Genomic DNA, 288,358 nt, shown 5'->3' with positions numbered 1-288,358 from the left:
GGTTCTCTTCTTCTTCTTTATCTGTTTACCCTCCAGGGTTGGTTTTTCCCTCGGACTCAGTGAGGGATCCCACATCTATCGTCTCAAGGGCAGTGTCCTGGAGCTTCAGACTCTGGGTCGGGGGACACCACTGGGGAGAATTTCTTCTTGCTACGGGGTTTACGTCGCACCGACGCAGATAGGTCTTATGGCGACGATGGGATAGGAAAGGCCTAGGAGTTGGAAGGAAGCGGCCGTGGCCTTAATTAAGGTACAGCCCCAGCATTTGCCTGGTGTGAAAATGGGAAACCACGGAAAACCATTTTCAGGGCTGCCGATAGTGGGATTCGAACCTACTATCTCCCGGAACTGGGGAGAAGGACCAGTACCTCGTTCAGGGGCCTCACCTGCTATGCTGAACAGGGGCCTATTTCAATGAAGCCACGGATGCGAGCTCACAGCTCCGCGCCCCTAACCGCACGACCAACTCTCCCGGTAAGTTGGATTTTACTGTAGATTGTAATATGAGCATTCACTGTAAAACTGTTGACCTTGATCATATTGTTCTTGTTCTGTATTGAAACAGTGAGTCTGTTCTGCAATCTGAATATTAACATATTTCACTTGTAACAGTGCCATTATGTCCGCCTCTGTGGTTTAGTGATTAGCGTGATTAACTGCCACCCCTGGAGGCCCGAGTTCGAGTCCCGGCTCTGTCACGAAATTTGAAAAGTTGTACGAGGGCTGGAACGGGATCCACTCAGCCTCGGGAGGTCAACTGAGTAGAGGTGGGCTCGTTTCTCACCTCAGCCATCCTGGAAGTGGTTTTCCGTGGTTTCCCGCTTCTTCTCCTGGCAAATGCCAGGATCGTACTTTACTTAAGGCCACGGCCGCTTTCTTCCCTCTTCCTTGTCTATCCCTTCCAATCTTCCCATCTCCCCCACAAGGCCCCTGTTCCGCATAGCAGGTGAGGTCGTCTGGCCATCCTCCCCAGTTGTATCCCCGACCCAGAGTCTGAAGCTCCAGGACACCGCCCTTGAGGCGGTATAGGTGGGATCCCTCGCCGAGTCCGAGGGAAAAACCAATCCTGGAAGGATAAAGAGATTAAGAAAGAAAGAAAGAAAGAAGGAAAGAAAGAAAGAAAGAAAGAAAGAAAGAAGGATCAGTGCCGTTATAATGTCACTCACGCATGGCGCGTATCACACACGCACAGGCACTTCATTATGTCCTATGATCATTTTGAAACTATACCCCTCTATCACCCCCCCCCCCCTAACACATTGGTTATGCTACTGAAATAAAAATCCACAGCATGTTTCCAGTCATTCGACCGGATCAGGAATGGAATGAATGAAGCCCCCCATCTAGCAGCGAGGACAGGAATTGTGCCGATTGCCGAACCCTGTCGCACTCCTCTGGGGCAATGATTAATGACTGAGAGGTGAAATGAAATGATATTGGAGAGTGTTGCTGGAATGAAAGATGACAGGGAAAACCGGAGAACCCGAAGAAAAACCTGTCCCGCCTCCACTTTGTCCAGCACAAATCTCACATTGAGAGACCAGGATATGAACCACTGCGCGTCGCCGCCTCAGCCATGGAGGTTCGGTCACACGCACAATGGTTAGAAAAATAAGGAGGAGAACAGCTCCCGCTGTTCTGGAAAATTACAGTGTAGCCAACGTTTACTCTTGGAAAGAAGGGGTTTACTAGAATGTTGCTTATATACCCTATTAGTTTCTGATTTTCAGAACCATATTACTACTACACTGAGAAGACGTGTCATGTTCAAAATACGCAAATTACAATTTGTGTTATATTGTTTTTAAATATTTTATTGAATGTGTTTTACATAAATAAGCAATTAATATAACAATAATAATTACAATTTTCATTATTGAATGTCCTATTAGACTTTTACTTCTCCGTTGTCCCACACCATGTCTAAAAGGTTAGAGTGCTGGCCTTGGGTCCAGTGGGTCACGGATTCGATTCCCGACCGGGTTGGAGATTTTAACCTTCATTGGTTAATTCCGATAGCTCAAAGGCTGGATGTTTATTTCGTCTTCAGCATTAGAATTCATCACAAATAGGGCACGGGTTGCCTAAAAGGCGTCAGCTCGAAAGACCGAAACCATGCCTCTCCGGACACCATACGCCATTTTTATTACTTGTCTGTTAAGTAGTGCAAATTCCATACCTCATGGAAATACAACAAAATCATTAATGATTAGGACAATATTGAAACAGTATATTATTTCGCACAATGATGAATTGAATATAAAGTAACTCTGCTAATGGTGCTCAAAATTATAATATTAGAACATTGAAATACTTTGTAATAATATGATATTGATAATTATCGTTTCATTATTCAGTTATGATATGTCGTGTAAATGATTACGTTTTGGCGAACTTTGCGCCACCCCAAAATTTGACCCGTTTATAAATCCCGCATTGGCTGTATAAGCAAATCACATTCCCCCTGTGGGTGGGGGCGGTAGAATAACACCCACGGTGTTCCCTGCCTGTCGTAAGAGGCGACTAAAAGGGGCCCAGGGGCTCTGAACTATGGAGCGTAGGTTGGCGACCACGGGGCCCTCAGCTGAGTCCTGGCATTTCTTCCACTTACTTGTGCCAGGCTCCTCACTTTCATCTATCCTATCCGACCTCCCTTGGTCAACTCTTGTTCCTTTCCGACCCCGACGCTATTAGGTTTGCGAGGGCTAGGGAGTCTTTAATTTTCACGCCCTTCGTGGCCCTTCTCTTCCTTTGGCCGATACCTTCATTTTTCGAAGTGTCGGACCCCTTCCATTTTTCTCTCTGATTAGTGTTAGATAGAGGATGGTTGCCTAGTTGTACTTCCTCTTTAAACAATAATCACCACCACCACCACCATAAGCAAATCAAAAGTCGATGATATTTTATTAACAAAGACTTCCTGGTTTTAAAGTTTAGACACTTCCTTTTTTGTTTGTAGATTTTCACTAAGAGTTTCATAGTTCATTTTGACGAAAATAGAAGTGTAAGTTTTAATGTTCCTTGGCTTGAGTAACAAGATCACTTCCATATTGTTAGCATAGCATATCGAAGAGGAAGTGCGACATCTTCTCCGTTCGCCCGTAAGAGAGCTCAAGAGGTTGGTGGGACACCCGCTTGGTGGCAGCACAAGCGATTGCGTGTCAACAGAGACCCTTGGCCATTAGCCCGCGTTATATTTGCCTTCAGATGTAGTATTTTTTATTGCTCATTATGGTCGCTGTCAGAGATGTTTCGACAGTTTGCATTATTAGTGTATTCACGATTGAGTTGTGTGAGAAGTGTTGTGTCTTAAATACCTCGGTCTTTGTCGCTATTGTGCTATAAGGCAACGTATATCAGTGCGGGAGGAAACTATCACATCATGCCCTCGTGTTTTGTACCCGACTGCAGATCTGGATGTGACCGATCGTCTTCAGGTAGGCATTTCTTTAGGCCCCCTAAAGAGAGTGGTGTTTTATTGAAATGGGAGAAGGCTATCCATAGAAAAGACCGAAAATTAACTCATAACTGTTTCGTTTGTGACATTCATTTTTGCGATGACTTTCTAGTGAAAGTAGACTCGTTTACGGTAAATGGTGAAAGAGTAGAGATACCAAGACAGCGCTGGAAATTAAAACCAGAAGCATTTCCTCACATATTTCCTAATCTACCCAAGTATATTTCTAAGGCAGTTAAGAAACGCAACTCCCTCCACGAATAGGCAATCCACACGAAGAGATTTCTCTAATAAAAGCCCTGAACAGATCGTAAATATCAGTGATAGTGATCAACCTGTATGCTCAGTAGTTGAAGATAGCTCTAATGTCGCAGATGCTAGGAAAACAATTGCGCTATTAAAGAGGAGATTGAAGAATCGGAAACGTAATTTCATTAGAACGCAAAATCAACTCAATGTCGCTATAGCTAAGATACATTTGCTTGAAAAAGACATTTCTGATATAAAATCAAAGAGAAATCTCACTGAGTCAAAACAATTCGGTTCTTTCAGCAAAAAACAGAAAATTATAGTCGATACAATGTTAAAGAAATGTCAAGCGAAAAGTAAAAAAGGAATGAGATATAGTGATGAATTTCTTTTTGATGCACTTCTTTTAAAAATAAAGTCTCCCAAGGGTTATCGGCACTGTTTAAATCATGACTTGCTGCCTTTGCCTTCTGAATCCCACTTGAGACATTTGGTGAAGGGTCTAAAATGTTCGTACGGCATAAATGAGCATGCTACCGCTGCCATAGCAGATTTTTTTTAAATGGAAAGGAGGAATATGAACGTTTAGGGATGTTGATATTTGACGAGGTGAAGTTGCGAGAAGAAATTCGCTTTAACTCGGAATCGTTGGAAGTGAATGGTTTTGTTGATTTGGGGAAATTTACTGAAGATAAAAGCAAGGGTCAGTTGGCAAATCATGCTCTAGTTTTATGTTTGTTCCTTTTCTATATAACTGGATACAACCCATAGGGATCTATGTTAGCCGGAACGCCACCCCTGGTGATATAATTGCAAACATTCTCATTCAAGTCATCATACAATTAGAGCAAGTAGGTGTCCGAATCATTGGTTTCACATCGGATGGTAGCCAGTCGAATAAAAAGTTGTGGAAATACTTAGGAATATCTGGTAACATAAAGAATCTGAAGTGTTATATTTCCAATCCAGCTGACTCCAACAGAAAATTATGGGCATTTTCAGACGCGCCACATATATTTAAATGTGTAAGAAATCATCTTCATGACAAAGGACAGGTTAATTATAATGGCAATATTGTTGATTATTCAGATTTTGAAGTAGTAGTCCCGATAATGCCTCTGTTATCCTCTCGCTCAGACATCACTGTGGATGGCAATGCCATCTGTGCGGCGGTCCACGGTAACTCGTGAAGACGTCTCACTTCCTCTTCGATACGCGATGTTGTTAGTATTACTGAATTCCTCGTTTGCTTATTAAACCGACAATATATGACAGAGTATGTGATTCATCGTTTTGACTCAATAAAACACAATGAACGTGTAATGACCTGACCGTATTGATAACTTTACTTCGAATCACTGTAGGCCTACACAATCGACCAAACTTCCAATTTGATGAACTTATGGTTATGGTATGGCAGTTTCAAAATGGACTTATTAGCACAGTGACCCTATTTAGAAAACTTCAAACACTTCTTTCAGTACCTTGTGTTTCTCATTTAAAATAATATTTCGAGCCTTAAAACAACGAAAGATACAATTTAACCTTTTCTCATCCACACTAGTCGTTAACAACTCGGCAGCAGTGGCCACTTGCCTTGCTGACAAATTGTTACGAATGTGACCTTTTGTGGGGCATCATCGAAACCAAAACTTGAAACTGCTAAGTTAACCCTTTCCTCATCTTCCACTTTTCAGAAAATTCATTCGGTTTCCTAACGTATCTTTGTAATCATCTTTGTGTTTACACTTGGAGTTCCACTGCCAAGCCTTAAAGAGTTCTTCTGGCATACAGGACTCTACTAAAGGATGCAACATACATAGTTGCGAATTTATTTATGGTAACACCTAACGTTTCAAGTGATCGTATCCTAGACTCCAAATTTTTACAGGGATTACACACTGAACTTGCGTTACGATTCCCTTACATACACTTCTATTAAAAGATCCTCTCTGCCAAACCAATATTTTGTCATTTCAATATAAGCTCTTGAGCCAAGGCTCTTCTTGGGCAGATGTTTTACAATGATGGCTATGTTTCACCATGAAATTACAAAATAAATATATAATGTAGTGTGATGTAATGGATAAGGTAAGCCAAAGCTTAATTAACATAGTTACTATACTACTATAAGTATTTAGTTAAATTCTCTTGAAAGTAGATAAAGTTGATAACATTTTGATATTTTTTGGAAGTGAATTATACATAGTTATAGAAAGATATCATACAGAATTGTGACCATGAGCGTAGTGAATACTATAAATAATTCTTGTTTCACAATGATGAATCTGTGAAATGGTAATTATTGATGTGATTGAGTGGACTAATTTATTTTGAAGTTTATATTAAGGTTTATATTTGCTTCTAGAAGCCTTTATGCGGAGATGTGGAAGTGATAATATATTGTAATGCTTATTCAAATCGTTACTCAGTGTCAGAATAAACAGTTTGAAAATTATTTTTAATATTTTCTTATTCTAATTATTTATTACCGCATGCCCAGACATGTGCCATATCAGAGATGTGGCTTTCAATAAGAGCACAGTAAATACCCCTCAACAACCCACGAGAGAATGTATAACTCAATCTACTAACGTTACCAATCACAAGGATAATTTTATCACACATAGTAATAGATAGATTTCCATCTGCAATCAGTCCTAAGAATTTAGTATTCTGCACTCTCATTACTATATGATTGAATAAAAACAGATTTATATCCAAATTTAATGCATATAAAGGTTTAGGTTTATGAAGCCTTTAAACACTCAATTGCTTTGGTGTAATTTTCGCTAGTTAGAAGGGAACTTTCAACGACTTCTGTGGCTTGTAACAAATACTGAAATTTATCCTCTGACGCAATGCCTGTATCTTTGTCTATCTTCTCAAACTTACCCGAAAATTGCAACCACTCTCCCACATCACCATTAAACTTCCTACGTTCTAACTTCGGGTGTTTGAATTTCCGCTTCTAATTTTGGATAGCCTATAAAATACACCGTTAGTTCGTACGTCAAGCGCTTTTGGAGGAATGATGATTTATTTTCGGATCTAACACTTATTTAAACACCATACAAATGGAATGTTTTAAAACCTCATGTTATTTAACATCTAGGACATAGGTGCGACTAAACTAAGAAATTTCGAAATGTCGAAAAGTAACGGAGGAACGAATGTTTTGTTTCAGGGGTAGAATGTTTTGAAAATATTTCTTTTTTAACATCTAGGGCATAGAAGACCAACTTTCATGTACAATTTTAAGTTCGAACATGAAAGGTTTTTGGAAAAATCAATATTGTGATTGTCAACCCCCATCTAAACTCCTTAGGGGAGAAACATTGTGGATATCGAGGAAGTGGCCGCGCGGATTGGGTCACGTTCCTATCAGCTTGCATTAGGGAGATAGTGGGTTCGAACCCCACTGTCGGCAGCCCTGAGGATGGTTTTCCGTGGTTTCCCATTCTCTTACCAGGAAAATGCTGGGACTGTACCTTAATTAAGGCCACGGTCGCTTCCTTCCCACTCGTAACCCCTTCCTATCCCATCGTCCCCATAAGGCCTATCTGTGTCGGTTCGACGTAAAGCAAATTTAAAAAAATACATTGTGAGGCCACACAGAGCGGCTCAGATGGTTACGGCACTGGCTTTCTGAGTCCAAGAAGTTGAAAGGTTCGTTCCTGACTCCAGTGGTATTTGAAGGGGCTGAAATACGTCAGTCCCGTGTCGGTAGATTTACCAGCACGTAAAAGAACTCCCGCAGGACAAAATTCCGGCACCTCGGCGTCCCCGATAACTATAAAAGTAGTTAGTGGGACGCAAAGGCAATATTATTATTATTATTAGTATTATTATTGTTATTATTATTATAACATTTTGAAGTACGTCAAATTTGACACTTAGGACATAAAAGAAAAACCTCCTTGTAAAATTACAACTAAGCATGTCAAACGATTTTGGAGGGATGAATAATTTCGTTTCCGGAGCTTACCTCATTTAATCTCTTAGGGATGGAATGTTTTAAAATAGTTCCTGTGTTACATCTAGGATTTAAAGATATATAGCCTGACACAATTTGGAATTTTGTATTCGTACGTTAAACGATTTTGGAGGAATTAGTATTTTTGTTAGGCTATAAGTTCTTAACACATGGAAAACCCATTAGCGCCATGCGTTGCCATATGGTAACGATTTTCGCGCCTTTTTCTTTACTTTTGGCAACAAGAAATAGATTGTAGTGTCATCCAACAGTTTGAGAAGAGTTTGTAGAATCGAGTAATCGTGTTTATTTAATTTTAAAATCTATTGTTGTGTCACAAGGAGTGGTGGACTGTTAATTATTTTAAGATTCCTGCGAAATGGCTGCCGGCTTCAAGTAAGAAGGATATAAAATCTATAAGTGAAGTTGTTTCATTGGATTATGTTTACAGTAGTGTTGTGCACACTTCATTATACGGGGTCTTTTTTTTAGCTGGCTCCGTAGCACCACTCTGAGCAACATATCTCTCGGCAAATGGGTCACCCGGCTATCACCTTCCATGCGTGTTCCCCTGACACACGGAGCAAGCCATAAAAAAAGACCCTGTATATGTTGTAAGCATTTGAAATAATACGGTAGCACAATCATCGTCAGACACTACTGATCTGCATTTAGGGCAGTCGCCCAGGTGGCAGATTCCCTAGCTGTTGTTTTCCTAGTCTTTTCTTAAATGATTGCAAAGAAATTGGAAATTTATTGAACATCTCCCATGGTAAGTTGTAGTAGTGCTTATTAAATCATTAGCTAGGCGTTTATACTCAGTAAAATTGCTGCAGCTGTCAAATCATGATACTTTGTACTAATTTATACATCTTCATTGCAGGAAGGGATTTTCCTTCTTTCTTTGCTATTTGCTTTACGTCGCACTGACACAGATAGGTCTTATGGCGACGATGGGACAGGAAAGGTCTAGGAATTGGAAGGAAGCGGCCGTGGCCTTAATTAAGGTACAGCCCCGGCATTTGCCTGGTGTGAAAATGGGAAACCACGGAAAGCCATCTTCAGGGCTGCCGACAGTGGGGCTCGAACCCACTATCTCCCGATTACTGGATACTGGCCGCACTTAAGCGACTGCAGCTATCGAGCTCGGTAGGGATTTTCCCTTTTAGAAGCACTGGATATGCTACTGGCTGAAGATCTCGATGGTGATATTTTTGTGGAACCGCCCGATGAAAGTGTACTTACAGATGAGGGCTGCTGGTGATGAAGATGATGGTGAGCTTATTGATAATCTCAGTTCTCGACAGTTAACTCGTCAGTGCTGAAATGAAGCTTGTAAATAATGAAAGAATCCGGATTAGTTACGATGGTGAAGGTGTGTTACCATAGGATGAAGTGCCTTTTCTGTCTACTGATGCAAGTTCTGTTTCAGTACCCGATGCTACGAAAGAGCGGATAACTGATAGAGAAAAGAATAAATCAAATTACAAACCAAGATAAACCGAAGGGGCTGATTTCAATATTGGGCGACTGTTGACATTTCCGAAGCCTAGTTATAGCAAGTGAAAATCCATGACTGTTGTTGACATTTCTGAATTGTTTGCAGATAACCAGCTGATCGAACATTTAGTTCGAGAGACTAAAACGTATGCAGTGTTTTTCAATTGTACGGTCCCACAAATAACTTCTGATGAAATTCATTGCTTTATCGCCATACTTTTCATTTCTGGATACAATAAATTACCCTCCAAGCGTTCATATTGGGACTCGCAGGATGATACAAAGACGGTGAAAGGCTGCCATTCTCTATCTCTGTGGCTAACGTGCAGGTATTGAGGGTGAGTTTTTACCTGCCTTTGACTATATTTACTACTGTAGTTACTCTATAGTATGTAAATGCATCTGAAGCTCTTATTCGTTTTCTTATTTTTGATTTTATTCTATTGTTCCAGTGAGTGTTTTGTTTCGACAGGCAACGAACTGTACATATGTGTCTGTACTGCAAACGAATACTTTCTCCTTTGTTCAATAATTCCATCGTTTGCTGTGATGTGAATAAAAACTGGTATTCCATATTCTTAAAATAAATAACATTGTTATTGTACGAAAACAAAAAAAGAAAAGAAAACGTTGCAACCTAAATTCGACTTCCAAAACTCACTGTAAAAAAAAAAAAAAAAAAAAAAAAAAAGATAGTGTAAGTGCCTAGCGTTGCCATATGGCAACATCAAATATCTAGCGGTTCCAAAATTCTAAAACTTGTTTGATTAGTTTATTTTGGTCTCAAAAATGCGGCAAACCTCAATAAATAAGTAAATCTCAGAAAAAAATCAATTCAGGCGCTAATGGGTTTATTTTTTTACACCTGATAAATGCTGGGACTGTACCTTAATTAAGGCCACAGTCGCTTCTCGATTCCTTCCCAATCTTAGCCCTTTCCTACCCCATCATTTCCATAAGGCCTACATGTTATGGTGCAAAGTAAAGCAAACTGTAACAACAACAAAAATCAAACCTTCTATTAGTTAAGGCCTATGATATAATTTGAAATAGCGTGCTCTTTTGGGTATAAATTTCACGCCATTAAATCCATCATAAATGAAAATATCCCTCGATGATCGCTCCTTGCTCACTATTTACATTAGCAACTTCCAGCGCTAGCCTACACTTTAACTCAGGGAAGTCCGCTAGAGCGCTCTGAACCTCGTGACTTGCACGTTTCCCATTAGGTGTGGAAAATAGCGAAGAAACCATTTTCTCGAAGTAAGGATCTTTATATTTAGAGAAAAGAATGACACTTAAATCAATTTTCTTCCTATGAAAATGTTCAACTTTACTTAGGTATTATTCAAAAGCTAAGTTTACTTTTACACCAGGAATTTGGAGATCAGACACAATTTGCGAGAGTTAATTTGTAGAACACAAATTATCTGCCAAGGACAAAAGTTACAAATAATATCCAACTCTATTACGGTCAAGAATAATTAGGAAAATGTTACAACGTTGCAGGATACATACAAAAATATTAAAGTTTATGTCAATTTTCTAAATGTGGGACTTTTTACAAATGAATGAAGAATTATGTTAATTTTTTGTGTGTGGGACTTTTTGCGGCACATTAAGATTCGAAGAGGGACGCGAGAATTTCATCTGGAATTCGGAATATGCCCCGCCAAATCAGGACATCTGGCAACTCAGGATTTTACCGGCGTTTCAGCCATACCGGTCAATAATTATCGAACGAAGAGGCAACACTGTCTGAATGAACGAGATGAGTGAAAATAGCTATACATTGTTACTAATAGATCAAAACCAATTCATATCCTAATAACCTATTCTGGTATTTTCGACGAAACAAGAGAAGTTAACGTTGCCGAAGAATAAAAAGCTTACCAATGTTGTAGTAGAATGCATGAGATTTTATAATCAGGAACAGTGTGTTCAGCCATAAGCACGAAAAGAAGATCGTATTTTCTGATTGCAGATTCAGTGATTGTTGCCATTCATCATGACATGGCGTAACATTGGAAAGTGAAATGCGATTTCATTGAATATACAAATACTACTTCCCTATTTTCAATTGAATCAGAAGATCGAAATATCGGAAGAGGACAACTTATAGGTAATGTACACGATGTCTAATTCCTGTAATTTTAAGAGGATTCGGTAAGTGCTCCTAATAACCTCACTTTATGGGAAGAAATTGGAGTAGGGCGTCTTCATGTTATGGTTCGGCATAAGACATAACCTTAGGGTGCGATGTGCAAGTTTTTATTTTCGTGTTCTGTTTTACAATAATTACAATTCATTCTCCTGTAAGGCAAGTTACTAGGGAGTTAATGTGTGTTGCACTTTTGTTTATTCTTGTTAAATTAGATTACTTCGCGCTCTATTGTCGCTTAATTCATTCTTGATAACTCAAAATATGCGATTGTTTAATAGGAAGTGTTGAGGTATTCGTTTATTAGTAAGGCCATACATTTATTTCCATCGAAGCCGAGTGGGCGTGAAATTAGTAAAATCATGAGGGTACATTCCTTCAATACCTACTTGGAAGAAATTATGTGGGACTGAAAGTACTAATATCTTCTTTGCCGCCTGTACACCCCAGTTTCTACACTCAAAGTTTCAGGATCGAAACTGGCACAGAGGATATTAGTAGTGCATTAGTGTAAGTGACAAATGTCGGGTCACTATTATGTGATATAGATGTTGATTCCCAGAGGGAATCTGAAATATTTGTCCTGAATGAGTAAATTTATAATACCAATATAAATGGTCCGTTATTGGACATTATAAATTTTCCTGCTAACTCATTCTTGGTTGCCAGCGTTTCGCCCTCGTGTGCTAGGGTGGGCTCATCAGTTGGTACCTAGCACACCTACCAATACGCTGGCTAGTGCATACCGTGGAGGCCACTGCGTAGGCTAACTGGAGCCACCGGCAGTGCCAATGCACTAATGCACTATTAACTATCATAACACTATCCTTGAATGACCAGCATAGTTGAAAGTCAGGCAGTTTGGTAAGCATGAATCATTTCTTGATTTTGCATTCTTCTTTGTAGGAGGTATTCAGGCAAGCAGTGATTTAATTGTTACGAGTTTCACCGGGCTGAGTGGCTCAGACGGTTGAGGCACTGGCTTCCCAACCTCAACTTGGCAGTTTCGATCCTGGCCCAGTCCAGTGATATTTGAAGGTGCTCAAATACGTCAGCCTCGTGTTGGTATACTTACTGGCACGTGAAAGAACTCATGATTGACTATATTCCGACACCTTGGTGTCTTCGAAAACCGAAAGAACAATTAGTGGGACGTAATCCCAATACATTATTATTACAATTTGCATTACGTCGCACCGACACATATAGGTCTTATGGCGCCGATAGAATAGGAAAGGGAAGGAGTGGGAAGGAAGCGGCCATGTCTTTAATTAAGGTACAACCCCAACATTTGCCTGGTGTGTAAATGGGAAACCATCTTCAGGGCTGCCGACAGTGGGGTTCGAACCCACTATCTCCCGAATGAAAGCTCACAGCTGGGCGACCCTAACCGCACGGTCAACTCTCTCGGTATTAGTATTCACTGAAGGGGCCAATTAGTGAACAAGGACTAGCCTACAAAACCCCGAAGTGAGTGAGGCAATGTAGGCCTATCTGATAGCTAGGCGATTACGTATTTCCTACCTTTCACGACATTTCTTTTCCGGCATATTCCTTTTAGAAGTTGACCTGTTATGGTGTAGGTTGCCAACCTAATGCTGGTCGCTCAGCCTAGGGGTAGCGACTACACGGGTTCGATTCCCGGCAGGTCAGGGGTATTTATCGGAATCTGAGAGCTGATTCGAGAACCTTGTGTGATGGTGAGATAGCAGCCCCAACCTAGAGAGCCCAGAATCACGGCCGAGAGCTTTCGCCACGTTGGCCATGCTTCGCCTCGTAATCTGCCGGCATTCGGGCGCTTGGTAGGCGCAACGCTCATTAGGGCTGTAGCACCATAGGTTTCTTGTTTTGTTTGCTAACCTAACGGTACTCAGTTCAATGTTGATTATGCCAAGAAATTCAGAGCCTCTCAACCCTGTAAGCTCTTTACAGCTTGTCTGTGTGGCAGAGAAAAGCGCACATATCATAAGGAAATCCCACGTTGGATTAATTCCAACTCAGGTTTTTGGTCAGTAGAATCCTTGGCTGAAGCCTGGGGATGGGACCCGGTGGTAGAGGTAGCTAATTAGATCGTTAATATGCAGGGACTGGATATGTAATGGTGGTGGTGGCTATTTTATTATTTCACATCATGTTTACAATAATCTACTGTATTTTAATCCATTAACTAGCCCGCCTGGTGGCCATGATCGTTAAGGCGCTGAAGTCTAAAAACGGTCTAACACCGAGGTTAGCCGGTTCGAGTCCCGTTGGTCGAAAAAATTTTCACCATCAGAATGTTGGCCGGCAGGGTAGGGGAGGTGGTGGTATACAATTTCTAATCACTAGATTGCGTGCCAAAAGCCTGGATTAAATTCCAAACCTCTCCGCAGTGCTCATATGGAGTGAGGGCATATGACGCTGTTGATGGTGATTCGCCCGTCGGATGGGGACGTTAAGCCTTGAGCAGACCCCTTGGTGCTATTCGACAGGAGTAGGCTATGTGCCGGCACCGGGTTTCATCCTCTCCCTACTATCATATATCACGTCATTCATTTCATCTCATTAACTCCTCTGATGAGGTTGACGGTCATAAAAAACCGCCACGACAAATTCATCTCACCTCATACCCGACCCCGTAGGGAAACGGGACAAGGGTTGGACAAACAACAAACATTTTAATCCATTAACTGCCATGATCCCCATTTGGGGATATGTTTTGCAGCGTAAATGTCAAGGACCGGACGAGTTGGCCGTGCAGTTAAGGTCGCGCAGCTGTGAGCTTGCATCCGGGAGGTAGTGGGTTCGAACCCCACTGTCGGCAGCCCTGAAGATGGTTTTCCGTGGTTTCCCATTTTCACACCAAGCAAATGCTGGGGTTGTACCTTAATTAAGGCCACGGCCGCTTCCTTCCCACTCCTAGACCTTTCCTATCCCATCGACGCCATAAGACCTATCTGTGTCGGTGCGACGTAAAGCAAATAGAAAAAAAAATGTCGAGGCAATGCTTAAGTTGGCAGTGCTGATTTGTTATTTCCATTGTTGTCCTGAACTTATTCAAGACTACATGAGTGATTGTTGAATAGTTTGAACTTTAAAAGATGTTATTTTTTTAGTTGTACTTATAGAAAGAGGCCAGGTTCCTGAAGGTTTCTTTATGCCGTGTTTTAAAAATCTGTACATTCTAGTATAACTTATTTTAGTTTCTTATATAGTCTATAGCCGCCTCTGTGGTGTAGTGGTTAGTGTGATTAGCTGCCACCCTCGGAGGTCCGGGTTCGATTCCCGGCTCTGCCACGAAATTTAAAAAAGTGGTACGAGGGCTGGAACGGGGTCCACTCAGCCTCGAGAGGTCAAATGAGTAGAGGTGGGTTCGATTCCCACCTCAGCCATCCTGGAAGTGGTTTTCCGTGGTTTTCCACTTCTCCTGGCAAATGCCGGGATGGTGCCTAACTTAAGGCCACGGCCGCTTCCTTCCCTCTTCTTTGTCTATCTCTTCCAATCTTCCCATCCCCCCACAAGACCCCTGTTCAGCATAGCAGGTGAGGCCACCTCGGCGAGCTACTGGTCATTCTCTCCGGTTGTATCCCCGACCCAGAGTCTGAAGCTCCAGGACACTGCCCTTGAGGCGGAAGAGGTGGGATCCCTCGCTGAGTCCGAGGGATAAACCGATCCTGGAGTGTAAAGAGGTTAAGAAGAAGATATAGTCTATAGATTGTGTCTATTGACATTTTTTTAACAATTGAATTTATGTTTTAGTGGTGTGTAGGCTACTTTATGATTGGTTCCCATTCGTGGCTCATGATAGGTGATACTTATTCAAAAATGTGTAGGATAACTTCTTGTTAATTTACCCTGTTAAGAAACCTAGGTAACTGATTAAAATACAGTAAAAATATGGATGTGAATGGGTTGGTACATTTAGCAATCAGCTTCACACCGAAATGGTAAAACTTCCGTACCCAGCGGGTGAAAGTTAGATTAGCGGTTTACCATGGCGCGGCTTGGACGTCATATAACATTCAGCAGGCTTGCCGATGTCAATGTGGAAGCAAAGGTGATCTAGGACCGTAAGGTAGTGGTGGTGATTATTGTTTCAAGAGGACGTACAACTAGGCAACCATCCTCCATTAACACTAAACAGGGAGAAAAAATGGAAGGGATCCGACACTTCGATAAATGGAGGTATCGGTCAGAGGAAGACAAGGACCACGAAGGGTATGAACATGAAAGAATCCGTAGGCCTCGCGACCTAATACCGTCGGGGTCGAAAATAACAAGACTTGACCAAGGGAGGTCGGGTAGGATAGATGAAAGTGAGGAGCCTAGCACAAGTAAGTGTAAGCAATGCCAGGACTCAGCTAAAGACCCCGCGGTCGCCAACCTACGCTCCCGAGTTGAGTCCCTGGCGCCCCTTTTAGTCACCTCTTACGATAGGCAGTGGATACCGCGGAAGTTATTCCACCGCCCCCACCCACAGAGGGATCTGGCCCACAAACAAACCAAACCTCACGCCGCAACAGCTCCGAAGGGCCATAGTCTACCAAGCGACCGCTGCTCAGCCTGAAGGCCTGCAGATTATGAAGTGCCGTGTGGTCAGCACGACGAATCCTCTCGGCCGTTATTCTTAGCTTTCTAGACCGGGGCTACCATCTCACAGTCAGATAGCTCTTCAACTGTAATCACGTAGGCTGAGTGGTCCTCGAACCAGCCCTCAGATCCAATAAAAATGCCTGACCTCACCGGGAATCGAACACCGGTTCTCCTGATAAGAAGCTGGCACGCTACTCCTACACGGCGGTGCCGGCGGTTGCCTAGTTGTACTTCCTCTTGAAACAATAATCACCACCACTTTCTTACGGTCCCAGATCCCTTTGCTTCCACGTCGACATTGGCAAGCCTGCAGGGAAAACCAGGGTAAATCCCGTCCCGCTTCCGCTTTGACCAGCAAAAATCTTACATGGAGTGATCGGGATTTGAACCGCGGAACTCAGTAGTGAGAGGCTAGCGCGCTACCGTGACACTGGTCTGGTTTGTTTAGGTCCGACTAGTGACAAGACTATTGGGCTGGAGGCAGCAAAGTTAAGAGCCGCGAAGCGGCCCACAAACTTCTAGTTTCACGTGGCGGAAAGCGAAACAACACAAAAATTATAAAAAGTGACGAAACCTGATCCCGTCGCTGACAGAACACTCGCATCCCGCACATCCCATGGCAATTTTCAAATTTGCTGCCCTCTTACTTTTACCGAATGTGGTAAAAGTAAGAGGGCACGATGAGAACTCTATCGGAGACAAGATGAAACTGACCGGCTAATTGGAGCACAGCAAATGGTTGCATTACGGTGATAATATACAGTTTTAGTTTTCATTCTTACATTTTTTGTACTTCCTACAATGATAGGCTGCCTAAATCTGACAGATAATCAATCAATCAATCAATCAATCAATCAATCAATCAATCAATCAATCAATCAATCAATCAATCAATCAATCAATACTGATCTGCGTTAGGGCAGTCGCCCAGGTGGCAGATTCCCTTTCTGTTGTTTTCCTAGCCTTTTGTTAACTGATTTCAAAGAAATTGGAAATTTATTGAACATCTCCCTTGGTAAGTTATTCCAATCCCTAACTTCCCTTCCTATAAACGAATATTTGCACCAGTTTGTCCTCTTGAATTCCAACTTTATCTTAATATTGTGACATTTGCTACTTTTAAAGACGCCACTCGAACTCGCCACTCGTCTACTAATGTCATTCCACGCCATCTCTCCGCTTACAGCTCGGAATTCTCCCAGTTCTCCCCAGCCCAAACTTTGCAACATTTTTTTGTAACGCTACAAATCGAGCTGCTTTTCTTTGGATTTTTTCCAGTTCCTGAATCAGGTAATCCTGGTGAGGGTCCCATACACTGGAACCATAATCTAGTTGGGGTCTTACCAGAGATTTATATACCCTCTCCATTATATCCTTACTACAACCCCTAAATACCCTCATAACCATGTGCAGAGATCTGTACCCTTTATTTACAATCATATTTATGTTATTACCTCAATGCAGATCTTTCCTTATATTAACACCTATACTCCGCACGGCCTTACTTCTAAATTGAAGTTTCGCAAAACAAATTAGCATCGCCTTCCCTCTGTTGCCAGCGCGCTACGCCTGCGAGAACAGCTGATGCAATATGACCGCGGTAAACAGCCCTTTTAAATTGTAATACAGTACTCAGAAAAACGAATGAATATGGATTGAAAACAAATTCACAAGAACTACACTTTCTAACAATATCTGGCACTAAAAGAGAATATATTATTAACAATAAAAGAGAATGAGGAAATAACACATCACTAACGGCTAATGGCTGGCACAGAAAGGAGGTTATGGCCTACAAAGGGAACACACTACTGATCTCAGAGTCACTGGAACCCTCCAACAATATGAAAAACACACTAAATATTGAAGGAAAATGCAAAAGATCGCGAACCGTACCGAATACCATACACGCTGAGCGAGATAGGTTAACCACGTGGCGAATGTAAATATTAGAGTTGGCAACAAAGTTTCGAGATTGTGCTCTGCCTATACAAATCGATATGAATGGCAGCTTGGGATTGGTTGGATTTCTATGCTTCAGCGCATAACCACCAGACAGAGCCAAAATCTGCTAAAACGTCAATTTAGAAGTAGAACCGTACGGAGTTTATATACTGACAATGATCCCCAAAAGGTACCTTCACCCCATCAACGCTGTAATTAAAACTGAGAGGACTTTACCTATTTGTGAAACTCACAACCTGACTTTTAACTCCGTTTATCAATATACCATTGCCTGCTGTCCATCTCACAACATTATCGAGGTCACGTTGCAGTTGCTCACAATCTTGTAACTTATTTATTACTTTATACAGAATAACATCATCAGCAAAAAGCCTTACCTCTGATTCCATTTGTTCACTCATATCATTTATATATAAGTCCGACTCGTTGGCTGAATGGTCAGCGTACTGGCCTTCAGCTCAGAGGGTCCCGGGTTCGATTCCCGGCCGGGTCGGGGATTTTAACCTTCATTTGTTAATTCCAATGGCCCGGGGGCTGGGTGTTTGTGCTGTCCCCAACATCTCTGCAACTCACACACCGCACGTAACACTATCCTCCACCACAATAACATGCAGTTACCTACATATGGCAGATGCCGCCCACCCTCATTGGAAGGTCTGCCTTACAAGGGCTGCACTCGGTTAGAAATAGCCACACGAAATCATTATATATATATAAGAAAACATAAATGTTCAATAATACTGCATTGGGGAATTCCCCTCTTAAATATTACAGGGTCAGATAAAGCTTCGCCTACTCTATTTCTCTGAGTTCTATTTTGTAGAAATATAGCAACCCATTCAGTCACTCTTTTGTCTAGTCCAATTGCACTCATTTTTGCCAGTAGTCTCCCATGGTCTACCCTATCAAATGCTTTAGACAGGTCAGTCGCGATACAGTCCGTTTGACCTCCTGAATCCAAGATATCCGCTATATCTTGTTGGAATCCAACAAGTTGAGCTTCAATGGAATAACATTTTCTAAAACTGAACTGCCTTCTCTCGAACCAGTTATTAATTTCGCAAACATGTCTGATATAATCAGAAAGAACGCCTTCCCAAAGCTTACATACAACGTATGTCAAACTTACTGGCCTGTAATTTTCAGCTTTATGTCTATCATCTTTTCCTTTATACATAGGGGCTACTATAGCAACTTTCCATTCATTTCGTATAGTTCCTTCAGCCAAACAATAATCAAATAAGTACTTCAGATATGGTACTATATCCCAACCCACTGTCTTTAGTATATCCCCAGAAATCTTATTAATTCCAGCCGCTTTTCTAGTTTTCAACTTTTGTATCTTATTGTAAATGTCATTGCCATCATATGTAAATTTTAATACTTCTTTAGCATCAGTATCCTCCTCTATCTGGACATTATCCTTGTAACCAACAATCTTTACATACTGTTGACTGAATACTTCTGCCGTTTGAAGATCCTCAGACACACACTCCCCTGTTCATTAATTATTCCTGGAATGTCCTTCTTGGTACCTGTTTCTGCCTTAAAATACCTATACATACCCTTCCATTTTTCACTAAAATGTGTATGGCCGCCAATTATGCTTGCCATCATGTTATCCTTAGCTGCCTTCTTTGCTAGATTCAATTTCGTAGTAAGTTCATTCAATTTCTCCTTACTTCCACACCCATTTCTAACTCTATTTCTTTCCAGTCTGCACCTCCTTCTTAGTCTCTTTATTTCTCTATTATAATAAGGTGGGTCTTTAGCATTCCTCACCACCTTTAAAGGTACAAACCTGTTTTCACATTCGTCAACAATTTCTTTAAACCCATCCCAGAGTCTGTTTACATTTTATTTACCTTTTTCCACCGATCGTAATCACTTTAGAAACTGCCTTATGCCTGCTTTCTATCAGCCATATGGTACTGCCTAATAGTCCTACTTTTAAGACCTTCCTTTCTATCACATTTATTTTTAACTACGACAAAAACAGTTCGGTTTCTCTATAGAGCCCATCTGGTTTTACCAGCACCACATCCAGGATATTTTTCCCTCTAGTTGGTTCCATCACTTTCTGAATCAGCTGTCCTTCCCATATTAAGTTATATGACATTTGTTGGTCATGCTTCCTGTCGTTTGCATTTCCTTCCCAATTGACATCTGTAAATTCAGATCTCCCGCTACAAAGTATACCATCTGTCTGTCTGTTAGGTCATCCGCCTAGAGGCTGGTTGGATCCTCAAATAGCACCACCAAAGGTTATGAAGTTATAAGGAAACCGCAAAAACCAATGGTAGCACCAAAATGAGGCGTACTAGGCAAGAGGAGTGAGCTAGTTTGCCATTGCGTTCCCCACTCGGCCAGAAAGTACTATTGCAGCAAGACTGACCCTATGAGCAACATCTTTCATAACACTCAGATGCGCTATAGACCATTCCATATTAAGAAAACAGTATTGCTCTTACGGACCTGCAAAGGAGTGAGCACAACCCCTCTGAGACACCCATAATTCCTCGTGATTAAGGGATATTATACTGTACTTTGTAACGTATTATGAAAGATAGATAAAAAGGATGAGGCATTTTTGCCCGTGAATTATTAAAATAACTACATAACATTTCCTTTTTCATAAATATATCCGTGGGGAGGAAGTACAATAGCAGGAACAGCCATAGCTTCGTTGCCTTCCTTCATTTTCCTTCTTATGGTTTGCTCTGGTACAAGCCTTGTGTAGTCGCTCACTCTGTGAACCGTCGGCAGCTCACTTCTGTACTGAAGTCATCTACAGTATTTATTTGTTGCGTGTGTATTTTTAGGCTTTAAATCAGTGCGTACTTGTCATGTGACGAGTGAGAGTTGGTTCTATATTGCATAGTATTTGTGTATGTTCTGTTATTTTCGAACTGTACAGAAATTGTTACTGAAGATTTTGGTGCTGTGGTGTGCAGCGATACGTTATGGCATAATTTGTACTGTACCCGCCCCCTACCCTAAGAGGCTCCGGCGAGAAATCTACAGGGCGTTACTGGGTAAAAAAAGGCGCACATCTTAAATTAACTGATCGGCATACAGGGTAGGAGAAACGGGGCATATCTAACTATAATGAGAACACATCCCTATAAAATTTAAGTTAATGCAAAGGTTTATTAAATCCTGATGATTATGGGAATGACGCATATATACAAATGAAGTACATAATTGAAGACCTCGAGGGAAAATAGTGATAACCCTCATTTTGTAAGTTCTGAGATATAATGAAATTAATTTTCGGAAAATATTTACTGCTAACATTTTTGATCTCTGAAACATATTACCCATGCCAGTGGTACATGGTGTTCTTCTTTATAACATCCTGGAGAAAATTCATAAAAACCAGTATTATATGGAATTAGTGTAAATTAAACACTGAATGTGCCTATCAATTTGAGGGTTATAATCATTTACATGCAATGTGGATAAAGTAGTGAACAATTTACAATATAAGAAATCATCTCTATGTAATATACGAAAATACGTACACAAAGAAACAAGTAAATAACACAATTACAATAATAAAATACTTTGATTAATGTCATTTAAGTAGTCTTTCTCACTCTCAACTGGATTTATCTAACACTCATCATCCTCCTCGTCAGTGAACATTTCTGTACTCTTTTTACCACCGTACTTCAAACTACCATCAAATACAGAGTATACTGGTGGTACCCATTGAAGCACTTTCCTTACCGCCCTAGGAAAGGAAAACAAATTCTGAATGTAGACGTATGTTTAATAAAGTGAACTGTTAAAGAAAAATAATTTAATATAATATTATTGTTTTTACATATCACTAACTACTTTTACTGTTTTCGGATACGCCGAGATGCTGAATTTTTGTCCCGAAGGAGTTCTTTAATGTGCCGGTAAATCTCCAGACACGAAGCTGACGTGTCTGAGCGCTTTCAAATACCACCGCACTGAGCCTAGATCGAACCCGGTAACTTAAGGCCAGAAAGCTAGCGCTCTACCGCCTCAGCCACCCACCCCGGCATGTTAAATAGATTTCCGTAGGTTTTTTAAATGTCACATAATGCTGTTACCCAATTATTTTAAAGAAAATAACATCTAAACTAAATTATAACCTACATAGCACTGGTACATGAACAAGTGAAAAAAGTTATAACCCACATAGTCGCACAAAGAACGTGTAAAGAGCGGTTATGTTTACAAAATGTCAGTATAATGACACTAGCTAATTGTACGTGTTAGCATGATTTGATAATAATAATGAATACTAATGCTAATACTTTTGCAAAAGGTATTTTATATCACATCATGTAAAGAGTTATATCCAACATTCAAATTCACATGGTAAACAAAGCTGCTAGCCATCTCGAAAACTTACTTGTTCACTACTTCCAGATTAACTTCAATAATATTCCTGGGTTTCAACATATTTCGGATCCTTTTAACTGTCATCTCCGTCCATAAACTCCTCAACTTCATTGTTTTCTGTACCATAAATGGCATTTTGTTTGGCAGAAAGCACATCATTACAAACATGACCCGCCATCTTGGAAATGTGGGTTGTCATTGTTTACTGCAGACATTTGTGGCTTGTTATAAAAATGAAGCTGAATTGTGCTGCCATCTCTGATTAAATCATCTAACTTCTTGATAAAAAAATGAAACTTCATGTTGGATAGAATTGTTTACTACAAAAAAAGGAAAATTTTTAAAATTTGAGGAGTATCACTATTTTCCCCCGAGGTCTTCAATTGACTTTACATCTGTTGTGGATTATTTATTGACTCTTAGTCTTGTTAGGATAGATCCGAGTACTGTCTGTCGCGATGCGAGATGCCATGACACAATGTGAACGGAGACATTTATCATAAACACTGAAGCTATCTCATATTATTAGACAAATTAATTTGACACTCATACAACAAGTCTGAGTGATGCCTATTCTAAAACACGTGAATTATTTCCCCAACGGAATACCATAAGATAAATTATATTGACATGGATCAAACACCCGGGTATGAACCGAACCCTCACTGGAATATACACCTCATGTTACACAAAGCATCACAATAGTCACACATTACATACAAGAATCGCGTGAGGCACACCTCCTTCATCTTACCATTGTGGAATACCATTGCCTTGGACCAGAAATGATCTGACGACCCCAAAGATGAACATTTGGCGCTGAAAACCCTAGCTATTTTATACTCACATAATAATATAACAAATATCAGTACCAATTACAGTGTCGCTTATTAGCAAATATATATTCTGCCGTGTTGAATATTTCAACTATTATCCCCATCAACCAGGCCTTGTTTCTCAGCCAACATCTCCCCTTCATGGGGCGGACTCACACAAAAGAACACATCTGTCACAAGGTCGAACGTCCACCCCCCCCCCTTGCTAGGACGGTCATTAACTTCGCCTTCCACGGATAAACAAACCGTCTCTTCAAAGACACCTCGTTCCGAGGTACACACCCAACAATATTGAGGTCAATTCCTCATTCATCAAACCGCTTCGACTCCGATTAAAAGAACCTCAAATCAACACGTATTTTGATCATGGCCGAACCCATGACTTCACACATCACACCTATCTCACATCACGACATCGATTTATGATACTAACATTTGCATAATCATTATCATTATTATTATTATTATTGGTGTCAGCCGTCCACTGACTTCCTTACATGATTTACCTGGTAATTAAATCATCAAACCATCACACGGTAACTTCCTCATAATTACAACGTAGTTAAACAATCACACGATAACCAACTCATAATTAATTTATAATTAAACTGTCACACGGTAATCAACTCATAATTAAATATGCACATGGTAATTACTCATAATTAAATATTCACACGCTAATTAACTCGTAATTACACCGTAATTAAATTGTCACACGGTAATTAAATCATAATTAAATATTCACACGCTAATTAACTCATAATTACACCGTAATTAATTTTTTCACACGGTAATTAAATCATAATTAAATTGTAAATAAACTGAACAAAAGAACCCAACTTAAATTAAGGCAATCCCTAGCTAAATATTTCAATGGAGGGGTAGGATATCAGTTCTGGAACTTCTCACGTAGCTTATATTACAATACTTACTATTCATGCAATTACCGATACTGGATTAACTACCACCAATCTTAAATTATCAATCCTTAAATTTACTAAACTACTGGTCTTATGATGCATTAACTAACTACGGTCTTCCCCAAAATTAGGCAAATAAGTGAATATTCTCCCACATACAAATCTCTCAGAATTAAACATTTCCCCTATTTACAATTAAAATCACTTAGACCTGTTATTAATTAAAATCAAATAAAAAACTACGTGCTCATCTTTGGCACTTCTACATTCAAATGAGATTACATCCATAACATTATAGCGTCAGCTTATGACAAATAATCCCCGCCCCTTCTAGCCATGCCATTTAATTATATTATGTACTCATCTCTATCAGCTGATGACACCTTGTCAGGTGGAGTGGTCCATATCGGGATTTAGTGCTGGCCCATCAGCACCAAAGCGATCACTGATAGTTCCATTTCACCATCAAGCCGGAAGTCCATAGTCCTCGATTGATGATGTCACTTGTAGTTTCCTAGGCACAAAACACGTCACTATTTTATTTCCACAATACGTTCGATTGCATTCAGCGCGGGTACCGGCCACGATCTCGGAATTGTACCTTTTAGTCCGCGGTTCAATAGCGAATTATCTTATTCCTCTCAGCCACTGTTCATTTATTACTACCCGACACGGTCGTTGTGGAGTAATAATAAGAAGAAGAACTTTACAAGTCGAACTGAGTGTTCGCGACTAGACACAGTTTAAATGTTTAATTACTAGCGTCACGTATGTTTACTTAATGTAGTATTCGCACGAAGTATTCTCCTGCCTTTGAATTTTATGTTTCAAACCAGTAAACAAAGAATTACTACGAGCTCAGCTAAACATAGCTTCGCCCTTCGTGAGCTGAGAGTCCCGAAAGAGAGGGTGCACCGTTACCATTGCTTTTTACAAGAAGTCAGTTTCCCCACCTAAAATCTGCATACGGCCCACTAGAGGTCAAATAGTGCAACCATTAGGTGACCAGTATTCACCTGATGTGAATGAGACACATCGATTACTTTTCGTAGGATCTTCTGTAATCAATTAAAAAAATTTCCTGTTTCCCCCTCTACTCTGGGGTAACTCCGGCATCAGTGAAGTGTCTTGACAGTAACCAGATGGCCCCTGGTAACTTTCCACGCAGGTATAACGAAGTATTCTTTCTCCATCCGTAAGTTATCAACCAAGAGGACATTATACACTCTAAATCAATGCCCCAATTATAATTATCTCTTCTAAATCGAAACGAGGCTCCAGAATTCAGATTTTATTAATTTCCCCATCGTAGACAATCAAGTTGGCCAAGCTGATTTAAAGATGGCTCCCATATTTCGCTTCGAAAAAGTTTGCCTCCCCTCACTTTCTTGAACGTGAGGTAGGGATGACTTCTCTCAAGTTACGTCACGGTGAACACCGATTGCAGCCCCACCCACGACTTCACGGGATTGGTTCTTCTGCGGGCTCACCGCTGGACAAAGAAAGATGTTGCTCAATAGATCGCAAATAATGAAATTCTATAGAATGTTTTTTTTTAAATTATTTCTTCTGTCTCAATGATATTGATATTAATTTCCAGATTTCCCCCCCCCCCTCAAATCGCATTGCGTCTGCAATTTAAACGACCAGTCATAACCAGAGGTCCTTGGATCATGCCCCTGTCGGGTGCAGTACTGATAAAAAATCGCGTGTGTTTTATTTTCTGCTTAGTTTTTTGCTTAGTGTTTTGCTGTTCTTAAGCGCATTTTAAATTTACCACCTTTTCCTTCACGACCGCATTTCATTTTTACTATTGTTTTTCTGAGCGATACGACTGCACAGTAGTATCCCGCGTTGCCTGGGTAAATTTATTAAATGCATCCCTCATCCCTCGAGCCCATAAAAAATATTATTTTTCTATTTGCTCCCTCAATTTGCCTTACACTTCAATGATGAGGGATATTTTGTGCCGTAGGTTATCTCTGATTATGTACGAACCAAAAACAGACCCTGTAAACCCTTCGTCCCCTTTAGTTCCCAAAAATAAAAATAATTTGCAACTAAGTTTCTTCCGCTTTTTATCTTGAACTTAAATACTGAATTTCACAGATTTATGTGCCGCCGTTTTCCCGTGATGGTGCCGAGTGGAGCCGTTCGATATGGCAACCCTGCTGCCATAAGAACAATACTGTTTTCTTAACGTAAAATGACCTATAGTCGTGCTCTGAATGTAATTACTCAGCACTACCCCTACCCCAGCAGCTTCCATATTGTCACAGCTACGGGTGTTGACTGGGACTTCGGTGGAAGCTACACTTTACTCTGGCCTGTGCCAAGAGATGGATGCAAAAGTACTGCATCCATTTGCTTTACTTCGCACCGACACAGATAGGTCTTATGGAGACGATGGGATAGGGAAGGCCTAGGAGTGGGAAGAAAACGGCCGTGGCCTTAATTAAGGTACAGCCCCAGCATTTGCCTGGTGTGAAAATGGGAAACCACGGAAAACCATCTTCAGGGCTGCCGACAGTGGGGTTCGAACCCACTATATCCTGGATGCAAGCTCACAGCTGCGCGACTCTAACCTTACGGCCAACTCTCCCGGTCAGTACTGTATCCATAAAGCTTAAATATTTAATGTATGTTTAACCATGAAGATTTTCGACCAACCCATAAAAATTAAAAATTCGATCCGTAAAGTATAAACTAAACAGGAATTTCGAACGAAAAATTACTAATATAATACCAATATAATACCCCAAAAAATTATCGTGAGAAAATGGAAGCTGTTGTGTCACCTTGATTGCTGTCCGATCAGATGGTACATCTACTTCCTAATCACAAAAGACAACTCTCTCTGTGCCATCGGCCGGTCCCAGAGTTTTAAGTTAAAATCCACTCAAAAATCGTAAGAGAAGCGCTTAGACGCACCTGCGACGACAATAAACCCCTTCTTTCGCCCTCCCCCTTCACTCTCCCCACCACCAGAGACAGGGCACCGGGCTGGGGGGGGGGTGAACATTGGGCACATGAGTAGTATTCTTCTGTGTAAGCAGTGTTGCCAATTTAGCCATTTTATAGCTAGATCTAGCTATTTTGAAAAGTCATTTGCTACAAACTTTTGAGTTTAGCTATTAGGTAAATTTTTAGTTACAAATGTTCGTTACGTGAGGTAATTTGCCTATCTCCCTTTTTAATGATTTTCTTTAGTAATTAATGGGTTTGAGTAAATATTCACGACAAATGACACACGAGTCATACTCCATGTTCAATTTATAGGCGACCTTTGACGAAATGGTGCAACAGTTATTAATTAAATCACTCACTACACACATGTTTAAGGACTACATTGCATCATTATAGGATATCAAACCAGTTCATCAGTCGGGTAAATTCCTGACTTCCAGTGCTTAACTTCCTGGTTGACTGAGAGTTTTATATTCAGATTGGTATACAGCGTTTAAACGAGTGCAGTTGTTAAATTAGTGAAATATACGACGAAAAGTGATAGTGTAACATAACATAGTAATAATGTACAGTGAACATATAGTTGCGATTAACATTAATGAGTAGTATAGTTTTAATAAATAATGACCGGGCGAGTTGGCCGTGCGGTTAGGAGCGCGCAACTATGAGCTTGCATCCGGGAGATAGTGGGTTCGAACCCCACTGTCGACAGCTCTGAAGATGGTTTTTCGTGGTTTCCCATTTTCACACCAGGCAAATGCTGGAGATGTACCTTAATTAAGGCCACGGCCGCTTCCTTCCCATTCCTATGTCTTTCTATCCCATCGTCGCCATAAGACCCATCTGTGTCGGTGAGACGTAAAACAAATTCTGAAAGTAAAGTGAAAATGCCTTCTAAGTATACGCAACAGCATAGAAAAGAGTGGGAATCTTTGGCGGAATTTAAAGGGTGGGTGGCTTTAGCATATTGCTGAAGCACATTGCAAATACTGTATGAAATAAAATCAAAGTTGTTTCATTTAAGACCACATGCACAACGCGATTAACATAAAAGCGCGGCCGATTGCTTCACCTGTCGGCGTCAGCGAACAATAAACCTCCATACTACAAGCTCATTAGGCAGAAGGAAAACTAGCATCGTTTGTGTCAGAACATTGTGCTCTAATCGCTAGGGACCAATTGCGGAGTTCATCTACCCTTTTTAAACTATTTTGGTAATTTTTATCCATTTTAGCTGAATTTTTAATACAGTTTATCTACTTTTGTTTTCATGAGTTGGCAACACTGTGCACACGTGAGAATACCGTCTCGGGGCGGGTTGATGTGTCCCTGGAAAGCATAAAGGAAGAATTTCTCCATTGTCCAATAACATGATTTAGTATAGGATTCAATAATGAGTGCAACTGAAGTTGTTCGGGCGTAGAAGCGACACGGTAAACCTAAAAAATCTACTGTAAATGAAAATCCACAGCCTGTTTCCATTCATTTGACCGAGTTAGAAATGGAAAGAATGAAACCCCCATCTAGCGGCAAGGGTGGGAATTTTGCCGGCTGCCGAAGTCTGTCGCACTCCTCTGAGGGGCAACGATTAATGACTGACAGATGAAATAAAATTATATTGCAGAGTTTTTCTGGAATAAAATATGACGGGGAAAACCGGAGTAACACCTGTCCCGCCTCCGCGTTGTCCAGCACAAATTTCACATGGAGTGACCGGGATTAAAACCACAGAACTCAGTGGTGAGAGGCCGACTCTGCCGCCTCAACCACGGAAGCTTCCATAAAATGTACTATTCATGGAGAGAATGTTAATGGGAAGGGAAACCAGATGCAAATCCATAGAAGATTCGCAGGTTTATGATCGCTCTTCCAACATTTCCCTAGAGGAAAAGCCCTCAGCTTGTGTTCAAGGTTATGTGCACTGTGACCAATCTTCCCGGTTTATTTATCCGGCGAATACCATATTTTAGGAAGTAAAATCCAAGGTTCTGGTTTCCCTGGGGCGCTAAAGTTCCGATTTTAGCTACCATAAAAGTTTATCAGCGCGGAAGTTGACAAGCACGGCAATCTTTCATTCGTTGTTCCGGCACTCGCAGAGTTTGTTTGTTTGAACCAGTCTTCTGTGTATGCCATTGGATGTATCATAAATATACTATTTTTTAATATATTTCTTATTTTAATTTAGCCCGCCTGGTGGCCATGATCGTTAAGGCGTTGAAGTCTAAACGGTCTGACACCATGGTTGGCCGGTTCCAGTCCCGTAGGTCGAAACAATTTTCACCATCAGAATGTTGGCCAGGAGGGTAGGGGAGGTGGTGGTAGATAATCACTAGATTACGTGCTGAAAGCCTAGATTACATTCCAAACCTCTCCGCAGTGCTCATATGGAGTGAGGACATATGGCGCTGTTGATGGTGATTCGTCAGTCGGATGGAGATGTTAAGCCTTGAGCAGACTCCTTGGTGCTATTCGAAAGGAGTAGGCTATGTGCCGGCAGCGGGTTTCACCCTTTCCCTTCGTACTAGCGTATAACACGTCATTCATTTTATATAATTGACTCCTCTGATGAGGTTGGCGTCAGAAAGGGTATCCGGTCATAAAAACCCGCCACGACAGAGACAAAATTCCGACATCTTGGTGTCTCTGAAAAGTGTAAAGGTAGTGAGTGGGACATAGAACCAATAACACAATGTTGATGAAAATACAGGTTAATTTATTTCCATTTCTGAAGTTTTATTATTATTATTATTATTATTATTATTATTATTATTATTATTATTATTATTATTATTATTATTATTATTATTATTATTATTATTATTATTATTATTATTATGGATTGTTTCTTTTAAATAATGCCAAGTCTGTTCCGGGTTGGCTTTGAGAGAAGCTGGTAGCCCTAGTAACGGGAGATCGAATCCTTGCGTGATCGGTTAGGACTTGTATATTAGTACCCAACAAATGGCCGCGTGGTTTGGGTTACGTAGCTGTCAGCTTGTACTCGGGAGATAGTGGGTTCGAACCCCACTGTTCCCTGTAGTTGGTCTTCTGTGGTTTGCCATTTTCACACCAGACCAGCGCCGCTTCCTTCCCACTCCTAGACCTTTCCTGTCCCATCGGCCATAAGAACTATCTGTGTGGGTGCGACGTAAAGCCAATAAATAAATAAATAAATAAATAAATAAATAAATAAATAAATAAATAAATAAATAAATAAATAAATAAATAAATAAATAAATAAATAAAATATTGCATGGTTGTTGGCTGGTTGAGTACTCAGCCCGAAGGCCGGTTAGATCCTCAACAGCTCCACCATTAGCTGCCATAGGTGGCCAGGCGACAATGAAGAGGAGTAGAAGAGAAAATTAAGAGTGAGATATTTTTCCGTTACTTTCCTCGCCAAACCGGTTATTACTGTTCTACGTATATCAGTCTTCCAAGCCCATTGAAATGCACGCACCAACCGACCCTATGAGCTAAATTTTCATGTTCACAACAGGGACGTGTTGCGTAAGGAATGACATTACTAGCATCGCTCATTCCTCAATTACTTTATTCAAACCCGAGGATGAGAAAAATGCAGGTCAATGAAAGTAACGCAATTGTCCTAGCCCATACCAAAAGACATAGGGCACTGTAAACAATGTATCTTGATTTGGTTGGAATTTAAAGGTGCTTAAATCCTAGAGACCCATGTCTTGAGATTTACTGGCACTGAAAAAGTACCCTTTACATGGCAAAAGTACGGAATATCGGCATCTCTTAAAATCTGTAGCTATTAATGGGACGTTTAACACATGGGATCACATTAAAGTACGCCCCTGTGATGTAGTGGTTAGTGTGAGGCCTGGGTTCGATTCCCGGCTCTGCCACGAAATTTGAAAAGTGGTACGAGGACTGGAACGGGGTCTACTCAGCCTCGGGAGGTCCAACTGAGTAGAGGGGATTCGATTCCCACCTCAGCCATCCTCCAACTGGTTTCCCGTGATTTCCCACTTCCCCTCCAGGCAAATGCAGGGATGGTACCTAAGTTAAGGCCACGGCCGCTTCCTGTCCTCTTGCTTGTCTATCCCTTCCGATCTTCCCATTCACCAACAAGGCCCCGTGTTCAGCATAACAAGTGAGGCTGCCTAGGCGAGATTCTGGTCCCCCTTCCCAGTTGCATCCCCAAACCGAAGTCTCATGCTCCAGGACAGAGCCATTTACCTGGGATCACTCACTGAGTCCGAGGGAAAACCAACCCTGGAGGGTTGAAAGAAAGAAAGAAAGAAAGAAAGAAAGAAAGAAAGAAAGAAAGAAAGAAAGAAAGAAAGAAAGAAAGAAATAATCACCATTAAAATCGGAGGTTATTTTTAACGAGAATGGTGGGCTCGATATCACGCCTCTTCGCCAATAATAACGGTGAGACGATCCACCGTGCTGACCACACGACACTCGGTAATCTGATGGCCTTCGAGCTGAACATCAGTCGCTTGGTAGGCCATGGCCTTTCGGGACTCTTGAGCCATGGGTGTATGTTTTTGTTCTTAATTCCACTAGCTTGCGGGCTGTGTGTTTATGATCGTCTTTATACACATCTTCATCTGTATAGAACCTTTCACACTACCAACCACCACAGAAACACACAGCAGTGAATACAGCCCTCTACATAGAGTTGACGTCAGAAAGAACATGCGGGCCGTACAATTAGGCCCATGCACAGTAATGCCAACCCCAGAAAATTGCGAAGAGGAACGCAATAACTATATTAACTGGAAATAACAGTTTTTTAATATTATTTATCTCAATTCTGTGAAGACTGAACCCCCTGTAGGTGGGGGCGGTAGAATAACACCCACGGTATCCCCTGCCTGTCGTAAGAGGCGACTAAGAGGGGCCCCAGGGGCTCTGAACTTTGGAGCGTGGGTTGGCGACCACGGGGCCCTCAGCTGAGTCCTGGCATTGCTTCCACTTACTTGTGCCAGGCTCCTCACCTTCATCTATCCTATCCGACCTCGCTTGGTCAACTCTTGTTCTTTTCCGACCCCGATGCTATTAGGTTTGCGAGGGCTAGGGAGTCTTTCATTTTCACGCCCTTCGTGGCCCTTGTCTTCCTTTGGCCGATATCTTCATTTTTCGAAGTGTCGGATCCCTTCCATTTTTCCCCTCTGATTAGTGTTATATAGAGGATGGTTGCCCAGTTGTACTTCCACTTAAAACAATAATCACCACCACCACCTGTGAAGACTGAATGAAACAACTTACTCCCCAGCTACAATTATTTGATTTACAACGGATTTCTGATTCTTCGCCGCATGTTTAGCAGTTGGAGGTACAAATAGACATTTTAGGACATATCCATTCGGAAAATAGTTGGTTCGAACCCTACTGTCGCCAGCCCTGAAGCTGGTTTCCTGTGGTTTCCCATTTTCACATCAGGTAAATGCTGGGGCTGTACCTTAATTAAGGCCAAGGCCACCTTCTTCCCACCCCTAACCCTTTCCCATCCCATCGTCACCATAAGACCTATCTGTATGGGTGCAACGTAAAGTAAAAAAAAAAAAAAAGAAGAGAAATATGTCCACATTAATTATGGATCTGTATTCTGTAGCCGAGACTGTTCAGTGCCTATGGCGAATTTATAATAAGACGAGCTTTGGGCAACTTCAAAAGAGGCGTATTGGTAGGAGGTCAGAAGTTAAGTAATCTGTGATATGTCGACGATACGACTGTACTGGCCAAGGATGCTGCTGAACTTTAGGACATGCTCTAGCGTATCACTACTGAAAGTGGTATTCTGGTATTTTGGACTGTATATAAACATGAAAACAACAACATCAACAACAACAAAGCTAATAATTGTCGATAAGGCTAATACATTACAATTGCAACATTTGCCACTAGAAATTGAAGTCGTTAATGAATTGGATGCCGTTATGCATCACTAGACCAAGCGCCAAAAGTTGGTTGCGAGATAATCGCGTTTAAATTTGGTTCTATGTGTAAATTCGGGCGAACATAATTTTACTAAATATGGTATTACTGGTGTTGTAGGATAATAGATTGTACCTTCTCACCAAATTTCAACATTTTTATAATCGCACTACATAGATTTTCTTCAAGAAATGGCGCTTAGTCTACTGATGCAATTTAAGGTTTTTCTCAAGTGCGAATAATGTATCACGATGCTACACCAATAACACCTAACTGTTGAATATCTACTGAGTAAAACTTCAAAAAAATACAACGTGGCGGCAGCCATGATTAAAAACTGAATCTCCTACTGTCTGAAGAGGCCCGCTAAGTGCTTGAACCACCACGAGCCGCGCCACAACTCCGGTACATTATTCAAGTTTTAGATGGAGAAATTCTAGAAGGGAAGCTATTCTCTAAAGTCGTTGCTATAACGACTTACTGATTTTAGGAATTTCAACTTATTTGAGTCAAATACAAATGGTAAGACATGAGCCATTCTAGTCTATACAATTTTTAATGGATTTTCCTTCACGATAGGTCTATTATATTCTGAGAGTACAGTATTGACGTGATATTTTTATGCCTATGGGTGGGTTTTGTTCTGCTTGAGACAGAAAATGTGATTAAAGATATTTTCTCCCATAAATACACACAAATCACTGGACAGGTAATAAGATTGTTGCTCTCAGTTCATTCAATCTCGAAATCAGGATCTCCATTAAATTCATCTACGTCATCCACGATCTGAGAATCTGCTTGAAGATTCTGGTAAAATTGTTTGGCATCTGTAGGTATTAGGTGCATCAGCGAACCAAAGTCTCTTAGTTTGGCTTCAGGGATAGGGTTTCCTTTTGGCCACAGAGGTATTAATGCCTGGTGAAATGGAACTCTACTTTCCCGTGGTCGTCCCTGTCTTGACTTATTTAGATTTACTTCCTGAGATTCACCATCAAATTCTAGAGAATGATTCTCAGACGCAACCTTCTTAGCAAGCTGCATTAGTAACATTGTCCTTCTCCTTACTTTTGGAAGTACTTGATACATCGCTGAATTTCGTCACTTGATAAACCACTCAATGTATCACCACGTAAAAATGTCAGCACTATCGAAAATCCGGGCTCCCACGCTGTCATCCGCGCGCAATGTGAGGAATGTGGCGCTTGATCCAATGATGCAGGCTGGTACGTCGCATAGTCTACTGATGCAATTAACGTTTTTACTGATTTCCGCTTTGTCGCTTAGGTTTTCTGTTTACTAACAACTAACGGCCTCTTGTAATGCAGTGGGGAATTTTTTATAAATAGTTCAAGTCTTCCTCTACAAGATGGCGCTAAAATCTCAATTTTCATCAAATGGCGCTTAGTCTACTGATGCATAACGGCATCCAATTCATCTACCTGGGATATGTAATTAGTTTCTAGGCTGGGCAGCTGTGAGGCAGAGATAAAGCGGCGTATAGTAATTCGTCATACAGCATGGTCTGATAAACAGATTACGGAACACACTAGGAAACAACATTTGGAAACGTTGGTGTTCAGCATTTTCACATGAATAGGCCTATGTCTTACGGCCGGGGGTCATCCGAAAATTCGTGTATTGCGACAAGATGTGTGACAGAATTGATGTCATAATGACTAGCAAGTTGCATTCGGGAGAAGGTGGGTGTCTCCTGGTCTCGTCCGTCGTTGTGGTGTTTGAACCAAGTATTAGCAAGGACTGAATTATGATCAGTGTAGAATTCAACTAGCCGACTTCCTTTTTTCATTCCTTTGTTCCAGTCCGAATTTTCCTACGGCATTACCTTCCCTTTCTTGGCCCACTACTGCATTCCAGTCTCCCATCACTTTCAGATTCTCGTCTCTTATATATTATATTACATCTTTTATCTCTTCATATATTCTTTCCATTTCTTCTCCATCTGTTGAACTAGTAGTAGACCTGCACTATTGTGGTGGGCATTGGCTTGGTGTCTATTTGGACAACGTCCGGCTTCATGGCTAAGTGGTTAGCGTGCTGGTCTTTGGTCACAGGGGTCCCGGGTTCGATTCCCGCTAGGTCGGGAATTTTAACCATAATTGGTTAACATCCCTGGCACGGGGACTGGGTGTATGTGCCGTCTTCATCATCATATCATCCTCATCACGATGCGTAGATCGCATGCGGGAGACAAATCAAAAGACCTGCACCAGGTCTCGCCCGAGGCCACACGCCATTTCATTTCGTCTGGACAGCAATAATTCGTTCTCTATGCTAGTTGCAGTAGCATACCCGCTGCCGTATTTTCTTATTCATTATTATGCCAACTCCTGCGTTCCCTCTGTTTAATTTTGTGTTGATAATTCTGTAGTCGACTGACCAAAAATCCTCCTCTTCCTGTCAACGTACTTCATGTATAGCAACTACATCTAACTTTAGCCTATCCATTTCCCTCTTCAGATTCTACCCTCCGACTCGCAGAATGTCAGTATTCATTTTCCTATGATTGCCTCCTCCCGTGTATTCCCCACCCGGAGATCGGAATGGGGGACTATTTGCATTCGGAATATTTTAACCGGGAGGAAGCCATCATCCGTACATCATTAATTTATTCATACAGAAAGAGCTGCATGTCCTCGGGAGTTAGTTAAGACTGTAATTTCCCGTTGCTTTCAGCCGTGTAGCAGTATCAACATAGCTAAATCATGTTAAGTATTATTAAATAAATAAATTACAAGGTCATATAATAATAAGAATGGTTACATTAGGAAATTCAGTCCGTCTCTTGTTACGTGCTCCATAGAGAGACAGCTGTTGGCCTTCCCTGACTTCAGCGAGCGTGTCATCAACCACTTCGCGGAGCAGGAAAGGAGAATGGATGTTGTCTACAGGAAAGGAAGCGTCTTCTTTGTGGTCTTCTTTTGCCTTGTATCTTCCCTTGAGTGACCATCTGCAGTAGATGATATTTCTCTCCTTGCATCACATGAGCGAGATACTGGAGCTTTCTGATTTTGACAGTATTCAGTATTCCTGTTCTCTTTTCCATTCGTCTCATTACCTCGTCGTTTTTGACCTTATCTGTCCAACTCAACTGCAGTATCCTTCTGATAACTCTAATCTGTCCATTTCTCTTTTCTTTATGGTCCTGGTCTCAGCACCATAAAACAAGGTGTAGAAGACTACTGTAAGTCTAATTTCTAGATGCAAACTAAGGTCTCTGCTACAGAACACTCTCATTTTATTGAACGCATTTCTGGCTGGGCCGATCCTGGACCTGAGTTCCTTAGTACAGTCTATTGATCACCAAGCTTTCTTGGGGTTATATTCGAAATAATGCCAAAAAACGTGTCTTAAGTGTTAAGCCCCTTTGGTCACTGGGCTCCACGACTCGGTTGGTCAGTCGCTGTAAATCTTGTAGACTTTTCTGCCAACAACAATGAGTCATCTACAAATCTTAAGTTGTTGATTGTTTTTCCATTAACTTGAATTCCTCCTGATTCTTCCACTAAAGCTGATTGTATTATTTCCTCTCAGTATTGGTTAAACAACATAGGAGACAGGACACAACCCTGTCTAACGCCACGTTTTATTACCACCTCTTCAGAGAACTCCATACCTTCCTTTATATAGTAGCCTGATTGTAATAAATATTGCTGATGATTCGAAAGTCCTTCCCGTTCAAGTCCTTCTTCTTGAGCATCTGGATGAGGCAATCATGACGAACTTTATCGAAAGCTTTATTATAATTCAGAAAGCACACATACATTGGTTAATTTACTTCTAAACATTTCTGTGCCAAAATATCAGCCACTAAATATATAGTTCCTCGGGGACCAAACAACAGGCCATAAATTCCGTTGACGGAAGCGTGCGTGATATTAAATGCAGCAAACAATGAGTCGCAGGTGTTCGATAGGTTAAAGCTTTCGTTCTCCTTCTTCCCATGAGTCATACTTCGTTATGTGTAGCGTTCAGTGCAGCTGGCAACACTGTGTATTAGGCACCACCGCTATGAGGACTAAACCTGATTGGTCAGAGTATATTGACGTGTCGAAGAGAAAATCTGTCTGCTTATCAGTCGAGTGCGAGCTGTGTTAATGTACGTACTGTTTTCAGCCAAATTCTGCTACTCCCAGGCTGTGTGATCAGAGCAGAAAATCTACGGGACAAGATAATTGGTACTATCAGTGGAGCATTTGGTAAGAGAACTCGTCTCTAAATGTATAGAGAAATGGGTATCTTCTGTTCCAAGGAGGAATGTAGGACTAACTTGTAAGCTTTGCTGATGCACCTCAAAGAAAATGATTAGGGGGTCCAGTGGGGAACAAAAATTGATGATTTTTGGATAGTGTCTGGAATTTTAAAGCTGATTCTAGGTATATTTGCGCTGCTGATTCCAAAACTCTTGTCCATTTTGTTCTAGCAGCTCTAGTTCTTTGTAGGTACAGTATTCTTAATTTTGTGATAATGTATTAATCACGTTCCTTTATTGTTTCTACAACTTACACATCTGCATGTGTATATTGCATATCTGCAATGGTTTATTATGGCTTCATCACGAAGGAAATTCATTAATAACCCTGATGTTTCTTTTTATTACATTTGTGGGGAGTACACGTCCTCTCAGTGGAGACAAGTTATTACGGACTTTGCGAAAAGAGTCTTTTTGCTTATTTCGAACTGAAACTGGTGCACAAGATAAGTTGTGGGCACCACATTTCATGTGTAAAATGTGTACAGAGCACCTGCGACAGTGAACAATGGGGCAAAGGAAAGGCATGAAAATTGGCATCCTAATGGTATGGCGTGACAAGAGCAATCACACTGATGACTTTTTTTTTTACGGGGGTCCCCCGTAGCCCGCTCCCCCTGCGTGACCATCGACACAATCTACATGGCCTCCGACATGCTATTAGTCCTAAGAAGAGAAAGATAGCAGGGAGGAGTGGGATTGTGATACTACAGGAGTATCTGCCTGTCCCCATGCTCAGCGTGCTACCAGGCCAGGCCGAAGTCAGTGAAAGTAACCTGATTTAGCCTCTGCGAGACGCCCTTGTGCATATGCAGTGGAGATACCGTGTCCAACTTATTCTAGCCTTCCTGAGCTATGTGAAGAGACATATGAATTGAATAGTGAGACAGAAGGTTGTGATGGGATACTTGATAGTGATTATCAAAGGGCCATCTTCTGCAAAGGGTTTCAGTTAGACTGTATTCAGATGATAGTGAACAAAAAATGGATAAAAACTAACATAAAATTAAGAAACTTTGTCCCAAAAATATTTATCTTAGTGAAGTACTGGTGTTTCTATGTAGGCTTAATTTAATGACATAATATATCCCAAAAATACTTGTTATAGTAATGAAGTACAAGTGTTTCTTTGCGGGGCACTTGTGGATCAAGCTGCAAAGGAAGCGGAGACACTTGAACTCATACTAGCCGATGACATTAATACTGCTATCTTTTCAGTGGCTTTATGTGTGAGAGTGGATTAATCTAGAACATACAAATTCAAGACCTTTTTGGTTTAATAAAATACAAGTGTTTCTTTCGCTGTTCTCGTGTTCCTCAATGGTTAGTCATGAGTGTGTTTGTGCCTGCGAAAGTTTTCCATTGTTGATGTTTAGTTTAGGGCTCATAACATGTGTCCATACATCTAGTGTAGTGAATGTCTTTTAACCAATGTTGCAAGATTGAGGTATTTATCCTTTGGCGAAAGGATTCTTGAAGCCGAAAGGGAGTGAGAGGTTTCTTTATAGTATTTTACGAAACTTCGTTCACCGGTATCCGGACACGTACGGTTTTCAGATAGGAGAAAATGTTGGATGCTCTTTCGTCTCCGATAATGTTAACACGAAGATCTCGCTTCCTAGTGTTTGTAGCATGTATACTGCGCTGCTCTTCGCCATCTTAGAAGCTCTACAGTTTACGTTGAGTGGCGAAAGTGGCCACTTTCTTGTTAAGTTCTCTGTAGTCTATTGATACCTGTTTCTCGCGACATACACTGGTGCAGCAGATTCATGACCTACCTGTGCGCTGCTGGCACATAAATCATTTTCGCGTGGCTTCCAAGCCACGTGGGGATTGCGGGGCACACACTTGTGGATCAAGCTGCAAAGGAACTTATACTAGCCGATGACATGAATACTGCTATCTTTTCAGTCGTTTTATGTGTGAGAGTGGATTAATCTAGAACAAATAAATCAAGTCATTTTTGGTTTAATTAAATACTTTTCGTTTCATTTTAGATTGATTTTCAAATTCCTTAGTTGAATAAATAGTCTTATCTTATTTAATTTTTACACTTAAATGGTTAAGAAAGGTGGTTACCTAGTTGATCCTCGTCTTAAAACAAAATCCATCGTTACCACCTTACCCATCGCGTAACAGTCAGAAATGGTTCTGCATCATTGTCACAGGCTCCACGTAACCTTTAATGACATCCTCGTGCATTTTTGTCATAGGTCACCTATATTTTGATCCACGATCGCTGTTCTACATGTGAAAACGTGTGTTAAGGCGATATAAAACACGGGCGTCCTTCACTGCCTGCTAGTGAATGCGCGGTGTCGTAACGTCGTTCCGACAGTGTTACACTGGTTTACTTACAACCCTGGGATACAGATTTCATTCGTCAGCACAGCAAAGTTAAATTTGGCAAATTCAGCTGCGTACTTGTTTTTGAAGTCCAAATTATTCCTTTGAGAGAAAATCGGTGTTGCAAACTATACTGTTTCAAACGTGGCACGTATGTTGGATGTTATTCAGTAGCAGGATGTCTTGGTGGGTAGGTATGAGTCACTACACATATAGATGCGACGTAGTTAGATGCTATACTTGGGGACAAAACATGACGGCCTCGCCTCACACCACTACTCTCCACCTGCAGCCCAGTGACTCGACACGAAGAAAGGGTAAAGACTGAAGTGTGTGTGGAAGAAAGTGGATCATATTAAAGCTCAGTAGCGGTGATTAGGGCAGTCGCCCCCACCCCCGCCCCCATTTTTGCAGAAAATACAGTATTACATTTTTGTTCGCGTTTTAGCCGGCTGAAACTAGATATTATAGGAATTATTTAAAAAGCAAATTCTACAAGTCATGTTGTCTTATCACCCAATTCTTTTCTTTATTTTCGTTCATTATTAACAGAATTATTTGCGGAAATAAGCACAAAATGTCGTTCGCCCCGACTAACCGATTTGCATAGCGCCACGGCAATAGTGGAGACTTTGCACGGGCTGCGAGGAAGGGTACGAGGGGTATTTTCTTTCTTTCTTTTCACCCTCGTTGGGGCACGTTGAGTCAATCATTTTTATGTGTTCTTTTCTTAGTGCCCAGTTTTTCTTCATTCTTTCTGATCTTACTTTCACCCCCTGTGGGTGGGGGTCGCAGACGAAGAATTCACCCACGGTAGCCTCTGGCTGTCGTAAGAGGCGACTAAAAGGGGCGACCAAGGGATGATTGTATTCGAACCATGAAACTACTTTTGATTAGTACCATCACGCGGGGAACACCATGGGTTGCTTGTACTTGCGAGTAGTACCACTATATTAGGTATGATATAGGTTTGTGGTTAGTAGTCCGACTCGTTGGCTGAACGGTCAGCGTACTGGCCTTCGGTTCAGAGGGTCCCGGGTTCGATTCCCGGCTGGGTCGGGGATTTTAATCGTCTCTGATTAATTCTTCTAGCCCGGGGACTGGGTGTTTGTGTTTATCCCAACACTTTCCTCTTCATATTCACACAGCACACTACACTAATAACCACCACAGAAACACGCAATAGTGATTACATCCCTTCATATAGGGTTGGCGCCAGGAAGGGCATCCGGCCGTAAAACAGGGCCAAATCCACATGTGCGACACAGTTCGCACCCGCGACCCCACAGGTGTGGGAAAAGCGGTAGAAAAGAAGAAGAAGAAGAATAATAGGTTTGTGGTTAGTAGCAGCAGAGAGTGGTTCACTGTGGGTTTCCAGTACCCCTGCGTCGTACCCTTGTGAGCAACACCACGGGTCTGGGCGTTGCCTGTGTTTGGTACCACTACGTATATGAGCGGCACCGTGGGTCTGCGTTGCCTGTGCTTAGTACCCACTATGTGAGGAACACCACGGGAATACCGGCGCCCGTGATTAATACACCTAGGTGAGGAACACCATCGGTTTGCGTTGCCTATGTGTGGCGCCATTATGTGAGAAACACCATAGGTCTGCGTTACCTGTACGACGTCCAATACTTGTGAGTAGTACCGTAATGTTTGGAACACCGTGAGTTTACGCTACCTTTGATTAGTACCGCGACTTGAGAAATACCATGGTTGTAGACCAACTGGCAAAGCAGAGCATTACAGAAGGCCAGTTCCAAGCACTACGCCTACCATACACGGACTTCCAAAGCCACATCAAGAAACAGGCTTACAAAGAATGGTCAAATTACTGGGCAACAACTCAACGCATCAAAGGCAAGCATTACGCCGCTATCCAGAGACACATCCCACAGAAACCATGGTTCAGTCTACTATCTCTAACTCGCCGCCATATGACATCAATTATCAGAATGCGACTTGGACATGCATCTTACCCCAGTCATCTGATCAGACTCAAAGTCATAGACTCCCCAAATTGTACCTCTGACCCCAATCAAGAAGCAGACCTCAACCATACAATTTTAGGATGCACTAGATACAAACCACAAGTGACCAACTTATATCAAACGCTTATACAACTGAAAGTTCCACTTCCCACTTCCGTTTCGTCGTTGTTCAGCAGCTATGACATCCGTATATATCAAGCAATAGCCAAATTTTTAAGTGAAGCTAATTTAACATTGTGATACATTTGTTCTGTAGTCTGTAGTTAAACTGTTCTCATCCAACTAAAGTTCCTGTACCGTGGCTTTCCATCACCAATTAGTCATAAGGCCACGAACGGTCCCATGTTGTAAAGATGTTGCTCTTTGACTTTCTTGTTTTCTAAATGTACAGAGCTGGCAGCATGGTCTTACGGACCAAATGCCAAAATTTATAACAAAACAAAAATACCATGGTTCTCCTTTACTAGCGATAAGTGCAATTATGCGGGACGGTTGACATGGATATTGACCCTTTTAGACAAGCATCATGGATTCAGGATTGGGCTTTGGTAGCAGTCCCTTGGTCAGTAATATTGTTTCTGGGAATGTGAGGCATTTCGCGTCAGATCAACTGATTGTTTTAAATTCACATTCATCAATTCGTCCCTCATCATCACGTTTTGAATTCTGGTCAGTGGATGAATTTTGTACTTTTAAATTTTAATCGCATTTCGTCACATTTCGTACCATAGGGGCCGATGACCTAGATGTTAAACCCCTCTAAACAAGCATCATCATCATCATCGATCTTAGTTTCCTCTCATATTCTGAGATAATAGATTTGGTTTATAACGCAGATTTGTCTTGGAACCCTATGTTTTCGTCTCTAGTTATTAGTTGTTCGATAGAATAGTGAATTTTCTGTAATTTTTAATTCTACTAGGTCCTTTTTTCAGTTTCTTTAAATCAGTTGGGTTTTGTTTTGCGGTTACGGAAAAATGCAAAGAATCAGGGGTATATAATATCATATTTTCCAAGGTCATGGACACTGAGGTTTGATCCACGCGCTTGCCGCGCGCATTCGTCAGTCTGGAGGTCTCTTTAGTGTCTCTTAGTTTTTTAGTGTGTAGTCAAATACTAAATGATTTTAATTGTATAATCACGCCGTACTTCTACGAAGTTTGGAACTTAAATAGTGGCAACTATTTATTTACTACAGATACAAAAGAGTTACATGTTAGCAACCTTTACTGCCCTTCAATGTGGTCACCAGCGTTGTGTATAACCCGTTGCCAGCGATGTGGAAGTCGTAGTATACATTTAGCAGAGCCTGTTCTGTTGATGGTGCGAATGGACTGGTCTACTACCTGTCGAATCTCTGCAACAGTTCTGAAGGGAATGCTCACGAATCGTCTGGTTTCGATCACTGTCCAGTAACGCGGCAAGAGCATGCACTTCTTCACTCGTAGGACGACCTGCCCGATGAATGTCCGCCACAGTTTGCCGACCATCGTTGAGGCTTTTACCCAACGTGCCACTGTTCTGTAAGGCAATGCAGATTCCCCTCAGGCCTCTTGAAGACCTTGATGACACTGTCGTGCTGTAGGACTCTGGCACATTCACTCTTGATCCAACTCCGTTGTTCCTGTTTGGAAAACATAGGGACAACGTTACGTTAGACCGCTAGCTCAAACGTGACTGTGTTTCTCTCGTTTGTGCGCACGCAGGTGATGTGGGAAGGGCGAGTCCATTTGCTCTGAGGTAAGGTAGGTAACCAACGTATGCTATCAGCGACAATATTAGATCCCGTTGTATAGCGTCTCCACAGCAGTGTTGCCACTATTTAAGTTCCAACCCTGGTATTTAATTGTAGTAAATGCGTAACATTGTTCCTTTGGTGAAAGTTTTATTGTGTAGTATTGAATCAAAATCTTAAAACACTATTATTACCGCACTTAAATTGGACACAGTTCACATTCCTGGCAGTTCGTGATATTTTACTCTGGCAGGGCTGTGTCGCCATCTCTTCCCCTTCCCCAATCGGTCGAGTTTTCACTGACCAGCACCACGATACTTCTAGATGAATACTACTACTACTACTACTACTACTACTACTACTACTACTACTACTACTACTACTACTAATAATAATAATAATAATAATAATAATAATAATAATAATAATAATACTCCGATGACACTGGGCGATTAGTAATCTGCTTGCACTACAACATTAATTAAGTAATTAATGAATTAACTACAATGACATTTATGCACACACATTAACAGGCTAATTAACAGCTAATGCAATCCCGACTACTATGACACTGCATTGTTTCACTGATCACAATCACAAGTGATAAAAACTGTATTCATGAAAACAAATAAACTGTGCAGTCCCGAATTTCTCTCTCCTTGCTCAAATTTCAAAGCATGAAAACTTATTTAAAAATTTGACCGCCCTACAAATAGAGCCGTCACATTATGGTTGCATTTTGAATCTTTATTTTAGCTTATTTATAGAACTGAATTGTTTAAATAGTCAATATAATGTCCGGCTCCATGGCTAAATGGTTAGCGTTCTGGCCTTTGGTCACAGGGGTTCCGGGTTCGATTCCCAGCAGGGTCGGGAATTTTAACCATCATTGGTTAATTACTCTGAAGAGAGAAAATTGCTAAATCAACAGAGGCACCAGCGTGAGCAATTGTCGAAGAGAGAGGGGGATACACTGTTCAACCAGTACCTGCACCGCTTTCCACCAAACTACTTCTAAGTAATAAGGTTAGCGAGGGGGGAAATAACCAAAAACTTATATTGTTTATTCGAGGGAAGGCTATATCAGGAGCTTCGAGTATTAGTGGAACTAATCAATTCCCAAAACCCCCAATTATAATGGGTATTACCATGAAGAAGATTATTACAAATGCGTGGGCGGTAACACGGCATCCTCATCACGACGCGCAGGTCGCCTACGGCCGTCAAATCAAAAGATATGCACCTGGCGAGCCGAACTTGTCCTTGGACACTCCCGGCACTAAAGGCCATACGCCATTTCATTTACCTTCAGGATCAGGGAAATAAAATTCCAGTGTTTTAATTTATAAAATAACTAGTCAAATTATAATACAGCTTCTTTTCAGTATATTTTAAGTAGTCTTATTTTATTTTGAAATCATCCTACCTCAAATGCAGGCTACCATGGATACAAAGATATTTTTAAAATGTTTACAATATTGGCTTTACGTCGCAACCATCACACTGACACAGATAGGTCTTATGGCAACGGTGGGACAGGAAAGGGCTAAGAGTGGAAAGGAAGCGGCCGTGGCTTTAATCAAGGTACAGCGTCAGCATTTTCCTGGTGTGAAAATGGGAACAAGGGAAAAGCAACCATTATGTTCAGATGCCACAAGTTAACACTGAAGCTTGGGTTTTTGTTTAAAAGAATTATAGAAGAATAATACAGTGAATAATATAGAGTAGGGGCTGCCTGGCCGAGGCGGTAAGGACTTGCTCGGTTCGCCCGGAAGGACGCGGGTTCGAATCCCCGTCAGGAAGTCGTAGAATTTAAGAAACGAGATTTCCGCTTCCGGAGGTGCATATGGCCCTGAGGTTCACTCAGCCTACACCAAAAATGAGTACCAGGTTAATTCCTGGGGGCAAATGCGGCCGGGCGTAGAGCTAACCACTGCACCCCATCACGTGCCACGGTTAACAATGGTGGAAGCCTTTACCTTCCACTCCTCCAAGCGCCTTCATGGCCTGTACGGAGGTGTCTTTGTCTTTGTCTTTGTTAATATTATAGAGTGGTGTCTCAGTAGTCCGCCTCTGTGGTGTAGTGGTTAGCGTGATTAGCTGCCACCCCCGAAATTTGAAAAGTGGTATGAGGGCTGGAACGGGGTCCACTCAGCCTCGGGAGGTCAACTGAGTAGAGGTGGGTTCGATTGCCACCTCAGCCATCCTGGAAGTGGTTTTCCGTGGTTTCCCACTTCTCCTCCAGGCGAATGCCGGGATGGTACCTACCATAAGGCCACGGCCGCTTCCTTCCCTCTTCCTTGCCTATCCCTTCCAATCTTCCCATCCCTCCACAAGGCCCCTGTTCAGCATAGCAGGTGAGGCCGCCTGGGCGAGGTACTGGTCATTCTCCCCAGTTGTATCCCCGACCAAGAGTCTGAAGCTCCAGGACACTGCCCTTGAGGCGGTAGAGGTGGGATCCCTCGCGGTGTCCGAGGGAAAAGCCGACCCTGGAGGGTAAACAGATGATGATGATGATGATGGTGTCTCAGTATATTTGTTGCATTGCCTTCGACAGGTCAAACTGGTAACAGAAGTTCTCCAAGATACATGGAATTGTCCTTCTGACACCAAACATCAAACCTTATATTAGCATGGTTTTCGAATGGTATTTGGCTCGTACCTGAGTCTCTTTTCTGAATCTACTTCATCATATTGGCCCTCATGGGCCTCCGAGTGACTTGGCTGCGAGGTTCGCGTCGCGTAGTGTGAGGTTGCATTCGGGAGACGGTGGGTTTGAATCAAACCGTCGACAGCCCTGGAGATAGTTTTCCGTAGATTACCATTTCCACACCAGACAAATGCAGCTCGGCTGTACCTTAACTAAGGCCACGACCGCTACTTTCCTAATCCTAGCCCATTGCTATCCTTGTTCCGCCGTTGTGTTAGTGCGACGTTAAACCGCTAGTAAAAATAAACTAAACATCTCATTGGTCTCGAACGTGACGGTAGGGTCTATGATATATGCTTGCCAATGGCGATATCTTTTACAGTTCGCTTCCGACGCTCCTGTTCTTGCCGGAGCTATTACTATATTACTCCCTGACTGAAACTTAAATACTTCATTCTTCGATCCTGCTGGGTGTGGGGATCCAATTCTCTACCAACACCTTTTCTGATTTTTTGGACACCTAGTAGTGTATATCTTAATTCTCCCACGGTTCGGGATGGTTTCACTCATTATAAGTCAAGAAAGCGGGAAAAAGGAAGCCTTTGGTACACTATGTATAATCTACGCCATGATGGCAATTGGTCTTCTAGGATTTGTTGTATGAGCTCACCATATAATCACTGTGGGCGTCACAGGGGCTTATTTCACTTCTGCCACTATAATTATTGCTGTTCCTACAGGAATATTTTTAAAAAAAGTTGATTAGCAGTCCGCCTGTGTGGTGTAGTGGTTAGCGTGATTAGCTGCCACCCCCGCGGAGGCCCGGGTTCGATTCCCGGCTCTGCCACGAAATTTGAAAAGTGGTACGAGGGCTGGAACGGGGTCCACTCAGCCTCGGGAGGTCAACTGAGTAGAGGTGGGTTCGATTCCCACCTCAGCCATCCTGGAAGTGGTTTTCCGTGGTTTCCCCACTTCTCCTCCAGGCGAATGCCGGGATGGTATCTAACTTAAGGCCACGGCCACTTCCTTCCCTCTTCCTTGCCTATCCCTTCCAATCTTCCCATCCCTCCACAAGGCCCCTGTTCAGCATAGCAGGTGAGGCCGCCTGGGCGAGGTACTGGTCATACTCCCCAGTTGTATCCCCCGACCAAGAGTCTGAAGCTCCAGGACACTGCCCTTGAGGCGGTAGAGGTGGGATCCCTCGCTACGTCCGAGGGAAAAACCGAACCTGGAGGGTAAACAGATGATGATGATGATGATGATGATGATGATGATTAGCAACTCTTCACGGAACTCATTAACATATAGCCCATCTTTACTTTGGATATTAGGATTTGCATTTCTTTTCACCATCGGTGGACTAACGGGGGTGGTATTGACTAATTTCCTCAATCGATATCATTTTACATGACACGTATTATGTTGTTGGTCACTTCCACTATGGCCTACCTATAGGAGCAGTATTTGCAATTATAGCCGGATTTAACCAATGAAGATCCACAGCCTGTTTTCAGTCATTCTACCGGGTCAGGAATGGAATGAATTAAGATCCCATCTAGCGGCGAGGATAGGAATTGTGCCGGCTGCCGAAGCCTGTCGCACTCCTATTGGGGTAATGATTAATGAATGACAGATCAAATGAAATGATATTGGAGAGTGTTGCTGGAATGAAATGTCACAGGGGAAAACCGGAGTACTCTGAGAAAAACCTGTCCCGCCCCGGCTTTGTCCAGCACAAATCTCACATAGTAACAGGGATTTGAACCCCGGAACCCAGCGGTGAGAGGCCGGCGCGCTGCCACCTGAGCCACGGAGGCTCTCCGGATTTATCCAATGATATCCTTTATTTACAAAGTTGACATTAAATCCTAAATGACTGAAAATCCAGTTTACAACTTTATTCGTAGATGTGAATTTAACATTCTTCCCTCAACACTTCGTGGGATTAGATGGTTTACCACGACGATACTCTGATTACCCAGATAATTATACTTTTTGAAATGTACTTTCAGGTTCAGGGTCTACGATCTCTTTTATTGAACGTCATTTTATACAAAGGGACTAGGCAAAACTATGTCCACCTGTTTATCAAAAACATGTCCTTTTGAGTAGAATTTAAGGTCGGGCCTGACCGTGCAAAGGTAACGTAATCGTTAGTCTTATAGAGGCGATCGGGTAGGAAAGTGCCTTTAGCTGAGTCCTGGTATTGCTTCCACTTACTTGTGCCAGGCTCCTCACTTTCATCTATCCGATTCGATCTCCCTTGGTTAATTCTTGTTCTTTTCCAACCCCGACGGTATTAGGTATCAAGGTCTAGGGAGGCTTTCATTTTCACGCCCTTTGTGGCCCTTGTTTTTCTTTGGCCAATACCTTTATTTTCTGAATTGTCAGACCCCTTCCGTTTTCTTTCCTGCGATAAATGTTAACAGAGGATGGTTGCCTGTGTCGGTCCGACGTGAAGCATATTGTAATTAAAAAAACAACAGATTGTTATGGCTACGCGGTATGAGTCGGGAGTTGATGGGTTCGAATCCCGGGTCTGTGGCTTAATTTGAAGGTGGGGTTAGAACACTTGCACGGAGCCTCGATTTTCATATACTCCGGTATTAATAGACACGGTTCGTCTCTGTGGTGTAGTGGTTAGCGTGATTAGCTGCCACCCCCGGAGGCCCGGGTTCGATTCCCGGCTCTGCCACGAAATTTGAAAAGTGGTACGAGGGCTGGAACGGGGTCCACTCAGCCTCGGGAGGTCAACTGAGTAGAGGTGGGTTCGATTCCCACCTCAGCCATCCTGGAAGTGGTTTTCCGTGGTTTCCTCACTTCTCCTCCAGGCGAATGCTGGGATGGTACCTAACTTAAGGCCACGGCCGCTTCCTTCCCTCTTCCTTTCCTACCCCTTCCAATCTTCCCATCCCTCCACAAGGCCCCTGTTCAGCATAGCAGGTGAGGCCGCCTGGGCGAGGTACTGGTCATACTCCACAGTTGTATCCCCCGACCCAGAGTCTGAAGCTCCAGGACACTGCCCTTGAGGCGGTAGAGGTGGGATCCCTCGCTAAGTCCGAGGGAAAAACCGAACCTGGAGGGTAAACAGATGATGATGATGATGATTAATAGACACGTAGGTACAGTACTTTTCATAGCCTCGATTGAAGAGCCGGCGTCCCTCCTCTACTCTCTCATTTTAGTGCAATTCTTCCTTTTCTGTCTATTTTGTTTGATCGATATAGTAATAATAATAATAATAATAATAATAATAGCAGCAAGCTGCTCGCCTGGTGGCCATGATATTTAAGGCGTCAGGTCTACATGGTCGGTTCGAGTTCCGTTGGTGGAAAACATTTTCGCCATCAGGTTGGGCGGCAATCACCAGTATAAGGCTGGATTAAATTCCATATCTTTCCACAGTGTTCATATGGAGTTAGGGCATACGACGCTATTGATGTAGATTCGCCCATAGCATGGAAACGTTAAACCTTGAGTAGACTCCTTTGTACTATTCGACAGGAGCAGGCTACGTGCCGGCATCGGGTTTCACCCTCTCCCTTCCTACTATCATACATTGCGTCATTAATTTTATCTCATTAACTCGTCTGATGAGGGCATTTGGTTGTAGAATCTCGCTACGAAGATTCATCTCACTTCACACCCGACAGGACAAGGGTTGGTCATACAACAACAACAACAACAACAACAATAATAATAATAATAATAATAATAATCATAATAATAACGGGCTGAGTAGCTCAGGTGGTACAGCGCTGGCCTTCTGATCTCAAGTTGGCGGGTTCGATCCCATCTATCAGAGATGAGTGGCAGCAGAAGAGACATATCGCTTCACAGCAGTGGTCAATGTAATGTAATTGTCGATTAGTTTTATGAGCTTTCGATATAGTAGGCCTTCACATTTAGTTTTCTTCCGACTCTGTGGCATGTGGGCATTTAATGTAAAGGGAGGCCTTCCTTCTCTCATGGCTGCTTATGTTAATTTCCAGGAGATCGTTCCTTTACGATTTTTTCTCATTATTTTATAATCGTCTTCACAATTTTCCTTGTCGATATGGACCTATGACCACGCGGGTTTACACCTTAAGACAATCGTGACGAAAACCATCGTCAGTTAAAACGACTGAACAATATAATCATGAATTCCCCTATCAAAGTCGGTACGGTAAAATTATTAAGACATAAATGATCGGAAATTGTATTCTCTATAACTTTTGTTTTGTAATATTTTTCGATAAGGTCAATAACATACTGTAGATAACTCATTTCTCAACTTAACATACCGATTTTCATTAAATTATCTTCACTCATTTTCTTGTGATGCCCCACATACAGACAGACAGACATGAAGGAAAATTAAAAAGTGCATTTCATTGTTTCTGTGGATACGGCCGATACACAAACACCATTCTTTTTAACTTCTAAGCAGTGTACAGACAAAACTGTTATTTCATATATAAAGAATTCTCTTTCACCAGTATGGCACGAAGAAGTGTAATATTGATAAGAGATAACATGGCAGGTGCAGCACGTAAGACAGCTGCTTTGAGCTACAGAACTACAATCTCTTTACGAACTTTTTAGATATGAATCAGCCAGTGGAACAAGCTGAATTTCGTGCTGGTATTTCAACATCTGGCCATCTGCAAGTGGTCAACCAAGCTCATCGAGAAATACAAGGGATTCAACAAAGACATCTAGCATTCGTAGACTACAACAAGGTATTTTATTCGGATGAGCACTTCCGTCTTTGGAGAGCTTTAGCCAAGCAAGACATTCAGAAATATTACATCAAGATCATGCGACAGAGGATGACCTTTTAGATTTGAGAAAGGAGTTCGTCAGGGAGACCCTATGTCTCCTTAGATAGTAACATGATTATTGAAAGTAATTTTCCAGGGAATGGAAGTATGGTACTGTATTAGCATAGATGGTAAGAAATTCTCAAATCTGAGGCTCGTATATGACATCGTTCTTTTCTCATACAGTCTCCTAAAAATTCAGAAGATGATAAAGAGCACAGCAAGCAAGTTGAACTCATGATAATGAACCAAAAACTGTCATGACCAGCACCTTAGAGCAGGGCCTCTCAAATACCCAAAATCTCATGTGTGCAAAACGAGGCGCTGAAGTTCTGTGCACCATGCATCGGTCCGACTCAGCTCGGTTCGGACCAGCGTTTTGTCTCGGGGCAACTCAACTAACCTCGGCTCGGTTGTTGGAGCGCTGCAGTAGGAGGGGGGTAACAGGCGGAGTGAGTTGAGACAAGCGTGGGTAAAGAGCGAGAGAGAGCTATTGCTCAAAATCGAGGAGCAGGGGATCTACACTCTGTTCAACCCTGCGAAGTCGTATTTTGCACCTTGCGCCGCGCAATGCACTAGTGCATGCTCCCTGACACGCCCTGTCTTAGAGGAAGAATTTAAGTTCAATGGTAACTTTATAGAATGTGTAGAAGACTACGTATGTCTATGCCAGATAGTTTCATTCCTCAACCTCCTGTGGGTGGAGGCGGTGGAATAACATCCACTGTATCCCCTGGCTGAGGTAAGAGGCGACTAAGAGGGTCCCAGAGGCACATAACTTATGAGCGTGGTTTGGCGACGACGGGGTTCTTAGCTGAGTCCTGGCATTGGTTCCACTTACTTGTGCTTGGTTCCTCACTTTCATCTGTCCTATCGGACCTCCCGTGGTCAGCTCTTGCTTATTCCGACCCCGACGGTATTAAAGCACTCGAGGCCTAGGGAGTCTTTCATTTTCACGCCCTTCGTGGCCCTTTTTTTTCTCTATTTTTTGGCAGTACCTTCATTTCTCGAAGTGTCGGATCCCTTCCATATTTATTCTCTGATTGGTATTATATAGATGGTTGCCTAGTTGTACTTCCTATTACAACAATAGTCACCACCACTAACTAAATTGTATCCTGAAAATATTTTTTCACATGAACATCACGACGGACCTATTCAGCACGTTTGTATTGCCCGTTTAGAATTGGTTTCTAACAAACACACAGTTAAGTAACTTGTTTGTCAAAGACGAATGGAAAGAACTTTGCTAAGAATTTCCTTAAATACCGTGTGAGAAACATTGAAATCAGGCGCAATACCGGAGTAAAGGACGTGGAAGAGAAATATGAGGTCAAAAGTGGAGTTGGGCAGGCCACATAGCAAGAACAGAACCCCTAAAGTTGACGAGGGTGACACCTGACTGGTACCCAAAGAGATAGACAGCGAGGCAGGGGCGCCCTTCAGCCAGATGACAGATATCTTGAAACGGGTTACATGACCGATTTGAATGAGGACTGCCAGTGACAGGATAAAAATATGCACATAATTTTATTTGCATAGCCACTTACGGAGTTTTACAACTGACAATTCGTTGTTTTGAACAACAGTTTTAACATATGATTTTAATTGGACTTCATGCTTCATATCACGTTCACACCGCACCATTTTAACATTGAAGATTGACAAGACGCTGTCACGCTGCGTCACAATATACAAAGACTTTGCATTTACTTATTTTAATGTGTCCTCGCCTTATTTTTAATATTATGTATTTGTATTTGTGACTGAAGATGTCCTATAAGAGGACGAAACATGTTTCACGAGTGTAATTTAATGTAGTCTTTGTAATAAAGACAATTACAGTATTGTAAAGGTGGAATTATAAAATATAAATTTTCACAAGTTGATACTTTGACAATACGGGCTCTAACATGAAATTTATAACGTGCAATAGTAATAACCACGCAGAATTATTAAATTATGTACCACACGGTGCCTTACAATTTATCTTTTCGGTTGTAGGCCTACATAGTGTAAAGTGTACAGATCCCGTAATACTGAACTAATTTTATATAATACATTTCTCATTATTGATTCCCACTATTCGGAAAAGCGGGAATTTGTGAATACTGGAGTAAGGAACAATGAAAGAGTTTCAATCATTTCAAATGCTGCTACTTCGTCAAAGAGCTCTCGTTCGGAGGGCTAATTCTAGGCCTCCGTCTACGAGCAGCCATCGGATACACGATGACAATATGTAGGCCTGAACGAATTTTACTTAGTAAGAAGAATAAAAATAGCCTCTCACAACGAAGAATTGTCAGAATTTGGTTGGGCATTTGTAACTTAGTCCACCTCTGTGGTTAGTGTGATTAGCTGCTGTATCGAGGACTGGAACGGGATCCACTCAACCTCGGAAGGTTAACTGAGTAGATCGAGAGTGCGGGGGGTTCGATTCTCATCTCAGCCATCCTCGAAGTAGTTTCCCACTTCCCCAGGCAAACGCCGGGATGGTACAGTACTTAAGGCCACAGCCGTTTCCTTCGCTCTTCCTTGCCTATCCCGTCCAATCTCCCCCCCCCCTCCCCCTCAAGGCCCCTGTTCAGCATAGCAGGTGAAGCAGCCTGGGTGAGGTACTGGTCCTTCTTTCCAGTTTTATCCGCGACCAAATGTCTCACGCTCCAGGACACTGCCCTTGTGGCGGTAGAGGGGTCATCCCTCGCTGAGTGCGGGGGAATAAACCAACTCGGGAAGGTAAACGGATTAAATAAATAAATAAATAATGTGTAACTTAATTTAACAAGTAGTAGTATTGTAACTCGGAGTGATTATGTGATTCAAGCAACACGTACCACCGCTAGGAACCAAGCGAGTGGCTATTTATTTTTCTCCCGCCAAATCTGTGATTTCTCCTTCGAATATCAGACTGTAGTAGGCCTACATTATTGCCCATAGCTAACAGTAACTCAACATTCACCACGTGTTTCTTAATTAAAGATGTATAGTTGATTTACCCTCCTCTGCGAACCATGTGACCTTGCCGCGGTGGGAGGCTTGCGTGTACCAATGATGCACATAGCCGAGCCGCAGGTGCAACCATATCGGATGGGTATCTGTTGAGAGACCAGACTAACGAATGGTTCATCGAAAGGGCGATAGCAGCCTTTCGTAAGTTGCAAGGGCGGTAGTCTGGATGATTGACTGATACGGCCTTGTGATAATACTCAACATGGCTTAGCTGTGTTGATACTGCTACACGGCTGAAAGCAACGGGAAAATGAAATGGCGTATGGCTTTTAGTGCCGGGAGTGTCCGAGGACATATTCGGCTCGCCAGGTGCAGGTCTTTCTATTTGAATCCCGTAGGCTACCTGCGCGTCATGATGAGGATGAAATGATGATGAAGACAACACATACACCCAGCCCCAGGGCCATTGGAATTAACCAATTAAGGTTAAAATCCCCGACCCGGCCGGGAATCGAACCCGGGACCCTCACAACCGAAGGCCAGTACGCTGACCGTTCAGCCAACAAGTCGGGCAGCAACGGGAAACTACAGCCGTAACTAACTCCGGAGGAGGACATGCAGCTCTCTCTGTATGAATGATGTACTGATGATGGCTTCCTCCCGGGTAAAATATTCGGGAGGTAAACTAGTCCCCCATTCGGATCTCCGGGTAGGGACTACGCGAGAGGGGGCGATCATCAGGAAGATGGATACTGACATTCTGCGAATCGGAGCGTGGAATGTTAGAAGTTTGAATCGTTGTGGTAGGTTAGAGAATCCGAAAAGGGAGATATAGGCTAAAGTTAGATGTAGTTGGTATAAGTGAAGTACGTTGGCAGGAAGAACAAGATTTTTGGTCAGGCGACTACCGAATTATCAACACAAAATCAAACAGGGGAAATGCAGGAGTTGCTTTAATAATGAACAAGAGAATAGGGCAGCGGGAAAGCTACTACGACCAGCATAGTGAAAGAATTATTCTCGTCAAGATAGACACCAAACCAATGCCCACCACAATAGTGCAGGTCTATATGCCTACTAGTTCAGCGGATGATGAAGAAATCGAAAGAATATATGAGGAGATAGAAGATTTAATACAGTATGTAAAAGGTGACGAGAATCTAATTGTGATGGGAGACTGGAATGCAGTGGTAGGCGAAGGAAGAGAAGGTAGTGCAGTAGGAGAATTTGGATTGGGACGAAGGAACGAAAGAGGAAGTCGGCTGGTTGACCTGGAGACACTGGAAGGTATCAAATAGACTTCATTATGATTAGGCAGAGATTCAGAAACCAGGTGCTGGATTGCAAAACTTTCCCAGGAGCAGACGTGGACTCTGACCACAACTTGTTGGTCATGAAATGCCATCTGTACTTAACATCTCTTCAACACGTACTACATGTACGTAACACGACTTAATACGTTGAAAATCTGTTTCGATTACAATGCAGTCGTGAAAATTCAATATTCAGTGTGAGGGATTGTTTCAAGGAACGTGTTGCACAAGGACTAAATGAAAAGGCTGAAGGAAACACTATAGAGGAAGAGTGGAGAGTCATGAAAAATGAAGTCAGTAGGGTTGCTGAAGAAATGTTAGGAAGGAAGAGAAGATCAACTAAGAATCAGTGGATAACTCAGGAGATACTAGACCTGATTGATGAACGACTAACATACAAGAACGCTAGAAATGAAGAGGGCAGAAAAGAATACAGACGATCAAAGAATCAAGTGGATAGAAAGTGCAAGGTAGCTAAGGAAGAATGGCTGAAGGAGAAGTGCAAGGATGTCGAAGGCTGTATGGTCCTGGGAAAGGTAGATGCTGCATACAGGAAAATCAAGGAAACCTTTGGAGAAAGGAAATCCAGGTGTATGAATATTAAGAGCTCAGATGGAAAGCCACTTCTAGGGAAAGAAGACAAAGCAGAAAGATGGCAGGAGCATATCCAACAGTTGTATGAAGGTAAAGATGTAGATAATTTGATTCTTGAACATGAAGAGGCTGTTGATGCTGATGAAACGGGTGACCCAATTTTGAGGTCAGAATTTGACAGAGCTGTGAGTGACCTAAATAGGAACAAGGCACCTGGAATTGATGACATTCCCTCTGAATTACTGACTGCCTTAGGAGAAACCAGCATGGCAAGTTTATTTCATTTAGTGTGCAAGATGTATGAGACAGGAGAAGTCCCATCCGATTTTCGGAAGAATGTTGTTATACCTATTCCCAAGAAAGCCAGTGCTGACAGGTGTGAAAACTACCGCACCATTAGTTTAGTATCTGATGCCTGCAAAATTTTAACACGTATTTTTACAAAAGAATGAAAAAAAAAAAAACAAGTTGAAGCTGAGTTGGGAGAAGATCAATTTAGCTTCAGAAGAAATGTAGGAACACGTGAAGCAATCCTGACTTTACGTCTGATCTTAGAGGATCGAATCAAGAAGGACAAGCCCACGTACATGGCATTCGTAGATGTAGAAAAGGCATTCGATAATGCTATTTATGATTCTGAAGATGAAAGGGATAAGATACCGAGAACGAAGAATTATCTACAATCTGTATAAAAATTAGTCTGCAGTGATAAGAATCGAGGGCTTTGAAAAAGAAGCAGCAATCCAGAAAGGAGTGAGGCAAGGCTGCAGTTTGTCCCCTCTCCTATTCAATGTTTACATAGAACAGGCAGTAAAGGGAATCAAAGAGAAATTTGGAAAGGGAATCACAGTCCAAGGGGAGGAAATCAAAACCTTGAGATTTGCCGATGATATTGTTATTTTATCTGAGACTGCAGAAGATCTCGAGAAGTTGCTGAATGGTATGGATGAAGTCTTGGGTAAGGAGTACAAGATGAAAATAAATAAGTCCAAAACAAAAGTAATGGAGTGCAGTCGAACGAAGGCAGGTGATGTAGGAAACATTAGATTAGGTAATGAAGTCTTAAAGGAAGTAGATGAATATTGTTACTTGGGTAGTAAATTAACTAACGATGGCAGAAGTAAGGAGGACATAACATGCGACTAGCACAAGCAAGGAAGAGCTTTCTTATGAAAAGAAATTTGCTCACTTCAAACATTGATATCGGAATTAGAAAGATGTTTTTGAAGACTTTCGTGTGGAGCGTGGCATTGTATGGAAGTGAAACATGGACGATAACTAGCTCAGAAAGAAAGAGAATAGAAGGTTTTGATATGTGGTGTTACAGAAGAATGCTGAAGGTGAGATGGATAGATCGAATCACGAATGAAGAGATACTGAATCGAATTGGTGAGAGGAGATCGATTTGGCTAAATTTGACGAGAAGAAGAAGAGATAGAATGATAGGACACATCTTGAGACACCCAGGACTTGTTCAGTTGGTTTTTGAAGGAAGTGTAGGTGGTAAGAACGATAGGGGTAGACCAAGGTATGAATATGACAAGCAGATTAGAGCAGATGTAGGATGCAATAGTTACGTAGAAATGAAAAGGTTAGCACAGGATAGGGTGGCATGGAGGGCTGCATCAAACCAGTCTATGAACTGATGACTCAAACAACTCAACAGTTGATTTACAAAGCTAAAAATGAGCATACTGCAAGGAATGTTCGAATATCAGCATTAGATAGCAATGGATTTAACGTTAAACATTTTCCTACACTCACTCAGCATTACAAAAAGCCCTTGGAGGGGTTGAAGGTAAAGGCTTCTACTATCCGCATCCTCCATACTTGGTGGGGGAGTGTGGTTAGCTCTATGCCCGACTCCTGTGGGTGGGGGCAGTAGAATAACACCCACGGTATATCCCCTGCCTGCCGTAACAGGCGACTAAAAGGGGCCCCATGAGCTCTGAATTTTTGAGCGTGGTTTGGTGACCACGGGGCCCTTAGCTGAGACCTGGCATTGTTTCCTCTTCCTTGTGCCATGCTCCTCACTTTCATCTATCCTATCCGACCTCCCTTGGGCAACTCTTGCTCTTTTCCGACCCCAACGCTATTAGGTTCGCGAGGGCTAGGGGGTCTTTCATTTCCACCCCCTTCATGTCTCTTCTCTTCCTTTGGCCGATATCTTCATTTTTCGAAGTGTCGGATCCCTTCTATTTTTTCCCTCTCATTAGTGCTATATAGAGGATGGTTGCCTAGTTGTACTTCCTCTTACAACAATAATCACCACCAGCACCGACCACCTCTGCCAGCAACAATTAACCTGGTACTCACTTTTGGTGTAGGCTGAGCGAACCTCCGGATCATGTGCACCTCCGTAATTAGAAATCTCGTCTTTGAAATTTTTCTACTTCCTGACAGGGAATCGAACCCTCGTTCTTCCGGGAATCAGCGTTACATTAAGTCTGAAATCTGCCTCTAGAATGAAGGCTTTTCTGAATTCTAAACCTGACCGGGCCAGGAACCAGGGGTGGCGATGTGGGCTTCCTTCAAAATAATCCAACTTCACCTTCACATTATTTAACCTCCATACTTGGTGGAGGAGTGTGGTTAGCTCTATGCCCGACCCCTGTGGATGGGGGCAGTAGAATAACACCCACGGTATATTCCCTGCCTGCCGTACGTTACAAATCTCTCAAATTATCTTGCACTACAGTATTTTAATGCTCTGGGTGCGAGTGAATACTCTCGTGCATGCGGTGCTTGAAAACTTATTTACGAAATTCCATGATCAGCGCTCCATTGAGCAACTTGGTAGTGATAGCAGTGGAGAGGTTGTCGCCAAGGAGTTTCGGTTTATAATAATAATAATAATAATAATAATAATAATAATAATAATAATAATAATAATAATAATAATAATGTCCGCCACTGTGGTGTAGTGGTTAGTGTGATTAGCTGCTACCCCCGGAGGCCCGGGTTCGATTCCAGGCTCTGCCACGAAATTTGAAAAGTGCTACGAGGGCTGGAACGGGGTCCACTTAGCCTCGGGAGGTCACCTGAGTAGAGGTGGGTTCGATTCCCACCTCAGCCATCCTGGAAGTGGTTTTTCGTGGTTTCCCACTACTCCTACAGGCAAATGCCGGGATGGTACCCAACATAAGGTCACGGCCGCTTCCGTCTCTCTTCCTCGTCTATCCCTTCCAATCTTCCCATCCCCCGCAAGGCCCCTGTTCAGCATAGCAGGTGAGGCCACCTGGGCGAAGTACTGGTCATCCTCCCCAGTTGTATCCCCGACCCAGAGTCTGAAGCTCCAGGACACTACCCTTGAGGCGGTAGAGGTGGGGTCCTTCGCTGAGTCCGAGGGAAAAACCGATCCTGGAGGGTAAACAGATTAATAATAATAATAATAATAATAATAATAATAATAATAATAATAATAATAATAATAATAATAATAATAATAATAATATATTACGAAGGAAGTGGAAAATCTTCAATAAGACGCTTGTGAGGGTCCGCACTTCCCAAGTGTGTGGGACTCTTACCCACTAAAAACCACACACCCTTCTTCCACGACGTGTCTCAGACCCGGAACCGGTTCCCGCATTACTTCAACACGGTGTCGTGCTTGGATCCTCTTATGCTTCTTCTTCTTCTTCCTTCATTTCTCCTTTATTGGAGCTTAGGCAGGCATCTAAATCTCTCTTCTTTTGACGCAATATACTTTCCACATACACTGCTACTTGATCTCAAGATTCCTGATTTTGCGGTATAACATGTACAATGTTACATGGGGTCAGATCTCCCTGCTTAGCTTCCAAACATCTTCTTTGTGATAACCAATGGTCACATACAAGAAAAGTATGGAATACATCATCAATGTCACCACAGTAAATACATCTTGCGCTACTCACTCGCCCTGCTCTATGAAAGAAACTTCGAACGTATCCATGTCCTGTCAAGAATTGTGAAAAGTAATAATTTACTTCGCCATGATTTCTGTCGACCCATTCATCCAAGGATGGTACCATCTGTTTGGCCCATTTCCCTCGTAAATCACTTTCCCATCTCTGTTGCCACCGTTCCATAATTATAATACTAATAATAATAAACTCTTCATACAAGCTTCTAGGGAACCGAGAAGTCATAACCGATGTCACGCTCAGCAACAATAGGCTAGATATTATTCTAATCGATAAATAAAAAAAGATCCGCATCCCATATAAAAATTGCTTTTCCAAACACCTCCAATCTGCAAACAATAGCCACCAAGATATCAAAATACACAGAACTGACAATAGAAATACAGCGCCTGTGGAAACTAGAATCAGTCATCACAGTTCCAATAGTAATATCATGTACTGATGTTATTCCGAAAAGGTTGCACAGCTCTCTGGCCGCATTAAACCTGCATCATCACACCTACTTTGAACTACAGAAAGCCACCCTCACCCTCCTGAGCACCTGCCACATTGTGAGAAAGTTTGTAGGAACGACGTTTCCTCCGAGTTACAACAAACAGCATGAAATTCCAGGCCTCAGTTCCGTTAATACTGAAGGATATACTGCAAAAACGGGGAGAAAAAAAAGTTGTTTCGGGACATCGTCTGTGCACATGTGTATATGTGTAATGTTGTAATTATTTCTGTTGTAAATATTTGTAGATATCTTTATAGTTTCATAATCAAGAGTGTGACTCCTTGCTTAGGCCGAGTCATTATGTTACCGGCACAAGCCAAGTCTTCCTAATGGATGTAACAATAATAATAATAATAATAATAATAATAATAATAATAATAATAATAATAATAATAATAATAATAATAATAATAATAATAATAATAATAATAATAATAATAATGTATGTCCAACCCTTGTTCCGTTTCTCAAGTATGAAGTGAGATGAATCTTCGTAACGTGTTTTTGTGACCTGATGCCCTTCCTGACATCGTCATCATCAGGAAAGTTAATGAGATTAATGACGTGATATATGATAGTAGGAAGGGAGAGGGTGAAACACAGTGCCGACACTTAGACTACTGCTGTCCAATAACTCCAAGGAGATTGCTCAAGCTTTACGTCCCCTTCCGTTGGACGAATCACCATCAGCAGCGCCATATGCCCTCACTCCATACAAGCACTGTGGTCGGATTTAGAATTGAATTAGGGCTTTTGGCACGCAAGTTAGTGATTCGAATTTATATACCACCACCTCTCCTACCGTGCCAACCAACATTGTGATGGTGACATTTTTTTGGACCAACGGGACTCGAACCATCTAACCGTGGTGTCAGACTGTCAGATTTGGCGCCTTGACCATGACCATCAGGTGGGCTTGAAATTGTAAATGAATACGAGTACCTTATTATGGACGACCTGATTTCCGCAGGGGCGTATTATTTTGTTTGATCTCAATGGATAACACATGATTAGTAGTCTGTACCTCACGAATGCACTCCATTATAACTTAGATGTTAGTGCGTACTGCTAATTGCCTGTTATCACACCAGTAAGGGCTAAAATTATACTGGCTCTTAGTCCAATTCACCCCCCTCGGTATCCCCTGCCTGTCGTAAGAGGCGACTAAAAGGAGCCCCAGGGGCTCTTAACTTGGGAGCGTGGATTGGCGGCCACGGTGCTCTGAACTGAGTCCTGGCAGTGCTTCCACATTCTTGTGCCAAGCTCCTCACTTTCATCTATCCTATGCGACCTCCCTTGGTCAACTCTTGTTCTTTTCCGATCCCAACGGTATTACAGCACTCGAGGCCTACGGAGTCTTTCATTTTCACGCCCTTCGTGGCACTTGTCTTCCTCTGGCCCATACCTTCATTTTTCCAAGTGTCGGATCCCTTCCATTTTTCCCTCTGATTAGTGTTATAAAGAGGATGGTTGCTTAGTTGTACTTTCTCTTAAAACAATAATCACCACCACCACCACCACCTTTCGTCCAATTTCGTTCTAATATCAGACGGTCCTTTCTTATCAAATTAATGAAATTCATCCATAGTTCCTGCACTATTTTGCATTGTCCCGCATCTTTGTACGGTGGCTTCTTTCGTCTGATGACTGAGGAAATCTCTAAATTCCACGCCACTTCTACTGAGAACATTACTTTAATTCCTTACTTCCCGATCTACATCATCATTTCTGACGTTCTCTCAAAAACTGTGTTACCAACATTTGCAGAATTTGGTCAAACATCGCTTATTTTAGTCTTTGACATGGGAATGTAGCGAGTGTTAAAGAAACATTTTCTACTAACCATTTGTAAAAAAAAAAAAAAAAAAAAATCCACATAAAACTTACAAATGTTCTAGCACACCTACCCTCAAATTACCTTGTTCAGATTTCCTCATGAAAATAATATTGCCCTATGCGGGGTTCCAATCAAACCCCGTCTTCTCTGCGATTTTCTCGGCGCGTGAACAATACACTCACACTTTCTTCTTTTAATCTAGACTGCAACTGGGAAATGATAAGCAGTTTTCCAAAGTTATTTACTGGATACCGTTTCTTTTGGCCATCAAATATACAAATATGTTTATAGTGTACAGAATTTAAAAAAATAATAACTCATATGTGTGGCTAAAACTGTATGAGACAAAGCAATTTGGAAAACAGTGAAGCTCTTCGAAACAGCAGACATCACAACATCAGGTCGTCCATAGCACAGGCGCTCCGTGAGAAAGGATTTTAAGTGCACGAGGAAGTCCATGACATCGGAGTAAATGGCAGCACGAGAAGGATAGACATGATCGCCATTAAAGGGGGAAAAAAAGGAAACTCCGCAGTAAAATTTGAAACGTACTCCGACCAATCAGACGAAGTAGACAGAGAAAAAGAGTCCATCTACCTGCCTACAGTGCCGTAGTACATGAATAAATACGAGCTGGACGAGGTAGAAGTGAGGGATCTCATGATCGGTATGAGAGGGTCAGTCCCTAAGAAGACGATAAAGCTTCAACATCAGTACCAACGAGTTCATCGACTGGGGACTGAAAGCGCTCAGGGGTTCCCTTCTGAAATTCAGGCACCACTTGTATTCGCCAGACTAAGATCATGAACTTATAGTTTACTTTCAATTTCTTTATTTTTAATGAAGTTGTTTTAGTGAATTCTTTGTCTTAGGCAACTCCCAATTGGAGGAAGATTTTGTAAATAAAAAAATCTAAAATCATAAATATCTTCGCTATAATTCATTGAACGAAAAGTAAAATCGGCGACACTATTTTCTTCTTCTTTGGTCATGCTCAGATTTTCTGTACATTTAATATAACTCAATCGCTTGAAAATTCATGTTTATACCTTCCTCAGAGCTACTACTCCACTCTGCACTGACGTATAATAATTTATAGTCTGATTAAAATTACTTTTACTCTCAACTAAATTCAGTATTCACCGGCCAGTGCATTTCTGTACGTCGGTGAGTTGATGTGGAACGTAACGGGACGCAGTTTTCCTCATGTTAAGACGTTTCGGCAGTATATACAACACAGTTTGATGACTGAGACCAACTTCTACGATTCCTGGCCAGTCCATCGATGGCCGACGGAAACGAGACCACTCACGATGTCAATCTGATCTTGAGGAATGGACGGACGACCTGTGCGGTGCAAATCCGCTGTCTCATTCCGACCCGCACGTAACGCCTTGACCGTCGTGCGACCTTCTTATACGGTAATACATTTTCGCCACAGGCTTCACGTAATACTCGATAGCATTCTGATGCATTTTTGCCACGGACAACATCGATTTTAATCCAGGAACGCGGATCACCTTTTGAAAACATGATTCCGAGTGATGAAATTGACACTCTTCACATCAACGCCACACAGCAACAACACTCCTTAATGGATACCCGTCAGATGCACACTACACGTCGACAACAGCGCCACGTGACCGCTCCCATATCTTATTTGTGTATTGCGCATCTCCTGCGAGTATCTGGGCTACATTGCCACTACGTTTTTGCAGCCCTCGTATCTAAAAATGACAACTTTTGTAGTTACTTTAGTTTTACACTCATCCCTCGCGTTACTTGCAACCTCAGAGGGGCAGTGATATTTCTTTCATTGCTCTTTTGAATCAATCAGTCAGTCAATACTGATCTGCATTTAGGGCAGTCGCCGAGGTGGCAGATTCCCTATCTTTTTTTATCCTAGCCTTTTCTTAAATGATTGCAAAGAAATTGGAAATTTATTGAACATCTCCCTTGGTAAGTTATTCCAATCCCTTACTCCCCTTCCTATAAACGAATATTTGCCCTAATTTGTCTTCTTGAATTCCAACTTTATCTTCATATTGTGATCCTTCCTACTTTTAAAGACACCGCTCAAACTTATTCGTCTACTAATGTCATTCCACGCCATCTCTACACTGACAGCTCGGAACATACTACTTAGTCGAGCAGCTCGTCTCCTTTTTCCCAAGTCTTCCCAACCCAAACTTTGCAATATTTTAGTAACGCTACTCTTTTGTCAGAAATCACCCAGAACAAATCGAGCTGCTTTTCTTTGGATTTTTTCCAGTATTTGAATCAAGTAAACCTGGCGAAACCTTGTATCTAAAAATGACAACTTTTGTAGTTACTTTAGTTTCACACTCATCCCTCGCGTTATTTGCAACCTGAGAGAGACAGTGATATCTCTTTCATTGCTCATTTGAAGGTAGCTGAAGGCCACTTAAGGTCACTTAATAATTACTTCTAGAAGTATAATGTGTATATTTCTTTTCAGATTCATTGGCTTGCTCGTGGAATATTGACAATGTCGGTCAATCAGGTGGAAAGCACGAGTGAGAGGAGGGATCCTGTTCACCAGTCCGGTGGTTGTAGTGGTAGCTCGCTGTCGAGTGCTGAGGGCCGCCACTGGAGGTCCCAGAGCCCGGGCTATACAGGATACAGTAGCAGCAGTAGTAGCAGCAGCAGTGATTCTGTTCACTCCGCTGAAGAAGATGACGATTGTGTCATAATCAAGACTGTGATATACAAACAACCAACCATGGGAAGGGGCATCCCAGTGATGCTCGAACCCACGAAAAGGATCATACGACGACCAATTCTAAAACTGCACAAACTCCCATCGGCTGCTGAAGACGAAAAGCTGAAGGATGAACTAGCGAAAGAGACGACACTTGCCACTAATGTGCAGAATGCTGCTCCCCTGAGTAAAACTGAAGAAAAGCAGCGCCGTTTCTCGAGACGACTTCGCAAAATGAAACAAAGATCAGGTGTTGCTAGTCATGATCTACAAAAGAATCAGTCCAACGAAGGTCTGGCACCTCCAAAGAAGAAGGTTAGTATATTCACTGAACTATCTTACGTGTATAGTGTGTCCTTGAAAACGGTTCCATTATCTACAGATGGGGCAGCGCGGAACAAAGCAAGGAAAAATGTTCCTGTATACATTGGTCGCAAATCCAATATCTTGGGAGCTATAGTTCGCTACCACTACCATCAATGATTGCCATGTCTTTGATCTACTGTTGACAACATGTGCTCGATGTGATTGCCATCCATTGCAATGCAGCCTTCCGCCCTACGTCGCATGGAAGCACGTAGGCCTATTCGTTGGAACACGCCTGTCTGTTGCCAGATTGCATCACAGGCATTGAAGACGCGTTCTCGTAGTGAATCCACATCATTGACGGAGACCGCATACACCATGATCATCACACGTCCCCAAAGCCAAGAATCTAATGGATTAAAGTCAGGTGAACGGGCAGGCTAAAGTACTGGCCCTCACCGATCAACCCATCGCTCATGGAAGACCCGTGTTAGATGTCGTCCAACCCTACGATGAACACGGGCTGGTGCCCCATCATGCTTGTACCGTAACAAAACACGCTAGTACGTTTACGGCCAATATTTACGTAAGAACATATTTCCGTCTTTTGTTGCAGATACTCTTCGTAAATTAATGGAACATCGTGATCATTGATGACAGTGATAGCGGATCTTAACTCCGATGTTTATAGAACCGTTTCTTCTTCGTGTGTTGTGTGCTGCCTCCTTTGTAAATATTGGAGCCTTTTCCAAGGACATTCTGTATAATCTTTGTGGGGTGGCTGGTTGTATGTATACTAAGTGTAAATTCGATTGAATGAGTAGGAGTGGGTTGTAACATCAAAGTACTGTTAATTGAATCGGTTATTTGAGAAAGCACACATTTCCACCACTACTAGTTTTAAGAAAAGTGGAAAAACCGCCTACAGCTTCTAATGTTTGGAATTTTTGTCCGGTTATTATGCCAATTATATATATATAATCCTGATCATTTTTGAAAAAATAAGTTTCCAAGAAAAGAGTGATATGGAAACTGAAAAGTTACTGGACATGTGTGATTCCTCAAATAAATAAACCCTTGATAGCAGGAAGAAAATAACAAGATGATGTTATTTAATGCTTACCAATATTTAAGCACACTTACATTATGTAATTCAATTTCATATTTAAATTTCTCTTCATACAACAACATTAAAGTTCAGAACATTTTACAACATTGTCCGTCTTAACAATATCACTTATTACAGTTACTCAGTGACATCCTCCCTGTTGACAATAACGCCAAGAGAGTGTCTTGTCAAGCCTGTTATTCAAGTTCCTTAGATACGTCCTGTTTACTAACAGTAGGCCAACAGAAAATTTCCAAGGTCCCAGTAAAACCCATATTATGAGGCAGACATGCATTCTTTCTCTCTGAAAGATGGAATTACACAAATTCGAACACATATACATAAAATATTTTTTTTTCCGAAAACGGGGATGTGTGTTTTCTCAAATGACCGATTCAATTATATGATCGAGTTCTTCCAGATTATTTAGGGTCATTCTAATAATCAGAGTTGTATTGTTTAATGTGTACATACTTTCAAATTAATTATTTTGAATTATAATTTTAAAGGTACAAAAATATTAACGTCGTGTAGTTTTTCATTCTAGTAAGATTTTCTACTGAAGAAGAGTGCATTTGAAATATGCTTTGAAACTTTCAGTTCATACATACCAGGTCTCACGTAAGATTCGTCAGCGCCTTTACTGTCGTGTTTCGGAAGATATTTTCAGTTTCGTTTCTGTAATGGGTAGGTAGAGTCTGCCCAAACACAGACTGCTCATCAGGTACGTCATGCGACATCCACTGCAGGGTGTGAAATTGGGGGGGGGGGGCGATATTTTCCCCCAACCACCGATTTTATCACAAAGGTTCCTCTCCATTAACATTGCCTGGGGAGAGAAGGATTATTTCATTATAAAATAATGAGGAAAATGTAGAAACCACATATATTACTGAAATTAATGTTAATTGCGGTGCATATTTTCATTAAAAAACATCAGGGAGTAACTTTCCATTGTTTATCATTCTTGTTATAACAACAGAATTCAATCAAAAGCTTTAAAATTTACATTTTTCTGGGGAAGGGGGTAATTTACTTACAGGAGAATTATATACCCTTCCCCCCCCGGATACTGATACCTGAAATAAACACTAGTAGTTAAGCCCTATGATCCTTCTTTCCCCTTTCCCATTTCTTCCTGGTTTCGCACCGTGATCCATCGTCAATAGAACACATCATTTAGGTTCTCGCTTAACATAAAATATTGTTTAAAGTGCAATCTTGTTTGTCCAGTTGATACAGCAGGCTCAAATTAGTCTGCTGTGAAGACTGACAATGTCGGTCAATCACGTAGAAAGCACAAGAAGAGGAATGGTTAGTATTTCCCGTAATGGCTGAGTGAGGCTCTGTCTCGAATCACGCGGGATGTTCTGCCTGTAAGGCGGGTTTCGCACTACACGCGGAGCGGAATGTGTCCGAGCCGAACCGATTCCGCCACTGAAACGAGCACATGTATAGTTGGGACGGGCAACCGTCCCTCAGGCGACAGCAAAGAAAATGGCATGTGTTTGATCTCCTGTCCCCTCGCTTGACCAGCAGAGGGTCATTTACGGCGGTGGAGGTCTTTAAAGTGGAAGTTCTCATTTCCCAACAGAAATCCTCACAGCTCTGTTGCCAGTGCACCTCTTAGGACAATAGACGTCAGGCATTTTTTTTTCAGCTCAGACAATTCGCACGTGCATTGTTTGCCGGGCTGAGTGGCTCGGGCGGTTGAGGCGCTGGCCTTCTGACTCCACCTTGGCAAGTTTGATTCTGCCTGAGTCCGGTGGTATTTGAAGGTGCTCAAATATCAATCAATCAATACTGATCTGCATTTAGGGCAGTCACCCAGGTGGCAGATTCCCTATGTGTTGTTTTCCTAGCCGTTTCTTAAATGATTTCAAAGAAATTGGGAATTTATTGAACATCTCCCTTGGTAAGTTATTCCAATCCCTAACTCCCCTTCTTATAAATGGATATTTGCCCCAAAATATTCCAGTCTTGTGTCAGTAGATTTACTGGCACGTAAAAGAACTCCTGCGGGACTAAATTCTGACAAATCGGCGTCTCCGAAAACCGTAAAAGTAGATAGTGGGAGGTAAAGCAAATACCATTATTATTCGTGCTTTGTTCGCTGTTTGAAAGTCTTGTAATATTGCTTCATTAATTAATATATCATGCGCTTCCTCAATATTTTGAAATTTCTATTCCCATCTCTTCCCCAGTCTCTCTTAATCCACTTTTTTTTCCTTCTGCGGTTTTCCGGCGTTTCTGATTACTATATCTGCCACCAGTGAGAATAGCAACGTGACCTTAATTGGTCTGCACCCCCTCAGCCTGCCTATCCTCTTCACGTCATCTATATCGACCTCACCGAAGTCGATTTTCATTTTTTGTATTACATCTACCATCTTGTATATTATGTCCACTTCAGTCTCTACCTTCTCTTCTTGAACTGCATAAATAAAAATAGATTTCTTCATGCTCTCCTGCCTGTAGACTTCAACTTCTTTCTTCAAATTCATCACCTCCTCTTCATATTTTTTAAAAATTTTCTCCTTTAGAGAAACTACATCTCTCTCACTGTTTTGCATTTTACCTTTGACCTCATTAGTGTTTTACTGGATCCACCGTCTCGTCTTTTCATGCTCCTTGACTTGCTCTTGTATGATCCGTTTTAACTGCTCAAACGGACAGAGTTCCTCTGCTACCTTCTTAACCACTTTCCTTATTACTTCAACGTCCTCCCAGTTCATGTTGCCACTGCGCTGTGGGCCTGGGTTTACTTCCACACCCCCAATAACCAACAGGAGAGTGACAACCGCTGCCATCATCAGCATCTCCCGTTTCAGTCTTCTCCTTAAGCTAACTTCCCTACTTTTGGCTGTAGCATTCTTCTTACTTCCCTGCCATCTACCAATAATGGCCCTCTATTGTTCAACGCTGATCATCTTTCTTGTAGCACTCAAGTCGTCCTGCCCGCTCCTTACTCCTACTCCACTCACCCGGCACACTTCGCACAACACGTCCGTTCTCTCCACTCGCCTAGGCTAGACGAATTAACATGTCACTTAGCTTCATGCACTAATATTGAGGCCGCAAAATATGACAACCATGCCCTTGACGGCGCTCACTTGCCTTTTAAACGACACGCGTCCCTTGTGTCCAGAGAGAAGAAACAGACAGACAGCCCTCATTATCACTAGGGCGGGCCACGTTTTCGGATCAGAAGCTGTCGCCTGAGGATACGTTCGCCGTCCCAACTTCAACAGCGCGAGGCTACTCAAAATGAAAGCCGAGCGAGTCCGGACCGACAAGAGAGTGGCCGAGCCGAGCCGAGCCGAGCCGAGCCGAGCCGAGCCGAGCTAGTTGAAACAATCTTGTTTCTTTTGAGGGCGTTTTCGGTGGCCAATTCTCCTCCCCTACGCGAGGGTCGATTGCACAGCCTTGAGCTGCAAGTCATCATAGGTGTTGCCGTATTACTGCGTATCTCGTGTGCATTACCTTGCTACATCTCGAAAGGTCGTTTTCTGTTTGGTTATGATAGCACGTATAGCTTGAAGTATATAGTCAAACGTCTTGTTACTCATTCGGAAGTATCTCCAGAACCTGGCCAGAGAGAGGGCGTAACTCTTTAGGTGGCCTTCCCCACCCTGAAAATGAATGAAAACTAAAAAATTCTCCAGACACGTTCTTCGTCATTACGAATATTCATATGACGTATGAAATTCTCCGTACTTCTACCGATCAATATTAAAGTCACCCTATTCTACCAATTACCTGCCATGAACTAACAGGTGGCCATTGCTTACACACACCTTCTTTCCTATGTAAAATCTCGGCGTGTTGAAACACCATGGTTAGCATGCACGAAAGAACGGCACATGGAAGTAACTGTCTCCTCCCATACACAGTAAATAACTCACCAATGAATTTAGCACATTATACCAAGCCGCGTTCCGTTTCCGAGGGAAGGAACGTGAGTGTATGCACAAAAACTGTTACTTGGCATATTATCTAGACTGGCACGTTGCCATGTACAAATTTTCAACGTGATTAAGTCGTTCCTCTGGCAACTGTAGTATTTTATGCATCCAGAGTCGAAACAAGCGTACAGACTAACAATATGGATGACAGAAAAAGAAACATATGTATCGTTGCCTGTGCCGTCATTGGAACTTTCGAGGGATTTCCATCAGACTGTCAATACTATCTGAAAAAGTTTCATGGTCTCGAGTAAACAATAATAGATCGGAATACCATGCTGGTCTTGACTAGAACCATTTTTCCTAAACTTCTCGCATTCTTACATGAAAGAGCCCTTCCTCGATTGAATTTTCTTGGAAACAAAGTCTTGGTCAAAGTTTGGGTCAAATTTCGGTAAAACTCAACCAGAACATCATACGTCATATTCTTTAGATTTCTGTGCACACATTCCTTCGATTTCACCTTCCGCAAAGCCGGATGAGACTCATAAATCTCAATAAATTCAGTCAAAAATGCCCTGTTAGCCTTACGGATGTTGGCCATCTTCAACTTTATAGCACACGTTAACATGAACAACATTTAGCACGTGGTGTGGCGTGGCATGGCATGTGGCTACTTAGCGTCTACACCCGCAATATGCGCCGTTACAGGGGATTGTGTGTCGAAATATCCCTCCGCATTCTGTCTTGGCGCGAGGCGTTGCCCACGAACAGGCACAACCTTCCGCGTGATTCGAGACACGCCGCGATTTTTCAAAGGAAAGAATGTGTGTAAATGCCACCTATTTACTGCGTATGGGAGAAGTCAGATTTTTCCACGCGTCGTTCTTTCGCGGTGCTAAGTGAGCCGTTTCAACACGCCACGATTTTACAGAGGAAAGAATGTGTGTGTGTGTATGGCCAAACGGTGCACTACAAGGCAGCGCAACCAGGGAAACTGTACTGTCACCGTCAATAAATATTCTTGAACGGAATATTGTATTAGATTAATTTGAGGCTGCTCTATCGATAGGTCATACAAATTGCACTTTTAACAACATTTAGTTGGCTGTGAGAAACTAAACGACTGAACATCGTATGACGTACTTGATGAGCAATTTTTGTTTGGGCTGACTCTACCTATACATTACAAAAATGAAATTGAAAATATCTTCCAAAACACGGGAGAAAAGCCTCCTGACGACACTTAGGTGAGACACCCGGTATAAGCGTATGCTGTATTTTGGTATTTCATTTTCTGTGCTGAATCTTCTATCAGACAATCACGTCGGTAAATCTATGCTGTGCAGCTATGTAAGGGAGATGAGAAATAACGAAGCAACTTCCGTTTATTTAGCGGCATATACATCCAAAGTGGTTGGGGAACATTCAGAATAATAATATAAACATGTACTCCAAAGTACAGGGTATCTCTAAAATAACTCCGGGGTTTTGAAGTGAAATATTTTAATGAAATAAAAAATTGAGGATAATGTGGTTTGACAGGTAATATTGTCATGTTTTTATTGCAGTCTAGTGCAGTTGAATATATGCCCCATTTGTGGCACGCCATACATCCCAACGGTATTCTTCCTCCTGTCACATCCTGACCAGCATGTCCGGGGTGATATTTGCCACAGAAGGGATGATCATAGCGAGCAAGCGGCATTAGTCGACTCACAAGGACACCCTTCCATCTGTATGTCTCCGATCTGATTGAGATTTGGTACAACGACTTCGGTAGGGATATTTTGTTCAGATATCAAAATTAGATGCCGAACCATATATTTAGTACCGGTTTTGGGTGTCAAAATTGGCTCGTTCAAGCACCGCATAGACAGAAGCAGTGTGAAGCAGGTAGAGGCGGCGTGGCTGGTCTCTCACTCTTTATCTCTCGTACACACATTACTTCCCTAGCCTCGGCTCCCCGCCGCTAACTCCTGTCTATACAGAACTCAAATGAGCAAAATAAACACCCCAAAACAGGTGCTAAATATACATCTGAGCATCTAATTTTGATATGAATGAATACATTCCTACTGAAGTCGCCGTACCAAATCTCAATCTGATTGGAGCTTACAGATGAAAGGGTCTTCTTGTCAGAAGATGACATGTTGCAAGCCAACATGGATGTTTTCACGGCAGCCATCCATGCCCTGGGAGATCGATTCAAGGAGGTAGAAACCAAGGTGGATTCTTTTTTAGAAGAAGATCAGTCAGCATACGACGGCGGTACGGGTGACCAGGACCAAGTGGACGATCGCGCTACCAACCCTATTCCGTGGCGCAGTCTACAGTCACCATCTTACGACAAAGGACTACCTCTACCATCGGACCAGAAAGTTTACCAGCTCGGCCTGGCCTCAAAGATCTACTGGCGTTCACACCGACCGGGCGCGACCATCACGACGCCGCAACGACACTGTGGGCACTCAGCACTTGGCCCCACCTGCATCCGGCCCAGCGCAAATACTTCTTCAATTGTTGTACCTCAAAATGGCGCAGGACTGGGACGTCGCGGTCCAGGTGGACCGAGCCACCGGCGACCAGGTAGCAGGTTTGCCAGACGGCTTTCAGTATACCCCGACGCCTCGTCCAGCCGCGGTCTCCCGCGGGGCCACCTCCACTCGGCCAGAAGGAGTACGTGGAACTCGTGGGGCGAGGCGCAAACAGGACAAGACATAATGAGGTCCCCTGCCTCTGGATATCGACGGACCTCTCCCCACCGGCTCCTGAGGCAGACCACCTTGTCTACACTTCAACGGTCTCTCACAGGACTTCCGTCACTGGAAATGTGATTGGTTTTCTGTTAATTTGTGAAATGTCTTTGTTTGGTATTGCTTATGTTTGTATCTTCGTCTGCTGAGAGTAGTTTATTTGTTTACCTACCCCTAGTAGGGGCATTATGTCGATACTTGTAATTGTATTTGGTATATACATATATGTATTAAAGCACGGAGGGAGAGCACGTCTCAGGGCCTCCCTCGCTGGCCTCTCGCGGCTAACGCCTGAGCTGCTCCAAATACACACGAAAGCCCGCTCGGTATATAAGCGGGTGTACGGAGCAGCTCAGGGTCAGTTGGTCGTGAGAGGTGCAGCAACTAATAACAATTAACAATCATAGCAATTAAATGCATACTTCAAGAAGTTTTGTGCACTTCGTGAGCGCTGTGGAGCGTTGACCTTGAAGTGACCGCGCAGCGGCCTGACCTTGACCCTGACAGTGTAGTCCAATGGCGACCCCACAACAAAAGGCCCAGTATGTTATATGGCTCACGTTGTTACTGTACAACGGAACTTTCGACGCGAGTATGGTGGTGATGTACCTACGCTTCTGTGGCAAACATCACCCCAGACCTGCTGGCCAAGGTGTGACAATAGGTCGAGTACCGTTTAAACGTACGCCGTGCCACAGATGGGGAACATATTGAACTGCACTAAACTGTAAACGAATCTTGACAGTATTACCTATCAAACCATTACTCATTACTCTTAAGTTTTGATTTCATTAAAATATTTAATTTCAAAACCCCGGAGTTCTTTTATGGAATTGGGTATATCTTCCAAAACACTGGAGAATAGCCTTCTGATGGCTCTTAGGTGAGACATCCAGTCAGTATAAGTTTATACTATATTTTGGCATTTATTTTTTGTGCTGAATCTTCTCTCAGCCAAGCACCTCGGTAAATCGATGCTGTGCAGCTTACTCCTTGTAAGGGAGATGTATATGGCCTACTTTTTATTAAACTGTATACACATCCAAAGTGGTTGCAAAACGTTCAGAATAATATTACAAAAATGTACTCCAAAGTATATGGGCAGAATCCTTTATTTTAAGATTAGTTAATACGCTGTACAAAATTATATGCTATGATTAATTAGAATGTGTATCTTTTCGCCTCCAGATGAAGAAAACTAATTCTAACAGCAGTGGAAACTCCAGCAGCAGTGGTGGGGATACAACTGGCAGTAGCAGTGGCAGTGAGAAGGAGGCATTGCCCAGTCCGCGCAAACCTTCACCTCATCGTGTGAGCACTCGGTCAACCACTCGCCGCATGTGGACCGTGGGCTGTGTGTATCGTGCTCCTTCCCCCGAAAACACCCTTCCTCGGCGGTATTGGCCGGTGGAAGGCATGCACGAGCGTCCCGTATGGCCAGACCCTCGCTACGAGATCCCTCAACCACCGCAGGTAGATGCTACAGAGTTACGTCGAGCGTTGCATCAGTCGTTTCACTGTGTTGTTGCGTACGGCGTTCAACTCTCTAGTCGCATCATTAGAAAAAGCGTATCAGCTCCTCAGCAAAACTGTGAGTCCCCCAAGTGCCCTGTCAAACTCTTTCTAGAGAATGTCGAAGACGAAAAACTAAAAGAAAGTTCCACTGAAGGACAATTGCTAGATACATTGAAGTCGAACTTTCTAAATCCGAAAGAAAACTTTTCCAGTTTCATGGAGAACGTTGGAACGTCTCCTCCACATTGCGGTGATGTTGCTCTTGAGCCTGACTCATTAGGAGACACTGGTCAGTCTGAAGAGGCACGCGTCACTTCATCGTTCTGCTCTCCTGATGGAAGAGGGGATAGTTTGGGAAGAATGAATATTGTGTCCTCTGCCAGTCAAAATGGCTTTGATATTTCAGAAAACTCTTTGTGGTTTAGCGAAGGCGAAGAGAATAAGGCGCTGCATTTTTTAAGTCCAACGCAACATTCATTGTCTGCTTCAGATCAGGAGGCAAAACTTAAATCACTGGGATCAGATGGACTACACAACGTTAAAAATGCGACAACCAACGATGTGAATGAAGTCGTGGAACTTAGTTGCGTGGATAACAACAGACCAGCAATAGGAACGAGAATCAGTAACCAGGAAAATCAACGTAAGGAAAGTGCCGCTGAACAGAATTTGAAAGACAAGAAGTCTCCAGAGGTTATGAAAGTGTTGGAGCAGATAATTCAACTCACACCGACGCTAGGGCTTCGTACGCCCGTATCTCAGTCTTCTCCGAATCTTCAGAATATCATGGATCTTATATACTACACAGCTGTGTTGTATTGCATTGTTTGCTGTGTGCCTCCTCGAGCGCTCGCCCGCTACCTGGACGCCAGTAGTGTTACTGGATTCCTAGAATTTCTGCCAGACGATCTCGTGCGAAAGTAATATGAAATTAAATCTTGTTTCCCAATGTTATGTTGATTTTACAACTATGTTTATATTAATAAAACTGTATATTATCTGATCAGTTATTTCACTTCTATTATGTGGTTCACCGATTGGTCTGTCCAATTAGGTAAAGACTGTACAACTCAGACACCTACACACGAAGAAATTAGCATCCTCCTGAGGACGATAGGAATCCTGTGGAATACATACTGCATATCAGATTGAATATTGAATATGGGTTACAGAAGACATGCTCTTGATGCAATGCACTCATATTCGTGGGAAGCGAGCTGATATATTTGTCCAAATACAGTAGTGCTGAAATAGTACTCGGTACTTTATTTAGAAAAAATCGAGGAGGATTTTGTATTTCCTATGAGGGGTGTGAACTCTCCTCCTCTTATTAGTATGCTGTTGGCAACAATCAAATTACAAAAAAACTGAAAGTTTTTCTTGTTCTTCTTGTGGAAGGATATAACTTCCTTTGTCAGAGATAATACTTTGAAGTAATTTACTCCCACTTACTAGGCCGAGTATCTAGTCTACCTGTAACATAAACATTGAGTGATTAACGTTAATTGATCCGTTTTCCGTGTTAGCTACAGTGTATATTAACTACGTGCTATACTGTACTGCATGGATAAATCTACCATTTGCGGTAAAGCATTCTTTATCTATCAGTGTCATTTATCTAGGCTTATCTAGCCGAAGGAAGTGAGAAGAACGTAGTTCAAATATCCCCGATAAGGGTCACCATTTTATTCTCCTTATTCTTATTATTCTACTTTTTCCTTAGTGTTCGTCCCACATGCTGGCGGGGTCCACTGTTTTAGCTCTGTCGCCATTGGTATGCCTGGTCAGTGTACAGTAGATCTTCACACAGTGTGTTCAGCCAATGCTGCCTCAGTCGTCCTACCACCCGTTTCCCATCGACTTGCACAGCAAGAGCAAAATCACTGTTTGACACTGTTGAAGCTTCTGTTCGAAGTACGTGTCCACATCAGCGTAGACGGCTTTCTCGCTTCTTTTCAGTGATTGGTGCCACTACATATTACCAACGAACTCCATTATTTGTGACATGATAATGAAGTTTCAGGCCAGATTTCCACCTTAACACCTTTGTTTTCAAGACGGCAAGTTGTTCTTCCAATTCTTTTGACGAGAACTACACTGACTGACAGAGCAAATGCAACACCAAGAAGGAGTGGTTCGAAAGGGATGAAAGTTGGGGAAAAAACAGAGACGGCACGGACGAATAATTGATGTTTATTTCAAACCGATATGCAGGTTACACAATGCGCACGGCATCGACTCAGTAGGATGTAGGACCACCGCGAGCGGCGATGCACGCAGAAACACGTCGAGGTACAGAGTCAATAAGAGTGCGGATGGTGTCCTGAGGGATGGTTCTCCATTCTCTGTCAACCATTTGCCACAGTTGGTCGTCCGTACGAGGCTGGCACAGAGTTTGCAAACGGCGTCCAATGAGATCCCACACGTGTTCGATTGGTGAGAGATCCGGAGAGTACGCTGGCCACGGAAGCATCTGTACACCTCGTAGAGCCTGTTGGGAGATGCGAGCAGTGTGTGGGCGGGCATTATCCTGCTGAAACAGAGCATTGGGCAGCCCCTGAAGGTACGGGAGTGCCACCGGCCGCAGCACATGCTGCACGTAGCGGTGGGCATTTAACGTGCCTTGAATACGCACTAGAGGTGACGTGGAATCATACGCAATAGCGCCCCAAACCATGATGCCGCGTTGTCTAGCGGTAGGGCGCTCCACAGTTACTGCCGGATTTGACCTTTCTCCACGCCGACGCCACACTCGTCTGCGGTGACTATCACTGACAGAACAGAAGCGTGACTCATCGGAGAACACGACGTTCCGCCATTCCCTCATCCAAGTCGCTCTAGCCCGGCACCATGCCAGGCGTGCACGTCTATGCTGTGGAGTCAATGGTAGCCTTCTGAGCGGACGCCGGGAGTGCAGGCCTCCTTCAACCAATCGACGGGAAATTGTTCTGGTCGATATTGGAACAGCCAGGGTGTCTTGCACATGCTGAAGAATGGCGGTTGACGTGGCGTGCGGGGCTGCCACCGCTTGGCGGCTGATGCGCCGATCCTCGCGTGCTGACGTCACTCGGGCTGCGCCTGGACCCCTCGCACGTGCCACATGTCCCTGCGCCAACCATCTTCGCCACAGGCGCTGCACCGTGGACACATCCCTATGGGTATCGGCTGCGATTTGACGAAGCGACCAACCTGCCCTTCTCAGCCCGATCACCATACCCCTCGTAAAGTCGTCTGTCTGCTGGAAATGCCTCCGTTGACGGCGGCCTGGCATTCTTAGCTATATACGTGTCCTGTGGCACACGACAACACGTTCTACAATGACTGTCGGCTGAGAAATCACGGTACGAAGTGGGCCATTCGCCAGCGCCGTGTCTCATTTATCGTTCGCTACGTGCGCAGCACAGCGGCGCATTTCACATCATGAGCATACCTCAGTGACGTCAGTCTACCCTGCAATTGGCATAAAGTTCTGACCACTCCTTCTTGGTGTTGCATTTGCTCTGTCAGTCAGTGTATATTCAACACCATACAGGGCAACTGGGTGGACTAGATAACGGTATACTTACCGAGTTGAACCGGTATGCAATCTGCCACAGAGTACACCAGTATTTGAATGAAATTTACGTTAAGCACTGCTCAAGAGATCAAATATTTCAGTACTGAGGATTCCGGCAGCAGCAATAAAATTGTCGAGCCAATGCACTTAAATGTTTTTGTCATTAGTAAGTTAACAACATGGATTTAGATGGCATAGAAATAATTTAGTACTGTAGTGAGGTGTCCATTTTACTTTCCGTCGAGACGTAGACCGACTTTTACAAGACAGCCATTCCATAGTTGGACTTGATGTTGAAGGACAGTCTTTACTTCAGAGGCTAACAGCACATTATCAGCATACGGCACCGTCCACCGTGCAGTTTTCTGCAGATGCTTTGTAACAGTATCCATAATGGTGAAGAAGAGGAAAGGCGAAAGAACAGAGAGAAAAGGGCATTCACCCAACAATCAAGCAGTTGATTGTACCCAATTCTTCGGATCATGGTAGGGCATTTTGATCCATTATATTAGCTCTTTAAGTAGATACTCCATGTTCGCGGAGGGCAAGACCGATCAACCTGCGTGGCACTCAGTCAAAGGCCTATTCCAGGTCAAGGAAAGCGAGATGTAGATGCTTCGACTATTTAAGATGTTTTTCGAAAAGCAAGCGAGTAGTGTGGATAGCATCTATAGTTATACATTATTTCACGCATCCGCATTCGTTAGAGGTGAGGCTGACCATTTGTAGGATCTTATTATCTGTGATACGTTTAAGGAACTTCATCATGTGTGATAGGAGGCGTACTGGACTCAGCAGGACTTCCTTTCATATTTCTGATTAGAACTGTAGTACTACACGTCTACTCAGTTGGAATCCTTGTCTATTCGATGATCTTGCCGAAGAAACCTGTCAGGAATTTAACTGAATTCCAGAGCTTTCATCGTCTGGCCCAATAGCCTATCAGGTTTTACCTTACCCAATGCTTTAGGGATCTCAACCTCGGTGATCGGCGTAGCGGGTCTATTTAGGGGTAGGCGGTTGAGTAGGAGCTAATTTTCTCAAAGTATCGCCGCCATCGCTCCGTTACTTTCTTTCCATTGGCGACAAACTTACCTTCTTCCTTGCTGATACCATAACGTTGTCCTTTGTTAGCTGTCCATCTATGGCGCTGTTTAACACCGGCTGATGTGTCGAGTTTATTGTAGACTCCACTTAAATGGGATTACTTTTCTGTTGCAACTGCCTTCTTATCTGTACTCGTGACATCATGACAAGCTTTCCAATTTCAGTTATATTAGAAGTAAGGAACTGGTGATATACAGTCGCTGCTTTTTCATTCATGCTTGTTCCTCTCCTCTGTCCATAACCACGTCTAACGATCGATTTTGGAACTGTTGAACTTGGACGTTGAAGGACAGTCATTTCTTCACAGGATAACAGCTCATTGTCAGCATACAGTACAGTCCAAGGTGCAGTTTCCTGCAGATACTTTGTGGCAGTATTCATAACTGTGATGAGTAGGAGAGGCGAGAGAACGGAGAGCTGATGAAGACCCATAGAAAAGGGAATTCACCCAGCAATCAAGCAGCTGATCGTATCGAACTCTTCGGATCATGGTAGGGCAGTACGATACATTCTACGTAGGTCGAGTCATAAGTCATGGCAACTATTTTTTTTCTCGCGAACAGGAGACAACACGGACAATCTAAGGTATGCATTTGGAAACGTACGCTATGTACTTGCGTATGATGCCACTAGATTGTGTATGTAAACTACAGTGTGGGTCTAAGCATACCCCCAAGTTCAGTGTGTGAGCGAGAGCATCACAAAATGGAAGTCAACAAGCAGGAGCAACGATCGTATATTAAAATAGCAGTTCTCCGCGGCAGAAATGTACGCCAATGCCATGCAGAGTTGCGGGAAGCATTAGGTGTGCATGCCATGCTATAATCCATAACACCAAAATCCTACACGGTAACGCGACAGCGCACACAGCAGCCATCGTTCAGCGTCGCTTACAATGGTGGGGATGGGGGGTTCTTCCACACCCACCTTATTCGCCTGATCTGAGCCCATGTGACTATGATCTAATCCCCAGAGTCAAGAAGCCATTCGTGGACAACGGTTTGCTAACAAAGAGGACGTTCGTAACAGCATTTCGGAGACAGGTGTCACACGTTAGCAATTCACATGCAGCGAATGGTATTCAGCGCCTGCCCCACCGCTGGCAACGCACAGTGGAAACCTTGGGTGATTATTTCGAAGGTTTGTAACCAGTGGAGACCTATCCTTTGTACGTAGTCTTGTGTATTTGCTGTCTATACCATAATAAAATAATGTTTACCAATGGCCTGTGTTCTGTCACTTTCCTACGAGAATCTCCTGAAGTCAGAATGTGTCTTCAGGCACTATGCATAAGTGCATGCCCTATATTTCCAAATGCATATCTTAGATTTTCCGTATTGTCTCCTGTTCGCGAAAAAAATATATAGTTGCCATGACTTATGACTCGACCTTCGTATTAGGTTTTCAGCCAGGTACTCACTCCATGCTTGCGCAAGGCAAGCCTGATCAACCTGTGTGACATTCAGTCAACGATCGATTTTAAATCGTACGGGTTTTCTGGTGCGAGGTTGTGATGGCTCTTCTTTCCAGAGCACATTGTTTCCACGTCGGTAATAGGCGGAAGAGTGATGGCTGAAATTATGTCCTTTTTCTTCCCTTTGTATCACCGCCATTCTGGCCGTGCCTAGTTGCTTTGAGTTGGTGGTTTGATGCACATTTGGACGACTAGCCGGCGGTGTTGTGAAACAACTCTTTCGCAAATAGGACGAGTTTTAAGTCACGTCGCCGTACAAGAATGAAATGATCTGCCTCACTTTTTTATCACGGTAGCAGGACGGCTAGAAATTAAAGTAGTGTGACAACTGCAGTTGGTTGATATATTCCTTAATTACGCGCTGCTGGTGTAACTAATTGAGGCACAGCTGACTGTGAGCATTTTAAAGTGGGATGTGAGATGATTCAGTTAATAATTTCATGTTTAAATAAATAAATAAAACGGTGTATTTATTATTGCGGTGTTTCAGGATTGTATACTATATTTACTGACCTGTTAATGCGTTTATTTTCGAGATGCATTTGATGCAAAATAAGATACAATGTTCCTTGTTTCGAAAAAATCGGTGAGCTATGCGTAGGTCATACTCGTATTTTTCAATTAGTAATGACGCAATTTCAGAAATGTGTTCGTTGGTAACTTTATTAATATCTCAGATGTTTGTGTGTCTAGTTTAACTAGTAAGTGATCTTTCAGTAATTCAGGCCACGAAACTGACTACACATTAAATTCACTTTCAGTGATACTGATAAGTCATAGCCTAAAGAGAAGGTGATGTCAACTGCTTTACTGTACATACTGCAGTATATTTAATAGTAAAGGTATTAAACCTCTACAGGCTTCCATATAAATGTCACTAGCGCTAATTCTAGAGACATCCAGTGTAGAATAAACTATGAGTGAATAGAACATCTGCGTCTGACGAGAAATCACGGCAACTTGTGGGTTCATTACGCAGTACATCAGTAAATACAGGCAGACCTCGTTATACGCGATAGTTACGCCGCGGAATTGCCGCGCGTACCGAATTCGCGTAAATCGAGAGTCATTTTATGTGTAAAATGACAGTAGCGGCGATTGGGAATTAGAAGTGGAGGGGAAAAAATGTACAGACAACAAAAAATACCTGGTTTGTGGAATACAGAGGGCGTGGGGGTATATATATATATATATATATATATATATATATATATATATATATATATATATATATATATATATAAACGAAATAAGCTACCAAATCGTAGGTTTTATATGTTCTCTGAGCGAATTTCGATAGAGAGGTAACGGTTGGCAGTTTACCAATAATAATAATAATGATAATGTTATTTGCTTTACGTCCCACTAACTACTTTTACGGTCTTCGGAGATGCCGAGGTGCCGGAATTTAGTCCCGCAGGAGTTCTTTTTACGTGCCAGTAAATCTACCGACACGAGGCTGTCGTATTTGAGCACCTTCACATACCACCGGACTGAGCCAGGATCGAACCTCCCAAGTTGGGGTTAGAAGGCCAGCGCCTTAACCGTCTGAGCCACTCAGCCCGGCGGCAGTTTACCAACCTAAATGCGGTAATAATAGTTTTTTTGAGATTTTGATTCAATACTATATAATAAAACTTTCAACAAAGGAACAAAATTGCACATATATTACAATGAAATAGAAGTACGGCATTATTACACACTTAAAAATAAATGGAATGAAATGGCGTATGGCTTTTAGTTCCGGGAGTGTCCAAGGACATGTTCGGCACGCCAGGTGCAGGTCTTTTGATTTGACTCCCGTAGGCGACCTGCGCGTCGTGATGAGGATGTAATATTGATGAAGACGACACATACACCCAGCCCCCGTGCCAGCGAAATTAACCAATCCTGGTTAAATTCCCTACCCTGCTGGGAATCGAATCCGGGACCCCTGTGACCAAAGGCCAGCACGCTAACCATTTAGCCATTGAGCCGGACACTTAAAAATAATTTCGTATTTGACTACAAACTAACAGACACTAAAGAGACTGCCAAACTTATGAATGCGCGTGGCAAGCGGGTGAATAAAATCTCAGTGTCCACGACCTTAGCAAAAAATATACCGCTGCTACACTTCCTCACAGCACGACTACTTGCTGTGGCGCTATACAAATCGGTTAGCCGCGACGAAGGACATTTTTTTTTTTTGCGTATTTCCACTAATAATTTTGTTAATAATTAAAGAAAATAATTAGCTGAGAAGACAGCAGGGCTTGAACAAATTTCTTGTTTTAATCATTCCTATAATTAATCGTTTCAGCCGGCTAAAGTGAAAAAAAACGTCACTGCCCCTCTTGGCCCCCACTAATCGCCGCTACTGTTAAATATAGGGTTAAGTTTCCGTTTAACACTGAAAAACACAATAATAAAAGTAAAATAATTTAATTAAGTCAATCTACAGTACATACCCCAAATAGGCACTGGATCATCTACATCGGAAGAATTTGATAATGCTGTAGTCAGTTCATTTTCCCCCGAAGATTTCCTTTCGTGCACATTCTTTGTAGCCGAAGTGTTATTGCACTCCTTCTTCAGGATTATGTTCTTCGGAAATTGCCATTTCAGCATCGATCATTCTGAAGGCCTCGGTCACATTTTCTTCGCTGTCAGCTTTCTAAGAAGCTGAACTTCCTCGACTTCCGTTTCTTCTTTATCACTATTCTCACTCGAAATGATCAAATCTTCGTTGCTCAGATCTTCGGAATGAGACTTTAGGCGGTCACACACATTCTCTTCATCGACATCAAAGAATCCAATCTCTCGTGCCATGTCCGCAATTTCGCGTTGCACCAGTGACGTCACTGCACTGACACAGCATCAGGCCACAGTTTCCTCCATACACCATTTGTACATTTCGGTGTAATGCCAGTCCGTGCGTCTCCAGTAATATCAATCGCCATCTTAATATTAAACTCTCGCTAGAGATGGGCTTGCCCGCGACGTAGTGTACGTTTACCGAGTTCGGCACTCCTTAAGGCATTACAGCTTCCACATACTGTTAACAGATGGTAGCACTAGACTTAAAACCAAAATCGCCTATATGCGAAGTCGCGGATAACGATTCCGCGTATAATGGGGTTTACCTGTATGTGACTATAGTTTTTTTTTTTTTTTTTTTTTTTGCTAGTTGCTTTACGTCGCACCGACACAGATAGGTCTTATGGCGACGATGGGACAGGGAAGGGCTAGGAGTGGGAAGGAAGCGGCCGTGGCCTTAATTAAGGTACAGCCCCAGCATTTGCCTGGTGTGAAAATGGGAAACCACGGAAAACCATTTTCAGGGCTGCCGATAGTGGGGTTCGAACCTACTATCTCCCGAATACTGGATACTGGCCGCACTTAAGTGTGACTATAGTACAACAGCAGCCCAGTTCGCAAGAATCACCGCGGACAGAACAGATGTTTACCGGGCTGAGTGACTCAGACGATTGAGGCGCTGGCCTTCTGAACCCCAACTTGGGAGCTTCGATCCTGGCTCAATCCGGTGGTATTTAAAAGTGCTCAAATACGTCAACCTCTTGTCGGTAGATTTACTGGCACGTAAAAGAACTCCTGCGAGTCTAAATTCCGGCACCTCGGCGTCTCCGAAAATCGTACAGGTAGTAAGTGTGACGTAAAGCCATTAATATTATTATTAAACAGATGTTTATTGTCAGGCCTTGAGACTTGAGATTGGTCCATGCGCAACAGCCGTGCTTACCCTCGCCGCATGCACGCGACCATCGTATGATCTGGTTGACTGGCATTGATATGAATACACTTTTAATATGATTTTTCGTGATAAATATTTTGGAAGACTTAAAAAATGTGTGGGGCCGGTAGAATAACACCTACAGTATTCCCTATCTGTCGTAAGAAGCAAGTAAAAGGTGCCCTAGGGGCTCTCAACTTGGGAACATGGGTTGGCGACCACGGGACACTTTAGCTGAGTCCTGGCATTGCTTCCACTTGTGCTAGGCTAATCACTTCCGTCTATCCTATCCAACCTTCGTTGGTCAACTCTTGTTCTTTTCCGACCCCGAGGTTCCGAGGGCCAGGGAGTCTTTCATTTTTCACGCCCTTCGTCGCCCTCGTCTTTCTTTGGCTGATACTCTCATTTTTCGAAGTCGGATCCCTTCCTCTTTTTCTCTCTCTGATTAGTGTTATTCAGAGGATGGTTGCCTAGTTGTACTTCCTCTTAAAACAATAACCACCAACACCACCTGCTGTGAGATCCAATATCCATCTCTGTCTAGGAATTTCGACTTTAAAACAAAAATATCACACTTTTCGATAAGTTTGATGGTAACAAGAAATCGCCGTTGCGTCTGGAAAGACCACAACGTCTTAATATTTCAGCTTAGAATTCTGGCCAGAAAGGTTCAGTATTGCATTAAGGGTATCAACAACTTTTCGTTCTTCATGTGTTGCGGGTCAGTATTTCTCCCCTCAACATTGTCACATATTGGTATTTCGAGGCGCAACGACGAAATGCCGTTTTTCATTCGACTCTCGTAACCCGCCTTTCAACCTGGAACTTAGCAATTTGGAGGCATATTCACGTGTAGTAGTTATTTGAATCGTATGCAGAAATATGCGTTCTACTTCTCCCGTACACAGTTCACCTAGAGCCACCGGCGAGTGCAGACGTACGGAGTGGAGGGTCCCTGGAGTGGGAGAAGGTAGTGTAAGTGCGGAGTGTTGGAAGTCAGCGAGGTGCTTACAGGCAATGATTGGTACAGAGCAGTACAGGGCGAGCATAGGTGGTTGGGAGGGAAGGAAGAAGAAAGAAGAAGTGAAGACAAGAAGATGCAGAATAGAACTGGATAAAATAGGATACTTTATACTTTCTGCAGCGGTGATTTTGATATTGCTTTGGATTGGGGGAGTAGAACTGAACCCAGGTCCGACTTCCAGAGGAAATATGAGCTGGGAGGACATGGAAACAATCAGAAAAATCGTAAAAGAGGTGGTAGCAGAGACATGTCCCTTCGAACAAATCAAGAACATGATCAAGGAACAAACGAGGGAGTTTGAAAAAATGAAGGGGTGGTTTCAGGAAAAGATAGAAGACACAGCTTCACAGGTGAGAAGAAATGGTGAAGAAGTTTCAGCATTAAGAGAGGAGATAGGGAGATTGGAAGAGGAGATATCGAAACTGAAAGCCGACGTAGTTGTTAACACCCGAAGTCGCAGAAATAAATGCTTATTTATATATGGAGTGCAAGAGGGTAAGAAGGAAGATAAGACGAGTATAGTTTATAAAGTAGTGGACATAATTCAGGGTAAAATGAAAATAAATTTCAGTGAAGTGGACATTGATGATGTGACAAGAGTGGGAAGATTTAGAGGTAATAGGCCTATCAAAGTGCAATTATTTTCTACACTGATGGCTGATACAGTGGTGCGTAATGCAGGTAACGTGCAAGGAGAAAAAATATGGATAAGGAGGGACATAGGAGCTGAAGAGTGGAGGAATGAAAAAACTCTTAAAAAACACATGATACGAGCTAGGCAGCAAGGGTTGAATGCAGTCATCAGAGGACAGGAATTAGTGGTGACAGGCAACAGATGGAGGAGAGTATGGTCGGTGAATAGACTGATGGACCTAGAACGGAGGATGAAACAAGATGAGGAGGCTAAGAGAAGTGTAGTGAATAACGGGGATGACAAACGAGTGGAAGATAATAGGCAAGTGAAAGATAACGTGGGTAGAAGTGTAATTATAGGAAGTAGTACTGAAAAGTGTCAAGAGAGGCAGAGCGAGGTGCTAAGTGGAAGTATGAACAACGGTAAGGAAAGAGCAGTGGACGGGCAATGCAGGAGAGAGGCTGAAGATCAAAGGGGTGATGGGGGAAAGGAGAGTGAGCAACAAGAAGCTGAGAGAGCTGAGTGTAGTGGTGTAGTTAGACAAGATCAGGGTATAAAAGTAAGGCCAGTGTTAACCCGTGAGTACCTCGCACAGAATTTGAGTTTGAGCGCAGGGAGAGATAGAAGATATACGGACATGATGAGAGCAATGAAAAGTAGTGAGGGTTTTGTTACAAGAAGTAAAAAACAATAATATAGCGAGTAAGTAAGTAATTAAGGGCGTGGAGGCTGAAATGTTGTGAAGGAGAAGTGGTATATAAGTTATGATATGTTATAGGGTTGAAATGTGGTGTTGGAGAAGTGGTGGTATAAGATGGTGGATGGCAGTTTGTTGATATTTGGAGCTGGAGGAGTGATGGTAAATGTGGTGTTGGATAAGTGTTGTAATTTGGCTATTTGTAAATTTTGGTTTGGGGGAAGTTGGAGTTTTCAGTAGGTAATTATGATGGGTATTAGGATGAGTATGAGTGTATGGCAAATTGAGCAAATTATGATATGTTATAGGGTTGAAATGTGGTGTTGGAGAAGTGGTGGTATAAGATGGTGGATGGCAGAAGGTGAGTGTATTTGTAGAAGAAGTAGAGGTGGTGGTACTGAGATTGTATTGGTGTCTGGTATAAATGCTGAGTGATGGCAGATGAGTGTGTGTTAGGGCTGAATTGTGGTGTTGGAAGTAGAGGTGGTATATGTTGAAATGTGGTGTTGGAAAGGTATGGAGATGTAGTTATGATATGTTATAGGGTTGAAATGTGGTGTTGGAGAAGTGGTGGTATAAGATGGTGGATGGCAGAAGGTAAGTGTATTTGTGGAAGGAGTAGAGCTGGTATGCTGAAGTGTGGTGTTGGAAGTATTGAAGGCTTAGTATTCAAGTTATGATATATGACGGGTAGGATGAGTATGAGTGTATGGTAAATGCAAGTTATGATATGTTATAGGGTGGAAATGTGGTGTGGGAGAAGTGGTGGTATAAGATGGTGGATGGCAGAAGGTGAGTGTATTTGTGGAAGGAGTAGAGCTGGTATGCTGAAGTGTGGTGTTGGAAGTATTAAATTATGATATGTTATAGGGTTGAAATGTGGTGTTGGAGAAGTGGTGGTATAAGATGGTGAATGGCAGAAGGTGAGTGTATTTGTAGAAGAAGTAGAGGTGGTATATGAGGTAGGGTTGGTGTGGTATTGCTGAAATGTGGTGTTGGAGTATTGTTGGCCAAAATTTTTGGAGGCGTGATTGGTATTTGTTATTCATTGCCGAAATTTCTGGAGATGAGAGGTAATTTTATTATGGAGTGTTATGACGGAATGAAATGAAATGAAGCAATGTTAACGCAGATTGGTAAAAGTTGCGGTATGGTTGATTGGAACGTAATGACGGAATAAGATGGCCGGTTTGGTATGCAATCATGTAATGGCTGGTTTGGAATGCAACCTGGTAATGCTGCTGTTGCAGCTTATGCTGGAGTAGGTCAGGGAACAATAGAGGTGATGAAAATGCTGAAGTAAGAAGGTTGCGTACGTGAGAGTGATAACAAGCATGGAGTTGTAACACCAGCAGTAGAATGTAAACATTGACCAGGCTGTTGTGAATTGATGTAGATGGAGTTGGTTCTGGTATAAAACCGGGACGGTATTGTTTATTTCATTTTATGTTATTTAGTATATAGTGGAGAGGGGTGGCTCAGGTTGGACTATTCTTATTAATCTTATTTGTTATTTATTATTATTATTGTGAACATGTATGCGGGGCTGAACGCCTGTTTTGTTCACTAATAAATACAAATACAAATACAAATACTTCTCCCGTAAGAGAGTATCTTGTACTTCCCACTTTTCAATTCACACAATGACAAAATGAGGCTTTTCGCGTATTTAATAATACCGAACAAGTTCGGAGAATATCTTGTACTCCCCACTTTTCAATTCACAAAATGGTAAAACGAGGCATTTTTTGTATTTAATAATACCGAACAAGTACGGAGAATATCTTGTACTTCCCACTTTTCAATTCACAAAATGATAAAACGAGGCATTTCTTGTATTTAACAATACCGAACAAGTTCGAAGAATATCTTGTACTTCCCACTTTTCAATTCACAAAATGACAAAACGAGGCATTTCTTGTATTTAATAATACCGAACAAGTACGGAGAATATCTTGTACTTTTCAATTCACAAAATGACAAAACGAGGCATTTTGCGTATTTAATAATACCGAACGAGTTCGAAAAATATCTTGTACTTCCCACTTTTCAATTCACAAAATGACAAAACGAGGCATTTCTTGTATTTAATAATACCGAACAAGTACGGAGAATATCTTGTACTTCCCACATTTTCAATTCACAAAATGACACAACGAGGCATTTCTTGTATTTAATAATACCGAACAAGTACGGAGAATACCTTGTACTTCTCACTTTTCAATTCACAAAATGATAAAACGAGGCATTTCTTGTATTTAATAATACCGAACAAGTACGGAGAAGATCTTGTACTTCCCACTTTTCAATTCACAAAATGATAAAACGTTGCCTTTCGCGTATTTAATAATATCGAACAAGCAGGGAGAATGTTTACAAACACACTGCCGCTTAAAGCCGCCAAACCACCCTCCTCCTTGTCTTGGCACAGATATAGAACATTGATGGCCTGCCTGTTAGCACGTGGTTCAGCGAGAACGTCACACTAGTCATTTCTATTCGTCTTGACTGTACTGCGTCTAAAAGTGGGAAATTCGCTTCTTGAAGAAGATATTTGTGATAATTAGGTCGTGTTCCTCAGCAAAGTTCAGGATTCAAACACCACTCAGAGGGGAAAAAATGGAAGGGATCCGACACTTCGAAAGATCAAGGTATCGGCCAATGAAAGAAAAGTGCCACGAAGGTCATGTAAATGAAAGACTGCCCCATACGTACCACGCTTTACGTCACACCGACTCAGACAAGTCTTATGGTGACGATATGGAATCACAGAGAAGGCTATTTACGGATGAAGTTATACTGTACAGAGTAGTAAATAAGTTGCAGGATTGTGAGCAACTTCAGGAGGACCTAAACGATGTTGTGAGATGGACAGAGGGCATTTGTGTAATGGTAAATGGAATAAACAGTCATGTTGTATGTTTCTCCAAGAGGAAAAGTCCTCTAAGTTTTAATCACTGTGTTGATGGGGTGATATTACCTCATGACGAGTGCGAAAATCAAACCAGGTTCTTCGAGGACAACAAATCATTATGTCCATATTTACGAGGGGCGTTCAATGTATCTTGCAACACAGTTTGTTTCTCGACCAATTTCGGTTTGAAAAATTGGAATTTTGTTTGGGGCATCTTTTAAATATCGTCTCGTAGAATTTCATTAATTTCCGATAGTTGGCAGCGCTAGTACTAGCCTTCAAAATGGCGTCTATAACGAAGGTTCGTACCAAACAGAGAGCAGTTATTGAGTTTCTATTGGCGGAAAACTAGGGCATCACAGACATTCATAGGCGCTTGTCTACGGAGACCAGGCGGTGGACAAAGCACGGTGAGCCTTCTCCAAGACAACGCAAAACCTCATAAGTCTGCGCACCCGACAGGAGCTCACAAAACTTCAGTAACTGTTCTTCCTCATCCACCCTCCAGCCCGAATCTCGCGCCTTCTGACTTCCATCTGTTTGGCGCAATGAAGGATGCACTCCGCAGGAAGCACTACATGGATGATGGGGAAGTAATCGATGCAGGACGACGTTGGCTCCATCGACCAGTCGAGTGTGGTAGCATGCAGGCATACAGGCCCCCACATTACGGTGGCGTAAGACCGCAGCACTGAATGGAGATTATGTTGAAAAATATGGTATTGTAGCTAAAGGATTGGGGAATAACATGGTGTATTTGTATCCTCAATAAAACTAACCTGCTTTTAGAAAAGTATGTGTTGCATTATATACTGAACTGCCTTCGTATATACACTTCCAAGTAAATAAGGAGATAAATACGAGAGTTGGATCTTAAATAGTGGCAACATTGCTGTGGAGACGCTATGCAACGGAATCTAATATTGTCGCTAAAGTAAACTCGTGTCCTCATCCCGAGGTGGTGCAGCTCTCTTCAGGCACACCCCCATTGGAGGTGAGCTGCATGTACCGTTTCAACCACATACCAGCCCTCCTGCCATTCTTAAATTTCTGGCAGTACCGGGAATCGAACACGGGCCCCCGAGGACGGCAGCTAATAACACTAACCGTTACGCTACGGAGGCGGGCTTATTGTCGCTGATAGCATACGTTGGTTACATACCTACCTTACCTCAGAGCAAATGGACTCGCCCTTCCCACATCACCTGCGTGCGCACAAGCGAGAGAAACACAGTCACGTGTGAGCTAGCGGTCAAACGTAACGTTGTCACTATGTTTTCCAAACAGGAACAACGGAGTTGGATCAAGACTGAATGTGCCAGAGGTCGTACAGCACAACAGTGTCATCAAGGTCTTCAAGAGGCTTGCGGGGAATCTGCATTGCCTTACAGAACAGTGGTACGTTGGGTAAAAGCCTCAACGATGGTCGGCAAACTGTGGTGGATATTCATCGGGCAGGTCGTCCTACGAGTGAAGAAGTGCATGCTCTTGCCGCGTTACTGGACAGTGATCGAAACCAGACGATTCGTGAGCATTCCCTTCAGAACTGTTGCAGAGATTCGACAGGTAGTAGACCACTCCATTCGCACCATCAACAGAACAGGCTCTGCTAAATGTATACTACGACTTCCACATCGCTGGCAACGGGTTATACACAACGCTGGTGACTACATTGAAGGGCAGTGAAGGTTGCTAACATGTAACTCTTTTGTATCTGTTGTAAATAAATAGTTGCCACTATTTAAGTTCCAACCTTCGTATTTCTGTAAAAACAAGAGCTGTGCAGTGAACAGAACAGGCATATACAGGGTGGCGCACGAATAGTTGACATATTTGAAAAGCAAATATAAAATGCAACTTATGAAATATGTTGTTAAAATTTCACGCACACCTTCCCTGTTTCATGGAAATATCTGTTGAGGTGACACTGCTGCTTTGTCTCCAAATGCCTGCATTCCAGTGAGCTTTCTGACATGGCTGACCACAACCAACTCTCCGTTCAGTAGTGCACCTAAACAGTCATCTTTTATTGCGAATCAAAAAGTGTTACGGCGACACAAAAAAGAATTTCGAGCTGTATTTCAGACTAGACGGGTACCAGCAAGGAACACCACCTTTCGCTTATACAGAAACTTTGAAGGACAAGGCAGTGTGAAAGAAGAAAAGCGACCACTTGCACCAGCACATCAATCTCCTGAGGGTCGCCATGCAGCGCAGCACACACAAATCAGAACGGGGTCTTCAAGAGGCAGTGGAATATCGCTCCATTCAGTTCAAAGAATGTTACACGGTGACCTTCAATTTTACCCGTACAAAATGTCTGTGATACACAGGCAGAAAAGTTTGCAGTACGCCTTATGGACTCAAGATAAAGATGAAATACTTTTTAACACTTTGTTCTCTGATGAAGCCTATTTTCATCTCAAAGGGGCAGTTAATAAAAAATGTGCGGTTTTCGGCTAGAGAAAACCAGACATTATTCACGGAAAAACACGTATGGGGAAAAGGTGAGTCTGTGGGTAGCTCTGTTAAGTCATGGGTTAATTGGACAATTTTTCTCCAGTAAGACAGTTAATGCACAGCGATACAAGGACATGCTGGAGAATGAATTCATGCCTCAAATTCTCGCTGTACCTATTCATACGCAGTGGTTTATGCAAGATGGCGCAAACACCTCACACAGCTAAACGATGTTCTTGAGTTTTAGTGGGGAGTAGCCTATGTGTTGATCGTGCAATGTCTCATCGTTACCCACGGTACAACAACTATGGCGGATTGTTCTGGCCTCCTTAAAGCCCAGATTTAAATGCTTGTAATTTATTTTTATGGGGCTATTTGAAAGAAAAACTCTTCGCTTGAAGACCTCAAAGCTGCATGGAAATGCGTGCTCGGTTGGTGCAGCTCTCCAGTGAACTTCATGACGACCTGTGCCGCAAAGTTTTCAGAAACATGCGTACACGTCTCGAAGAGGTTATCCACCGAAGTGGAGGCCACATTGAACATATGATACAGTGAAATGTATTTCCATAGTCCAAGCAACCTGTGTCTAAAATTCCATGTGTGTTCTGTGAAAAGTAAAGTTGTTATTCTAAAATTAAATGTGTCAACTATTCGTGCGCCACCCTGTATAAAACCAGTGTTTCACAGTCACCAGAATTCACTTAGGTGAAATATTTTTAGTCATTTTTTTTGCTTATTTTAAGTATTTTTCCATAAATTTAAGGAATTTTATTGATTATTTTCAGTGATTTTTAGGTCATCAACATTCGCCCCTTATCATCATCATCATCATCATCTTCATCGTCGTCATCAAAGCAACAAGTTAGTAACGTGTGCCGGAATGAAGTATATTTCCGCACACTCGCAGCTGAAAGGAATGGACTGTTCAAGTGCTATGTTAATACCCAAGTATATTTCGCGTGAAATTAACTTCAGCTTGCAATTCTCGCCTACATAACATGAAACTAGAGTTCTTCCTGATACAGAGTGTGACTAACACGCGACAACACTTCTAACCGCACCGCGAAATTTAAATTCCACTCCACTCCATCAAGGTCAGAGAGGAGATTTGTTTGTGTGAAGGCTTTTTAATGACGCACTCGCACATGTAGTGGGTTCTGTGCAAAGCTGAGATGGTGAAGTGCTAGAGGAAAAAGAGCAGCTGTGATCTTAATTAAGCACTGGTTTGGTATAATAATAATAATAATAATAATAATAATAATAATAATAATAATAATAATAATAATAATAATAATAATAATAATAATAATCGTCTCTAAAGATTGCCAGCTGAAAGAATCGGTAAACGTTTGTTATCTTACTTCAGAAGTCTCAGAACGATTCCTCCTTGGTTGGTGGAGGTCGATAAAGATCTTTTAAAGTATGGAATCTCAGAAACAGACATTCAACTCCGAGCACCAATCAAACACAAACTTTGACAGGTTCACCAAGAAGAAGTCCCAACTCGACTCAAGCATGTCCATTCTGATGCATGGAGGAGAGCACACTCCGAAAGGATGAAAATCTGGTGGGGCCGCAAGAAGACAAACAGTTGTGATCTCGCGATCATTAGTGGCCTTAACGATGAATAATAATAATAATAATAATAATAATAATAATAATAATAATAATACCGAGTGAACTTGCCGTACAGTTCGGGTCGCGTAGCTGTGAGTTTGCATTAGGGAGATGGTGGGTTCGAATCTCGCCATTAAAAGCCCTGAAGATGATTTTTCCAGATTCACATCATGTGAATGCTGGGGCTGTACCTTACATAAGGCCATGGCCGCTACTTTTTCAATCGTAGTCTTTTTCCATCCTCCGTCACCAAAAGCCTTCGGTTTGTTAGTGCAATGTTAAACCACTAGCAAAATAATAATGATTATTTATTAACTTCAAAAAAAAGCATACGACTCCGTAGACCGACAGACAGTGTTTGACGTGCTAGAGGAATTCAAGTTGACAAGAAAATAAGAGAATTGACTAAGCAAACATTGATGAATACAACATCGAAAGTAAAATTTTAGGAGAAATTTCTGAACCATTTGAAATCGAAACAGGAGTCAGACAAGGGGATGGATTATCTCTCTTATTATTTAATTTAGCTCTGGAAAAGTGATTATGATATGGCAAAATGAAAGTAAAGGTATAAATATTGGTACTTGTATCCAAAACAAAATTCACCTTACTTGCCTGGCATTTGCTGATGACATTTCTATCCTATCTAGCAACAGGCTGGAAGAAAGTAGTCTGTATAAAAACTTCTTTTACGTGCTAGTCTACAGACACGAGGCTAACGTATTTGAACACTAGTAGTATAATTGGATGGTTCGGCCGCCTCCTCCTCCTCCCGCCGCCTCCTCCGCCTCCTCCTCCGCCGCCTCCGCCGCCCGCGGGAAATTTGAATTTTGGCGGGAAATTTGAATTTTGGCGCGAGATTTGAATTTGTAAACAAAGCCACGTGCTTTTTGACAGCTGTCATCGACAACAACGCATCGCTAACCTCACTGCTGCCATCTTGACGGGCCTAAACCTCACTAGTGCCAACTTAACCTAACTAGCGCGAGGTAAACAAAGCCACGTGTTTTTTGACAGCCACGTGCTTTTTGACAGACAACAACGCATCGCTAACCTCAGTACTGCCATCTTGACGGACCTAAACCTCAGTAGTGCCAACTTAACCTCACTAGCATGAGGTAAACAAAGCCACGTGCTTTTTGACAGCCACGTGCTTTTCAACAGATTTGTAAACAAAGCCACGTGCTTTTTGACAGACAACAACGCATCGCTAACCTCAGTACTGCCATCTTGACGGGCCTAAACCTTAGTGATACCAACTTAACCTCACTAGCATGAGGTAAACAAAGCCACGTGTTTTTTGACAGCCACGTGCCTTTTTGACAGCTGTCATCCGCCATCTTTGAGCACCGTGCTGCCCTCTTTATCGTAGTAGATGTAAATTCATCACCTGTCATCGGCAGTGCCGCCATCTTGACGGGTCTAAACCTTAGTGCTACCAACTTAACCTCACTAGCGCGAGATAAACAAATCCACGTGCAGCTATCATCCACCATCTTTGAGCATCGTGCTGCCCTCTTTAGCTACTTACCTTTGAAATGTGGTACGTCACAGCTGTCATCCGCCATCTTGCATCCGAAACCTCAGTGCTGCACTCAATGTGGTGACGGCAAATTCCACGTTCTCTTGTTTAGAAACAAAGCCACGTGCAGCTGTCATCCGCCATCTTTAATCACCGTGCTGCCCTCTTTAGCTACTTACCTTTGACAGTTGTCATCCGCCATCTTGCATCGCAAACCTCAGTGCTGCGCTCTATGTAGTGGCGGCAAATTCTACGTGCTCTTGTTTGGAAACAAATTCACGTGCTATTTTTCTGACAGCTGTCATCCGCCATCTTTAATCCATAGAGCACCGTGCTGCCCTCTTTAGCTACTTACCTTTGAAATATGGTACGTCACAGCTGTCATCCGCCATCTTTAATCCAGAGAGAACAGTGCTGCAATCTATGTGGTGGCGGCAAATTCCACGTGCTTTACAAATCAACATGCTTTTTTGACAGCTCTCAAGCGCCATCTTTAATCACCGTGTTGCCATCTATGTGGTGGCGGTAAATTCCACATGCTTTACAAACTTATATGCTTTTCTGACAGCTGTCATCCGCTATCTTTAATCTAGAGAGAACAGTGCTGCCCTCTATGTGGTGGCGGTAAATTCCACGTGCTCTTGTTTGGTAAACATAGCCACGTGCTTTTTTGACAGCTGTCATCCGCCATCTTTGAGCACCGTGCTGCGGGCAATTTCATCACCTATCATCCGCCTTTTTGACAGCCGTCATCCACCATCTTTAATCAACAGAGCACAGTGCTGCACTCTATGTGGTGGCGGCAATTTGAAAAAAATCTATGTGCTCTTGTTAGGAAACAAAGCCACGTGCTTTTTTGACAGCTGTCATCCGCCACCTTTGAGCACTGTGCTGCGGACAATTTCGTCAGCTGTCATCCGCCATCTTTAATCCAGAGAGAACAGTGCTGCACTCTATGTGGTGGCGGTAAATTCTATGCGCTTTACAAACCTATGCGCTTTTCTGACAGCTGTCATCCGCCATCTTTGAGAACAGTGCCGCCCTCTGTGGTGACGGCAAATTCCACGTGCTCTACAAAGCCATGTGCAGCTGTCATCCGCCATCTTTAATCACCGTGCTGACGGGTGACGGCAAATTCCACGTGCTCTTGTTTTTAGAAACAAAGCCATGTGCTTTTTTGACAGCTGTCATCCGCCATCTTGCATCACAAACCTCGGTGCTACACTCTATGTGGTGGCGGCAAATTCTACGTGCTCTTGTTTGGAAACAAAGCTTTTAATCCAGAGAGAACAGTGCTGCCCCGGTGGCGAGAACAGTGCTGCAATCTTTAGTTTGAAATGTAGTGACAGCAAATTCTACGTGCTCTTGTTTGGAAACAAAGCCATGTGCTTTTTTTTGACAGCTGTCATCCGCCATCTTTAATCAACAGAGCACCATGCTGCTATCATGCGGGTAATTTCGTCATCTTTAATCCGCAGAACACCGTGCTGCCCTCTTTATGGCTACTACCTTAAGCACGTAGTAGCGGGCAATTTGAAAAGTTCTGTTAGCTATCATCCGCCATCTTTGAGCACCGTGCTACCCTCTTTAGCTAGATACCTTTGAAATGTGGTGGTGAAAAATTTTACGCGCTCTTGTTTGGAAACAAACTCACGTGCTTTTTTGACAGCCATCATCCGCCATCTTTAAGCAACAGAGTACAGTGCTGCCTTCCTTGTTGTGGCGGTAAATTCCACGTGCTCTTGTTTAGAAGCAAAGCCATGTGCTTTTTGACAGGTGTCATCTGCCATCTTTAACCAACAGAGCACTATGCTGCTATCATGCAGGCAATTTCGTTAGCTGTCATCTGCCATCTTTTAATGAACAGAGCACCGTGCTGCCCTATGCGGGGCAATTTCGTCGGCTGTTATCCGCTCGCATACCCGCAGTGACACATGTTTAGACTTGAACACACACATACTACTGTTCAAAACTTATTACAACTTGAACTGCATACTAGTGTTCGATGTTGCTGAACACAGCATTGCGAGACTAGAATCAAGCACTGTTTAGAAAAACAAAAAATTCTCTTCTCAACATACTTACTGAGCTGCTCTTCCTGCTCAGTGAAGGTACATCTCTATCGAACGTGCATTGCAAAAGCAAGATTGTAAAACATAACAAGACTAGAATCGAACACTGCACTTGATGTTAACTTCAACATGTGATTAGAACATTAAATCAGGTTCAAACATAGCAGGACTAGAATCGAACTCTTCCTACTCTTTCAAGGTACACCTCTATCGAACATGCATTGCAAAAAACAAGATTGTAAAACATAACAAGACTAGAATCAAACACTGCACTCGATGTTGTTAACTTCAACATGTGATTAGAATATGAAATGAGATTAAAACATAGCAAGACTAGAATCGAACATTGCACTCGATGTTGTTAACCTTAACATGTAGTCAGAACATTAATTGATGTGCTCAAAACACTAGATAAGTGATCAAGACTAGAATCGAACACTGCACTCGATGTCGTTAACCTTAACATGTGATCAGAACATTAATTGATGTGTATAACTTCCTTTACCTTTACTTACTCTGTCAAGGTACATCTTTATCGAACATGCATCGCAAAGCGAGAGTGTGCAAGTTTAGACTTGAATACATACCACTGTTCAAAAAACATATATACACATACTATAGTGCGATGTTGTAGTACACTATATTACAAGACTAGAATCAAGCATAGTTTAGGAAAAAAATCTCTTCTCAACATACTTACTGTGCTAGACGATAACATACTTACGAATTTAATCAACATCTTCTTTCTTGCTCTTATTCTTCTTCGAGAGGAAGGAGTAGGAGGAGAAGGTAATACCTAATCTAAAATAAAAGAATATGCCAATTCTACAGTATTTATTCACATCTTGTATGTACTAGTTTTATCATGAATGATTTTACTTGTAGTGATGTTTGCATACTTTTGCTTTCTCGATGTAATTCTTGTATGTACATGCTTTTACGCATCAGTAAAACTAATAACACAAGATTTGTTCTCTATGCCGTGATATATAATGAAAATAGAACGTTGATTTAGTTCTTCTATTTCTAAATCAGTTAGCACGCTAAATCTATTAGGTAAAAAAACTTGAAAGTCTTCGCAGACACATAAAATCCTTTCTCCAAATTTCGTTTTTAATCTTCGTAGTGAAATTACTTTAAATTGCTCATTTAGCGGTAGACTTGTTAACGGCTTGGTAGTTGGAGTTGAAATATGACCTAGCTGGTTAATCTTCTCCATGGTTTTTCTAAAAAGAATAAATATATAAATGTAGCGTTAGCACTTGCATCACACATAGTAATAATAGGATATAAAAGGGTAAGTGTGCTAGCCTAGAGTTACGATGATCGGAAGAAAGCAAGTTTCAACCTATAGAGGTCAGACATGGCTGTGAGTTTGACATTATAAGATTAACCTCTTCTACAGCATGAAAGATTGAAGAGAATAACTATTTATCTATAGACTAAAGTTGCTATGTTCGGAAGAAAGCAAGTTTCAACCTATAGAGGTCAGACATGGCTGTGAGTTTGAAATTATAAGATTAACCTCTTCTACAGCATGAAAGATTGAAGAGAATAACTATTTATCTATAGACTAAAGTTGCTATGTTCGGAAGAAACCAAGTTTGAACCTGTACAGGTCAGACATTGCTGTGAGTTTGAAATTATAAGATTAACCTCATCTACAGCATGAAAGATTGAAAGAGAACAACTATTTATCAATAGACTAAAGTTGCTATGTTCGGAAGAAACCAAGTTTGAACCTGTACAGGTTAGACATTGCTGTGAGTTTGAAACTATAAGATTAACCTCTTCTACAACATGAAAGATTGAAGAGAACAACTATTTATCATTAGACTAATGTTACGACGTTCAGGAGAAACCAAGTTTCAACCTATAGAGATTAGACATTGCTGTAAGATTGAAATTATAAGATTAACCTCTTCTATGGCATGCAGATTAAAGAAAATAACTATTTATCAATAGACTAAAGTTACGGTGTTCGGAAGAAACCAAGTTCCAACCTATAGAGGTTAGACATTGCTGTAAGTTTGAAATTATAAGATTAACCTCTTCTATGGCGTGAGGATTGAAGAGAATAACTATTTACCAATAGACTAAAGTTACGATGTTCAGAAGAAACCAAGTTTGAACCTGTACAGGTCAGACATTGCTGTGAGTTTGAAATTATAAGATTAACCTCATCTACAGCATGAAAGATTGAAAGAGAACAACTATTTATCAATAGACTAAAGTTGCTATGTTCGGAAGAAACCAAGTTTGAACCTGTACAGGTTAGACATTGCTGTGAGTTTGAAACTATAAGATTAACCTCTTCTACAGCATGAAAGATTGAAGAGAACAACTATTTATCATTAGACTAATGTTACGACGTTCAGGAGAAACCAAGTTTCAACCTATAGAGATTAGACATTGCTGTAAGATTGAAATTATAAGATTAACCTCTTCTATGGCATGAGGATTGAAGAGAATAACTATTTACCAATAGACTAAAGTTACGATGTTCGGAAGAAACCAAGTTTCAACCTGTACAGGTCAGACATTGCTGTAATTTGAAATTATAAGATTAACCTCTTCTATGGCATGAGGATTGAAGAGAATAACTATTTACCAATAGACTAAAGTTACGATGTTCAGAAGAAACCAAGTTTGAACCTGTACAGGTCAGACATTGCTGTGAGTTTGAAATTATAAGATTATCCTCTTCTATGGCATGCAGATTAAAGAAAATAACTATTTATCAATAGACTAAAGTTACGGTGTTCGGAAGAAACCAAGTTCCAACCTATAGAGGTTAGACATTGCTGTAAGTTTGAAATTATAAGATTAACCTCTTCTATGGCATGAGGGTTGAAGAGAATAACTATTTACCAATAGACTAAAGTTACGATGTTCAGAAGAAACCAATTTTGAACCTGTACAGGTTAGACATTGCTGTGAGTTTGAAATTATAAGATTATCCCCTTCTATGGCATGCAGATTAAAGAAAATAACTATTCTATCAATAGACTAAAGTTACGGTGTTCGGAAGAAACCAAGTTCTAACCTATAGAGGTTAGAGAAGAAACCAAGTTTCAACCCGTTGAGGTCAGACATAGCTATGTGTGCGTGTTTGAAATTATACCACGTCTATAGCGTGAGGATTAAAGAGAACAACTATTTATCAATACTCTAAAGTTACGGAAGAAACCAAGTTTCAGCCCGTTGAGGGCAGACATAGCTATACCTCGTCTATAGTATGCAAGAACAACTATTTATCAATAGACTAAAGTTACGATGTTCGGAAGAAACCAAGTTTCAGCCCGTTGAGGGTAGACATAGCTATGTACACGTGTTTGAAATTATACCACGTCTATAGCGTGAGGATTAAAGAGAACAACTATTTATCAATACTCTAAAGTTACAGAAGAAACCAAGTTTCAGCCTGTTGAGGGCAGACATAGCTATGTGTGCGCGTGTTTGAAATTATACCACGTCTATAGCACGAGGATTAAAGAGAACAACTATTTATCAATAGACTAAAGTTATGATGTTTTAGAAGAAACCAAATATCAACCCGTTGAGGTCAGACATAACTATGTGTACGTGTTTGAAATTATACCACGTCTATAGCATGATGATTGAAGAGAACAACTATTTATTAATAGACTAAAGTTACGATGTTCAGAAGAAGCCAGCTTTCAACCCGTTGAGGTCAGACATAGCTATACCTCGTCTATAGTATGCAAGAACAACTATTTATCAATAGACTAAAGTTACAATGTTTTAGAAGAAACCAATTTTCAGCTTGTTGAGGGTAGACATAGCTATGTGCGCGTGTTTGAAATTATACCACGTCTACAGTATGCGGGTTGAAGAGAACAACTATTTATCAATACTCTAAAGTTACGATGTTTTAGAAGAAACCAAGTTTCAGCCTGTTGAGGGCAGACATAGCTATGTGTGCGCGTGTTTGAAATTATACCACGTCTATAGCACGAGGATTAAAGAGAACAACTATTTATCAATAGACTAAAGTTATGATGTTTTAGAAGAAACCAAGTATCAACCCGTTGAGGGCAGACATAGCTATGTGTACGTGTTTGAAATCATACCACGTCTATAGTATGTTGATTAAAGAGAACAACTATTTATGATTAGCTTAAAGTTACGATGTTCGGAAGAAACCAAGTTTAAGCCTGTTGAGGATGGACATAGCTATGTGTGCGTGTTTGAAATTATACCACGTCTATAGTATGTAGGATGAAGAGAACAATTATTTATGAATAGCTTAATGTTACAGAAGAAACCAAGTTTCAGCCTGTTGAGGGCAGACATAGCTATGTACGTACCCCGCGTGAGGATTAAAGAGAACAACTATTTATCAATAGACTAAAGTTAAGATGTTTTAGAAGAAACCAAGTTTCAACGAATAGAAGTCAGACATACCTTAAAATCTTCGCGCTGCAAACTGTTACTCGGATGAATAAAATGCGTGCGTTCAAGCCTGAAACTTGAATGATAATATTCTGGTCGTACCTAAAAAAAAGAAGAAACATATATGAATGTAGTGTAGGATGCATCATCTAACCTAATTATCTTTAAAACTCAAAGTTCGAAAACATACCTTTAAAAAAAATGCACGTGCTGCAGACTGTTACTCGGATGAATAAAATTGTGTACTTTCGAACGGTACCTAAAAAAGAATAAACATATATGAATGTAGATGTCTAGCGTAGAAGTTGCTTTGCAAATTAAAAAAGTAACTAACAGTTCTACCTTACCTTAAGATAAAGGCTGAAGAATAATATTCACAGCAGACGGGAGATGTGTGTGTACGTAATAAACGCATACAGAGAACTGTACGCACTTCGCGCAGATTGCAGCGGCTAAATATTCTGCTTGTTACCAAGCGGATGTGAAAAAATCGCTGACAAACTGCGGGTACAGTCGGAACGAATGCAACAAGAGCTCCCACCTATAGTCCTGCAGGCTGACGTATTCGAACCTCCTGTTGATGCCGAGGTGTCAGAATTTAAGAGTTCGAGCCTTGGAAAGTTAGCGTGTGATCCTCGACTTCTCGAGGGTACATACGTGGTATTCCTTACCTGTAGGTATTGAGCTAAAGCTAGATCATGTAATGACGATCGCGCAGGCCCCCTCGCCTAGCATTTACGGCTTCTAGTTCGAACCCGCTATCCCCGAAGTAGCGAGAATGATTGGAGAGTGTTGAGGGTGATTCATTCGTCGGATGGAGGCGTTAAGCTATGTGCAGGCTTCTTCTAGTCGGGGTACGCGATTCAAATCCTAGCAACTTATACCGTCGGGAAGGGCATCCGGCTAGATCATGCAATGACGATCGCGCAGGTCCCTCGCCTAACATTTACGGCTTCCAGTTCGAACCCGCTATCTTCCGAAGTAGCGAGATTGATTGAAGAGTGTTGAGGGTGATTCATTCGTCGGATGGAGGCGTTAAGCTATGTGCAGGCTTCTTCTAGTCGGGGTACGCGATTCAAATCCTGGCAACTTATACCGTCGGGAAGGGCATCTAGCTAGATCATGTTATGACGATCGCACAGGTCCCTCGCCTAACATTTACGGCTTCCAGTTCGAACCCGCTATCTTCCGAAGTAGCGAGAATGATTGAAGAGTGTTTGAGGGTGATTCATTTGTCGGATGGAGGTGTTAAGCTGGCTTCTTCGGTAGGAGTAGGCTATGTCGGGATATCGATTTAAAATCCTAGTCAGGAGGGGCAACCGGTCGTATAAAACTATGGTGTGAGGACGTTAAACCTTGTGCAGACTCCTTCGAAAATGATTTTTTGAGTACAAGACTTGGCGGTGATTCATTTGTCGGATGGAGGCAATAAGCCTTGTGCAGGCTTCTTCAGCGGGAGTAGGCTATGTGTCGGTACCGGGATATCTAGTTATAAAACCCGCTACAACAAATTTATCACGTATACTGCGATTTAAAATCCTAGTCAGGAAGGGCAGCCGGTCGTAAAACTATGGTGTGAGGCGGGGTGTGCAAGAAAGCCAGCATTAAGTAAGGGCTGTTGATGGGGACGTTAAACCTTGTGCAGACTCCTTCGAAAATGATTTTTTGAGTACAAGACTTGACGGTGATTCATTTGTCGGATGGAGGCAATAAGCCTTGTGCAGGCTTCTTCAGCGGGAGTAGGCTATGTGTCGGTACCGGGATATCTAGTTATAAAACCCGCTACAACAAATTTATCACGTATACTGCGATTTAAAATCCTAGTCAGGAAGGGCAGCCGGTCGTAAAACTATGGTGTGAGGTGGGGTGTGCAAGAAAGCCAGCATTAAGTAAGGGCTGTTGATGGGGGCGTTAAACTATGTGCAGGCTCCTTCACCAGGAGAAGCCTACATGCCGGTACCGTGCAGGTTCTTTCGATAGGAGTAGGCACTGTGTGTGTTTTAACCTCTCCGTACAATCATGATATTTTACGTTAGGAACTTACATAGGCTAAATGCTACACATTCCGTGGCAGAGCCAGGAATCGAACTCGGACCTCCGAGGGTAGCAGCTAACTACTACACCACAGAGGAGTACTATTTCAGAATATTTTACAACCTTAATTAGTACTGTGTTTTAAGAGCTTACATGGGACTCAGCTAAGAAGACGTTCGCGAGTTACAAGCACGCAGTGTCCTCGTTCAAGGTCGAGCCGGAAGATACGTGTACAATTTCAGCTAACACACGCATTCCACACAACTCGCTCAGAATGACTGTGCCGATGCTTCAAGGACTGTAGAACAAATCTATAGCCTACAGTATGCATGCCTCTCACCCGGTAGTCTCGGGTTCGATTCTCTTGGGAATAAAAATGTGTTTAAATCGCATGAATTTGTTGAGTTATCCTTCCTGATGCAAAACTAGCAGTATCTAACCTCATACACTATAGTTTTCAACCGGTTGCCCCTTCCTGGCAACTCGGATTAAGAATCTGTTTTACAACGTCTAACACGGGGAATCGGGGATTTACAGCTGGATGCACTTCTTAGATTTTAAATCACGAACTATTGTTTTACGGCCGGATGCCCTTCCTGACGCAAAACTAAGATTTTTAAATCACAAGAATTTGTTTTAAGACTAGTCGCCCTTCCTGATGCAAAACTGGCAGTATCTAGCCTCTCACGTCATACACTATTGTTTCGACCGGTTGCCCTTCCTGACAACTCGGATTAAGAATCTGTTTTACAACTTCTAACACGAGAATCGGGGATTTACAGCTTAAAGATGGCAGATGACAGCTGTCAGAAAAGCATATAGGTTTGTAAAGCACGTAGAATTTGCCGCCACCACATAGAGTGTAGCACCGAGGTTTGTGATGCAAGATGGCGGATGACAGCTGTCAAAAAAGCACATGGCTTTGTTTCTAAAAACAAGAGCACGTGGAATTTGCCGTCACCCGGCAGCACGGTGATTAAAGATGGCGGATGACAGCTGCACATGGCTTTGTAGAGCACGTGGAATTTGCCGTCACCACAGAGGGCGGCACTGTTCTCAAAGATGGCGGATGACAGCTGTCAGAAAAGCGCATAGGTTTGTAAAGCGCATAGAATTTACCGCCACCACATAGAGTGCAGCACTGTTCTCTCTGGATTAAAGATGGCGGATGACAGCTGACGAAATTGTCCGCAGCACAGTGCTCAAAGATGGCGGATGACAGCTGTCAAAAAAGCACGTGGCTTTGTTTCCTAACAAGAGCACATAGATTTTTTCAAATTGCCGCCACCACATAGAGTGCAGCACTGTGCTCTGTTGATTAAAGATGGTGGATGACGGCTGTCAAAAAGGCGGGTGATAGGTGATGAAATTGCCCGCAGCACGGTGCTCAAAGATGGCGGATGACAGCTGTCAAAAAAGCACGTGGCTATGTTTACCAAACAAGAGCACGTGGAATTTACCGCCACCACATAGAGGGCAGCACTGTTCTCTCTAGATTAAAGATAGCGGATGACAGCTGTCAGAAAAGCATATAAGTTTGTAAAGCATGTGGAATTTACCGCCACCACATAGATGGCAGCACGGTGATTAAAGATGGCGCTTGAGAGCTGTCAAAAAAGCATGTTGATTTGTAAAGCACGTGGAATTTGCCGCCACCACATAGATTGCAGCACTGTTCTCTCTGGATTAAAGATGGCGGATGACAGCTGTGACGTACCATATTTCAAAGGTAAGTAGCTAAAGAGGGCAGCACGGTGCTCTATGGATTAAAGATGGCGGATGACAGCTGTCAGAAAAATAGCACGTGAATTTGTTTCCAAACAAGAGCACGTAGAATTTGCCGCCACTACATAGAGCGCAGCACTGAGGTTTGCGATGCAAGATGGCGGATGACAACTGTCAAAGGTAAGTAGCTAAAGAGGGCAGCACGGTGATTAAAGATGGCGGATGACAGCTGCACGTGGCTTTGTTTCTAAACAAGAGAACGTGGAATTTGCCGTCACCACATTGAGTGCAGCACTGAGGTTTCGGATGCAAGATGGCGGATGACAGCTGTGACGTACCACATTTCAAAGGTAAGTAGCTAAAGAGGGCAGCACGATGCTCAAAGATGGTGGATGACAGCTGCACGTGGATTTGTTTATCTCGCGCTAGTGAGGTTAAGTTGGTAGCACTAAGGTTTAGACCCGTCAAGATGGCGGCACTGCCGATGACAGGTGATGAATTTACATCTACGATAAAGAGGGCAGCACGGTGCTCAAAGATGGTGGATGACAGCTGTCAAAAAGGCACGTGGCTGTCAAAAAACACGTGGCTTTGTTTACCTCATGCTAGTGAGGTTAAGTTGGTATCACTAAGGTTTAGGCCCGTCAAGATGGCAGTACTGAGGTTAGCGATGCGTTGTTGTCTGTAAAAAAGCACGTGGCTTTGTTTACAAATCTGTTGAAAAGCACGTGGCTGTCAAAAAGCACGTGGCTTTGTTTACCTCATGCTAGTGAGGTTAAGTTGGCACTACTGAGGTTTAGGTCCGTCAAGATGGCAGTACTGAGGTTAGCGATGCGTTGTTGTCTGTCAAAAAGCACGTGGCTGTCAAAAACACGTGGCTTTGTTTACCTCGCGCTAGTTAGGTTAAGTTGGCACTAGTGAGGTTTAGGCCCGTCAAGATGGCAGCAGTGAGGTTAGCGATGCGTTGTTGTCGATGACAGCTGTCAAAAAGCACGTGGCTTTGTTTACAAATTCAAATCTCGCGCCAAAATTCAAATTTCCCGCCAAAATTCAAATTTCCCGCGGGCGGCGGCGGAGGAGGAGGAGGCGGCGGCGGGAGGAGGAGGAGGCGGCCGAACCATCCAATTATACTACTAACACTTTCAAAACACCACCGGACTGAGCCAGGATCGAACCTGCCAAGTTGGGATCAGAAGGCCAGCGCCTCAAACGTCTGATCCACTCAGCCCGGCAGTTATAGAGTGCACAGAAAAAGAGCTGAATAACCAAGCAGAGTTTGGCCATAGCATGTATCTGTACTCACATTACGAGGAATTTCTCATAGGAATCACAGCAAATAGTTATGATCAGCTTTAAATCCAAGTGCTACGGTGGAAGGGCCAGTGACACATTTATTACTACTAACGATAGCGGACAGCTGTCGTCGTTAGAAGCTGGTAATGAGGTAATGGCTGCTGAAAGGTTCTCTGGATTAAAAATAAAGAACCATTCCGGCATTAGCTTGGAGGAGAAATGCGAAACCACGGAAAATCACTTCCAGAATGGCTGAGGTGGGAGTCGAACCCACCTCTACTTATTTGACCACCCGAAGCTGAGTGGACCCCGTTCCAGCCCTCGTACCACTCTTCAGATTTCGTGGCAGAGCCGGGAATCGAACCGGCCCTCCGGGGCTGGTAGCTAATCATGCTATGTGATACGGCAAACGTCTGTGACACTAGCACCTTATACAGAAGACTCCAGGTGTATATTTTTGTAAATTTTTGTTATCCATTCCATTTGCACTCCACTTGCACTAAGTAAATAATGGAACTTCTAATTTTTATTGGAATTTGTTTAGATTGATTCGGAACGCAGTCTACTTTCTTAATCTGTTGACCCTCCAGGTTCGGATTTTCCCTCGGACTCAGCGACGGATCCCACCTCTACCGCCTCAAAGGTAGTGTCCCAGAGCGTAAGACTTTGGGTTGGCGATACAACCGGAAGGAGGACCAGTACCTTACCTTACCTTCACCTGCTATGCTGAACAGGGGCCATGTGGAGGGCTGGGATATATTGGAAGGGACAGGCAAGGAAGATGGAAGGAAGCGGCCGTGGCATAAGTTAGGTTCCATTCCAGCCGGGAATCGAACCCGGGACTCCGGGGTGGTAGCTAATCACGCTAACCACTACACCACAGAGGCGTACATTCTTGTTCTTATTAACCATTATCGTTAAGGCGTTGAAGTCTAAACGGTCTGACACCGTGGTTAGTAGCTTCGAGTCCCGTTGGTCGAAGGAAATGTCACCATCACCATCAGAATGTTGGCCGGCAGAGTTGGAGAGGTGGTGGTATACAATTTCTAATCACTAGATTGCGTGCCAAAAGCCTGGATTAAATTCCAAATCTCTCCGCAATGCTCATATGGAGTGAGGACATGTGATGCTGTTGATGTTGATTCGTCCGTCCGATGGACGTGTTAAGCCTTGAGCAGACACATTCGACAGAATTAAGCTATTCGCCGGCACCGTGTTTCACCCTCTCCCTTCCTACTGTCATATATCACGTCATTCATGTCATCTCTTTAACTCCTCTGATGAGGCTGACGTCAGAAAGGGCATCAGGTCATACAAACCCGCTACGACAGATTCATCTCACTGATACCCGACTCCGTAGAGAAACTGGACAAGGGCTGGTGAAACAGTATTATTATTATTATTATTATTATTATTATTATTATTATTATTATTATTATTATTATTATTTCCTTCTCTCTTAATCTGTTTACCCTCCAGGGTTGGTTTTCCCTCCGACTCAGCGAGGGATCCCACCTCTACCGCCTCAAAGGCAGTGTCCTGGAGCGTGAGACATTGGGTCGGGGATACAACTGGGGAGGATGACAAGTACCTCGCCCAGGCGGCCTCACCTGCTATGCTGAACAGGGGCCCTGCCAGGGGGATGGGAAGATTGGAAGGGATAGACAAGGAAGAGGGAAGGAAGCGGCCGTGGCCTTAAGTTATGTACCATCCCAGCATTTGGCTGGAGAAGTGGGAAACCACGGAAAACCGCTTCCAGGATGGCTGAGGTGGGAATCGAACCCACCTCTACTCAATTGACCTCCCGAGGCTGAGTGGACCCCGTTCCAGCCCTCGTACCACGTTTCAAATTTCGTGGCAGAGGCGGGAATCGAACCCGGGCGTCCGGGGGTGGCAGCTAATCACACTAACCACTACATCACAGAGGCGGACATTATTATTATTATTATTATTATTATTATTATTGTTATTATTATTATTATTATTATTATTATTATTATTATTATTATTATTATTATTATTAAAAATTCATCCTATTTATTTCTCTATTCAAGAACCCTATGGAAGAGCGCTAATAAGCCATCAGGAGCACCATAAGGTGGAACTAATCTTCATTAACCAGTTAATGAACATGTGCGAATCTCATCATGGCCGTGTATTTCGAGTAAGCTTGACCTTGGGCAAGCTCTAATAAGAAGGCAGGTCGCCTGGCCGGCTGCCATGGTAGGAAGACCAGCACAGGTATTTATTGACGTCACGATCAGCTGCTGTTCATCCAAACATTGCTCTGCCCCTCCAGCCACCCTGCGTAAGGCGCGCATTGCCATATTTCCAAATATAAAGAGAATGAATCATACCCTCAATTCTTATCTTATATTTACACTGGTGATTTCATGGCCCGTAGGCCTAATAGTAGACGTCACAATAAGTAGGACTCGGAAGTTGAAGACCTATAGATTGCCTAATAAGATCTATAAAAAGACCTAAAAATATCCAAAAATGACTTAAAAAGGACGTTAAAATGCGATCCAAATTCATGCAGAATTTTAGTTTTAGTGATATATTTATTCCGCCTCTGTGGTGTAGTGGTTAGCATGATTAGCTGCTACACCCGGAGGTCCGGGTTCGATTCCGGCCACGAAATTTGAAATATGGTAGAAGGGCTGAAACGGGCTTCACTCAGACTCGGAAAGTTTAATGAGTAGAGGGGGTGTTTGTTTCCCACCTCAGCCATCCTCGAAGTGGTTTTCCGTGGTTTCCCGCCTCTCCTCCAGGCAAAATGCCGGGATGGTACCTAACTTAAGCTCACCGCCGCTTCCTTCCCTCTTCCTTGTCCATCCCTTCCATCTCCTCATCCACCCACAAGGGCTCTGTTCAGCATACCAGGTGAGGCTGCCTTGGCGAGTTACTGGTCCTCATACCCAGTTGTATCCCGGACGCAAAAAGTCTCACGCTCCAGGACACTGCCCTCACAAAATTAGCACTGGTAGGGTTTTCGGTTTCTTCTGCGCACATAGCTACAAAGCTGTTACACATCAGACTGTACAGGTTTACACGGACCCATTGTTTAAAACCTACTGATCCAGCCACCGGGCGAGTTGGCCGTGCGGTTAGGGGCGCGCGGATGTGAGCTTGCATCCGGGAGATAGTAGGTTCGAATCCCACTGTCGGCAGCCCTGAAGATGGTTTTCCGTGGTTTTCCATTTTCAAACAGGTAAATGCTGGGACTGTGGCTTAATTTTTGCTAGGGGCTTTACGTCGCACCGACACAGATAGGTCTTATGGCGACGATGGGATAGGAAAGGCCTAGGAGTTGGAAGGAAGCGGCCGTGGCCTTAATTAAGGTACAACCCCAGCATTTGCCTGGTGTGAAAATGGGAAACCACGGAAAACCATCTTCAGGGCTGCCGATAGTGGGATTCGAACCTACTATCTCCCGGATGCACGTGGCTTAATTAAGACCACGGCCGCTTCCTTCCAACTCCTAGGTCTTTCCTCTCCCATCGTCGCCATAAGACCTATCTTTGTCGGTGTGACGTAAAGCCACTAGCAAAAAAATCTGATCCTGCCACAAGAGTGAGATAATGTAAGTGGCATCTTGCATCATTGAATAACCGTTTATTCGACCCACAGCTTATGTTCTTTTCGGATGAGGCCTGGTTTCATCTCAATGATCGTGTGAATAGTAATAACCCTCGCTAATGGTGTTTATGAAGTCCCTCATTATGATACGAAGATTGGTGTTTGGTGTGCCTGACTTAGCAAATGTCATGGGATAGTCACCTAATAGCGTGTGGGGCCTCCTCTGGCCCTGCGAACTGCAGTGAGACGCCGTGGGAGTGAGTCGACAAGTCTCTGGTAGTCCTCTGGACGCAGCTGACACCAAATCGTTTGCAGAGCGGCCGCCAATGCTGGTCTGTCCGTGGGTGCGGGAACCATGGCACGGAGCCTGCGTTCCAGGACATCCCAGATATGCTGGATTCATATCGGGGCTCCTGGGTGGCCATGGCAGTCGTTGGACCTCCGCTGCATGTTCCTAGAACCATTCCCGGGCGACGTGGGAGCGATGTGGCGGCACGTTATCATCTTAAAACACCGCAGAACCGTCTGGGCGCTGGAAGGTCACAAATGGGTGGAGATGGTCTCCGTGCAGCTCAACATACTGCGTACCATTCAAAGTCTCTTCCAGAACAACTAGGGGGCCCATTCCATACCAGGAAAATGCACTCCAGACCATAACAGAGACACCAGTGCCATGGACCACACCTTCGAGGCAGGCGGGATCCATCGCTTCATGTGGTCTGCGCCATACACGGTGCCTCCCATCGGCATGGTGCAGTTGAAATCGTGATTCGTTCGACCATATCACGTTACGCCATTGGTCCAGTGTCCATCCCTGGTGACTGGCGACAAATGCGCGTCGTTGTGCCCGATGACGTTGGGTTAAGAGTGGCACCCGTGTGCGGCGCCGGCTCCCATACCCCATAGAACCCATGTTCCTACGGATTGTCCACTGGGAGACGTGTCTAGCACGGCCTGTGTTGAATTGAGCAGTGATTTGTTGCACGGTGGCCCGTCTGTCCATATTGACAATCCGTCTCAGATATCGCCGGTCGCGATCATCGAGGGTGGCTGGACGGCCGGTTGTTCGTCTGTTGTGGACGGTGACACCCGCAGTCAACCATTCACGATACACCCTGGACACGGTTGATCGTGTGAAGCCGAATTCCCGCACCACTTCTGAAATCGCACTTCCCATCCGTCGGGCACCGACCACCATATCCCGTTCGAACGGTGTCAGCTCACGACGACGTTCCATGTTACGCCTGTCACATGCACAGCCACTGCTCACAAGGTCTCCTATACAACTGCCGCTGGCACAGGGGGAGTGTGGTGCGCAGACAACACACCTGCGCGTCAGTGCTCCGCTATCCCATGAATGACATGGTGTGTAGTAAATCGTAATGGTATTTATGAAGTCCCTCATTATGATACGAAGATTGGTGTTTTGTGTGCTGTTGATACAAGACGAATAATTGGGCCTATTTTTTTTCGAGACGACAGTAAATTCAGAGAGGTGCCAAGATGACATTTTCACGCCATACTTCCAGAAGAAAAATCGCGTGGGTGGTTTGAACAAGATTCAGCCCCTGCTCATACAGCAGAAGATTCCCTTATCACAGTCTCGGAAGTGTTTGCAGACAGAGTGACCAGTGCTGGTCTATCTCCCCATCGTTCTCCAGATCTAACAGTGTGTGATTTTTACTTGCGGTTAAACTGATAGAAAAAGTGTATCGAACAAATCCTCACACACTGGAGGAATTGAAAGAAAACATTACGAATGAAATCAGAAACATCACAGTGGCAGAACTCACTCAAGTCAGCCAGAATGTAGTTACCAGATACATTGCCTGCATAACCCAGGAAGGACGACACTTTCAGCATCTTTTATTAGGTAAGATTTCATATAAGATTGTATACACGCTTAAAGCAGGGCGGCCGCGCGCGACATAAGTTCGGCTGAGGCAGCTGCTGTAATGCAGAGTACATACACCGTGCGTTCGGTCTGAGTTTATATGAGAGACCCTGTACTGCCTAAACCGTTTTTTAAGAAAAAAAATATCACTTCTCTGTATATTTTGCATCATAATTATAATTTGCCACCCTACCCCCACCGTACCTTTCAGTGTTTATATAGAACAGGCAACAGGTAATCAAAGAGGAATTTGGAAAAGGAATCACAATACAAGGAGAGGAAATGAAATTCCTGAGATTTGCTGATAATATTGTTATTTTATCTGAGACTGCAGAATATCTGGAGAAATTGTTTGATGGTATGGACAGAGTCTTGGATAAGGAGTATAAGATGAAAACAAATAAGTCCAAAACAAAAGTAATGGAGTGCAGTCGAACGAAATCAGGTGATGCATCAAATAGTAAATAGGAATTGAAGACTTAAAGGAAGAAAGTAGATGAATATTGTTACGTCGGTAGTAAAATAACTAACGATGGCAAAAGTAAGGAGGATATAAAATGCGGACTAGCACAAGCAATGAAGGCCTTTCTTAAGAAAAGACATTTGGTCACTTCAAACATCGATATAGGAATTGGAAAGACTTTTTGAAGACATTGTCTGGAGCGTAGCATTGTATGGAGGTGAAACATGGACGATAATTAGCTCAGAAAAAATGAGAATAGAAGCATTCAAAATGTGGTGTTACAGAAGAATGCTGAAGGTGAGATGGATAGTTCGAATCACGAATGAAGATATACTGAATCGAATTGATGAGAGGAGATCGATTTGGCTAAATTCGTCGAGAAGAAGAGATTAGAATTATAGGACACATCTTAAGACACCGAGGAATTGTGCAGTTGGTTTTTGAGGGAAGTGTAGGCGGGAAGAACGGTAGGGGTAGAACAAGATATTAATATGACAATCAGATTTGAGCAGATGTAGGATGCAGCATTTACGTAGAAATGAAGAGGTTAGCAGAAGACAGGAGGGAGTGGAGGGCTGCATCAAACAGTTCTATAGACCGATGACTCAAACAAGAACAATTACCAATATTCAATATTGGGAGAAACAATGGAGACCAAGAAGCAGAACATTATAGTAGTATCCACCTGGCACTGGGTGTACCACCAGACATCTTTAGTTATACTCCCTTCCACGTGTGATAGTTCATATATCACACCCTCGCACTGTATTTATAAGTGAGAGATATTATTGTCATTATTCGTATTATTATTTCATTTGCATATTTAACCTTAGTATTTTAACCTGGAAGGTCTCTATGTGTGATATGAGTAATTTGTTTTGTAGAAACGGATGGGAAAACAGTGCTATTTTCAACTCGGAAACTTTGTATGAGTGAACCCAGAGTCCCTTGATGTTGTTATTGTCTTTAGGATCCAGAAGAGGTTCGGAGCGTGGTGTTGGAATGACAAGAGGATCTTCTACTCGTGATTGGATGGCCAGGATCAATCTAGTCACATCACGTGAGAGGAAAGGGGAAGCTGAGGTCCGTTTAGGCATGTGAGAAAACGGTGGAGAAGACTTCAGACTTTGGTAGAGCATACTTGACTTCAAAGTTTGGTAGGAAGAGAAGATGTAACTTTGAAGGAACGTGGTCTTATAATGTTTGTGGAATGTGAAGTGTGGTACTAACCTACAACTGTGCAGTGCTTAGGCACTTAGTATTGTATCACTTGTGGTGGCTTGGTATTATATGTTGGTGAAAACTACGGGATACTGTATCTCAGACTTTCCATAATTTATGTTATGGAACAGCAAGCGTGTTTCCCTCGAGTGAATGTATCTTTAAACCAAGTGTTAGAGTCAGCTAACACAGTATTATAAGGTGCAGTATATGTGTGATATAACTAGTACAAATAATGGGAATATGTAAGTTGTGTTGATACACAGAGGCAGTGAAGGGTATTCATCAAAATACAGTATATAGTGGCTCACATAATTATTCGGACACGTTAGTAATTATTATAGTCTTTGCTACACACTGGCCCTATATTTCAGAGAACATATCGTACACGCAAACTAGTTTCTGCCAGAACCCAGTTTGACAGATTCAACACGACGTTCAAATGTGTACTTTCAGAAAACAGGAGAGAACCAGCGACCACGGAACATCAGAACGCAGTTAACGTGCTTCAACAAAATTATTCGGACAAAAGTCAGTTGCCGTGCAGAGGTCTTAAAAAAATTGATAAAACATCACCCCCTAAAAAAATTATACAAAATAATATAAAAGAGCCACGGACAGTGTGAACGTAAACATTCAGTGTGTTAGAGTGCTGTGTACAACGTAGGTGAAAATGGGCCGCAGAGGAAGAGAGAGCACAATCGAACAGTGGCAGCTAGTAATTTTTCACCATGGTAAAGGTAAAAGTTGTCGTAAAATTGCTGAAATGTTTCAAATGATTCCGGGAGGAAGATAGGATTGACTTCTACCGCATACGGGACGTCCAAGAACATTTTTCTGTGAGGGATGAGTGTTAAATCATCAGAAAAATGAAAAAGGCACCGAAGTTAAGTGCTCCAACACTCGCTACGGAGATCGCCGCAGACACCGGAAAGAAAGTGCATCCCTAAACAATACGGAGAGTGCTCAGTAGAGGTAACTTTCACGGCCATATTGCAAGAAGGAAGCCCTTCATAAATCAAGTAAATCGAAGAAAGAGCATGCTGTCTGCCAAAGAGCATGTTAAAGAAGACAATGAGTGGTGGAATGACGTTATATTTGCTGATGAGAGTAAATTTAACATACTTCAATCTGATGGGAGGATAACAGTTTGGCGGCGTCCTAATACTGAGCATCAAGAGAAAAATCTGAAAGCAACTGTGAAGCATGGTGGTGGACAGGTAATGGTGTGGGGGTGCATGTCGGCGAATGGAGTTGGTGAATTGGTTTTTATTGAGGGTAAAATGGACCACTTTCAATGCCTTAAAATACTGAGGAACAATATGAAAAAGAGTGCCGAAAAGATGGGGATTGGTGAACATTTTAAATTTTATCAAGATAACGACCCAAAGCATATGGCCTGGAATGTAAGGCTGTGGTTATTGTATAATTGCGCAAAGGTGCTTCATCCTCCCCCTCAATCACCAGACTTGAATGGGATTGAGAATCTTTGGGACAAACTGGATAAAGAAATAAGGAAAACAACAATCACATCTAGAGAATAACTGAAAAATGGACTTCAAGAAAAGTGGCAGAAGATATCTCCCGATTACATCCAGAAATTAGTGGAGAGCATGCCAAATCGACTCAGGGAAGTAATTAAAATGAAAGGAAAGCCCACCAGGTACTGAACCTTTAGGACCACAAGTAAAACGGCAAGTGCCCGAATAATTTTGTGCAATATTGGTTTTGATTTTGATTTTGTTTTTAAAGATTATATTTTCATTGTACGTGTCCATTAGAAGAATGATGGACGTTTAGCTTTCATATTCCATACAGAAACTTGTATCTAATTTATATGAGTGCTTTATTATTACTGAAACCACTAATACAAAGGAAATTATAATAAATCATGTCTGTCCGAATAATTATGCGAGTCACTGTATATGCTTTGTAATGAACTTTGAAAGGACTAACTGCAAATAGTAGCTTGGTCCTCGCTTTCGGTTCTCACTGTTGTTGTTGCTGTTGTTGTTGTTGTTGTAAATATGGAGTTTCCCAGTGGTATTTTGTGAGTGTATTTTATGTATATTTTGGTGTGTTGATGAGGTGCTCATGCACGGATGTTATTTAGAATATAGTTAGTTATTTTAGAATCAGTGGAGTTATTTATGAACCTATGTGCCGTTCCTACCTATTTAGTCGTTTTCACAAGGTTAGGTAAGGCTTGAAGCAGATGTACCAGTAAGCAGATTTATGTACATGCCCTGGGAGGCAGAGAATTATCATGCTCTATCAAAATTCGAGGGATCCATTCTGGCGCCCGTACTGCAGACATTTCGAATAATTATTCTTATTAATTCAATTTATTTTAGTAATGTATTTCTGTTATTTATTTATTCATGTATTTTGAATTAGATTAAAATTGACGCCTAAGCGTGAGGCGATTAAGCAGTTTATTTTATTCATATTTGATTATTTTAATCATATTGCGATGGTTATTAATTATTATTCTTGTTAATTACATATATTTCACATGTAAGCGAGTATACTAAGGGAGCAAAACTGAAGGTAGTGATTGACAATTACTTTCTGTTGGATTCGATCCAGTGTCGCTAACCATACAGTTTAGGGACCCTACTTGCCGACACTACGTCTTACGTCTTACCGTTCACCTCGCATGTTGGCAATATTTAGTCTTCCTTGTTTTTTTTTTCGTGACAAGATTTCTGACCGCCCTTCGAATGTTTACCGGCACGTAAAAGCACTCCTGGTGGACAACATTCTGGCAGCTCGTCGTCTGAGAAAACCGGAAAAGTAGTTTGTGGAAAAGCCAATGGCATTAATTAAATATGTTAATTGATCCTCGGGAGAACAATAACTGCGACGTTAACCGAGGATCCTTTGCCGGGCTGAGTGGCTCAGGCAGTTGAGCCGCTGCCCTTCTGACCCTAACTTGGCAGGTTCGATCTTGGCTCAGTCTGGTGTTATTTGAAGGTGCTAAAATACGTCAGCCTCGTGTCGGTAGATTTACTGTCACGTGGGTGTGGACGGTAGAATAACACCCACGGTATCCCCTGCCTGTCGTAAGAGGCGACTAAAAGGGGCCCCGCCGGGCTAAGTGGCTTAGACGGTTGAGACGCTGGCCTTCTGACCCTAACTTGGCAGGTTCGATCTTGGCTCAGTCTGGTGGTAATTGAAGATGCTAAAATACGTCAGCCTCGTATCGACGGATTTACTGTCACGTGGGTGTGGACGGTAGAATAACACCCACGGTATCCCCTGCCTGTCGTAAGAGGCGACTAAAAGGGGCCCCGCCGGGCTAAGTGGCTTAGACGGTAGAGGCGCTGGCCTTCTGACCCCAACTTGGCAGGTTCGATCCTCGCTCACTCCGGTGGTATTTGAAGGTGCTAAAATACGTCAGCATTGTGTCGGTAGATTTACTGGCACGTAAAAAACTCCTGCGGGACTAAGTTCCGGCTCCTCGGCGTCTCCGAAAACCATAAAAGTAGTTAGTGGGACGTAAAGCAATTAACGTTATTATTATAAAATGAACCCCGGGGTTGTGAACTTGGGAGCGTAGGTTGGCGACCATGGGCTCCTTAGCTGAGTTCTGGCATTGATTGCACTTACTTGTGCCAGACTCCTCACTTTAATTTATCTTATTAGACCTTCCTTGTTCAAGTCTTGTTCTTTTACGACCCTGATGGTATTAGGTATCGAGGCCTAGGTAGTCTTTCACTTTCACGCCCTTCGTGGCCCTTGTCTTTCTTTGACCGATACCTTCATTTTACGAAGTGTCGGGTCTCTTCCCTTTTTTCTCTCTGATTAGTGTTATATAGAGGATGATTGCCTAGTTGTACTTCCTCTTAAAACAATAATCACCACCACAACTAAATAACTCCTGCGGAACAAAATTCCGGCACCTCGGCGTCTCCGTAAACCGTCTAAAGTAGTTAGTGAGACGTAAAAACAATAGTATTCCACGGAACTTCAATAACAACTGATGCTGTGCTAAATCGACCCTTTTAAACCCAGCACCAACCAGCACTTTGTATAGTGACTCAACAGTGAGCGCTCACCATAAACATGTATTGTGTGAGTCATTGCGCGACAACAACGTGATAAGGACGTGACGAGGACAATACCTGCACATACAGCTGCAGAGAAGGCTGGACTCTTAGATACGGATCCTAAACAAAATGATATTCCAGGTGAAGTCAATTTTTCAAACGATCTTAATTTACCAACATTTAGGTATTCTCAGGCCAAAAGTGCTGCAAGCTACAATTTTGGAACTTTGCGGACTTCAAAACTTACATCTTTGGCTGTTCATTGAAATTATTCTCTGGGGATTTTTTTTTTACAGAAATTAAGATTTATAACCTCCTCATCCCCCACCCCCGCCCAAGATAATTTTTTCTGCTCTTAGATATTAAGACAATGAAACAGAAATGGCAGCTTTAATAAACTACTTTTTTGCTATTTGCTTTATGTCGCACCGACACAGATAGGTCTTATGGGGACAATGGGACAGGAAAGGCCTAGGAATAGAAAGGAAGCGGCCGTGGCTTTATTTAAAGTACGGCCCCAACATTTGCCTGGTGTGAAAATTGGAAACCACGGAAAACCATCTTCAGGGCTGCCGACAGTGAGATTCGAACCCACTATCTCTCGGATGCAAGCTCACAGCTGCGCAGTAAACTACTAGTAGGGCTAACAATGGTAATTATTTCGGATTTGTAACTAGTGTAGTTTTTTCAACTGATCGTATTGAGTGGAGAAACAAGAGAAAGGATAGAAAATAAGCTTTCAAGTTTAGACAATAACAACATATAATAATAATAATAATAATAATAATAATAATAATAATAATAATAATAATAATAATAATAATAATAATGGCATTTGCTTTAAGTCCCACTAACACCGAGCTCGATAGCTGCAGTCGCTTAAGTGCGGCCAGTATCCAGTATTCGGGAGATAGTAGGTTCGAACCCCACTGTCGACAGCCCTGAAAATGGTTTTTCGTGGTTTCCCATTTTCACACCAGGCAAATGCTGGGTCTGTACCTTAATTAAGGCCACGGCCGCTTCCTTCCCACTCCTAGCCCTTTCCCGTCCCATCGTCGCCAAAAGACCTATCTGTGTCGGTGCGACGTAAAAGCAACTAGCAAAGTCCCACTAACTACCTTTATTACCGTTTTCGGAGACGCCGAGGTGCCGGAGTTCTTTTACGTGCCTGTAAATCTAACGGCACGAGACTGACGTATTTCCCCACCTTCAAATACCACCGACTGAGCCATGATCGAACCTGCCAAGTTGGGGTCAGAAGGCCAGCGGCTCAAGGTCTGAGCCATTCAGCCCGGCATTACACCATTTACTTAAAAAAAGCAACTCAATGTTCTTGCTGCATAATCTTCACCCTTCTTATCCTATAGGCTTCTTTTGGCAGTTCAGCCGCTCTATCACCGTCCTTACTTGTAAGTTCATAAATGTAGCAGAATTGTATATAGAATTATCATAGCCTAGCGTAGAATTAGAAGAGGGCATGGTATTCTTATGTGGGACGGACGCAAATTTACGGCACTTGGAATCGGATTTTGACTAATCAAAAAGAAGTATCTTATAAAGAATATAAAAATCTTAAGAACAACAATTCGTAATTTTTTTACGAAATTGAAGGCGCGTTATCCCATTAAAGGCTTGGGATTGGAGAAATGGTCCGCCTCTGTGGTGTAGTGGTTAGTGTGATTAGCTGCCACCACCGGAGGCCCGGGTTCGATTCCCGGCTCTGCAACGAAATTTGAAAAGTGTTACGAGGGTTGGAACGGGGTCCACTCAGCCTTGGGGGGTCAACTGAGTAGAGGTGGGTTCGATTCTCTCCTCAGTCATCCTAAAGGTGGTTTTCCGTAGTTTCCCACTTCTCCTTCAGGCAAATGCCGGGATGGTACCTAACTTAAGGCCACGGCCGATTCCTTCCCTCTTCCTTGTCTATCCCTTCCAATCTTTCCGCCCCCCCTGCAAGACAGGTGAGGCCGCCTGGGCGAGGTACTGGTCGTCCTCCCCAGTTGTATCCCCGGACCCAGAGTCTGAAGCTCCAGGACACTACCTTGAGGGTAAACATATTAAGAAGAAGAAGAAGAAGACTGGAGCAATATGTACTACCGTAATTCACGGTACTTCTTAATTTATTAGGTGGGTACACATTAGGTAACTGTTGCATGCTACGTGTCGATTGCATGTAAGTTCAGTCCGTCAGCGATTTCGCTGGTGGGATCCTCAACAGCTCTGCCATCAGCTGTCATAGATGGCCTAGGCATCGCTGAAGAGGCGTACTAGGAAATGAGGAGTGAGGATACGTGACGATTAGCATAACAATTTCTTCGCACGTACATACTCATCATGTAATCAGTTGCTCGTGGTAAGTTCACCGTAAAGACATCTTTTCACATTACTTGAGTTTTGCTGGTGCGTCGTAGTTTCTCTATAATCATGCCGTTCGCTACATAATGAATCCCAGATTCTGAGCATACGACGGTAACAACAGGGCTCACGGGCATTTAACTCCATCTCTGCGGAGTTTCATTTCACGACTTTAATTTTTATCAAATATCAACGAAAGTAGCTTTTAGGATTAATAATAATTTTAACAGTACTGGCCACTGTAACATACTTCTCCATACCTCTAAATAAAGATAAATCGGCAATGAAAGTCAGTATCAGAACGTCGGCTGGACTACTCCATCTCTCCGCAGTTACATTTCACGACATTATATTGGCAAATACCGGGCGTATTGGCTGTGCGGTTAGGGGCGCGCAGGTGTGAGCTTTCATTCGGGGAATAGTGAGTTCGAACCCCAATTCGGCAGCCCTAAAATGGTTTTCCGTGGTTTCCCATTTGCACACTAGGCAAATTCTGGGGCTGTACTTTAATTACGGGCATGGCCGCTTCCTCTAGGCCTTTCCTATCCCATTGTCGCCATAAGACCTGTCTGTGTCGGTGCGACGTAAAGCATATTGTAATTAAAAAAAGAACGACAGCTATCAACTCTCAATAACAAACTTCTCATTACGAACGCATTACCAACCCCTACAACAGCAAAACAATACAAATGAAACGGGAAATACGATATTTTGTAGTATACAGCTTCCTGTCATTGCCATAGGTGGCCAGCGCTCGAGCGGCATTATGGAGAAACTTTCCAATTACAGCTTTATGTTGGACTTCACAAGCGATTATCAAGGCCGGTACAAGGAGCGCAGCAAGGGATCTAGTCGGCCGTGATTATGTGAAGGTTGCATGTATGAACGTAGGTTGCGGAGTGCATATAGAATATTTTCTTAACACTTCTTAATGGATAACAGTGACGGAAAGTGCATATTGCAGCATATGTTGTGGATTTTAATTGAATTCTCTCTTTTACAGTGTGGTTCATTTTCATTAGATCTTGAAGGTCGTTACGATACTGGTCCATTGCAATTTAACGAGCAGTAAAACATTAACCATAAAAGGCTTATTGTGAGTAATCTATTGAAGATTAACGTGCCCTATCTGTACTTCTTTTGTAGATTTCACATAAACCTACATCGATTTGATGCATCTATAACACAGTAGTTTAGACAGCATATTCACTTTTAAGGGTCATGGACACATTTTTTCGACTTTGTGATAGTACATATATCACACCCCCGAATTATATGTAGAAGTTAGAGATATTATTGTCAGTATTCGATTTATTATTATTATTATTATCAGTATTATTATTATTATTATTATTATTATTATCAGTATTTCATTTGTATGTTTTGTCATTTATATTGGTAAGCTGGAAGATATCCACATATGTAGGTATGAGTAATTTGTTTTGCACGAGTGGGAAAACATTGCTGTAATAACTCTGGTAATTTGAATGAGTCATCTGGCTACCCCAGTGTGTGTTGTGATGTACTTGTGTCAGGGAATTCCATTTGTCATGTATATATCCCAGCCTGATAAGATAAGCTTGTTGTTGTACCAGGAAAGTTTGGTGATTCATGAAAACTCCCCAGAGTTTGTTATTATCTTGGGAGGAAGAAGTAGTTCAGGGCTTGGTCTTGATTTGAGATCACTCATGATTGGCTGGCAAGCACCAATCCAGACGTCTCATCTGAGAGGAGGGGGATGTTGATGTCTATAAAGGTTGATGATACGGCGGCAACCAGAGATGGTATGAGGACATTGTAAGAAAGATTGTATGAGAGACATTGTGAAGGTGATGGTATAGGAACGAGAAGGAAGATAACTACAACTACAACTGACGCACTGTACGGGAAGGAAGTGGTGCTGATACACGGTACTGGAGTGACACGGCAGCAATGGACTGGACTTCAAACGTTCGTGGAGCGTAGTCGTGTTATGTTTGTGGAGAGTGCTTGCGCATTAAGTATTGTAGCACTTGTGGCGGCCTAGTATTATATGTTGGTGAAAGCTATCTCAGACTTTCCATAAATTTATATGTTGAGGATCGACATACGTGTGTATATATCTTTACAAGTGTTAAAATATGTGAACACAGTAGTACAAGGTACAGTATCTGTGTGAAGTGATAACTGCCGATTATGAGAATCGGTAAGTCGAATTGATATAGAGACAGTGAAGGGTATTTATCTTCATACATGTACATTGTTCATCGGACTATTTACAAATGGTAACTTAGTTCTCACTTTCGTTTTCCCACGGTTTTCATTAATATTGTTGTTGTTGTAAATATGGAGTCTTCCAGCAATATTTTATGTGTGTATTATATGTATAATTTTGTATGTTGATGAGGTGCTCATGCACGGAATTTGTTCAGAATATAGTTAGCTATTTTAGAATCAGTGTTATTGATGAACCTAGGTGCAGTTCCTACCTAATTAGTCGTTTTCAGGAGGTTAGGTAAGGCCTGCAGCAGATGTACCAGTACGCAGCATTATGTACACGCCCTGGGATATAAAGTTTATCATGCTCTTATCTAAATTCGAGGGATCCATTCTGGTGAACTCTGGCGCCCATACTACGGACATTTCGGTTAATTATGCTTATTAATTTTATTAAGTTTTTGAGTAATTTTATTTATATATTTTTATTATTCATGATTTTATTTATCAGTAGTCATCAACTTGTTACAATTGGCTTCCCAACGTGTGGCTGAATGATTGGTACATCTGTTAGGCTTATAAGCGTAGGTGCACTTGTCAGGTGTGGTTGGAATTCTGCAAACTATGTCAGTGAAGTGTTTTATATGTTTCATGTGTATTTTGGAGTATGAAGAAAAGTTGTAGCGAGTCCAGTATTATAAAGTTGAGAAGTAGAGAGGTTTTGAAAGTTTCTGGTACTAAGAATCAGGATAAGAGAAATCAAAAGAATTCCACCACATTGAGTTTATCTAATTTAAGTGAGAGTAGCAAAATGGCTGATAGTAGGAAAGATCAATTTGCAACGATCGGTGAGGAATCCAGTAACCCGTCTCAAACTCAGAATGTAGGGGTTGTTAAGGAAACGGTTCAAGGGGAGGTTTTAACTTTTAGTATGATTAAATCACTATTTAATGAATTGTCCAGTAAGAGTGATGAATTATCCAGTAAAATCGATAATAATAAGGTTGAATTGTCTAGCAAGATTGATAGTCAGAGTAAAGAGTTGAAGAGTGAATTGAGTTTTTTAAGTAATGAAATATACAGTATTAATAGTGAATTAAATTCAGTTAGTACGGAATTGTCCAGTAAGATTGAGAATCAAAGTAAGGAGTTAAATTTAGTGAGTGTTGAATTGTCTAGTAAAATTGATAGTTTAAGTAGTGCTGTGAATGGTAGAATAGATGAATTGAACCAGAAGTTTGACCATCAAAGCAGGGAAATTCAGGAAGTCAGTAATAAGGTAGAAGCTCAAAGCTTGGAATTGACTGAGAAAATTGAATGCCGATTTAATGTAGTTAGGAAAGAATTTGTTGAAAACAGCAAGGAATGTGATAAGAGAATAAAAATAGTGGAAGATAAAGTAGAAGAAATAGATAGAATTAAATCCAATCAGAACGTTTTAGCGAAGCGTATAGATGAGAAGAATGAGAAATTGGAGAAAGACCTTAAGTCGGTAAAAGATGACCTCAAGTCAGTAAAAGGAAATGCCAGAATGGTAGTGGAAGAAGGAATTAAATCATGTCATGTGAAATTAAGGCAGGAGATCAGTCAAATCCAATTAGGTAGCAGCATATGTAATAGGTACGTATCTTGTACGAAGGACTCTGAATTACCCAAGTTTAATGGTCGGCAGTTTAATCCGATGGAATTCTTGAAAACGGTGGAGAAACGGTTTTCTAAGAATCTTGACGATGGTTTGATTGATTGGAGTATGGTTGATGAGATGTTGGATATTGCATTTGTTGGAGAAGCGAGATCCTGGTTTCAAGTTTATAGACAGGGTATTTCGAGTTTAGAGGAATTTAGGGAGAAATTTAGTTCTAAATTTTGGAGTGAAGCTATTCAGGGAAGGGAAAGAGATCGCGTGCTATTTGGCAAGTATAAACCTCAGGAAGGTGTATCTATGACGGAATATTTCTTGGCGCATGTTCTGATCAGCCAGAATATTGAAGGTCTAGCATCGGAGAGAGATACAGTCCGCCAGATGTTGAGGCATTTTCCTGAGAAGGTCGGATTAGCTGCATGTATGCAGAATATTGTTACGATTAAAGAATTAGAGCAGCTGTTAGAGAGGTTTGATGCTTTGGAAGGGCAGGGGAGGACTAGGCAAAGTGAAGGTAGAAATTACGGGGATAATGGGAGACAAGGTAATCAGCTAGGGGGAGATAGGAATAATCAGAATTTCAGTCATTCTAGGCAAGGGAATCAGGGTGGTAATTCCGGAAGGGGAAACAGACAGTCTAATCAAGGAGTTAATCACCAGGAATATTATGGCAGAAGACCTAATCAAGGGGAATCAGAAAGTAGGGGGCGTACGGATCAAAGACCTCCAGATCAAGTGCAGAGACATGATAATAGTGAACAGTCCATGTCAAGTAATTTAAACCGGAATCGGACTTCTTAGTTGGGTCAGATAGGCAGTCCGATACCGAAATTCCTATTCACGCGATGAAACAGGTAAGTTACGAGGTAGACGTGAAGGAGGAAATATTGTATGACCATGTGTTTTGTGTTCAGGGAGATTTTGAGAATAGGGGGCGTGATGAAAGTAAGAATGATGTGTCGGATAACTTACTTTGTACTAGTGGTGATGGTAATAGCGATGTTGCGATCGATAATCTTGTGGAAGTTTCTGAAATTGAAAGTGAAGTTTTTTGTGAAGTTGATGAAGGTTGTTTTGTGAGTGAAGAGTGTTCACGGAGTATACATCATGAGGATGTTTTTGTTGATTTAAGTGTACGTGAGAAGAGTAAAGTTAGGTCCATTATGTGTGAAAATGGTGACTTTAAGATTAATGAAACTTCTGATAAGAGAGTCGAAAGTAGCAGTGTTGTTGGCATGAAAGTGGTGCGAGTAGTAGCTGATATGGAAGGTGGTGAAGAAGACTTGATTGTTGGGTCATTAAGTAGTAATGACAGCAATTTCGAAGTGTATTATGGTAAGAATTTCAGTAATCGAGTGAGCGTGAGTGAGAATGAAGTGCGTATGTTTGACAAGCGAGTGCGTAATGTTTTATTTAATCCTAAGAGTTGTGTGAATGATTTGAATGACGTGCTGAATGATATCGATGTGGAATGTGTGAAAAAGTATGTGATCTGTTTGCTTGCATTAATTATGAGTTTGTGGAAGAGTAAACGTAGTGAGATTCCCGCGCATTTCAGAAAGAGTGATTTCTTGGTTATGAATGTTCCGAATGAAAGTTTGTATGATTCTTGTGTGACTGGATGGTACGAATCTTTGTGTGTGAGATAGAGTGTATTCTAGACGTAGTTAGATTTTATTGCGGTACGCATTCCTCGCTTATCGATGCCAATGTTAAGTTTATGTATAGTTTTTTCATTTATATTAGGGTCCGTATTCTGTGGACAGTAGAATAGGCAAGTGTGCTTATAGGCTCCTAACCACTGACAACAAGGTCCTTGTGACATTTAATATCTATAGCCTTCGCAGATATAAGAGATAGGATCTGCACCTTGGATGTATATATTATCAATTATGAGTTATGTGTACAGTAGCCAGAAGGGATTGTGTTCAATGCTATATGAAACAATCAGAGTTGTGTGTATATAGCCATATTATTATTATTATTGTTTGGACAAATTGTATTTCGTGTGTGCGAATACAATGCAGTAGACGCAATGTATATATCATTATTACAGTAAATTAAGTGTTCAGTTATGTCATTATAAGGTTATGTATGAAGTTCTGTTTTATGGTGAATCATAATATATGATATCATCGATTCACCAAGGGGGCGTTATGTGATAGTACATATATCACACCCCCGAATTATATGTAGAAGTTAGAGATATTATTGTCAGTATTCGATTTATTATTATTATTATTATTATCAGTATTATTATTATTATTATTATTATTATTATCAGTATTTCATTTGTATGTTTTGTCATTTATATTGGTAAGCTGGAGGATATCCACATATGTAGGTATGAGTAATTTGTTTTGCACGAGTGGGAAAACATTGCTGTAATAACTCTGGTAATTTGAATGAGTCATCTGGCTACCCCAGTGTGTGTTGTGATGTACTTGTGTCAGGGAATTCCATTTGTCATGTATATATCCCAGCCTGATAAGATAAGCTTGTTGTTGTACCAGGAAAGTTTGGTGATTCATGAAAACTCCCCAGAGTTTGTTATTATCTTGGGAGGAAGAAGTAGTTCAGGGCTTGGTCTTGATTTGAGATCACTCATGATTGGCTGGCAAGCACCAATCCAGACGTCTCATCTGAGAGGAGGGGGATGTTGATGTCTATAAAGGTTGATGATACGGCGGCAACCAGAGATGGTATGAGGACATTGTAAGAAAGATTGTATGAGAGACATTGTGAAGGTGATGGTATAGGAACGAGAAGGAAGATAACTACAACTACAACTGACGCACTGTACGGGAAGGAAGTGGTGCTGATACACGGTACTGGAGTGACACGGCAGCAATGGACTGGACTTCAAACGTTCGTGGAGCGTAGTCGTGTTATGTTTGTGGAGAGTGCTTGCGCATTAAGTATTGTAGCACTTGTGGCGGCCTAGTATTATATGTTGGTGAAAGCTATCTCAGACTTTCCATAAATTTATATGTTGAGGATCGACATACGTGTGTATATATCTTTACAAGTGTTAAAATATGTGAACACAGTAGTACAAGGTACAGTATCTGTGTGAAGTGATAACTGCCGATTATGAGAATCGGTAAGTCGAATTGATATAGAGACAGTGAAGGGTATTTATCTTCATACATGTACATTGTTCATCGGACTATTTACAAATGGTAACTTAGTTCTCACTTTCGTTTTCCCACGGTTTTCATTAATATTGTTGTTGTTGTAAATATGGAGTCTTCCAGCAATATTTTATGTGTGTATTATATGTATAATTTTGTATGTTGATGAGGTGCTCATGCACGGAATTTGTTCAGAATATAGTTAGCTATTTTAGAATCAGTGTTATTGATGAACCTAGGTGCAGTTCCTACCTAATTAGTCGTTTTCAGGAGGTTAGGTAAGGCCTGCAGCAGATGTACCAGTACGCAGCATTATGTACACGCCCTGGGATATAAAGTTTATCATGCTCTTATCTAAATTCGAGGGATCCATTCTGGTGAACTCTGGCGCCCATACTACGGACATTTCGGTTAATTATGCTTATTAATTTTATTAAGTTTTTGAGTAATTTTATTTATATATTTTTATTATTCATGATTTTATTTATCAGTAGTCATCAACTTGTTACAACTTATTCTACTTCTTGAAATCTACCCACTCACTTGATAATCTAGCATAATTATACATATATAGCTTACAATAATCTGAAAGGAACACGTTTTCTAACCGTGAAAGAAATATTGAAATCGATTGAGTGATTCCCGAGATACAAATAAAATCGCAAACTCTCTCTGTTTATAATATTAGTGTAGATAAGTTTGTTTTTTACTGAATTTGTTCTTTTTTCTTTCTTTCTCAATCCGTTTACCTACCAGGGTTGGTTTTTCCCTCGAACTAAGCGAGGGATCCCACCTCTACCGCCTCAAGTGCAGTGTCCTGGAGCGTGAGACTTTGGGTCGGGGGATACAACCTCGTCCAGGTGGCCTCATCTGCTATGCTGAACCAAGACCAACTACAATTACATCAGACCGTAATCCAGGAAAAACATGGCGGACATCGGTGGGCGATATGAGAGGTTGAGGGTAAGGTTATGCATGTTTATTCCGAGTCACCTAAAGAAAAGATCACAAGTCGAACGTCATAAAATGCAACTCATTAACTCGAAATATGAATAATTAAACACCAAAAGTAGCGTTATCGCGTACTGTAAGTTTAAATGTAATTTCAGAGGGGAAAATAACGAAGGGAGAAGTATTGTATCAACGTCAGGTTGAAACAGACACAGAGTACTGTATAAAAATATTTCACATATGAATCTCCGGACAGCAAATACGATATATAGATGGCAACACAGCATTATTATCTTTACATGAAATACTATGACACCACCATTAACCACAGCCCATTATGTAAAACACGCAAACAAATTTCTCCAACAATATTTCAACCCTCCAAAATCCACCTGTATTTTTGAGTAGGTACAAGCGATATTTGTATGATAAACTTGACCATCTAAAGCACTCGTCACCTTAAAACTCACCAGAATTGATGGTATAATTGTATATTATATAAAAAAGAACATAATCCTCGTGTTCACTCACGGGAAATGGGGTTAGGTTTGGTTTACGCACGTTCATTGTAAAACGTTGAAAATTAATTTACATCATTCTTGCACCACCGTTTAAGATTAATTTTGTCTCCAAATCATAAATCTTGGTCATGATTTTCCGGATCTTTCTGGGACTGATTTAATTTTCTTTGTAGTAAGGTACGTTGGCTGATAGGGCATCATTAGTTTAAACTTCGGAAGTTTGCGCGGCACTCGAATTAGATCATCACCTTCTATGGGTATATAATGTCTTCCCTAATAATACATTTGATTTCAAAAATGATAAAATGATTAATGCATAGAACATTATTAGGCCTATGATTCGGTTCGAAGTTTTCCTTACGAATGCTGTTAACCCAACTTTGCCTTAATACTAGGTCTTTTGGAAACGGGAACACTGAAACTCTTACTTACATCCAGGCACACCAGCACATGGAACTATAAACAAATTGCATAGGTAACTCAAAATGAAGAAAATACTTTCATAGAACAACACGAGAATGAAGATTAACCTAATCACTACCGGTACCGATACTGTTGGAATAAATACCCCCTTGAGAACAAACAACTTCTTATGGCACTGGAAGAGGATTTATAACCTTCTTAAGACTATAAATAAATATAATGTACGATTAATAATATTCAAATTTCCGTAAATATTTGGTAAAAACACGACTTTCACAAATCAAAACAAACGCATGCTAACACTCCAGCTGCCGCCATTATGGACAGTTTCGATAGGTCGGTTAAGGTCTGAGATATTGTAGTTGGTCTTGGCTGAACAGAGGCCTTGTGGATTGATGTGAAGATTGGAAGGGATAGGGAAGGAAGCGGCCTTAAGTTAGGTACGATCCCGGCATTTGCCTGGAGAAGTGGGAAGCCTCGGGAAACCACTTCGAGGATGCCTGAGGTGGGAATCGAACACACCTATACTCAGTTGACCTCCCAAGGCTGAGTGGACTCCGTTCCAGCCCTCGTACCTCTTTTAAAATTTTGTGGCAGAGCCGGGAATCGAACCCGAGCGTCCGAGGGAGGCAACTAATCACGCTAACCACTACACCACAGAGGCGGACGTTGAATTTGTTAATTATGTAATATTTCCTTAAGTTCAAATTCGTTGTATGTCTCTCTAAGATAAATTTCCTTCGTAACTGTGGTGTTTTGAATCGAAGAAATAAATTAAATAAATAAATAAATAAATAAATAAATAAATAAAAAAAAAATTAAAAAAAATACATTTGCATTATCATATAAAACCATATACATATCCGATCAAGGTATAATTTAATTCCAGGAATAGTCAAGGCATATATATATATATATATATATCATTAAAAATAGCGTTAGTCACTTCCTGTAGCTTTTTTATATACGACGGGGGTGCCAGAATATATAGGCGTTTGGTCTGCATACCACATGCCTGTGTAATGATCGGTGGATCCATATTCAGAATGTTTCTGGGATCGTATTTGTAGACGTGCTACATGACTAATACTCCAAATGTGCTCGGCTTAGGAAAGCTTTGTCATCTGTTCTCAGAATTGGAGCGGAATTGTAACATATTTCATATAACTTACGGTTCAAATTTTATGTCAAGGCCATGGGGAATCAGCCCGCGTGCAGTTTCTTTTTACGACACCGAAGTCATCTATTGAACAATGCTCACATGGAAACGTTCATATTTATGAAGCAGTGGATCAATTTAGAACATCGTAGAGGTCAATCTGTCTACAAGGTTCACAGTAGCGGTAGTCTTAGAATAGAATATATTTATTCATCACCTACAGGATGTCCCAATTACAGATGATGTAATAGAAAATTTTAAAAAATAAATCAAATAATTAAATTAAATAAGAAATAAATTAAATAATATACATGCAAATACATATATATATACAAACAAATATAAATCTTCACATGTTTTCTACAGATTATTTACATAATTTACAAAATTATCACGTTCCATCCCTGAGAAGAACTTTCCGAATTGCAGTGGAAGGGTGGTGAAAAATGTCGAGCGACCCTTCCAGCTGATTTATTGTCCCAAGGGCTTGCATGAGCCAAGATTTTTCATGTGCAACCGTCCTACATTTGGGCAAGTACTAAATTAAAAAATGTAATTGATTCATGTCTGTACATCGTGCTACTATTAAATAAGACTGACCATAACAACAGGGGCTCACCAGTGAAATTATGACTTGTAACCAAGGGCGTTTATACCTTAAGGGCACGAGATCACGTTCCCCTCCAATCACCGCTAAATATCAAACACTGCAAAGCCGCAGAGACAGAACATATATTCCTCTTCCTTGTGCAGGCACCTGACAATCCACCATTCTTATATGAAGTCCAAACCACAAACAATAGCAACAATTATATAAACTCTCGCATAATTCTCTTGCCTTGAAGAAAAGCATTTCAAGGTTCGTTGTATCATCTGGTTAGAATTTACAATGCAACAATCAAATACAATACAGCAATATTTCTAGAGTCTGGTATAAGTGGGTTTGAGAACACATATCAAAAGAAAACTATCTTGACAGCTTCTATTGTATAACAATACACAGTCATGAGACAATATTTGTAATCTCGGATAACGAACGACAACTGAAAATCAGTAGAGTACTCAGTGGTAGTAACTGGACCTGAGCACATATACTGTATATGCGTATTCCATATTTACCGGATATAGCACCAACGCTACATTTGAATAGGCATATGAAACTTACGTGGCCATATCTGGATTCATCTTCTCTTATGAGGCATTGTAATTGGTACTTACCTTCTACAGGCTTCATAATATGGTAGCCCCTTCGGAATTTCCAGTCTTCTGTTGAGGTGTGTTTGTCTTTACTTCCACTCACAGAATTACGGCTGCTATTAGTGCATGATTAATATTACTGCTAAAAAATAATGGAGATAATTGAACATGTATGGGATACGCCAGGGTCAGACAATGTGACAACACCACCTTGGCACTGTTGAGAACATCATTGCTGGAGGAGTGGAATCGCATCCCGGCAAAACTTATGAACAGTATGGCTGAGCGTTGGAAACACCCGTTTTCAGTGACCAGTGTCCTTGTAAAGTGCAGTACAAACATTAACTTCGTTTTTCTTGGCCATAAATTTAATCACAATTGACAAGAAAATAAAACTCGTAAAAACTAAAAAATTCCAAGAATTGCAAAATGTAAGGAAAATTGTGAGTTAATGCGTGTTGTAAAAAATGTTTTGGTATTTTCTATAGACAAAAACCTAGCTTTTGTGACAATAAAATTAATATTGGAAAAAATATACTTTTTAGTGGAATACATCAAGATTTTACATAAGAAGTTACAAATGTTCCACTTTTTGCAGGTCAGTGTATATCGGCATGATTCCGCGCACTCGATTGTACATTCTAGTAGGACTGTTAGGGACATCGGGGCTGAAGAATAAACAATACGAGCAAACATACTGTACATACAAAAATAAATTACTGGAAATTTCCTCTCCGTTGTGAAAATATGTAGATATTTTTTGTCCAGCAGAAGAGAATATATCCAACTTTTCTCTCTTAAAAAAAATACTGAAAAAGGATATCAAATCACGCTAATGTAAAATTGCTTTTATTTCATTTTATGGAGACCTAGACGGAAATTTACATACGACAATTTTGCAAAACATATTGTTTACGATCGCTTTTAAGTTCTAGTTTATCATTTCAAAAGAAACTATTTTTGTTTCCACATTGGTTCTAGGCATTTCTCTAAAGGTCTCTGTTCTAGTTACCACCTTGTATTTTATTATTACATTTAAAATTCTGTAAATGAACCATAAATATAGAACACAGAACATTTATGTACACAGTATATGCTATAACATTGTAAATGGAGAATTTCCTCGAAGGTGAATGCCTTCATGCAGTGGACAGTATTCCGTAGCGTAAAGGTTAGTGTTATTAGCTGCCGTCCTCGGGGGCCCGGGTTCGATTCCCGGTACTGCCAGAAATTTAAGAATGGCAGGAGGGCTGGTATGTAGTTGAAATGGTACATGCAGCTCACCTCCAATGGGGGTGTGCCTGAATAGAGCTGCACCACCTCGGGATGAGGACACGAGCTTACTTTACTAGTGGACAGTATAAACTTATGTAAGACCTGCTTAATGCTATCGACATTTTGCCCGATCCGGAGTGATTTTACGTGGCAGTAAATCCACTGAACACTTTCAAATAGCACCGGACTGATCCGGGGAATAACTTGGGCTCAGAAAGTCAGAAATGACACACGCAGTCCGATGCAACTGATCAAAGGAGGGAAACTTGGGCGTGGGCGGAGAACATTGTTCTATACTAGTAATAATTAAAGTTGGTGTATGACATTTCTTAGAAGGAGGTCCGTTTACTGCCTGCCGGGGCGGGATAAAGGGAGTGGCGGTATGGTTGCCATGGAAACGAGGGTGGGGCGACTGCGATTGCCATGGAGATAAAACTTCTGGGCAACTCGTCTTGCTGGGAGTTACCAAACCTCTCAATTCACTTTTGAGTTAGATCTTGTCGCAAGCAGTTCAGTGTGAGCGGCATTCTGTTTCTGTTTTGTGGCCGTTAGTAAGTTTCTAACTGTATTTTAAATACTATTTACGTACGTACGTACAATCATTGCATTTTAATTTATATTTCGAGTACGATGAAACGCGCCAGGTACTCTACCGCTGGGTGGTGTGGAAAAGAGTACACATGATTTATGACCCCCCGTCCTCCCTGCGCACCCTTTTCCCCTTGAACTCACTTTTTCTTTATTTGTTTTACGTCCTGTACTTATGCCAATAAGGTGTACAGAGACAAAGTATAGGACAAAGGGCACGTTGAAGGATTTGTCCGGCTATAGGTACCACCCCTGTCAAAGAATAATAATGTTATTGATTAATACGTTCTGTAGCACTTTGAAATACCACCGGCCTGAGACAGAATCGAACCTGCTAAGTTGGGATCAAAGGCCAGCACTCTAATGTCTGAGCATATCAGACCGGTCCCTGTTAAAAATAACACACCGGGCGAGTTGGCCGTGCGCGTAGAGGCGCGCGGCTGTGAGCTTGCATCCGGAAGATAGTAGGTTCGAATCCCACTATCGGCAGCCCTGAAGATGGTTTTCCGTGGTTTCCCATTTTCACACCAGGCAAATGCTGGGGCTGTACCTTAATTAAGGCCACGGCCGCTTCCTTCCAACTCCTAGGCCATTCCTATCCCATCGTCGCCATAAGACCTATCTGTGTCGGTGCGACGTAAAACCCCTAGCAAAGCAAAAATAACGCAACATGAGACGAAGCAGTCACAGCAAAATTTGTCCCATTTGCGATCACTCCCATTACAGTGTAAAACAAGAATGTGAAGAAAGACCAGTTCATGTCACAGCGGTCAGAATGGGGGAGGGAACAAGTGAGCCGGAAGCGAGGGGTAAGAGAATGTAGAAAGGAATGTGGCAACATCGTGAAATGGCACCTGCAGTGCTCCTCCCTCCAACCTTACCTGTCATACACCAACTTTAGTTAAGTCTAGAATAGGTGTGAAGCCTCAGACAGCAGTTCATCATCCGCAATACAGCAACCCTGGTACGGGAAGCACACAACATCGATAAACGTACTCAACAACTTTCTTTGAGGAGACGGCATCAGAAGTAGTAGAAGAAGCTCGTTATTAACAATGGTTTGCATCTTAAAACAGAAGCGAGAAATAAGTTTAATGATGACGCAACAATCCCAGTCCATGAAGCCGGGTCGTTGGCTGAATGGTCAGCATGGCGACCTTCGGTTCAGAGGAGCCCGGGTTCAATTCCCGGCCGGATTGGGGATTTTAATCACGCCTGGTTAATTCTTCTAGCTCGGGGACTGGGTATCATATTCATTTACATACAACATATCACTCTATAAATCACCACAGAAACACGCAATATTGAACATATTCCACCACATGAGGTTGGCATCAAGAAGGGCATCCGACCGTAAACCTGGGCTTTCTGTACAAGTTTCTTATCCCAGGTAATGGAGAAAGGGCCAAGAAAGAAACCCCAGTCCAAGGCTACGAATATAGCGAAGCTTCATTTCTGGAGGCGTTAAGAAGCTGCGAGCCTAGCAGTGCGACATGAGAAATCGACCAGTGGTACGCAGTTACAATAAGGTTGTAGGTGAGCTGTGATTAAAGAATATAGCCCTTTGTTCTCTGTTCTTTCCTTCAGTGTGTTACAAAATATTATGACGGAATGTATTATAATACGTGTCCGCCTCTGTGGTGTAGTGGTTAGTGTGATTAGCTGCCACCCCCGAAGACCCGGATTCGATTCCCGGCTCTGCCACGAAATTTGAAAAGTTGTACGAGGGCTGGAACGGGATCCACTCAGCCTCGGGAGGTCAAATGAGTAGAGGTGGGTTCGATTCCCACCTCAGCCATCCTCGAAGTAGTTTTCCGTGGTTTCCCACTTCTCCTCCAGGCAAATGCCGGGAAGGTACTTAACTTAAGGCCACGGCCGCTTCCTTCCCTCTTCCTTGTCTATCCCTTCCAATCTTCCCGTCCCCCTGCAAGGCAGGCGAGGCCGCCTGGGTGAGGTACTGGTCATCCTCCCCAGTTGTATCCCCCGACCCAGAGTCTGAAGCTCCAGGACACTGCCCTTGAGGTGCTAGAGGTGGGATCCCTCGCTGAGTCCGACGGAAAGACCGACCCTGGAGGGTAAACAGATAAAGAAGAAGTACTAAATGTAGAAAATAGAGACATGGATATTAATGGTTTGCCTTCTATAACCAATTTGTTTATAACAAAAATCACTTCCGGCTTAAATGCAGTTCCGGATAAACAGCCTAAAATTGCTTGTTTCTTTACTCGTTTTCCTTTTTTTATATTATATTTTATTTACCTAAAATTTGTAGCTCATATCCCCAGAATGTTTACAACATTGAGGCTAACCAACAGTTCTTAATTTCTGTTCATACTTTCAAGACATTTTTATTGGTTACTCTAACCGTCCACAGTACCTATTTTAAGCATCCTACTTCTTACGGTTTTCGGAAACGCTGAGTTGCCGGAATTTTGTCCCGCAGGAGTTCTTTGACATGTCAGTAAATCTGCCGGCGCAAGGCTGACATATTGAACATCTTCAAATACCACCGGACTGAGCCAGGTTCGAACCTCCCAACTTGGAGTCAGAAGGCTCTACCGTCTGAGCTGCTCAGCCCGGTTATTATTATTATTATTATTATTATTATTATTATTATTATTATTATTATTATTATTATTGGCTCAACGCACAGTTCGGCTCATCTCTAGTATCGAAGCTCCACTATATTCCTAGCCTTCGAGACTTTCTACTTTAGGATGAGTTTTGTTCCTTTTTCTATCTAAAAAAATGCCTTGCTGAAAGTCTACTGCTCATAAAAATTATGCTACATTTAGCACCGTTGTATCAATTATTGGGTCACTGGACCAAGATATAGTCTTTAAATAACGTAGAGTGTGACCGTCTTTTGAATACCAGGGAAAAGGGACTGTGAGTGTTTTAGCCATGGGAGACCGGTGTCTTCCTCGCTACCACCACTCCATCAGACGAAATGCCGGCGTAGATGAGCGCCATACTGAGGGCCAGGATCACCGCGTAGATGATGAATATTGCTGCTATGGCTGCACGACGCTGTCATGTACGATCGTCTTCGTCGTCTCGCCTCTTGCGGGGGCGAACATCCGCCCTGTAACATGAATACACAAATTGCAATGAAGGAAAATTTAGACCTTACAGCAGGGCCTCTCAAACGCCCAAAATGTCTCGCGTGCAAACTGAGGCGCAGAGTTCCTGTGCACCGTGCGTCGGTCCCACTCGGCTCAGTTCGGATCAACGCGTCATCTCGGGGCTACTCGGCTCAACTCGGCTCGGATTTGGAGCGCTACGGAGCAAGTAAGGAAGAGGAGACAGGCGGAGCGAGCGAGACAGGCGTGGGAAAAAAGAGAGACAGCGCTATTGCTCCAAATCGAGGAGTGGGGGTCTGCACTCTGGTCAACCAAGCGAAGTCATCTTTTGCACCGTGCACAGTGGTGCATGCGCCCTGAGAGGCCCTACCGTACAGTTCTAAATTTATATTGTGCGGAGACATCATTACAACTCGATGATGAACCAATCTGCTAAATGTACTGTATTCGTAATTACTCCAACGCATCAGCTTGGTGACTAGCTGTATCCACAAATAGCTCAACCGGGGATAATACGATTTTATGGAAACCTCTTTTTTTCTAGGGGCTTTACGTCGCACCGACACAGATAGGTCTTATGGCGACGATGGGATAGGAAAGGCCTAGGAGTTGGAAGGAAGCGGCCGTGGCCTTAGTTAAGGTACAGCCCCAGCATTTGCCTGGTGTGAAAATGGGAAACCACGGAAAAACATTTTCAGGGCTGCCGATAGTGCGATTCGAACCTACTATCTCCCGGATGCAAGCTCACAGCCGCGCGCCTCTACACGCACGGCCAACTCGCCCGGTATATGGAAACCTCAAAAATCTATTGTGTTTACTACTACTACTACTACTACTACTATTACTACTACTACTAATATAGTTTCAGCTACTGTCTGCAGGCATTTAAACTGTCCTCCTCTGTGGTGTAGTGGTTAGTGTGATTAGCTGCCATACCCGGACGCCTGGGTTCGATACCCGGCTCTCCCATGAAATTTGAAAAGTGTTACGAGGTCCACTCAGCCTCGGGAAAACAACTGAGTAGAGGGGGTCCGATCTCCACCTCAGCCATTCTCGAAGTGGTTTTCCGTGGTTTCCCACTTTTCTCCAGGCAAATGCCGGGATGGTACCTACTGTAACTTAAGGCCACGGCCACTTCCTTCCCTTTTCCTTGCTTATGTCTTCCAATTTTCCGCCCCCCCCCCCGTCCACCACCACAAGGCCCCTGTTCAACATAGCAGGTGAGGCCGCCTGGGCGAGCTACTGATCCTCCTCCCCAGTTGTATACCCCAACCCAACGTCTCACGCTTCAGGACTCTGCCCTTGAGGCGGTAGAGGTGGGATCCCTCGCTGAGTCCCTTTTATACACTTGAGCAATGAAGAACAAACAAACAAAATGATCTTGTATGCAAGTGTAGTAAAATTAACGCGGTTGCTGAAAAGAGGTTTTTTTTGTTTTTGTTTTTTTGCTAGTTGCTTTACGTCGCACCGACAAAGATAGGTCTTATGGCGACGATTGGACAGGAGAGGGCTAGGAGTGGGAAGGAAGCGGCCGTGGCCTTAATTAAGGTACAGTCCCAGCATTTGCCTGGTGTGAAAATGGGAAACCACGGAAAACCATTTTCAGGGCTGCCGACAGTGGGGTTCGAACCTACTATCTCCCGAATACTGGATACTGGCCGCACTTAAGCGACTGCAGCTATCGAGCTCGGTGCTAAAAGAGTGGGATAAGAAAAAAATAACGTGGCAGACCCTAACGAATTATTAAAAAAATATCCCTTTCCTGGAAATTTTAGGTTAATACTTATGACTTGCGCTTAAGTTTGTACGCCAGACAGCATGAACATGCGCTTGTTTGAGCCTTCGTGGCTCAGGCGGCAGCACGCCGGCATTTCACCGCTGGGTTCCGTGGTTCAAATCCCGGTCACTCCATGTGACATTTGTGCTGGACAAAGGGGAGGTGGGGCAGGTTTTTTTTCTGAGCACTCTGGTATTCCCTGTCATCTTTCATTCCAGCAGCACTCTCCAATATCTTTTCATTTCATCGGTCAGTCAAGAGGAGTGCGACAGGCTTCAGCAGCCGGCACATTTCCTATCCTCTCCATTCCTGATCCGGTGCAATGACTGGAAATAGGCTGTGGGCTTTCAGTAGCGCTTGTGTTTTCTATTGAAGTTCACATGTGTCAGACTGTGTTCGCGATTTGAAAGTTGCGTCATAACCGTATAAATAGGAGGATTATTATATTCTTACTCTTAACGCGTCAAAGCACTGGCTACGCTGGCAATCGAAAAGCGTCTTATTCGGGAGGTGAAAGATTTCTACTTCAGGGTGAGCGAGAAGTTTGCTGCCCACAAATAAAGGGAAATGCCTTTCCTGTACAAATGAAGATGGAACTAAGTTCCTCTATTGTTTAATTTCGTGTTTTCAGCTAGTGTGAGCACCCAGCTACTTTGTCCACGAGACGCCATTGGTAAAGAAGATTTTGTTCCTAGCATTAGTGGACATCAATTGCATGTTCATACCTGTCATTGCAGATGGTTATTTTTTTTTCTTTTCTAGAGAGTGTTTTAACGTCCCATCAATACATAGGTTTTCGCCTGCACAAAGTTGGGAGGGATTAATTATTCCTTGGATTAGGGAGGTACGGGCAGTGGTCTTAATTGAGATACAGCCTCGTGTGAAAATGGGAAACCACGGAAAACCATCTTCATGGCTGCCGACAGTGGAGTTCGAACCCACTATTTTCCGAATGCAGCTACGTGACCCGAACCACACAGCCACTTTCTCGCTCGGTTACGGTTCTAACAGTGGAATATTTGTCAATCCGTCCTTAGGTACAAATCCAAGAGATGGATCAGTTGGAGATCCAGAAGATAAACCGTTCCCGGGGACAAATCATCTGTTACTCAAGTTATACTTAGAGATGAACTATTGAAGATTTATCGACTACGTAAGACTTCAAGCACGAGCTCAGCTGACAGGAAATGAGTCATAGCAAAGCACGTAGGATATCAGACAATTGCTTTGGTCTTGAAATACACAAGTTTCTATAGTGTTACAAGCAAGGCACAACTAACACTTGAGCATGTTGAGAAAATTGTTTTGGCTGCCTGCGTTTTGCACACATTCTTAAGAGAAGACGTCATCTCCTTGGCGGACGAAGAAAACAATTACAGCGGCTCTCTGCTGTGGCTATTACTAGATGTCGGAGTGAACAGCTCTGTACAATCTATAGATATAAGTGATCATATTTCGGATTATTTCGTTCCACTATCATGATTGGTGGAGTAGCAGATTAATATGATTTGATGGAAACTGCGAGTACAAGGCGTCCCTATTTGATATGGAATGATCCAAGGTTGAGATCAAGACTTTTTTATTTATATTACACTGTTAACTTAATCGTTATTTCGACCTCAAAGCTATAATAATAATAATAATAATAATAATAATAATAATAATAATAATAATAATAATAATAATAATAATAATGCTATTTGCTTTACGTCCCACTAACTTCTTTTACGGTTTTCGGAGACGCCGAGGTGCCGGAATTTAGTCCCGCAGGAGTTCTTTAACATGCTAGTAAATCTATCGACACGAGACTGACGTATTTGAGCACCTTCAAATACCACCGGACTGAGCCAGGATCGAACCTGCCAAGTTGGGGTCAGAAGGCCAACGCCTCAACCGTCTGAGCCACTCTGCCCGGCCTTAAAAAAGCTCTTACAGTTTCTACCTGTATATAGTTAGACATTTTATTTGTTTCGGTAATAAACTGTGTAACAAGCCGGGCTTAGCATTTTACTCACTAACATACAGTGAGTGGCCGAAATTCACGGGAAGTGGTGTCCCATTAGAAATTGTGCTGTGTATGACCATGAGCGTTGCGGCTAGCTGCGGCGTAGGTGAGCAGTCTGTCGCGGACACCAGTGTGGTGAAGATGCAACATGTCTCGAGTTAAGCGATTTTGAACGTGGAGTGATCATCGGCGCACGGTGCATGGGTCATAGCATTGCGGTGATTACACGCGAATTCGGGTTTCCGAGGTCACGACCTGCATGGGCCCACGAACATCGGCAATGGACCAAGGGACAGTGGCGGCGTGTGGTCTGATCCGATGAATCCCGGTTCCAGTTGTATCGTGGCGCGTGAGCGTGTGGCGTATGCCCTATGGATCGTGCATGTCAACAAGGTTGTGTCCAGGCGGGAGGTGGCTCAGTTCTGGTCTGGGCGGTGTTCTCATGGTCGCAATTAGGCCCCAATGTCCGGCTGCAGGGAGCACTGACAGGTGCACGTTATGTGGACATTCTTTCCGACCATCTGCACCCCATTTTGGCTCTAGAGTACCCTGATGGAGATGCCATGTTTCAACAGGACAATGCGCCGTGTCACCACTCTGTGATGGCACGCAGGTAGTTGGAGGAGCACTCTACTGAAGTTACGACCATGGATTGGCCTCCAAGATCTCCGGATTTTAATCCAGTCGACCAATTTATGGAATGGTGTCGATGCTGATGTACGCTCGATGAACCCCGCACAAACCATGCTTTTTTTGTTGTTGGCTTTACGACCCACCGACACAGATATGTCTTATGGCCACGATGGGACAGGAAAGGGCTAGGACTGGGAAGGAAGCGTCCATGGCCTTAATTAAGGTACAGCCCCAGCATTTGCCTGGTGTGAAAATGGAAAACCACGGAAAACCATCTTCAGGGCTGCCGTCAGTAGGGTTCGAACCCACTATCTCCCGAATACTGGATACTGGCGGCACTTACGCGACTGCAGCTATCGAGTTCGGTCCGCACAAACTACACAAGACCAATTGTGGGTAGCAGTTCAAGATGCATGGTTCCAGTTCCTTTAAGAACGATTCCATCACCATGTAGAGTCGTTGTACGGCTCCATGGCTAAATGGTTAGCGTGCTGGCCTTTGGTCACACGGGGTCCCGGGTTCGATTTCCGGCAGGGTCAGAAATTTAAACCATCACTGGTTAATTTCGTTGGCACGGGGACTGGGTGTACGTGTCGTATTCATCATCATTTCAATCTCATCACAAAGCGCAGGTCGCCTACGGGAGTCAAATCAAAAGACCTGCACCTGGCAAGCCAAACATGTCCTCGGACACTCCCGGCAGTAAAAGCCATACGCCATTTCATTTCGTAGAGTCGTTGCCCCGCCGTATTGCTGCCGTTTAGAAGACTCGCGGAGGAGCAAGTCGTTATTAACCCTTTCCCGCCCATATTAAAATGCATGTCTTCCCCAGAATTAAAGCAATTCTTTTCAGCCATCATTATGATAATGCAGATATTTATAAAAATGTATATTGTACAAAAACTAATGAACAATTAAATCGAAAATGTTTTCATAAAATATAAGGATGAAATACTCTAATGCTGTACTAGCCACAGGAAGAGAATGGCAAGGTCCTGCCTCTTCAGTAAAGTCCGCCGGTTGGACGTAAGACAATGTATTTGTCCACTGAAAGTTAGGCCTACAATCTATGTCATCACGCATGTGTACGTCATCATTTCCTGAAATATCGTCACTTTCATTTTCACTTTCCACTTCACTGAGTTCACTTGAGCCACTACTAACAGTTTCACAGTCAGAATTATCGTTCACCAAACGTTCAATGTCGTATCGCATAAAATATTTTCACGCGAATTAAACGTCGACGTGTTTGTTTACAATATGTCACTGCCTTCCGTATTTCGTGTTCTAATACGCCTGCTAAGGTTTTAAAAGAAGAAAACTAATATCTTTGGTCTCTAGGAAGTGCACATGCTAGTAACAGTAAGTTATATTTGTCTATCGGCCGATAGATGGCTCATACATGCGACTAGATGTACAAGTACGCTTTACTACGCTATGGGCGGGAGGCCCTAAGCTTTCGCGCTACGCATTACTACGCTATGGGCGGGAGAGGGTTAACATCACATTCAGCAGCTACGGTTAGATATGGAAGGCCAAAAATCCCCCGAGAAATTATTAAATTCTGCTCGTTTCAGTTCATCTAATAATTTTAATTTTGTACGTCATACAACTTGTCATATTGGTATTATTTATTTTAATTAATTATCTAATTTATTTATTTATTTATTTATTTATTTATTTATTTATTTATTTATTTATTTATTTCCTGCACAAGTCACTTCACTAGTTTATTCGTAATTTCATTTTCCGTATTAGAGCACACAGGCTTCACTATTAGGTGTTCCAACTTTGACTGAAGAGATGAACTAGTAGTGACATTGATAGATACACTTTGGAAGGGATGAATATGTTTAAACCGGGCGAGTTGGCCGTGCGGTTAGAGGCGCGCGGCTGTGAGCTTGCATCCGGGAGAGAGTGGGTTCTAATCCCACTGTCGGCAGCCCTGAAGATGGTTTTCCGTGGTTTCCCATTTTCACACCAGGCAAATGCTGGGGCTGTACCTTAATTAAGGCCACGGCCGCTTCCTTCCAACTCCTAGACCTTTCCTATCCCATCGTCGCCATAAGACCTATCTGTGTCGGTGCGACGTAAAGCCACTATCAAGAAGAAGAATACGTTTAAGATATTATTGAAGACTATATGTACTTCCAGCATAACTGAACGATTTTCCGCAATTTTTACAAAACACTGTTTTTTCTGTCTTTCACATTACAACAGTCGTTTTGTTTAATCCGGAAATTTCACCAAAATTTCCTCGCATCGGTTCATAAGCCATGTTTGTAAAGGAAGTTCTCAAACATTGAATGCGAATTCTGAATAACAACAACACACGAAGCGAGGGTTAAGTTGTCACACTTTGTTCTGTGTCTTTCCGTCCATTTGCACATTGCCTGGAAATTCCTTTAATGACAGTCTCTTCAAGTACCTTCCCAACATCTATCCACTTTGCCGCTAGACTGTGTTTTTTAAAGATCAGCAATATACTACAATAGCCTCATCAGTATTTCATTTCCGATAGTTTGTAAAAGCAATGATCATAAGCCTCGTTTTACTAAAAAGCAATTAAGGAGGTATGAATGCGTTTACCTTTCTGAAGGAAAGATATCACCACCAGCTTACTTTAATGACCAGTCAATCATAGGCCTACAATAGCTGAGGCTTGCACACCAAATGGCAAACAACAACACAATACACAAGTTTTGTGCCACGAGTCTCTTGGTCTCAACCGGACATGAGTTCATGACATCGCTATCGCCGCAATACGAGATTCAATAACGATACTCCGCAATAATATTTGTAGTATCTGACAAGATGTACATCATGCTATGTTTCAGATTTATATCGGAGCTTTGTCATTGTTGTTATTTCTATCTGGCACATTCTAGCAAATTTCCCAATGACTTGAAAGACATAATTATTTTGTAGTTGTTATAGCCTACTTCGTCCTTGAGACAGCTTCTTCATGGGGGAAGTTGTATTGATTAATTTAAAAACAAATGAAAAGAACTTCTTCACACTACAATTTTAATCGGATCGGTTCGATTAATCGGCTAAAGCACATTGATCGGTTAATCAGACTTTTTGATTAATCGGTTAACCGGTTGAGGAACAGAAACAGTATTGCTCCTCACATTCACTATTAAAACTGTAGGTTCGTAGCCATTAAGTCATAACTAGAATCTCTGTATAAAGTAATAATGTGAATTAATAAGTGATGTATACTTTTCGCTAACAAAATTAATAAAAAATGAGGTCGTGAAAATTCAATTCCTCACTGAATATAAATAAAGTTTAAATCTAAGTTAAAGAAGAGTAAATACAATGAACTTATCCATAAACAGCACACTGCCTCTTGTTACGATACAATCCAAATTCAGCTGAGGATTCCGTGAAACTGTTCCAAAGCCGTGAATAGCAAGTGATTTGTAAGAAAAATATTAACAGTGAGGTCGTTTCCTGAAAGGCGTTCTAACTGGCAAATAACAAATGTCAACATATTGGCTTCATCCCCCAGCAAGGGCGCCCAGCTGGGGCCGCCCCCCACCTAGCTCTCAGGGAAAGGCAAAAATCTGATGTAGTCAGGAGTTTTCCTTTCAAGAAAATGATTTAAAAGTCAGTATTACGTAGAAACGGTAGTACCGTCCCCCACCAACAGGTAGGGAATACTGTGGGTTATTCTACCGCAGAATAAAAGTCGCCAAAATATTAAAAATACTACGTACCCCCAGGTCTGCCCCCTCCCCCCCCCGCCCGCCTTACAAACTGTCGTATGGGCGCCCATGTCCCCCAGCCTTACTCCACAACACCTAGCACTCAAGGGAAGGCAGGGATTGTAATGTACAGAGTTGTCCCAATACACAGTGTACTTCAAAAGCACACAGCAGCTGAGAGAATATTTTGAAATACCAGAAGGTGTGGTCTGTGTACAGCTGAAACTAAGAAGAGAAAGAGGTGAGTCAGAATTGTGGGAACAACGTAACCATTACTTGTATGCTCAAAAATATTCCTAAACTTTCAGCTACGGGTAATGCCGCTAAAATGAAGTCTACATTCGACGGCGCTAAAGAAAGGTATACCAGAGGCGCCATGGTGCGCATGGTCGCCGCGTTGGGCAGGCCTGTTGTACAGACTCAGTTACCGTGTGCAGGCATTTCTGATTTGAACCCTCTAGGCTGCCTTGATGCCAGAGTTGTTGGACGAACTTGAGAAGTCTGGTTTATGGGAGTAGAGATAGAGGAAAATCTGCTTCACGATTTCTAGTTGCTGCTCAAGTGATTCAGTAGACACCAGGCATGTACCAGAATATGATTCGAAGTACAATGTTTGAATCGAAGTTGGTAGTCACAACATTGTTGTGGACAAGGATGCTAACTATTATTTGGAAAAGAGAAAATCGGATTGTTAAGTTTACGCAGATGAATAAGTTCCTTTATTTGTTCATTGACATTGGACATTGTTGCTGAATTAGTGAATGTTGGTTTGTTAATTTGTATTTACGTTGGGTATTCAGCCCGAAGCTTGGTTGATCCTCAACAGCTCTGCCAACAATTGTCATAGATATCCTAGGCGTCACTGAAGAGGTATACTAGGGGAACGAGGAGTGGGGTAGTTTACCGTTGCTTTCCTACCGAGCCAGAAGTTGCTATTACATATCAGTCTGCCAAGCCCACTGAAATACACGCACAAACTGACCCTATGAGCGACATTTTCACACCATTCGTAACAGGTACTGGCTGCATAATCAATGGCATTACTAGCATCGCTTATACCTCAGTCACATTCATGTTGTCAAAGCCGAGGATAAGACTGAGACAGGACAATAAAAATAACAAATTTATTCTGGCCCATACCAGGAGACGCAGTGCAATGTAAACACTACATCTCCTGAACAAAGGCATTTGGTTTGTTTCTTCTTCTTCTTCTTCGTCCTCTTCTTCTTTATCTGTTTACCCAGCAGGGTCGTTTTTTTCCCTCGGACTCAGCGAGGGATCCCACCTCTACTGCCTCAAGGGCAGTATCTGTAGCTTCAGACTCTGGGACTGGGGATACAACTGGGGAGGATGACCAGTACCTCGCCCAGGTGGCTTCACCTGCTATGCTGAACAGGGGCCTTTGCGCGGGGATGGGAAGATTGGAAGGGATAGACAAGGAAGAGGGAAGAAAGCGGCCGTGGCCTTAAGTTAGGTACCATCCCGGCATTTGCCTGGAGGAGAAGTGGGAAACCACGGAAAACCACTTCCAGAATGGCTGAGGTTGGAATCGAACCCACCTCTACTCAGTTGACCTCCCGAGGCTGAGTGAACCCCGTTCCAGCCCTCGTACCACATTTTAAATTTCGTGGCAGAGCCTGGAATCGAACCCGGGCCTCCGGGGGTGGCAACTTATCACACTATATGGTTTGTTTACGAAGAAAAAATTTTAATGTGACAAAATGAGCTAATGCATTTTTTTGCTGTTTTTTTGTACGTCGCACCGACAGAAACGTGTTATGGCGACGGTGGGATAGGAAAGGGCTAGGACTGGAAAGGAAGTGACCTTGGCCTTTATTTACCTGGTGTGAAAGTGGGAAACCACATTCAGAGCTGCTGAGAGTGGGGTTCGAACCCACCATCTATCGAATGAAAGATCACAACTACACGACGCAAACCACGTAGCCAACTCGCTCGGTGTTAGAAAATGAATTGTTATCTTTATTTTCCCCCCATGATATTGAACACTGTCAGCAAATTAGTGAATGTTTGTGTGTTAGAAATGTAATTAACGAATGATTATATTACTGCCTCCTTCACCCAGCATAGGCGGCAGATTTAAAAAGTTAATTTAAAACTATTCCTATTCAAAAAGTTATCTGTTCAGTTCCCTCTTTAGGCCCTAGCAGTTCGTAACGGGAATTCCCGAATACCTAGCTGTAGTGGGTGTTATCGAATTTGGAGATCAACAAATTAGCTGGGTGGAACTGGTCCGACGGTCATCACAGGGGGTTGGATCGAAATGGTCCGACGCTAAGATATCAAAACCAAGGATCGAAGAAGCCTTATCGTCCACTCATATATTATATCAACTGTTTTACAATAAAATTACACAGGACAGTATAGTTAATATATGTAGTGGCCTTTCGGTTAGGTTAGGGTCGCCACTTTTGTCCCGATTGTCTCTTGTCATCTTTCGAAAATTTAAACCCCTCAAAAACGATTAACTTAAAGCCCCTCTCACTTAATATGGAAAACATTGTACACCTCTACCAGTACTATAATGCACTGAGACTATCTGAGAATTGACTCTGATTCCAGCAAGGCAACCAATTAAAAACATAAAAACCACGTGAGCCCTCGTCGACCTCCTCCCATCCCTCCAACCAAACAAATGATTATACTGAGATTAAGTTAAATAAAATTATTTACTCTGTTTCAGACGGCCATCATTCACCAGCCAAAGGTATTCAATATAATAATTTCGTGTGGCTATTCCTAGCCAAGTGCAGCCCTTGTAAGGCAGACCCTCCGATGAGGGTGGGCGGCATCTGCCATGTGTAGGTAACTGCGTGTTATTGTGGTGGAGGATAGTGTTATGTGTGGTGTGCGAGTGGCAGGGATGTTGGGGACAACACAAACACCCAGTCCCCGGGCCATTGGAATTAACAAATGAAGGTTAAAATCCCCGATCCGGCCGGGAATCGAACCCGGGACCCCCTGAACCGAAGGCCAGTACGCTGACCATTCAGCCAACGAGTCGGACAAGGTATTCAATGTGTAACCAACTTATAAATACACCAACCTGCTATCAAATGTGCCATAATAATAATTTTCTGTAATGAAGTAACACACGGCAATATCTATTTTGTAACACATGGAAAATATCTATGTACACTAATAAATACCTTTTAAATATTGTAAACATTTACCTGTAAAACATCGTAAATATTGTAAAAATTCCATACCATCTGTAAACACCATTATTCATGTATACAGTTTTCCACAAAATTAAAAAAAACACCACCTTTAACCCACTTCAATTCCTAGCGAAGGAAACAGAGTAAATTACAACATTGTAAAATGATATCCTCATATTGTAACACCTATGGAAAATTGTAGTAAAAATTGTAAAATAATATTGTAAAACTACATGTTTATATGCCCTTGCTGACAAGATCTAGTGTTCTCAGTGCACTATGTCTTCTGGTATAGGCTAGAAAAAATTTGTTATTTTCATTAACGTGTTTCAGTCTCATCCTTGGCTTTGACAACGTGAAAGTGACGGAGGTATGAGTGATGTTAGTAATGCCATTCCTTATGCAGCCAGCCCCTGTTATAGATGGTGTGAAGATATTGCTCATAGAGTCAGTTGGTGAATTTATTTTAGTGGGCTTGGCAGACTGATATGTAATAGTAACATCTGGCTCATTGAGGAAAGCAACGGAAAACTTCTTCACTCCTCATTTCCTTAGTAAACCTCTTCAGTGACACCTAGGCCTCTTATGACAGTTGATGGTAGAACTGTTGAGGATCAAACCAGCCTCTGGGCTGAGCACTTAACATACATATATTCATATTGTAACACCGATGGGAAATTGTGAAATTGTGAATCAGAACTGTAAAACCATGTAATGTCAAATTGTACATTTCGAAAAAAATCAATAAAGCACTTAGTGAAGAGACCGACACCCCCCCCCCCCCCACCAAGCTTCTTTACCGGTTTAAACCACCCGTCCCATCTCCTAACTCCATCAAATCTCCAGCCCGCCGATCTCCTGGCCAGAGAGATTCGGGGAGGGGAATGAAAACCTTTCCTAGATCCTAGGTGTGAAGAAATGAGGGAGTTGTTGAGGGATGGGGGTTAGGTTAGTAACCCATTCGGAAATTTCTGCCTCTGCCTGACAGTTACACTTCGGACCAGTTCAACCGCGACCTTTCGTTACGGAACAAAAATATCTTTGGGATGTCTAGACCATCGAACCAGTTCGGTACTACACAGCTGTAGTGGTGTCCGGACATTTGCAGTCACGGACATTTGCAGTCACCACAAAATCATGGACGTTTGCGGTAAGTGAATTATACTTGTGCCAACTCATAGAAATTCCCCAGCAGTCAGAGGAGATTTGCGGTCACTGCAGCAGCGGATGGTCCTCATTACCTTAATCTCAGGGTATCCCCGCTAACCTTCCTGGGCTCCTGCTCTCTCGCTTAGAAAACTACATTTTTCTCTCGCGCGCATTATCCCTGCAGCCATCATTGTAGACATTACAATGGTTATATGGGAAAGTCAAAATGGAATCGTCACCTGGGTGTATCTGAAGGAGAAGAACAAGTCATGTCATGTTTCTGGAAACATACAATTCTGCAAATTATCAACAAAGTATAAAACATTCCAGTGTATGTTGTGTTGAAAGTTGGATTAGATTATATGGCGTGTTTCTGAGTAACAATGTCTTAAAATTGACGCATGGTTAAAACACATTTAAAAACGGGTACTTTTTGCGTTCCGCCTGCGATAAAAAAAAATAGTAATATAATTACAAATTCAAAAACTAACGTAAGATGAAATTTAAAATAAAACGAGGAAAGCGATGACGTCATTGGATTTTCTCCAAACTCGAGTAGATCTACATATAATAGTTTGGTCGAAAGTAAATTATATGTATTAAAATACTGATTACCATTACACTTTATCCAGAATGTTAATCTATAAGTTTATGCCAGTTTATTTCCGGTGAGTGCAAATATCCAGCAACCGCTGTAGTACCCGGTAATTTTTTGAATAATTGCAGCAGTACCGCTATGGAACTGTGATGACTAGCAGCAGAAAAGGGAGCACACGTCCTTTATCAGTATTCGGATAGTTATAATTTTTGATTCCCGGACTTGGCACAAAAATGCGAATTCGTGAATACCTCCAGTATTATTACTCGTACGGTAAAAATGTGTCCGATATTGCATTTTCTATATTTTTTGTAACAAGCACGTTCTTGATCGAACAAATATTACTGGATATATTTGTGAGAAATGAAATAATCTTATCTCTATTATTATTAATTCTTATATGATAAAAGTGATCAGAAATTATATTTTGCACAACTTACATTATGTGTAGTTTTCTTTTCGATACAATTAATGTTTACGAAGAAATTTGACATTTTCTACTAATAATGTTATTGGCTTTACGTCCCACTAACGACTTTTAAGGTTTTCGGAGACGTCGAGGTGCCGGATTTTAGTCCCGCAGGAGTTCTTTTACATGCCAATAAATCTATTGATACGAGGCTGATGTATTTCTGCAGCTTCACATACCACCGTCTGAGCCACTCAGCCCGTCACATTTTTTACTTTGACCACTTAATATTTCTACGCCACAGTCTACTAATCAAATAATATACAGCCTGATGCACATTTAGGAATGTTCCTTCCTCAGCTGCTAGAATTTCGCAGCTAGAGGCGGGGAACATTCATTCATTCATTCATTCATTCATTCATTCATTCAATAGCGAAGGTTCTCTCTCTAGGTGGTAGTTATCCGCGACTGGGAGGGAAGATTTTTTCATACAGGCATGAATTCATTTCTTTCATTCATTCATGCATCTAAACTGGAATGTTCTCTCCTTAGTTGCTGGGGTTCCTTTGCTGTACGCTGAGAACATTCATTCATTCATTCATTCATTCATTCATTCATTCATTCATTCATTCATTCATTCATTCATTCATTCATTCATTCATTCATTCATTCATTCATTCATTCGATATTCCTCTCTTTCTTTCTTTCATTCATTAATTCTTCCTTTCTTCCATTCATTCATTCATTCATTAGTCCGGCTCCATGACTAAATGATTAGCGTGCTGGCCTTTGGTCACAGGGCTTCGGGGGTTCGATTTCCGGCAGGGTCGGGAATTTTAACCATAATTGGTTAATTCCCCTGACACGGGGACTGGGATTATGTGTCGTTTTCATCATCATATCATCATATCAGGTTGTCTACGGAAGTCAATCATAGGACCTGCACCTGGCGAGCTGAAGTCCTTGGACACCTCCAGGCACTAAAATCCATACGCCATTTCATTCATTCGTAATAAATGCTCTCTCCCCAGTTGGTTGTTATCCATGTCTGGGAGAGAAGAGTTTGTATTCATTCAGTTCATTTATAATGTCTGTTGTAATTGGAGGATAAATTTGTACAGTGGTAGTGGTGGTGATTATTGTTACAAGAGAAAGTACAACTGCGCGATCATCGTCTATATAACACTAATCATAGAGAAAAAATGGAGGGAATCCGAAACTTAGAAAAATTAAGATATCGGCCAAAGGAAGACAAGGGCCACGAAGGGCATGAACATTAAAGATACTCTAGGATTCGCAAACATAATACCGTCGGGGTCGAAAAGAAAACGAGTTGACCAAGTGAGGTCGGATAGGATAGATGAAAGTGAGAAGCCTGGCACAAGTATGTGGAAGCAGTGCCAGGATTCAGCTAAGGGCCCCGTGGTCACCAACCCACGCTCCCAAGTTAAGAGCCCCAGGGGCCACTTTTAGGCGCCTCTTTCGACAGGCAGGGGATACTGTAGGCATTATTCTACCTTCCCCACCAACAGGAATGAACTTTATACAGAGCTGTGACATAAATTGTGTACATCTAGGACTCCCTGAACTTAACTGCTGAGTTTAGAGAAGTTGTATTAAACCATTGCCCCATTATTTCGTAAACAAACAAATAAACAAACTGACAGACAAAATATGGAGATGAATTCACCCTTGACTTTCATATACCTGTACCGAAAGTGTAAAAAAAGGGAACTATAAGGCAACATTATAATTTTTTTAATGTAGAAATAAAACCGAACTAGGTACCAAAAGTCGTCCGCTTGTTATGACATAAATCAGCGGTGGCCATTCGCTGCAGAGTTCATGGTGTGTACTGTGATTGGGCACGATGTCCCTGTTTCGGCACACTGTGCCGGTGCACAGTTATGTTCCGCTGTTCCGGAACGCCGAGTGTCAATTGTTCCGAAACATTCTCAAGCAAGACCGAGACAGTGACTCGCTGTCCCGTCAGAAGCGCCACTATGCACTGCCCTTCGCCTACTAGCTAACTGTCGATACCGGGTGTGTGACGCCATTTGCTGGAGTGTTCCGTGTTCCGTGTTCTGTCACATCCTCTTTGTTCTGTGAGTTCCGTTGCACCGGCAACTGGCCTTCGGTATATGCGAATAACGTAATGCGTTCTATTTTGTTTTCAACTGTTTTGTAAAAGAATTTTCATTGAAGCCTAGTAATATAACCGTACGAAAGATGGTACCTTTGCATAATGTCGCATCGGAGTCCTGTTTAGGACTTTTTACTAGAATAAAACCAGGCAGAGTGAATTGCAATTTATGTTCTTCTATTTTGTCTGCAAAGGGATCTTCAACCGGCACAATGACAAGACATTTCAAACTGAATCATCCCACAATTTTTATTTTCGTGTTCTGCTTGTATAGTTTTACTTTTAATCTCCTGTTCCGCTTGTATATAGTGTAATTTCTATCTTCTTGTTTTGATTGTATGGGTTAATTTTTATTTTCGTGTTCCGCTTGTATATTATGTAGGGCCTACGTAAATAGAGTACTGACGAATGTTTCTTCACCTGTGCGAGTATAATTTTATTGATGAAAATAACATTGCGACATTTGTAAACACACCTACTGCCAGTGTAATTGTGACAGGTGTATTTCAGAATGAATGAAAACATTCTTATCCTAAAAACAACATTTAGACATGATTTTTTGGGTGCGTATTTCAGAGTTCCGACTGCTTTTTTCACGTGCCGTGAAGTTTTATCCTAGCCCTAATTACTCACAATACAGGCCGTTGCATTCAACTGGTGAAAATATCCATGGATTAGTTACTTTTAAACACCTGTACCACAATTGTGACGGTGTTATATGTATTTCATATTGACCGAAAAAATCTTAACCCAAAAGCAGCCTTTAAACGTGATTATTGGGCACGAATTTCAGTGTTCCGACTGTTCCTTCACGTTCCGTGCAGCTTTACGCTGGCCTTAACGACGTACAGCCCGTCCGGTACAGCAGCACTTTCCCGGCGACGCGGGGCGTGTCATGTTGCCTCACGAAGTTCTCCCTACTGCGCAGTTACTGTCCCGTGTGCCGGCCCACTGCACCAAAACACTCCACCTCAAGCTTCTAATGTTCCGGAACAACTGACTGTTCCGGTCTGCCCAACCCTAGTGTGTACAGTTACCGCATATTGACTTCGCACGCTAGGCGTGTCCGCTCTCGAGGCGAGAGAGATGTAATGTGATGGGGAGCACTGACCGTAGAGTGGCCAGGTGTATTGTATGAGTTTGACGGCTAGGAAACATAGCATACACGGTTCAGGACGGCGGTTCGTTGGAAGTGCTGTTGCAAACGCATTGCATTATGAAAAACATAAGAAAAGAGAAGAAATGGCGAAAATTTGCAATTCTTTAAAACATATGTTTGTAAGAAGTTTTTGCCTGTAATGAAAATTTGCAAGCCACGGTTGCATGCGAGATTATGTGACGAAAGCTTGTGAAACAGCTTGCGGTTGTCTGTGTGCCGTACGTTTGTGCCGGACATTGGTTTCATCATTACTTCGACAAAGCGTTAATAAGATATGGTACAATAGCATTTCGTATGTGATATATTGTTAAATAGAATGTATTGTCACAGGTTTGCTCAAACAAGGACATCTCGTATGGTTTTGTAATTGTTTATTGTATATGACGTATAAACCACAATAAAATAATCATATAATAATGTGCAGTGCAAAATTTCCGGACTCAGAAAGGACGACTGCTACGAATAGCAATATTCCCCCACCGAATGGCTAGTCGAGTCGGTCACGCTGGGAGGAGCAGTTCCGGAGGGGTGGTAACCTTCACGTGCAAGCATGAGGCCAGCTCATGCACAGGTGCGACATTCCTGGCCACCGCTGACATAAATGAAGTGATCTTTGGGGAGCCTTGTAGTTCTAACTATATTCGTAATACCAGTCTGTCTCGTCCTGAGGCCTAGATGTCATTCTGAAGGACGCTTTCTACTGCAATACGAATAATAACAGAGCAGTTTTTCAAACCGTAGATTAGAACTCATACCTATACTGTTCTTTTGACATACATCTTATGGTTGGGGATCATCTGAAAATTTGCGTCACGAAATTAGCCATACAAAAATTGGCGATAGACTGTCACTATTGAAACGCCGCAGGGTTTTCAGGGTTTCGTAGACTTAACTTATTTCAGCTTAGCTCCAACAGAGCGCGCGAGTCAACACAGCGCAATCTTATAACAGAGTATGGGTGTGACGTCACATATTTAGCACAAATGTTGCCTTATGCTTGTTGCTCACGGTAAAATTTTCTGTCAAATTTATTGTACAATAATTTCATCATCATCATCATCATCATCATCATCATCATCATCATCTGTTTACCCTCCAGGGTCGGCTTTTCCCTCGGACACAGCGAGGGATCCCACCTCTACCGCCTCAAGGGCAGTGTCCTGGAGCTTCAGACTCTTGGTCGGGGATACAACTGGGGAGAATGACCAGTACCTCGCCCAGGCGGCCTCACCTGCTATGCTGAACAGGGGCCTTGTGGAGGGATGGGAATATTGGAAGGGATAGGCGAGGAAGAGGGAAGGAAGCGGCCGTGGCCTTATGTTAGGTACCATCCCGGCATTCGCCTGGAGGAGAAGTGAGAAACCACGGAAAACCACTTCCAGGATGGCTGGGGTGGGAATCGAACCCACCTCTACTCAGTTGACCTCCCGAGGCTGAGTGGACCCCGTTCCAGCCCCCATACTACTTTTCAAATTTCGTGGCAGAGCCGGGAATCGAACCCGGGCCTCCGGGGGTGGCAGCTAATCACGCGAACCACTACACCACAGAGGCGGACGTACAATAATTTAATTTTATAAAATTTCTGTTGCTCACGGTAAAATTCAAGTTTTATAAAACATTTGATAAAACTGTTCATAAAATAGGACATGTTCTATTCCGTAAAATTAATTTTACGAAACGAACCAATCAGCGAAGCTGACATAACGATGATGTTGGCGCTACGTCGTGAGGGGATTGTGAAGCTCGATTGTAAATAAAAACTTCTTTCTAAAATGGCAGGATCCGCGTGTACTAGGGGAGCTGTTAGTGTTTTACTGACGAATGCCAGAAATATCCGTGTTTGTATGAAGTTAAAACGCCACTTTACCACAACAGAAATGCAAGAAGAGAGGCAGAAAACACAATCGCCGAATTACTATATGAATGCTGGTCTTCTAATCTCAACTAATTTTCGACCAAGGACAGCCATCCTATATCTTCTTTTCTTCTTTTGATCCAATCCCGAGTCCAGCATTTCCTGGAATTTCTTTTCTTCCTTTTTACCACTGCACAACATATAATTGCAGCTAAAGCAGCAAGTTTTGCTTTGTTTGTTGGAGCCATACTCTCAAACACACTGTAAGTTGAACAGCTGATTCTTGGTTTAAAAGTTTATCGATAGATGGCAGCACATACACATCTTAGTTCAGAAGTGAGTTCATAGATGGCCATCCTGATACTTCGACGGATTTTATAAAATAATTTTACCGTGAGCAATACAACTTGTTTCCACCAAATTTTTATAAAATTAATTGTACAACAAATTTTACGAAACATTTTACCGTGAGCAATAGGCATTACTTTGAAGCGCTATTTCATGAAAACTACGTTTCAGACTTTTTTTTTTTGGAAACAGATAGCTTCCTCTTTTGTCTGTCAATTGAGACGTTAAACATAATCGTAAGTTAAATACTTTCGGCGATATACGCGTTCTACCCAAACATTAAAAGCGACTTAATTTTTTTTCATATACCTGTTGGCGAGGAAGGCAAGTCTACGTAAAAAGTTTGACGCGATGTTACCTAGTAACAGTGAAGGCTGTGATATGAAGTATTGATGGATGGCCATGACTGAGCGACATATAGAAGGCACTTTCATCAAAGAGCCAACGGCCGTAGCTGTGTTGACACACCGGATCCCGTGAGATCTCCGAAGTTAAGCAACATTGGGCGTGGTCAAGACTTGGATGGATTGCCACGCCCTGTTAGTGGGGGTAAGGAATGGAGGAGCGGAAAGGAACTGGCCACCCTACCGTACGTAAACTCCGGCTCAGGCACACATCTGCGGAGGTTCGGACCTGCCTTCGGGCAGAATACACCCTTACCTTACCTTTATCAAGGAGACCTCATCTCGTCATAGTCTGGGGAACTGATGATTTATTTCCAGTCGTAGCAGTTTTACAGGTCCTGAGTCACTTTCCCCTTTTCGATTCGCTGAATCCTACACTTGTCGACTCCAGATTCATATACATGTGTCTCGAAAACGATTCTTAGATGCAAATGAATTAATCATTATGTATTTGTCTTTCCTTTAGTGAAAGACGTATTTATGTTCATTATTTCGAGTTTCCCAAAGGAAAATATGACACAGTAGCGTAGCCAGAATCGGTCGATGGAGGGCGGGGGTTGTAGTTAAAAAATGATGATAGAACATAGTACAGGTGCTTGTGCGTGTGTGGTGCGCGCATGTTTTATAAGGACACTAATACAAGTGAATTATGTTGATACTGATATTGTAGTACACTACAAAATCATCGATTAAAATACAGAACAAGTACAATACGATCAAGGTCAAAATTTTTACAGCAAATGGTATATTCAGTTTACAATCTAAATCTGTTGATTTTACAGTAGTGTCTCTGAAGGTTTATTTAGTTTATTGTTAGTTTCTGTTTATTTTATTTTCGTAAAAATTCATGAGGCGTGGGCTCTAACTCATAGTAACCCCTCCCCTAGCTGCGCCTCTGATATGACACCATTTATTTCCTTATTTAGTTTCTAAGAACCAAGCTCCTTTTATGCATTCATTTTCTATCGTGTGTCGTACCGCGACACATAAAAGTGGGTGCCTGAGGAACGTTGGAATACATTTTTCCTTTTTAAGCATGTCGTACACGACAAAGTGTCGTCCCTCTTTTGAAGACCGTGTCATGTTTACCTTCACAACGCAGCACGACTCTATAAGGTACATTGAAAGCAATTGAGTCATTTATGCATACGTTTCTTGTCATGGCAGTTCATTTTCAGTAGTGAATTACAGGTGTCCCAGCTCGAGCTAAAACTGTTTGTGAGAAGATATAGAATGCGTCGATAAGGAGTTATTTATTGATGAGATTAAAAGAAGGCCAGTAATGTGGGACTCGTCATCTGGCGAATGTGCTAGTTCCTTTCTCGTTAACGTGTTCTTCAATATGATGAAGAGCTCATCGAGCGATGCCTTAGACCAGGGTCAGCCAACTGGCTGGCGTGTGGTGTAAGAGGGCCCGTGTGACGTCGGAGAGCACGTGTGACGTATGAGCGCAGAAGGTGGGGAGACGCTGTCGTAGAGTGAGACGAAGAGACAGCCTCGCTTTGTAGTAAACACGGGCAGTGCCATACGTAGTGGTGGTGGTACAGTAAGTATGGATGAACCGAGCACATCTCGGTGCGACAAGCTACCTACCCCTCCGATCTTTTTATCTTTATGGGAAGATCTATATTTATTTGTTGAAAATAATAGCAATGCTACAGCTAAATGTTTTGTTTGTATATGTAGAAATAAAGTTGCTTTATAACTCTTATACTACTTCATAACAAAGTTACGTTACAATAAAATAGTTAGAGAGAAATATGTACTATACATACCGCATTGTACCTGCAGCACTTGGGCCTACCCCTACGAATGACGTTGTGTTTCCCCTCGCCCCTCCAGCCTTCACTTCTCAGTTACAGTACTAAGTACTTCGTTTCGCTGCCCGAGCAGAGTGTGTGACGTGTTACCTGACATCACTTGTGCACGCAGTTGGCTGACCCTGCCTTAGACGTACCAAAGTAATTGGCGAATTTTTCTTTACGTTCTCTACAAAGGTATGAAATGAACCTCGTACCATTCTTTCAGAATTAATTGTATTCCATAGTCTTCTTAATTTCCGTTTTAATATTGAAAACATTTATTAGCAGACAAAGTAGATGTCCCCATACTAGGAAAAACGTAAATTTAAGCTATTTCTCAATTGTGCCGAAAGTTGAAGGACTATAGGGCCAGGAAAGGTTTCAAATTGTGAGGCTTGGATAGCTCTATCAAACGAAAAAACAAATTTCGAGAATTACTTCCGGCAGTTCCGGAAAATCTGCCTAAAATAGCTTGATTCTTTACTCATTTTCTTTTTTATCCAAATCCTAACCAAATTAACTTATTCACATAATTATGTAATGTGTTCCTTGGTTCAATACCCTCAGGCGATTTTTGATTTTTGAAAAATGTCCACACCGAATGAAGTTATAAGGGCTTAAGTGAAACTCTGCAGTGACTCACATTAACGCTCGTAGTGGTAGAAAAATGCAAACTGCTAATCTAATCGACCGGATAACGATGATTAAGAAAAGGATTGTAATTTTTAGGAATAGATAAAGAATATATTCTCATACTTTTTATATTATACTAGCTGTAGTACCCGGTGTTGCCCGGATAGTTTCTGAATATTTCCCTTTAAGAGTTGTATTATCAATTAGTTATGTGTGAAGTGAATATTTATAGAATTACTTTTTTGACTTGCAGATTGATATGTTTACGATCTATAATGTAGTTTAAGAATTATTTAGATGTGTTTGATTTCAAGTTTTAGATTATTTAATTTTCGAGTAAAACTTCGTCTTTATGGAAGCTCGAATCGACTGGGAAGTATTTGATCCTGTGAAAAATTAAGTGATAACTATATGTATTTAGCCGTCGCACTATAGATACGATGTACAGGATTTCAACTGTCAATGAGACTGTCCCCCTCTAAGAGATAAAAAAATCTGGATTATCACCATTCATCTCAGTGACCACGAAAACTGTAGATTCGACACTGTTTTCGATTATTTTTATATCTCACTCCCCCCCTCACCCTCACCCCAAAGGAGACGGAACATGAACTTTAAAAAATTCGGAGTGTCACTATTCATTTCAGCGACCACGAAAACTATGGATTCGATACTATTCTAGATTATTTTTATACCCCCTCGCCCCCTTCCATAAGGGTGCTAGGGGTGTGTTACCCCCATGCGGTTTGTCTCCTGATACTAATTGATAAGTGTACCAAGTTCGGCGAAATTGCTCCAGTGGTGTAGGAGGAGATGTGTCATTCACACACCCATCCACACACACACATACATCCATTTTTATATATAGTAAGAAGCAGAAGCAAAAGCAGAAGAAGTAGAAGAAGAAGAAAATATTTTATATATAGTTTTTCGATTATTTTTATATCTCACCCCCTTCGCCCCCACTTGGACCTGTAAAAAATCCGGAGTATTACTATTTGTTGTAACCAAGGTTGAAGTTTACAAATCACAACTTTTATTTGCTTCACTTTATGATATTTACACAAATAACTGAAATTTATTTTGAAGCAAAAAGGAATATTGAATCTTGAGAAAAGTCTGTCTTTATACAATATGTACAGGTTTACAGTCTTTATATACACTTCTATCTTGAAAAGATAGTCTTTGTGAATTGACACGTTGATAGTCGAGAACTATCTGGCACACTAACATAAATGTCTTTGAGAGTCCTTGTTTGTTGAAGTGCCTGAATTCCTAAAAAGCAAGTTCAATTGATTGAAGAAATTCCACCTAGCGAAACTAAGGGAGCTTGCATAACTTAGGGAATGACAATGGCTTGTAAAAGAATTACGGAACATAGGCAGTGGAAACAGGTAAGGGAGCGGTGACCAGAGGTGAAACCTCGTACTGCCAGAAATTCAGTCCACCTGGTCGAAGCACATTTTCAAGAGGAGTAGCCTCCGTGCTCGACGTAGGGTGTATTCTGGAGCTGGACACCGGGGCGAGTGGGCTATTGAGCAGGCAGGGAGCTCCTATTTATAGTACACTCGATGGTCAGGCACGCGCACTGAGGGCTGCGCGTTGAAGCTAGCAGAATGATACACAGGCGCGCGTGCAGCTGGCTGTCGGAGCGAGAAGTGAGCGCCGGACATACAACACTATTCACCTCAGAGACCCTGAAATCTATGGATTCGAAACTGTTTTTAATTATTTCTATATCTCACCGCCAATTCGCTCCCCACCTAAAAGGGGACTGAAATTGAACTTTAAAACATTCTGGAGTATTACTTTTCAACTCAGCGACCCCGAAAACTATGAATTCAACACTATTCTCGATCATTTTTATAACTAACCCCCCTGACTCCCCCTCCCTTAAGGGCGCTAGGGATGGCTTACCCCCACAGTGATCGTCTCCCGACAGTAAGTAATACGTGTACCAAGTTTGGTTGAAATTGCTCCAGTGGTTTAGGTGGAGATGTGTTATTTGCACACACACACACACACACACACACACACACACACACACACACACACACACATTTGTATATATTGTAAGATAAGATTTTTATACTGCACCCCTTTTCCATCCCCGCCCAAAGGAGTCTTATGAGTGCCTTACACAACAGTATATTTTTTCCAGATGGTAAGTCTTATGTGTACCAATTTTGGTTGGCAGCTATGCCCAAACGTAGAATCCTGGAACTGACGTTGCCATGGTTACGGAAGTTCATTTCTTTTATCCGATTCCTAGAGCAGGGGCAGTGCGTTGCCAATATCTCCGTAACGGTTGGTTTTAGGCCTTAAAACATGGTTTTCGGGCCCGTAGGGCTTACCGAGTTTTGTTCTTTGCGTCAAGAGGATTAAATTGAGCTTTGCCTCGTCCTTATACGACAAATTCGATATTTTGCCTATATTAGCCTATTATTTTATATCTCCCCCCCCCCCCGCCCCCCACCTCGAATTGTTTTGAAAATAAAATACAGCCCATGTTACTCCCTGGCAATGTAGCTTTCTATAGGCGAAGAAATTTTTAAAATAGGTTCAGTAGTTTTTGAGTCTATTCGTTACAAACAAATTTTTCCTCTTTATTATATTAAGTGTCCGCCTCTGTGGTGTAGTGATTAGCTGCCAGCCCCGGAGGCCCGGGTTCGATTCCTGGCTCTGCCACGAAATTTGAAAAGTGTTACGAGGGCTGGAACGGGGTCCACTCAGCCTCGGGAGGTCAACTGAGTAGAGGTGGGTTCGATTCCCACCTCAGCCATCCTGGAAGTGTTTTTCCGTGGTTTCCCACTTCTCCTCCAGGCGAATGCCGGGATGGTACCTAACTTAAGGCCACGGCCACTTCCTTCCCTCTTCCTTGCCTACCCCTTCCAATCTTCCCATCCCTCCACAAGGCCCCTGTTCAGCATAGCAGGTGAGGCCGCCTGGGCTAGGTACTGGTCATACTCCCCAGTTGTATCCCCCGACCAAGAGTCTGAAGCTCCAGGACACTGCTCTTCAGGCGGTAGAGGTGGGATCCCTCGCTAAGTCCGAGGGAAAAACCGAACCTGGAGGGTAAACAGATGATGATGATGATGATGATGATGATGATGATGATGATGATGATATTAAGTATAGATGTAGATTTACCTAAAATTCGTAGCTCATATCCCTACGATGTTTTCAATATTGAGTTGTTGCCTGTGGATTTTTGTAGATCACTAAGTTAACGAAAATATATTCTAATACCGTATGTAGTACATGTTTCATCCCTCTGTGAGACATCTTCAGAACATAACCTAGAGCACTGAATAACACATAAGGGGCTGCCTGGCCGAGGCGGTAAAGGCGCGCTCGGTTCGCCCGGAAGGACGTGGGTTCGAATCCCCGTCAGGAAGTCGTAAAATTTAAGAAACGAGATTTCCACTTCCGGAGGTGCACATGGCCCTGAGGTTCACTCAGCCTACACCAAAAATGAGTACCAGATTAATTCCTGGGGGCAAAGGCGGCCGGGCGTAGAGTTAACCACTTTACCCCAACAAGTGCCGAGGTTACGGATAGTGGAAGCATTTACCTTCCACCCCTCCAAGGGCCTTCATGGCCTGTACGGAGAAGACTTTGCTTTGCTTTTACTTTTATTGAATAACACATAATTAAAATGAAACTGTTCTACATATTGAAGTGGGGAATTATAACCCCTCTATGACCTTAAAGCAGTAGGTCTCTGTCTGGGTTGTGTCTTGATTGCGAACAAGGCAAAAACCGTCCAGATTCCGAACTAAATATACCCTGTCCAGATTGCGAACAAGAGATTAGTGTTAACGTAAGATACATAAAACAGATACAACTTTCAAAAGTCTCATATGTAATTTTTGTTCTAGTAGTAATAACATTAACTGATACATTGGGATGTTTTAGATAACCTAACCATATTAAATTTTTTTTTGAAAATGTTTAATAATTTAGTTTGAGGTAATCTTACCATTTAGAAGATTATCTTTTTTATTGTACAACATAACTAGAGGGGTAGTTGTTTATGGTGAATTAGTGAGAGTTGTATTATTAATAGATTATTACTGTTATTATTTCTTTCTTTTTGCTAGTGGCTTTACGTCGCACCGACACAGATGGGTCTTATGGCGACGATAGGATAGGAAAGGCCTAGGAGTTGGAAGAAAGCGGCCTAGAAGTTGGAAGGAAGCGGCCGTGGCCTTAATTAAGATACAGCCCCAGCATTTGCCTTGTGTGAAAATGGGAAACCACGGAAAACCATCTTCAGGGCTGCCAACAGTGGGGTTCGAACCCGCTGTCATTTATGAGAGATGTTCGTCACTATCTGAACCCCACATTTCACCTAGTCTTCTACCTGCAAATTATAAGTCTGTTGAATAATAGACTATTTTAATGTTAGTTTGTTGATGGTTATGTCTCGTGATTTCAATATGTAACTAGTCAAGTGGCCAGCAGTCATGAGCCATTAAAAAACAGAGAATAGGGCGGCAATATTTGCCTTTTAGTGTTTTGCCTTACATGATGAGTACTATGCCTTGCTACACCACCACATAGACTAATAAAATAAGATATAGCCTAGTGAACTCTCTGGATATCCATAAACTGATATACCCAATATCAAGAAATTTCCTCTAACCATTTTCACGTGATATTCAGACAGAGAGACAGACGTGAAGGTAAACCTATTACCCGGCGAGTTGGCCGTGCAGTTAGGGGCGCGCAGCTGTGAGGTTGCATCCGGGAGATAGTGGGTTCGAATCCCACTGTAGGCAGCCCTGAATATGGTTTTGCGTTGTTTCCCATTTTCACACGAGGCAAATGCTAGGGCTGTACCTTAATTAAGGCCACGGCCGTTTCCTTCCTTCTCCTAGGCCTTTCCCATCCTATCGTCGCCATATGACCTATCTATGTCGGTGCGACGTAAAGAACATTTTTGGTAAACCTATTTACGACTTTTAGACTTAAGTCAACCAATATGGTTGAGAATGTCGTCAACGCTAGCCAAGGCCCAAAACTGCCACAGATTTTTAAATTCGTTATTGATTTGTTTTTCGGTGCTATCGTCCATGATGTAATGACGATAAGAAAATAACAATGAACGATCCTAACTTCTTTACAGTTCCAAGATAAAGAGTTTATCTCGCTGGAGCCGTTTCAACCCAAAAGAGTGAAGTGTTGGTAATGATACGAAACAACAACCGAACATATAATAGCATGACATTAGGAGAGGAGCAGTTGAAAAGAGCTGAAAGTTTTAAATGACAGAAGAAAGTAGAGGAAACAGGATGGAAATCGATGAAAGAGGAAGATGTGCAAATGGGTTCTTTAAAAGTGTGGGAGGATTGGTACGGAAAAGGGATGTACCACAGAGAAGTAAAGAAATTATCTACTAAACTTATTTTGTGCAGATTTAGACGTAAGGATCACACACGTGGGTGATGAAGGATAGGCATAAAAGTAGAATACAAGCAGTGGAAATGAAGTTTCAAATGTGTCGAGTAGCTTTAACAAGAATGAACAGAATAAGAAATGTCCGACTCGTTGGCCGAATAGTCAGCGTACTGGCCTTCGATTCAGAGGGTCCCGGGTTCGATTCCCGGCTGGGTCGGGATTTTAATCGCTTCTGATTAATTCTTCTGGCTCGGGGACTGGGTGTTTTTGTCCGTCCAAACACTCTCCTCTTCATATTCAGACAACATACCACACTACCAACCACCAAAGAAACACGCAATAGTGATTGCATCCCTCCATACAGGTTTGACAGGGCCAAATCCACATGTGCGACTTAGTTAGTTCGCACCCGTGACCCCACAGGTGTGGGAAAAAGTGGTAGGAAAAGAAGAAGAAGAACAAGAAGAGAGTAAGAAATGAGAGGAGTTTGGGAAATGGTAAAAAGAGAAAAGATAGAAAAATCAAGGCTGCAGTGGTGTGGACATGTTAAAAGAATGGGAGAAGAGACAATACCAAGAAATGTTAGAAATGGAGTTGAAGGGAAGGAGACCTAGAGAAAGACAGAGGGACGGATGGATGAAAGGTGTAAAGAAGAACACTGAGGTAAGAGGAGGGAACTGGACGACAATTACAGAAGAGAAGTGGCGGATAGACAGAAAACGATAGAAATCCTTATGTTCAAGCAGATCCAGCCTGTGGTTGGAAATTCCTCCAGATGATGATGATTATGACCATGGCTTACATTTTGTTGCTAACGTCAATGATGTAGTAACGATGAGAATGGACAATGAATGAAAACCTCACTACATTTTTCAACAAATAATCAGTAAAATTATTTTGCAGATCTTACGGAAATCACTGATTATTTTTTCGCATGGAGTAGGAATAATAATACAAATTTTGCAAGAAAAAATATATCAATTTATTTTGTATGTTTTATTTTTTAGCACAGAGACATGAAGTGTGACTAAATACCATAGCTTGGAACTTCCGAAATTATATTTTCGCATAATTTTTATTCCAGTCAATGACTTTGCAAATAAATAAATTGGTTGTTAAGATTATCATTGCTAAGCCTTTGACGTCTTTCGGGGAAATCACATCTTTGCTTTTTTCTGAAAAGGCGCCCTACAGAGGCACTTGAAGGAATATCTGTGTTTAATTTGAAGAACATAGTTTGTACAAATATGATGCCTCATCTAGTACTAGTGAAGCTATGGTAGAACTGAAAACGTTATCATTATCATCATCATCATCATAATCATCATTTATTTTCCCCCGTTCCTTCTTCTGTTCGATGTAAGTATATATATATTTGCTATTTGCTTTACGTCGCACCGACACAGATAGGTCTTATGGCGACGATAGAATAGGAAAGGCCTAGGAAGTGGAAGGAATCGGCCGTGGCCTTAATTAAGGTACAGCCCCGGCATTTGCCTGGTGTGAAAATGGGAAACCACGGAAAACCATCTTCAGGGCTGCCGACAGTGGGGCTCGAACCCACTATCTCCCGATTGCTGGATACTGGCCGCACTTAAGTGACTGCAGCTATCGAGCTCGGTTGTAAGTATACAAATTATTAGAATGTAACGATTACAATTGTATTTCGAGAAGTAAATTACAAGTAAAAATTACTAAGAATGTAATCGTTAAGAGTAATCCGATTACTTTTATTCAGTTACTTCCCAACACTGAACATCTCCAATCCTTTGTTCAGAAGGAAGCCAGTGTCGACTTAGTTAAATGTAACTTAAAAGTTTTTCATTCTGTCCAACTCACAAGTTCAATATTATAAATATTTCCAAATATTGAATGTGAGTTGGTAGAATCTGATGATGTTCTTTTAAGAACGACACATGTAATTATTTGTTTAATATTGTGTAGTTTTATTTCTTTTTATCTTTTATTCCTTGTTTAATAATCTGTTTTTTAACAGGTATGTTGCAGTGTGGCCGCCTCTCTGGTGTAGTGGCTAGTGTGATTAGCTGCAAACCCTCGGAGGCCCAGGATTTCAAAAATAGTACGAGGGCTGGAACAGGGTCCGCTCTACCTCTGGAGATCAACTGATAGAGGGGGGTTAGATTCCCACCTCAGCCATCCTCGAAGTGAGTTTCCGTGATTCCCTACTTCTCCTCCAGGCAAATGCCGGGATGGTACCTAACTTACGGCCACGGCCGCTTCCTTCCCCCTTCCTTGTCTATCCCTTCCGATCTTCCCATCCCTCACAAGGTCCCTGTTCGGCTTACCAGGTGGGTGCCACCTGGGCGAGGTAGTGGCCCTGCTCCCCAGTTGTATCCCCCTACCCGAAGTCTCATGCTCCAGGATACTGCCCTTGAGGCAGTAGAGGTGGGATCCTTCGCTGAGCCCGAAGGAAAAAGCAACCCTGGAGGGTAAACGGATAAAGAAAGAAAGAAAAGAAACAATATAGGCGCAATCTCGATGTCATAGTACAGTTCGTTGTATTGTCCCTAAGATAGGAATTACTCCTCTATCTTTCAATTTTCATTGCAGTCAAATGGCTTTCCAGAAGACTGCGCTAGTTATATAGTTTCCATCAAACAACGAACATGGGGAGAAAAAAGGAATGATACACAGGACAGTCTGACATGTAATACTGTTGTTTTTTTCTGTGAGGCTTTGAAGGTTTGGTTATAACATTAGTGTTATTGTAAACTTTCGCGTCGAGACAGGAATACATGAACAAGAACTGTGTTTGTTCTCCTTCTCTCGAGGTAAAATTCCATTGTGTAGGAGACGTTCAAAGAATAACTGAGTAGTATGTTACATCTTTTAATGCCTACCATGTCCTTGACGGCCATAAGCGATATGAAGGCCGGAAGTGTTCAAGATGTGAATCTGTTGGCGATTCCCAAAGAGAGGAGGCTTCAAGGGCAAGTAACTATAAATACAGCTTACTTAAAACTATCAGCTCAATAATGTTGTTTGTTCAGTTGAGATATCAGAAGAGACCACATGTGTACAAATATCAAGTGGGTGATATTAAGAATTCTGGACATATCGTTAGGACCCTGTGCCTTCCGCAGCATCCTGTAGTTCGAGAGGTCTGCTTAGCGTCCATATGCTGTTCCAGTCGAGCGACAAGCGGAAATCCTGCGTTCCAAGAGACCATTAGCAGGCTTGTAACCTCCTGTCATCTCAGAACTCAGAAGGAATAAGCATCCGGTCAAGTAAAATTGGCAAAGTTGCTTGGCGACTGAGGTTAGGATTCTAATTAAGAAATGAATGTAGTTTGCGATTTCTAATACTGTACAACTCACGTGTTCTTATGCATTTCTTGGTTAGTTATTCCCGTGACCACCTCTGTGGTGTAGTGGTTAGAGGCCCGGGTTCGATTCCCGGCTCTGCCACGAAATTTGAAAAGTTGTACGAGGACTGGTCCACTCAGCCTCGGGAAGTCAACTGCGTAGAGTGGGTTCGAATTCCACCTCAGCCATCCTCGAAGTGGTTTTCCGTGGTTTCCTCCAGGCAAATGATAGGATGGTACCTAACTTAGCCCACGGCCGCTTCCTTCCCCGTTCTTTGCCTATCAGTATTCCCATCCCCCACAAGGCCGCTGTTCAGCATAGCAGGTGAGGCAACCTAGGGGAGATACTGGTCTTCCCCCCAGTTGTATCCCCGACCAAAAGTCTCAAACTTCAGGACACTATCCTTGAAGCGGTAGAGGTGGGATCCCTCGCTGAGTCCGGAGGAAAAATCCAACCCTGGAAGGTGAACGGAATAAATAAATAAATAAATAAATAAATAAATAAATAAATAAATAAATAAATAAATAAATAAATAAATAAATAAATAAATCTATATATATAAAATAAGAGTTTTGTCTGTACATTGCTCAGAATTTGAAAATAATGGTATTTCTGTATCGGTCATGTCCCTAGTAACAAGAAAATGCACTTTTTACTTTTCCGTAATTTCTGTCTGTCTGTCTGTCTGTCTGTCTGTCTGTCTGTCTGTCTGTCTGTCTGTCTGTCTGTCTGTCTGTCTGTCTGTCTGTCTGTCTGTCTGTCTGTCTGTCTGTCTGTATGTACACGCATCACGAGAAAACGGTTGGAGAGAATTTAATGAAAATCGGTATGTGAAGTCGGGGGATGAGCCTCTACAATCTAGGCTATAAATCATTTTACTCACGCTGAGTGAAATGGTAGTTTAGGCGAAGGACTAAAATTGAATTCACAACTATTTATGTTATTAGTGGTCTAATGAAAATCAGTATGTGAAGTCGTTGGATGAGCCGCTACAATCTAGGCTATAAATCATTTTACCCACGCTGAGTGAAATGGTAGTTTAGGGGAAGGCCTAAAATTGAATTCTCAACTATTTATGTTATTAGTGGTCGTATTTTAAAGAAAATGGGTATGCAAAGTTGGGGAATAAATTGCTACAATCTAGGCTGTCAATAATTGTATTCACGCTGAGAAAAATGGTAGTTTAGGGGAAGGCCTAAAATTTAATTCTCAAATATTGTTGTTATTAGTAGTCCTATCTTGATAAAAATCGGTATGCAAAGTCAGGAAATAAGTCGCTATAATCTAGGCTGTAAATTATTTTATTCACGCTGAGTGAAATGGTAGTTTAGGGGAAGGCCTAAAATGTAATTCTCAAATATTTCTTATTAGAAGTGTAGTCGATGAATGCTAAATAACTAAGGTTATATAGTATTAAATTTCCTATTATTCATGTCTTATACATTGTTACCGTACTGGCTATGATCACCAAGATATTCATGAATTTGAATTTTTGTTACTAAGTCCATATCAGCGCAGAGTAACGAGAAAATGGGTAAACAGTATTTAACGAAAATCGGTATGTAAAGTCGGAGAATAAGAAACTACAGTTTACGGTATAAAATATTTTATAAATCACAGAGTCGAAAGAATAAATGTGTAGGCCTACAATATAGAAAGCTCATAACACTGATCAACAATGACATTACATTGACCATTGTTTGTCGTGATGTGCTTTGTGTCTTCTGTTGCCCCTCATCTCCAGTAGATAGGATTACTGTTGCGTACAGAGTACTTTTTATTTGATTTCCGTCGCACTGACATAGATAGGTTTTATGGCGACGATGGGATAGGAAAGGGCTAGGAGTGACTTAGGCCTTAATTAAGGTACAGGCCCAACATTTGACTGGTGTGAAAGTGGGAAACCACGGAATATCATCTTCAGCACTGCCGACAATGGGGTTCGAATCCACTATCTCTCGGATGCAAGCTCACAGCTGCGCACCGCTAACCACACGGTCAACTCGCCCAGTCGGACAGAGTGTAACAGCCTGCCTGAATATTGATGGGAAGTAGCTGGTGAGTTAGATAACTTTCTTCTTTAGCATGCCATTCCCCTGGTTTATAAATTTTCTGATACTACTGGTACGTAACACACTGGATCATCATAGGCTTTCCATTTGATCGAGTATTTTATATGATAGCATTGCTTTTAATCGCTACATTCATACTTACGTTGTTTTTTTTTTTTTTTTTTTTTTTTTTGCTATTTGCTTTACGTCGCACTGACACAGATAGGACTTATGGCGACGATGGGATAGGAAAGGCCTAGGAGGTGGAAGGAAGCGGCCGTGGCCTTAATTATGGTACAGCCCCGGCATTTGCCTGGTGTGAAAATGGGAAACCACCGAAAACTATCTTCAAGGCTGCCGACAGTGGGACTCGAACCCACGATCTTCCGATTACTGGATACTGGCCGCACTTAAGTGACTGCAGCTATCGAGCTCGGTACTTACGTTTTTGTAATGACCTATGTTGATTTCAGTTAGGAAAACCACAAAGTCAGTCTTTCTAAGAATCCCGTAGCGAAGCACGGGTACATCAGCTAGTAAATAAATAAATAAATAAATAAATAAATAAATAAATAAATAAATAAATAAATAAATAAATAAATAAATCATTTTTCTCCTGTATGGTGTAGTGGTTAGTGTGATTAGCTGCCACCGCCGGAGGCCCGGGTTCGATTCCCTGCTCTGCCACAAAATTTGAAAAGTTGAACGAGAACTGGGACGGGATCCACTCAGCCTCGGAAGGTCAACTGCGAAGAGGGGGTTTGATTCCCACCTCAGCCATCTTCGAGGTGGTTCTCTGTGTGTTCCCACTTTTTCTCCAGGCAAATGCCGGGATGGTACCTAGCTGAAGGCCACGACCGCTTCCTTCACTCTTCCTTGTCTATCCCTTCCTATCTTCCCATCCCCTACATGCTGTTCATAATAGCAGTTGAGGCCACCTGGGTGAGGTACTGGCCTTCATCCCCAGTTGTATCCCCGACCAAATGCCTCACGTTCCAGGATACTGCCCTTGAGGTTGTAGAGATTCCTTGCTGAATCCGGGGGGAAAGCAACCCGAGATTTGCCTGGAGGAGAAGTGGGAAACGCCGGAAAAGCACTTCTAGGATGGCTGAGGAGGGAATTGAACCCGAGCCTTCGGGGGTGACAGCTAATCACACTAACCACCACACCGTAGAGGCGGACATTTGTTTAGTTCCAGAGATTAATCCCGATAAATCAATCCACAATTTTCTCTTTTCATAATAATAGTATACACTGACTGACAGAGCAAATGCAACACCAAGGAGGAGTGGTTCGAAAGGGATGAAAGTTGGGGGGAAAACAGAGTCGGCACGGAAGAATAATTGATGTTTATTTCAAACCGATATGCAGGTTACACAATGCGCACGGCATCGACTCAGTAGGATGTAGGACACCGGGAGCGGCGATGCACGCAGAAACACGTCGAGGTACAGAGTCAATAAGAGTGCGGATAGTGTCCTGAGGGATGGTTCTCCATTCTCTGTCAACCATTTGCCACAGTTGGTCGTCCGTACGAGGCTGGGGCAGAGTTTGCAAACGGCGTCCAATGAGATCCCACACGTGTTCGATTGGTGAGAGATCCGGAGAGTACGCTGGCCACGGAAGCATCTGTACACCTCGTAGAGCCTGTTGGGAGATGCGAGCAGTGTGTGGGCGGGCATTATCCTGCTGAAACAGAGCATTGGGCAGCCCCTGAAGGTACGGGAGTGCCACCGGCCGCAGCACATGCTGCACGTAGCGGTGGGCATTTAACGTGCCTTGAATACGCACTAGAGGTGACGTGGAATCATACGCAATAGCACCCCAAACCATGATGCCGCGTTGTCTAGCGGTAGGGCGCTCCACAGTTACTGCCGGATTTGACCTTTCTCCACGCCGACGCCACACTCGTCTGCGGTGACTATCACTGACAGAACAGAAGCGTGACTCATCGGAGAACACGACGTTCCGCCATTCCCTCATCCAAGTCGCTCTAGCCCGGCACCATGCCAGGCGTGCACTTCTATGCTGTGGAGTTAATGGTAGTCTTCTGAGCGGACGCCGGGAGTGCAGGCCTCCTTCAACCAATCGACGGGAAATTGTTCTGGTCGATATTGGAACAGCCAGGGTGTCTTGCACATGCTGAAGAATGGCGGTTGACGTGACGTGCGGGGCTGCCACCGCTTGGCGGCGGATGCGCCGATCCTCGCGTGCTGACGTCACTCGGGCTGCGCCTGGACCCCTCGCACGTGCCACATGTCCCTGCGCCAACCATCTTCGCCACAGGCGCTGCACCGTGGACACATCCCTATGGGTATCGGCTGCGATTTGACGAAGCGACCAACCTGCCCTTCTCAGCCCGATCACCATACCCCTCGTAAAGTCGTATGTCTGCTGGAAATGCCTCCGTTGACGGCGGCCTGGCATTCTTAGCTATACACGTGTCCTGTGGCACACGACAACACGTTCTACAATGACTGTCGGCTGAGAAATCACGGTACGAAGTGGGCCATTCGCCAACGCCGTGTCCCATTTATCGTTCGCTACGTGCGCAGCACAGCGGCGCATTTCACATCATGAGCATACCTCAGTGACGTCAGTTTACCCTGCAATTGGCATAAAGTTCTGACCACTCCTTCTTGGTGTTGCATTTGCTCTGTCAGTCAGTGTACATTATATGTTCGAATCCGTCGTTGATGGGTTGATAATGAACAGGGTACGGTTGTGCTACATTATACTGTAGGGTAACCGAAAAAAGTTAGGTGATTCCTCGTCCAGTCATGCCACTTAACCCTTCCTGGTAGACAACCAATTATCTTCGGCCCAGATCTGCACAAATCTGCTATTGATTTGGGAGCAGATGACATACCGATTGACCGTGTGAGAAATAGCTCGAACTAAAGTCTACATCTGCAAATTTCAACGTCTGTGCTTGTAACTTATCGTACGAGTTGGCTGTACGATTCGGGTGACTTAGTTCTGAGCTTGCATACGGGTGATGGTGGGTTTCTATCCCAACTTTGGCACCTTTGAAGACTTAAAATGGTTTCCTTTTTCACCCTAGGCAGATACTGGGGCTGTACCTTAATTAAGGCCGCGGCCACCACACCCGTCGCCAAAAACCTTGTGTGTTAGTGTGACATTGAACCAATAAAAAACCCAAACCCAAATCTATGGCCCAATAGCTCCGAAGGGTCACGGCCTAACAAGTGACCGCTGCTCAGCCCGAAGGCATGCAGAATACGAGGTATCGTGTGCTCAGCACGACGAATCCCCTCGGCCGTCATTCTTGGCTTCCTAGACCGGGCTGCCATCTCACCGTCAGATAGCTCCTCGATTTAAACATGTAGACTGAGTGTACCTCGAACCAGGCCTCAGATCCAGGTTAAAATCACTGACCTGGCCTGGAATCGAACCCGGGGCTTACGGGTAAGAGGCAGGGACGCTACTCCTACACCGCGGAGCCGGCGAGCGGTTAAAAAAGTAAATTACAATCCTCCAAGTTTAAGTAAAATGTACGCTAGTAGTAAATGACAGTCTAAATTCTTTCATAAAAATATCTTCAGTGAATTTTTGAGTGATTTTCGAACAACCTAACGTGACGGTCAAACAAGAGTCACTTGAGCACTTTTTCTTTTTTTACCTCAGCTATTCAATTAAAAAGCGGGAAAATGAGTTCACAGCAGTGTACAGTTGTATTTACTGGTGTTTTATTTGACTGATACGAAAATTGCGTTGTAGAGGGGTAAAACATAAGGTACCGTAATAAATATTTTAGATCTGTGTTCTCGTGTTGTCAATCACTTTTTTCATCTAGGTTTAGCCCTGAGTTGCCCTATAATAGGATAACATTCGGAAATTAATAAGATAATTGTGATTTATCAGTGGAATCTTTATCATTTAAATGCCAACAGACTGTGTTGAGAATCTTGAATAAGCATCGAACTGCACAGCCACTTACGACTTCTACTCACCTGTCGGTCATTGTTCCTCTTGATTTTCGGGCTTTGCGTATGTTCCGAGCCTCGACCTCGTCTTCGGACTGGAACATAATACAGTGCGTGTAACTTCACGAACAGAGCGACACATTACAATCATAGAGGATGTAATTGGGAGCGTATTCTAGATAATATCTAAACTTTATTTCAGTTCATGCTTGCCTAAGTGTTTTGATGGTGTGGTGGTTAGTATGCCAACCCCGGAGGCCCGGTTCTATTCCTGGCTCTGCCACGAAATTTGAAAAGTAGTTCCAGGACTGGAACGGGGTTCGCTCAGCCTCGGGAGGTCAACTAAGCATAGGGAGTTCGATTCCCTCCTCAGCCATCCTCGACGTGATTTCTGTGGTTTCCCACTTTTTCTCCATGCAAATGTCGGGATGGTAATTAAGGCCACGGTCGCTTTCTTCCCTCTTCCGTATCCATCCATTCCAATCCAATCTTCCCATCTCCCACAACGCGCATGTTCAACATAGCAGGTGAAAGCGCCTGGGCGTACTGGTCCTCCTCCCCAGTTATATCCCCAACCAAATGTCGCACGCTCCAGGACACTGCTCCCGAAGCGATAGAGGTGGGAGTTGACCTCCCGAGGCTGAAATGGACCCCGTTCCAGTTCTTGTATCACTTTCCAAATTTCGTGACAGAGCCAGTAATGGAGCCTGGGCCTTCGAGGGTGGCAGCTAATTACACTAACCACTACAGATGCTGATACTTCTACTACTAATAATAATAATTACTACTACTACTACTACTACTACTACTAATAATAATAATAATAATAATAATAATAATAATAATTCTCGCTCCTGCTATTCAATTGCGTCTTTGAAAGAGTCATCCGTGAGTGGAGCAGAGAAATTAAAAACAATGGGCTCCTAAATGGTGTGAGATTGGGTTACAAGAACATGAATCTTTCAGTTGATTGCCTAGCTTTTGCAGATGACCTAGAAATTTTCGCTGGTTGTTTAGAGAATGTTACAAAGCAAATTAACCACCTCAAGACACAGGAGGAAAAAAACAGGCCTCCAAATCTCTTTCGAGAAAAGGCAATCATAACTAACATCAAGACAGCACGAAGAGAGCTGAAAAGTAAACCCGGGAGCAATCAAACGGACAGATAAGTTTAAATATCTTGGTTAGTGGATAGAACCAAACATCTCTCATAAAGAAGCTTTTGCGTCGCGCATGAATAAAATGGAAGTGGCTTATCAACTGACGTATACAACAAAAAGCCCATATCCTTGAACGCAAAACTCAGACATTATTGCACTGTCAAAAGACTAGAGGCTCTGTATGCAGCGGAATGCCTTGCTATGAACAAGAAAGGCCTGATAGACAAACTGCAAATGAAAGAAAGAAAGAAAGAAAGAAAGAAAGAAAGAAAGAAAGTTTTTGAGGATAATTCTTGGCCCAATTAAAGACAAAGATGAATATAGACGTCGGCATAACTATGAGCTGTATACTCATGTCCAGAAGATCTCTGATGTCATGCAGAGAAGGAGAATTGCATTTTATGGCCACTTGTTAAGACTGAAACCAACACGTTTATCGAATCAGATCTTTACCTATTTTAAAGATAATTTTGCTAGTTGCTTTACGTCGCACCGACACAGATAGGTCTTATGGCGACGATGGGAGAGGGAAGGGCTAGGAGTGGGAAGGAAGCGGCCGTGGCCTTACTTAAGGTACAGCCCCAGCATTTGCCTGGTGTGAAAATGGGAAACCACGGAAAACCATCTTCAGGGCTGCCGACAGTGGGGTTCGAACCTACTATCTCCCGAATATTGGATACTGGCCGCACTTAAGCGACTGCAGCTATCGAGCTCGGTATTTTAAAGATAAGAAGACCCAGCCAACTTGTTTCAAGGAGGTGGGAAGGGACCTACAGGAGATGGGGATCACTTATGAAGATATTCAAGAACGCAACCCATTCAAGAAGAAACTGAAAGACCACCAGGGTTTTCAAGAAAGGCCAAAGTTGAAGACGGGAAAGACGCGGACGGAGGAAAGGAAAGAGCAACCAACACCGACAACGAATGAAGGAGGACTGGGCAAAGATCTAAGCCCAGAGAAGACAGCTGAACTAATGTTGTCCTTAGTAGACCGATACGAACAAAGAAATCATAATAAATACCGGTAATTAATTATTACTTTACGCAGTAATATACATGTAAATATATTTTCTATTTACTGTCCTGTCTGTTTTATGAACTAGTGGGGACCTACAAATACTAGTAATTTCAAAAGCTTCATAACAATACATAATTATTCTTCGTTGAAAATAAATACTGTATTGAACATAAAAGCGATGGAGTATTCATTCTGATTGAAGAGTCTTTAAACATGTGTTCAGTAAATAAATAAATAAATAAATAAATAAATAAATAAATAAATAAATAAATAAATAAATAAATAAATATTCTAAGTTTTACTTACTCTAGCCTCTCCGTGAGAGCTGGAGGCTGTTGAGTACCCGGTATCCTGACGGAAACCCCGACCTACTCGCTGAGCAGCTCTGAAAACAAGATAATACTGTATCACGAAATCGCCACTTCTGTAGTACGGCTTTTTGGTTGAATTGTACGCTTAGTGACTTTTGGTTCAGTGAGTCCCAGGTTCGATTCCCAGTCTATCGAGAATTTAAATCTTAACTGGCTCATTCCTTCGCTCGGAGGCTAGGTATTTGTGCTATTCTCAATATCACTACAACTCACACAGCACAAACAATATCCTAGCCTCCTACAGAGGCAGATGTCCCCAACCCTTGTCGGAGGATCTGTCTTACACGGGCTGCACCACGCTGGCAATAGCCATACGAAATTATACTTGCAGACTTTTACGATCATATGCAATTGTTTTCGATGAACCCAATGTTGAGGACAGCAAAAAACACAGTCCCTGTGGATTAAAATCCATGACCCCACCGCGAATTGAACCCGGGGCCGTCCGAACTAAAGACCACTACGCTGACTATTCATCCAAAAATCCGGACACCTAAAGCAATATTTGTGTTAAGATAAAATAGGTTATAAAAAACGTTAAATGTTTCTAATATTTTCCTATGTTGTGCTAATTATTTCTTTGATATTAAATGGCTGCGAAAGTGGTACCTTGGAAATATATTTAACGTGTGTTGTTATAACTGCGATAGATTTGCTTGCTTTTATTGGATCTGAAATGCTGTTATCACTGAGAGTTTTTTTCTTTCTCTGAGCTCGCATTTTCCAATAATTGCAGGAGGACGTAAGGTGAAAGAACTGTCCCTAAATGATGATGTGATATGTTAAATAATTTACTGTTACCTTTCATGTGTTTGAAATCATTAATGAACATTGGTGGACATGTTGCTCGATTTTTTTTTTTTTTTTTGCTAGTTGCTTTACGTTGCATCGACACAGGTAGGTCTTATGGCGACGATGGGAGAGGAAAGGCCTAGGTACAGCCCCAGCATTTGCCTGGTGTAAAAATGGGAAACCACGGAAAACCATCTTCAGGGCTGCCGACAGTGGGATTCGAACCCACTATCTCCCGGATGCAAGCTCACAGCCGCGCGCCTCTAACCGCACGGCCATCTCCCCCGGTGTTGCTCTGTGTAACGGCTGTTGAGTAAGAGTGTTTCTACGGATGGGTACTCAAACTTCCTCGTAATATTCCTTAGGTGTCGGGTGTAATAGGCAGTGATGTTGGCGCATAATCAAGGCAGTACGCATCGGACTTCTGAAATGAAACGTCTTGTCTCTGTAGTTCGGACCATAAGTTGCATAACATTTTCTTGCTGTTTGATTGTTTCTATATCCGTTTACTTTTTGAAAATTTATCCATACAGTATGTATGCCTACATTATTATAAAAAATAATATATGGTATATGTTACTGCACATATCGCATTAACAATTATATTTAAGTAATTTTATAACTTATTTGTGTTTAACTTACATTATTGTAGTATTTTATTTATATTTCTTGAAATTGTGAATAGAGGGCAGCACTTGGCTTCCGGGACTGTTTTCTGGCAAGTGACTGGCGAGAGAAAGGCACCAGAGAAGCGCGTCAGACAGGCCGCTAGTAACATGTGGAGACAACAGTCTCACAAAATACTAGCACAACAGTGCTAACGTTTCAGGTGCAGCCAAACCATTGGCACAATACAATTAGGAACACAAGTGTAAAGCATATTTCTAGTGTTAATTTGTGTCAGTACGTACCGCATGTGTAAATATAATTGTATATGTATAAGAAGTACGTACAGTACTAGTGCGTTTTGTAGTTCACGTACATCTGAATATATAAGTGACTTGTGTGTTCTAAATGTTTTATATACTGTATTGCCTTAATAACATTTAAGTGGTCCTCCGAAAGTGTAATTCATTGTTTTATGTGTGGTTATCATACGCGACCTCCAGAGGTAAAGTTTTGATCGGATATAATACAACATTTTCATCTCGGTCAAACATTTTGGTCCTCCGGGCCGGATCCTTCGAGCTTTCATTTTATGTGACAACAAACATAGTGCATTTACAGTGACTGGATTATGCCGATAATATATTGTGATGTATCGTGGTGCAATTTATGACGCAATTCGCCACATGGCTGATTTACGCGCGAACTCACGCCGCTAAATCAGAGCTACCAACCGCGCCGGTCAAATCTTCCGCGCTGTGGAATACAACCTGTGGACTGTTGGCAGTAGCAACCCTGAGCCATATCAAGATGGCTCCTTGATGACAACAACTACTTCCCACACCTTACAAGGTCAGATCCAATTCATATCTTTATTCCTATCCTTTCATTATGGCAGAGGAGAGTATTAAAATTCTAATACGCAAACGAGGTGTAATAAAGGGCAGCGTAACACGTATTAAAAACTTCGTAGATGGGTTTAACAGTGAGCAGGGAATTGTGGCTATTATCTCTCGTAGGGAAAGTTTAGAGGAATTGAAACAAAGGTATGAGGACATTCAATCCCAGCTAGAAATCAGTGAGGAGGGAGAAACATACGAAGCAGATAGAGAAATATTTGAAGACACATATCATCAGATAAAGGTCGACATAGACAGAATAATCACCCAGCATGAAATAACAGGTCTTTCCAGACACTCCAGTCAAGGGAATATCTCAGTAAGCAATAATTACAATGGGGCGCACATCAAATTACCTACTATTACACTGAAACCATTTGGAGGCGAGTACGAAGACTGGAGAGGATTTCACGATTCCTTTGTATCTATGATCCATAACAATCAAGATTTGCATGATATACAGAAATTTCACTACCTAATTAGCAATCTAAGAAACGAATCTCTTTCAATTGCACAAAGTCTCCGTCTATCTGCTGACAACTACAGCATAGTTTGGCAAAGGTTAATAGACAGGTTTCAAAACAACAAATTAATTTCGTCAATCCACATTAAACGGATATTAGAGCAAGACTCAATCCAGAAAGAGAATGCCAATTCTCTCAGAGAGGCTATAAACACAAGTCAGGCCAATGTAAAAGCATTACAAGCCCTTGACTTAGATGTTTCAATTGAAGATTTATTATTGTCACAATTGTTAATCAACAAACTAGACCCAGCGACTAGGAAGGCATGGGAAATACACACTTCAGGTTCTGAGTTAGAATCTCTGGAGGTGTTGTGGACATTTTTAGAAAAGAGATGTTTAGCACTTGAGGCAATCAAGCCAGGTACTCAAGTTCAACAGATTAAACAGTCGATTAGATCTACACCCAAACATCAAGTAAGCAATGTGCATGCTAGTGTTAATTACCAATGTGTACTCTGCAAGGTCTCACATTACCTATTTAAGTGCGAGTCCTTCAAAAGGCTCAATGTCCATGAGAGACACAATGTTGTGAGAGATTACAAATTATGCTTTAACTGCTTGGGCAGTAATCATAATGTCAATCAGTGCCAATCAGGCTCGTGCAAGATGTGCGGAAAGTATCACAATTCACTATTGCATGATGACACCAGACGTGACCGCAGCAGGCCAATGCTTAGCTCACGGGAAACAGAGAGAGAACACAGCTCACGCCAAGCAGTAGCTAATCACACAACCCGTTCAACAGATGTTACTCACTGCGCTGTCAAGGAATCCGATCTGTCTACAGTCTTGATATCAACAGCGATAGTCACGGTTAAAGACATTCACGGTAATATGCATGAGGCTAGATGTCTTTTGGATTCAGGTTCTCAGACAAATTTCGTGAGCGAAGAACTAGCTCAATTATTACGTCTAAGAAAACAAAAACATGTTACACCAGTAACTGGAATTAACGATGCAGGAGTTCAAACCTCACACTGCATTACAGTTCATTTGCAATCTGCGGTCAGCCCTTTCAATATAGATGCCACATGCTTAGTGCTACCAAAGATTACAAACAATTTGCCAAGTAGAAAAATCGACATTTCAAGATGGAATCTACCCACCAATATAAAATATGCCGACAGAAATTTCCACATTCCAAGCAAGATCGATTTGCTACTCTGTGCAGACATATTCTTTAAGGTTATATTGGAGGGCAAGAAAACTCGTGATGGGTATCCAACATTGCAGAATACGAAACTGGGTTGGGTAGTAGCTGGCCAGGCACCCATACAACACCAAGGGGAACATGCAACATCACTATTCATCCAGGTAGACCAATTAGACACACACCTTAAAAGATTCTGGGAAATAGAAGAACTGAATATGCCACCAATCACCAAAGAAGAAAGAGATTGCGAAGAACACTTCACTAAGAACACAACGCGAGATGCTACAGGAAGGTTCCGAGTTCGACTGCCACTTAAACAGACTTCATCGCAGTTAGGGAATTCATACCCTCAGGCAGTAGTGAGATTCTACAGTATTGAGAAGAAACTTAATCGTGATCCCAAATTAAGAGAAGAATATTCAGCATTCATGAATGAATATCTGAAACTTGGCCACATGAAACCGGTACCCACGTGCACTGAAGATGGAGGATACTTCATGCCACATCATGCCGTATTCAAACCAACAAGTACCAGCACTAAAACTCGTGTTGTCTTTGATGCGTCTGCTAAGACTGACAGTGGCGTATCTTTGAATGACAAGTTACTCGTAGGTCCTACCATACAAGACGACCTGCATTCTATTGTACTACGTTTCAGATCACACAAGATTGCTCTTGTCGCAGATATTACAAAAATGTATCGACAAATACAAGTTGACAACAAGGACATGAAACTACAACGAATACTATGGAGAAACACTAGCACCGAACCTCTCCAGTGTTATGAACTCACGACAGTTACTTACGGTACGGCAAGTGCTCCCTTTCTCGCTGTGAGGTGTTTGAAACAGTTAGCCGATGACGAGTCAAAGGAATTTCCACAAGCAGCAGCTGTCCTTAGAAAGGATTTTTATGTTGATGACCTCCTAACCGGAGCCAGTACTGAATCAGAAGCCATTCGCTTACAGCAAGAATTAGAGACATTACTGTTAAGAGGGAGATTTGAACTTAAGAAATGGTGTTCTAACAGCAGTAAGGTCATGTCAAAAATACCAGAAGAAAATAGAGAAACCAAATCACCACTTCAACTCGACAATGCAGACACAGTAAGAACATTGGGAATACTCTGGCACCCTTCTACGGACCAGTTTCAATTCGACATAACTGTTAAAAGGGTTTCCCATGCAACCAAGAGAAGTGTACTCTCAACTATTGCTGCAATTTTTGACCCTCTGGGCTTATTGGGTCCAGTTATTCTCTCATGCAAGGTCTTCTTGCAACAACTCTGGACCTTTCAATTAAAATGGGATCAAGACCTGCCGAGTCAGCTTCTTAACACTTGGAATGCTATTTACTCGCAATTACCAAAACTTAACGATATCAAAATTGACAGGTACATTTTAAGTAAGACTAAAGTTGTAAATTGTGAATTACATGGTTTCTGCGACGCCTCTGAACGTGCTTACGGGGCTTGCATGTACATTCGTACCACAGATGAAGAAGGGCTTATTTCATGCAATTTGATGTGTTCTAAATCAAGAGTCGCCCCACTTAAACAATTGTCAATTCCACGCTTAGAATTGTGCGGCGCTCTCCTGTTAGCAAGATTACTTAAGCGAACGTTCACGAGTCTCAACCTGGATATAAGTTCTATTCATGCGTGGACAGACTCTACAATTGTCTTACAATGGATCGCGTCACCGTCGACGAGGTGGAAAACATTCGTCGCCAACCGGGTCTCTGAAATCCAGGACACGGCAGAAAGCTGCACATGGCATCATGTATCTACACACGAGAATCCAGCTGACATATTGTCACGAGGAAGCGAGCCTCAAGCATTAAAATCACATGACCTCTGGTGGCATGGACCGTCCTGGTTGTGCCAGCCTGAAGAATTATGGCCAATCAGTACTGCAGAATGTACCTCAGAAGCACTTGAAGCCAAACCCACTACATGTGCAATCAACAGCTGCGATAATGAAGACATCACTACACGGTTTTCCTCGTTATCAAGAATGAAACGGGTCTTTGCGTACTGTAAAAGATTCATCTACAATTTACAGCACTCACATGCGAAGATTACAGGAAATCTAAGCACGGAAGAATGCAACAATGCACTACTTTGCTGTGTACGATATATTCAACACCAGGAATTTCAGAAGGAAATTCAATATCTTCAACTGAAAAAAGAAGTTGACAAGAGAAGTCAGTTAAAATCTCTCGCTCCATTTCTTGATAAAGATGAGTGTCTCAGAGTGGGCGGGCGATTACGTAATGCAGACGCAGCATATGACCAGAAACATCAGATTATATTACCAGCGCATCACCATGTCACGAAATTAATTATTCGTGACGAACACTTAAGATTACTACATGCTAGCACACAGCTACTAGTTGCATCACTTAGAATGAAGTATTGGATTCCTCACGCCAGGACAACTGTCAAAGGTGTCATTCGCAAATGTGTGACATGTTACAGGTTCAAGGCCGAGAGCTCATCGCAATTGATGGGCCAGCTGCCTGCTGAAAGAGTTAAACCCACTCGTCCTTTCCTATATAGCGGTGTAGACTTTGCGGGACCCTTCTTCATTAAACAAGGTTCTCCACGTAGTAACACGAGAGTAAAATGCTACGTTGCACTTTTTGTCTGCTTAGCCACCAAGGCCATTCACTTGGAACTTGTAAGCAATTTAACCACCGAAGCCTTCATTGCTGCCTTAAGGAGAATGATAGCCCGGAGAGGAAAGGTACTTCAACTTCACAGTGACAATGGTTCATCATTCATCGGAGCCAGAAATCAACTTCGAGAACTTAACAAATTATTCCAATCAGAGCAACACCAACGTGAAATTGATAATGTTGGAATCCAAGAAGGATTTACCTGGAAATTCATTCCTCCACGAGCACCAAATTTCGGAGGTCTTTGGGAAGCTGGGGTGAAATCTATGAAATTTCATCTTACTAGAATTACCAAGCACGCTCACTTGACATTCGAAGAAATGACTACTCTTCTCTGTCAGATTGAATCCATTTTAAATTCACGTCCAATCACTCTCCTGAACAATGACCCAAATGACACCTCCTATCTTTCACCCGGACATTTCCTGATAGGAGAACCCATGATGGCCATACCTGAACCAGACCTAACCTTATCAAATACTTCAAGGCTTTCCAGGTGGAATCATCTTCAAAAAATGAAGGGACATTTTTGGAACAGGTGGTCATCCGACTATCTGGGCAGCTTGCAGCAACGCATGAGATGGAGGTCAGCACAGCCCAGTGTATCTACAGGAACTGTTGTCCTAATTAAGGAGGACAACACTCCACCATTGGACTGGAGACTAGGCATCATTGAGCAAACATTTCCAGGCAAGGACGGGTTGGTGAGAGTCGTTGATGTCCGTACACCCACAGGAGTTTATAGGAGACCTGTGTGCAAATTATGCCCACTCCCAATTGACTAGTGACCTCAGTGTAGTGCGTCGTCCATATTTTCTTGTGTATTTGTGCATATGTATTTATCTTTGCCTTGACAGTTTTTTCTTTTTTGAGACAGAACTCAATGCATTACTTGTTTTATTTTCAGGGTATTTAATTTCATTGTTATTGCATTTAATTTGTAAAATGTGAGCACATTTTAAGTGGGCCGGTATGTTACTGCACATATCGCATTAACAATTATATTTAAGTAATTTTATAACTTATTTGTGTTTAACTTACATTATTGTAGTATTTTATTTATATTTCTTGAAATTGTGAATAGAGGGCAGGACTTGGCTTCCGGGACTGTTTTCTGGCAAGTGACTGGCGAGAGAAAGGCACCAGAGAAGCGCGTCAGACAGGCCGCTAGTAACATGTGGAGACAACAGTCTCACAAAATACTAGCACAACAGTGCTAACGTTTCAGGTGCAGCCAAACCATTGGCACAATACAATTAGGAACACAAGTGTAAAGCATATTTCTAGTGTTAATTTGTGTCAGTACGTACCGCATGTGTAAATATAATTGTATATGTATAAGAAGTACGTACAGTACTAGTGCGTTTTGTAGTTCACGTACATCTGAATATATAAGTGACTTGTGTGTTCTAAATGTTTTATATACTGTATTGCCTTAATAACATTTAAGTGGTCCTCCGAAAGTGTAATTCATTGTTTTATGTGTGGTTATCATACGCGACCTCCAGAGGTAAAGTTTTGATCGGATATAATACAACATTTTCATCTCGGTCAAACAGTATAAAAAAATAACGTTGTGTGGTGGGACTGGTTATGAACGGGGTTACGTGAATGATGTTGATCCTCGAAATATCACTGTAATATTTGTCACAAACGAAAGGTAATCATTGATTTACTCAAATAAAGTCTCAAATCCCAGGTTGATTAAGAAATACCGTCGTTACTAGCAAGAAATATGCATACGTATTTACTGGCTGTAAACAGGAGTCCATGGTGTTGCATTCCGCTGCTCGCGCTGTCTTTTGTTTCTTTCTTGAGGTACAGGGCTGGCACCGATGAATGGGAGTGCTTTGTCTGCGATTTTTGTTATCTTTGGCCATATTACTTGCATTCCGCTGCTCGCGCCGTCGTTTTCTTTTTTCTTGAGGTCTAGGGCTGGCACCAACGAGATCTCTTTCTAGCGAATGGGAGTGCGGGTATTTTGTTGAAAAATAGCATGATCCCTGGACCAATAAATGGTTTAATGAATCAGATAATGCACATGAAGTGACAGCCCATCAAATTAAATCGAATGAGAAAAATCAATAAAACGACACCAAAGAGCTTCAGTGAGCAAAGACATCACAGACGACAGTGTTGGGCAAACAAAACACGGAAGCGCTGCGACGTAGCAGAAATAGTTGTAAGGCAGTAAAGTATGTATTCCCTAAAATACAATATTTCGTATTATTTCTTAATCAACGTGGGATTTGAGACTTTATTTGAGTAAAAGCAATTACTATCTTCCATTTGTGACAAATATTACAGTGATATTTCGTGGATCAACATCATTCACGTAACCATGAACGGTTTTTCAAAATTGTGTTCCCATATTTCTAAATAAAAATAAATAAAAAACCCACAATATCTCCAGAAGTAAACAAGTACTTCTTTTCACTTATTATGAAAGTAGAGACGTTCTTGTAGAGAAAGAATACCATACGATTAACAGACACATTTGTATAGAATTTTACAAAAAAGATCACATTTTAATTTTTGGAAACATCGACATTTTTGGTAGGTTTTCGCATTTAAGTCCTTCAGTTTTTAATAAAATGTGGCAATTTTCGATTACCTTTGGAAATAGCTACATTTTGAAGAATTCTAAAAAATGTATAGTGAATTATCCAATTAGGTTATACAATATGAGGTCAAAGTATAGCTTGAATTTTTAAAAAAGTTGCTTTACGTCGGACCGATACAGATAGATCTTATGGCGACGATGGGGGAAGAAAAGTCTAGAAGTGGGAAGTAAGCGACCAGGTACCGAGACTAAAGTACAGCCCCAGCATTTGCCTGGTGTGCAAATGGGAAACCAAGGGAAACCATCTTCAGAGCCGACAGAAGGGTTCGAGTCTTGATTCTTTCGTTTATTCATTGATCAAGAGAGTACATAAAGAAACTCAAACAACAAATGTCATGGAAGATACAGAGCAATGTTGTGCTTATTTACCATGTCCACTATTCTAACTGAAGCATATAACTCTTTACCAAAATACAATTATCTAAAAATAACTATTGAGACTTTTTGGTACCGAGACTAAGTGTGATGTGGCCTAAGAGAGCAAAATGTGAAGATTATTTTAGTCTAGGTCTATAAAACCCCTGAAGATGTGGTAAGTCCCGACACGTTACATGTTGTGGTGTATGAAATAATCAACGGTTTCTTTTTAAGTGTGTAAGTCGATAATCTATTGCTTTCTTTCTCCCAGACAGCAACAATTAACGTAGACTATACAAATTGACGTACAGTAATGGTATTTAATATTTACTCAGATCAATGGCGATTGATGATCCTATTTTTTGGAGTATCGTTGCAACGTACATTATGTCCACCCATGGACAAAATAAAGTTTGATGCAGTTCCTTTTAGTTTTTCATGTGCTCTTTCATGGCGTGAAATTAAATCGTGTCAACCCGTGTTTATTCCTGGCGTAAATGACGCTTGAAATATAACTGTCGTTTCAAATATAATTTGTTCACCGACCTGACGGAGCAAACCGAGTTTTGTGCACGGACATATTTTGTTACGTTGAATCCATCGGAAGTTCGCTGCATTCTTATGTTGGATATTCTACACATTGGTGTCATTCACTAACGACACTGGACAGACTAAGTTCAGTTGCGGTACGACGATGGAGCAATATCTCAGTCTATTGGAGCACTAAACATGAAGAACTGTAATTTTTTTTTTTTTTTAAATCTGTAATATACACTATTCCTTTCAAAAGCTTTACTTTTTTTTCGTTTACAATGAAGTTCCATGCATTCTATGAAAATCCACAGCCTGTTTACAGTTTCAACCGAGTTAGGATTGGACTGAATGAAGCCTCGATCTGGCGGCGAGCATAGGAATTGACCAGCTGTCAAGCCTGTCGCACTCCTCTGGGGGAATGCCCAACGACTGACAAAATTAAAAATTGCGCATGACTTTTATGCCGGGAGTGTCCGAGGACAAGTTCGGCTCGCCAGATGCAGGTCTTTTTATTTGACACCCGTAGGTGACCTGCGCGGCGTGATGAAGATGAAATGATGATGAAGACGACACATACTGTACACCCAGCCCCCGTGCCAGCGAAATTAACTAATTATAGGTAAAATACCCGACCCTGCCCGGAATCGAACCCGGGACCACTGTGACCAAAGGCCAGCACGCTAACCATTTAGCCATGGAGCCGTACAACGACTGACCGTTGAAATAAAATGACATTGGAGAGCGTTGCCGTATTAAAGATGACAGGGAAAACAGGAGTACCCGGAGAAAAACCGGTCCCGCCTCAGCTTTGTCCAGCACAAATTTCACATGGAGTGACTGGGATTTGAACCACGGAATCCAGCGGTGAGAGACCGGCGTACAGCCGCCTGAGCCACGGAGGCAGTAAGTAATTCTATGTAATTGTAAAAAAAATCGTATTATTATACTGTGTGAGTCAAGTTGTTTTGCGTTTGAAGTGTTTTTCCGATTTTCGTAAAATCTAATTCTGAAATGTTTTCATGTTTCTTGGTTGCTGGGTGTATATCTAGCGTATAAGTACACTTTTACTGCTTTGTGTTACTTGCCTGGTTAGGCCGTAATCGTTTTCTTTTTTATTTCTCGCGTAAAATTTAGTGAACATAACACGCTTTGCAACAATACTTCTGATTTGTTTGAATGTATTTTCATGAAGATGACAGCTGGTGAAGTTTCAACCTACCTGCGACTTCGTCTGACTGCTTGCAGCTCCGCTAGGGTCAGCTCCAGCTCATCGTCATCGATGTCGTCCAGCGGACTGGGGGGACTGTTGGACACCACGGAAATGAGGTCATCAACCGAGTGACGTGTCTACGAAATAGGAACAGTTTTAATACACTGTGTAGTTCATCGAAAACACGAATGAGTACTTTATATTTCCTACTCGTTACTACTGTAAATATTCCCCTGCCAAATACAAGGCGTGATCAAAAAGTTTCCGTTTGGGGGCGTTGCTGCAGCGGACATGCAATATAACTCGACTCCGATGCAGGTACATAAGCATGGACATGTAGGCAAACGGATCAGTGTGGCAGTCTTGTCGTGCCTAGGTGCGTGCATTACTTGCGGCCACGTGAACTATGGCGACGTTATTACCAAATGCGTCCAAACAGGACCAATGAGCTGTTATTCTGTTCTCGGCTGCCGAAGGACAAACACTGGTGGACATCCATCGGAGAATGAAGCCTGTGTATGTGGCAGCATGTCTGTCGAAAACCACCGCTGTGGAATGGTGCACCAAGTTCCGTGCGGGTCGCGTTCTGACACAAGATGCCGGTCGATCTGGGAGGCCAGCCCCATCCATTTCGGACAACAACAATGCACAACGCACAGCACCACAGAAGCACCTGATTGTGAATGAATCCTTCCACCTAGAGTTTGCGTCAGGAAGGATATCTGGAGGCAGAACAGGACGAGGATGTGCAGAGACGGCTACAGACCGCTTCACGGAGCAGGATGCCGTATCTTACCACACGGGGATCTTCAACCTGGTGCGTCGGCGGGATGAGTGCCTCAATGCTCACGCCCTGATTGGCATCCCGATTCAGGACTGTACGGCCGTCGAACGGAAACGTTTTGATTGCCCCTTATACAATATTTTGTTACGTACAGATCTCTGTTATGTTATGTTATGTTATGTTATGTTATGTTATGTTATGTTATGTTATGTTATGTTATGTTATGTTATGTTATGTTATGTTATGTTATGTTATGTTATGTTATGTTATGTTATGTTATGTTATGTTATGTTATGTTATGTTATGTTATGTTATGTTATGTTATGTTATGTTATGTTATGTTATGTTATGTTATGTTATGTTATGTTATGTTATGTTATGTTATGTTATGTTATGTTATGTTATGTTATGTACAGATCTCTGCACATGGTTATGAGGGTGTTTAGGGGTTGTAGTAAGGATGTAAAGGAGAGTGCATATAAGTCTCTGGTAAGACCCCAACTAGAGTATGGTTCCAGTGTATGGGACCCTCACCAGGATTACCTGATTCAAGAACTGGAAAAAATCCAAAGAAAAGCAGCTCGATTTCTTCTGGGCGATTTCCGACAAAAGAGTAGCGTTACAAAAATGTTGCAATGTTTGGGTTGGGAAGAATTGAGAGAAAGAAGAAGAGCTGCTCGACTAAGTGGTATGTTCCGGGCTGTCAGCGGACAGATGGCGTGGAATGACATTAGTAGACGAATAGGTTTGAATGGCGTTTATAAAAGTAGGAAAGATCACAATATGAAGATAAAGTTGGAATTCAAGAGGACAAACTGGGGAAAATATTCATTTATAGGAAGGGGAGTTAGGGATTGGAATAACTTACCAAGAGAGATGTTCAATAAATTTCCAATTTCTTTGAAATCATTTAGGAAAAGGCTAGGAAAACAACAAATAGGGAATCTGCCACCTGGGCGACTGCCCTAAATGCAGATCAGTATTGATTGATTGATTGATTGATTAGACAACAGAAGAACTTTGATCTTTTTGCTAGTGGTTAAACGTAGCATTAACTCAGGTAGGTCTTCGGCAATGATCGGATAGGACTAGGAAGGAAGTGGCTCTGGATTTAATTTAATTTAAGTACAGCTTCGTTTGAAAATGAAGAAAGCACGGAAAACCATCTTGAGGGCTACCAATAGTGGGATTCGAGCCCATCATCTCCCGAATACAGCCTTGCACCCACACGGCCAAAACTTTGCAGCCAACTTGCTAGGTCAAAGTTATAGCCTACTAAATCGTGTAGAAATCAAATTGCTAAAAGTCGTCAGATAGAGTTTTCCTTATAGGAATATTTCTGTTTTAAGGCTTGAAGATCTTAATCTTGCCAAGTAAAATAAAAAAATATTTATTTACCAACACGCGGGACTGATGACCAAGTATTATATCATTAAGGGATGAACTACATTTCCATTAAAACTGAAATAATATTCGACAATTAAACAGGAAATAAGAGGCTAATTATACGGTATAACTACAGTTATTCTTAACCCATTTGAAATGAAAATTTGTCCTCCTGTTTTCCTTCCTTTCTTTCTTTCTTTCTTTCTTACTTTCTTTCTTTCTTAATCCGTTTACCCTTCGTTTTTTCCTCGAACTCGGTGAGGGATCCCACCTCTCCCTCCTAAAGGTAGTGTCCTGGAGCCTGAGACTTTGGGTAGGGGGATTCAACTGTGGAGCAGCACCAGTACCTCGCCCAGACTGCACCCACCTGGTAAGCCGAACAGGGTCCTTGTGGGGGTTGGGGAGATCGGAAGAGACAGACAAGAAAGAGGGAAGGAAGCGGCCGTGGCCTTAAGTTAGGTACCATCCCGGCATTTGCCTGGAGAAGTTATCGTCAGTGTTTCACAACTCCCAATAATTTTACGCTTCATTTGTCGTCATTTCTTCTATTTTTTTGGTTTAATAAACCTAACTTATATTCTAAACCAGCAGTGAATCTGGGTGGTGACGCACTTACCCTCAGTCGATATTGTTCGGACACCACAGCAACAGAGTTTGTCTTGGTTCTTCCACTACTTGCTTTTCTCAGTTTCCTCGCCTCTGCCTGTACCACATACAGTCTGTAGAGCTGCAGGACGATAACCAGGGTGTTCTTGCAGGTGAAGAAGACGTTCATGTAGCTGATGATGCGGTAATGCAGAATGAGCAACAGGCGAAAAGCGAAGAAAGGTGCATCCTGCAACAAGATGTTGAGCACGATACCCCACACGTCGATGGTGCAGCAGGAAGAGTAGCAACTCTTTTCCTGGGTCGAGTTCCGAGGTCTCTTCCGGGCCGCACTGTAAATAAGACAGATGATTAGTACAATCCTGTGTATGAGGATTACAACACACTAAAGATCATTCCACTTTAACGAAAACAGTACTGCTCTTATGAGAACAAGTTTGTCACATCGAACGGTTCTGCACAACAGCATCACGGGAAAATGATGGCACATACATTTGTGAAACTGAGCTGAAAATTATTTTTATGAACACAGCAGGACTGGGGTTTAGAGAGGGCTTGTTTTGGTATTCACAGCATAACGGGAAAACGGTGGACCATACGTTTGTGAAATACAATTGTTAACATTACGCAATCGATGAAATTCAATTATGGTTTCCTTCTAGGAACCTTATTTTTAATGTAGGCAAAAGGCAGGCATTCATATACGTGGAGGCACATGCTTCCCTTAGTGTACCGTCACTGTATTGTCCTACATAGGGGGCTTGCAGTGGTGTCTCAACGGCGCACTAACGCCAGCGTCTTGTAAAGGTGTAACATTCCAACTGATGAGCCCACTGTTACTCTGGGGCGAAACGCTGGTAATTTCACGATTGGAAAAGTCTAGAGACTTTGATGAGCGTAAATGTTTTTAACAATTTTCAAGTTCAAAATACAAGAGGGAAGGAAATAAGCTGCAAATTAAGCACAGTTTTCTTTTGTTCCTTCCTCAGACACATCCATAAAGTACACTAGTGTCCAAAGGTTAAGCATAAGTTACGAGTAAGCTGGAAAACAGGAAATAGACCGCAAATCGCACGACATATGCATCAGCCAACCTTGCCTGTTCGCTCTGTATAGGAAAGGAGTGTTCCCTGCTTCGACTAGCGGCGTAACCGCAAGGTAAACACAGTCATTGCCTGCTCCCCATATTTCCTCAGTCGTGTTTGCCCTGTTATAGTGTGCGGAGTATAGCCTCGTGGTAAACGTGACAACATTATGGCACAACGACGCCATTTGAACCCCGTTTTTCAGGGTAGAATACTCGGCCACCTGGAAGCAGGCCAGACACAGACCGAAGTCGCCGTATCCTTGAATGTGCCACAAAGTGGCACTTCGAGGCTTTGGAGACGATTTCGAGACATAGGGGATGTTAGTCGTAGGCCAGTGCCAGGTCGACCAAGGGTAACCATTCCACAGCAGGACCGATATCTAGCCTTAACCGCCCGACGAAATCGGAATGCACCTGCAAGACAATTGTCGGCGGAGCTTGCAGCCGTCTCAGGGGTTGCCGTTTACCGGCAAACTGTGTATCGGAGGCTCAGAACAGCAGGGCTGTTTGCCCGACGTCCAGCGGTGTGCGTCCCGCTCACTCCAGCACAGAGACAGGCCCGTTTACTGTGGAGCCGTCAACATCAAAATTGGACCATGAATGAATGGAAGCATGTGCTCTTCACAGATGAATCCCGCTTCAGTTTGCAGAACGATTCCCGTCGCTCACTAATCTGGAAAGAACCAGGTAGCCGATACAACCACAGGAACATCGTGGAACGGGACCAGTATGGTGGTGATAGCGTTATGGTGTGGGGCGGCATCATGTTGAATGTCCGAACGGACCTGCACATTTTCATGGGTGGTCCCAGGAAGATTTTTAACGCTCGGATATACAGGGATGAGGTACTGAGACCACATGTTCGACCCTTCAGAGGTGCGGTTCGTCCAGACTTCCTCTTAATGGACGATAATGCCCGACCTCACCGCGCTGCTCTGGTGGATGAATTTCTGACTGGGGAAGACGTTAATCGCATGGACTGGCCAGCGAGGTTTGCGGATCTGATCCTATAGAACATGCCTGGGATGCATTTGGGAGGCGAATTGCATCCCGTCAGCCTCCATCAAGGATCCTCTAAAACCTTCACATTGATCTTTCGGAGGAATGGGATCGACTGCCGCAAGAGCTCTTGGATCATCTGATAGAGAGCATGCCACGTCGCTGCGAATCATGTGTGGCCGTTAGAGGTAACAATACACCATATTAACACCTTAACAGCATATTTTGTTGTGGAAGACATTGCCAAGTTTTGTTAGTCGTTGTCAAAGGTGTACCTTAGCTATCAGAACCTTTGGACAATTTGTGTGACATTTGGTGTGTGAGTCAGCTTTTGTTTGTTCACCAATACGTCTGACATTCCTATCAGGCGGTATGGTCTCGTTTAGTGATTATGCTTAACTTTTGAGCTCTAGTGAAAGTAAATCACTGAATTAATGTTAAAGAAAGTAATCGCACACGTAGGCCAATTAATGACGTAACACTCACTCAACACAAATACGTATTAATATAAGGACTAAAAGACATACGACCGGGCGAGTTGGCCGTGCGTGTAGAGGCGCGCGGCTGTGAGCTTGCATCCGGGAGATAGTAGGTTCGAATCCCACTATCGGCAGCCCTGAAGATGGTTTTCCGTGGTTTCCCATTTTCACACCAGGCAAATGCTGGGGCTGTACCTTAATTAAGGCCACGGCCGCTTCCTTCCAATTCCTAGGCCTTTCCTATCCCATCGTCGCCATAAGACCTATCTGTGTCGGTGCGACGTAAAGCCCGTAGCAAAAGCAAAAGACATACGTAACACATAAATAGTCTACTTCTCTACAACATGTAATAAGCTGACACAGCGATGACTGTGGCCGACGTTGTGCTTCCTCCCTGTGAATGTATTTATGAAACAGAAAAGCTTCAGCAGTTTTTTTTAATAAAGCAAGGGCAAAACATGCCTTATCCCTTTTTCTCTCTTTCCTAATACAACATGAAGTACATTATAATATTCCTTAATCACGAGGAATTATAGGTGTCTAAGAGGGGATTTGTTAGCTCCGTGTAGGTCCATAAAAACATTACTGTCTTCTTAACATGGAATGATCTTTAGTACAATGAGAGGATCAGCTATTTTGTTATAGAACGATCCTTCAGACGTCAGGAAGGAACATAACCTGATGTTACCGCGAGGAAATCAGTGGCCTTTTGTCTTGAGCAGGTTTATCGTGTGCCGTAGTGAATCGAATTCTGACAGAAAAATAAAAGAACGAATGTGATTTTATGAGGGATGAAACTGATTGATAACGACGTCAGGAAAGAGTCGTGTGACTTCTATTGCCCATGCTTTGACGGCCCATAAACCTAAAGTATGATGCAAATAATATTGAATAGTGGTGTGTCGGACAAATAATCATGGACCATAAATTTCATGGATTTTCATGCTGTTTAATTGTTGATTGTCTGGTGAAATTGTTGGATTGCCAAACGCAAATCATAGTTTGCTAAGAGAATAATTACGGACTGCCAACTGAAAATCGTGCATTGTTTACTGAGTACTCAGGAACTGTCATGGGAATCTCGCACATGGTTGTCTGAATACTCCTGAACTCCCGGATTCCAGGATCGTGGATTGTCAGATGAATAATCATGGACTGTGTTGGGAAAGTCGTACATGTAAACTGAGTACTCTTGGACTGTGAGATGAATATCGCGGACTGCCAAGTGAATAATCATGGACATCCATGAGAAAGTCGTACATACAGTATTAACTAATTAGCCTACTCCTGGACTGTGAGCCATAAATCATGGATCGCTGAACGAATAGTCATGAAGTGACATATGGAAATCATGTACAGCCTGGTGGATAGTCACAGCTTGTCGAACGAAAATCGTGACCAACCAAGAGATTAATAAAATATATATTCATTTTCGATTTTATTGTCCACTTTATCGCACCCAAACTTTTGTCATACTGAATCCTTTGCTCTTTCAGAGAATCAAGGAATATCCTAATTCAATTCGAATCCGCAGCCTTGAACATACAAGACGAACGTCTGAACTTCCTTTTTGCCATGTTCATTTTTTCGCCACACTAACAGAGAGAGGTCTTATGGTTACGACGAGATAGGGAAGGACTAGGACTGGGAAGAAGGCAACCGTGGCCACAATTAAGGCGTGGTGTGAAAAATGGGGAACCATGGAAAACCATCTTCAGGTCTGCCGACGATGGGGTTCGAACCCATTATCTCCCAAATGCAAGGCTAAATGACCCGAACCACCTAGCCAACTCGCTCGGTATTATTATTATTATTATTACTTCTGCCGTTCTTTTTTCTTTCTTTCTTTCTTTCTTTCTTTCTTTCTTTCTTTCTTAATCTGTTTACCCTCCAGGGTTGGTTTTTCCCTCGGACTTAGCGAGGGATCCCACCTCTACCGCCACAAGGGCAGTGTCCTGGAGCGTGAGACATTGGCTCGGGGATACAACTGGGGAGGATGACCAGTACCTCGCCCAGGCGGCCTCGCCTGCTATGCTGAACAGGGGCCTTGCGTGGGGATAGGAAGATTGGAAGGGATAGACAAGGAAGAGGGAAGGAAGCGGCCGTGGCCTTAAGTTAAGTACCATCCCGGCATTTGCCTGGAGGGGAAGTGGGAAACCACGGAAAACCACTTCCAGGATGGCTGACGTGGGAATCGAACCCATTTCGTGGCAGAGCCGGGAATCGAACCCGGGCCTCCGGGGGTGGCAGCTAATCACACTAACCACTACACCACAGAGGTGCCGTGGTTTTTACTCCGGGTAACTTAAAGTGATGGAGGACTCCTGCTTAATAATATTAAACTCACCGGGCGAGTTGGCCGTGCGGTTAAGGACACGCAGCTGTGAGCTCGCATCCGGGAGATAGTGGGTTCGAACTCCACTGTCGGCAGCTCTGAAGATTGTTTTCCGTGGTTTCCCATTTTGACACCAGGCAAATGCTGCGGCTGTACCTTAATTAAGGCCACGGCCGCTTCCTTCCCATTCCTAGGCCTTTGCTGTCCCATCGTCGCCCTAAGACCTATCTGTGTCGGTGCGACGTAAAGCAAATTTAAAAAAATTGCCGCAGAAGAACTGATTGAGTTATTTGGTTAACGTCTTCCAATATTGGAAGAATTCGCTGCTACAACTAATAATAAAAATAATCATTTGTTTAAAATCTGTTATTACCGCTTTTATGGGTTTACTAAGGAGGAAGCCGACCCCGCGGTGTAGGGGTAGCGTGCCTGCCTCTTATCCAGAGGCACCGGGTTCGATTCCCGGCCAGGTCAGGGAATTTTAGTTGGATCTGAGGGATGGCATGAGGTCCACTCAACCTACGTGATTACAATTGAGGAGCTATCTGACGGTGAGATGGCTGTCTCGGTCTAGGGAGCCAAAAATAACGGCCGAGAGGATTCGCCGTGCCGACCACGTGACACCTCATAAACTTCAGGCCTTCGGGATGAGCAGCGGTCGCTTGGTAGGCTATGACCCTTCGGGACTGTTGCCAATGGGGTTTGGTTTGTTGGTAAGGAGAGAGGGAGGCGGTGGCGTTGAGTTTTTGGAGTCGACAATGTGATTGTCCACAAAGGACGGGAAACTACTCTTATAAAGTATCCTATCTATTGATGGACTAGATTCTTCTTTACCCACGACGGCGATGTTTGTGGTGATAACCTGGTGAAAGGAACACCACACTAACGAAGCAATGTATTCACTTGTAGATCCATAAGTTCTAAGCCGCATGGTCCTCATGTTAACTTACCGTTGTGGTGGTAGGTTGGTGGTGGTAGATAACCGCGACTTGCGACTCTTAGTGGCAGTGAGAACCACAGTGAACTGCAGCAGGCTCCAGGACCAGATGGCCAGCGTAAGTAACACGAGGACAGGTTCTTGAGCTATGGTGTCATCCTTGAAGGAGTCGAAGAACTCGATGATGTCCGCTGCGGTGCCGATGTACACCAGCAACAACTGTGACAGCTGATCCCTAGTGAGGTCTCCTTTGGGAAGCATCCACCGACCGATGATGAGAACCAACATCAGGAACTGTTCGATCAGCGTCACCCATGTGTCTGTGTCTAGAGTAGGCAGCTTCAGCTGCACCTGCAAGATCGAGTTGTATTGTCAACTTCTTGTTTTACCATCTTACAATATGTGTGCGTATTTATTATACATAATACTTTCAGCAGACTCTGTTTACTGAAGAATTAAATAGAATGTTAACTGTTCTGTGTGACACGTTGAAACATTACAAACTTAAAATCAACAGTAAGAAAATCAAAATTATAGTTGTGAGGAAAGGTGGCAGGAAAATTAATACAAACATAAGAATAGGAAATTCCAAAATAGAACAAGTTCAACGTTTCTGTTACTTAGGAAGCATTATAAATGAATATAACAAATGCGCCAAGGAAATCAAAAGAAGAATAGCTCTTGGTAAACCGGCCTTTCAAAATAAAAGAAGTCTTATAACAAATATCCACATAAGTTCAGAAACAAGAAAGGCTTTTGTAAAATCCTTTGTCTGGAGTGTAGTACTTTACGGTTGTGAGAGCTGGATTATTGGGAAAAAGTAAAGAGATTCATTGTAAGCAGCTGAAATCTGGATTTGGAGGAAAATGACGAAGACATGCTGGACTGAAGAAAGACGAAGCGAGATGTTCTAAAGGAAATCAGTGAACAACGGAGATTGATAAACAATATGGAAAGAAGAAAGATAAAACTTGTAGGTCATATCCTGAGACATAATGACTTCCTAGTAAATGCCTTTGAAGGAAAAATACTAGGAAAGAAAGGAAGGCCAAGGAAGACATACTACGAGGATTTGAGAATCTCGATGGAATATAAAAACTACAACGAAGTGAAGAGAACAGCAGAATTGAGAGGGGAATGGTTGCAGCGACAAGGCTTAGCCTTTAGTGTATCATGATGATGATGATGATGATGATGATGACTTTCAGTATTATAAAGATATGAAATACCAGTGTAAAATAAATACTACATAGATGCAACTCTTATGAGGTACAATACGAAGAAGAAAATTTATCTTCTGGTATGGACTAGATTAAGCTTGTTACTGCCATTGCTCTGTCTCAGTCTCATCCTTGGCTTTGACATGGTGTGAGTAATGTCATACCCATAATATTAAAAGAAGCGTTTTGACACTTAGAATTGGAGGGAGAAGCATTGCGCGGTGCTGCAATCCTTTCTCCTTCCTTTCGCTTCCGGCTCACTTGTTCGTTCGTTCAGACAGCTGTGTTCTGTTGTACGTAACTCAGAAGTGAGAGGTTTGGCAACGCCAAGCAGCACGAGCCGCCCAACAGGCTTATTTCCATGGCAACCATACCCCCTACTCCCTTCTCCCCACCCTGGCAGGCAGTAAACGGACCTCCCTCTAAGAACTGTCAGAACACATATTTCAATATTACGACTATAGCACGATAACACTATTCTTTTTGCTGGTAGTCTTTATGATACATAGTGTGATAATATTGCTCATAGGGTCGGTTAGTGTATGCATTTCAGTGGGTTTGGTAGGCTGATATGTAACAGCTTTTTGTGGGGGGGGGGGGGGCTTAACTAATATACCTCTGCAGCGTTACTTAGGCTACCCGTGATAGTTGATGATGGAGCTGCTGACGGTTTCAGTTTTATTTCGCCCTCCATTGATTCTTCGGATGTGAGAGGGAAGTAAAAAGCTGACTAATACGGTAATTCAAACAGCTTGTCTGTCGTGTACGCAATATCTACTGGAGATGGTCTGTCCCTTACAGGGGCTGCCCAAACCGACTGATGTAAATGATTCTTCTTACACTGCTTTTTTCAATATATTCTGATGCCGATTTCGGAAACTTCCAATTAAAAATATTAGTTCAGTTTGAGTAGAGAACCATATCATGCTAAGTACCTAGATTATATCAGCGAAATTTCAGATAAGTTGCGATGTGACGTCACTGAAGCTTTTCTTGCTAGAGGAGGATGCAATTTGCATGCGTTTCCTTGTAACAATAAGACACCAAAATAGTCATAAAATTAAATTACTTAAAAGCTGGAAAAATGAAATGGAAAAAGCTTGAAATGGGATACACACCTCTATCAGTATTACAAAAATCTGCAACCACTTGCGGATTTTCAGTTCTCGGTTAATGAAATTAGCAAAGAACACATTTTCCTAGAGCCGACAGCAATACAATAGCTTTTATTGCTTGTGTCAGCTATAAATAGCAGCAGAGTTCACTGAAAAGCGATGAGATGGATGGGAAGGATAGACTATACGGAATACTATTGCGGGGTAAGTGCAATTGTATCTCATCCGCTCAAAGAGATCTCATAATGATTAAGGACAAGTTTAGAAGATAATGATATAAGTATTTTTACCCCGAACAGCTTGTCGAGTTCCTTAAGGTTGCCCCCGACCACGGCTGTGAGGTTGACTGTAGAACTCTCCTCTCTAGCCTTCAGCCTCCTCTCCACCTTGTCCAGCTCCAGCAGCCAGATGGCGGGCACCACGCTTCCCAAGTAGAGGAACACGCTGGGACAGAACCTGCGACAGAACGGGGTTGGAACACTTGCACGGCGTGACATTTGCACGGAGCTCTTCATTCTGTCTAACAGTACTTGGTGAGTCACAAGTAGGATGGTGACATTTGCACGGAGTGATACCAGAGAGTCTCGATTTTCATATACTCCGGTATTAATACACACCTACAGTAATTCTCATAGCCTGGATTGAAGAGCTTGGCCTACGTCTTCGACGTACATTGTTGAAATCATACTCTCTGTTCCCCTTCGCACATTTTTTTCATTTACTACACTTATTCCCACTTCATTCGCCACTTCATCCGGAATGCAAACACGATTTGTCTCGCCTAAAACTATATTATTTTTCCAGTTATTCTTTCTTTCCATTTACTTTTTTGAAATTTATGCACTGCCAATAAGAGGAAGAAAGAAGACTAGAAACATTTGAAATGTGGATCTGGCGGAAGATGGAGAAAATCAGCTGCCAGGAAAAAGTAAGGAATGAGGAAGTATTAAAAAGAGTGGGTGAAGGAATGAGAACGATATTGGAATGCATTCAACGACGAAAGAAAAATCGGTTAGGCCACTGTTTGCAACGAAATTGTTTAATAACCGAAGCACTGGAAGGGATGATACAAGGAAAACTGAAGAGAGGAAGGAAGAGCTATCAGTTAGTAGACAGTGTAAAGGAAAATAGAAGCTATTGGAAGACAAAGAGAATGGCTGAAGACAGAACAGCGTGGAGAATTCATGCGAAGACCTGCGGAGAGGCAGACCACCAGTGATGATGATGATGATGATGATGATGATGATATTTATTGTTATGTCCGTTATAAATCAACAAAAGCTCCTCTTGATGGTCTCGGTGAACTCCATGGAGCTGCAGAACACTTTATCACGTGGATGTAACCAGGTATCAACTGTAGCAGTGAACTCTAAAGGCTTCTGTCTATTTTTCTATGTATGTATGTATGTATGTATGTATGTATGTATCTATCTATCTATCTATCTATCTATCATTTTACTGGGCAGACCTTCCCCTCCTCTGCTTCTGCATTGGAATCCTCATTGCTGCTCCTTGAAAGTTTCACCGTGTGACATATCCATGTTTAATAATTTCCTGGAATATTTGGCGTTCCGTGCAAATGTCAACACATTCCATCTCCGTGCAAATGTCATAACTTCGACAGAACAGTAAGCGGCAAAACAACCAATTACAAACATAGTCTGAAGATCAAGCTACTTCATAATAACATGCAAGGTGAAGGCAGCAGCAACACGTATCTAAGTGCGTCGGTACAGCGCGTGTTCAACATGTGCACCCTCACGCCTCACACATTCCTCATAACTGACCTGTAGATCGTCGAACATGCTGATGAGTACAGTTTGCGCTAAGGACACACAAAAATAACTTGGCACTCTTCATTTTCTCCGCCGCACGGACAAACATAGAATCATGGATAATATGTTTTTGGGCTTAGCAGATGAGAGACCGAATACAGATTCCTTTGTTGCTCCCCACTTAGCAGCTTCTTTATTTATTTATTTATTTATTTATTTATTTATTTATTTATTCTCAAAGCACAAGATACAGCTACACTGAGCAAATTTCACTTGCACTCTCAACATACTATTTAACAAATGTAAACTTTCACAATAAAATATAACATAAAACATAGCAATACCACGTACACACAGCCTACTAATAACAACTGACCAAATCGTAAACCATGAGAATGTCCATGTTCATAGCCAAGTCATCGTGGGTTAAGACGACGGTGTAATCCCTTCACATCAACTTATCTTTAAGAGACTATTTACACCCCTCTCGAATATGCTTTTATTTGATGCTATTAATATAGTTAAAGAGTGTTGGGAGGCAGATTACGAAACATCGTTGAAGTATTGAGTGCCGAGTGTGGGGAATGTGGAGAAGATCTTTGGTTCTGGTGGAACACGGAGAGAGAAGAGTGAAACAAGATGTTCCGAGGGGTAATGTCCATTTAAGATCCCGTGGAGGAAACTCAGGTCAGCCACCTGTCGCCTGATGTGCAGCGGTGACACATTTATCGCCCTTAATACCTGCTGCGTAGACAGATTTCTGAGCTTGGGGTTTCTGTTCCGTACAATTGCAGTAACGGACACTGCTATGTCTGACTGGTTGGTATTGGAGGGGGAGGCTGTTGTTCAAATCGGAGAGCAGTAGTTTAAGAGAGGTTGAATGAAAATGAAATGTCGTATGGCTTTTAGTGCCGGGATATTCCAGGACGGGTTCGGCTCGCCAGGTGCAGGTCTTTCTATTTGACACCCTTAGGCGACCTGCGCGTCGTGATGAGGATGAAATGATGATGAAGACAACACATACACCCAGCCCCCGTGCCATTGGAATTAACCAATTAAGGTTAAAATCCCCGACCCGGCCGGGAATCGAACCCGGGACCGTCTGAACCGAAGACCAGGAGGCTGACCGTTCAGCCAACGAGTCGGACAGAGTTTGAATGATCGTGAGGAAGAAGTGACGAAGAGCAATGGGGTCAGAAATTTCTGTGAAGCGGTAGAGAATGCCTAGTAATTTCATAGTCTTGGTTGTATATGTTTCTATGTGGGTCTTAAAATGTAATTTTGTATCGAATATTGCACCTAGGTCACGCTGTTGCGTAACTACAGTGATGGGCTTGTCGAGTAGGTAATATGATGTCGGTAGAGGAGATTTACGTAGTGTTATGGTCATGTGGCTGCATTTTTGTGGATTGGGGATAAGTTTCCAAGTACGGCACCAGTTCGAGAGGGCATTAAGTGAGGACTGTAGCAGAGATGAATCTGCTGGATTCATGATCTCCCTCTTATGACATGCCGGGTGGTACGGACTCCAAACACAGTTCCAATAAATCGAAAAAAAAAATGTATGCATCCATAAAAGAATGGTAAGGCTCATAAATTGTGAGAGAATGAAAAACATTCTAGATCTCGTAAATACAATACTATAATAATAATAGAAGATACGGGAATTTCGTGGAACGCAGAGGTATAAGAAGGTGCTGGGGTGAGTGGGTGGACAGGAAAATGATCAGAGCATAAGTTAAAGCCCTAAATTTTGAAATTTTATTTATTTCCTTCTTTCTTTTTATTTAAAAAATGATAGATAATCTGAACAATAACAATATAATGATGCTCTCGTCAGCTCCCACAACAACAATGACTTAAAGTCCAAAGTCAGGTACAAGAACTCGATAGAATTATCTACAAGATAATATATAAGGGATGAGCATTGTAGCTCTGAACGTACACTATTTTACAAGAGCATATTTGCTCCACTCACTTACGTTCTAGGGTTACTGTAGTCCAACCTCTTAGAGGCACAAGCTTCTTACAAAATTATGTCTTACACCTTTCAAAAATCAGTGTTTACAGTCACTTCTGATTAACAGACTTTAACACATTCGTCGATAAATAATTACCTAATATACAGGGGCAATGATTGCCCATTCTAAATGGCCTTAAAAATAAAAGGTTTAACACGAACGGCCATGGACAAAAGGCTAGGGTGTGAAACACTTGCACACTTTTGTAGAAGAACACTTAAAGCCCTAAATGGGCAGAAGTTGCAGAGATTAAGCCTACACTACAGAGGGGTGACTAAATGAAGAATTTAGGGGTTTAGAAAATTTTTTTCACACCATACCAAACTGGCCGGGAATAAACAGAGGGTTTCCCAGCAGGGATTTGAACAGAGTCCTCACTTTGCCGACAATTTACATTTAAAGAATGACTTTAAAAATTTACATTAATTAAATGAGTTTCAAACCTTCCCCTCAAGTTATCTGCCTTGAGCTATCATATGTTAAAAAATTTCTGCCATTATCTTGAGTAGCTGGGCCTTCCGAACGACAGCAGGCAACCCCTGCCTCCTAATCACGCCGCACTCACGAGACCAGAGCGATGAAGATGGCAATACGGCCCTAAAACGCCCAGCTTTTATAGCACCTCAGAGGGGAAAGTTCTAGAACTCTTTATAGATAGGCTGGATGCCTGTACATACCCCCAATTTTAAATGCCTAGAGAAATAGACACAAAATTCTTGATTGGTTAATAGCTAAGGAAGAAGGAGGCCGTACGAGTGTTGACTACTTTAACACATAAAGAAACAAGCCAACAAAACTAAGGATAACAAACTTTCAAAATAGTAATTGCTTCAAAAATGAATTATCCTTCATCCCGCCAGGGGGGCCACATAGGCCGATGGTAAAGACATCTAATGGTTGAAGGTCCAAGTTCTAGATTCATAGCACAGATGGCCTTCTAGAAGGCGGGCAGTTCTCCCGGAAGGAGAGTGTGTACCCCCGGTACAATAATAACAATTATAATACAAATATTTTTTCTTTATTTTTGTCTTTCTTAATCTGATTTCCCTCCAGGGTTAGTTTCTCCCTCGGACTCAGCGAGGGATCCCACCTCTACCGCCTCAAGGGCAGTATCCTGGAACGTGGGACTTTGGGTCGGGGCATACAATTGGGAAGAATGACCAGTACCCAGGCGGCCTCAGCTGTTATGCTGAACAGGGGCTTATGGGGATGGGAAGATTGGAAGGGATAGACAGGGAAGGGAGAAGGAATCGGCCGTGGCCTTAAGTTAGTTACCATATCGGCATTTGCCTGGAGGAGAAGTGAGAAACCACGGAAAATCACTTCTAGGATGGCTGAAGTAGGAATCGAACCCCCTTCTACTCAGTTGACCTCTTGATGCTGAGTGGGCCCCGTTCCAGCATTCGTATCACTTCGCAAATTGGTTAGGAGCGCGCGGCTGTGAGCTCGCATCCGCGAGATAATGGATTCGAACCCCACTGTCGGCAGCCCTGAAGATGATTTTCCATGGTTTCCCATTTTCATACCAGGCAAATGCTGGGGCTGTACCTTAATTAAGGCCACGGCCGCTTCCTTCCCATTCCTAGGCCTTTCCTGTCCCCTTGACCCCCAGAAGACCTATCTTTGACGGTGCGACGTAAAGCAACTAGCAAAAAAATACAAAATAAAAAACTTTGCAAATTTCGTGACAGAGCCGGGAATCGAACCCGGACCTCCGGGGGTGACAGTTAATCATGCTAATCACTACACCACATAGGCGAAAATAATAAGAAGAAGAAAAAGAAGAAAGACAAAATATTTTTTATTATTACTGTTTTTTTTTTGCTAGTTGCTTTACGTCGCACCGACACAGATAGGTCTTACGGCGACGATGGGATAGGAAAGGCCTAGGAATTGGAAGGGAGCTGCCGTGGCCTTAATTAAGGTGCAGCCACAGCATTTGCGCGGTGTGAAAATGGGAAACTACGTAAGCCACCTTCAGGGCTGCCGACAGTGGGATTCGAACCCACTATCTCTCGGATGCAAGCTCACAGTCGCGCGCCCCTATCCGCACGGCCAACTCGCCCGGTATTGCTGTTATTATTGTACCGGGGGTACACCTTCTCCGTCCGGCTTAAATCCGTAAAATAACAGCCAGGAAACATCTTGAGGCAACCACTAAGGCTCAGTACCTTAGTTGTACCCGTGAGACGGACTTCGATCGATCTCCCCACTATCTTCATCTTGTTAGCATGATGGAAATGTGAGTTGACAAAACAATTAACCCAGGTCCTAGTACAAGTACTAGTTTATCTCGGTCATCGGATTCTGGGGGACCGAGAACATCATGCGGGAATGAATCGGAGCTTCCCAAATCTCTTCCACCAAAGCGAAAACATTTCATAACTACTTTAAAGATCAACAAAGCAAAACAAAGCAAAGCAAAGTCATCCCTGTACAGGCCATGAAGGCCCTTGGAGGGGTGGAAGGTAAAGGCTTCCACTATCCGTAACCCCGGCACTTGATGGAGTAGAGTGGTTAGCTCTACGCCCGTCCGCCTTTGCCCCCTGGAATAAACCTGCTGCTCTTTTTTGGTGTAGGCTGAGTGAACCTCAGGGCCATATGCACCTCCGGAAGTGGAAATCTCATTTCTTAAATGTTTACGACTTCCTGACGGGGATTCAAACTCACGTCCTTCCGGGCGAACCGAGCACGCCTTTACCGCGTCGGCCAAGCAGCCCCTTTTAAAGATCAACACATTACTTAAAACTGGCAAATTAATACACCTAACAAACATATTGGACAAATTTGACATTCAAATTATTGCAATACTTTTTTTTTGCTAGGGCCTTTACGTCGCACCGACACAGATAGGTCTTATGGCGACGATGGGATAGGAAAGGCCTAGTAGTTGGAAGGAAACGGCCGTGGCCTTAATTAACGTACACCCCCAGCATTTGCCTGGTGTGAAAATGGGAAACCACGGAAATCCATCTTCAGGGCTACCGACAGTGGGGTTCGAACCCACTATCTCCCGGATGCGAGCTCACAGCCGCACGCCTCTATGCGCACGGCGAACTCGCCCGGTTTATTGCAATACAAGAAACTCGATATGCAGACGAAAATCGCATGGAATCGGGGAACTACAGAATTTATAAAGGGAAGCCAGCAATATCCTTCCCCAAAACTCCATTGCAGTTCGGCACAGTCTTTGAGTCAGGAAAAGCCTTACCAACTGCGTATTCGATTTCACGTCTCCTTCTGAAAGAATTTCACTCCTTTCGATCAAATCGGGAAACAAAGCGTACACATATTAATAAATGCCCAAGCTCCCAAAACTAATCACAATTGGACAGATCAACGTAAATTAGATTAATTCTGGGAACTGCTGGAGGAAGTTTCAAATAAGATACCAAAACAACATGTCAAAATACTGTTAGGGAGACTTCAACGCACAAATTGACAAAGAAAAATTTAAGATCATAGTATGATTATATCCAGCACATAACAGAACGAACAGAAATGGAGAAAGATTTAATAGACTTCTGCAAAATCTTCAGTTTGAAACTAATGTCAACACTCTTCTTGGCCCTACCCAGAAAGCAAATGACCTGGAGATTCCCCACTCAATATCTAGGCGAATTTCAAATTGATCATGTAGCCATCACCAGGCAAAAACAAAAAGAAGCCATGAATTGAATGTTAAGGTCAAAAAAGGAATTATAGATTCAGATCATTACTTGTCCTTAGTAAAAGTGAAGTTTCAGCCTAACAGATCCAAAATGAGAATATTGAAAACGCCAAAAATTGACCCAGAGGTTTTCAAATTAAATTTTGATATTTTCCGTGTAAGTGGCAGATCACAAATAAAAAAATATCGAAAAACAAGGGGCGGAAATTCTCAGGAAAATTCTAGGACCTAAATGTGAAAATGGCATTTGATTGAAAAGGAAATCGCAGGAAATCTATCAAGTGACAGAAAAACTCACAGACACAATTATAAAAAGAAGATTAAAATTCTATGGTCACCTGATCAGGATGGATAACAATAGGCAAACAAAGAAAATACTAAATCTCGCAGTATCTCTAAACAATCCCAACAACCGGCTTACAGAAATAAACAAAGATCTTCACGAGATTGGTATAAACGAAGAAATCATGCAAGACAGAAAAAATCATAAATCTCATAAACAAACACAAATTTGCCAATCAATCTAAAAGACTAGCTGACAGGATGGACGGAAGAATGCAAAAAAGAAGCACAGCGAAAGGATGAAGAGATTTTGGGAAGACATAAAGAAACGTTGTGCTAAATAAATTCACACGAGCTCCTTAGATGGGAATAACGAACCAAATAATAATAATAATAATAATAATAATAATAATAATAATAATAATAATAATAATAATAATAATAATAAAAATAATAATAATAATAATGCCTTTGCTGGTGAGATGTAGTGTTTACCGTGCGCTATGTCTTCTGGTATGGGCTAGAATAAATTTGTTACTTTCATTTACCTGTCTCAGTCTCATCCTTGGCTTTGACAATATGAAAGTGGCCGAGGTATGAGCGATGCTAGTAACACCGTTCCTTATGCAGCCAGTCCCTGTTATGAATGGTGTGAAAATATCGCTCATAGTGTCGGTTGGTGCATGCATTTCAGCGGGCTTGACAGATTGATATGTAATAGCAACTTCTGGCTAGGTGAGGAAAACAACGGGAAACTACCTCACTCCTCATTTCCCTAGTATGCGTCAACAGTGATACCTAGGTTATCTATGACAGCTGTTGGCTGAGCTGTGGAGGATCAAACCAGCTTTCGGAGTGAATACTGAACATACTGAATCCTTTAGGTCCATATTGAGGGATACCTACCTTCCTTACCTATCAGCAAAGTTCATGAGATCTGTCTCTTGGGTCGTTTCGGGTTCTTCGTCACTTGCTGAGGTAAAGGTAGGGTTCATTAATTCTAATCTATCTACTGGAATGAAAGGTCTATTTAAAAGATTCCTATTTATTCAGGAAAATTCTGAAGCCATCGGATATATCAATGGTATCCTGGAAGTCAATTGTGTCCACTGGACACCACAATCATTTTTACATAAACGTCAGAACACTGGTGTGAGACTTTAACGTAACTGCCTGATGGGCATTCTTACTAGAAACCATTGTCTCAATTATTAATCATTTAAGAAAGGAAAGTCTGGAAATCCTTAAATTCGGCTTCCATGTGAGACCACATGTACCATCATAGTGATTCGTTATGGTCCAGCCCTCGTAACACGAACTCTGGACTCTGGGAATAATTAAGGCCGTCCAATCGGTGTGTGCCACACAGTGGTTCTACGGCATGGACCCTTAATTGAATCGATGTGACCTGCGTCTATGTTATGGACCGACATCTACTCTTCTAAGTTACTTTAAAGTCATTGTGGATGATGACCGCAAGGAAATGATGCTACAATGGCATATGGCCCTAATCTAAGTCACTGAGGTTGATGACCCCCTGACCATCCAAGTTTCTAGGCTGAAGGCTAAACACAATTAAGTTACATCGGTTGATGACCAAAGTTCCACTTTACTATCCCCAGCACATTCACTGCTCAATCAATCAATCAAAGTTCAATAATTACAACAATAGCAATGCTCACAAACTTTGTGGCAGAAAAATCCATTTCCTTCGGATATGTCCCCTTAACCGTTACTTTACATGTTAATATTCCCCAGAAAACAAACTAAAATTTCCAGAATGCATCTCCAAGTTATTCGCTTGATTAAAGTTATTTCAAAATGCGGTTTCACTGAATTTAATAATTAAATAAATTTAAATGATTTAACGAAATGTTAAAGATCAGTAAATTTTATCTCCGCGGACTCTGGTTTCTTCACAAATTCCTACGCAGCTGTGATGTAAATTCAATATTGCGATGTTTATCTGGCTGGAAAAGAATTTTACATAATTCATGTCCAGCTATATATATCCTGTCTCGTGATATCATGCTTAAAAATCTAATCTAGTCCTAACCGTTATTAACACTTGGATATCCTAATAATCTACGTACAAACCAAACAACTCGCCATATAATTACGATGTCATATCTCATCATTACCATAATGAATTTTGTACACCCCTCACGGACAAACCGATCATCACGACCATCGCTCTATATTTTGGACAACCCTGAATTAGGTTACTCTGTTCCTTATACTCAAAGTTCGTGATTTCAAACGTTCATTACATCCCCAATTACAGTATTTCACAATACTTAGATCATTACCGGCTATGAATTTCAACTAAATCCAGCATTTTAACGTTTCCCCTGGCCGAGAATTACAGTACAATCTCAACTCCACTCCTTTCCCGTTATCATAGCTGAGGCCTCTCATCCCCCCCAAGCTCGCTTGGCAGTTACAGGAAACACCTGGTTTATTCACAGTTGACTGGCTTCTCAAAATGCTCCCTTTAAACTCTGCCGACATAATTAAACAAATACGATATTCTAACCAACAAAATGCACAGGTTATGCTTCAAGATGCCCACACTAATTACACGCGTCGCCAATTATTACCGCTATGGATTTCTATGAATTTCTTTCCATTCTCAACATTATAAAATATTCCTCGGGCTATCATGTCCCGGCTTCAAATGACAGGACTCTAACCTGATTCGCACATCTCATCTCAGCTCATATAAAACATTCCTCGGGCTTCCGTGTCCCGGCTTCAATGACAGGTCCAACCTGATTCACAAAACTAACCTCTGTTTCCCAGCTCCACAATTATCATCGACAAAGAACTGGAATAAAATCCTCACTAGAAATCCCGACGTCTAATATCGCACAATGCATTAATCATGAATAACTTCGCATGAATGATATCGTATTCAATAACCTGATTTTTACGAGAAATGACTGAAACATTCTACTAGATCTTTTATTGTCAGTCAGACACAGTTTAAAATGGGCATTAAAAAACGTTTCTCTCCGTGACCAAATTCATCACCCTAGGTTCTCACCCGACAGCGCGCTTCCACTCGATTGAAAATGAGTGACCATGGATTATTATTATTAACGTCAAATTGCAGACAGAAGAATTTTACGTCGAATGAACATCTTAATTTGACATCACAAAATATAGGCAGTACACTCACACGGATGACGATCTACATTGGACGTGATATCACTTCGGAACCCTATTCAATAACTTTTTACAGCATTATACGGCACTCGCAAGACTTCAAACTTTTATCCAAGTGGAAAATAAAACAAATGACTCTTTTAGTCGTACTCTCACATTTACAAAACTTAGTAGGGGTGACCAATGCGTCGTATATCCCCATTCAAATACACCTTTAGAAATCACGAGACAAGATATAAGAGGTAGTAAGATGGAAAGTCACCTACCTCATGTCGTCACGCCAGTGTTCGTCATAGGGCCCACCTGTGACCCTGGCATTTTATTTAGCCATTTTTACATTCATGGCTTCACAGTTTATTATTATTTTCTTCAGGTTTCCTGGAATAAAGTATAAAAAAAAAGAAAATACCCTTCACTTGTTTGTTGAGCGCACACGATGGACTATAATTGTTTCCGCACACGAATTAATTAATCACATTAGAATTTATTCAGTACTTTGACCGTCCTATCTGGTACAATTATTTCACTCAAGAAAACTATCTCCTCATGGAGTCAAGACTTAGCCGCAATGGCTAAAATCTGCAGTTGAACTCAGTCTACTTTCGTTGGTTTGATTTCGCAGAGCAGCTCAACAATTTTTCGTCCGCTTTGTATCACAAATGCCGGAGGAGACTTCGTCATGGCGTCCCTTCATATTTATAGCAGTTACCCCCTCTCTTCGGATCTCTCCCTTTGCCGCCAAGAAAATTTCTATAAATTTCCTGACTTACCTAAACTGTAATTTCAAGAGTTTTGAAAGTGACTACATGCTTGCTACATTTCTGGCGGTAGTGTTCATGGACATTTAAAATTTTTACGGGTCCGATTTGTGAGATGATTGACCCCCTTTGATAGGCACTATATTTTTTGACTTGGCGTGGTCACGCCATGTACACGCGCTTTGAAATAGTTCATAAAAATGACTTGAGATTCTTCCGCCGTCGACACGTGTGGTTGACGTCACGTACCCCAGAGCGTGGGACCGAAGGTAATCACCCCCCCGTCACGTGTCAAATCCATGCTATCAAGAATCCAACTTTTAGTTTAATTGTTACATTATGCATAATGTTCTTAGGGCACAAAGGTCATGGGTTCAATACCTACTTTATTATTATTATTATTATTATTATTATTATTATTATTATTATTATTATTATTATTATTATTATTATTATTATTATTATAAATGTACGTGAGGTACACCTGCCCCGCGCATTTAAATTAAGCACCTTGGAGAATGCCATCTGAAATACAGTATAAAACTTGCAACAACTAGTGCAAGAAGTTTGATCATTTCTCAACAGATGACGCTACTATAAACTAATGTTGTGCCCTCTGATGTGAAGATGAACTATTAAAATTCTAGAGTAATAACAATAATATAAGCGCTTAGTATACTTATTACCTACATGCTGTGGGTGGTAGGTGTAAAAATATCATTCATGTAACTTGAGTGGTTTTCGAGTTTACTCTTCCGACAGCTTGCAGTGAATTTGCGGCCTTAAAAACTTTGCAAGGAATAAACTGTTATAAAAAATTAACCATGAAGTATAACCGACAACTAATAACAATCTATAATGTCCATTCATTGCATCTGATAATTTTTGTCTACCTATAAGAAGTATATCTGTCCAAATTATGATGGCAGTTAGGGGGGGGGGGGCGCAGATGTGAGCTCGCATCCGGGAGATAGTGCGTTCGAATCTCACTGTCGGCAGCCCTGTAGATGGTTTTCCGTGGCTTCCCATTTTCGCACCAGGCAAATGCTGGGGCTGCAGTAGGTGTGTTAAAGTTTACAACATTTCTACCTCTTCTCTCCAACTTAAGATGTTGGCCAATGAAAAATTTTGTACATTTATTTTTCTACCAATCAAAACCTTCTGGTAATTATTTGATTATCCAATGAGAACTGGGGATGTGTCGGGCCTTATCCCAGAGTTTTCTGGAACTTTCTCCTCTACTATAAAAACTGGCACTTTTCGGACCAAGTTTTCTTAGTGATTGCTCCAGTCTAGAGTGCGTTTCTAAAGGAGGCGGAGGCGCTTCGTCCATCTTCGGGAGGTCCACGAACTGGCAGATCCAGTTTAAAATCTGATAGTCTTTCAAAGCTAACTCGAGGGGAATGTTTCAAAGCTTTAGTAATGTAACTTCAGTTTCTAAAATGTGAATTTCAAACTCTAAATGTAAATTTCAAATAAGCCGAAAGAAATTAACCGGAATTGTGTTCCCTCTCAACTTGATTGTGAGGTCACTATGATTTTTTAACCTTTTGTATCTTGTAATCTCTGTAACTTAAATATTTTCTCCATCTAGTCACCTCAGTAGTACGGGCTTAGCCTGTGTAACGTCGCGCCATAAGCGCAAATAGGATTTAACGCATTTAATGTAAATTTCTAGGAGTGCAAGCGTTCGCCTCGTTTCCATTTTGGTTTTAGGGCCGGTAATTTAACCTTTTGTTTTTACCGAAGTCCTTGTAGTATGGGTAGTCATTACCCCTGTTAAACGCTATTTCATTCATTTAATCTCTAAGATATATCAGACTGTTGAGCATGTAAGACAGTGAATGCTGTTTAATTTTGTTAAATGTAGGTTGTGCCCAGATAGGTCTGGAAAGTGTGAATTTTCGAAAACAGATTGTTAAGTGCAAATTCACAGAGCGAGGACGCTTTTCCTTTTAATGTAAATGTATTAATATAAAGGTTGAATGGTGCCTTTGTAAGGCTGGAAAGGTATAATGTTCGGAGAGTAGTCATCATCATCATCATCATCATCTGTTTACCCTCCAGGTTCGGTTTTTCCCTCGGACTTAGCGAGGGATCCCACCTCTACCGCCTCAAGGGCAGTGTCCTGGAGCTTCAGACTCTTGGTCGGGGGATACAACTGGGGAGTATGACCAGTACCTCGCCCAGGTGGCCTCACCTGCTATGCTGAACAGGGGCCTTGTGGAGGGATGGGAAGATTGGAAGGGATAGGCAAGGAAGAGGGAAGGAAGCGGCCGTGGCCTTAAGTTAGGTACCATCCCGGCATTCGCCTTGAGGAGAAGTGGGAAACCACGGAAAACCACTTCCAGGATGGCTGAGGTAGGAATCGAACCCACCTCTACTCAGTTGACCTCCCGAGGCTGAGTGGACCCCGTTCCAGCCCTCGTACCACTTTTCAAATTTCGTGGCAGAGCCGGGAATCAAACCCGGGCCTCCGGGGGTGGCAGCTAATCACGCTAACCACTACACCACAGAGGCGGACGGAGAGTAGTCTCCTAGATAAATTTTGTGAAGCAATAGTGCTCTTGAAGATTCTGTTGTAAGTTATTATTATCGTTACTGTTCATTATGATAGTGTACAAATTTGTACTACGAAATAAACTTGTAACTTTCCTTATCAAGAAACGAGGGGCCATTTTCAATAATTGGGGAGGGGGGGGGGGCGATCTTCTTAGTGCCGCTACTGCCTACTGACCGGGCATACATAGACGAACACTGGTTGCCAGGGTTACAATGGTGTCGGGAAATTGATGACGCTAATTCCATATTCGCCCCCGCCCAAAATCAGGTCTATCCATGTTAAAATGACTGTATCACCTCTCGTAACTCTATTTTCCAGTCACAGGATTCCCTAGAAGTGTTCTTGCAGTCGCTAAACCCACGGGGCCTTCCGCACATGAGTAAAGTGAAAGCAGTGCCATATTTATACCTATATGTGCTCGCAGAGCCGCTGCTAAGGGCACCAAATTCTGAGAGTCACAAAAATCTTCATAATAGTAAGAGGCAATGACAAGTTATCGACACTTCAACCGGTGTTCCCACGCTGGTGGACTGGGGAAATGCTTGTTTTACACTGACTGACAGAGCAAATGCAACACCAAGAAGGAGTGGTCAGAACTTTATGCCAATTGCAGGGTAGACTGACGTCACTGAGGTATGCTCATGATGTGAAATGCGCCGCTGTGCTGCGCACGTAGCGAACGATAAATGGGACACGGCGTTGGCGAATGGCCCACTTTGTACCGTGATTTCTCAGCCGACAGTCATTGTAGAACGTGTTGTCGTGTGCCACAGGACACGTGTATAGCTAAGAATGCCAGGCCGCCGTCAACGGAGGCATTTCCAGCAGACAGACGACTTTACGAGGGGTATGGTGATCGGGCTGAGAAGGGCAGGTTGGTCGCTTCGTCAAATCGTAGCCGATACCCATAGGGATGTGTCCACGGTGCAGCGCCTGTGGCGAAGATGGTTGGCGCAGGGACATGTGGCACGTGCGAGGGGTCCAGGCGCAGCCCGAGTGACGTCAGCACGCGAGGATCAGCGCATCCGCCGCCAAGCGGTGGCAGCCCCGCACGCCACGTCAACCGCCATTCTTCAGCATGTGCAAGACACCCTGGCTGTTCCAATATCTACCAGAACAATTTCCCGTCGATTGGTTGAAGGAGGCCTGCACTCCCGGCGTCCGCTCAGAAGACTACCATTGACTCCACAGCATAGACGTGCACGCCTGGCATGGTGCCGGGCTAGAGCGACTTGGATGAGGGAATGGCGGAACGTCGTGTTCTCCGATGAGTCACGCTTCTGTTCTGTCAGTGATAGTCACCGCAGACGAGTGTGGCGTCAGCGTGGAGAAAGGTCAAATCCGGCAGTAACTGTGGAGCGCCCTACCGCTAGACAACGCGGCATCATGGTTTGGGGCGCTATTGCGTATGATTCCACGTCACCTCTAGTGCGTATTCAAGGCACGTTAAATGCCCACCGCTACGTGCAGCATGTGCTGCGGCCGGTGGCACTCCCGTACCTTCAGGGGCTGCCCAATGCTCTGTTTCAGCAGGATAATGCCCGCCCACACACTGCTCGCATCTCCCAACAGGCTCTACGAGGTGTACAGATGCTTCCGTGGCCAGCGTACTCTCCGGATCTCTCACCAATCGAACACGTGTGGGATCTCATTGGACGCCGTTTGCAAACTCTGCCCGAGCCTCGTACGGACGACCAATTGTGGCAAATGGTTGACAGAGAATGGAGAACCATCCCTCAGGACACCATCCGCACTCTTATTGACTCTGTACCTCGACATGTTTCTGCGTGCATCGCCGCTCGCGGTGGTCCTACATCCTACTGAGTCGATGCCGTGCGCATTGTGTAACCTGCATATCGGTTTGAAATAAACATCAATTATTCGTCCGTGCCGTCTCTGTTTTTTCTCCAACTTTCATCCCTTTCGAACCACTCCTTCTTGGTGTTGCATTTGCTCTGTCAGTCAGTGTATTTCCGGTTAGGCAGCGCAGCGAGCATGGTTAGCGGTAAGCGTAGGGAGTGAATGTTTAGTTTACGAGTAGAGTTCTTATTGAGCTCAGATGATTACATTACTACACTTGTTGTTGAACGTTATCTGTATTAGCCCTCAGGATGCATCCGAACATATGTTCGATGGACGAATGATCTATCCCCTCGTTCCCCCATTTAAGACTCTGTGATTTTTTATTTCTGGGGAACGTTGAAACAGAAAGTGTACAGGAACAATCCAAGTACTCCTGAAGCTCTGGAGAATGAAATCAGATGATTGATACGTGACATTTTAGATTCGGGGGTACAACGAGTGTTTCGGTTAATTTTTTACGCCGATGCAACATTTGTACCGAGAACGATGGACGTCATTTTCAACAGCTTCAGTGATGAAAGGTAAGATCTACGTTAGTTTTTTTTCTTTATTCATTACTAGCTTTTAATTAATAATTTAGGCTATTCTACAGTAATCACACTGAACACTTGCCGCGCTGCTACAGTTTTACTGGCGAATCTACCAATGACTGCGGGCAATCTATTGCTCCGACGTCCCCTGCATAGTGCGGTAACTTGTTGTGGCCTCTCCCTATGAAAATACGCATTCTGTTTCCAGTTTCAATCGTGTCAGGAATGGAATTAATGAAGCCCCCATCTAGCGGCGAGGATAGAAATTGTGTCGGCTGCCGAAGCTTGTTGCACTCCTCTGGGGCAATAATTAATGACTGACAGTTGAAATGAAATGATACTGAAGAGTGTTGCTAGAATGAAAGATGACAGGGAAAGCCGGAACTCAGGAAAAAAACCTGTCCCTCCTTCGCTTTATCCAGTGCAAATCTCACAAAGAGTAACCGGGATTTGAACTCCCGAACCCAGCGTTGAGAGCCTGGCGCGCTGCTGCCTGAGCCACCGAGGCATTGCCTCTCATATACAAAGAAATAATATTTTAATGTTGGTTTGTTTACTTTTAATTGCAATTAACTAGTAACTATAGTTTAAATAAATAACAAAATTAATGTCCAGCTCTGGGGTATAGTGGTTAGCGTGATTAGCTGCCTTCCCCGGAGGTCCGGGTTTGATTCCCGGCTATGCCTCGAAATTTGAAAAGTGGTACGAGGGCTGGAACGGGGTCCACTCAGCTCGGGATGGTCAACTGAGTAGAGGTGGGTTCGATTTCCACCTCAGCCATCCTCGAAGTGGTTTCTCGTGATTTTCCACTTCTCCTCCAGGCAAATGCCGGGACGGTATCTAACTTATGGCCACGGTTGTTTCCTTGCCTGCCCCTTCAATCTTCCCATCCATCCACAAGGTCCCTGTTCAACATAGCAAGTGAGGCCGCCTTGCGAAGTACTAGTCCTCCATCCCAGTTGTATCTCCGATACAAAGACTCATGCTCCAGGACACTGCCCTTGAGACGATAGAGGTTGGATTCCTCGCTGAATCCGAGGGAAAAACCGACCCTGGAGTGTAAACAGATTAAGAAAGAAGAAAGAAATAAAATTAATAATTATTGTGTCATGATTTTTCACATGTTTTAACATTTTATTCTTGAACACCGTGAAGTAGAGTTACTTTGTACCAGTTTATGTACTTTTTCAAATGTATGCTGCTTCATTATCATCACAGTCCTAACCTTGACGATTCTCAGAATATTTTGCTGTATTAAAAATAGGTTCAGAGGGTATCGGTTCTGATATTGGGCGGGTATTGGAGTTTTGAGTTACCGTAGCATTACTCTCTATTGACTTGGATTCCGTAACTCCGTCTAAAACTCACCGTCTTGACACATACAAGAGATATGAAGACGTCCAAGAGACACTGTTCCTATGCTGTTCACACGTAGATCCTAGCAGGTCTTTCCAAGGCAATGGGTTATATTTACGTTATAATTAATGGTTTTACTTAGCCCTGTCGAAAAGAAAAAAAATATTTTCGCTGCCTACTAGACCCCGTGAGATTCTTTTAAGCCATATTTGAACAAGAAACATTTTTGTTGCTATTGCCTCATAAAATACTTTCTTGTCCAATATTTTGGACACTGGGTTTGGCATATAAGACAATGGTTCAGTATAATTATATTTGAGTTGCAATTAGTTTAGTGGGTCGTCGCCATAAGACCTATCTGTGTCGGTGCGACGTAAAGCAACAAGCAAAAAAAAAAAAAAAAAAAAAAAAAAGTTTAGTTGGAGTTGTATTAGTTAGTTTGGTATGTTTATGTCAAACGGATTTGAAGGCTTTTTGTGCTTATTCTTCGGTTTCTCACATAGGAATTGTCCTGGGTGGTTTAATAATGATTAGTTTCAGCTAAACATGACGAAAATCAGATCCGTCATCTATTTTATGGTTTAAGGCTTTAAGTTAACGACACTAATAGCTTTCAAAGCTATAAATAAAGACATAACATTTTTAAGGGTTTGTATATCAATAAGTTATTATTAATTAATGTACCTTTTCTATATGTAATTAATATTATTAGAATACACCCCCCCCCCCCAAAATGCCCATTATAACTAACGCTAATATTCTCTTTAATATAATTCATCCATCATCATTTAATGGGTGAAATGATGTAGAGTTAAAATCACCCGTCATTGAATAATATACTAAGCGTAATGAATAGCATAGAGTAGAGTTAAACCTGTAGAAAAAAATATGTAAAAAACTATATATTTGGCTATGAAATTTAAGGTGACTAAAATCCAGGTTTAAAAATAGATTTATTTCAGAATATGAATAATACACTGTTAATCTTAATGATATGTACAGATAACGCAGAAAATAGTTTAGATTAGCTTTCCATTTCAAAAGAAATACTCCCGAGAAACAAGACAATTTGGATTGACTTCCCATTTTTACAGTTCTCCCCAAACCTTGAACCAGTTTTCAATCGGTAAACCTGTAAGAAAATAGAAAAAGTTCCTTTTTGGAAAAATCAAATGATCATAAACATATCTTTCAATAAAATGTGTAATACGGTGTTGTCTAGCAACAGTGCAGGCTGTAATGTAAGGTACTGATAGATGATCATGGCATACAGATCTACGGCCTGTGCAGCTCTCTTTATACAAATCCATTTTCTGTTTCCTAAAGCTAAGTGTAGGTTTTATTTCACTGGCATTGGTACTTTTGAAACTTATTTTACCAGACTGCAGGGCATAAATATTTGTGTATTTTGTAAAATTTTCAAAGTCATCATCTGTGATGCTTCATGAATAAATCAATAGGATACACTTCAGAACCATGTAGATCACTTAAATTACCTTGGAACTGAATAAAAGACAAGAGAAAGAATGACACCTGTACTGAATTTCAGTTTTTTTTTTTCTGAGAGATAATCGTAAGGTGCAGGTAAAACATCAGCTTCTTCCCCATCAGTTCATCTGTCACAACGCTTTCACATCCAACATCATCTAGATCTACAACATAAGTATTAGTTAGGTTAGATTATATAGTTGTTAAAAGCTTTTAAACTTTTTGACTTGATAATGCACACTTAGTCTAAAAAAAAAACATTAATTATAACTTCAATATAACACATTGCCCTGGAAAGGTCTTCAAATGAAGTCCTTGAGAAAATACACTGACTGACAGAGCAAATGCAACACCAAGAAGGAGTGGTCAGAACTTTATGCCAATTGCAGGGTAGACTGACGTCACTGAGGTATGCTCATGATGTGAAATGCGCCGCTGTGCTGCGCACGCAGCGAACGATAAATGGGACACGGCGTTGGCGAATGGCCCACTTCGTACCGTGATTTCTCAGCCGATAGTCATTGTAGAACGTGTTGTCGTGTGCCACAGGACACGTGTATAGCTAAGAATGCCAGGCCGCCGTCAACGGAGGCATTTCCAGCAGACAGACGACTTTACGAGGGGTATGGTGATCGGGCTGAGAAGGGCAGGTTGGTCGCTTCGTCAAATCGCAGCCGATACCCATAGGGATGTGTCCACGGTGCAGCGCCTGTGGCGAAGATGGTTGGCGCAGGGACATGTGACACGTGCGAGGGGTCCAGGCGCAGCCCGAGTGACGTCAGCACGCGAGGATCGGCGCATCCGCCGCCAAGCGGTGGCAGCCCCGCACGCCACGTCAACCGCCATTCTTCAGCATGTGCAAGACACCCTGGCTGTTCCAATATCGACCAGAACAATTTCCCGTCGATTGGTTGAAGGAGGCCTGCACTCCCGGCGTCCGCTCAGAAGACTACCATTGACTCCACAGCATAGACGTGCACGCCTGGCATGGTGCCGGGCTAGAGCGACTTGGATGAGGGAATGGCGGAACGTCGTGTTCTCCGATGAGTCACGCTTCTGTTCTGTCAGTGATAGTCACCGCAGACGAGTGTGGCGTCGGCGTGGAGAAAGGTCAAATCCGGCAATAACTGTGGAGCGCCCTACCGCTAGACAACGCGGCATCATGGTTTGGGGCGCTATTGCGTATGATTCCACGTCACCTCTAGTGCGTATTCAAGGCACGTTAAATGCCCACCGCTACGTGCAGCATGTGCTGCGGCCGGTGGCACTCCCGTACCTTCAGGGGCTGCCCAATGCTCTGTTTCAGCAGGATAATGCCCGCCCACACACTGCTCGCATCTCCCAACAGGCTCTACGAGGTGTACAGATGCTTCCGTGGCCAGCGTACTCTCCGGATCTCTCACCAATCGAACACGTGTGGGATCTCATTGGACGCCGTTTGCAAACTCTGCCCCAGCCTCGTACGGACGACCAACTGTGGCAAATGGTTGACAGAGAATGGAGAACCATCCCTCAGGACACCATCCGCACTCTTATTGACTATGTACCTCGACGTGTTTCTGCGTGCATCGCCGCTCGCGGTGGTCCTACATCCTACTGAGTCGATGCCGTGCGCATTGTGTAACCTGCATATCGGTTTGAAATAAACATCAATTATTCGTCCGTGCCGTCTCTGTTTTTTCCCCAACTTTCATCCCTTTCGAACCACTCCTTCTTGGTGTTGCATTTGCTCTGTCAGTCAGTGTATTATGTTCCAAAATCTTACAATCAGGTAGGCCAACATAATATATTTGATAGCAAACACTTAACTTTCTGTAAAAATAAATACAAATCTGTTTTCACATAAGTAGAAATACTTTTGGTTTTGATAAGCAGGTACTGAATAATATTCGCGAGGACTTCGGTATTTTTACATCACTTAGCTGGTAGAGACTTCCTGATCATTAGCTCTCTGAATCAGAGAGTGAAACGTGTTTGAGCTGTGCTGTGATGAGTAAAATATGAACAACTAAAATTATTTGGGTTTAGAATTGGAACACGTGCCGCAAGACTTAAATACCAACGCAAAATGTTGTTTATATGAAGGGGGAAAGTTTCTTTTAGACAAAAGAATTAAATCTACCGAACTATCTGGCTACATGGTTCAAGTTGGTAAATTTGCATTAGGGAGATGGTGAGCTCAAGTTCACAGTAAGCAACTCTGAAGATTTTTTTCTTTCCACAGCTTTCCATTTCTACACCACACAAATGCTGGGGACTATACCGTAACCCGTAACTAAAGTTACGACCTCTACCTTTCCTAAACCCTTCGTCACCGAACACTCGATAGCTGCAGTCGTTTAAGTGCGGCCAGTATCCAGCATTCGGGAGATAGTAGGTTCGAACCCCACTGTCGGCAGCCCTGAAAATGGTTTTCCGTGGTTTCCCATTTTCACACCAGGCAAATGCTGGGGCTGTACCTTAATTAAGGCCACGGCCGCTTCCTTCCAACTCCTAGCCCTTCCCTGTCCCATCGTCGCCATAAGACCTATCTGTGTCGGCGCGACGTAAAGCAAGTAGCAAAAAAAAAAAAAAAAAAAAAAAACTTTGTTAGTGCGACCTTCTAAACTGCTGGAAAGAAAGAAGAAAAACAGAAAGGAGATGTAAAACATTGTTTTATTTTTCGTTACTATTCTAATATAAGTATTTTGCCTGTCATTCATCTGTGAAGAAGCCTAATACTTCATTAAATGAAAGATGTAAAGTCCCGCCCCAATAGCGCCATAAAGCACGCAGTGCCCTTCTCCCACCGTCCTCATTAGCGCTTCTCTAACAAGAGACGGCCCACAGGGAGTTACATACCTGCTTGTCGACACCAGAGAGCTGTCACACTTGTGGCGCACTTCCAAACACAAACTGACTAAAAACTCTCATGTGACAAGAAAAGTACGTCGAAAATAATATTAATCAATGAGAGTCTCTTGGGTTATACTAAAATATTATCACAAGTATCTAGTAATTTGGGCCAAAACAAGATTGTCGCTGATGTTTTAAGTTATGGGAACAAGAAGAAAGAAATAGTCAGAGAATTCCTCTATCATGGAAGTATTATTACAAGACCTGGCATTTTAGGATCTAAAGAATGTTGTTTTAGGCACCTAAAATAGGCTTTTAAAACGAGTAAATGGGCACTTGTCCACCTCTGTGGTGTAGTGGTTAGTGTGATTAGCTGCCACTCCCGGAGGCCCGGCTTCGATTCCCGGCTCTGCCACGAAATTTGAAAAGTGGTACGAGGGCTGGAACGGGGTCCACTCAGCCTCGGGAGGTCAGATGAGTAGAGGTGGGTTCGATTCCCACCTCAGCCATGCTAGAAGTGGTTTTCCGTGGTTTCCCACTTCTCCTCCAGGCAAATGCCGGGATGGTACCAAACTTAAGGCCGCAGCCACTTCCTTCCCTCTTCCTTGTCTATGCCTTCCAATCTTCCCATCCCCGGAAAGGCCCCTGTTCAGCATAGCAGGTGAGGCCGCCTGTGCGAGGTACTGGTCATCCTCCCTAGTTGTATCCCCGACCCAGAGTCTGAAGCTCCAGGACACTGTCCTTGAAACGGAAGAGGTGGGATCCCTCGCTGAGTCCGAGGGAAAAACCGACCCTGGAGGGTAGACAGATAAAGAATAAGAAGAAGAAGAAGAAGAAGAAGAAATAGACACTTAAATATGCTTTAAAATGTGTAAATAGAGAGAAAATAGCCTTTAAAATATTACAATAAACACTTTAACTGTAACGTTATCTTTCTTTTACTTGGTATGGCTATTCTTAACAGGAATAACATCAACATTAAGACAGAATTAAAAAAGACGTTTATTCTGAAGTAAAACCTTAATAATAAAATCACTGAGCACAATTACAGCATTGTAGGTATCCCATAACGGTTTAAACGCGAACGGTGTATGTGTTTATTTATTTGTGAGGAATATTCCTACAACAATTCCATTCGAAGTTTGCTTTATAGTACATAACGACAATCTTCTCCAAATTTTCCGCATTCAGGTGGTGTCTCTTGTCTGTTAAAATCATTTTGAAAACAGTGAGGCTCCATTGCTAAATGATTAGCGTGCTGGCCTTTGGCCACGTGAGTTCCAGGTTCGATTCCTGGCAGGGTCGGGAATTTTAACCGTAATTGGTTAATTCCGCCGACACGCGGACTGGGTGTATGTGTCGTCTTCATCATCATTTTATCCTCATCACGACAGACAGGTCGCCTACGGGTGTCAAATCGAAAGACCTGCATCTGGCGAGTCGAACTTGTCCTCGGACAATCCCGGCACTAAAAGCCATACGCCATTATACACTGCCTGACAGAGCAAATGCAACGCCAAGAAGGAGTGGTCAGAACTTTATGCCAATTGCAGGGTAGACTGACGTCACTGAGGTATGCTCATGATGTTAAATGCGCCGCTGTGCTGCGCACGTAGCGAACGATAAATGGGACACGGCGTTGGCGAATGGCCCACTTCGTACCGTGATTTCTCAGCCGACAGTCATTGTAGAACGTGTTGTCGTGTGCCACAGGACACGTGTATAGCTAAGAATGCCAGGCCGCCGTCAACGGAGGCATTTCCAGCAGACAGACGACTTTACGAGGGGTATGGTGATCGGGCTGAGAAGGGCAGGTTGGTCGCTTCGTCAAATCGCAGCCGATACCCATAGGGATGTGTCCACGGTGCAGCGCCTGTGGCGAAGATGGTTAGCGCAGGGACATGTGGCACGTGCGAGGGGTCCAGGCGCAGCCCGAGTGACGTCAGCACGCGAGGATCGGCGCATCCGCCGCCAAGCGGTGGCAGCCCCGCACGTCACGTCAACCGCCATTCTTCAGCATGTGCAAGACACCCTGGCTGTTCCAATATCGACCAGAACAATTTCCCGTCGATTGGTTGAAGGAGGCCTGCACTCCCGGCGTCCGCTCAGAAGACTACCATTGACTCCACAGCATAGACGTGCACGCCTGGCATGGTGCCGGGCTAGAGCGACTTGGATGAGGGAATGGCGGAACGTCGTGTTCTCCGATGAGTCACGCTTCTGTTCTGTCAGTGATAGTCACCGCAGACGAATGTGGCGTCGGCGTGGAGAGAGGTCAAATCCGGCAGTAACTGTGGAGCGCCCTACCGCTAGACAACGCGGCATCATGGTTTGGGGCGCTATTGCGTATGATTCTACGTCACCTCTAGTGCGTATTCAAGGCACGTTAAATGCCCACCGCTACGTGCAGCATGTGCTGCGGCCGGTGGCACTCCCGTACCTTCAGGGGCTGCCCAATGCTCTGTTTCAGCAGGATAATGCCCGTCCACACACTGCTCGCATCTCCCAACAGGCTCTACGAGGTGTACAGATGCTTCCGTGGCCAGCGTACTCTCCCGATCTCTCACCAATCGAACACGTGTGGGATCTCATTGGACGCCGTTTGCAAACTCTGCCCCAGCCTCGTACGGACGACCAACTGTGGCAAATGGTTGACAGAGAATGGAGAACCATCCCTCAGGACACCATCCGCACTCTTATTGACTATGTACCTCGACGTGTTTCTGCGTGCATCGCCGCTCGCGGTGGTCCTACATCCTACTGAGTCGATGCCGTGCGCATTGTGTAACCTGCATATCGGTTTGAAATAAACATCAATTATTCGTCCGTGCCGTCTCTGTTTTTTCCCCAACTTTCATCCCTTTCGAACCACTCCTTCTTGGTGTTGCATTTGCTCTGTCAGTCAGTGTATTTTATTTACCTAAAATTCGTAGTTCATATCCCAAGGATGCTTTCAACTTTGAGTTCCTTGCCAGAAGGGCTGGAACTGTGGATTGTTTTCTCGGCCTTTCGATTAGCCTTTTGGTTTCTCTTTTCTTGGCTGTCTAGTATGAGCTCCGACTCCTGTTTTTCTGCATCCTTCGATACCTATTTTGTGTGTGGCTCTCCTATTTAGTAACGACAGCGAGTGTCACTTGATATAAGAGTTAGTGAGCTCTTAAGTGTAATTAGAAGTACCTGGTATAAATTCTTGGCCCGTCCGGCCACGGATAATTGAAAATGTAGTTCAGGGTTTAAGTCCCCCCCCCCGCTATGTAATCATCTGAAACCGAGGGTTTGATTCTCCTCTTATTGTAACTTGTTTCGGAAACTCTAGCTTCTTTATCTATATTTAAACAATGTTGAAGGTGAAATTTCCGTACATCTGCCCTTGCCCTGTGTTTCTCTGCTGCAGAGTATGCTGCTCCAGTCTGGAGGAATTCCGCTCATACAAATCAAGTGGATGTTGCCCTCCATGAGACAGGTCGCATTGTTACAGGCTGCTTACGACCAACTCCTGTTAATAAGATCTTTCCAATTATGGGGGTAGCACCTCCAGATGTTAGGAGACAAGTTGTAGCAGAGATTGAGAAGAAGAAGCAAGAAACAGATCCAAGACATCCAATGTTTGGACTTCACGCCCACCCATCAAGATTGAAATCGAGGAAGAGCTTCCACAAACAACAACGTCAATCCCATCAACAGCCAAATCTCGGCAAAAGGAACTCTGGAGAAGGAAGTCGCCTGTAGGATTATGGGACGTAAAAGAGAAGCCAGCTGCAGGACATCATCTTCAGTATGGACATTGGAAGACACTTAACAGATTAAGATCTGGAGTGACACGTTTTGAAACCAACCTGAAAAGGTGGGGGTATGGTGATCAAGATTTGTGTGAGTGTGGTGAAAAGCAAGAGCATGGACACCTTCTGTAGAAATCTGCCTAAACCATGTAGTATGAAGGATTTGGTGGAAGCCAATGAATGTGCCATCTCGACAGTTCAATACTGGAAAAACAAAGTGTATATAGAGTAGTTGTAAATATATTGTAGTGATTTCGGACACGGATAAATAAAGGCGAAATTAGCCCTGTAAAAGGGTAACCTTGTTAATTGAGGCTCTGGACTCAAGTTTCATTCACTTACCAATTCTATTATTGACTTAAACGTTGTGTGCTATAAAATCGGGGCTTTCTCTCTCCTGTTAAAGGTTATGGTGTTATAAAAATCCTTTTTATATTCTACATTCTAATATTGTTAAATTGTTAATGTGGTTTTGAAAAGAGCATAGAAAATGAAAATGTAATTTTGAAAATACATTCTAAATTTACATTTTCTTGGTGTGGTTTTGTCCAGTGCCTCGGCCCTGCCATTTCTTCCCCTCTACTCCACGGGTAACACCGCAGTAGTAGTAAAACATAAAACTTGTATAATACTGCGTCTTATGGTAAAGCTGTTGAGGGTCTCTTTCTTAACTAAAGGATTATATATAGTAGAGAACTACCTTAACATGTTTTGACCCGTAACACAAAACAAATTATTCTTTCTTTTCTTTGTTTCTTTCTTTCTTAATCCGTTTACCCTCCAGGGTTTGTGTTTTCCTTCGGACTCGGCGAGGGATCACACCTCTACCGCCTCGAGGGCAGTGTCCTGGAGCGAGAGACTTTAGGTCGGAGGGATACAACTTGGGAGAAGGACCAGTAACTCACCCAGGCGGCCTCACCTGCCATGCTGAACAGGGGCTTTGGAGGGGCATGGGAAGATCGGAAGGGATAGACAAGAAAAAGGGAAGGAAGCTGCCGTAACCTTAAGTTGCGAACCATCCCGGCATTTGCCTGGAGGAAAAGTGGGAAACCATGGAAATCCACTTCGAGGATGGCTGAGGTGGAAATCGAACCCACTTCTACTCAGTTGACCTCCAGAGGCTGAGTGAAACCCGTTCCAGCCCTCGTACCATTTTTCAAATTTCGTGGTAGAGCTGGGAATCGAATCCGGGCCTCTGGGGGTGGCAGCTAATCACACTAATCACTACACCGTGGAGGCGGACAGCAGATTATTATTATTATTATTATTATTATTATTATTATCAATATTATTTTTGCTAGGGGCTTTACGTCGCACCGACACAGATAGGTCTTATGGCGACGATGGGATAGGAAAGGCCTAGGATTTGGAAGGAAGCGGCCGTGGCCTTAATTAAGGTACAGCTCCACCATTTGCCTGGTGTGAAAATGGGAAACCACGGAAAACCGTCTTCAGGGCTGCCGATAGTGGGATTCGAACCTACTATCTTCCGGATGCAAGCTCACAGCCGCTGCGCCTCTACGCGCACGGTCAACTCGCCCGGTATTATTATTATTATTATTATTATTATTATTATTATTATTATTATTATTCGAATAACCCTTTTTGAGAGTACGATAAATGAACTTTGGCTACTTTTCTTTGGATTTAACTTTCTTCGTTTCCAAACTTCCTTCATTTTCTGAGAATGTTGTTCCTTTTCCTCTTGAGTATTTTCTTCCAGTTGTTAATTTCTTTCTCACCTGAAATCCTGCCTTTCGTGTTACTTCTCTGAAACGTGTTCTGTTTTCTGTCGTATGTATTTCAATTCCAGCGTTTTTCATATCCTTTTCAATTTCAATAAACCACGTTGACTTGGATTTGTAACTGTTCAATAAGATGAAGATTTGTTTAATTAGTCTATTGTCATTCATTCTATAAATATGTCTAAAAAACTGCAGTCTTCTTTTCCACATTACAGTTGTCAGTTTTCCAACTTTTAAATACAGCTCTCTGTTTGATCGTAATCTAAATTCAGCACTGTTGTTTTTTATAGGCCCCAGTATTTTTCTCAAAATTCTTCTTTCAACTGTTTCTAATTTTGAAAGATCCCCAATTCTTGTAAGTTTAAGGGTTTCTGCTGCATATAAAATATCGGGCCGGGCCACTGTTTGATAATGTCTTAATTTCAAGCTCCAGGATAGAGATTTCTTATTGTATATATTTTTTTGTCATATGAAACATCCTTTCCATTGTGTTTACTCTTATATCAATAGCTACCTTTTCTCTTGTGTTGTTTGTTATCCATTCCCCCCGGTATTTAAAGCCATCTGTCCGAGATATTATGTTATTGTTAATTGTGATATTTTGAGAGGCATTAATGATGTTTGTCATGAACTTTGTTTTTCCAAATGATATTTGCAATCCTATTTTGGCCGCTTGCTTCTGTAATTCTCGTATTTGTTCTCGAGCATTATCTAATGAGTCTGTAATTAGCGCCATGTCATCTACGAAAGCTAAACAATCTATAATGATTTTAATTGGATTTCTTCCTAGTTGAACAACTTTAGTATTGATGGCTTTACTCCATTATCAAACTACCTTCTCTAATGCACAATTGAAGGGTAGAGGTGACAAACCATCTTCCTGTCGTACACTGATCTTATTCAAATGGTTTTGAGAGTTCTCCCAAAAATTTTACTTTGGATGTTGTGTTTGTTAATGTTGCTTTAATTATTTCAATGGTTTTATTATCAAGTCCAAATTCCTTTAAAATATCAAGTAGTGTATTTCTATAAATTGAATCATAGGCCTTTAAAGTCTACAAAAGTGATTACAAATTTAGAGTTTCTGATCTTCCTCATAGCTATTATGTTCTTTCGATTTAAATTTTGTTCTGAACAGGACCTTCCCTTTCTAAATCCTACTTGATACTCTCCTAATTGAGGGTCTAGTATTTCTTCAGCTCTTTTTAAGAGTGCCTTGGACAAAATATTATATGTAGTTAGTAACAGGAAAATTTCCCTACAGTCGTTAGGGTCTGATTTATTCACCTTTTTTGTGTAGTGGATGTATTAATGTTGATGTCCATCCCGCTGGTAAAGTATCTGTTGTCCAGATTTCTTCGATGATTTCTGTTGAACATTGTATCATATTGTCACTAGAGTATTTCCACAATTCAGCAACTATATTATCATCCCCAGGTGCTTTATTATTTTTAAATTCCCCTATGATTTCTTTGATATCCTTTTTTGTTGGTGGTTTTGAGTCTGGTTCAGTGGCGGCTGCTGGTATCTAAAGCTGGGTGTCGCACCAAAATTGTCAGTGTCACATTTTTATAGCTTACAGAAATAACGAGAGACTGTATTATCGTTAAGTAATGAACTACACTCCTACTAAAACTGAAATATATCTGGCAATTTCAACCCAGGAAGTAAGAGGCTAATTATAGACTGTAACTACAGTTACTCTCATTAATAATGTTTTTGGCTTTACGTCCCACTAACGACATGTTTACGGTTGTCGGAGATGCCGAGGTGCCGGAATTTAGTCCCGCAGGAGTTCCTTTACATGCTATTAAATCTACTGACACGAGGCTGACGTACCACCTTCAAATACCACCGGACTGAGTCAGGATCGAACCTGCCACGTTGGGGTCAGAAGGCCAGCGCCTCAACCGTGTGAGCCACTTAGCCTGGCACAGTTACTTTTGCCTAACTTGGATTAAAAATTTGCCCTCCTGTTTTTCAGTGAAGCAAGCTGTTGGTAATATTGTGGGTTGTCTGATATGGCGTGGGAAAGAAATTACCCAGCAAGTTGGTCGCGTGGTTAGCGTCGCGTAGCTATGAGGTTGCATTCGGGGGACAGTGGGTTCGAACACCACTGTTGGAAGCCGTGAAGATAGTTTTCCGCGCTTTCCCATTTTCACACCAGGCAAATGCTGGCTGTGCCTTAATAAAGCCACGGTCGCTTCCTTCCAACTCCTAGCCCTTTTGTATCCCATCGTCGCCATAAGACCTATCTGAATCGGTGCAACGTAAATGAAATTTGTAAATTAAAAAGAATTGAAATGAAGTACCTTTGCGAGAGGAGAGGAAGTGGGAATGATGTAATCTCCGCAGAGTAGAGCAATCTAACGGGAACATTTGGAACTGTTTCTCGACAGGGAACTTGCTATTCTCGTGCAACTCCCAGAGACTGATACCGGCGAGCGTGCTACCTGATGCTACGCAGGCTCGTCCCTGCTGAGGTACATTGCGCCTCGCTGTCCGCTAGGGAGTTGCCGTAGGAAAGCAAACCCCCCGAGTTTGATTCGAAGCCAGCAGCGTTTATTGATCCGTTACGAAGCATCGGTGCAGCGAACGATCACGATGGTTAATTTTAACACGTTTTCGAATATATGTTCGGTTTATTAAACTAAAACCATAGAGTAAAAGACGATAAATGAAGTGTAAAATTATTGGGAGTTGCGCAACAACACCACGCACCGTCCCTGGTCTGGTTGTATTGTTGTTGTATTCTAAAAATTAAATTTCTCTTCTGTTGGATCGCTGTTATATAGTTCTTCGAAGTATTCTGCAAGTATCCTACAATTTTCTGTGTTTTTTGCATTTTTGAAATGTAAACTCAGTGGTGTGTATTTCCTTACGTTGTTTTTAAATGCTTTGTAAAAGTCTTGAGTTGTTCTGTTTGAAGGCCAATTCCATTGCTGTTAGTTGGTCTTTCATATGTTGTATTTTGATCTTTTTGAGGCCTTTTGATGCAAGCTTCCTGGCTTCTATGAATCTGCTTGTTTGCATTCCGTATGTTCCAAGCTCGTTGTCTTTTTAGAATCGATCACATTCATCATTCCACCAAGCAAGTTTTCTTTTCTTTTTAAGAACAATAGTTTCGTCTGATGTCTGTAAAATGTCCTTTCGAAGTTGTACCCATGTTTCAGGGGTCCTTCTTTTTCCAAGAGTATTTTGAAACTACTTTCTTTGGCTAGTTTTTGTACGTCAAACATTTTAGGTTGATATTGATTCTTTTTTCTACTTATTGGTTTAATTTTGAATTTAATGATTGACGGGTTATTATTATTATTATTATTATTATTATTATTATTATTATTATTACGGGGATACCCGTGGAGCAGAAAGAGGTTAAAGAAGGTGCCGGGGTGAATGGGTCTATCTACAATATCAAAATCAATTTAAAACTTGAACTGAAGGTTATATTTTTTCAGAAAACAACAACTTAACAATTTTCACTTGGTGAACATAAAAACATATCAGCTACAATGCCAATCTTGTAACCAGATTAGAAAAAATCCATGATTCAGAAGCTTAACAAGCCCCTAGTTTTACAATTTTTAAAATGGAAGTGGTATTACTTAGTTAAGGGCAGAAATCCCCTAATTCAAGAGCACTTGCTCCCTAAATCACAATCTCAAGCCTCCCAGAGGCATTCATTAATCTTACCAAAACTTTGAAAAAGAGTGGACAGGCTCTCAGTATCTTCTAGCCTCTTCAAGGCAATATCGGAAAATTATAACAACTTACAAATTGAAAGAATGTAATAGGCCCCTACAGGGGTATCTAATACCCAAACTACAGGGCCTTTGTGAAAGGAACAGCTTAAGAAAACGGCCCGAAACACAAACTGAATGGAGGCGAACACTGCGCTCCAAATAATGAACCCTGAAAAAACCTAAAGAACTCTAGGCCGATTAAACAGGGGCTATTCCCAAACTACTGAGGTGACTGGTATAGAAATTACTTTAACACATTACAGAAGGATAAACTGTTACAAAACGTAGTCACCTCAAACCAAGATGAAGGGGATCTCGAGAGGGTACATCACTCTCTATCCCCGATTTACAGTTAAAGATCTTATGAAATTTTTACATTAGCCGGAAGAAGATTTACCTTTTAGAAAGTTTGTTACATAACTAAAGATTCGGACCTTTCCCTTGGATTAAACTGCGGAGGTAGCAAGAAAGAATGAAGTTATGTGGCCATTACCTTATAGATGTTCTGCTGCCGACAAAAGAGGCCTCCCGCCTCCTGCTTAACACACACACACTCAGATAGACGACGATCAATTGGCCAAGAAACGTGGAAAGCCGCAGTTTATAAACCCTCAGGGAAGGTTCGAGATCATTCTAGACTATACCAGCCACATCCTCTCAATTTAATTGGTTGAGTTCAAAAGTAACACTCAGAATCGAACAAGAAGCCTGTGATAGGTTGAAAATTAATTACAGAAGTTTTTCATTGGCCAAAACTGGCGGAAAGGAAAAGGAAATATTGCCAACCAAAAGTAAATGAACATCAATCAGTTACAAAAACCTAGAAATACAATACTTCTTTAAATTATAAGTTCTTTCACTTTGCACCAGGGTGCATGATCATATTTTTTGGTAGTGTCACCTGTGGAGAAATGTCCAAACTTCTTGATGTATAGCAAACAAAACTAGGAGAAATTCAGTCAGTTTAGGAAACTTCACAATAACAAAATTACTCAATATTTTAGTGATGACATCTTCTGATTAAAGTTCCAAGTTGGTGTAGTTTCAGTTTCACTGTTTTACCAATAGAGGAGTTCATTTAGGTACTAATTTTGAATGCACGGCGTTGAGGTGTACCTCCCGGTACAATTATTATTCATTCAATCAACTTCGCTAATCGGCCAACTAGGGACTACGATAAGCCTCACTTTACATTCTAGCATTTGTTCATTTTTCGCTTGATCCACATCGTCTTCATTAGCTCACTGTGTTTAGCACGACGTTCTTCTGTCCATTTAGCACCAGTAGCCCGTTTTCCGTCCCGGAAAGTCCCAAAAGTCTTGATGGCTGCTCTGAAAAGATTTCGGTCTTGTGCATCTTCTGCTTGTAGGCCCAGTTCTTTAAGATCTTTCTTGACATTAACGTACCATGGCATTGCCGTGTTTGGTTTTGAGTCAAATATACTGAAGATACATTTCGTCCATCGAGAGTCGATCATCCGTCGTATATGACCGTATTATTATTATTATTATTATTATTATTATTATTATTATTATTATTATTATTATTATTATTATTATTATTATTACCCTTCATTTATCAAAGTGTAGAAACACACGGTAACTCTTGGTTTATGGAGGCCCTTAGGCCACTGATTGATATTGACAGCATATTAGCCAACGATCTCTTGATAAGCGGTTTGGCCAATAGTATTCTCTTTTTTTTTTTACTTTACGTCGTACCGACACAGACGTGTCTTATGGCGACGATGGGATAGGAAACGCCTAGGAATGGGAAGGAAGCGGCCGTGGCCTTAATTAAGGTACAGCCCCGGCATTTGCCTGGTGTGAAACTGGGAAACCACAGAAAACCATCTTCAGGGCTACCGATTACTGGATACTGGCGGCCGCAGCTATCGAGCTCGGTGGCCAATAGTATAATATGCATATTATCTTTCTAATGTCCGCCTCCGTAGAGTATCGTTTAGTGTTATTAGCTGCCGTCCTTGCAGGCCCGTGTTCGATTCCCGGTACTGCGAGAAGGGCTGGTATATGGTTAAATTGGTACATGCAGCTCACCTCCAATGGGATTGTGCCTGAAAAGAGCTGCACTACATCGGGATTAAGACACGACTTTAATTACCCTCAGCTCTTAGCATTTGCATTACTATATCTGATACTCTCTATGCCACTTTCCTATAGATTTTCCTTTCCCACTACTTCCCCATTACAATTCCTTCGAGTAATTGATTTAAATTACGCAGCCAGTATCCGTCCTGGTGTCTCACATGGTATCGTTAAGATATATCTAGAATTTCTCCTCCTCCACCTCTTTTTAGTCTAAACCAATGTTTTATAAAAATTATATCCACACATATACTAATATTTGTACACAGTAATCTTACACCACTATTTGCTACACATTATGGTAAACCTATTATTGTTTTAATAAATTTACTTGTGGTTGAATCAAGATGTCCTGTATTTACAATAGGCTAAGTAATATTAAGTTGTAATTATTATTTTTTATCAAACGAATTGCTGCTGTAACTAGGACAACAATCCCTTTTTCTCCATGACGTAACAGCCCCGAAGGGCCATGGCCTACCAAGCGATCACTGCTCAGCCCGAAGGCCTGCAGATTACGAGGTGTCATGTGGTCAGCACGACGAATCCTCTCGGTCGTAATTCTTCGCTTTCTAGACCGCTACCTCTTTCTCGCCGTCAGGTAGCTCATTAATTGTAATCACGTAGGCAGAGTGGGCCACGAACCAGCCCTGATATCCAGGTAAAAAATTCTAACCTGGCCGGGAATCGAACCCGGGGCCTCCGAACAAGAGGCAGGTACGGTACCCCTACACCGCAGGGACGTCAAAAATTATGTAGCATGCAATACGTTAAAATTAAATAAAATACATTTTTCGATTGTGTGTGAGTTATATGCAATATCTTCAGACATTATTTTCAGTATTTTGAGCTGTAAATTTTAAGGCTTTCAAGATAATCCCCCTACCATTATTAATATTAATCTGCTAAGCCGAGCGTCGAGTCCAGAGACGGCGAGCTCCTTACTGAAATACCAACGCAGTACGCTGCGCGGGAGTGTGCAACTGCTGGCATACACGGAGTACCGCTCATCCTATCCATCATATGAAGTTTTGTTGTTTAATCTGTTTTTCATTGACTTACAATATTATGATATGGCCATCAGCACTGCTCTTCTGGGTGTGAATGAGGTATAAAAAAATCCTAAATATTAATTTCATTATGAATTCAATCAATCAAATCAATCAATACTGATCTGCATTAGGGCAGTCGCCCAGATGGCAGATTCCCTATCTGTTGTTTTTCTAGCCTTTTCTTAAATGATTTCAAAGAAATTGGAAATTTATTGAACATCGCCCTTGGTAAGTTATTCCAATCCCTAACTCCCCTTCCTATAAATGAATATTTGCCCCAGTTTGCCCTCTTGAATTCCAACCTTATTTTCATATTGTGATCTTTCCTACTTTTAAAGACGCCACTCAAACTTATTCGTCTACTAATGTCATTCCACGCCATCTCTCCGCTGACAGCTCGGAACATACCACTTAGTCGAACAGCTCGTCTTCTTTCTCCCAAGTCTTCCCAGCCCAAACTCTGCAACATTTTTGTAATACTACTCTTTTGTCGGTAATCACCCAGAACAAATCGAGCTTATTTTCTTTGGATTTTTTCCAGTTCTTGAATCAAGTAATCCTGGTGAGGGTTCCATACACTGGAACCATACTCTAGTTGGGGTCTTACCAGAGAATTATATGCCCTCTCCTTTACATCCTTACTACAACCCCTAAACACCCTTATAACCACGTGCAGAGATCTTTACCCTTTATTTACAATCCCATTTATGTGATTACCCCAATAAAGATCTTTCTTTATATTAACACCTAGATACTTACAATGATCCCCAAAGGAACTTTCACCCAATCAATGCAGTAATTAAAACAGAGAGGACTTTTTCTATTTGTGAAACTCACAACCTGACTTTTAACCCTGTTTATCAACGTACCATTGCCTGCTGTCCATCTCACTACATTATCGAGGTCACGTTGCAGTTGCTCACAATCTTGTAACTTATTTATTACTCTATACAGAACAACACCACCCGCAAAAAAAAAAACTTACCAATATTAATTGATTTTCACTTTCATAGTTAGCTTCGGATGCTTGGAATAAAATTATAAATACCAAGTGTGTGTGAAATCCGGCTTTAATTCACTCCCTATTAGAGAAACACTTAACCAAAAATATTAAATACCAAGGAATTTTCTCGGACGCTGCGGGGCTAAATTCCGGCACCTCGGTATCTCCGAAATTCGCAAAAGTAATTAGTGGGACGGAAAGCAAATAATATTATTATTTATTTATTTATTTATTTATTTATTTATTTATTTATTTATTTATTTATTTATTTATTTATTTATTTATTTATTTATCTGTTTATCCTCCGGGGTCGGTTTTCCCCTCGGATTCAGCGAGGGATCTCACCTCTATCCCCTCAAGGGCAGTGTCCTGTAGCGTGAGACTTTGGGTTTGGAATACAACTGGGAAGGATGACCAGTACCTCGCCCAGGCGGCCTCACTTGCTATGCTGAACAGGGGCCTTATGGAGGGATGGAAAGATTGGAAAGGACAGGCAAGGAAGAGGGAAGTAAGCGGCCGTGGCCTTAAGTTAGGTACCATCCCGGCATTTGCCTGGAGGAGAAGTGAGAAACCACGGAAAACCACTCCTAGGATGCCTGAGGTGGGAATCGAACCCGTCTCTACTCAGTTGACCTCCCGAGGCTGAGCGGACCCCGTTCCAGCTTTCGTACCACTTTTCAAATTCGTGGCAGAGCCGGGAATCGAACCAGGGCCTCCGAGAGTGGTAGCTAATCACGCTAACCACTACACCACAGAGGCGAACATTATTATTATTATTATTATTATTATTATTATTATTATTATTATTATTATTATTATTATTATTATTATTATTATTATTATTATTTAAGTTCAACGACATCGTTTTATTAATGTTGTTACATAACTTTTTACGTTCACTACGAATATAATAATAAATGTGAAAATGTGGATGTTTGTGGAACTACCACGCCGGAACGACTTAAGTATTTATCTCTACCGAGCAATTGGCCGCACGGTTTGAGTCACGTAGGTATTAGATTGTATTCTGGAGGTGGTGGGTTCGAAGACCACTGTCGGCGGCCCTGAAGATGGTTAAACGTGGTTTCCCATTTTCACGCCAGGCAAATGCTGGGGGGTGTATCTTAACTAAAGCCACGGTCGGTCTTTCCACTGATCTCTATACCTATCTCTATAGATCTCTATCTCTATCTCTATAGAGATCAGTGGTTCTTTCCCTCTCCTATCCCGTCGTTCTACAAGGCCTGTCTGCGTCAATGCGACGGAAAACAGAGTATAAAATAAAAACCCTCCCTACATTAAGACACATGTTTCCTTTTTCTTCTGCTTATATTGTATGTGTCCATTTGTACCCACGGCCCCCACTCCCAGTTTGGGCACCTTAGACTAGAAGGGTTGTTCGGGACGATTAAAAGTGATTCCTGCTCTCGCCCAATCATATTAAAGGTTTAGAATTTCGTTGATAATGCGTCTCCCCGTACTTTTGTGCATCAGAAGAGCTGTGCCATTTCCGGATATGCATAAGTGTAATTAATTTTTATTTATTTAGACATGATATGAAGGTGAATTTCTTTCTTTCTTTCTTTCTTCCTTCCTTCCTTTCTTAATCCGCATACCGTCAGAATAAGCAATGGATCCCACCTCCACCGCCTCAAGGGCAGTGTCCTGGAGCGTAATACTTTTGGGTCGGGGATACAACTGGGTTGTAGAGCCAGTACCTCGCTCAGTTGATCTCACCTGCTATGCTCAGATTGGAAGGAAGAGGGAAGGAATCGGCCGTGGCCTTATGTACCATCCCGGCATTTACCTGCAGGAGAAGTGGGAAACCACGGAAAACCATTTCGAGGATGGCTGAGGTGGGAATCGAATTCCCCTCTACTCAGTTGACCTCCCGATGCTGAGTACCACTTTTCAAATTTCGTGGCAGAGCCGCGAATCGAATCCGGGCTTCCACTAACCACTAACCACTACACCACAGAGACGGACGAAGTAAATTTCTACCGATTTAAAATCATCTAAAGAATCTGAAGTTTTGCCTAAATTAAGAGTGAAATGACTGGAGATAACCACACTCGGTTTAGTTAAAGCGCCAGTATTCTAACCCTTATCACTGAGCGGTGCTCATTATATTTCTGTCATGCAGCCACTTAAATTACAAAGGCGAGTTAGAGTGCTCTTTCCCAGAGTTTACAGTACAAAGAATAAGACAGTGATTTTTCATTTCTACCGAGCTCGATAGCTGCAGTCGCTTAAGTGTGGCCAGTATCCAGTATTCGGGAGACAGTAGATTCGAACCCCACTGTCGGCAGCCCTGAGGATGGTTTTCCGTGGTTTCCCATTTTCACATCAGGCAAATTCTGGGGCTGTACCTTAATTAAGGCCATGGCCGCTTCCTTCCCATTCCTTCCCATTCCTAGGCCTTTCCTGTCCCATCGTCGCCATAAGACCTATCTGTGTCGGCGCGACGTAAAGCAACTAGCAAAAAAAAAAAAAAAAAGTATTTAAACTTTCGTAATCCTTGTTTTGTTTTTACAATATCTAAAGTACTCTCGAAAGATTACTTCGTCATCTTCATATGTTGAGCTGTAAACTATGGGAGAATTATGATTTTTATCTCAATATCTTAGACATCGAATGGCTTGCACAACTTTGATGTTGGTGGCGAGTTGCTTTCAGGGAGTCATGTCTAGAAGAAGAAGAAGAAGAAGAAGAAGAAGAAGTAAGGGAAGATAGAGAGACCTAGGCAAATAGAGGCCATAGAGGGTGGAAGAAAGCTCAGACCTAGTAGCCTTAAAAAAAACCATTAAACTGCTTAGTAGGAAAAGAATAGTTGTTGATAGTGGGTGTTAGACAGAAAGAGCCAAACAATTGTAGCTTAGCAAAAGTACAGTAAGTGGACAATGCCCTTCTGAGCTTGGAAGCCGTCAGTGATTCAGGTGTTTCACTTGCTGTGAGATCCACGTGTCGTCTCAAGTCTCACGGGTCTCAAAACCCACGAGTCTCAAAACTCACGAATTCCAGGAAGAGGATTAGTAAAAGAGAAAGTTTCTCTACCTGGGCCAGTCTCACAACTCAAGAACAGGGCCAGTCTCACAACTCAAGAACAGGGCCAATTCTTCTTTGAATGTCAAATGTCCACCTTATTAGTGATGGTATGATAGAATACTCTTAATAATCGAATAACTTCCATCCGATTATTGAAATAATCGAATGAATAATAAAATAAAATAATCGAATGAGTTTCAAATATCATTCAGTTATAACGCGCAGAATAATTGGATGCGTCCCGAATACATTTTCGGTTTAAGTGTGCCGGGTAGATAATTGATTGAAATAGGCGAATAGATGGACGCTTACAAAAAAAAAAAAAAAAAAAAAAAATACGCCTTTTTCCAAAGTAATCTCCAAATGTTGAGAATAAATGAGTAAATTAACTGTCTTGATCTCAAATATCTCTAAATAACATTCCTTATAGAAGTAAAATGATATGAAATGGCGTGCGGCTTTTAGTGCTGGAAGTGTCGGAGGATATGTTCGGCTCGCCAAATGCAGGTCTTTTTATTTGACCCCGGTAGGCGACCTGCGCGTCGTGATGAGGATAACATGATGATGAAGACGACACATACACCCAGCTCTGCACCAGCGAAATTAACCAATCATTAAAATTCCCCACCCTGCCGGGAATCGAACCCGGGACCCCTGTGACCTAATGCCAGCACGCTAACTATTTAGCTATGGATCCAGACTCCTTATTGAAGTAAATGCCGCCTTGTGGCCGCATAGTGGAACGAAGCCCCAGTACTACCAAGTGACAGTTTCTTTTAACTAGCAGCGAGTAATATACCTACTTTAATTTTATGTCGTCCGGATGCATGCATAAATGGTTAGCATGCTGGCCTTTGCTCCAAAGAGTCCAGGAGGGTCCTGGGTTCGGTTTCCGGTAGGGTCGGAGATTTTAACTTTCATTAGTTAATTCCTATGGCTCGGGGACTGGGTGTTCGTGCCGTCTTCAACATTAGACTTCATGTTAGGTAAGGCCTCACCTCACAGACGTGCAGGGATCGGTTTCCGGTAGGGTCGGAGATTTTAACTTTCATTAGTTAATTCCTATGGCTCGGGGACTGGGTGTTCGTACCGTCTTCAACATTAGACTTCATCTTAGGTAAGGCCTCACCTCACAGACGTGCAGGTCACTTATCGATGGCCTAGAATGAAAACCTCGTATCTCACAAAGTTCTTCCTATCTATTACTTCCCTAAGACTGGTTACGCCTCCCAGCCACAAATGAATACGCAGTCCATGAGAACAATGTTCGTTGTGTTCTTTATTCCTATGCCGACGTGTGAAGGAAAATGAACCTTATCGTACCGTACTATAGGAAAGTATGTCTGCGTGACGTATTTACTGACTCCTACAGTCTAATTTTATAAGGTTCATTATTCTTTATGCATCAGCATAGGAAGATAAACCCAATGAACATTGTTCTGATGGACTGCATATTCATGTGTGGCTGGGAGGCGTGACCAGTCTTAAGGGAAATAATGGATAGGAAGAACTTTTTGAGATACGAGGTATTCAATCTAGGCCATCGTTATACGGCATCAACTCTAAAGACCCGCACCAGACCTCTCCGGAGGCCACGCGTCATTATTATAAATTTATGTGAAAGGGAAAATATACATTACATTAGCTTTAAGACAACTGCAAAATATTTTTAACACAACGATAATAATACGCCTCGGTTGCTTTCATTCCTTCGTTCGTTTGTTCATTCGTAATCTGTTTACCCTCCAGGGTCGGTTTTTCCCTCGGACTCAGCGAGGGATCCCACCTCTACCGCCTCAAGGGCAGTGTCCTGGAGCGTGAGACATTGGGTCTGGGGATACAACTGGGGAGGATGACCAGTACCTCGCCCAGACGGCCTCACCTCCTATGCTGAACAGGGGCCTTGTGGGGGATGGGAAGTTTGGAAGGGATAGACAAAGAAGAGGGAAGGAAGCGGCCGTGGCCTTAAGTTAGGTACCATCCCGGCATTTGCTTGGAGGGGAAGTGGGAGACCACGGAAAACCACTTCCAGGATGGCTGAGGAGGGAATCGAACCCTCCTCTACTCAGTTGACCTCCCGAGGCTGTGTGGACCCCGTTCCAGCCCTCGTACCACTTTTCAAATTTCGTGGCAGAGCTGGGAATCGAACCCGGGTGTCTGGGGGTGGCAGCTAATCACACTAACCACTACACCATAGAGGCGGACTGCTTTCATTCACTAACCATTATTTTTCCCCTGTGGGTTGGGGTGGCAGAATAACATTCACAGTATCCCCTGCCTGTCGTAAGAAGCGACTAAAAAGGGGCTGCAGGGGCTCTTAAATTATTTAAGAAAATACTAGATAAACAAGTGATAAGGTAATCTGCTACCTGGGTGACTGCCGTAAGTCAGTGGAAAAACATGGGTTGAAGGGAAGCGTGAGTCACCGCGCACCTCATCCCTCCTGCAGTCATCGCAAGCACCTGCTGTTCGGATTCGTGAATTTTGAGACAAATTAGAATGTTTACTTTAGCTACCAGTTTGTAGTCATGAGTTTTGATACTATTTGTTAATAACTATAGCGTTTTGAGACGTAACCGAGATCCAGGAGAGACTACGCATTCTTGACGTATTCAGTTTGATGTCCGATCTAGTCAATGTTTATCAGGATCCGCCTATTCCAGTAAGGTTTGTATAATGTGCAATTCAAATTACTGTATATCACCAGCGTGTTCCTTCCTTCAATAGTAGCTCCTATATTTTCATAACGGCAGGCTTTTCCAACTTAGCAGTACCATAAATAATACTTATGAAAGTTTGTGGCATCATCATACATACATTTAATGAACTAACAAGTACAATTGCATCACATTCCTTCGATGTAGTCAGCCGGGAAGCCGTTGGCGACCGTTGCAAGGTGTTCTCCGCTGATGACAGCGACGGAGCGCCCTACTGCGCAGAGTACAGATGCCACGTCAGGAAATCGGCGGCCTCGGAGGGGTTTTTTCAACTTCGGAAACAGGTCGAAGTCACAAGGACCTCCCAATGCCACCGCACGAAACGCCTTGAGCCATCGTGCAATCATCCTATTACGGAACTGCATTCTCGCCACAGACTTCGCGTAATCCTCGATGGATGCACTTTTCCCACGGGCAACCTCGATTTGAATCTACGAACGCTGATTACCTTTTGAAAACGGCGGTGAAACCGACACTCTTCACTTCAACGCCACACAGCAACAACATTCCCAATGGATACCCGCCAAATGCACATTGCACATCGACATCAGCGCCACCTGACCGCTCCCATATCCTATTTGCGCATGCCCGATCTCCTGCAGTGTTTGAACTACGTTGTCACTATTTTATTTACAACCCTCGTATCTCTGGATATTGACCGCTTTCCCCGCCTAAGACATCGGTTACACGGTATAAATATGGCAATGCGCATAGTACTGATAGGCAGTTAATTTCCGCTTCGTCAACAAACAAACAAACAAACAAACAAACAAACAAACAAACAAACGAACGAACGAAGAGCATGTTTTCAAATTAAAACGCTGCCGGCTGCAGTGTTCTCATAGTGACCGGTTGCGGTCAACTCAGCGATCACCAGCTGGTAAGTGGACTGAGTGTTGACTAATTGACAGATAAATGTTTCCTGTTTCCTTTCTGTCTCTGAGTGTACTCTGTGGGCCGAGTGCTGACTGATGACAGGCAAGTATTTCCTGCCTCCTTCCTAGTGACAGACAAATGTTTTCTGTCTTCTTTCTGTCTCTGTTTCAGGTTGCTTCCTGTTTCGGGATGGTTGAACAGTTATCAAAGAAAGCGCACGCATTTATGTGCTAAGTGCAAGATTCGTCAGTACCCCACACAGTAGCTAATTCTGTTAACAGCAATGTTTGAAGTCAGACTCATAAGTGAAGGTTTGTGGCCCGCTCGAAGCCTCGGTCTAACACCATGTGATTTTTATTTGTGGAAAAATCTGAAAGATAAAATGTACGAATAAACCGTCAGGCATTAGATGATTAGAAGAACCAAAAGTCAATATTTGTTGTGAAACTGAAAGAACTTAAATCGTCATTTTCAGAATGTTTTTAAGCGTTGTGAGATTTGTTTAGGAGAAGAAGGCCACCACTCTACGATAAATGATTAAATAAAAAGGACGAAGAACAGTTGAAACTCTTAGGACACGTTCAACACAGAGTCGAAAATCATGTACTATGAGCCCTAAGTATCGAAGAACCATCTGCAAGAGTAAGAAGACTGTCTTAAAGACGCGCAAAGGAGATCCTGAGGCGGCGGGGGGAAGTGAAGAATAGAAACATGCTTCAGGATTTGGTACACCGAAGAAATGAATGCTCCCTTCGTATTCGCTGACCCCAACGGCAGTAGCTAAGGCTAGCCACACGAAAGGGTTAGTAAAGAAGAAAACAAGGTCAACACCTTATATTGTAAGGTAAGGGTGTCGCTTATCAGTATCTGTAGTTGTAGTCAATGCATTCTCAGCGAGATTGCCGTGCGGTTAGGGTGACGCAGCTGTGAGCTTGCATTCGGAGGAGATGGTTTTCCGTGGTTTCCCATTTCCACACTAGCCAAATGCTGGATCTGTACCGTAGTTAAGGCCACGGCCGCTTCCTTCCCACTCCTAGACCTTTCCTATCCTATCGTTTCCTAACCTTGATGACCTTACAGGAACCGTGGTTTACCACTTCTCCTCCAGGCAAATACCGGGATGGTACCTAACTTAAGGTCACGCCCCCTTCCTTCCCTCTTCCTTGTCTATCTCTTCCAATCTTCCCATCCTCCACCAAGGCCCCTGTTCACTTTAGCAGGTGAGGCTGCCTGGGTGAGACACTGGTCATCCTCCCCAGTTGTATCCCCCGAACCAATTTCTCATGCTCCACGACACTGCCTTTGAGGCAGTAGACGTGGGATCCCTCGCTGAGTCCGAGGGAAAACCAACCCTGGAGGGTAAACAGATTAAGAAAGAAAGAAAGAAAGAAAGAAAGAAAGAAAGAAAGATGTCATTTATGAATTTTCTTCAGTATTAAATAAACACCTCCCCTTTCTTTTGTGACATCTTCACAGCGATGTTTGCATTGACTATATAATAGACAGACTCATTTGAAATCTACAATCTACTGAAAACAAGAGTTTGAAAATAAGCTTTACATACTTAATAATAATGTTATTTTACTTTTCGTCCCACTAACATTTTTATGGATTTCAGAGACGCCAAGGTGCCGAAATTTAGTCCCACAGGAGTTCTTTTACCTGACGTATTTGAGCACCTTCAAACACAACCGGACTGAGCCAGGATCAAATATGCCAAGTTGGGGTCAGAAGGCCAGTGCCTCAACCGTCTGAGCCACTAATCCCGGCGCTTTACAGTGTTGTCAGCAATCCCCAAACGCGTAGCAACAAAAATTAAAATTGGTCGTTATAGCCGATAATGCGATAAAAATACGCAATTTTGTACGATATGTCTTTTTACGCGATTTCGTACTAAGCGATATTTAAATACACTGTTTATATAGAATTATATCCAACTAGCAAATGTACCCGTGCTTCGCTACGGCGTTCAACATTGTATTCGAATATCGAAGTAAACAGTGTACATGCAGTAAATAAGATTGTTTTAAAATTGCATCTCTCTTAGCGTTATGCGAGAAAGAGCATGGGGATGTCCCCATACGTTGTTTCCAATGTAAAGTGTTTGTTACGGATTTGTGATATAACGGCAGGCTCACTTGCCTACTGCCATTCACAATCGAGTTGGGAAGTTTACATTATAATTGGAGGCCCCATTGCCTACTGCGCGGTCACAATCAAGTTGGGAGTGTTCGTTACAATGGCAGGCCCCATTTCCTACTCCCAAACAGATTACAGTCGAGGAGATTTTATTATAATGGCAGGCAAATTCCCTACCACCATTCAAAATTGAGTTGTGCCGTTATCATTATAATGTCAGGCCGATTTTCCTACTGCCAGCCAGCTTACTGCCAGTCACACCAAGTTGGTGAGTTTCCATCAAAATAGCAGGCCACTATGCCTAATGCTAGTCACATTTTAGATGAGGACATTTGTTTATAATGGCGGGCAACCTTGCCTTCTGCCAAACACAATCGGGTAGGGAAGTTTTACACAAAACTGCATGCTCACTTGCCTTCTGCAAGTCAAATCGAGAAGCGAACTATTCATTACAATTGTAGACCTTCCTTACTAATGACAGTTACACAGGAATTGGAGAAGGGCCCTTTTATACAGCCAGTCAAAGTCGGTGTGGGAGGTACTGATTACATTAGCAGACCCACCCTTTCTCGATCGCTACAAATCGACATCAGTGAATATATATAGATCGACATACGAAAGTATATGCGTGGTTACAATATTGAAGACCTTGATTTACAGATTAAGTGCTACTAAACGTACGTCATATCGACAAAGAATTATACTATAAGACACGCCGGATTTAGTGCCCTAAATGGCTGGTCCTGTGATATGTCATCTATTCTAGGGTCAGACTGAGTTAGAAACGTGGAACAGGGTAACGTTTTTGTAAGATTATCTCACATTGCATTACTTTTCGGATAATTATGTGACAGCTACATACATAGCATTTGGCTCACATATGGCTACTGGGTGGGCCAATTTTCGTGAAGAGTTTGAAGATTCTGTATTTCATGTAAGTAATCGAAAGTATGAATTATGCTTGTGAAAATTCCAAACTGACTTAACATCGATTAATAGAGAAAAATCAAGCGTAAAAGGGATACAGATATGGCAAAAAGTCATAAGACCAAGGTTGTAGATCATTCCAAATTGAACGGAGATTGTGCAATCTGTTATGTGATAGGAATTTCCGAAGGTCTGCACCATCATTAAAATTGCCTGCATATTTTGATATTCTTCGGGGATAAAAAGTGAAAAATGTAATAATCTAGGATGTTTTCCGTTCGTTACAGGCTAAAACGTATAATTTTGTCAAATTTCAATTATCTTCTTTTTTTCTTCTGGCAGATTATGCCGCAATCTGGATTTTGGTTAAGGCGGTTAAAAATTAGGACTTTCAGGAAACTAAACAAAAAATTGTGCAGATGGTCATTATTACCCCTTTAATGGAAAGCTGTACGAAAATTTCGCCAAAATAGTCAGTGTAGTGGCACACAGTCGTTACGATTTGATTTATATAAATAAGGAATCTGCTCCATGTAAAACACCTTTGTGGCTATGTCCGCTGGACTTAACCTGCAAAACTGACCATTCATGGTATCTCCCTTATTAATCCTCCTGACGAAAAAATGCACATGAAAAAATGGTTTAGAGGTGGAATTCCATCACGTTTGGTCGATTTCCAGTCAGGTTGGTCTTGTTCTGTATATATTGTGGAAGAGTAAAATCACCATTTCGGTTCCCTATAAACCGCCAGTCCATTCCGGAACATGAAATGTTATTTACGTTTAATACCTACCTTTGGACAGGTGGATGCTAAATATAAATTTTGGTTCGAATGTCTTCAGTAGTTTTCCAGTTGTAAGGAATACGCTTTACACGCACCCGGTCGTGAGTTAAGTCCGATGGGACTTGTACAGGAAAACGGTCCGTTAATGATATCTCCCTTATTAATCCTCGTATCGAAATGATGCACATGAGAAAAAAGGTTTAGAAATTAATTTCTACCAAGGCAGGTAGATTTAAATTAACGTTGGTTGTGTATATTTTGTGGAAGTGCAAAATCCAGTTTCTGTTTCGTATAAACCCCCAGTCAGTTCAGGGATTTAGAAACAATATTTGCCCTAAAACCTGTCAAGGACAGGCGTATTCTAAATATGAGTCTTGGTGGAAATACATCCAGTAGTTTGTAGCACTCGCGTACATACGGCGTAATTAAGGAAGAAAATAATACAGTTAAGAAAGTTGAAACTAATAGAAAATGTATTATAACTGAGGACAGCCGGATAACGACAAATATGTAAATGCCAAGTGAATGTATTTGAAAATCAAATGCCCCTCAATAAATTATGCTAGTGTGAGTTATGGATATAATAAAGCGGTGACAGAGGAGAAATTTAGGTCCAGTGATTCCTAGGTAAACAAATAATAATAAGATGACTAATGGTGTTATTACTTAATCTATTCGAGGGCGGTTATAACAACCAACGATATTCCGCCAATATCCCGCAGGTAGGCCGATTGACGCCTATCTTGTCTTCTACCCAAGGAACAACCACGAATTTAAAAGCATGATGAGAAAAATGGCAATACGTTACTTCCCTGCTGGCATGCAGTCAGAAACTTTGCCATGGTAACCTGTAGGTTCGTTGTCGGTCTGTCTGTCACTCAATGCAGAGCATGATACCAGCGGACAATTGTAAATTTCTCCGTCATGTGAAGAGTAAGGTAAATTATGAACATAACGAAAGTTGTTTATAATGAAGAGACGTTTCCCGTACGGTGAACGAAGTTTACAGAAAATCAATAGTATAAGAGACAATGTTCTGGTTTTCCTATAAACCCCCCGTCTTTTCAAAGATTTTAAAATGATATGCATATCAAAACCTTCCCCGGGATGAGTATACTCTAAATATGAAGTTTGGTTGAGATCTATCTAGCCGTTTCGACGTGATGGTGGAAAAACCATTCTGGTTTTCCTATAAACCCCCCGTATATTCAAAGATTTTAAAATGATATACATATCGAAACCTTCCCCGGGATGAGTATACTCTAAATATGCAGTTTGGTTGAGATCTATCCAGCCGTTTCTACGTGATGGTGGAAAAACCATTCTGATTTTCCTATAAACCCCCCGTCTATTCAAATATTTTAAAATGATATGCATGTCGAACCTTCCCCGGGATGAGTATACTCTAAATATGAAGTTTGGTTGAGATCTATCTAGCCGTTTCGACGTGATGGTGGAAAAACCACTCTGGTTTTCCTATAAACCCCCCGTATATTCAAAGATTTTAAAATGGTATGCATATCAAAACCTTCCCCGGGATGAGTATACTCTAAATATTACGTTTGGTCGAGATCTATCCAGCCGTTTCGACGTGATGGTGGAAAAACCATTCTGGTTTTCCTATAAACCCCCCGTCTATTCAAAGATTTTAAAATGATATGCATATCGAAACCTTCCCCGGGATGGGTATGCTCTAAATATGAAGTTTGGTTGAAATCTATCCAGCCGTTTCGACGTGATGTTGGAACAGACAAACAAACAGACAAACAGACAAACAGACACGAAACGTAAAAACCACCGATTCGGTCTTGAGTTGACCTAAAACGGATAAATATCTGAAAAATTGGCAAAACATAAGAAATTACAGACAGCGGACCCCCTACAATTTTATTTGTATAGATACGTCGTAAAAAGCGATGCCACAATAAACGGTTTCGACTGTATAATGTATGTGCAAGTTAGACGCTGAAACGCCACTGCACGTGATTTAATATCTACCTATTGTAACATGTACCGGAGGTACATCCGCCCCGTGCATTAAAAAAAAAAGCGCCTTAGAAGGCTGTCTATAACACAAACTCTGAAACTCATTTCGGAAATAGTTTGAACATTCATCGACAGACGTCTCTACTATCAACTTATGTCTGCCCTCTGGGGCGAGGTTGAACAATTAATTTTCAAAGTAATTTTGTGTGTCAAGGTTTCTTAAACTGAATTGTTTATTGATTGTTTTTGGTGTTCTAAGTTTATCAGCACTTCTATCTCTTCCTGCCAGCTTAAAATTGTAGCCAATAGGAAATTTTGTACACTTATTTAAGTAACCAATCAGAGTTTTTTAAATATTTATTTGATTGTCCAATGAAAATTGTGGGTGTGTCAGGGCTTCGGTCCAGAGAAATCCGGAACCTTCCTCTCCGCTATAAAATCTGGGACATTTCGGGCCTTGTTATCTTTTGATCGCTCCAGTCAAGAGGTTTAGAGTGTGTTCGTAGCGGAGGCAGCGGAAGGGCTGGGATGTCCACCAGCTCAAGGTAATGGCAGACTCCGTGTAAACATGCAATAGACTCTCAAGGGGAAGGTTTCAAATTTCTTTCGTAATGCAACTTCTATTTATCAATGTAAATTCTTAAGCAAGCAGTGTTGCCAACCAAGGAGTATTTTATCCGCTAAATTTTAGTTTAAAACCCGCTAAATTTCGAATTAAATCAAAATAGCACATACCAGCTTTTTGTATAGAGGATATTGACTTGACACTCGCCAGATTTAGAACAGGGATTCATCATCTTCTCCTCTCCTGTGGTTTCATAATATGAAGCCTTGGTACGATACTGTTCCTTTTAAAATATCTCATGCCAGTTCATGATCACTGCAACACTTGTTTACTCGTTTCAATCCTGCTCGAATGGTAAACAATAGCGGTAGACATTCAGCCTAATGTAATTGGCTGAGAGCTCTTTTAACAACAGCATTAGACCAATATCCTAAGTCTTTTTATCACTATTTCAGAGAACCCAAAGAAACTTTCCGTCGACTTTGCAGCTCACCAGCAGGCAGATTTTACATTTCCAGATCTATTTCGAAAGTTTTTTCACTTTCATAATAGATTTCATTGTTTTCATAGCCAAGACGTATTCAGGGAAATTTATATTTACTAATATCTACTGTCAAAATTTCACCGTAGTATCTCGGAACAGTTCTTCTGGCGATATGGTCTGCAGAGTTCGACTGGAATGATTTATTCATTTTCCAATTTTCTGACAAAGAGGGTTTAAGAAACACAACATAAAGTTTATTAATGATATCACTGTTTGGCAGTGAAACACTTTTCATTTGACTTTGTTACTTGAAAACGGGTCATTAACTCAAGCCATTTGGAAAGGACACGATTTCTTGCGACTTGAATAGACAGCTATCTTGTGTTACTATGCTGCACCTTTCCTTTCGGCATAGAAACACGGTATCAAACACAACACACCCAGCTCAACATGATTTCAGTGACGATTGGAGCAGCAAACGATGATGGTAAGTTCTGTTCAGCAAATGTAGCAAATTTTATAGTATGTTCTATATTATTGTTTCCCCTTACTATAAAATATGATAATGTTACCGCTGAAAACCGTTAACAGAAGTTTGAAAATCCGTCAAAAATTCCGCTGTCCGCTAAAAGGAAATTTCATCCGCTGTTCCATTTAAAATTCTGCCAAATTTAGCGGAAAATCCGCTGAGTTGGCAACACTGTAAACAAATCAAATCAAATCAAATCAAATCAAATCAAATCAAATCAAATCAAATCAAATCAAATCAAATCAAATCAAATCAAATCAAATCAAATCAAATCAAATCAAATCAAATCAAATCAAATCAAATCAAATCAAATCAAATCAAATCAAATCAAATCAAATCAAATCAAATCAAATCAAATCAAATCAAATCAAATCAAATCAAATCAAATCAAATCAAATCAAATCAAATCAAATCAAATCAAATCAAATCAAATCAAATCAAATCAAATCAAATCAAATCAAATCAAATCAAAATATCTTTATTTGCAAATGAGGTGTCTACCTCGGTGGCAAATGGTACACTAAAATACATTATTGTCAAGCACTAAATATTAACAAGAGAAGAAAATTTTCCTATAATACAATATTATACAATTTACGCTAACAATTTTTTCTCATCCTTAATAAATTTATATTGTTTACAAAATTGTACTTATAATGTCTCCTGTACTACTTACAAATATAGTCAACTGATATACAGTATGTGGAATTACATCATCAATCAATCAATCAATACTGATCTGCATTTAGGGCAGTCGCCCAGGTGGCAGATTCCCTATCTGTTGCTTTCCTAGCCTTTTCCGAAATGATTTCAAAGAAATTGGAAATTTATTGAACATCTCCCTTGGTAAGTTATATGATGTATTGCTTCTGATACGAATAAATAAATAAATGCGTGAATTTGGAATAGAGAACGAAACAGATGCCGGTGTTCAAATGACACTGTACAACTGGTATAAGATTAAAATTTACATTGCATTTATTTACTTTCTTTTTCCTTCACCCATTCTGGAACCTAAGTAGCATAACGACCTGCTGCGTCCTAACCAGAGCCCCTTTTGCCACCACTTTTCAGAGTTCCTGAAGGGCCTTCACAGCTACTGTAGCGGTCCCAGGGCCCTCGAAGTCCCCACTGTACTTCACCCCTACAGGCAGTCCCCTACTTTGGCTGTCCAAACTCCTTAGACGAGGGGATGGAATTAATTTATTCACACACATTTTTTATTTACACTAACCTGCACTGGTCGAATGCCCTCTAATATTTCATTTATTTTCTCTGTTGCTGTTTATTCTCTTCTTGAATATCTGTACAGATTTTGGAAAAGGATCAAACACTACCCCTGGTAAACTGTTCCACTCCTTCACACCCTTCCCAATGAATGAAAATTTACCCCAATCGCTTCTGCTAAAATTCCTTCTAATTTTATATTTGTGGTCAGTCCTGCCGATATAATTATTTTCCAACTGAAGCCTCTCACAGATATCTCCCCATGCTGCTTCTCCTGTATAGGCTCTATATAATCCTGTAAGTCTAGTTTTCTCCCTTCTCTTACTTAAAGTTTCCCACCCAAGTTCCTTTAACATTTCTGATACACTACTCTTTCTCCTGAAATCCCCTGTTACAAATCTTGCTACTTTCCTCTGCACACTATCTATTTCTTTTATTAGGTATTCTTGGTGAGGATCCCAAACACTGTTTGCATATTCCAATAATGGACGAACCACACTTAAGTAACTTTTCTCTTTTAATTCTTTATTGCATCCTTTAAGTAGCCTCATTATGACATGTAACGATCTAAATGCTTTCCTAACAATGTCATCCACGTGACCCTTCCAGTGCAAATTACTTTCAAATCTTACACCTAAGTATTTGCACTGGTCATCTTTTGGGATAACTACCCCATCCAAAGTATATTCAAATTCAGTTTTAAAACTCCTGATTGTAAATGTTGTAACAATTGATTTGCCTCCATTAACCTTCATATTGTTCTCTTCAACCCATTGTTGGATAATCTCAAGGTCCCTTTGTAATTCTGAACAGTCCTCAATGGTATTTATTTCTTTATAAACAATTATATCATCTTCATACAATCTTATTTTTGATGTCATATTATTCCCTAAATCATTTAAGGAACAGTCTAAGGAACATAACCGAACTTAGGGAATAAAGAGTGAGTTACCCTCTTGTATTCCCTTTCATCTTGATATTGAGATGACCATGATTTTGTAATCTTTAAAATCTACCTCTTAATTTTGTAAATTAAAACTTTCTCTCTATCTAGTTATCTCCGTAGTATAGGCTTAGCCTCTAATTCGGGCCATAAGCCCACATAGGGTTTTAGTGATGTTCCGGTGAATTCCAAAGAAGTGCACGTGTTCGCCTCCTAACATTCTGATTTTCGGCCAATATCTTTAACCTTTTGTTTTTAAATAAGGCCACGTAGAATGAGTACTCGTTACCCCTGTTAAAGTCAACTTCTGCTATTCATTTTCTTTCAAGATAAATCAGACTGTTGGGCAGACAAGGCAGTGAATACTGTTTAGTTTTGGTGAAATGTAGATTGTGCCTTTAGAGGCCTGAACTTGTAATTTCTAGAGAATAGTCCCCTAGTGAGTAATTGTGTGGAGCAAGTCGCTTCTTCTGCTGATGTCAAATTTGGAGCTGCGTCTCCTTGAGTATGTATTTGAAGGGAACAATGATGCTCTTGTTAAATTTGTAATGAGGGAGCTTCAAGCTCATGTTGCTAAATTGTTATCTGATTATTCTAGATTCTTCTTCTTCTTCTTCTTCTTCTTCTTAATCTGCTTACCCTCCAGGGTTGGCTTTTCCCTCGGATTCAGCGAGGGATCCCACCTCTACCACCTCAAGGGCAGTGTCCTGGAGCTTCAGACTCTAGGTCGGGGGTACAACTGGGGAGGATGACCAATACCTCGCCCAGGCGGCCTCACCTGCTATACTGAACAGGGGCCTTGGTGGGGGATGGGATGTTTTGGAAGGGAGAGAGAAGGAAGAGGAAAGGAAGCGGCCGTGGCCTTAAGCTAGGTACCATCCCGGCATTTGCCTGGAGGAGAAGTGGGAAACCACGTAAAACCACTTCCAGGATGTCTCAGGTGGGACTCGAACCCACTTCTACTCACTTGACCTCCCGAGGCTGAGTGGACCCCGTTCCAGCCCTCGTACCACTTTTCAAATTTCGCGGCAGAGCCGGGGATCGAACCCGGGTCTCCGGGGGTGGCAGCTAATCACACTAACCACTACACCACAGCGGCGGACCTAGATTTTTCTTATACTATTTATTGAGCTCACGAGCTAGACCTTGTACCTGATTATTTGTTATTTGCTTAGCAAAGTGTAAAGTTTGAAAAAAAAATAGAACAACAATTCAGGAAAAAAGTATATCCCGAATTTTAAAGTGTTAAATTGCAAGTTTTTTTTCTATCCATCCATTCATACCCGCACGTTCTTTCACCTGTGTCCACCACATATCTCCGTAACAGATTAAGCATAAGTAAGTTTGTAGATATATGTGCTTATTGAGATCGTGATCACAATTACGGGATATACAGTTTTACGTGGAATCCGAACAACAGAGACCTGACTTTCCATGTCAGAATTCTCGTATGCATTGGCCGCCTTGGTGTGAAGCCTATGATTTGGTCAATCAGTTACCACGCCCAATAGTAACATCTCTAACGGCCAAGGACTTGTCTGAAGTATCAGCTTCAACCGCTTACATAAAGGAATTGACAAGAAATCTTCCGGTCATAAATGTGTTAGAGTGGAGTGGTGCTTGTTACAAATCGATAGCTTATAGGTGTCGCTGCCAAATAGGCCAGTCATTATCGGCACAGAAAAAGAGCATCACGATCAATGGCGAGTCCTTGACGGCAATTCAAATCTCCGGACGACTACATTAAGTGACTCTGTAGCCAGTTAACTGGGTCACTGACAAGATTTATGACTCAGCGGGATTCTGTTTTCTCCATTTCTTCTTCCATGTTACGACGTTATTGCTGTACCGGAACTTCTAAGGTAACGTATAAAGGAATTAGTATAAGTTGTATCTGCTCTATCGTATGCTCAGAGTATACAAAGTTGTGTAATATTCTACGAATGTAAATTAATGGTAGCGTATCATTTGCGAGGAAGCTACAGTATTCCATTTCTAGGTTGGGTGGAGAAAGGACAATATTGCAAAAAATATGGCTTCCGATTGAGATAGTTAAATATGATTCAAGAAACTCAATCGTCAAAACTTGCTAGTGTTTCTCCCCAGTGTGGCATGGGCTGTGTGGCATGGGCTCGTCAGTTGGGTACCGCACCTTCCCAAGACACTGACCGGCTAGCAAGTGGAGATGCAATTCTCCCCGAGTACGTCGGCACTGCATTGGGCTTATCAGATGAATAGCTTCTTGCAGTGGCGTTGCTGCCGGCGTGCTAGCCAATGTCTTGGGAAGGGGCGGTATCCAACTGATGAGCCCATGCCACACTGGCGCGAAACACTGGTAATTTTTGACGACCGAGTTTCCTGAATCATATAAAGGACAATATTGTTTACCAGCTGTCGTACCTGTCGTTGACGGGTTAGTTTTTATATAATTGTAATAGCAATCCCCCTGTGAGTGGGGGCGGTAGAATATCATCCACGGTATCCCCTGCCTGTCGCAAGAGGCTATTAAAAACGACCCCAGGGGATCAACTTGGGAACGTGGGTTGGCGAGCACGGGCTCTTAGCTGAGTCCTGGCAGTGTTCCACTTACTTGTGCCAGGCTCCTGACATTCTTCCATCCTATCCTACCTCCCTTGGTCAACTCTTTTTTTTTTTTTTTTTGTTGAATTTGCTTTAAGTCGCATCGACACAGATAGGTCTTATGGCGACGATGGGATATGAAAGGCCTACGAGTGGGAAGGAAGCAGCCGTGGCCTTAATTAAGGTACAGCCTTTGCCTGGTGTGAAAATGGGAAACATCAGAAAACCATCTTCAGGGCTGCCAACAGTGGGGTCCGAACCCACTGTCTGCAGGATGCAAGCTCACAGTTGCGCGCCCCTAACCGCACGGCCAACTCGCCCGTTGCTCAACTCTTGTTTCCTACTTTTTATTAGGTTTGCCAGGCCTAGGCGAGTCTTGCATTTTCACTCCATTCGTGGCCACTGTCTTTCTTTGCTCGATACCTGCATTTTATGAAGTGTCGGTCTCTTTCCTTTTTATTCCCTCTTATTAGTATTAAATGCCTTTGCTGGCAGGACCTAGTGTTTACAGTGCACTATGTCTTCTGGTATAGGCTAGAGCAATTTTGTTACTTTCATAGATCTGTCTCTGTCTTATCCTTGGCTTTGGCAATATGAAAGTGACTGAGCTATGAGCGATGCTAGTAACGCCATTCCTTGTGCAGCCAGTCCCTGCTATGAATGGTGTGAAAATGTTGCTCATAGGGTCGGCTGGTGTATGCATTTCAGTGGGCTTGGCAGACTGATATGTAATAGCAACTCTGGCTTGGTGAGGAAAGCAACGGGAAACTACCTCACTCCTCATTTCCCTAGTACGCCTCTTCAGTGATGTCTAGGCCATCTATGACAGCTGACGGCAGAGCTGTTGAGGATCCCACCAGCGGCATCGCTGACGGACTGAACATACATACACATTAGTATTAATAGAGGGTAGTTGCCCAGTTGGGGTTAGGGGCGCGCTGCTGTGAGCTTGCATTCGGGACGTGGTGGGTTCGAACTCCATCGTCACCATAAGACCTATCTGTATCGGTGCGACGTAAAGCCAACTGTAAAAAAATGACACTCAGACAACCTGAATGACGACTATTCAAAATGCCTACTCATGGTAGGTGAGGTTATATTACTATTAGCCTCAGTGGTATTGTACAGTATCCAACAACGATATATAAATATATATACAATCGACTACTGACTATTTGTTAATTGAGATGGAAACATTTGTAAGTTATTTCGTTTTACTTTGGGCTCGGTGTGAGTTGCTGTTTCTTGTAGCATTCCCATACGGTTGATAGATCTTCTATCAATATTCTGTTCGTTGACTTTAAAATATTACTGACAGGGTTAAGTGATACAACTGACACATTTCATTGTAACGGTACTGATGTAATTTGATTAAGAACTTTATTTTATTTAAAGTGTCTACCTAATCATTTCACATGTGAAAGGATCGAAAATGTAAGTATTAGTACATATTTATTATATACAACTGTGCATCATGTATAGCCATATATTAAATAAATAAATAAATAAATGAATAAATAAATAAATAAATAAATAAATAAATAAATAAATAATGATGAGTGTAGGGGAGGGGAGAATGCATGCCTACCTCTAATCCGAACGCTCTGGGTTTGATTCTCAGCCAACCTAGGGATTTTAATTCTGAACTGAGAGCCGTAAAGGTGTTTGCTCAGCCTCGTGAAATCAACTGAGGAGCTGTCTGATACTAGAGACAGCGGATCCGGTCAAGAATGTCAAGCAATGGAGCTAGTGTGTCATCACGCTGATCACGTAACATTCAAGTATCTGCAGGCCATTTGGCCGGGCAGCAGTCGTCATAGTAATCACGGCTCTATTGAGCTGTTGTATCACTGTTTTGTTTGTTTGTTTGTTTGTTTGTTTGTTTGTTTGTTTGTTTGTTTTTTTGTTTGTTTGTTTGTTTGTTTGTTTGTTTGATACAGTATGGGATGGGGCTGGAGAGTTGAGTGACATGGCCACTGACTTCTCACAAAGACGACTCCAGTGCATGAGGAATTTTTTGAAATGAAAGGTCTCTTCCTTGCGGATTGGATTTCACGTAGAATTGGAAGTCCCATTGCTATGAGCATGGAACGGAGTCACATACACCGCGATCTTTTAGCTGATAATTCTGAAGGGCGTGAGATCAGATAGGTTAGACTGCACGTGCGGCAGTACTAGACTTACCACAGTTTAATTTAGCGTCAAATACAGTTCATCATAGTTCTTGTACTGTCACTGAGCATTCACCATGGATTACATCATGTGAAACCAACGGCCGTAGCCGTGTTGAAACACCGGATCCCGTGAGATCTCCGAAGTTAAGCAACATTGGGCGTGGTCAAGATTTGGATGGGTTGCCACGCGCTTTTGGTGGGGGGTAAGGGAATGGAGGAACGGCAATTAACCGGCCACCCTACTGTACGTAAACTCCGGCTGAGGCACACCTCTGGGGAGGTGCGGACCTGCCTTCGGGCAGATTACCTTTACATCATGTGAGCACGAAGGACTTGTACTTCCACTTTGAAAAATGATGATCACCACCACTATCATGATCGAAGCACGGTAAACTCCGTAATTTGAAAGGATACGTGGCTAAGTATTGTTTAAACGCTGGAGTAGGTCATCGCTTCTCAGTTAAATGCCAATGGGCATGGTCGAGATTTGGATGTGTAGTACTGCTGGAAAGCGGAAAACCAAAATGAGATTGTTCACCCTTCATTCTGCGAGCTTCAACACATAAAGCGGCATGTTTGAGCTTTAGAAAATGACCAATTAGTAATCAATGATCTGCATTTAGGGCAGTCGCTCAGGTGGCAGATACCCTAGCCTTTTCTTAAACGTTTTCAACGAACTACGAAATTTATCGAACATTTCCCTGGATAATTTATTCCACTCCCTCACTCCTCGACCTATAAATGAATATTTGCACCAATTTGTTCTTTTGAATTCCAGCTTTATCTTCATATTATGATCTTTCCTACTTTTAAAAGCTCCGATCAAGATTATCAACGTCATTCCACCCCATCTCTCCACTGACAGCTCGGAACATACCACTTAGTCGAGCATCTCGTCTCCTTACTCCCGAGGTAAAGTAATAAAAATGTCATCTCGTGAAGGTCATGAACTTGGCATTTTAGCTCCTTAAACATCAGATATAACTAATATGGACAATAACTAAGACCGTGTGTTCTTTTTATTTGCGATAAACGCGATATGAAACATGTTACTTTATTTATGACATTCTCCGCGTGGGTTTGGCCGTAAAACTGGGTCCAGTCTACGTGTGAGCACAGACCACACAAACGACCTCACCTGAGTCTAGAAAAAGTGGTACGGAAGGAAAAAGGTGGCTAATTCTTGAAAAAAAAAAGGATTGCATTATTGAAACAAATGTGGCAGTTTCTTATCCTCATTTCTACAATCAAAGCGAAAGAAGACATTTCTTTCTTTCTTAATCTGTTTGCTTTCCAGGGTTAGTTTTTCCCTCGGACTCAGTGAGGGATCCCACCTCCACCGCCTCAAGGGCAGTGTCCTGGAGGGTGAGCCATTGGGACGGGGGATGAAACTGGGGAGGAGGACCAGTACCTCGTCCAGGAGCCCTCACCTGCTATGGTGATTATCGGCCTTGTGGGTGGATGAAAGATTGGAAGGGATAGACAAGTAAGAGGGAAGGAAGCGGCCGTGGCCTTAAGTTAGGTGCCATCCCGGCATTTGCCTGGATGAGAAGTGGGAAACCACGGAAAACCACTTCGAGGATAGCTGAGGCGTGAATCGAACTCACCTCTACTCAGTTGACCTCCCGAGGCTGAGTGGACCCCGTTCCAACCCCCGTAACACTTTTAAAATTTCGTGGCAGAGCCGGAAATCACACACGGGCCTCTGGGGGTGGCAGCTAATCACGCTAACCACTACAGCACAGAGGCTGACAAGAAGACATTTAATGAATTACCTAATTTATGAAACTGGGGCCGAGAGAAATGTATGTTATTTAGGAAGTTAGCTTAGAATCCCATTTCTCTTTTTGACGACCTGCAAGACCAGTGATGACTGAGTTTGTCTAGTTCTTCCGCGTATATTGGTCTTATAGGTAGACCTTAATCTGGAAATGTCAGGAAGAGGACAGTGCGAATTAACCATTGAACTAAACGAAGGAAATGGTAGGGTATAAGGTAAAACTATTGAAAACTGAATTTCGAGATGAATGGTGCCAATACGATACCATGAGTAAGACTGCTGCTAACTGAAATTTGTGTGTGGCATCATACAGTGAAAAGTAGGCCTCGGAATGTTAGGCAGTAAGAGGTTAGAATGCGAACTAATTTTGTTATTAGGAAGTTCATCCATAATGTAGGGACAGTAATATACATTCTAGGGGGTTCTGGTGGGCCGAACCCCTAATGTTTATGCAAAACTCACAGCAGAACCGTTATGCAGGGTAGAGTATACTTGTTACTCGCCTAAAAATTCGGGCTATACTGTAGTGAATCTTATGTAACTACATATACCATTTCTTTACTTGTATACAACTGAAAAAGAAAACCTGTGTTTTAATTTGCGTATTTTTATATATTCTTAGCAATGCTACATGTTTTACATGGTTAATTTATACTTATCTAGGTAATTATTGAAAACAATTACATATTGCTTCTGCTCGTTTAATTTTCAGACTATAGTAAAAGAATTGGCAAATTTCATCTCAGATAGGTCTGGCTCCATGGCTAAATGGCTAGCGTGCTGGCCTTTGCTCAGAGGGGTCCCGGGTTCAATTCCCAGCAGGATCGGGAATTTCAACCACTATAGGTTAATTTCGCTGGCACGGGGGCTGGGTGTATGTATCGTCTTCATCCTCATCACGACGCTCAGGTCGCCTAAGGGAGTCAAATCGAAAGACCTGCACCTGGCGAGCCGAACATGTCCTCGGACGCTTCCGGCACTAAAAGCCATACGCTATTTCATTTCATTTATCTCAATGGCTACAGTTCGCTTTAAAGTTCCTTAAAAACTGGGATTTAAAGCCTTTTTTCTGTAAAATACAGTAGGTCCGACTGCCTCCAATGCATACAACAGCACTAATCCTTTCTCAGAAGCTGGGATAGCCTTTCATTTGTCGGAGTTTCTAACAAACTCCATGCGGTCTTGAAACGAAATCTAGGTTATTCAAACTCTCCATGTGTTTGCAAGAGCATTAGTGGCAAACAAGAAGAAACCCCCGGAATATATTCCAACCAGCTGGTTTTATCTTTTAAAATATGCACCGGTCCTGCGATGATGAACGCTCCTTCTCAGACTACAAGAGAATTATGTCGGATCAGAGCCAAAACATCACAATGGAAAACATTGAAAACTACTTGCTGACACATTTCACAACACGGTAAAAAGGTTACCGTACTATTTGTGTTACATAGCTCGCCGGGTGGCCATGACTCCTTAAGGCGTTGAAGTCTAAACGGTCTGACATCGTGGTTACCCGGTTCGAGTCCCGTTGGTCAAAAACAATTTCACCATCGGAATGTTGGCCGGCAGGGTAGGGGAGGTGGTGGTATACAATTTGTAATCGTTAGATTGCGAGCCAAAACCCTGGATTTAATTCCAAACCTCTCCGCAGTCCTCATATGGCGCTGTTGATCGTGATACGTCCGTCGGAGGGAGACGTTTAAGTCTTGAGCAGACCCCTTGGTGCTATTCGACAAGAGTAGGCTATGTGCCGGCACCGGGTTTTATCCTCTACCTTCTTACTGTCATATATCACGTCATTCATGTCATCTCATTAACTCCTCTGATGAGGTTGACGTCAGGAAGTGCATCCGTTCATAAAAACCCGCCACGACAGATTCATCTCACCTCATACCCGACGACGTAAAGAAACGGGACAAGGGTTGGACAAACAAACTATTGTGTTACTTGATAAGGATTTAAAGATAGATTCTATATTATCCTTTTTTAGTAAGATTTATTTGTTTCATTTTCAGGGCACGAGCGTAACAGGAAATTAGCTACAGTAATACATTGTGAAATATACTCAACGATTTACAGTGCATAACATTATTTTGCATTACGGGAGCGAAAGCTGGGTGGTCTCACGATATCTCATTCATAAGTTAGAATTAACAGACTTGAAAGTAGCGAGAATGATTGCTGGTACAAAAAGGTGTGAACAATGACAGGAGAGTACTCGGAATGAGGAGAAAAATGCGAAGTTAGAAATGAACTCGATGGACGAAGCTGTACGCATAAACCGGTTTAGGTGGTGCGGCCATGTGAGGCGAATGGAGAAAGATAGTTTACCTAGGAGAATAATGGACTCTGCTATGGAGTGTAAGAGAAGTAGAGGGAGACCAAGACGACGATGGTTAGACTCATTTTCTAATGATTTAAAGATAAGAGGTATAGAACTAAAAGGCCACAGCACTACCGTAGTTGCAAATAGAGGATTGTTCTGGATGATATCCACGACTTTGTAAATTATGTCCACTTTAGCTTCTCCGTTTTCTTCCTTCGCACCATATATAAATAGGCCTTTCCTTCTACGTTCTTGACTGCTGGATACTATTTCCTTTTTCACATTCAGCACGTCCTCCTCCATATGTTTTATTTTCTCTCTTAGTAACACGACTTCTCTCTCACTATTTTCCACTTTAATCTTAGTTTCTTTCGTGTTTTCCTGAATCCATTGACTCAGATTTTCATACTCTTTAACTTGTTCCTGTATCATCTTTTTTATCTGTTCAAACGGGCAGACTTCCTTCACTACCTCCTTAACCACCTTCCTTATGACTTGTACGTCCTCCTGGCTCATGTTGCCTCTGTTGTTCCACGCCCCCGATAACCAGCAGCACCATGATTACCGCTGCCACTAACAGCATCTCACTCTTCAATCCCATCTCCACTTTATCTTCCTTTCCTTCGGTTGTTTCCTTCTTCGTTATTCCCTGCCATCTTCCGATAACGATCCGATATTGTTCTATACCAGTCATCTTCCTCGTCACTCTCCACTTGACCCGTCCACTCGCCACTCTTACTCAACTCCACACTACCAGCACACTCAGCTCCACACGTCCGTCTCCGTTGCTTGCTTAGGCTAGACTGAAATATAGGATTGTGGCGACATTTAGTAAATTCACAGAGGCTTGCAGCCTGAAGGCTGAAATTCATAACGGTCTATAATGATGATGTATGTATGTATGTATGTATGTATGTATGTATGTATGTATGTATGTATGTATGTATGTAACATGATTTTTGAATATGTAGAGCATTCCGGTTGTGCCTTTAATTTGCTTCTTTAATACTGTCAAAATTAGAAGCAGAAGGCTATACAAATTATCTAAAGCAATAGTGATGACTTTGTTGGAAAATGTGGAGGTATTTGAAATAATTTGATTGTCTGATTGATGTAAAATACGAACATGTTTGTTAATTTAGTGCATTAATACCATTATACATTATATGAATATTAGATATGCAATTACATAATTAAGTAATTATTGTAATTATAATTTCACTGTTTATAAGTATTGCCATACGGGTATACTGATTCATTTGGGGCTACCTCCATTGGGAGGCAGTTTTTTTTAAAAAAAAGTAAAATATTACTACAATTTTACGTGCATATTTCGCACATACAACTCCGGGCGCTAGTGATACCACAAGGAGGATGTAGACCTAATATCGGATCGGCCAACGTAGTGGCTTCCTGTCCATGTATGCGCGCAGCATTTCGATTGCATAAAGGAATGAGAACATCGAAGCAGACAGGTCTTGCAACAACAAGGAAATTTGGTAGATATGATGTGTCAGCATTATGACAGAGCTTGTGGTTCTAGAACTGGTCGCTTTGACCATCTAAGAATCCATTATTAGTAACTTTGGCCCATTGGGAAGGCAATCGTTATATTCACCAGCGTGAGTGCCTATAATGATGACGTTTTGAAAAAAATAATCGTGGGAATTTCGCGTAATTACTGCCTAATTTAAGATTACGTTAGGAAGAAAGAGAGAGCTGGACGCGAGCTGTGAGCTCGCATCCGGGAGATAGTGGGTTCGAACCCCACTGTCCGCAACCCTGATATGGTTTTCCGAGTTTTCCCATTTTCACATCAGGCAAATGCTGGGACTGTACCTTAATTAAGGCCACGGCAGCTTTCTTCCCATTCCTAGGCCTGTCATGTCCCATCTTCGCCATAAGACCTATCTGTGTCGGTGCGACGTAAAGCAAATAGCATATATATATATATATATATATATATATGAGTAAAGAAATGGAATCAGAGATAAGGCTTTTTGAGGATGATGTTATTCTGTATAGCATAATAGATAAGTTACAAGATTGTGAAAAAGTGCAAAATTACTTCAATAATGTTGTGAGATAGACAGTACGCAATGGTGTGATATAAACGGGGTTAAAAGTCAGGTTGTGAGTTTGACAAATAGGAAAAATCCTCTCAGTTGATGGGGTGAAAGTTCCTTTTGCGAAGCATTCTAAGTACCTAGGTGTTAATATAAGGAAAGATTTTCATTGGGGTAATCACATAAATGGGACTGTACATAAAGGGTAGAAATCTCTGTACGTGGTTATGAGGGTATTTAGGGGTTGTAGAAAGGATGTAAAGGAGAGGGCATATAAGTCTCTGGTAAGACCCCAAATAGATCCAAAGAAAAGTAGCTCGATTTGTTCTGAGAGATTTCCGACAAAATAGTTGCGTTACAAAAATGTTCCAAAGTTTGGGCTGGGAAGACTTGGGAGAAAGGAGACGAGCTGCTCGACTAAGTGGTATGATCCGAGCTGTTGTTGGAGGGATGGCGTGGAATGGCATTAGTAGACGTATAAGTTTGAGTGGTGCCTTTAAAAGTAGGAAAGATCACAATATAAAGATAAAGTTGTGGTTCAAGAGGGCAATTGAGGCAAATGTTCATTTATAGGAAGGGGAGTTAGGGATTGGAATAACTTACCAAGGGCGATATTCAATAAATTTCCACTTTCTTTGCAATCATTTAAGAAAGGCTAGAAAAACAACAGATGCGGAATCTGCCACGTGGGCGACTGCCCTAAATGCAGATCAGTAGTGATTGATGATTGATACATTTAACTCGCATGAAAATAAATATATTGCAATATCGGTTTGTAGGGTAAAGGAGGGTACGTTCGTCATACAGGTAAGTTCGTGATAAATCTTTGAATATTTATCGTGTATCCGCTAGAGCGCGATGAAGACCAATACTAGACATCTGGTGAGAACTCAGGGAGCTAGTAGTAAAGTAGAAATGCTTAGTTTTCGAAAGGAAGTTCATGATAATAATTCAAAGATTTATCACGAACTTACCTGTATCACGAATATACCTCCGTTTACCCTGCACATTTATATTTCGTCACACACTATATCTAAAGACGAAAGTATCATTATAACCACCAAGTGATCGAAATTACTTCTCTTGAATTATGCCCTTGAACTTTTAATCACCGAGCGAGTTGGCCTTGCTTTTTGAGTCGCGTAACTGCGGGTTTGCATTCCGCAGATAGTGAGTTCGAATCCCACCACCGGCAACCCTGAAGATGATTTTCCGTGGTTTCCCACTTTCACACCAGGCAAATGCTGGGGCTGTACCTTAATTAAGGCCACGGCCGCTATCATCCCAATCCTGTCGCTTTCGCATCCTTGCGTCGCCACAAAACCTTCGATGTGTTGGAACGACGTTGAATTATTAACGGGGAAAAATGAGCGCGAATTTTCTGTTTCACATGAATTTTAAATAGTTTTATTTAATAAACCCAATCCTGGCTGTGACAGAACTGTTTAAGAAGGGCAGGTTACAGACAACAATAGCTACGGTACATTGTTATGAGGACGAAACTTTGTCACGTAATTTCAGCAACCATAGCAACTTCTTCTTCTTCATCCTCCTGGTCTTAATACCAATTTATAGGTGTAGGCACGTGGTATGAATTCGGTCCAGTTTTACGGCTGGGTCCCCTTTCTGACCTCAACGCTGTGTGCCCCGTTATTGCGTGTTTCTGTGGTGATTAGTAGTGTGTTGTATTGTGCATATATGAAGAGAAGTATATTGAGACGAACACAAACACCCCTCCGTGGGTGGAGACCGGTAGAATAACGAACCACGGTATCCCTTGCCTGTCATAAGAGGTGACTAAAAGGAGCCCGAAGAGCCTAGGGAATCTTTCATTTTCACGACCTTCATGGCTCTTGTTTTCCTTTGGCCGATATCTTCATTTTTCGGAAGTGTCGGATCCCTTCTGCCGGCCCCGTGGTTTAGGGGAAGCGTGCCTGCCTCTTACCCGGAGGCCCCGGGTTCGATTCCCGGCCAGGTAGGGGATTTTTACCTGGACCTGAGGGCTTGTTCGGGGTCCACTCAGCCTACGTGATTAAAATTGAGGAGCTATCTGACGGTGGGATTGCGGCCCTGGTCTAGAAAGCCAAGAATAACGGCCGAGAGGATTCGTCGTGCTGACCACACGACACCTCGTAATCTGCAGGCCTTCAGGCTGAACAGCCGTCGCTTGGTAGGCCAAGGCCCTTCAAGGGCTGTAGTGCCATGGGGTTTGTTTTTGTTTTTTGGATCCCTTCCATTTTTTCTCTCTGATTAGTGATGTGTAGAGGACGGTTGCTTAGTTATCTTAAAACAATAATCAAAACTACTATCATGAACAAGAACACCCAGTCCCTGAACCAGAAGAATTAACAATACGCGGGTAAAATCCTCGGTCGAATCAGGAATCGAACCAGGGGCCCTCACAACCGAAGATTATTAACCCTCTACTGCATACTGTTGCCTTTAGGCAACAAATAACTTTTCACCTGTATAAATGGATAAATATTGTAGACAGTGATGCTTTGTTTTTTTTTGTGTTTTTTTTTTACATAACATAAGACAAAACAGCCCTACATCCAAAGGTACTCCTTCCACCCCGTCAACATCCACGCGAACCAACCACCGTTTATTTTACGTGGGCCCTCCCCATCACATTACCACAGGCTTCAGGAGTGCCTCTGGCTCAACCTCAAAGACATTACCGACCTACGGTTCTGCAAGTTGTACTTGCGCCTTGCAGTACGTACCCATGGCCAGTAGGTAGTAATGTTCGGTCTTTGAATGTTAAAAGCTTAGCGTAAAATCGTGAAAAATCGTATATATATTCAACTATGGCAATCCACATCACATATGAGTGTTAAGCTATTAGCCCCAGTTAAGAATTGCTGGTACATCAAAAACACTGAACGTATGTTGAAATTTTCTTCACCAAACGAAAACGAACAATAATTCATGCAGTAGAGGGTTAAGCTATTTAACTACGTGACCCAATCCACGCACCCACTCGCTCCGTGAACAAGTTTATGAGTCATTCTTTGTCTAGGAATGGAAATGGAATTGGTTCCTTCCTGAGATTTCTCGGCAACCATAACAACGTAGACTCGTTATTCATTTCCTAACACAGAAAAATCAGAGGAAAGGGATAGTCGCGAACTAGCACTACCAAAGATTGTAGTGTGAGAAGTGTTATGAAAGCGAATATAAGTGCGATATCTCCAACCGTTACAGGCTCTCCAGCCAGCAGACCGTGAGGCACGTGTCAACTTTTGCACGGTAATGCAACAGCTAATGAGAGATAATTACTTCCTTATCCGTGTAATGTTCAGCGAAGAATCAACAGTTCAGCTCAATGGTAAAACGAACACATACAACACAACGGCCGTATTTATGCACTGGAGAATCCACTTGTGTCCGTCTCTGTGGTGTAGTGGTTTAGCTGCCACCCCCGGAGGTCCGGGTTCGATTCCCGGCTCTGCCACGAAATTTGAAAAGTGGAACGGGGACCACTCAGCCTCGGGAGGTCAACTGAGTAGAGGTGGGTTCGATTTCCACCTCAGCCATCCTGGAAGTGTTTTTCCGTGGTATCCCACTTCTCCTCCAGGCAAATGCCAGGATGGTACCTAACTTAACCTTCCCTCTTCCTTGTCTATCTCTTTGAACCTTCCCATCCCCCCGCAAGTCCCCTGTTCAGCATTGCAGGTGAGGCCGCCTGGGTGAGGTACTGGTCATCCTCTCCAGTTGTATCCCTGACCCAGAGTCTGAAACTCCAGGGCACTGACCTTGAGGCGGAAGAGGTGGGATCCCTCGCTGAGGCCGAGGGAAAAGCCGACCCTGGAGGGTAAACAGATAAAGAAGGAGGAGGAGAAGTAAAAGAAGAAGAAGAATCCACTTTTACCAGTAGAATACAAAAGAGGCTCCTCTAAATTTAACGTTTCCTGTACATTATATGAATGACAAGTTGTCTTCTGGCGACCATGGGACAGGAAAGGGCTAGGAGTGGGAAAGAAGCGACCTTGGCCTAAATTATAGTACAGCCCCCAGCATTTGCCTGGTGTGAAAATGGAAAACCACGGAAAACCATCTTCAGGCTGCCGATAGTGGGGTTCGAACCCTTTATCTCCCGAATGCAAGCTGACAACTACGTGGTCCAATCCACGCACCCACTCGCTCGGTTAACGATGAGATTATGAGCCATTCTTTTTCTAGGAACGAAATGCTAATGGAACTGTGCATCTCTTTTCAGAATTGGTTCCTTCCTGGCATTTCTTCGGATAACGCAAATTCTCTCACAAAAGTCACTTCCTGGTTTCATATCCAGAAAAGATGCAATACTTTTCACTCCCAGTCTGACGTTTTTATCTTTTATTGCATTCTGATTCCCTCCATAGCAAATATTTTTCAACGAGGATCACGATTTTGCGCCACATTTTACATTCTCAATTAACTTTTATTTGTTGGTTAGGGTTATTTTTACAGCCAGCAATGCCAATTCATTAAACCCTAAACAGTAATTAAAATATTTTACATTTTTGTTGCTCCTAAATAGTGCAGTGGAAAGGGCCTTATAAGATATTACATTGCAAAATAGTGACCTCTCTGCTTTTACCCAACGAGTTGGCTGTGATGTTAGGGTAGCGTAGCTGTGAGCTTGCATTCGGGAGACGGTAGGTCCCATCATTCTGTTGCCTAAAACCTTCGATGTGTTGGCGCGACGTTAAACATGTAGGAAACAAAAAATGTTCTCTCTGTTGTTTAACTCTTCAGTATTATTTAAAGACCTGGTTGCTTGTCTGGAAGTCTTTCTAGTCTGAGCTGGATTGATAACGGTGAAATTGTATTATTTTTAGTGTCTGCCTGCATTTCACGTAAAACATCTAAAGAATGTTCGGGTGTGGATAGTAGAAGCAAACGTCAAAGTTAGTGTGATCACATACATTTGTGTTTCCAACAGCACTGACATTTTTTCAACCAATAAGGAATGAAGGCCAAATGCAGTCAGTTACAAAATATTTTGTTAATTAATGTCAACTTAATCAGTACATGTATTATATGCTTGTATTACTCGTGATGAGTTACAATTGGTCAGTACATTTTACGGCTTGTTTCAACCCATCATCAGCTGAGAAACAATAATAAAGAATAATCATTCTCTTAAAAACTAAAAGACTTAATAAAATGTACGTTAGAAACACATGAACCTTCACGAGGATTCTTAAAATTATTGTCTCTTGAAAACAGTTGAATGTCATGTTAAAATCAAAGCACGATAATGTAATTGATCCTTCTTAGGAATTCTTAAAATTATGTGGTGAAAAGCCAAAGTAGATATGTCCAAAATCTGCTATTTTTTAGTTTTAGCAGATGCTGGTAGTGTTTCACGTGCTCCAAGATGATATCTACTCATTAAAGTAACGGAATAAATTACAATGGCAAGAAATATTTGAACATGACAGTTTATGGTTTCCCAAAAAATGTGTTTTAGTATCAAGTTTTGGCAGGATTAATTATTTTTTCAGTACGTGATATGTTCTGTTTATATCATTGTAGGCTTCCAGTGTTGTTCAAAATGTTTCGTGTGCGCCTCACGTTATTCCGATACTTGCAGTGCGCAAAACCGGAACATCAATGTGGCAGTTATGAGTGTTGCAGTTGAAAGCCATCACTATATGGAAATTACAGAACAAAAGTTTCCACTACTTGGTCATACCCATCTTGAGTGCGATGTGGACCATGATCGGATAGAACAAGCAAAGAAGCACAGTCCATTTGAAATAATGATACCCAGAGCCTGGTATAATTGTGTATGTTCTGTGAGAGGAAGTGTGCCGATGAGAGTTACTGAGATGGGACAGAACGATTTTTTACACCTGTTCATATTTTCTGACAGATAAAATTAAACGGATAAAGGATACACAGGGTAATACTGTGAAGTAGTTACAAATCAAACGGAAGCGATACAAAGAATTTGGAATTGTAGAATTTAAATACACCCTTGATCCAGATGTACCTAAGGCGAAATAAAATAGGAAGACCGTCAAGTATCCACATTCCACAAAATTATCCACCCCCACCCCTATTAGTCAAAAGAAGAAAAATCACCTTTCGTCACTGTTACCTCTCATTTGTGCAGAATATCAAAATTTCTATCAAATTTAACCGCTAGGCATTCTGAAACAGATAATACTCTTCCATGTTCTGATTCATCATCATCATCATCATCATCATTATAAGAAGCGTTTCCCCTCAACCTATGTCAAGACGAAAAGAAACTTAAGTTCTAAAGTTACAATGTTTCCAATGAAGATAATGTCAAAATTGAAGGTTTAAATCTTGAAATTTATAGTAATAGAGAAGAAATACGATTTCGGTCAAGATTATTGTGTTTGTATTAAAGTGTACGTAGATTTGTTTAGAATATTAGTAACTTAACTTGATGTGTCAAATATATAGATGCCTTCATGTACCAGAACTTGATATGTCAATTTATGCCCTTTTGTCAATACACTTTTTCAATTGCCGGTATAAAATGTATTTACTGAGTTTTATAATATGTTGGTAGTTCCTTCTGATTTAAGTTAATAAATTCAGTTGTGCATTTTACACTACCATGTAAAGTTTGAATTTCATATCCTGAAAGACTTAAATCTTTTGAGATATCAACTTGTGGATTTTCACCACAGAATTAATGTCTCTTAAACAGAATCTTCATGTTAAAACATTGCACTTCAATTTGGTGATAAGTGCATGAATCCTCTGTTGTATCATAAGCACTCGTTATGTGAATTAACACAAAGGGAGGTGCGCAATTTCATGCGGTTTGAAGTTAATGAATGTGCGTTGTTCAGTGGAATGGCGCTAAACCACATTAAAACACTGCATATCTCACTAAATCCTTAAAAAATAGATGAAATGTCAGTACCTTTAGCATGAAATAAACCTCACGGTATCTCAATGGGAACATACTGATTTATTGATCAATACATGAAACTTTTTTGATGAAGCAACACTCGCACTAATATTTTCTACAGTGACAGTGTCAGAGACGATCCCCATTGTGAACAGTGTCGTATCTCATCTTCATAAACCACTACAAGGTGGATAAGCAATTGTGATAGTAAGACCGTCATTGTTGATCGCAACGCTCTTGGACCCTTGCTTGAAAGGACGAGTTTTTCGCACTTCGGGTGCTCTCACTGCTGCTACAGACAAACTATTGCAACTTGTTAATCAACAGGAGCGTCCTGAATCTACAAGTAAAGGGGTAGGCTTGTAACTCCATTTCAGTATGCTGTGTACTAAAATATTTGGCGAAATCATGGATTGCACTTAAATACTCGCTAAAAATAGAATGCAGTAGTAAGGACCTTTTTTTCAGATGACCCATGTTTCGGAGCCAGCAAAATTGCCTAGTATGTGCAGCTCGTACGACAGAATGGTGCAAGAAAATGACACAAGACATTCATTGTCAGTTAACATTTCTAAAGATGAAATCACAAATCTGCGAAAACTAGCTGTGAAATATTTGTGCATACCACAAGCAATAGTATTTTCTGAGAGACAGTTTAGCACGGCTGGACTCGTATGTTACAGAAAAAGAAGTAGGCCCTAGGATAGACCCATACAGGGCGAGAATACTTGTATTTTTGAACAAAAACTTGTAACGCTATCAAGTTACTGTTTCAACATTCATTTAATTTTTAAAATAGTATTGAATACTTTTTTAACATGTAGTTTGTGGAAAGATGCGAAAATAACTACGAACTAAAACTATATGCCACAATATATTTTAAATTTAATTTGCAATTATAGATATATTGAAGTATTAACTTAAACACACCTCTTTCATAAATAACATTTTTACTATTTTACTTCAAGAATGAAAGGATCGGAGGATAGAGTATCGAGACAAAATACCTAGGGTATATCTCTGTGTCTGGTATCGACAAAAACTGATATCGACCCATCTCTGATTAAAACAATTATTTGCAATTTCAGCAGTTGTGCGAACAATAATGTGACCCGCAGCGGAGCTAGGAAAGAGATAGACTGTCGGATGTTGAACGTGTTCTCTCCGCTACAGTCTCATATGTCTTCGGCTACCTTCGGAATAGATAGATAGATAGATATGTATTGAACATAACAGGCGAATTTGCCCCAATACATGTTCACATGGACAACTCACATCAAAAGAAAAGAAAAGAAAAGAAAAGAAAAGAAAAGAAAAGAAAAGAATTACCGGATTCCCTGGGCATGCCATAAGGTTAATTGGATACTCCGGAAACGTGACACTCCCAAGGTAGAATCACCACGGCAGCCATCCTCAGTCCCTCATGCCACGCCCATCGTCTCCACTTAATATTAAGACACACAATAAAATGAACAATAAAGGATAATAAAATAAAGCAAAAAATAATATTGGTGACTACTGCTACTGTCCGGCCGTGTCATCACCCCTGGTGAGAAGAAGGCCGCCCTCCCGATGATGACACGACCGGCCCTATCTGTGGGGCCCTAAGGAAGACCCCAACAATCCTACCAGATGACAATGCGTTTCTCTCACCATTCCATTGCGGCCGACTACGTGAAACTGGAGCCGCTCACCTCCCATATCCCGCCTCTCACATTTCTCTCTTCTTTACCTTATTTGGAGTGAGCCCGTCCCACCCCGTCTTCTTACGGGTATGTCCTGCTCTCCCTTGCCCATCATTCCTTACCAGCTCCTACCATGCGTGAATAGTGAGAAAAAAGCACATGCCCTAATGTATACAACCAAGTGCCAATAATAATAATAATAATAATAATAATAATAATAATAATAATAATAATAATAATAATAATAATAATAATAATAATAATAATAATAATAATAATAATAAACAAAAATCTACCTCAAAACTAATCTGTCCCTACCCTGACCTTGCATTCACCACATGAAAGTACACTCCACATGACCGTCACAACAGATTGTGCTGTAAGAACCGCTGACTACTTTACAACAGTTTCGGCGTACAATCCTCAGTATCGCAATCGTTAAGGCATCTACATTTCCAAGATACCATAACATTTACTCACTCATCTACCTCGCCACCTCAACGACCTTTGTTATCACTTGGTCTTACTTAGCCTCCAGGCTCGAATTCAAACTACTTCACTATATCCACATTACCCCCACTTCACTAGCTTCTAAATTTTCCAACAAACTCCATCGACTGAATATCCTCTTACTCTTAACCCCTTCTCCCTTCACCCTGACTTGTCGTCCTATGCCCCTTCCTCTTCCATTTTTTCACACAGGAATTTTTTACTGCACATAAATACCTGTTCAGTTCTCCTCCATTTTCCCATTCCTTAATAATCCACCTTATAATACCCTGCTCATCCCCTTTACCTAAAATTTTCCTATGTTTTGCACTCACTAAACTATTTCTAATCTTACTTGTTTCTTCACACTTGCCTAATAAGTGAAAATCATCGTTCTCCGCCCCACAAAGTATACATACTGCCTTATCTCTACCTTTTAGCCACCCCCTATTTTTTAGTATCTCCTTCTCAACCTAATCAACGTATGTAATATTTACCCCTGTTACTTCCTCAATTTTATTAAAAACACTAAGGGAACTTCTTAATCTACTTTCGGCCAATAATTTCTGCCTACCCAAATCTAATCCTCCTTACCAGTACATTCATCCCTGTAGCTTCTGTCTTCGTCCTCACCTCTTCCCACATGTATCCCAGGCCTATCATCTCCAAGTATCCCTTAATTTTATCTATCCAGCATCCCTTATACATAATCTTCCGTTGTTGTTCGTATGCGGCCTGTAATACCCTCCCTCGTTCCTGTCTTTTCAAATTCATCCAATATCTAACTATTTTTTCACACACTCAGATTCCAAATCCTCCCCACACATTAATTCTACCCCTGCATTGGCTGTGCACATCGGGAGCCCCATCACCATCTTACCGAAATTACTAATAATTCGTCTTAATTCAACTCTTTTGTCATCCAACCCCCATATTTCCGCGCCATACAATACCCTCCCGAAAATCACCGATCTTAGAACTAACCTCAGGGTTTTATAATTGATACCCGGATATTTCGCTAGCAAGATTTTGACTGAGGCTAGGGCGGCCCACTCTCTGCTCCTCGCCCTCCTAATATGATCATTCCAGGTGTCTTTACTATTAATAATGACTCCTAGATATTCTAAGTTGCTTACCAGTTCCAACCTGTCTCCCTGCACAACCCATTTCCCGTCATCCCTTCTTCCTTTGTGTCCCTGAGCTATTAGAATTTTAGATTTATTCCCATTAATTTTCAAGGCCCATTTCTTCGCAAAATCCGACACTGCATTTAAAGCCTTCTGCATCCCTCCTGGGGTTAGAGTCATCAAAATCACATCGTCAGCAAAAATCAATCCTGGGACCTCCACCCCATTAATTAGTGGCACTGCCCAATTGATTGCCCCATGCCTCTCCAAAATATCGTTAATAAATAAAATAAACAAAATTTGCGATAATTTGCACCCCTGCTTTAAACCCTACCTTCGGAATAGATAACGAAGTTCGTCCTCTTGCACAATACTTCAACACATTAATTTAGGTTTTGAATGAATAAATTAATTTAAAAGAATTAGCGGCAGCTTCGTAAGACATACTGTAATTTAAATGTGTTCTGTCGAGAGATTGCAGCAATGAATCATCACGTGGTTGGTCGCTAAGTATGACGTTTTTCAACATTTAAATCTAGAACTTCTCAGTTACTATCTTAAGAACATGGAAAATAAAATTATTCATTTTCTCTTGAGATTCTCATTGCGATTTAAAATATTATGAAGGGCTTGTACAACGTTCGATCATTACATAGAACACAGCAAGCTCAATCGGTTAAATCAGTTCGCTAGTGCTTGCTCAGTTAACTTCCATGAAAATGAAGATCCACAGCATGTTTTCCAGTAATTCGACCGGGTCAGAAATGGAATTAATGAAGACCCCATCTAGCGGAGAGGATAGGAATTGTGCCAACTGCCGAAGCCTGTGGCACTCCTCTGGGGCATTGATTAATGACTGATAGATGAAATGAAATGATATTGGAGAGTGTCGCTGGAATGAAAGATGACAGGGAAAACCGGAGTACCCGAAGGAAGACCTTTCCCACCTCTGCTTTGTCCAGCAGAAATCTCGCATGGAGTGACCGGAATTTGAACGACGGGACCCAGCGGCGAGAAGCCTGTGCGCTGCCGCCTGAGCCACAGAGACTCTAGTTAACTTCTATGCTTAGTTCTATATAACTGTCTTAAATCCTAAATAACTTTCGTAGGATGTAAAACCAATAAAATTAAATAACTTACCACTTCCATTCTTGAGTCTTCTTGATGGTGAGCGTGAAGATACCCTCAAATACCAGCACTAGGATGGGTGTACATAGATACCAGAAGAAAGGGTTGTGCTTAAACAGCGTCACTTGCCAGATAGCCAGGAACCCGTGGGCTCCGAATACCACTCGCGTCAAGATTGCCTTCACCGTTGCCACCAACTTCGCCATCCTCTTTAGCTGCAAGCGAAGGACAATATTAGTAAAATTACACATTTCCTTTAACATTGATGTTCGTTACATAATAATATTACAAATACATACTAAGCTGCTCCAACATTACCATTCATTTACATTTACAATTTCATCGTGAAATGTATAATCTCATCGCAAGAATTCATCGACTGCTCAAAATATAAGAAAACCACTCTTCAGCGTATTCGGTTATGTCTGGGGTCACTGGACCCATCCAGGTTCATTCTGATTTTGGTCGAGGTTTAAGGGCGGAAGCTCTTCCTGACACCACGTGAATTTTAAGATGAAAATCTCTTTTTTTTTTTTTTTGCTAGTTGTTTTACGTCGCACCGACACAGATAGGTCTTATGGCGACGATGGGACAGGAAAGGGCTAGGAGTGGGAAGGAAGCGGCCGTGGCCTTAATTAAGGTACAGCCCCAGCATTTGCCTGGTGTGAAAATGGGAAACCACGGAAAACCATTTTCAGGGCTGCCGACAGTGGGGTTCGAACCTACTATCTCCCGAATACTGGATACTGGCCGCACTTAAACGACTGCAGCTATTGAGCTCGGTATGAAAATCTCAACGCGGAATCGACCGGGATTCGAACCTCAGCCCTCCGGATAGGAAGCTAGCAGCTAAGCCACTGAGGTAATCGCACCCCCTCAAAATTTAATGAAAATGAAAACCTACAACCTGTTTTCCAGTCATTGATCGGGTCAGGGATGTAATGAATGAAGCAGATATAGGCTGTTAGTACGATGGGGTCGCCACTCCCAAAGTGATTATTAATAAATGATAGATGCTATGAAATGATAATGGAGAGTGTTGCTGGAATGAAAGATTCCAGGAAAAACCGGAGTACCCGGAGAAAAACCTGTCCCACCTCCGCTTTGTCCAGCACAAATCTCACATGGAGTGACCGGGATTTGAACCACGGTATCCAGCTCAAAATTTAATATTCTTTTAATTTAATTTAAGAAAATTTCCGTAAAATAAATTTACTTGAAACAAACAAACAAACAAACAAACAAACAGAAATTTTCCGGAATTAATCTCTCATGAAAGGTAAGAAATCAGCTATGTTTTGGTCACTGCATTAATCCACGAAGCAAAGCCTATAAAAACCTATATCAAGCATACAAGAAACCTAAAATGAAGGTTTTTACCACCTAAGAATCCTGGCCCTTGTAATCACGTAGACTGAGTGCACCTCGAACCAGCCCTCAGATCTAGCTAAAAATTCCTGACCCGGCCGGGAATCGAAGCCGGATCTTTCGGGTGAGAGACAGACACACTACACCTAGACCACGGACTGGCACTGTAAACAGTAGCTCAATAAATTCATTTGGTAATACAGCACGCTACCTCTCTATGTAGTGGTTTAAGTTTTTTTTTTTTTTTGCCAGGGGCTTTACGTCGCACCGACACAGATATGTCTTATGGCGACGATGGGAGAGGAAAGGCTTAGGAGTAGGAAGGAAGCGGCCGTGGCCTTAATTAAGGTACAGCCCCAGCATTGCCTGGTGTGAAAATGGGAAACCACGGAAAACCATTTTCAGGGCTGCCGATAGTGGGATTCGAACCTACTATCTCCCGGATGCAAGTTCACAGCCGCGTGCCTCTACTGCCTCATAATGGGTTCGAAGCTCACTGTCGGCAGCACTGAAAATGGTTTACCCTGGTTTCCCATTTTCACACCAGGCAAATGCTGGATCTGTATCTTAATTAAGGCAACTGGAGCTTCCTTTTCACTCCTATTACTTTACTACCCCTTCATCGGCATAAGACCTAAAGAAATTACTCAAAACAAACAACAGAATTTTGCCAGAATGAATCTAAAAAACAACACATAGGAACAACCATATAGGCCTATACTTGAGATAAACTTTTAGTTTATTAGATCGTGTACAGTCCACCTCTGTGGTATAGTAGTTACTGTGATTAGCTGCCGGGGTTCGATTCCCAGCTCTGCCGCGAAATTTGAAAAGTGGTACGAGGACTGGCACGGGGTCCATTCAACCTCGGGAGGAACTGTGTAGAGAGTGGTTCGATTCCCACCTCAGCCATCCTCGAAGTGTTTTTCTGTGGTTTCCCCCCTTCTTCTTCAGGCAAATGACAGGATGGTACTTAACTTAAGGCCAAGGCCGCTTCAATACTTTTCCTTGTCTATTCCTTCAAATCTTTCCATCCTTCACAAGGCTTCCGATCAGCATAGCAGGTGAAGCCACCTGGGTGGAATCTGGACCTTATGCTCAGTTGTATCCCCGTCCAAATGCCTCACGCTCCACGACACTGTCCTTGAGGCGGTAGAGGTGGGATCCCTCGCTGAGACCGAGGAATAAACCAACCCTGGACGATAAACGGACTAAGAAAGGAAGCTCGTGTGTAGTACAAATAGCATATACAGAACAGGAGTTAAGTACAGAACAAAAATGGTTAATGAATATTGTATTTTCACGACCGCATTGTAATCGAAACAGACTTTCAACGTATTAGGTCGTGTTACGTACATGTAGTACGTGTTGAAGAGATGTTAAGTACAGAATAAAAATGGCCAGCCGGACACCAGTGGGATCCGAACCCACAACCTCCCGATTTCGCGTCGGTTGCTCCTAACATCTCTTCAACACGTACTACATGTACGTAACACGACCTAATACGTTGAAAGTCTGTTTCGATTACAATGCGGTCGTGAAAATTCAATATTCATCGAGATGCCCCACAACGGGCGACTTAAACGCACTCTACAGTGTGCTAGCAGCAGTGCCAGACCTGTAGCTCTGATCCTTTCAGACAGAACAAAGATGGCCTAGGCCACCATAGCTCAATTGGTAGAGCAACCGACGCGAAATCGGGAGGTTGTGGGTTCGGATCCCACTGGTGTTCGGCTGGCCATTTTTGTTCTGTACTTAACATCACTTCAACACGTACTACATGTACGTAACACGACCTAATACGTTGAAAGTCTGTTTCGATTAAAAATGGTTAAACGGACACCAGTGTAATCCGAAGCCGGATGCTCTATCCAGTGAGGTATGACAGCTTATGTAATGTTTATTCTGTTAGAAAAGAGCTGGGTTTGGGTCCCACCGGTGTCTGGTTGGTCATTTTCGTTCTGTCCTTAGCATTTCTTCAGCATGTTCTATACAGGATGTATCTAAAATTCTGTTACGCATGTCGACGGATTGTAGGGGGAGCCAAGTAGATAATGTTGTTAATATGAACCCATGTCCCAAAACGTACCGATTCCCCGCTACGAATAAACACCACCACACACATAAATATCCCGCGGCTCCTGCGTGAACGAGCAGAACATACTACGTACGTTGCTGTTGCAATGCTTCTGCGTCCACTTACAAGAACGGCTGGACGTGGTGCCCACCCACTGCGATGCAAACCTAGTATCTGCGACTCATGTTCTAGTACACTCGCTCACAAACACCTTCTATCGAACATCCGCTACTGTCATAACCCGTGCAAGCAGATCTTCCTCTAACTCCGCCGGATTTCAATCAATCAATCAATCAATCAATCAATCAATCAATCAATCAATCAATCAATCAATCAATCAATCAATCAATCAATCAATCAATCAATCAACCAATCAATCAATCAATCAATCAATCATTACTGATCTGCATTTAGGGCAGTCGCCTAGGTGGCAGATTTCCTATCTGTTGTTTTCCTAACCTTTTCTTAAATGATTGCAAAGAAATAGGAAATTTATTGAACATTTCCCTTGGTAAGTTATTCCAGTCCCTAACTCCCCTTGCTATAAATGAATATTTGCCCCAATTTGTCCTCTTGAATTCCAACTTTATCTTCATATTGTGATCTTTCCTACTTTTAAAGACACCACTCAACTTATTCGTCTACTGATGTCATTCCACGCCATCTCTCCACTGACAGCTCGGAACATACCACTTAGTTGAGCAGCTCGTCTTCTTTCTCTCAGTTCTTCCCAGCCCAAACTTTGCAACATTTTTGTGACGCTACTCTTTTGTCGGAAATCACACAGAACAAATGGAGCTGCTTTTCTTTGGATTTTTTTCCAGTTCTTGAATCACGTAATCCTGGCGAGGGTCCCATAAACTGGAATTATACTCTAGTTGGGATCTTACCACAGACTTATATGCCCTCTCCTTTACACTTTTACTACAACTCCTAAATACCCTCATAACCACGTGCAGAGATCTGTATCCTTTACTTGAAATCATATTTATGTTATTACCCCAATGAAGATCTTTCCTTATATTAACACCTAGGTACTTACAATGTTCTCCAAAGGGAACTTTCACCCCATCAACGCAGTAATTAAAACTGAGAAGACATTTACTATTTATAAAACTCACAAACTGACTTTTAACCCCGTTTATCGCCATACCATTGCCTGCTGTCCATCTCACAACATTATCGAGGACATTTTGCAGTTGCTCAGAGTCTTGTAACATTTATTACTCTGTACAGAATAACATCATCTGCAAAAAGCCTTATCACTGATTCCCTTTCTTTACTCATATCATTTATAGCCTATATATAAGGGTGGCTGTCACTGTACGGAAGCTGCTGAGGTATGGATGGCGCATCTGACTGTTATGAAAGGTGTTACTCATAGTTCAGTTGTGCGACCACACCCCTTTCTGGCCCAGTGAGGAAAACAATGGAAAACTACCTCACTCCTCATCTTGCCTAGTGGGCCTCATTTTGACGCCGCCATCAGTTTTTGCTGTTTCCCTATACCCGCATAATCCCTGGTGGTGCTTTTTGGGGATCCAACTAGTCTCTAGACTCATGAACTAACCGACAGGAAATTGTACTTTTATTGGATTTCGTTACACGTATTTGTCCCAAAGCTGGGCAGAGTAGCTCAGGCGATAGAGTGCTGGTCTTCTGAGTTCAAGTTGGCGGGTTCGATCCCGATTCAGTCCGTTGGTATTTGAAGGTGTTCAAATACTCCAGACAATTGCCGCTAGATTAACTAGCAAGTAAAATAGTTCCTGAGCGGCGGAACAAAACCCCCACACCAAGGCGTCTCCGAAAAACCGTAGGAGTACTTAGTAGGACGTTAAACCAATAATGTTAAAAAACACTCGTCTCAAACGTAAGCAAGGTAATAATAAATTAAATTGGCGTGACAGCTCACCAAGTCATTTCTTTACACTTGGCTTTATCATTGCACCGACGATTGCGACGATGAGACAGGAAACGGCTTGGAGTTGGAAGGAAGTGGCCATGGCCTTAATTAAGGTACAGACCCAGCATTAGCGTGGTGTGAAAATGGGAAACAACGGAAAACCATCTTCAGGGCTGCCGACAATGGGATTCGAACCCATTATCTCCCGAATGCAAGATCACAGCCGCACGACTCTAAGCGCACGGTCAATTCGCTCGGTCTCACGGGATTCGAATTCTGACCAATCATGTGAGATTTTTGAAATTGCAACTCATGTCCGTATGGTTTACATTCCACGTGAAACTGTGCGCTTTATGGTCAATGATCACGAGACTAATAGCCATGTAAAATTTCAAAATTGCTTCCGTTTTTAAAATTAACAATAAGTTATAAGTTACTCTTGATACAGAAGAAAGATTTTGTTGGTGGGAGGGTGGGTGGGCGGGTGGGGGGATGTATGTACGTGTTGCGTCTTTCAATATCTTCCTTTTCTTTTTATAGTTAACTAGCTGTACTGTCCGTCAATAAGGGTATTTATTTATTTATTTATTTATTTATTTATTTATTTATTTATTTATTTATTTATTTATTTATTTATTTATTTATTTATTTATTTATTTATTTATTTATGCCGACACAGATTCGTTTTCGGCTACAATCGGCTGGGAAATAGCTAGGCCTGGAGGGAAACTGCCGTGGCGTGGTACAGTGCCAGCATGTGATTGTCGTGAAAAGGGGCAACCATGGAAAGCCATCTTCAGGGTTGTCGATGATAGAGTTCGAACCTACAATTTCCCAATGCAATCTTGCATTGCGCAGGCAACTCGTTCGATCGCTCACGGTTTATTGAACTACTTACAACCATATGGTTAGAAAATATGTTAATTTCATATTAGTCCTGTTGACATGAAGCTCTTTCCATATTCCCAAGTTGTGTATTTTCAGTATGGGAGCTGATGACAACGCAGTTTTGCACCTTATAACAACATTTAGAATAAGAATCACTACTTTCACTGGTCAACACAGTATCGTAAAGTCAGTGATGTCGTTGTTGATGGATCAAGCAAGAAAGATCTAACTTAGTGAATTCTCCGTACTATTATTATAATCGAGTCGAAAACATATAATTTTACAGTTAACGTAAAAGTAATTTTGAAGTACACAAAACATAACAAGTGAGACCATATTACACATGCCCAGTAGTTTGTAATGTCCAATACACTCTGAGTGGCTTGTAGTAGATCATCCTCTGTTATCAGAGCTCGTATGGTAGAACTATTGTATAAACGTAAAACCTTGCGAATGTACCAGGCAGCTCGCGAGCCCCGTAATTTCTACTTACAAATGTCCCGCATGCACAAGTGATGAATGGGATATCTACTGACTGATTTTCAGAGGGGCACTACTGCCAGCAGCCAGGTTACGTCAGAATATGAAGTTATAACAACCGGACGGTCGTTCGCAGCATCTTCCTCGGCGCTACCCGTCTAATGCAACCCTTTGGATTAGTAAACCTCGTTTACGACCACATAGTACTAGGCTGGTGTATGTACTAGTGAACAGAAGCACTACATTTGCTGTCTGTATATCGGCAATGGCTAGTGTGTTCAGCAACGACGAATACACAGACATCATTTTAATCTGGGGAGAATCTGGTGAAAATTCAGCCGAAGCTCCAAACAGACGTCTGCCTTCTACACACGTATTTCGCCGAACAGTATTAGTTTTTATTTCATACAAACAACTCCTTCATAGAGTACAATGATGTCGTGTGGCTATTTCTAGCCGAGTGCAACCCTTGCAAGGCAGACCCTCCGATGAGTGTGGGCGGCATCCGCCATGTGTAAGTAACTGCATGTTATTGTGGTGGATGATAGTGTTATGTGTGGTGTGTGCGTTGCAGGGATGTTGGAGACAGCGCAAACACCCAGCCTCGGGCCATTGGAATTAACCAACGGAGGTTAAAATCCCCGACCCGGCCGGGAATCGAACCCGGGACCCTCTGAACCGAAGGCCAGTACGCTGACGATTCAGCCCTTCATAGAGTGGAATGCATACATTAATAAGTTATTCCGTTTTGTTTTCGGCGCCTATGTCGTATTTAAAAATACACCCTGTTATGGAACGTGTGCGGTAAAACGACTGCTATTTGTTTCACAACATCCACAATACAGCACGTTGTAACACTCCTTCGAACACAAGTGATTAGGCATCCCACGCATCACTAGTGCATGCGGGACAATTGTAAGTAGAAAATACGGCGCTCGCGAGCCGCCTGGTATTTTGCACGACTTTTATCATGTTTAGCATTTCGATACAGTTAATATTAACGGAGTATTTTCACCTTTCCTGTTTTCGTTCCCTTAATATTGCTATGTCGCTGTATAATAATCAATTGAGCCTGGATTATTAGTAGAGTTTGTGGTTTTTAGCATTTGCCGTAAATGCGTAACATGTTGAAACTTTGTCACTGTATGTACCTTCATCTTATATGACCCTTACGAATGGTTTTTAGTGATTTCGAATTAGCGATAAAATGCGAAATACATGTGAAGTAGTCGGTTTCAAACACACATCTTTTTAAAACGATGCATTTTCTTAAAAATAAGATATAATTATGCTGTTATGTATTTCTGGAGGAAAGAATTATTGCGGCGCCTTAAATCTTTCAATGTGTTGTACATCTTTCAACACGCAAAGAGAAGTGCGAAGAACAGCTTCATACACTTTCAAGAACACGCGTTCATTCATTTTGTGTTGACCGTTGATCATAGTCGGTTATTCTTGACATAGGTGTTGAGTACTAGTTCCGTTTCAAAGTACGCTAGCCATGGGTAGAAGCGAAGTGACGATCAAACAGCGTGCCGAGAGTTACAAATGAGAACATTTTTATGTAAACGATACAGATATACTGATGTGTCAACTTCGCAATCAAATTATGCCTATTTTTAACCAATTTGCTAAAAAACGCCAAATTTCCGACGTATAGATGCTACAAAACGCTACATTTGAAAATCTAAAAACGCTAAATCTTACATTTTTAAATGCTGTAAACTACGAACTCTAATTATTAAGCATTTATAGATAAGAATGCAAATTGAAGTGAGTAACGAGAGGATACCCTACCCCGAACAACAGTTCTGCTATGAGGCTTGCATAAACTCTAGGGGCCAGGTCTATTAGAATCCCTAGAAGTTATTATGCACTACATTGCAGAAGAGCTCGCTATGCGACACTTCCTGCTAGCCAAATTAATTTGTATTCTAATTACTGCCTAAGTATAATGGCTCTAATCGACTAGTGCACAGTCTACCTTGTCCTTTAACTTAATTACCGAGTTTCAAGAAATTCTGTTAAACCATTTTCTTGGGATGTCGTGCCAGACTGAGTTGCTCAGGCGGTTGAGGCGCTGGCCTTCTGACTCCAGCTTGGCAGGTGCGATGCTGGCTCAGTCCGGTGGTATTTGAAGGTGCTCAAATATGTCAGCCTCGTGTCAGTAGATTTACTGGCACGTAAAAGAACTCCTACAGGGCTAAATTCCGGCACCTCGGCGTCTCCAAAAAAACCGTAAAAAATAGTTAGTGGGACGTACCATTATTATTATTATTATTATTATTATTATTATTATTATTATTATTATTATTATTATTATTATTATTATTATTATTATTATTGGAATGTCGTGACAGACGAAGAATGAAGCAGACCTACTTTTGATTTTTGTACCTAATCCTAGATATAAACTACCGGGCGAGTTGGCCGTGCGCGTAGAGGCGCGCGGCTGTGTGCTTGCATCCGGGAAATAGTAGGTTCGAATCCCACTATCGGCAGCCCTGAAGATGGTTTTCCGTGGTTTCCCATTTTCACACCAGGCAAATGCTGGGGCTGTACCTTAATTAAGGCCACGCCCGCTTCCTTCCAACTCCTAGGCCATTCCTATCCCATCGTCACCATAAGACCTATCTGTGTCGATGCAACGTAAAACCCCTAGCAAAAAAAAATATATATATATATAAACTACGACGCAAAAGTGTGAAATGTGCAGACAAAATTAAAATGTATTTATATAGATGTGTAAAAACTCTGTCTGGCTCCTTGGCTGAATGCTCAGCGTAGTAGCCTTCGGTTGAGAGAGCTCCGGCTTCGATTCCCAGTCAGGCTGGGAATTTTAGCGACGTCTGGTTAACTCCTCTAGCTCAGGTACTGAGCATTTGTGATAATCTTAATACACAATCGCCATCTACATACAGCACATTACAATGCTAACCATCACAGAAATACGCAATCGTGAACATATCCGCATACGTAGGGATGGTGTCAGGAAGAGTATCCGACCGTAAAACTGTATTTAACATTCAAGTAAGTGTCAACCCAAAAATTACCAAACCAAACCCCGTGGCACTACAGCCCTGGAAGGGCCTTGACCTACCAAGCGACCGCTGCTCAGCCCGCAGGCCTGCAGATTACGAGGTGTCGTGTGGTCAGCTATCTGACCGTGAGATAGCTCCTCAATTCTAATCACGTACACTGAGTGGACCTCAAACCAGCCCTCACGTCCAGGTAAAAATCCCTGACCTGGCCGGGAATCGAACAAGGGGCCTCCGGGTGAGAGGCAGGCACGCTACCCCTACACCACGGGGCCGGCACGTCAACCCATATTAACTGTGAAAAAAAGAGAGAAAGGAAAGAAACCGCTTTTTCCTTTACGAAAATCAAATGATCATGAATATGTATGTTGGTCATGGTCATCCATCAACTGGTGACCACCAGCTATAAGACATGAAAACTCTCGTGTCCAATGATTATGACATGAAGAAATAAAGAATGAATCTACTTACGGCAGTGGAGAACAACGCCGAGTGCTACACAATTTCTACTCTTGGGAAAGAATTTGCCAGCGTTCTGAGGGCTCATTGCAATATTATTGTTGAATGGAGTTGCGTGCGCATCTCACCAGGTGAGAGGTCTTCATTCGAGTCAACTTCACACCACCACCCTCACCTCCCCACCGCCAAACGACAGAGGGAGATAATCGTGAAAGTGATCATTAGATGCCTCACTCGTGTTTTCTAAGTAGCTCTTTGTTGGAAGCGTTATCAAAGAGGGCGTGGTTTGGGTAATGATTGTAACAGGAAAACGATAAAAACAACAACAATAAAATGAAAAAGCGTTTCACTAAAAACAGTACGAGATCAAGATCTACATTTCAACGGGCGCATAATGCCTGCATTCGATTCATTCTGAATGTTCCACTTCATCAGCTGTCCTGGTTAAGACTGGTTGATAGACGTAAATACCATGCTGTTCCTCTTTTGCATAAAATACTGGCACTGCAAACAGGTAAGCCAGATTACCTCAGAATAGATTTCAACTATCTCTCCTCCTCAGGTATAGCACCCTCACGATCATAAACACGATCCTTGCTGTCCATTCCCACTCATCACAACAGTACTTATAACAACTAATTTGCTCCGGGGACCACACCTTCCAGTTATCCTATCCTGGTTGAAATTAGAGACGTAAGTAACCTAAAGCTATTCAGAAGAAAGTGCTGGAAGTCGTGCCTACATTGAGATTAATGACACTACGGCACATTCCCAAAAGGTAGGTAATTAAATAAATATTATGTAAATATAAGGTTAGAAGATTAACATTATAGTTTAAATTTTTCAAGATTTAGTTTTTAAATACTGTACATTAATTTAATATTTTTATTTTTTTTTGCTATTTGCTTTACGTCGCACCGACACAGATAGGTCTTTGGCGACGATGGGATAGCAAAGGCCTAGGAAGTGGAAGGAAGCAGCCGTGGCCTTAATTAAGGTACAGCCCCGGCATTTGCCTGGTGTGAAAATGGGAAACCACAGAAAACCATCTTCAGGGCTGCCGACAGTGGGGCTCGAACCCACTATCTGCCGAATACTGGATACTGGCCGCACTTAAGCGACTGCAGCTATCGAGCTCGGTTTTAATAATTTTAAAATGAGTTTTATGATAATTTAAATTTTAGTTAAATTACATTTTAGGTTAAATTTGAGTAGTTATAATTCTCAGTATGTTATGTTTATGCAGGTGTGTAATTATATGGTTTGGCATGATAGCAGGATTCATAGCCTGAGCCCCACCATGTACAGAAAAGCATAAATAAATAAATAAATAAATAAATAAATAAATAAATAAATAAATAAATAAATAAATAAATAAATAAATAAATAAATAAATAAATAAATAAATAGTCCGCCTCTGTGGTGTACTGGTTAGTGTGATTAGCTGCCACCCCCGGAGGTCCGGGTTCGATTCCCGGCTCTGCCACGAAATTTGAAAAGTGGTACGAGGGCTGGAACGGGGTACACTCAGCCTCGGGAGGTCAACTGAGTAGAGGTGGGTTCTATTTCCACCTCAGCCATCCTGGAAGTGGATTTCCGTGGTTTCCCACTTCTCCTCCAGGCGAATGCCGGGATGGTACCTAACTTAAGGCCACGGCCGCTTCCTTCCCTCTTCCTTGCCTGTCCCTTCCAATCTTCCCATCCCTCAACAAGACCCCTGTTCAGCATAGCAGGTGAGGCCGCCGGGGCGAGGTACTGGTCATTCTCCCCAGTTGTATCCCCTACCAAGAGTCTGAAGCTCCAGGACACTGCCCTTGAGGCGGTAGAGGTGGGATCCCTTGCTGAGTCCGAGGGAAAAAGCCGAACCTGGAGGGTAAACAGATGATGATGAAATAAATAAATAAATAAATTTATTTATTAATTAAAGGACCGTTTGTGAAGAAGTGCAGAATATGATTTGCTGTAACACCCTGTCAAGAACAACTTTTCTCCATATTTTTTTTAATGTTTTACTTTTTACATTTTTCTTTACATCACACCGGCACAGCTAGGCCTTACTACGAAGATGAGATAGAAAATGGCTAGAAGTGGGGAGTAAGCGACCGTCACCTTAATTAAAGTACAGCCCCAGCCAGCATTTGCCCGGTGTGAAAGTGGGAAGACACGGAAAAACCTGTTCGGTGCTGCCGATAGTGTGGTTCGAACCCACTATCTGCCGAATGCAAGCTGATAGCTGCGTGACCCAAACCACGCAGTCACTTGCTAGGTTCTCCATGTTCACAGAACCGTCAATGCACATAGAATAGGAAGTGGAAAATACTGTACTCTTCTATACCAATCCTCGTTCACGGCCAGAATCGTCGTATGTGCGTTGTGTAATAAATCAGCCACAGTGATTATCCCTTGGTGAAAGGGATGAGTGCGATGAGTTCTAACCTCATGGCCGTAGAAACAATGAAACTGAGTAGCTTTAGAGAGGGTTTTGGTTCGGATCATGTTGGAAGAAAACAAAATTCGAGCTTTAAAACTCCTCATTATTCTCTCCTTAATTTTTCATTAATTCCAGTTTTATGAGGTTCACTGAAACGTGGACAGACATTACATAATTTTTCTGTTAACCTTACAAAAATACTCAAATAAGCCAGGTTTGTACCTCTCGCAATATGTCTCATAGTGTGTTATGGGATTTCAGGCAGTCAATTGAAGACTTCCCCGCAATAAAGATGTACCAACATTTTTTTAAAAGTGAGACTTCAGTGGAAATCATACCTCTGTGCTGCGGTGGCATCTTATGTCATACATTTGAACTTCAAGCTGGTTTACAGCCAGCAGAACTTTGTCCTCCGCGGTGTAAGGATGGAACATCAGTCAAGATGATGGTCAGTGCTTGTATTGGTTCATCAACAGATCATTTAAATAGAAGCCATAGACGAAATCATGTCTAAATTTTGAAATATTTTCTTGACTTCTGTATTGTTGTTATTGCTATCATTACACTGATATTATTTGCTATCATTTTTGTTCCAAGTACATGTACAGGATTTCTCTTCGGTTGTATATAAACGTAACACATACTTATGCGGCCCCGCGGTGTAGGGGGCAACGCGTTCGCCTGTCACCCGGTGGCGCCGGGTTCGATTCCCGGCCGGGTCAGGGGTTTATAATTATAAATGATTAATATCCCTGGCCTGGGGAGTGGGTGTTTGTGTCGTCCTTAAAATCCTTTCCTCACATTCAACACTTTACACTTCTGCAATTACACGCATATGGTGCAAGTAGTGGTAAAAGATCTGCAGAGGTCGACGCCACGAACAAATAACACTAAAAAAGACATACTTGCAGATTATTTTCCAATGTATCAATTACAATCCATACAATATTTTTAATACCTTAAGTTATGACAATAAAATAATTTTCCTCTCTCCTGAAAAATTACTGATTTGTTGGGTACATCCTTATTCCTGTAGTGGTTAGCGTGATTAGTTACCACCCCCGGAGGTCCGGGTTCGATTCCCGGCTCTGCCACGAAAATTTGAAAAGTGGTACGAGGGCTGGAACGGGGTCCACTCAGCCTCGGGAGGTCAACTGAGTAGAGGTGGGTTCGATTCCCACCTCAGCCATCCTCGAAGTGGTTTTCCGTGGTTTCCCACTTCTCGTCCAGGCGAATGCCGGGATGGTACCTAACTTAAGGCCACGGCCGCTTTCTTCCCTCTTCCTTGTCTATCCCTTCCAATCTTCCCATCCCTCCACAAGGCCCCTGTTCAGCATAGCAGGTGAGGCCGCCTGGGCGAAGTACTGGTAATTCTCCCCAGTTGTATCCCCCGACCAAGAGTCTGAAGCTCCAGGACACTGCTCTTGAAGCGGTAGAGGTGGGATCCCTCGCTGAGTCCGAGGGAAAAGCCGAACCTGGAGGATAAACAGATGATGATGATGATGATGATGACATCCTTATTCCGAAGAGGTCTTCAATTATGTTGACAATCGGGGCGTAGAGAAAATTGATTGTAGAATGAGTTTTTGATTACAGGGATAAGAGAAGGCTGTAATCTTTCACATTTGTTATTCACAGTTTACAAGGATCATTTACTGAAAAGTGGCAGGAAGGGATGCATTTGAGTATAAATGTAATACGCAGTTTATCTACGCCGACGACTGGTCTTTAGCAGACATTGAAGTAGTGAGAATATTGTAAGTACAAAGGGAGGGGAACAATCGCAGGAAGGTACTAGAAATATAAGGGGTGAAGGCGGAATCACACCTACCGAGTGCGGAGCCGAGACAGTGCATTCGCCCGAGTGCTCGACTAATGTGATAAATATCGTCAGTATTCTGCCTAGTACCGAGCGAGTGACTCCGGTGAGAGAGTGGATAGAAACGAATCCCAACCTCATGGCCGAATAACTATCCCCACAGCACCTGCCTACTGACTTCGGTGTTTTATTCGTTCACTCGGTCGGTGTGATCAGTCCATTCAATTAAGTATAGGAGTGTTCTTGAGTGGCCAGACGCTCTTTCAATCGATTTCTTCAAAACAAAGCAAAAAATGGCTAATTGAAGTAGTGAAATAACCTTTAAATTAATTCAACAATACAAACACAGGAATGTTTATGGGACTGTTGTGTATAAAGACAGAAACATGGTTGATGCCGCTCAACACAAGTTGATAAAAGCTATGAATTTACCTGTTGCAAGAAAACGTACACTGACTGGCCAAAAGTCGTGGGAAGACACTGAATGTGATGCTAACAAGGAGTTGCTCCTCCACGAGCCCTCAGAACGGCAGCAATACGGCGAGAAATTGACTCTACAAGGTGTTGGAGTCGTTCTGGAGGGATCTGAACCCACGCATCTTCAACTGCTACCATTGATGTGGGGTTCATGGAGTGTACATCAGCATCGACAGTAACCCATAAATGTTCCACTGGATTAAGATCGGGGGATCTGGAGGGCCAATCCATGATCGTAACTTCACTGGAGTGCTCCTCCACCCACCTGTGTGCCACCACAGAGCGGTGACATGACACATTATCCTGTTGAAACATGACATCTCCATCAGGGTACTCGAGGGCTATGCAGATGGTCTGAAAGAATGTCCACATAACATGCACCTGTCAGTGCTCTCTGCAGCCGGACAACGGGGCTGCCCAGACCAGAATTGAGCCACATCCTGGCCTGGCACGATCTTGTTGACCCGCAGGATCCATAGTTTCATGGGGTATACGCCACACTCTCACGCGTCCATCAGCTCGATACAAGTGGAACCGGGCACAACGATACTGTACATCATGGATATTCTGCGCCCTCATATGTCAGCTCTCAAGCGACAGTGTCGTGGTGCCATTTTCCAACGTTTTCCATTGTCTGGCTCTGAATACAATTAGAATCTAGTTTATTTGAGATTACTGAAGCTCATATATTTATTATTAATTTATTTTTAAGATAAACATTTCGAAAAGTAAAACATTTACTAGTCAATATAGAGTAGTATTTATATTATTCATGTATGATTAATGTAATTTAGTGTCCGACTCGTTGGCTGAACAGTCAGTGTACTGGCCTTCGGTTCAGAGGGTCCCGGGTTCGATTCCCGGCCGGGTTGGGAATTTTAACCTTACTTGGTTAATTCCAATGGCACGGGGGCTGGGTGTATGTGTTGTCTTCATCATCACGACGCGCAGGTCGCCTACGAGCGTCAAATGGAAAGACCTGCACCTTGCGAGCCGAACCCGTCCTGCGATATCCCGGCACTAAAAGCCATACGACATTTCAATGTAATTTAGTTATTAAATATGTATCTGAATGGGTGGCCAATTTCTAGATTATTGAACTAAGATAATTAGAGTAAGTGAAGCATTTTCTGATCCTGCGTTCCGAAAGCCAGTATTATTGGACCTTTATGTTTTCTTATGTATGTATAATATATGATCTGAGTAAAGAACTGGTATCACAGATGAGGCTCTTTGCTGATGATGTTATACTTTATAGAGTAATAACTAAGTTAGAGGATTGTGACCTGCAGAGGGACCTCGACAAAGTGTGAGATGAACAGCAGACAATGGTATGGTGGTTTTAATTAATAAATTAACAATAATCTTATTTGTTTTTACGTCTCACTAACTACTTTTAGGGTTTTCGGAGACACCGAGATGCCGGAATTTAGTCCATCAGGAGTTCTTGTACGTCCCAGTAAATCTACCGACACGAGGCTGACGTATTTGAGCACCTTCAAATACTACCGGACTGAGTCAGGATCGAACCTGCCAAGATGGTGTCAGAAGACCAGTGCCTTAACCGTATGAGCCACTCATCCCGGCTAAGTTTTAATTACTGTGTCGATGGGGTGAAAGTAATTCATGGGAATCACCAAACGCGGATCCAAGGTTCCCTAAAGGGAGAGGCTAACTAAAAAGAACACAATACCAC

General features: G+C 42.1%; 1 protein-coding gene across 1 annotated transcript; it reads right to left on the bottom strand.

Moving 5' to 3' along the window:
* Positions 1-136,063: 136,063 nt before the first annotated feature.
* On the bottom strand, positions 136,064-271,928 carry LOC136875983 (transmembrane protein 26). Its single transcript, XM_068228288.1, has 6 exons — positions 271,735-271,928; positions 197,814-197,979; positions 195,202-195,539; positions 189,362-189,641; positions 186,585-186,712; positions 136,064-136,115 (listed from the first exon to the last, which is right to left on the bottom strand). Exons 1-6 carry the CDS (start codon positions 271,926-271,928, stop codon positions 136,064-136,066), a joined length of 1,158 nt encoding a protein of 385 aa, XP_068084389.1.
* Between the last annotated feature and the right edge of the window lie 16,430 nt (positions 271,929-288,358).

This window comes from Anabrus simplex, chromosome 6, assembly GCF_040414725.1.
Source record: "Anabrus simplex isolate iqAnaSimp1 chromosome 6, ASM4041472v1, whole genome shotgun sequence".
Classification (NCBI taxonomy): Eukaryota; Metazoa; Arthropoda; class Insecta; order Orthoptera; family Tettigoniidae; genus Anabrus; species Anabrus simplex.
The sequence above is the reverse complement of the archived record's forward strand: the minus strand, read 5'-3'. Positions and strand labels throughout refer to the sequence as shown.

Bases quoted from the DNA above. Each gene is read 5' to 3' on its own strand.
- LOC136875983 (XM_068228288.1), bottom strand. From the start codon at position 271,928: ATGGCGAAGTTGGTGGCAACGGTGAAGGCAATCTTGACGCGAGTGGTA. The intron at 197,980-271,734 runs GTAAGTTATTTA...GTTCTGTCGCAG, and splicing joins AAGACTCAAGAATGGAAGTG to GTTCTGTCCCAGCGTGTTCC. The intron at 136,116-186,584 runs GTAGGTTGAAAC...TTCATGTTACAG, and splicing joins GCAGTCAGACGAAGTCGCAG to GGCGGATGTTCGCCCCCGCA.